Source organism: Anguilla anguilla, chromosome 2 (genome assembly GCF_013347855.1).
Source record: "Anguilla anguilla isolate fAngAng1 chromosome 2, fAngAng1.pri, whole genome shotgun sequence".
NCBI classification, from domain to species: domain Eukaryota; kingdom Metazoa; phylum Chordata; class Actinopteri; order Anguilliformes; family Anguillidae; genus Anguilla; species Anguilla anguilla.
The window spans coordinates 20,171,389-20,439,421 of record NC_049202.1 but is presented as its reverse complement, the minus strand read 5'-3'; the positions used below and the strand labels follow the sequence as shown (position 1 = coordinate 20,439,421).

At 41.2% G+C, this 268,033-nt stretch overlaps 19 protein-coding genes and 1 long non-coding RNA gene across 24 annotated transcripts; 9 read left to right on the top strand and 11 right to left on the bottom strand.

Moving 5' to 3' along the window:
* The first annotated feature begins 12,160 nt into the window (after positions 1–12,160).
* On the top strand, positions 12,161–43,360 carry fbxo11b (F-box protein 11b). 3 transcript variants are annotated; one of them, XM_035405920.1, is made up of 23 exons: positions 12,161–12,504; positions 28,493–28,620; positions 28,777–28,858; positions 29,033–29,177; positions 29,668–29,797; positions 30,127–30,210; positions 30,949–31,081; positions 31,364–31,470; positions 31,572–31,683; positions 31,825–31,931; positions 32,255–32,392; positions 32,795–33,012; positions 33,378–33,558; positions 33,893–34,015; positions 34,161–34,246; positions 34,671–34,747; positions 35,879–36,022; positions 36,921–37,031; positions 37,435–37,542; positions 39,993–40,101; positions 40,197–40,295; positions 40,833–40,913; positions 41,415–43,360. In XM_035405920.1, the coding sequence occupies exons 1-23, from the start codon at positions 12,417–12,419 to the stop codon at positions 41,461–41,463; spliced, it is 2,640 nt and encodes an 879-aa protein (XP_035261811.1). In that variant the 5' UTR covers positions 12,161–12,416; the 3' UTR covers positions 41,464–43,360. The 3 variants fall into 3 exon arrangements, with proteins under 3 accessions (XP_035261811.1, XP_035261810.1, XP_035261812.1); XM_035405919.1 differs by lacking the exon at positions 41,415–43,360 and having other exon boundaries at positions 40,833–41,021; XM_035405921.1 differs by lacking the exons at positions 12,161–12,504; positions 41,415–43,360 and adding an exon at positions 13,621–13,816 and having other exon boundaries at positions 40,833–41,021.
* Positions 43,361–51,674: 8,314 nt separating this feature from the next.
* Positions 51,675–58,120, top strand: LOC118221153 (zinc-binding protein A33-like). Its single transcript, XM_035405950.1, has 6 exons — positions 51,675–52,082; positions 53,005–53,100; positions 53,959–54,189; positions 56,615–56,637; positions 56,724–56,842; positions 57,264–58,120. Exons 1-6 carry the CDS (start codon positions 51,675–51,677, stop codon positions 57,824–57,826), a joined length of 1,440 nt encoding a protein of 479 aa, XP_035261841.1. The 3' UTR covers positions 57,827–58,120.
* Positions 58,121–64,196: 6,076 nt separating this feature from the next.
* Positions 64,197–72,632, top strand: LOC118221154 (tripartite motif-containing protein 35-like). The gene is made up of 6 exons (XM_035405951.1): positions 64,197–64,621; positions 65,480–65,575; positions 65,758–65,988; positions 68,004–68,026; positions 68,113–68,231; positions 71,547–72,632. Exons 1-6 carry the CDS (start codon positions 64,214–64,216, stop codon positions 72,098–72,100), a joined length of 1,431 nt encoding a protein of 476 aa, XP_035261842.1. The 5' UTR covers positions 64,197–64,213; the 3' UTR covers positions 72,101–72,632.
* Positions 72,633–80,405: 7,773 nt separating this feature from the next.
* Positions 80,406–89,975, bottom strand: LOC118221159 (DNA mismatch repair protein Msh2-like). Its single transcript, XM_035405958.1, has 10 exons — positions 89,918–89,975; positions 88,014–88,123; positions 87,521–87,644; positions 85,912–86,062; positions 85,480–85,577; positions 84,875–85,099; positions 84,135–84,339; positions 83,483–83,730; positions 82,227–82,402; positions 80,406–80,873 (listed from the first exon to the last, which is right to left on the bottom strand). The coding sequence occupies exons 1-10, from the start codon at positions 89,973–89,975 to the stop codon at positions 80,703–80,705; spliced, it is 1,566 nt and encodes a 521-aa protein (XP_035261849.1). The 3' UTR covers positions 80,406–80,702.
* A 3,642-nt stretch (positions 89,976–93,617) lies between these two features.
* On the top strand, positions 93,618–102,838 carry LOC118221156 (zinc-binding protein A33-like). Its single transcript, XM_035405956.1, has 6 exons — positions 93,618–94,043; positions 94,939–95,034; positions 95,198–95,428; positions 101,578–101,600; positions 101,687–101,805; positions 102,280–102,838. The coding sequence occupies exons 1-6, from the start codon at positions 93,636–93,638 to the stop codon at positions 102,831–102,833; spliced, it is 1,431 nt and encodes a 476-aa protein (XP_035261847.1). The 5' UTR covers positions 93,618–93,635; the 3' UTR covers positions 102,834–102,838.
* Positions 102,839–113,345: 10,507 nt separating this feature from the next.
* On the top strand, positions 113,346–117,813 carry LOC118216840 (zinc-binding protein A33-like). Its single transcript, XM_035398407.1, has 6 exons — positions 113,346–113,381; positions 113,686–113,781; positions 113,898–114,128; positions 114,918–114,940; positions 114,971–115,143; positions 117,251–117,813. Exons 1-6 carry the CDS (start codon positions 113,346–113,348, stop codon positions 117,811–117,813), a joined length of 1,122 nt encoding a protein of 373 aa, XP_035254298.1.
* Positions 117,814–119,217: 1,404 nt separating this feature from the next.
* Positions 119,218–140,955, bottom strand: msh2 (mutS homolog 2 (E. coli)). Its single transcript, XM_035405918.1, has 16 exons — positions 140,706–140,955; positions 139,826–139,971; positions 139,018–139,302; positions 138,482–138,628; positions 137,916–138,065; positions 136,239–136,372; positions 126,952–127,151; positions 126,599–126,708; positions 126,245–126,368; positions 124,717–124,867; positions 124,246–124,343; positions 123,565–123,810; positions 122,841–123,045; positions 122,189–122,436; positions 121,240–121,415; positions 119,218–119,679 (listed from the first exon to the last, which is right to left on the bottom strand). Exons 1-16 carry the CDS (start codon positions 140,911–140,913, stop codon positions 119,509–119,511), a joined length of 2,799 nt encoding a protein of 932 aa, XP_035261809.1. The 5' UTR covers positions 140,914–140,955; the 3' UTR covers positions 119,218–119,508.
* An 836-nt stretch (positions 140,956–141,791) lies between these two features.
* LOC118220440 (tumor-associated calcium signal transducer 2-like) lies at positions 141,792–145,991 on the bottom strand. The gene is made up of 9 exons (XM_035404300.1): positions 145,615–145,991; positions 145,032–145,133; positions 143,907–144,168; positions 143,594–143,659; positions 143,365–143,428; positions 143,153–143,251; positions 142,772–142,969; positions 142,485–142,529; positions 141,792–142,266 (listed from the first exon to the last, which is right to left on the bottom strand). The coding sequence occupies exons 1-9, from the start codon at positions 145,670–145,672 to the stop codon at positions 142,228–142,230; spliced, it is 933 nt and encodes a 310-aa protein (XP_035260191.1). The 5' UTR covers positions 145,673–145,991; the 3' UTR covers positions 141,792–142,227.
* A 5,589-nt stretch (positions 145,992–151,580) lies between these two features.
* LOC118220435 (tripartite motif-containing protein 35-like) lies at positions 151,581–155,478 on the bottom strand. The gene is made up of 6 exons (XM_035404296.1): positions 155,027–155,478; positions 153,908–154,003; positions 153,549–153,779; positions 153,181–153,203; positions 152,985–153,103; positions 151,581–152,208 (listed from the first exon to the last, which is right to left on the bottom strand). The coding sequence occupies exons 1-6, from the start codon at positions 155,447–155,449 to the stop codon at positions 151,655–151,657; spliced, it is 1,446 nt and encodes a 481-aa protein (XP_035260187.1). The 5' UTR covers positions 155,450–155,478; the 3' UTR covers positions 151,581–151,654.
* Positions 155,479–156,753: 1,275 nt separating this feature from the next.
* Positions 156,754–161,986, bottom strand: LOC118220439 (nuclear factor 7, brain-like). Its single transcript, XM_035404299.1, has 6 exons — positions 161,473–161,986; positions 160,425–160,520; positions 160,067–160,297; positions 159,696–159,718; positions 159,498–159,616; positions 156,754–157,751 (listed from the first exon to the last, which is right to left on the bottom strand). The coding sequence occupies exons 1-6, from the start codon at positions 161,893–161,895 to the stop codon at positions 157,198–157,200; spliced, it is 1,446 nt and encodes a 481-aa protein (XP_035260190.1). The 5' UTR covers positions 161,896–161,986; the 3' UTR covers positions 156,754–157,197.
* A 1,583-nt stretch (positions 161,987–163,569) lies between these two features.
* Positions 163,570–172,414, bottom strand: LOC118220436 (zinc-binding protein A33-like). Its single transcript, XM_035404297.1, has 6 exons — positions 171,987–172,414; positions 171,375–171,470; positions 170,980–171,210; positions 169,086–169,108; positions 168,549–168,667; positions 163,570–165,544 (listed from the first exon to the last, which is right to left on the bottom strand). Exons 1-6 carry the CDS (start codon positions 172,407–172,409, stop codon positions 164,991–164,993), a joined length of 1,446 nt encoding a protein of 481 aa, XP_035260188.1. The 5' UTR covers positions 172,410–172,414; the 3' UTR covers positions 163,570–164,990.
* A 3,533-nt stretch (positions 172,415–175,947) lies between these two features.
* Positions 175,948–178,671, bottom strand: LOC118220441. Its single transcript, XR_004763948.1, has 2 exons — positions 177,052–178,671; positions 175,948–176,387 (listed from the first exon to the last, which is right to left on the bottom strand). It is a non-coding gene; the product is annotated as an uncharacterized LOC118220441 (long non-coding RNA).
* Positions 178,672–178,723: 52 nt separating this feature from the next.
* Positions 178,724–192,702, bottom strand: LOC118216818 (nuclear factor 7, brain-like). Its single transcript, XM_035398342.1, has 13 exons — positions 192,192–192,702; positions 191,580–191,675; positions 191,182–191,412; positions 189,152–189,174; positions 188,622–188,740; positions 186,526–187,074; positions 185,556–185,714; positions 183,313–183,743; positions 182,263–182,358; positions 181,905–182,135; positions 181,535–181,557; positions 181,337–181,455; positions 178,724–179,623 (listed from the first exon to the last, which is right to left on the bottom strand). The coding sequence occupies exons 1-13, from the start codon at positions 192,612–192,614 to the stop codon at positions 179,070–179,072; spliced, it is 3,054 nt and encodes a 1,017-aa protein (XP_035254233.1). The 5' UTR covers positions 192,615–192,702; the 3' UTR covers positions 178,724–179,069.
* Positions 192,703–197,676: 4,974 nt separating this feature from the next.
* LOC118216792 (zinc-binding protein A33-like) lies at positions 197,677–200,086 on the bottom strand. The gene is made up of 4 exons (XM_035398288.1): positions 200,072–200,086; positions 199,025–199,047; positions 198,820–198,938; positions 197,677–198,348 (listed from the first exon to the last, which is right to left on the bottom strand). The coding sequence occupies exons 1-4, from the start codon at positions 200,084–200,086 to the stop codon at positions 197,795–197,797; spliced, it is 711 nt and encodes a 236-aa protein (XP_035254179.1). The 3' UTR covers positions 197,677–197,794.
* Positions 200,087–207,016: 6,930 nt separating this feature from the next.
* On the bottom strand, positions 207,017–207,650 carry LOC118216732 (zinc-binding protein A33-like; the record flags this gene model as incomplete). The annotated part of the gene is made up of 1 exon (XM_035398174.1): positions 207,017–207,650. A coding segment is annotated over one exon (591 nt), but the record flags the coding sequence as incomplete, so codon positions are not given.
* A 3,730-nt stretch (positions 207,651–211,380) lies between these two features.
* LOC118220438 (zinc-binding protein A33-like) lies at positions 211,381–216,734 on the bottom strand. Its single transcript, XM_035404298.1, has 6 exons — positions 216,279–216,734; positions 214,553–214,648; positions 213,732–213,962; positions 213,378–213,400; positions 213,178–213,296; positions 211,381–212,153 (listed from the first exon to the last, which is right to left on the bottom strand). Exons 1-6 carry the CDS (start codon positions 216,699–216,701, stop codon positions 211,600–211,602), a joined length of 1,446 nt encoding a protein of 481 aa, XP_035260189.1. The 5' UTR covers positions 216,702–216,734; the 3' UTR covers positions 211,381–211,599.
* A 12,427-nt stretch (positions 216,735–229,161) lies between these two features.
* On the top strand, positions 229,162–260,121 carry LOC118221348 (GTPase IMAP family member 7-like). 3 transcript variants are annotated; one of them, XM_035406339.1, is made up of 3 exons: positions 229,162–229,394; positions 257,558–258,367; positions 258,705–260,120. In XM_035406339.1, exons 1-3 carry the CDS (start codon positions 229,373–229,375, stop codon positions 259,067–259,069), a joined length of 1,197 nt encoding a protein of 398 aa, XP_035262230.1. In that variant the 5' UTR covers positions 229,162–229,372; the 3' UTR covers positions 259,070–260,120. The 3 variants fall into 3 exon arrangements, with proteins under 3 accessions (XP_035262230.1, XP_035262232.1, XP_035262231.1); XM_035406341.1 differs by lacking the exons at positions 257,558–258,367; positions 258,705–260,120 and adding exons at positions 231,216–232,025; positions 232,341–234,201 and having other exon boundaries at positions 229,163–229,394; XM_035406340.1 differs by lacking the exon at positions 229,162–229,394 and adding an exon at positions 255,320–255,517 and having other exon boundaries at positions 258,705–260,121.
* Positions 234,545–239,857, top strand: LOC118221347 (zinc-binding protein A33-like). Its single transcript, XM_035406338.1, has 6 exons — positions 234,545–235,727; positions 236,078–236,173; positions 236,263–236,493; positions 237,149–237,171; positions 237,252–237,370; positions 238,354–239,857. Exons 1-6 carry the CDS (start codon positions 235,137–235,139, stop codon positions 238,908–238,910), a joined length of 1,617 nt encoding a protein of 538 aa, XP_035262229.1. The 5' UTR covers positions 234,545–235,136; the 3' UTR covers positions 238,911–239,857.
* LOC118221349 (GTPase IMAP family member 7-like) lies at positions 242,739–247,727 on the top strand. The gene is made up of 3 exons (XM_035406342.1): positions 242,739–242,941; positions 245,310–246,119; positions 246,971–247,727. The coding sequence occupies exons 1-3, from the start codon at positions 242,920–242,922 to the stop codon at positions 247,333–247,335; spliced, it is 1,197 nt and encodes a 398-aa protein (XP_035262233.1). The 5' UTR covers positions 242,739–242,919; the 3' UTR covers positions 247,336–247,727.
* A 710-nt stretch (positions 260,122–260,831) lies between the features above and the next one.
* LOC118219726 (zinc-binding protein A33-like) lies at positions 260,832–267,044 on the top strand. Its single transcript, XM_035403063.1, has 6 exons — positions 260,832–263,374; positions 263,725–263,820; positions 263,910–264,140; positions 264,796–264,818; positions 264,899–265,017; positions 266,016–267,044. The coding sequence occupies exons 1-6, from the start codon at positions 262,781–262,783 to the stop codon at positions 266,570–266,572; spliced, it is 1,620 nt and encodes a 539-aa protein (XP_035258954.1). The 5' UTR covers positions 260,832–262,780; the 3' UTR covers positions 266,573–267,044.
* Positions 267,045–268,033: the final 989 nt, after the last annotated feature.

Sequence of the window (268,033 nt, the reverse complement as noted above, 5' to 3'; positions counted from 1 at the left end):
CATTGAAGCTGGCTGAGGAAGGATAGGACGGGGGGATGAAGAGAAGCCGTTTTGGCAGTTGCATTATGTGTCTCCACCAATCGCGTGATTTCTACAGTGAGGTTTACTTGCCTTTTTTCAAAACCAACATCTGTTTTGACTGGATATAAAACAGACCGTGGCAGATGCAAATGTTTTTTTTTTTTTTTAAACATTTCATCCCTTTTTGTGCGATCACCCCCTTTGGTAGAAAGGAAGATATAAAGAAAGAGTGAGTGGTCCTGTATTGGACTCTTCCTCTCCTCCCTTCCTCTCCTTTCATTTACTCTCCTACTCTACTCTTTCCTTCCTCGTCCCCCTCAAAGCCTCCTGATATTGGTCTTCACAGGTCCCCTGTGAAGACCAAGTGGGTCAGTCTAAAATTCAATCTTGTTTCTCGGGTATGGATCGAGTACTTTACAATTATTGTGGGTCTCAGATATGTGCACTTACACAAGAGGACCACTGGAGCCTGTCTGCTACTCTTTTTAATTCAGGAAAGGAAAGATTTGTGATTGCATTTAACTCATTCTCCTTCGCATGTAATGCTTGTTATCTTTCAGCCAATCACAACTAAGCAAATTACCACACAGCTCAGTTCACACAACCTGTTTTAGTGATCTCAAGGAATTGTTAAATACAATCAAGTTACAACATTTATTTTACAAAATCAAAGACCATTTAGGTTAGGGAGAGTACAGAAAGTAAACTTTAACGGTAAACTTTATTTTCTATTGATTTATTTTTGGACACTGTTGACAAGGATGGATAAAAAATTGGCATAGCAAAATGTAGCAGCTATAACATTTCCCGACTTTTGTTTATATATATTTTCTATTGAGCAGCTTTGTTTATTTTGAGTCTGTGCTTCTTTTTCACTTTATATAAAGTAAAGCACCATGATTCTCTTCTGATTTGTGTGTTGCTTTTAGATTTTATAAGCAGCCGGGCCTAATTTATTATTCAAGAACACCTATTTAAATGTTAATCAAAAGTATTCTGTTATTTCTGGACTAGGTGGGCTACTCAAGTTAAGCATTAAGTTATTTGTTGGCATATGACATGCTGTACCTCACCAAAAACAAACTGGAGGGCTGCCCAAGGTCTCAGCAGAGATGAGAGACTGGGAGCTACGCTCCATGGTCAGTTACACTTAATGTGTCTCTGTCAACCACCACTGTTTCCCAGTGGCATTTGCTGGGCCTTTAGTAAGCAAAGCTAATAAGCTACTCTCAAACTGCTAATTGTCCTGGGGCTGTTATTTTCTATTTTAGTGCTCTCCTCAATATGAATTGTTGCTTTTTAACCCCCCTAATTTCTCCCCAGTTTGGAATACCCAAATAGTAAATAAATAAAATAAAAAATACATTTTAATAAAAAAAACAATTTAAAGTAAAAAAAGAAAAAAAAACACATAAATGCCTCAAAGTGGATAAAGGGCTTTGCTCACTTTGTTGGGCTGTGAGCTTGAGCAGTCGAAGGTCAGCTGTCTGGCAAAGCCCTTAGTTAGGTCAGTTTTCAAGTGCGAGCCGGTTCAAGTGGCGACTGAAACGCATTTGTGTTTTCAGTTTGTGTCAGTCAAAACTACACGCTGTCAGTCCCCTTTTTAAAGCACCCATCTGCTGCGATGCACCCCCTGGCTGGTCATTTAATATTTCTGCAAAGATAAGGACTCAAAGGCCAATGTTGAGTGTCATCATTGGTAAAAGGACGTAAGTAATGCATGTTTGGGAGGCAGTGATCGGTTGTAGAGGGAAAGTAAAACACATTTTCTTACAGACTGAGGCCGCACTGAAGCGATGTTCCCTTGATAGTGTCAAGCCAGATAACGATCTGTTTGCTCAATCCTGGAGGAGCAGGTTTATAACATTGTCAAGAGATTTTGTTTTTTTTCTGTTATACAGGACTCTGATGAGATACGCACAGGAAATGAAAAGTTCCATTCATAGAAAATTCACATCTTCACAAATAATGTGGGCTGAAGTTACCAAGCACAATGGACAGATGACAAATGTTTATGCATCCAGTTGACAAGTGGAAAATTGCTGAACTGATTGTCAGGACAATTGAGACTTTAAGTATCATTCAGGAAGGATTAAATTATTCTGGTCATTGCTGACAGGTTTTCCCTCTTAATTTGTGCAAGAAGATCAAATTTATCGCTGGAGTAGTAAGATAGATTTTTACAGTTCACAGTTTCCTCCTTTCCATTTTAATTAAAATCCAAAGCAAACAACACAATTCCCCAGTATTCCAAAGCTTTTTTCTTCCAGAAAATGAATGCAAAGTTATTGCATCACTGTCCATCTTTAAAAAAATTACAGGATCTGAAGTAAACAGTCACAGCACCGCAGGTACACTCTTTTCTGAACCTGTCTATAAGATTCTGTCTGAATGAGACAGTGTAGCCATTTGGGCTCTCCTACTGGGGTCCACAAGTTGAACGCCACAAGAGTCAAACCAATTAACTGAAACCATACCTTCCTGGTCAACGTTACAGCAAATCATATGCCACCACACCAGCCACAATTAGGACTGGCCTAACCAGGATTTGATACTGGCCCTCACCTCTCTCTCCTGCTGGAGACTCCAGCTTTTCTATTGACTGTGCTAACACACAGCAGCCTTTGTTTACCTGGCCTTTGTGAGAGCAGGCGGGCCTTATGAGTTGTGTCAACAGGGGCTAGGATGATCGTGCCTTATCTGTGAGCTAATTAAAGTCTATTCTAGTGCATGTAGATAGCATATGCTGGTAGGAAAGAATAGGAACAAGCTCTAACAATGCTTTGACGGGGGACAAACAATCAAGCACTCACCCCGTGTTTTTTGGACATTTGTTTTCAGCTCTCGTGTTTGACTTCAAAGAGGCTGTCACTTGAAACCGCACCATTTTGGGAAGGTGATGAGCGAAAATCTGGAAGGTTTTGGAGGCCATAGTCAGCAATACAATAAGCTGTCACATCCTTTTGCCCTTTCTAGATAGGGAGGTGGGCAACATGGTGGTGCAGCAAGTAGCACTGTCACCCCACAGCAAGAAGGCCCTGGGGACCCCACCCTGGACCCCCCATGTAGAGCCCATGTGGAGACAACATGCCGCGCCCACGCCCATGTGCCCCACCCCCAACCCCCACCCCAAAGTCTAAGCTAATTGGAGACTCCAAATTGCCCATAGGTATACGTGTGTGAGTGACTGGTGAGTGAATGATGTGTGTGCTGTGCAATAGATTGGAAACCTGTCCAGGGTGTATTCCTGCCTCTCGCCTAATGCTGGGACAGGCTCCAGCAACCCCCTGCGACCCTGACCAGGATAATCGAGAATAGATAATGTATAGATGGGTGGATAGAGGTGGTGTCATAACCACTCGCAGGCAACAAGGACTGCACGATACAGCAAATTGTGGTCTTTTTATACGCAGTCAGAATAACCACCACCGTGAGGCATATATGTAATCTTTCGTCTTTTTTTCTTCTTTCTTTCTTTGAACACACCTGATGCGGCAGTAAACATCCAAGAATTTTAGGCAGTGTGAAATTCTTCTGCGGAAAAAAACCACTAAAATTAGAGATTGTTTGATAAAACTGTCTCTGCTGACATCAATTGGGTTCTGAAAAGACAGCCAATCTACAGCAAGGCCCTGCAGCTTCTATGTGATTGAAAAATCTTGCTTCTGATTGGCTGTCTTATCAGCGCCCAATAGATACCAGTGATGAAGCAGGCTACCCTTGCTGCGTTCCCGTATGATGTCACTTCCTTGCAGGATTCTGATTCATATGGAGGATGATTCAGAACCAGTCACTAAGATGCATGTAAGTGACCAATGATAAATTATCAAGTACGTGATGCTGGTGGTGAGGAGTAATGGTTAAGGAGCTGGGCTTGTAACTAAGGAGTTGCAGGTTTGAATCCCAAGTGAGACCCTGCCATTGTATACTTTTCCCTGAATTTCTTCAGAAAGCTAGTCAAATAAATATATGGATTGTATTTAAGCCTTGTATGTCAATCTCAATCAAGTTGTCTGCTAAACAAAGTGGGTAGTACTCATGCGTGTAAGTGGTTATGGGCTTTGCCCCCTCACTCAACAGCTCAAGCACTGGTATAGCTTTTAGCCCACTAGGCTTTTTGGACACTCAGTCCATGGCCTGGAGACCTACTACAAGTCTCTGTCTGGTCACTTGCCATGGTTGTCATTAAGTTGAGCAACAGCTGAGTAATCTCAGTTAGTTTCTTGCTGTTTCTTTGAGGTTTCTTTTGAGTGACCTCAACTGGCCCCAGTTTAGCCAAATTGTCACTCCCAGCCCAACCCCCTTCTTAGGAAGGCTGCCAGGCCGTTCTAAAAATGGACATTTCCTTTCCATACCCATTACTTAATTTGCTATTATCCTTCCTAAAGTGATTTCCTCTCCGGGGTGAATCCGTGGAAAGGACTGGCAAACTGAGCGTTTTTGATGAACAGCGAGTTTGCAATTTGTGAGGACTGACTAAATGGAAACTATGCATTTCTATTAAAGAAAGAATTATCAGAATTTTGCTAGAACGTTGGAAAAGCAGCTTTTGTGAAACAAAAATTAAATTCACTATCCCTGACTAATTTTCCAGTGCATGTTTAAATCAAAATAAAAGTAAACAAAAACATCTCACATGTTTGTGTGTGTATATGTGCGGAATCTGTGTGTGTTTATGTGTAAAGATTTATGCGACAGAGGGTGTGTCTGTTTGTTTACATGCAGTGTGCATATAGGCCTGTTTGTTAAAAGTAGTGTATTTCTGACTGAATAATGTAAAAGTAAAAAAAGCTTCATACAAACACATATGGGAAACTAGCAATCTAAAACAATGTAAAAAAAAGAATTCTACAATGTATAGCAATTAAAACAATGTGGAGTAATAAGTAAGAAACTCCAGTGCTGTGGTATCAGCACTCATGGAATGCCTCTTGTCCAATCCAATTACTTGACCAGAACTAACAGTTGTATAAAATAGTATAGTATGGGACACATCATTCTCAAATGAATGTAAAATGCAAACAAAATGAACATTTAACAAACTCCAGGTGAATGGGTAAACAACATGCTTCTATAAGAATTAATCTTTTAGAAACTATCATCAACAACTGTTTGATTAATTTAAAGGTTGATTAAAATTAGGGTGGGGTAACTGGAGAACTAACTTAAGAGAGAGGGCTCACTTGTGCTATCTGCATGTGAGTGTGCAAGCTCCTGTGTGTCTGTTTGTATGTTTGTGTATGTCTATGAGGGTAATCAAATGTGGGGTCCATGGAACAGTCTCATATGTGTGCATCTATTTTTAGACTGCGTGAAGCACCCAGAGCTCTCTCTCTCTGCTGTCGTGCCCAGGACTGTAGGCAAGGTGTAAAATCACCCCACTGGGTCACTGTACGCCCAGCTGCTGTGCCTGCAGGGCTCCCTGACCATCTGTCACCCTCCAGCCCAGGCTGGGACACTTCTCCTGGGCTGAGGGAACAGTGGGGTACAGCTTCTTTCATAAAGAAGGAACAGAGGGGAACAGAAAGTCATCTTCACATTGCCTCATGACATGTTTCTCTAAGTGACGTTCATGGGTTCAACTTCCCTGTCTTGTCAGGGCTCGTATCACCTGGACCCCCAGAACTGTTTATGATTCACTCACACCCAAAACTAGCCATTTACCAGTTGGACCCATTTACCATGTTCAAATGAAGTGTGTGCATGTGTTTGTGTGTTTCAGAATGTTTCTGAACACAAGCAATACACGAGAGGCATTTTTTCATAACAGCTCTGACCTTCAGCGCGGTCTGCCAGGTCTTTACCAGGCAAACCTGGCCTCTAGTCAGGCCTTCCAGTAGTCCTCTTCCGCTGCGTAGGAGGATGAAGTGGTGTGTGTATGTGGGCATTTATAATTGTGTGTGTGTGTGTACGTAAGTGCATGCATGTGTGCGTGCATGTATTTATGTGTATATGCTTTGTATGATAGTTACCATGGCTTCAGACATAGGTCAGTGGCTCTCTGTGAAAACAGGTGGTGTGGGGGGACACTGTTCATGAAAGGAAATCAGAGGTTAGAGTGGAAGACACTAACATTCCCTCTGCTCTGTCTCTCTACAGGGGAACATAGAAGGGTCAGGGGTTGAAGGTCAGAGCAGGCGTCATGGCAACAATCTACCCTTATGGCAAGGGCAAAGGCTGCAGTGAGCAGTCACTTGAACTCAAAATCATTGGCTGACGGTCTGGCATTCCTTTTCAGATTGCTAAAGCCTTTCTGTGGTTAGCAGACTGAAATGTCTCTTCCACGGTTTAAATGTGATGCCATTTTTCTGAATGTCTTTATTCTTGTGTTTTCTGTCACATGACAAGCAGTGGCAGCTGAACCACACATTTGTCACCGCTTTTCATCCTGACGTAACACACCCTCCACCCCGACCCAACATTTGGGTTCAGCTGGTAAACTTTGACACTTGTTTATTGCCCTTTACTTGAGTATTATCTCTCCTCTTTTCTTTCTTTTCAGATTTTTGGTTTTCAGTATAAAAGAGATTTACAGACATGAGTTTTCAATGTAGAAGTGTGCTTTACAGCGATATAAAAGCTTCATTTGGGATGCAGTATTTTTAACGTAGGATACTATGCATGCAGCGCCAGTATCCTCTGAATTGTTGTGAAGCATTGCCATCTACTGGACATTTTCAATATTACACAAGACTGCTTGCCACCAGAAGCTGTACACCAGAGTTATACAGAATCTTGTTTTGCCAGTAAAAATTAAGGTGTCTCCATTTTTTGCCTGAATCTAGGCTTAAGGGAAACCTATTTTTTCCAGGCATCTGGGGAGAAAAGTGAAACCCACAAACTAGCTAATAACAAGCTAATATGATAAATATGTTTCAAGCAAACCCCAATAAATGCTGTGAAAATGGTCTTGGTTTAATTCACATTTTGTACCAGCCCTCATTCAAATAACAATAGAGTTTCAGGCCATGTAGCTGTTGAGATTAAATTGGTTAACTGTAACTCACTCTATGTGCATGTCAAGTCAATGTTTCACAATAAAGCGTAACTACACCTCCTCTTCCGTAACATGAAAAAGAAAATAAGAACATTACAATTGTAAATTGAAATGTCAAAAGAAAGAATGTGTATATGTCAATTTTGGAGAAACCTAAAGCTTACTCATAAAAAAGCTGCCAGGAAGACTACACTGACAGGACTGTAAGTTTAAAGCCAGCAAGGGATCATTCTTGAGGTATTAGAAGAGCATTGCATCAGTGAGAAAAAGGAGTCTGGTTTTTGGAGGATGCAGCCTTCTAAATGAAAAACAAAAATCCAAAGAAATACAGAACTGAATTAATAAAAAAAAATATGAGGGACAATATGCATATATGTAGCATACATAAATACATTCATTTTTGTGTATGTATTAATTGTATTAAATGTGTATGTATGTATGTTTTGTATTCATTCATTTCTGTGTCATTTTATTTCTACTTGTGTATTCTACTAATATTCAAATGGCTTTTGATGTTAACGACTGGTTTGCATTTTTTTTTTTTCAATATGATTACCTTTATGGAGCTGACAGATGTAAATGGGATAACTGTTCAAATGAATCACAGAAAAATGTGGATAGCCTTAACAGCAGTTTGTTCATATTATAGAACTAAATACAGGCATACATATATTTTAAAATAAATATGGATAAAGTTCCATTTAGCAATACATAAATAAATGCAAACATACTGTAAAGTAATACACAGATAAATGCATGCATATATGTACATACACAGAAGAAATATATATATATATATATTTTTTAGGGATAGATTTATTTCTACATGCATGCATTGTTCCCAATATACTTTAGTTATTCATGTATGCATTTATTTCCACATTAACTTATTTTTTCATTCAAGAATGCCATTATTTTTATTTTATTAGGCCACTCTTTGGGAAACATTTAATGCTCTCAGTGTTATAGTTTAATGTAATCCTTTGTCCTCTATTCCTAGTCAGTTGGTTTACTGTCTCTTCTTCCATGGATTGACATTGATGTGTGAAAACCTGCTCATGAGACAATGCCAGAATTCATGATATGTAACATTTAGCCTGCCATTAAATACTTTTTCAGCAGTATCCCATAATTGATCTTAATTTTTCTTTAGTATGTAGTTTGTCATTTTGACCTTCCAGGTAACAGTCTTTGTTAACTGTGGAATAAAACCAAGTGTGAGCTTTCTTCTTTTCAGCCTCATCAGGATCACAAATCCTGACAGCCTGTGAACTGGTTGTTTTGAACATGAACCATGTTTTCTTTTTTTAATGGTGCGTTCATGTAGCAAAATGTTTTAATACAGTAGTTCCCAAACTCGGTCCTGGGACCCGCCTGTGTATGTTGGTTATCATTACAATCAGAATTGCAATCCCATATTTTTAATAAGTCTTAAATTTTTCTTAATTAAACACTTTTCAATATGTACATTGGGATGTTATTCTTCATGGCATGCATACATATTTCTCATATAATGTGGTTTCAAATGGCAAATAACCCCTCTGAACATGAAAGGCACCTAATGAAGAAAAATGAACCGCTCTAATAAAATCCTGGGATTGCAATTGTCGTTGGAATGAAGACCAGCGTACAGTATACAGGGGGGCCCAATGTCTGCGTTTGGGAACCACTGTTTTAATACATTTTGCTTTATTTTTCTTTCTTTGTTCTGAACCTGTTGTGCCTGTGTTTGACAGTAATGCATCCGTCAGTTGCTCTACTTTATTTTACAGACAGTTTAACTGGTAATGAACAACCTTTCCATAAAAAAGCAAATCTCCAATGTTCTGTATTCCTAGTTTTTTTTTTCTCTGACAGTGTTTTGTCAAGTTTACCACACGCTTCTTGAAAAACACAACATTTCAGATGATCCACTTTTTCATTTAGAATGTTTGCGCTGACCAATGCCGACAGAAATCATCATTTAAATTATGCCGCATCTTATTGCCTTTTTCTCCTTTTGCTTCTAGACAACTGTTTCGCCCTTACCTGTGCTCAATCTCAGGCTTCTGTTTTCTTCTGGCTTTTTATTACAATCTTTGTCCTGTGGTCTAAAGATAAGTTGCAAGATGGGCTAAATAAATCAGCAAGTGTGCTGTGCACCTTTAATATAACTCTGTCATCTGTCTTGACATTGTATGTTTGGAATGTCATTGTTTTGCTCAAATGAACAACTTAATTGTATAGTCACATGCCTTGTGTGTTTTCATGTGTGTGAGAACAAAATGTAACTGAAAAGCACTCCAGTAAGATCTGCTTGCACGCATTGCTCTGGGTGTTTGTTTTATACATTTGTCACGGAACAGGAATGTTATCCCATCCAGATCAAAAGAAAGCTATGCTAATACTATGTTCAGATGACTCAGAGACAGATACTACATTCACTGGCATCATATATCAAATGTATTGCTAAGATTAATGCCGCCATATCTGTGATGTTATACTTGTCAAGTTAGGAGAGCTGTCCTAATTTTAGGCTTTCAAACTAAATGCATTTAAATGGATGGACGCTAGCTAGATTAGCTACAGTTAATTGCATGGTTCCTAGATAGCTATTATGAAGTTCAGCTATCAGATCAGGTGCAGTTTAAGAGTGCTTTTCATATTTTGACTTGAGTGGGGAAAAAAGCTTTTATTCGCTAATTAACTCCTGAGCTTTTATATGCACACCATACATTTTCATTTCTGGCTTGCTCTGATGAGCAACCAAGAGAAAATCTATGGAACATACATTAATATATTTTTACATGTCACTCATCAGTACACATCAATTCTTGATGGGCAAATGTATTGTTTTCTCAGGATATAATTTGTGGGTCTCATGCATAATGGAGCCATTGTGGAAATTGTACCTTTGTGTCTTCTGTCCTCAACACAATTCTGACAAGGAGTCAGGCAGACAGAGAGCAAGAAAATATGTGTCTAAACCCATTAAAATGGGGTCGGGGGAGGTAAACAAATAGGTATCACAAATCAGTTCACTGTATACATATTAAGGCTAATAGTGTAGCAAACATATGAGCTTCTGCTCTCAAGCCTTTAGAGTTGTATTCTAATGGATGAATAGCAGAGGCTTGGCTACACTTTTATTACAATTATTGCTAATAGAAGCAATAACAGTTTAATTGTCCCATATCAAAACTACACCAGCACTATCAGCTTGATTACACAATTTATTTGTGTCATTTTCCATTCGAGCTGTGACTGCATTTTCTATTTTACAGGCTTGTGAGTGTGTGTTTGAAAGTGTTTTTCATCACAGACACAATTGTCTGTTTCATAAATACAGCCAAACTTTGCAATTATAATCTACAAGCCTCTGGAGTAGAGCAGGTAATTTGTCTGAATCACAAATTAGTTTAACAAGCTGTGAGCAGCTTGGCTTCAGACAGTGGAGTGAGTGAAGAGTTCACTCAGTGTGGGTACCAGGCACATAAACACTCATGACACAATGCCCTGATGTGTCATAGAGACGGATGAACAGTTGCTATGGATACCAGCTGGTGCAGTATGCTCACAGAATCTCCAAGGACAACTGGTGGGAAAGCATTTTACTCCATAGGGACCAATGTCCACAGAAAAACAGCACATAAACACATTTTTTTCCCTCAAAAAAAAAAAAAAAACTCAAACATTTCCCCAGGGCGTGATAAAATGACTGCTAAAACTGCAGGAAGACCACATATCCCAGAGTTCCCCCAGAGTCATCACATAATTAGTTTTTTTTTTTTTTTTAAAAGGGGGGGGGGGGGGGCAGTTCTTGCCCGTTCTTGACTGTAAAGAATAACCAAAAGCCATGCCCCATCTGCATCTACTAGGGAACGCCGACAATGCAAAACTTTTAATACATCAATATGCCATGGCACAGAAGTAAGAATATTGTGCACACTTGAAGGGTAGGTTGAGAGGAATGAGCCCACAGAATACATTACATATTTATATCACTCAATGTACATTGAACCACATTTGCTAAGGAAACGTGAGCCTGCTCACACACTACAGAAAGTTCATAAGAGGTCCCAGTGAGACTGACACACACATACACACATTATATATAGATTCATAGCAGCAGACCTTCCTGTCCAAGGTCAGTCTCGTCTTTGTCATTGGCTGTAGTGGCGGTGACCTGCAGTCACATTCAATGTGCTGCTGCTCAGTAACATGGGTGAAGAACTCTGAGAGAGGTTGACCTCAACAGACTGTGAGAGCAAGCTCATGTCTAATGTGAGTGCACTTTGGTTGAATGTGGGAGCTACAATCAAGGGCATTTAAAAGCACAAGATGGTTTTAACCAATCAAAAAAGAGAGAGAAAACATTAATATTTGTGTTTGCCTTTGAAACATAATAGGGTAGGGCGGCTTCACTGTCAAATGTACACAATTAGAAAGGATAATGTATAATGGGATTTTGGTCTATTTACTACAAATTACAATAATCTATTCGCACATCTCATAAGACATTCTTGTCAGGATTACAACGTCGGTCGGCTGTGTTACCCATTTAAATAGCAGGTAAATAAGTGGAGTGATTCTGGTAAAGGTGTCCCATTCCAATATGAAGATGCGTCGTATCAACGACATAGGATGGGAATCAGGAGCTTTTATGATACATGTGAAACCTTACTGTATTGTTTGGAGTCGTGCTTTGCTGTTGGTAATATAACCGTTTGATAGATTGCTTTATATGGGATTGAATTCACAAAACCACCCGTGACATTGAACCATGAAGACGCCCAGCCTTGTAACACCAAGCGCGATATTCATTTTCACATGACACAGTCATATAGCCTAACAGAATGAGAACTAAGATGCAATGTCGTGTCATTGGTTTACTTTACTCACATACGTAAATCTACATTTACACCAAGCTTGTTGCTAGTTGTTTGGCGAAAGACACGTAGCAATCAATGTTCACAAGCGCCAGACCTGTAAAAACACATTTACTCCTGTGTTATTCGTGTTGCATTCTGTCATCTGCTCTTCGGCATCCTGATTAGAGAGTCACTGAGCGTTTGAGAAAGCCGTTGTGATTCGCAGCCCCAAGTAAAAGCGATGAACCATAGTACACGATTGGTGGGTAGTCTTCCCGTGTGATTCTTTTCCGATCGTGTCCCTGAGAGCAAATGGCTCCTCCTGCAAGAGCTAGACGGAGCTGACCGAGAGGAGTACGGGGGGAGCAGTTTAGAAAAACATAGATAACACCCCCCAAAAAACCCACAATAGCTCGCCGCCTCAAAGACAAGATGTTTTAGAGTAGGCAAATGACGGAATTTTATATGCGATTTGCACGTAAAGATATATTATTCTAAATCAGAGAGAAGGGTTCGATTTTTTTTCTTTTAAGTAATCAACTCCCCAAATGAACTCCGTCAGAGCAACCAACAGAAGACCTAGGCGAGTATCGAGGCCGCGCCCGGTGCAGCCGGAAAGGAACAACGGGGAAAGAGGTGAGAAAAAGTGTATTTCCCCCAGTGCATCATATGTGAGAAAGTATTTAAAAAGCGCGTTGCTCTTGTACGTTGACCCCGGTGCCTAATTTCATCATACGAGTTTTGAACGTCTAGCTGTTCAAACAAGGCCCCTGTAGTACATCAGGAAAAACCGAGGCTTCTCAGTTGGTACCCAGTCAGCCCAGGCCGCGCTTTGTTCGGCTAGGCTTTCCACTAATCCCCGCTGGTCTTGGCTCAGACTGTAGCTGGATGACAGTTTGCTACGTAGCTATTTAAATAAGTGGTAGCTGGATATCCTCCCAGAGAATAGCACACACATGTTCTAGAATCTAAGATGGTTCTATTACTAGCGAATTGTATGAAAGTGTAACTAACAAAAACCTGCATTTTTCCCGTACAGACTGCCATATTTGGGGGGTGTAGTGTTGGCTAACAAGCTAATGTTTTCTAATTGGCTGGCTAACGTTAGCTAGGCTGATCACTAGCTTGTTGGCTAGGTAACTTGGCAGCTCTTACCAGTAATTCATCTATTAGACTAATGTGGCATCTATTCGGCATCACAAGTTACGCTGTGATCATTTGGAAATATGTACTGAGTTGTAGAGTTTTGTTTATCAGCTATGGAGGTAACGCGGATATTTCTAGCTAGTCTACCAACTAGTTTATGTGAATTTGTCATTTACGTAGAGCTAGCTACGCAGTTCAGTTTTTACTCTGGCTGTTAGCTCTGGATGGTTGGCTATCTATTTTATCCACATAAAGACCGCTAATGGCTACGTTGGTTGCCCAGCTGATAGGCCCAGTAAGCGTTATCTGTAGTCCAACTGAAAGTTATGTTCGTTTAGCCTGAGTTGAGTTTTCGGGTGGCCGCTAAAATTCACCAGGCCCATGGTTGCTTCAGATCGGCATCTGTGATGATCAATGCATCTGGCACCTTTGTCTTCAAAACAGTAGTATCTGGATTGTCGAGCTAGGGGTTACGAGAGATCACACACATTGCTAACGTTAGTTGGACGGGCGATGGCTCATTTTCAAAGATAAACACTGACGTTAATAAACGACATACGGGCGAAGCATTTCACTTGCAAAACTACCACCAGCTGGCGTTAACTTCTGGCTGCCTATGTACATTTAACGGCCGTTGGCTAGTAGGTGTATTTAACGTAACTCTGCGTGGTTATAATCATTAGAGGGACTATTTCTGCTCCTGGCGGGTGACTTCACCAGATTTTCCGTAACATAAATGTAGCTAACATTAGCTTGCCTGCTAGCTACCTAATCATTCTTCGTCTTCTGAGCCGTTAAGATTGTGAGTATCCCGGACCCCAGATTATAGTTAACGTTAGATGCACATTGTGACTAAAAGCAAGTAATAGCTAGTTATAAGCAAATTTAGCTAACGCTGCCGTTTTAAGAAAACACTCACAGAAACGAACTGTGGGCCATTGTGCGAGTAGGGGGCATTCAGTCATGGAAATGCTGTTTGGCCATCTTTAGCTTGATTGCTAGACTCGACTAGCTAAATAATGTGCATTTTTTGACTGTGTTTCCGGGTTGTTTGTAATTAAACATCAAATAATTTTGTGTCCTTCACACTTAACATGTGGTTTATGTTTTTCTCAATAGCGTTATTTAGAACAAGATCCATATTGAAATGTCAGTGTCCTGATCTGGACAATTATTTTAACGGTAGTAAGTGTGTCCCAGCGTAATGTTGAGGAACGCCTTGAGTCTGTGAACATTTTCCCCCGCACAGTGGATAATGTTGCAACCGAAGGAAAATAATGTAATATGGGCTATGGCTTGCGTCTAGTAATACGCATGCTGATTTTCGGCTTAACATGAATGTACGTGCAGTAAGAAGTAGTGTAATTTATTTACCAGATAAGGAATACGTCATACCGAATTCATGTTAACCAATTACATCCATTTTGAGGCTATAAACTTGCTTTTAAAAATTAAATGAACCAAAGAATGGCACTTCTTTGACTGCCCATCATTAATGAAAATGATGAAGAATTTATTGAGTTTTATTTCACAGACAGAAACCAAGATCTGTATGTGCTGTGTATTGAAACCCTGGAAACCCCCTCCCCCCAAACCAGTCACTGAAAGATCAGCATTATAGATCTCTGAGAGTGTTTAATATGAGTATAGTACATTCTTTCTCTGGTAGTAACTTGATGCTTAATTTCTTGCTGATGTAAAATGTAATGGTGGAAGTTTGGGGCTGAAATTGCGATATTGTTTGGGAAACACAACTTGTGTCCAGGTTCCATCAGTGCTAGGCAGCCAACTTGCTTGAGCCATATACATGGATATTCTTGCATGTATGAACAAAGCTAGTCATTTTCAATAAGGATGTTTGCCAAGATATTAAATAATATAAAGTAAACTTATATGACTAGAAGACATGGTCAAAGGCACTGAAGTTAACAAACCTTCAACATTTGGATGTTATAGCTGTGGATGGAAGGTCATCACTGAAGCCATCTTAGTACTTTCTCTTGGTATTGCTTTGGTAACTTTTTTGCTGTCTTGTTCTCAAAGACAGTGATCACACAGCCTTCCTGGTGCACTGTTGCTGTGTGTTCACTGGTTGTTGCAGTGGATTATGAGGTGGCTCCAGTGTACTAACCTATATAGTGGATGCATTTTGACCAAATTCATGAGACATGCTGAAAAAGATTTGCTGACCCCTCAGTGTGCTGTATAGCGAACTGGTAGATCATTTGAGGGACAGTCATGTGTTTTTTCAGACCCTAGATTGGGGCCACATCATATTAATTAGGCTATAACCTAGCTCTCATGTCTGTTGATTTAGGGATGGGCTTACCCCCCAAAAATGCTCAAGTTCAAGTGAGTGTGAGCGTCACAATATTTTTGAATTTAACTTCTTTAAGTTAAGTCTGGAAATATTACATTTTCACTTGCAAGTGATTTCATTCAATAAAATAAACGTTATTGCATTCAAATGTATGCTTTTGTTTTTGGTGGCAGTGTCTGTGTCCAAATTTTAGAAAATACTAATTTGCTCATTTGTAGCCTATATGATATGAAAACTGTACCTAATTTGGCTTGTAGCAACTATGGCTAATTTAGAAAAATATGAAAAGGACCATATATGAAGTTATTTACCAAGTTTTTTTGCAAATCTATTGTAGATTTTGAGATGATTTGCAAATTTTTCAAATTTCAAAGTCCTGCATGGTGCATTGTATATGTCTTTGGCAATTGTCTTCATCATTGTATGAGCTATGTCAAAATATGTGAGAATGTCTTGATAGAGCAACATTCTTTGTTAACATGTGCTGAATTAGCATTTTGGTCAAGGACATATTTAAAAAAAATAATCTGTCAATTTACCAATATGCAGCACTGATGTTTGTTTTTAATAACATATGCTTTGCATACTGTAATAGCTAGCAAATGAAATAATGTATAAATACATAGCTGATATGTCTGTATAACCAATGGTGCTTAAGAACTAAAGAAAAAAACAATGAATGGGCTACTCATAAATATGTAAATAAAAATGGGAAAATCTCTGTCAGGAAAGTGTCCTTCCATGACAACAATTAGTTTCAGTCCTCAGGCACTGACATAGTAAGGGTTGTTTTCTAGGCCTTGGGGCATTTTACTGCACTGAAAATGAGTTATTTAACAGGATTGATGACCAAGTAGCCTCAACTCGTTGACTTTTTGATGGTAGTTAGACAAGTACTGTGTTGAGTGGGCCACATATTGAAACAGGGTGGTTTTACATCCACTTACATTAGCAAGTTTAGTAAGGCTGTAAATGTCCGCACGGCATTGATTGTAATGGTCGTAGGGTGTAAAAGATATGCATTTTATTAGCTTTTTATTTTCGTGCTTGCTTTTTCATTTATCGAAGTCTTCTGTAGTATATGGCCTGGGAAAACACTAGACATAGCTTTTCTACTGTTTGCATAACAATTCCTCCTGTGGTTTTAGGACTTTTCTATCAGAATGTGATAATGACTGAACACTTAGAGAGTGCAATGCTACCTGCATGAGAATGTTCTGTGTATACATCTAAAAGTATTATTATGATTATTATTAGGCTATAATTAGTGTTAGTATTAACCCTTTGTTATGTCCTGATTCACCCTCAAAATATAAACTTTCTTGCTGGCACTAACTACTTGAAGCCAAGGAGGCTACAGTTTTGGCATGTTGCTGTGGTTACATCGGTTGGTTTGCTCAAAATCGAGAAGCTGTCAATGTTGGCTAAATCCAGTTTGGATTATTAAGCTATGTTAACTATTTGGCTGATGTTTATTATTTGCAGCTTCTTGTTTGTAATTCCCAGTCCACCTTCAGTTTTTTAAACTGATTTCTTATTTGCTGCTGCTTGTTCGCAATTATACAGGCTGATTCAGAAAGGCTTAAATCATCTTGAACCCCATATTACACACAATATAGCCAACATAGTTAGCTTCTCTATGTTGTGCTGGTGATACCTAGCTAGCTACTCAAGAAAAAAATTCTAATTATGTTATCGCCTTACATCTAACCAATTCAGGGTGTGTCACATAGTATCGGAAATACAAATCATTACATCATTAATACTTGATGTATTGTTATTCAGGAAACCACTCATTTCTATCAGAGGCTATGTCACAGTTTTTCCAATTCAGATAGCTTTATTGGTGTGGCAAAATTGTGGTCAATCATATTAAATTGCCATAGTGTTTCACCGAGAGAGAATATGTTGGTAACTTCGGTAATGTTGGCGATGTTGCTAGAGAGCAAACCACCATAAGGTTGCCATGATTCCTAACAATACCGATCTATTTTTGCACGTTGTATTTATAGATTTGATCTGTGAACCGTTGTGTCAGTCCGGATCAATGTTTTGTTACGCTCCCACTCTAGGGTACTATAGCAGTGTTTTGATTTGAGCCTGGTAAATGCCTAGTTCCATAATCATTGTATACTATGCTTGATTGAAATGCTTTGTCACTCTGCTACTCTGCACAACTAAAGACCCTGCCATTTCATCATTGTAGGCTCTCCCACAAAATTGCAGAATTCACCCTTTGGAAACTTAATTTTTACTTTTGAAATGGGTTAGGGCATTTTAACCCATGCATTTCAAAATTGATTAATTGTTTGGCCACCTTGTGAAATGGGCTCTGATCCAAAATAGGGGTTGGGGGCCATGTTGATTAACATTTAGCCTAGCTATGCTACACAGAAATAAGAAATTTCTTAACTCAGACTCTTAATTTTGCTTGATCGATCTCCTCAGTGATATTGCAATTGCTGCGTCGTGTTGAGAAACGCACAGGCAAAAAGATTCTGGACTTCATTCCGTTTTCCCAATGTTTGACATCTTAACCATACTCGGCAGAAAAGGCAGCACACTCATGAGATGGGACTGCCGGTTCCTGAAAACCTGTCTCCAGAACAAAGCAATTTAAACTTTCATTAACTTTGGTTCAGTTCATTTTCGCATAGCCTACATCATTTCATTTATAACTGAAAGTTTAGAACAAAGGGACCATTTTTGAGAAACCGTTTTTCTTTGCGCAATATGTGAAGGTTATGGCCCCATAACTCGTAATATAATTAGGCCCTGCACTACGGAGGGGGATATACACACCTTCCACCATTACTTTCAGTCAACAAAGTGAAGTGTATTTGGTTTAAAATGATTGCATCTAAATATTTCATTACGATTATGCAGTCTTCTGCAGCATTCGTTTCTGAAATGTTATTCATTGAGCACGGGCTGTTTGTGGACTTGCAGTACATTCACACGTTTCAGAAGTTGCCATAGTCACACAGTTGATGAGGAGCAAGTTGTCGTGGAGTCCCATTTCACCAATGTTCTTCTGTTGTCGGTAAGTTGGGCAAGCGAAACTACTGGCTGCGCTTCTGTGGATAGATGGGAATTGTGGTTTGCTTGCAGCCACGCCTGCGCAAGTAAATGTAGACAAGCTGTCTTTCAGAGAACTAGTTTCTCCTGTGACTACACAACTGTACTCTCTTTCCTCTTATTGGAGCAGACAAGCAGTTATACGGATTCTAAATAAATTTGTCCTAAGGAGAAAGGTATCTGGACTGATGTTTATTTAGCTGCCTAATGGTGTCAATGTGTAACTGCAGTCTTATTGCATGTAGGAGTTCCTCTCAGTGCTGGGCATGTTTGGGATGAGGCTGATTGTTAGATATCTGAGTATTTAATTTACCCCTGAGCCCACTAACAAATTTCTTGGATTTTTATTTGAACTTGCATCTCATTTTTTGTGGAAATTCTAGAAAAATCTAGTTTTGCTCAATAGCATACATTTTTGGTAAATGGTAAATGGACTGCATTTATATAGCGCTTTTATCCAAAGCGCTTTACAATTGATGCCTCTCATTCACCCATTCACACACACGCACACACACCACCGGTGAAAGGCTGCCATGCAAGGTACCAGTCAGCTCGTTGGAAGCAATTAGGGGTTAGGTGTCTTGCTCAGGGACACTTCGACACGCCCAGGGTGGGGGATCGAACCGGCAACCCTCCGACTGCTAGACAACCGCTCTTACTTCCTGAGCTATGTTGCCCCCACATTTTTAAGCCTGAGAGCCCCATTGATAACATTATAAATTTTGCTAGGTTAAGCATAACTCAACATAGTCTACAGAGCTTTTACACTGAATGCATATCTCTGCAGTTATGTTATGTCAGTTATGATATCTTATTCATGCAGTCATACAGCTTAGGGGAGACAGATTGAAAAAATCTGTGGATTGTTACTAGGAGGGTAGATCAGTTGTGTTAGATTTGTGTGTCAGAAGTGGGCTGTGAAAGACAGATCATGCGCTTTTGGTTTGAAGGCTCCCCTAAAATGGTGGCTCCCCACTTTTTACATCTCGGTGTAAAATAAACATCTGGCTGAGACCCCCACCTCAAATGAAATTGTAAACTGTTTACTCCTTTTATACAGCCTTTATAGCACCAACAGCATACCACCATGCACCCTGCTCCTGTTGAATGGCTGAAGCTAAGCAGGTATGGGCTTGGTTAGTACTTGGTTGGGATATCTCCTAGGAAAATTAAGTTGCTGCTGGAAGTGGTGTTGATCTTCCCTCTGTTTGAATAATCCCATATGCCCCAGTACAGTGATGGGACACTGCTGTAGGAGATGCACTGTGTAATAAGCGTAATAAGCACAACTGCCATCATAGGGTGTATAGTTGTTCATGGTGAAGTCGATGCCTCTGTGGTGGCTGTGGTACTGAATTGATCAAACTGTAAAATATGCATACTCTTGGCACTGAAGTAGAATCGTATTTGGGTGACTCAGTAAAGCTTAATTACAAGACATATGGCTGGTTCAAGCCAATGATCCAGGTTGACACAAGTCGCTAAGGTAGTGATAGTGCTGCGGATCTTGCTTAGTACGTTCTGAATCTCCTTTGCCAAGCACTCATCTCAAGGTAAATGGTAAATGGACTGCATTTTATATAGCGCTTTTATCCAAAGTGCTTTACAATTAATGCCTCTCATTCACCCATTCACACACACTCACACACCAATGGTGAAAGGCTGCCATGCAAGGTACCAATCAACTCATTGGGAGCAATTAGGGGTTAGGTGTCTTGTTCGGGGACACTTCGACATGGGATCGAACCGGCAGCCCTCCGACTGCCAGACAACTGCTCTTACCTCCTGAGCTATGTCGCTCACAGGTGAAGCAGTTTCTTGTTTTTGGTAGGTTCTGTGTGAAATAATTGTCTGTTCATTCACTCCCTCTTTTTTCATACTTTTTTTTCATCGGAGTTGTCTTGTCATGACGTTATGCAATTATAACACAATTTAGCTTGCCATCTAAATAGCTAGTTACGTTAGTACTGGTCAGTACTGTTATACTGTTCAGTGAAGTGATTACAATTAAAACTATTTTAGGCTACGTCCACACTAATACGTTTTTGTTTTAAAACGCATAACTTTCGCTACGTTTACTCCTAGCGTCCAACCATCCACACTACTCCGGCGTTTTCAAACCCCTTTACTGGAGATTACTACAATCACATGAACCCACGTTGGCTTCCTGATTGGGTCTTGTCAGTCACGACGTGTCCTTCCCTGATTCGTCACGCCCCTATCACGTGACCCTTTTCCGGAATAGAACAAGCGACAACTATCAGCCTTGACTACCAGCAGTTAATTCAACATGGATAACGAATTACAGGCGTTGCTGACCTTGTTGTCTATGCTAGCAGCTGTTGCGCAGTTAAATTCTGCATTTTACGATGCTACTACTGCCTACATGCGCAGGAGTCAAGCTATTATTCGAGCAATTTGCGGCAATTCCCGTGTCCAGCGGTGTTATCAGCCCTACATGGAGCGCCAGTGTTGAGTGAGGCCGGAAGGACCAGTGCCTGGTGGGATAATTTTATCAATGAGGTTGTGGTTCCTGAGGAATGGCAAGAGAACTTTCGAATGTTCAATCGGCCCTGATCAACCTTCGCAAAAGACTGCGTGTGCTTCCTGTTTACACCGGCACGCGCATGCCCACTGTACGTGAATGGTCATGTGATATGCGTTTTCAGGCGTGTTAGGATGGATGGAGATCATTTCTGAAACGGTGCTAAAATGCTTGTGTGGACGGAGATCGTTTTCGTTTTAAAACGCCGTTTTAAAATGAAAACGTATTAGTGTGGACGTAGCCTTAGTCACCCTTGTATCTTCTGGCAGCTACCTTACCTACTGTGTCACATAGAGAGCTACAGTACAATCATCAAAACAAACAGAAGGTCTGGCTTCCACGGAGCTAGTACATTACTTGACGGCTAACATTAGCTAACTACATTACATAACATTCATTTAGCAGGCAGTGTTGTAGTATTTTTTCCCTGGAGAAATGTGTTTAAACTGCATGTGTCACCTGAGGAACACTAGGAGCAGTGCAGCTCTGCAGGAAACCGCAAATGCTCACAAGAATCATTGATTTTCCATAAAACATACGTTTAGTCAGAGAGGCGTCCTAGTGATGGGATAGAGGGGCTGCTTTTCTTGTACTTGAGGTTACTATGGCTTACTTCCTGTTTTGAATTCATCACTCAATCTTAAGGTGTCACTTCTTGAATGCCCCCCGTCCCCCCTGCTCCACACCACTCTTGTTGTTCACACAGCCGAAGCCTTTGATTGGCTCAATGACCATTCCTCTTGCTCTCTGAATTAGATTGATCAGCTTAATCATTAACGCCCACTGTAGAAGGACAATGGAGCCTCTTCTTCGCTCACCTACGTTAATTGAATATGCCTGTCATCAACCCAAGATTACATCTTTCATACCCCCCCCTCTTCTGTTTGGTCTTGGGGTGGTTTCAGGGCCTGCTGTCACCATTGCAGCACCCCAGAGGGAGGGGGCCTCATGTTTTACTCCCGGTTAGTCAGTGGATCACCTGGGTTCCACCGATAGGGGACCCCCCTCTTCCCTGCGGAGGTTCCTGGAGATCTTCTCTATTATAGACTAGTAAGATAACAAGCTGAGCTAAGCAGAAAGTGCATTTTAATTAGAAGTTGGCTTGTTATTGGTATTGTTAGAGCAACAGAGAATATACAGAGCTAAGCTAATGTACAAACAATTTAAGGTGTGTTCTTTAATTAGGATCAGTTACACTTATCAAGGTGCCCCACATCTGTGATGCTGTCTTAGACCTTGTAAGTACTGTCAGTGCCCTCACTCCCTACAGTTCTCTCACAGTTTATAAATTTGATGAACAAGTTTGCATAAATAGCTGCTCCTGAATTCAGGTAATTCAGGCATACACAAAAAAGTATCATCTCTGGATTTAGAGACTGGCTTCAATGGCAAAAACAGGGCAGTACTTAGCCTATTTTTTTAATTTATTTATTTATTTATTTATTTTTTTGCAGTTTCTTGGAAAGGCCTGTGCTTTGCAGTTCTTTCACACTGTCTATGTATGTCCCCCAGACTCCAAAAAATAATGATAATAAAAAAAGAAATAACAGATTCCACTTGTAGTCAGGATGGTCTGTTTTTTTGGCCAAAGCTTTTTATTTCAAAAAGTTTGAAAGAGATCAGTATTAGACCAAAATGACTTTGTCTTTATGAAAGTGCGGTTACATTATAAACATGTCAAAGAATGGGTAAGGAACTGGTCTTGTAACCCAAAGGTTGCAGGTTTGATTCCCAGGTAGGTCGCTGCCTTTGTTTCCTTGAGCAAGGAACTTAACCTGCATCGCTACAGTATATATCCAGCTGTATAAATGGATGCACTGTAAATGCCGCGTAAGTTGCATAAGTTGCTCTGGTTAAGAGCATCTGCTAAATGCCTGTAATGAAAAGTAGCTAGATTTGAATGCATGGGTGTTTCTAAATTAACATTGGCATATTAAAAGCGGAATGGAGTTTCTTTTCTACCCAAGCCACTAATACAAGCATGCAAGGCGATGTACAACATGTATCTGAGAATATCCATGAATGTTAAAAGCGTATTGTATTGACATTGTAATGTATTGACATTTGAGGAATTGTCGTCTGCTCCGGAGATGTCCGAACTGGAAGTTCAGTGGCGTGGGATGAATCCACTGTGGTATTAGCACGCCTCTGTTCTCCATTGTCTTTGTGTTGTATTTGGGTGTTACTCAAGCCCTGACTTTTTTCCCCCCCCTCCCCCTCTCTGCTTGGGTTTCTAGAGCAGAACCTGCACTGTTTCTGCGAGGCAAACCTTTGGGACCTAAAATGAGTGATGTCATTGCTGTTGAGTCATTTCAGTGTAGCCCTTCCTGAACGCTATTGGGGGACAGGCCAGTGATCTCATAGTGTGACAGCTCAAAATGTGTGATTAATTGTGGAAAAATGTATATGCACTAAAACTAGGCCTACTTTTCACCACAGGATGTATCTTTTTAAAATCCTACTTAAACCAGTCTGACTTTGTGCCTGTTTTCTTGAAGAATTAGATTATTTCTGTTGTCGCTGCTATTTTAAGTTATGTGCACAAATATGTAGCTAAGATGCCTTAATATTTTCTCACTCTTGTTCCATTGCCGTTAATTGATTGAATGGACACCGATAATCGGTTAATCTGCGCACTTCTATGAAAGATTTCAGGCTACAGAGAATGAGAGAACATGACCCAGCTCCTTTTGCTTTAGATGCCCCCACAGATATCTGTGTGTGGAGTCCATGTGTCACTCTGTGGTGCGTCTGAGCGAAATGTTTCCCTGTGCATTTCATGCTCCCTACCAAAAGAAAAACTCCCTCAAAACCCCAAAACTGTTTCATTTTTTTTTTTTTTTTTGCCGTTAAGCGGTGGTTTAAAGCTTTTTCTGATCCAGGGACCCCCTTCATAAGTTAAAAAAAGAAGGGCTTGACATGAACGGTTGTTCGCTTGTCCGGGACAGTCGAACTTGATGATTGGACAAGTGGGATGGTTTTTGCAGTTGACTAATCATACAAGTAAAAAATAAACCTGATTTTTTTAAAAATCTGTAATATATATACGCACATATAATTGTAGCCCTAGCCTGTCTTTGTTTTCGATGCTCAGTCCGTTTTCCAGCTGCGTCTGCTCGCTACAAAGGCACGGGTTAGAGAACACTGAGCTGCGTGTGTGCGCGGTTGTCATCAGCGAGTGAGGCGAGCCTCAGTCTGATGCGCTCCTCTAACGCCTGTTATCGACCGGGCTTTGGGGGGGGGGCATCTATCCACCACCTCAAACACGAACATATTTATTTCAAATTTATTTTGGAGGACTGGTTGCTGAAGACAGAGGAGTCTTCTTTGATTGTAAACACTGGACTACAGCATGGCTAAAAAAATCCTGTTTAAATGTCAAATAAAAGAGTAAGATATCGTTTTAAGATAAGGCTTTTAATGCAAGATTAAATGCAAGAAGTGTTCTGCGTTGTTCGGAGGCGGGTTTCAGTACTATCTGTGGTATCTCTGCTCTGCTGTGAAGCACCACTGTGGCAGCACTGTGAGAGCAGGATTGACAGGCAGGTTTAGAAGCCTCTGTGCAGAGAGCAGTCACGAATGGTTGCTAGGATTCAGGCGTGGTGAAATTTAGAGTAACTGATTTCAGAGCCTTGTGCAGTTAGAGAGACTGGATTTTTTCTTAGAGCTTTTAATTTATTTATATCTGTTGGGAAATTTAACCAAATATGAAACACATTTACATTTACCTTTAATATCATGCTAACTCCATTATGATGCTGGAGTGCATTCAATGCAATGAGTGAATTATGTTTAATGAATTTCTTAATGGTTTAGCCCATTTAATTATGGTGTATTTTGTATGTATTGTATTCATGAAATCAAAGTAACTGTAAAAGTGGATGTTTGAAATGTTTGTTTTAATAGGATGACACTGTCAGTTTCAGTCAAGTAAGTTGGCGGACAAGTAAACAATCTGTGCCCAAAATATTAAGGTCAGATCCTGAAGGGTTTGGGCTTTTTATATTCAAAAATGGTTTTATGCTTTGAAATATTTTCTAAATCTGTATAGTTAAGTATCTGCATATTAAGACTGGCCAGGGACTCCCTACAGTACCTTTTAGCACCCCCTGTTGAAAACAGAGGCTGTCAAGGCATTTTCTGTGATGGTATTCTGGGTTATTGATGGGGGTAGCCAGCCATGGACTTCCAGGAATTCAGCACTTGTGGTCATGTGACCCCCGTGTGCCCAGGCCGTTTGGCGTACCAGAGTTCCAGCCTGTGGTCTGGCTCACGGGCCGAATCCCGGCTCGCTTTCGCATCGCTGAGGCCTGACCTGCTGTCGGCGAGCCAGGCTGCTCTTCTCCCGTGCCCCGTAGCTGCGCTAGCCCGTACCGTCACCAGGCCCGCGGCCCAGATAAGTCCAGTCAGCCCGTCGAGGGGGAGAAAGAAATCAGTGGCAGCGTGGCTTATTTCCACGAGCTGTGCTTTCGACGAACGGCAGAGTTGCAGTCAGATAAGAGGGACAGACAACGAGCGCGAAACGCCATCTAATTATACTCGCGACTGGAGGAAGTCCCCTTTTATCTGCTCGTTTGGGCTCCACTGACTGGGAGACTGTCGTGGTGATGCACAGAACACGAAGTAAATAATTTAACACATTGAAACCCATATTGAAAAGTAACCTGGTAAAGGTTCTTTTGAATGTTCATAACGGGTGTGTTTATTGGTGGAAGTTTGTTCTGGAGTACGCCACATTGAGTATTAATAGCTATAGTGCAATAGAGCCTGCAAACGTCTGTTTACAGACGGTACTTCCTAGAGTCGAGTTAACTGATGGAACACAGAAGTTGACTGTCTGGTTATTTTAGAGAGTCGGTGGTTAGGTATGTCACAGTTTGCGTCCAGCGCTCTAAAAATGGAACGCGGGCAAAATGTCACCGACGCTCCCTGCGCCAGTCACAAGGAGGCGCTCTCGTGCATAGCTGGAATATCCTGGAAGGCACGGGCAACGTGATCTGTGGTGCCGTCTTTGGGGGGCCGCGTGGCTCAGGGCTGGCAGTACACCACGAGGAAACCCGGCTGCTTTCAGGTGCCGAGAGAGGGGAGAGCAGCAGCTGTTGTCCCGGTTGTCAAACGAGGGTATGACCCGGCTTTTTAATTTCGGTTTGTTCTGCATCGCGGCATCGTCTTTCAGGTCATGTGAGGAGGGACGGCCTTGCAGGCTGAAGCCCCGCCCCTTCAGACAGCATGACAGGTCCCTGAGTCGTTTTCCTAGAACATGAAAAGCACCTTATTTCTGGGTACATTGTCGGGTTAGTTTAATGTCTTAGGGTCAGTTGAGTGTGTTTATATTAGTTGAACATGGTAGATTAGCTGACGGTTGCTTGCTGATTGGTTGAAAATGTTCATCAGGTTAGCTGACTATGTTAACAGTAAAGTTGGTCCAGCACTGCATGGATACACTGTTATCTTCATGTATGGACAGATGTGGATTTGGTTTTATAAGTCACTCTGGATCGAGGTGTCTTCAGTAATGAGTCGAAATGTAATCGTGAAGGTCTCAAGTAATTTTTTATTTTCATTATTATTCTTTTCAAATAAATTTGGTGCCCAACATGGGGCTGAGCATTTCCAAGTCCCACCCCAATGACTGGAATATCCAGTCATCTGCAACTGCAGGTGTCTGAGTTTTGTTCTTGGTGTTGTTTCTTAATTTTAGTCCTCCGTTTCACTCCTGTTCCTCTATTTTCTGCTTCTTTTAATTACATAAAAAATTTTATACTGTGATGAACTCATTGGTTCATTTTAATTTCTCACATTTAATTTCAATTCCAGTATTCACTCATTCATTTCTATTTCAGCTTCGATGTAGGAAATTATTGGAGTCCCATTTTTGGTAGGCTATCTGGCGTGATAGGTATTTGGCATGCTGTTATTTTGGCCTGAATGTGTGAGCAACCAATGATCTTGTCTGATCCTGTGCCACTCGTGTTGACTGGCAAATTTCCACAACTTGAAATAACAGCGTGATTATGAAATAAAAGTCCCATTATAAACTGTTGCCATGAAATGAAAAAAGTTACGACTAAAAAAAAAAAAAAAGACTACTTGGAAAAGTGCCATTATGACCTTTTTTTAAAATAAAAAGGCCATTTTGAAATAAAACCCATTTTTACAAAATGAAATATGTAACAATGTTGTCAGAATGAGTATGAGGAAATATTTTGTAATGATGAGTTGAGTTTTTAAATTATTGAATTATTTCGCTATTTATTGATTTGTATATATATCCCCGCCTTAATTCATATGACTGTTTATACTATAAAGGCACATTTACTAATTTAATTTAGGCAAAAATGGGATTCCACAGAAAATGTGCTAAATACATGCATATTTTTTACTATTGCGCAGTAGAATAAAGAAAAATCAGCTTAAGTTTTAAATAATCTGATCTTTACCCTTGTCACTATTCCACACGTTCCTCACATCTGAGTCTCCAGTTTAATTTTAGTCGAAGCCGTTCATGGCTTCCTGGCTTTTAGTTCTCAGTTAAGGAGCCTTTAAAGAGACGTGTTTTTCAGTTTTACTGTACAGTTTACAGTACAGTTTACGGATGGACCCAGTCAGTTTTTGTGTGCGATGAAGTACGTACCAGGGCCATCAGTGGGTGAAAACACACTTCAGGTGACTGTGTGTGCAGTGGTGTTATGCCTCCAGAGGCTGTGCCATTGTAAGCGCTGGTGTGAAGCTGAAGGCTGAGGGCTTGAAGTAGGCTGGAGAGGTAAGGATGTGAGGGGGAGAATGACTCAGGCAGGGTAATCATGGTGATGAACACCAAAGCACTCCGTGTCCGTAATGCACAGGGCCCGTCTTTCTGAGGCAGCCAAATGCCTTCACTTCTCACTGCAGCCTCAGAGCTCTGCTCTTACTGATGGGGTATTCCTGGGGAGTGCCTGTGCCTGTGCCTGTGTGTGTGTGTGTGTGTGTGTGTGTGTGTGTGTGTGTGTGTGTGTGTGTGTGTGTGTGTGTGTGTGTGTGTGTGTGTGTGTGTGTGTGTGTGTGTGTGTGTGTGTGTGTGTGTGTGTGTGTGTGTGTGTGTGTGTGTGTGTGTGTGTGTGTGTGTGTGTGTTGTGTACTGTAAATAAATAACTAAGGTGTTGTGGTGCAAGTTTGCAGTTTGCTTCTGAATGTTTCTTTGTATATGAAATGTTTACAAAGTTAATATTAGTAGTTAATATCCATGTTAAATTCAGCTCATAGAACATGCTAGTTGCGTGCGAAGAAGCTCATGTCTGCAGAAAGTGTTTTAATATATTTTGGTTCCATTACATGCTGGGAATTCAATTTAGAAAATTTGGTGATGGAGAGCTAACGGTTTGAGGGATACTATTGGCTGCGTTGTGGCCGCAGTGAGCAGAGGAACGTTCGCAGAGATGCCTCAGACTGGGCGGTGGTGAGGGGCTTGTGAAGGCAGGTGCAGTGAAACAGTGCTGTAATGGTTTGTTCTTTCTGTCTCTCTCTCTCCTCTCCCACCCCCCCTCTTCACCCCCTAGATGAGGACATACCTGCAGATATGGTTGCAGAAGAATCCGGTCCAGGAGCTCAGAACAGTCCCTACCAACTGCGCAGGAAGTCCCTTTTGCCCAAGAGAACCGCGTGCCCAGCGAAGAGCAGCATGGAGGTCTGTGTGCCCCAGTGCGACCGCGCCCGTGACCGCGCTCCGCCCGGCGTTCGCCTCTGTGCGACCAATAGACAAACATCTAAAACCGAGCGCGGGTTTCTGAAACGTGCTACAGCCAGCTGCCGTAGAGACTTGAATTTTTCTTTCTTTTTGTAGGGTGCTTCCACCTCGACCACGGAGAACTTCGGACACCGTGCAAAACGCGCCAGAGTGTCGGGAAAATCACAAGACCTGCCAGGTGAGCATCTTTCTTCCTGGTAACCTTTCCGAGTGACCTTCACCCTCGTCCGCCAGTGTTGTGGGAGAGCGTGGGTGGGTGGGTGGGTGGGAGGCGGGCGGGGGGGTGAAGGGGGTTGACGGCGTTGAGCGCGTTGGCGACGCTGACGGTCCGCTCGTTCCCCGTGCTCCCCAGCCGCCCCCGCGGAGCAGTACCTGCAGGAGAAGCTTCCGGACGAGGTGGTGCTGAAGATCTTCTCCTACCTGCTGGAGCAGGACCTGTGCCAGGCCGCCTGCGTGTGCAAGCGCTTCAGCGAGCTCGCCAACGACCCCATCCTCTGGTGAGCGCCGTTCCCCGACCGTCCGTCCGTCCGTCCGTCCGTCCGTCCGTCCGGCCGCCGCACTGAAACCGCGGAGCCGGAACAATCGCAGCAGCGCGCTAGGAATCGGAGCCGCATCGCTGTCGGAAACACGTCCCGCACGCCGCTATGTCCACAATACAGACCCACACAATGAGCACCCTCCGCACCGTTCATTCCCAGTCCTGCTTCAAGTCCAGACGTTCTTCAGTGTACCCCTGTCTAAATTTCAGAAGTTTGAAGCGCTTGAATTGTTGTGAAAAGGATTTTGGCGTCCTGAAATGATTCCAGATCAAACTGCCGGTCCTCCATTCACAGCAAACCTACAAAGCAGGTTTCGTTGTGTTTGTTGACATGAGCTCATCAATATCCCAGTTGCTAGTAACTTGTGTGGATGAAAGGTCATTTCCCTCCCAGAGTGCTTGGTGTTTTTGTTGGTGGGCCTGAGCCCTGTGATTTCTGGACATTGCAGGAAGAGGCTGTATATGGAGGTGTTTGAGTACACGCGTCCCATGATGCACCCTGAGCCCGGAAAGTTCTACCAGATCAACCCTGAAGAGTACGAGCAGCCCAACCCCTGGAAGGAGAGCTTTCAGCAGCTGGTAAGGGGGGGGGGGGGGGCGGGTGTGATTAAGTGTGTGAGGGAGTGTGTGAGAGGGAAGATGTCTGCTTGTGTGGATATTTGTCTGTGTGTGTGTGTGAGTGTTGTACATTCAAACTGGACAATGCTACAGAGATCAATTGTAGTGCTTTCCACATGCCAGAATACTGACCTGAAGGAGGAAACGCTGATGATTTTAAATTTACATGATATATGATCAAAAAAACACCTTGAAATCTTAAATGATCAGGAAGTGATCCTACGTGTGATTTCCTTCAACCATCATCTGTATGCTGAGCTGAAATTTGTGTGAAATGGCGTTGTTTGCAGTACAAAGGAGCACACGTAAAGCCAGGCTTTGCTGAACACTTCTACAGCGACCCAGCCAGGTACAAAGGACGAGAGCACATGCTGGTAAGCGATCTCTACTCCAGTCCCTTCGCTCACCCGTCTCTCTTGATAAACGCCAAACGCACGTTATCACGTCTTTACTGACGTTGCTCAAAATTGGCCACGCTGTGGCGTCCATTTGAGGAGAGATTGTAACGATGCGTCTGAGATACGGGGTGCATCTGCAGTTTCGTTTGCACATGTCCGGGGTATCTTACGCGAGAAGGGCCAGTGGGGGTGAAGGGTTTTTGCATTAGTCCAGCACTGAGACACCTGATTCTGCATATTAACTTCGATGCTCTGATGAAGGCAGTAATGCCGAAACGCGTTAGCGTTATTTTAATGTGTGCCTATAAATAAGCAGTAAAAAGTAAGGAGTCTGTATTTTTTCCATTATTTTTGGATGTGCTACCTCACTCGTGTTTATGAGTTGTTTGATGGGTTAATGTGTATTTGGGCTCAGCACTCCTCTTCATTCTGCTGGTTGATGCACACTTTTTCCTATCTTCGATATCTGCATATTAACATCTTGATTGAAAACCAGGGTTAATTAATTGGTTGAATTTGGTGTCATAGTGCTGGGCTTAAAAAAAAAAAAAAGTAAAAAAAACTTGTATAGGCAGAAATGACACAGACAGAAGGCCCAGCGGAGCTGAAAGCTGGGGGCGTGGCTGCCTTCTCGTGTTCTCCCAGCATTCACGCCTCTGGTCCCTCCCTCTCTGTTCTGTCCCCTCCCCCTTGGCGCTGGCTCCTCCCCACCAGTACTACGACACCATCGAAGATGCCCTGGGCGGAGTGCAGGAGGCTCATTTCGACGGCCTGATATTCGTCCACTCCGGGATCTACACCGACGAGTGGATCTACATCGAGTCGCCAATAACAATGATCGGCGCAGGTACGAAACAGAATTTTATCCTACAGCAAGCAGCATTCTGGTAGAAGGGAAGTTGAGTTCTGGCCAACAAGAAGCAGTATTCAGGCACATGTAAAGCAGCGTGCTGGTGTGCAGGATGCAGAATTCCTATGGTGACCAGGTCGATACACCGATGGAATTGGAAACGCTCTTCAAGCCATTGCAACGCGCTGCCATTAGTGATTTACTGTACGTGTGTTTGAGTTGAAAGTAGTATTTGTTGGCTGAATGTGTGGAAATATTTTTCCCCCTCACTTTTTGCAGCCCCTGGGAAGGTGGCGGATAAAGTGATCATTGAGAACACCAGAGATTCCACGTTTGTGTTCATGGAAGGGTCAGAGGATGCCTACGTGGGCTACATGACCATCAGGGTACGTTCCCCCGTCTGGCTGCCTGCCCTCTCTTGGCCCCGCCCCCGCCCTCTTCTCCGATTGGGTACCTGAACTGCTGTCTCCCTCCCTCTCTGCTGCAGTTCAACCCCGACGACAAGTCTGCTCAGCACCACAACGCCCACCACTGCCTGGAGATCACCGTCAACTGCAGCCCCATCATCGACCACTGCGTCATCCGCAGCACCTGCACAGGTAAGCGCCGCATTCACCGTAACTGCAGTGCGTCGCACAATCACGTGATTGCAAAAGTGTTATAGGCACTGTAGTGCATTTCTCTATGGAGGATTGTGGGTATTGTAGTCCATAACTGTGCTTGCTCTCCTCTCCCTGCAGTGGGCTCAGCAGTGTGTGTGAGTGGCCAGGGGGCGTGTCCCACCATCAAGCACTGCAACATCAGCGACTGTGAGAACGTGGGGCTGTACATCACGGATCACGCACAGGTAAGAGCCAGCCGACGTCACCCGTCATGCCCAGTAATATCAACACGTCAGGTACACACACACACAATCAGTAGAGGTACACCACTACCCATCCACAGAAACTCTACTGAACCACAGCAAGGAAACTGTTGAAAGTAATATATACTACACGCAGATGAAGGCAGGTGACCCAACAGCTTTATTAAAATATGCACCTGTTTACAAATGATAAATTGTGAACGACCCATAAGCCCAGGAAAAGAGTATCGGCTATGCTAATCGCTTAATTTTTAGTTGCGTCATTATGAGTTGATGAGTCTGTTTCCCTGCCGCTCTTCCACTAGGGCATATATGAGGACAACGAGATCTCCAACAACGCGCTGGCGGGGATCTGGGTGAAGAACCACGGCAACCCCATTATCAGGCGGAACCACATTCACCATGGGAGAGATGTTGGGGTCTTCACCTTCGACCATGGCATGGTAACCATGACAATGCCGCTGCCTTTCGCAACTTAATGAACAGTCAACCTTTGTGTCCATCCTCACCCACCATACAGAGCCCAGGGTCAGATTAACATTAGGAAGTGAGGGGGCGGAGTCTCCGGGGTTTGAGGTGGGCCTTGGAGTCTGATTTGGAGACACCCGAGTCACTCAACATCCATTGGTCCACATTTATTTTTATTTTACAGGTTTCATTTTGTCTAGCCAATTGGTAGCTCTAATTGTTCTGTTAATTACCTGGTAGAAAAGAAAACCAGGGCGTGATTTGGATTCAAGGTCCAGATTTGAGTCTCCGTGGCGTGCGCGGGGTTCGGGGCGTGTCCCGCATTGTGAGCGCGGCCGCACGAGTCCGGGGGTCCTCACTTCCGTCTCCCGCCGCAGGGCTACTTCGAGAGCTGCAACATCCACAGGAACCGGATAGCGGGCTTCGAGGTGAAGGCGTACGCCAACCCCACGGTGGTGCACTGCGAGATCCACCACGGCCAGACCGGCGGCATCTACGTGCATGAGAAGGGGCGGGGCCAGTTCATCGAGAACAAGATCTATGCAAACAACTTCGCCGGCGTGTGGATCACCTCCAACAGCGACCCCACCATAAGGTCTGCACCCGTGGTTTTTGTGATGTCACCCTGCCTGAGGCTCCTAAACTTTCTAGCACTTAATTCCAGTGTCACTGGGAGTGTGAAAGTTTGGTTTTCTTCGGTTTTTATAAAGAATTTTGGCTGAGTGAGATGGCAGTTGGAACAAACCTTTGCAACTCTGTCTAATTGGGTCAGCCTGTCATTGGTTAAGATAAAGCACTCTACTCCTTGCTATTCAGATAAGCATTCTGTTGGCGTTGCCATGGAAACAGCCAATCTTGGCAAATGAATGGTGTGATTTCCTGTCCCTTGTGAAATAACTTCCTTGTGGAGATCTGCTTTATTATAAATAGTACTTTCTGATCAACTTTTTCTAAATCCAGAGGGAACTCCATCTTCAACGGTAACCAAGGAGGCGTTTACATATTTGGCGATGGGCGGGGCCTCATCGAAAGCAACGACATCTACGGCAACGCCTTGGCGGGGATCCAAATCCGAACCAACAGCTGCCCCATCGTCCGGCACAACAAGATTCACGATGGTCAGCATGGGGGCATCTATGTGGTGAGTGGAGTTCTGTACACGTGTGCAAGCGCGCACACACACACACAGCAGAGAAAGTGCTTGCATACACTCACTCTCACATACTGCAGTTTTCTTATGTATAAAAGCTCTTTTTGCTACAAAAAGAATGAAGTTATGTGCTGATGCGCACACATACACATCCTGACAGCCGCAGTTCTCTCTCACACACACACACACACACACACACGCTGAACACACACACACCGGTCTTCCTGCATACTTTACGAGGACGGCATTAATTAGGGAGATCGATGTTGTGCAGAAAGGGGGTGCAATCTCACCCGAGCACGTGTATTCACCATTCTCCCTCCAGCACGAGAAAGGGCAGGGTGTGATCGAGGAGAACGAGGTGTACAGCAACACCCTGGCGGGCGTGTGGGTGACGACGGGCAGTACCCCCGTGCTGCGGAAGAACCGGATACACAGCGGCAAGCAGGTACAGTGGGCGGGGCCGGAGGGCGGGGCTTGCCTCCCGTCTGTTACAGTAACCCTGGACACCGCACACGTCAGTTTCATTCCGTCCCTCCCTACAGAAACCTAAGGCCTGGTTTTTCTTCTTTTTACACCTTTCTGACAAACAGGTCGGTGTGTATTTCTATGACAACGGGCACGGTGTACTGGAGGACAACGACATCTACAACCACATGTACTCGGGCGTTCAGATCAGGTGAGTCTGGCCTGAGTGAGGGGTGAAGCTACAGCGCACGGAAGTTCACTCGCAGTCGCCAGTAGTTTCTTGGAAATTTCACACTGCTGGGCTTATGGTGGGCGCAGTTTTATTTTTGCTGTTGCTGGCCACTCTTTGGTAGATAAATTGATCCATCTTTGTTGTGCATAGAAATTTGCATTAGGATGAAGATGTCTGCAGAGTTTCCCTGGGGGTGATCATGGCACGGCCACCAAGGCAGTTCAAATTGTCGTGCAAATTTGAAAAATTTGAATGGCTAGTCTTTGCTGTCACTGATATTCAAAAGTGTATTAATGCTTGCATCTGTTTGAGAGTTTTCTGGCTGTGCTGAGTGGCATATTGTGGTATACCGACACGAGCCGGTGGATCTGACCAAGACTTTTGACGTCCAATTTGTTCACAGAACCGGCAGCAACCCCAAGATCCGGCGGAACAAGATCTGGGGCGGTCAGAATGGTGGGATTCTGGTTTACAACTCTGGTGAGTAATAGTCAGTGACGATACCCCCTACCCCCATACCATACTTCCACTGAACTGCAGTCACAGTTACCATACCCCCTCGGAACTACAGTTTTAGTTACCATACCCCCTAGCCTTTAGTCACAATTACCATTCCCCCTCTGAACTGCAGTCACAGTTACCCTGCCCCTCTGAACTGCAGTCACAGTTACCATGCCCCTCTGACCTGCAGTCACAGTTACCATGCCCCTCTGACCTGCAGTCTCAGTTACTATGCCCCTCTGAACTGCAGTCACAGTTACCATGCCCCTCTGAACTGCAGTCACAGTTACTATGCCCCTCTGAACTGCAGTCACAGTTACTATGCCCCTCTGAACTGCAGTCACAGTTAACCTTATCCCCTCCGAACTGAAGTCGGGTACCATGCCCCCTCTGATCTGCAGTCACAGTTACCATGCCCCTCTGAACTGCAGTCACAGTTACCATGCCCCTCTGAACTGCAGTCACAGTTACCATGCCCCTCTGACCTGCAGTCACAGTTACCATGCCCCTCTGAACTGCAGCCACAGTTACCATGCCCCTCTGAACTGCAGTCACAGTTACCATGCCCCTCTGAACTGCAGCCACAGTTACCATGCCCCTCTGAACTGCAGTCACAGTTACCATGCCCCTCTGAACTGCAGTCTCAGTTACCATGCCCCTCTGAACTGCAGTCACAGTTACCATGCCCCTCTGAACTGCATTCAGTTACCATGCCCCTCTGAACTGCAGTCTCAGTTACCATGCCCCTCTGACCTGCAGTCACAGTTACCATGCCCCTCTGAACTGCAGTCACAGTTACCATGCCCCTCTGAACTGCAGTCACAGTTACCATGCCCCTCTGAACTGCAGTCACAGTTACTATGCCCCTCTGAACTGCAGTCACAGTTACTATGCCCCTCTGAACTGCAGTCACAGTTAACCTTATCCCCTCCGAACTGAAGTCGGGTACCATGCCCCCTCTGATCTGCTCAGTCACAGGCAAGGGGTTCTGGGTGTTGTAGTGTTTTACCACACTCTCCCTGTGCCATCATTATTGAGTTGCACCACATTATCACTGCATGAATCACACTCCACTCAGTTCAGAACCATGACCTTCGCTTTAACCCCCAGGCTTGGGGTTCATTGAGGACAACGAGATCTTCGACAATGCCATGGCCGGGGTTTGGATCAAGACAGACAGCAACCCCACACTCCGGAGGAATAAAATCCACGATGGACGAGATGGAGGGATCTGCATTTTCAATGGAGGGAGAGGTAAGGCCAGTGTGGGAGGGGGGATAGTGACTGGGAGCTCACGTTGGAGGTGTCACAAGACCAATTTGTTTCTGTGCCGAAGTTACGGTTAAGACAGACAGGCAGATGTATGTCAGACTCCAGATAAGTTTGTCCTCTTGTTTACACTGTTAGTTTTTGTTTGGTAGCAACAGTACTACGCTGTTGGCCTTACCCTTGTTTTGAATTATCATGGTCTGTACTGGAAAGCTACTTGTTCATAGAAGAGATTGCACGGTCATGAGACGAGGACGTTAGTTCAGATGATTTTTATCTATTTATTTTTTTGGCTATGTCATAAAATGTGAAAGCCATCACTCAAATTCACGCACACAGAATAAGTGAAAATAAGTGAAGGTCCTGTTGAACAAATAATTAGTGCAGAGGGCTTGACTGAATAACGGTTCAATTGGGCCCTCTACTGGTTCCGTGCTGTAATTGCAGTTCCCTTGATCTTTGAAAAACCTTCAGTGCTTTCATTCTGTGAAGCCACAGGCAGCTGCTGAAATGTTAGGGACACATTTAATCCCTTAACTGTATGTAATGTGTTCATCTTTCTCTTCAGCCTACTAACTTCACATTGTTTACTTTCTGGTACAGTCGTGTCTGGATTGTTTGCTGTGGGAACATTAGACACTGCTGAATAGTATTCACAGCCCAAAGCATCCATGAGTGTCTATACTGACATTTCTTTTTTAGAAACAATCCTAACCTCTATTCCATGTACTGTTGCACAATTTTGGGAGCGCTTCAGTATTGCATCAAAAAAAATTCTTAGAACTCTCTTTAAAATGCCAGTGGCTTGCCATGGAAGACATGACTCTCCACAGTTCTGGTTTATCTGAGTGTAGTGCCTTATTTCTCTGCTTCTCTCCCACAGGGCTGTTGGAAGAGAACGACATCTTCCGGAACGCCCAGGCGGGCGTGCTCATCAGCACCAACAGCCACCCTGTCCTGCGCAAGAACAGGATATTCGACGGCTTCGCCGCCGGTGAGCCTTTTTTTAGCTTCCTGTTAATGGGCCGGGGAGTCCGCTTTCTGTTGCTCATTGAAAGCCGTGGGCTACGTGAGCTCTGGTTTCTTGGGCCTTATATTCTCTCTAAGCTTACTGCAGAGGGAAAGAAAGACTTCAGTGATAGGAGAAGGGTGTGTCATTAAACCAAAAAGGATAGAGCACCATAATCTATCAGTCACTTTGATTTGAACCAATCGTAATGGATTGCTGTGGAGGGCAAAGTAGTATGTTCGGTGCAAACGAGTCGATGATTGGCTGCTCATTGTAGCTCCACCTCTGTGGGTTTCATGAAACCTCACCCTCCCATCATAGTATAATAACAGAATATTATAAAGATGAATTTAGTGTTTTAAATTGACTGTTTGACTCTCGCTGTCAGGTATCGAGATCACGAACCATGCCACGGCGACACTAGAGGGCAATCAGATCTTCAACAATCGTTTCGGAGGGCTTTTCCTGGCGTCTGGAGTCAACGTTACCATGAAAGGTAAAATGCGATTTTTCTTTAGCTTTTAACCCCTTGAAAACAGGCTGCTAATGCACATTTTCAAAAGGAGAAGAAGGAAATAACTTTCCAGAATAACAGCGGGGTCAACAAACAGGGAAAATGTAAAATGATACCTGAGAAAAGGAATATAAGCCAATTTACAGCTTCGAGTTGATGTAAAGTTCATATATGTTCATAAGCTACGCACTGGTGCACCTTTGGGTCATTATTAACTCCTTCACGCAGATGGCAACTGTGGGCAATCCTCACCCATTTAGGGGGTGTTCTATTTAAGGCTTTATATCTCCAGATGTGAGCATCATAGAGACTCGGAAAATGGCTTAAATGAAGCAAGACACTTGTACCATGTGCAATACTAGATTAGGTTATATTAATATTTTATGTTGAAAAAAAAGTGCCACACACGCAATTATCTTGGCGGAAATGCGAAAATGAAGTTGTCCTTCAGTTTGAAATGAAGTACTAAGAGATCACTTATGTATAACAGGTAAAACTATACGTGTCCTGGATCATAAACTTCTTGACCACTAGTCGAAATGTAAGGGAGATACGGAATGTAAGGGAGATATGTGGACGTGATATGAGATCTATGAAGCAAAAGCAGTGTACCCTGGTGTCCCTTAGTGAGAATTGCTGCCAATCATAACTTACTCCTATATTTCAATAACTCGGTTAAATCACTTTCAATTCCTATATCAACTGTTTTGACTCATGAAACTCACTTTTTAATTTTCAAGTGGGAATGACATCTCTTCATCAGTATAGGGTCTGAGATATCTAGGGGTCCAAAAACCTATCCAAAATGAATAAAATGCTTTTTGTCTATTATAAAGCATATAAATGTGCCCTTTATGATGGTTTAAGATGAAAAATTGATATCACATTGATAAAAATAATGCAAAAACATTTTGACACACTGTGGAACACATACCTGAATATGTAACCATTCACTCTTGTATGTGTTTTTTTATACTGTACGGAATGTAATCTTTTGTTGCATGGGGATGGGACAGCATTTGCAAATGTTACTATTTATCGCTCCCAAGGGAAATTTTACGTTCATCTAGTACATATCAGCACACGGTAAATTTCAATTTTAAGTTTGAGTATTTCAATGTGCTAAGTGACAAGTGGAGATACTAATAGCCCACATAATGTACAATAAGATTACAATAAAATAATGTTCCTATAATGTAAAATAATGCTTAGGTGCTTGTGAAATCGCTGCATCTGTGAATAGCGCAAACCTCTTAAGAGGCACTTCACATTTCATTGTTTTAACAAAGCGGGCCACTGCCAGCCGTTACACTACGCTGACACTGCCCATGGTACACTTACAATGGCCCTATACAAACAGCTAGGCCTGTTAGTTAGCCCCCAATACAAATGTTCTGCGCATTATTAGCAAAGGCTAACAGTTGTCTCTTACAACCAATGCGAATGTAACAATATCAAAAATATGACACTGTAGATAATTGAAATGTTACAAGCAGTAAATACTTACATCTTTATATGTATACGGGGTAGACTTTGTTTCCTCCTCCTCTTCTTACCCACGCCCCAGAGAATTTGTTTCAGGCATGCTGATGAGTTGGTAATTAGTAAAATCTTCCAAAAACCAAAGGAAAAAAAAATTATTTTGCCACAACAAGTGCTTGTATATTACCACGTGAAATGTTACAGTTTACTGCACAGTGCTGTGAGGAAGTAAGAGTTCAAGCTGTTGCACTGCACGCTGCTCTTAGTCCTCGTAATAAATTAAAAATGAGACAGGCGAATGCCATTGGGCTAGCTGGTACTGTCCTTTACTAGATGAAATGGTCATCAGTCAAACCTGAATGAACTGAACAGTTACTCTGGTCTAAGTGGGGTTTTGCACATGCCAGTTTCTATTTGCGTGTTTATTTCTCAAACGGATTGTTCAAGACAATAAATGACCACTGAATATTGAAAGGGACATCTTTATGTGTAAAACCCAATGGCAAGATTCCTATTCATTTATCTTGCTGCTGTGACGGAATACAAATTTTTGATGGTGAAAGAAAATTTTTTATGAACTCCCAGATGGTCGCTGTTGGGAGTATGTCGTGCTTGGGGGTTGCAGATGAGACTGCAGGGAGGGGGTGCTTTTTAAATGGAAAACGTGCACGACAAAGGCACTTAGAAACTATGCCAAGTATTTGGCATAGTTGTTCTGTATTTTCTACTAATGAAGCTAGAATGCATGTTTGTTGTTGCACTTCTAGTTTGGTCGCAGGAGCACTGAATGTCTGAGTTGAGTTATTTCAGCATTGCTGGTCACTAGTGGGCTTGTGTGAAAGGGTTAACCCACCTCAACCCTAGAAATGTTCGGTGGTCCCTTTGGCCGAGTTCAGCACTGTCGCCCTTGGGGTACTTCCTTCCTTAACAGAATCTCTACCTCCCCACAGATAACAAAATCTTGAACAACCAGGATGCCATCGAGAAAGCTGTGAGCAGAGGCCAGTGCCTCTACAAGATATCCAGCTACACCAGCTACCCAATGCACGATTTCTACAGGTAAGGTACCCTCCTGCTCCTTCTGTCACTGTCCAAACATGTGTCAGAACCTCACCAGGTCACCTCTTCCCCCCCCCTTTCTGCTCTCCGCTCAGGTGTCACACCTGTAACACGACAGACCGGAACGCCATCTGTGTGAACTGCATTAAGAAGTGCCACCAAGGGCATGACGTAGAGTTTATAAGGCATGATAGGTGAGTGTGCCATTTCCTTTTCCCTAAGGACGTTGGGAGTTGTAGTGATTCCTTCCTTTCCAGCTGTGCTGGCTAAAGGATACTGGGAATTGTAGTGTTGACTTTGTAGTAGTTTTTAGTAATTCCAGCAGGTGAACATAGGATAATATTTCTATTGAAAGTAAGACTGTTGTTATTTCTTTTTCAACATTATTATTTGTATTATTGCAATTACTATGGGATTATTCTGTTACTCAAAGTAGCAGCTTTTGCCGATGAAATTGGATGATAAATGAATCTGTAATATTTGAGCTTCCGTGTAACATTTCATAGTGTTAGTGTGTGTACCCATTTACAGCATAAATGAAAGAAGAGCTGACTGCTGAAAATGACCTGTTTTCTCCAAATTCTTGGTGATGGGTTGTATTATGCAGACAGCCTGCAGGTGGCAGTGCATCACCCTCCTGCTAATCACTGATCTAACTGAACCTGTCTGGTAACCTGGCGGGAACGTAGTGCGTTGCGTCTCGCGCGCTCACCCGCTGTTTTCGCCTCCAGGTTCTTCTGCGACTGCGGCGCTGGGACCCTGTCGAACCCCTGCACCCTCGCCGGAGAGCCCACGCACGACACGGACACTCTGTACGACTCCGCCCCCCCTATAGAGTCCAACACGCTGCAGCACAACTAAGCGGGCCGTGCACAGCACACCCCCAAGCCCCTCCCACTGCCCTACCCCCCCCCCCCCCCCCACCCACCCCCCCGAAAAGCCACAAACCCACCACTATGAACCACCCCATTCCCGCCCGGGAACCCCGCCCCTTTAAAACTGAGTGCTTCTGCCTTTCCAAAACCCAGAAGAACTCCATGTGTACAGTTATGGCGTGAGAAGGAAACGCAAATCTAGGTTATTAAAAAAAGAAACTTCAACCAGTATATATAAAAAAAACCTCCAAAAAAAACAAATATAAATATATAAATATACAGACTCGGACAATGCAAGAGCTTGCCAGGCTCAGAATGGAGATTACATTTATATATAGATATATATATATATATATATATAAATTTAAAAAAGCTTACTGATATATGTGGATGTGAAGCCTTTCTGATCTTTTCTGTTCCTGCGTTGTTTCTAAGAAGAAAAGGAGAGGGAGAGATACCCGAACGGCAAAGAGAAGCAATATGTTGACTCAGGACTGGGGAGTCGTGGCGACGGCTGCAGCAGCAAATTGGGGGAGGGGCTAACGAGAGACTGCCTCGGTCCCTCCCACTGCCCCGCCCCCCTCCCGACGCCAGTCACACGGGGGACGGAAGCGGAGTCGTCCGGCCGACGGGTTTTTTGTACAGAACGACACGGATGGAGAGACGTGTGGAGCCATAGAGAGAGCACAGCGTGAGAGGGCGCTTTCCTCGACAGGAAGCAGAGCCATCCCCGCACTGCTGCCCTGGCAACTGTCTCTAGGCAACGAGCGTGCTGGTATATGTGTATGGTCATAAAATAATAATAAAAAAGAAACGATGTGATTTAGCACTTCAGCTTTTTTTTAAAAATATGTTATTCTGATTCACAAATATGATTTTAATGCTTTTCTCATGTAGTTTTGTATTTTCCAGCAAAAATCTTACTGTACTTGAATGTCTTTTATTATTGTTATTATTATTATTATTATTATTATTATTATTTTGTTAGTTCACCTTAGGCTTGCTGTAATCATATTCGTGTCCCAGTATATAAGTTCTTTCTGTGAAAGAGAATAACAAAAAAATAATAATTTTGGAAAAGAAACACTAAAAAAAAATTTCTTCCAGCAATGTTATTTTAAGTGTAAGTTGTTGAAGAAAAGGAAAAAAAAAAAAAAAAAAGCAAGTGAGGCGAGGCGGGTTTTCATGAGACTGAGAGAGGCGGTCGTTTGAAAGCGAAGTTTCTCGCCCACACGGTCATTTCTGCATTTGAGCTCTTCAGTCAGACAAAGAGGGTTCCGCTTCAAAACAGCAACCCCAAGGAAGGTCTTTGTTTGACGTGTATCGAACATTTACTAGTCAGCCTAGCAAGGCCCATTAAGAATGAGTGGTGTCCAGCCGAACACTCTTCTGAGGTTCATTGCATAACATTGGCACCATTTGTACATCTGATCTGTATTCGGCATTGGTGAAACGAAGTATTCAGAGAATGGCCATTTCCTTTTAAATGCAGCATACGTCTGACCGTAAACGTGAATACTGTTCAGAACCTTTCATTACTAAATGAAATTACATTTACAGCAGATTTGGAGCCATTTGTGGTGTTTATTGTCAATGCAGTTTGCCTGTAAGAATGGAAAGGTGAACACTGCCTCCTGAGTACATGTACAGAGGAATCCTTAGGCCCGGTGGTATTTTCAGGGATTCAAGGAGTGAACAAACTAATGAAAAACATAGATATGTTAGGGTATTAAGCCAGGGGGATACATCTAAGTGAATTGGTTGTTTTAATATTATCGTTTGTATTAATTTAAGCGGTTCCCCATTTTAAAGTTTTGTAGCCACTGTAGAAGTGTAATCCGTCTCTTGAAAACGCTGCCATTTCAAGCCTTCATGGTTCCGCCAGCTGGGACATGACGCTATAACGTCGCTGCGGTGTTTTTAGCCGCGGCACGGCGTTGCTGAAATGTCACCGCGACATTTTGAGAACATTGTGTTAATGGAGGCTGCCCTCTGGGTGCCACCGACTGTTTGAGTGTTTAAAAAATAACAAAATTTATAAAAAAAAAAATAAAAAAAACATTGCTGGAGATAAAATCTGAAGCTTCTATGTACATTGAAGCAAAGACGTGTACCCATAATGCCCTGTTGATAGCTTCCTTTTATCTGATTTTATTTTTATTTTTTTTGCTTCATCCATGTGTATTGGTGACTGTGGCTTCTGCTGCTTGAAGTGTATGCATGTACCATAACATCTAGACTTAATATATTGTGGAGTATCCAATAACCATTATGTAGATGCTAGTGTGAATTAAAGGGGTTTAATTTCCTATGAAAGATTTCCAAAAAAAAAAAAGAAAAAAGGAAATTGGTCATTTTTTAAAAAAATAAAAAAATAAACTTTATTAGAATGTTTCAGAAGTTGGGAATGTTTGTTAATGGGAAAAGTGTATTGTGAGGGGTTGGACACATGGAAGAAAATATGCTGGCTTCTCTGATTGTCTGAACCAGTCAGATTGTCTGAGGCTCCTGGTCTATCAGTTGGCAAAGCATTGCTGTACTGGAGAGAAACCTGGAGGAAGTGACAGACTAAGGTGTTCACAGCAGCAATGTGTGTTCCTGACAACCTTTTTGGGGTTTTTTTTAAAACACTGAATGTGGGCATGTCTTTAAACCTAGTGAGGCTGTGGCTGTACTGTCAGCAGCTGCATCTCGGACTATTACAAATTTTGGCCGAAATAATCTTACCCAATTGATTGGCTCAGTAAGATATATTTTTATTGTATTTTATTGTAAGATATGTGTTATGTCATCACATTCTCAAATGGCAAGTACATCCATCTATCCACAAGGATTCCGTTAAGAACCAGATTGTGTGTGTGTTTGCGTGTGTATTATGAATATCTTCGGTACACCTTCTCCAAACAGTGAACCCTGTGGCTACAACTCAGTATATAAAGCATGCATACATGTAGAGGTTTAGTCATTTGAGAAAACCGCATAAGAAAGGGGCAAGACGTGTGATGAGAGCTTTTTGTGGTATGTTTGTTGATGCCAAACGTAGTGGTTCCAGAATCTCAGAAACGGCTGCTGTCTTTGTTTATTGGGTAGGGTTTGATAAACAAAAAACATCCAGTGAGCGGCAGTTTTGCGGGGGAAAACACCTTGTTATTGAAAGACATCAGAGGAGAGTGGGTCGATTCAAGCTAACAGAAAAGCCACAGATGTTCAAGTAACAATAGTTTGCAACAGGGGTGTGCAGAAGGGCAACTCTGAACACACAATGGGTGGAGCTCACATGATCACCAAAACTGGATGGTTGAACATTAGAAAAATGTCTGGTCTGATTAATCTTGATTTCTGTTGTGACAAGCAGATGGTAAGGTCAGGATTTTCACGTAAACAGCAGGAATCCATCCTGCCTTGTGCCAATGGTGCAGGCTGCTGGAGGTCATGTAGTGGTGTGGGGAGTATTTTCTTTGCACACATTAGGACCCTTAACACCAATGTCATTTCACCAACATCATTTGAATGCCACAGCATACCAAATTATTGTTGCTGACCGTGTGCATCCCTTGATGGCCACCTTCTGCCCTTTTTTGTACTTCCAGCAAGATATTGTGCCATGTTACAAAGCACACCATCTCAAGCTGGTTCCATGAACATGGTTCTGACTTCAGTCAACTCTGATGGCATGCACAGTCCTCAGATCTCAATCCAATAGAGAACCTTTGGGATGAAGTGGAATGAGAAGTTTGCACAGCATTTGTGGCTGAGAAATTTGCAGGAACTGTGTTCTGCAAGCAAAAGGGGGTCCTACCCAGTACTACATAGCTGTACCTAATGAAGTAGAGTGGTAGAGTAAAAAAATATATATATTTTTGTTATACACTTAAGGCGTTTAGATTCAAGATCAAAAGATGAATGAGACAAACGTACAGACAATGAGCTTCATGGTATTTACAGTGCCTTGGAAAGTATTCAGATCCCTTCACTTTTTCCACATTGTTACATTACAGCCTTATTATAAAATGGATTCAATTCATTTTTATTCACAGTCTACACACGATACCCCATAATGACAAAGCGAAAACGGATTTAGAAATCTTTGCAAATATATTAAAAATAAAAAAACAAATCACATTTACAAAGTATTCAGACCCTTTACTCAGTACTTTGTTGAGGCACCTTTAGCAGCGATTACAGCCTCGAGTCTTCTTGGGTATGACACTACAACTTGTCAAACCTGTCTTTGGGGTATTTCTCCCATTCTCTGCAGATCCTCTCAAGCTCTGTCAGGTTGGATGGGGAGCGTTGCTGCACAGCTGTTTTCAGGTCTCTCCAGAGATGTTCGTTTGGGTGGGCCACTGAAGGACATTCACAGACTTGTCCCGAAGCCACTCCTGCATTGTCTTAGCTGTGTGCTTAGGGTTGTTGTCCTGTTAGAAGGTAAACCTTTCCCCCTGTCTGAGGTCCTGAGCGCTCTGGTGCAGGTTCTCATCAAGGATTTTTGTACTTTGCTCCGTTCGTAGTTCCCTCGATCCTGACTAGTCTCCCAGTTCCTGCCGCTGAAAAACATCAGCGGCAGGAACATACAGCATGATTCTGCCACCACCATGCTTCAACGAAGGGATGGTATTGGCCAGGTGATGAGTGGTGCCTGATTTCCTCCAGACGTCCAATCAATTGAATTTACCACAGGTGGACTGGACTAATCAAGTTGTAGAAACATCTCAAGTATGATCAATGGAAACAGGATGCACCTGAGCTCAATTTTGAGTGTCATAGCAAATGATCTGAATACTTATGTAAATGTGATATTAATTTTTTTTTTTTTTAATACATCTGCAAAAAGTTCTAAAAATGTTTTCACTTGGTTATTATGGGGTATTGACTTAGATTGATGAGAATAAAAATTAATTAATCAATTTTATAATAAGGCTGTTACATAAAATGTGGAAAAAGTAGAGGGGTCTGAATACTTTCTGAAGGCACTGTATATGTCCATATGTTTACCTTTTTGCAGAAACAGCAGCTTTTGTGTTGAGTCACCACATTTTCAGTTGGGCAAAGTTAACTGATGAACTTAAAAGCAAAGCAAAAAAGTCTTAAAGATTTGATTGAATTGCTCTTAAATGCAATAACTGCATTTACTGATATCACCAAACATTTGGTATCTTTGTTGCAAATGCCTTTCCAGGCCTTCACTGCAGCCGCTTCCATCTGATCTTTGTTTTGAGGGTTGCTGTTTTCAGTCTCTTCATCAAATGAAATGCATGCTCGATTAGATTTAAAGCAACTGTCTTAGCCAGTCCAAAACTTTCCAATTTTTCCCACTGATGAATGCTTTGGTTGTGTAGGCAGTGAGTTTGGGGTCATTGTCTTGCTGCAGAATGAAGCAACAGTCGATGAGGTTTGGAGGAATTCATTGTACTTACCTACATAATACCTGTCTGTACAGTTCCGAATTCATCCTACTGCTGCCACCCTCTGTTACATCATCAATAAAGACCAGTGAGCCTGTTCCAGAAGTAGCTATACATGCCCAAGGGATGACACTACCTACTCCATATTTCACAGATGAGGGAGTGATTTGGATCATGGACTCTTCCTTTCTCCACACTCACTCACTTTTCCTTTGTAATGTGTTGTGCTGTGGCTGCGACTAATTGGCTGCAGCTAATTACCTAATGATTGGGCTCTATACTGTAAGAGGCCTGAGTTTTGGGGGAGAGTGGGAAGACAGTTTGAGGACTGGTTGTGTGAACAGTGGTGTCTGATTCTTTTGGGGGCTATTTGGTGAATTCTTGCTTGCCTTTTTTGTGAAGTTCTGGTTGCCAGATTAGCCTTTTTCTTAGTTTATCAAGTATTCCTGAGTTATTTTGAGTTGGAGCTAATAAAAGGCGGCAAGGCAACATTACCAACTGTCTTTCTGTGTCTGTTCACCACGTGATGTTAAGGTCATCCCCAGCCATGCATGACGTCTGGTGGAAAATGCAGTGGTAGCGCGCCTGGTGGACAGACAGCTTTTCAAAAAAATTAAAATACAAAATTATAATTTTTTTTCCCCTGGTGAGTCCTGCCTCACAAGATGCACCACCGACAGAAGTCACAGCGAGCCAGCCTGCCTCCCCACCTGCCCTATACCAGCGCCTTTACAGAGGAGAATGTCGAGGCTTGCCCCCTGGATTGCCTGGGGGACCTTCTAACTCAGGTGGCAGAGGCCTACTGCACCCCCAGCAGCAGCTGGTAGGTCTGGGCCCCAGAGGAACTGGGCCCATGCCTGGGACACGTCTGGTATGCTTCTATGTTTCAGTTGATGAAGATGCCTGGCTAAAGGCTTAGGGCAAGAGCTGTGAGAAACTACACCAGCTGGGAGTTGGTCTGGCACCCCATCCTGAGGAACCCCTGCAGGCAGCTGCAGTGGGCCTTCCAGCCGAGGAGCCCCCTCAGCCTGCCACAGTGGGTCCTCTACCTGACCTGGGACCCAGAGCAGGAAGAGGACTGGGACGAGTGGGATGGGTTCAGGTTCTGGGAGTGGTCTGGAAATTCTTCTCACCATGGGGACTCTGCCTTACCAGAGAACCTGCCAGAAGCCAGTGTCCTGCAACCCTGTCTCCAGGTACCACCGGAGGCCGCAGCTCCTCTGCCTGATCAAGGGGAGCTGATGGAGCACGCCATCCTGTCACTCTGCCCAGAGAGCCCTTCAGAAGGGACTCCCCCACAGACAGCCACAACAGGTCCTTAATGCCTGCTGCAGTTGCAGGCCAGGTGCCTGCCATAGCCTGCTGGATGCGTCCACCCAGGCCACCAATGTCAGGACACCTGGTGTTCCATCCTGGGGGAGGCCATTGACAGGTGTGATTTCCTGGCTCTCTATTATTGCCTCCTCCCAGGGCTCGAAGCTAGGAGAGGATATATGGTGCCAGGAAGAGAATTGGGGTGCTGTCCAGCAGGGGGCAGCAGCTGTGGTTCATTGGAATCACATCGGCTGCAGCCAATTACCTAATGATTGGGCTCTATAAGAGGCCTGACCTGCAGGCCTAGGGGGAGAGTAGCAAGATAGTTTGAGTACTGGATGTGTGAACACTGGTGCCTGATTCTTTTGGGGGGCTATTAGGTGACTTGATTGTAGGCCTGAATCTAGACTGCTGTGATTGGGGGGCAAACAGAGATTTTGAGGGGTAAATTTTTATTCACGGCACAGCGTGTGCCATACAGTTTACAGGTCTGCATTGCTTTTGGCACTTTTGAGTTCAAGATCATTGACTCGGTTCTTTTGTTTGTTTTTGCACACATGCCAAATTACGTGCTTGTGGTCAAGAGGTTAATATCAGATGCAGAAGTTGCGTCAATGTCGGATTCTGTGTTTGTCTTACAAGGATAAGAACAGAAAAAATACACTTAATTCATTTGAATGAAAAGTGGAAAAGACATGCTTGTCTTGCTTTGAAATAACACATTTGATTTGTTTTCCGTGCATGTCATCATTGTACTGTGGTCAATTAAAACTCTGTAACATCAAGAAGTTACTGTGCATGGAAAAAAAGAGAGCTAGTGGCAAGGCTAATTACAACAGGCCCCTATGCAAGTTTTTGCTTTTATTACTGACCCCCTTTCAGCCTTCAGAAGCAAGCAAACAGGTGCACACACGACACCATTAGGCCAATGTATTCTACAGTCAACAGTGTGTTTGGTTGTACAACTTGGGTGATTGAGAAAGTAGGTCAAGGTAGACATCAGAACCACGAACGGGTCTCAAGCTGGCCAGTGCTTGGCTGTAGTCGAAATGTTAACAAACAGTGACCAAAACACATCACAACTAGCTAGGCCGATAGCTTGCTTAGACCTACACATCTGTCCAAAAAGCTCTAGAAAGAAGCATAATTGGGCACAGTGGCTCACTTGTAGTAGGCTAGGCTATGCATAGATGCATATTTCCCAACTCATTACTGGGTTAGGAGTTCATCTGCCAGCTAGCTAAGTATTGCTACAGCGATAACCTGCATGAAGTTTAACCATTCTTGCTAGCTAAGAATCACCTTACAGTAAAAGCCGCCAGTTACCGCCTTGACACTTTTGCTCTCCTCGAAATCTCAAAAGTGACAGGAGCAATGCACAATGAATATCCCCAATCCACGACATCAGTGCTCTCGCTAGCCCATGGAATGCTGCGTCTTTTGACCGCAGGACATTTCAAAGTCTGTAGGCTATTTTACACTAAAGGTCCAAAGGTGGTCCAAAATTAACTCAAATTGTTTGTTTTTGCAGCTATATTGGGATTAGGATTAGGATTTTTTTTTTTTTTTTAAGAAATGCTTCTATTTAAGCCTGTAGACTGTACATGGTACCATAATGAGGCTGGCATCAAAAGTGTATAAAGAGTTTATGAATTGCATTGCTTTTTGATCGCTGATAAGCAGTGAAATAAGCATAATTTCAAGGTATTTAATTTCACATCAGTTGTATATAATGTGAACTATGCTATAATTGAACTATAATTGTAAACTATGCTCTTACAGCAGGCTTTGTGCATGCTTCTCAAAGGACTTTTAGTTGGTATACCAAGTTATATTTTATATAATGTGCATTATTGGATTTTTTAAAAATGAAAAATAAAATACTAAATCCACCATTTCACCATTTACCCCTTTTATTTCTTGAAGAGTAACAAAGTGCCTCGTTGGTGTATGAATCTAACAGAGCACTGATTACTATTCAATAAATTGGCAAGCATTGCCACCTACAGGTTTCTTACGGTCCTACAGTACATTGTGTTAATTCTGACAATATCTGAAGCAGATCACAGCATGTGTGTTTCCCAGCCCAAACACATTTTGCAATACTTGCAATTACACTGCCTTTCTGTACACTCCTGGGAAACAGTATTACTTTTTCCCCAGGAGGCCGTATTTGAACATTAGTCACTGACGAGCTTAAACCAGTTGAACGTGAAATGCAATGCACAATCTAATGAGGTGAGAAAGTCTTAAACACCTGAAGGAAAAGTAAGGCCAGGTTAAAAGAATTCCTATGAATCAAAATGTATTATACTGTATATTTGTTTTTGTAAAATGACTGATAGCTGAGATAGCAGAGTGAATTTATAAAATTCATCATGAGACATATGTTCTAATTCACTGCACTGGAAGGCTTACTCTTGGATTTGAACCTGACAATGTTGTCCAATCGAAAGTGAATTATTTCTAATTAATAGGCATATTTGCATGAAAGATGCAGCTCCAACCCCTTTCTGCCCACCCGATGAGTGAAAAGCTGCACAGCCACCTTGGTGCTTAATGAAACACTTCAATTTTACGCAATAAACTGGATGGACAACATTGATTTATGACGAAATTGATCAGCTTGCATGAAAATATAGAAAAATAATACATAGTCCAAAGTCCATAGACAATCCATTGAAACTAGAGAGCTCTATGTTTACCTCAAACAAGGTCCTAAAATAAAGACACAATGGAACAAATTCAGCCTGGAAACTCTTGCATTGCAGCCACGTTCTCATACACAGTCAATCACCTACACACGTCACTACATGTTCTCATACTCAACCTATCACATGCACACATCACTAATGGAGTGCCTTTTTTAAACTGGCAGTTTAAAATGCTCATTGCCGGCACAGTTTTCTTGCATACTATGCTTGATCCAGCTTACAGAATTGCGCTCACCCACCACCATCCCAGCTTCCACCTGTCGTTTGGATCTGCTTGTAGGTACTGGGGGGTTTTCAAATTTATCCCATTTAAGTAGGGGATGTGTATCCTGATCCTATTCAGTGCCAAAAATAAAAATAATTACATTGCACATACATTAATATATTTAACCTAAATACGTTTTGTCCTGACTGAAGTGTGTTTATACAATATCCACATAATTAAACACTGATACACTTACAACTAATAACTACCACAGAGTTGGCAACAAATATTGATAATTTTTCTTACTGCATTTTGCATTCTACAGAATGTGACTAATTCTTAAAGAAAATATATTTCCTGCATCCATTTATAAATCATATTTTATTTGTATGCTAACTGTATTTTACATATTATCTCTACAGTATTTCTTATTTACTGCACAAAATACACACCATATTGTGCTGTCCATAGTGTTTTAAATGTTACTCTGTGTTCTCAACATAGCTGATGAGTTAAAATGATAGAATTAAGCTAATAGTTTGAGTATGTCATATTGAGAAATGAATAACTATGTTTTGAACAATGTTGGGTACTGTAGAAACTACAATACTATTTAACACAAATGATTTACTAGACAATTAAGGGATATTTAGAGGAGGGACACATAGATGTACAGTACAGACAAACCGCCAATGTCCAATATTACATTTTTTCACAATCTCAGTATTACTTCCCAATTCCATAATTCTCTCCTTCAAGGAGGAAATCATAATGCAGTTAAACAGGAGAGGGACAATATACCGGGGTGAGTCGATCAGTTAGGAAAATATTTCAGCCTAATAAAACATACAGGCAATACATTATTCATGTTTAATACTGTTTGTTTGAATGGTTAGTACACAAAGACTCAGGTGAAGGCAAAGTTTGAAGGTCCTGTAAGATGAAGAAAACAACTGAGTACAACAAGCCTGATCATGTTTTTAACCACATGAGGCGTGGTCTGTCCAATGTGCCGCAAAACAAAGCGGAGAGTATCAGAGTAAGAATCTGAGTCTGTAAAATGGCAGCTAAAGCTTTGATTCCTGAGGATGAGCTCTGTTGCTCTATATGTTGTGATATTTATAAAGAACCTGTTGTCCTCAAATGCAGCCACAGCTTCTGCAGAGAGTGTCTGAAGCAGTACTGGAAAGGGAAGAGCTCTCAAGAGTGTCCCATCTGCAGGAGAACAGCCTCCATGGAGGAACCTCCTGTAAATCTGGCTTTAAGAAGCATTGTGGAGTCCTACTTAAAGCAGAAGACTGAGAGTGAAATTGCAGACAAGAGTGATGCTCGCTGTAGTCTTCATGGGGAGAAACTTCTGTTCTTCTGCGAATATGACAAAGAGCCTCTCTGTCTCGTCTGTCATACTGCAAAAAAACACAGAAACCACCCAATCTATCCAGTGGAAGAGGCTGTACTGGATCTGAAGGTATTCTATTTTAAATGTAATCTATTTCATATTCTCAAGGCCAAGTTAAATGTGAGTATAATGTCTCTGTGTTAAACTTTCACTTCTGACAGATAGCTGTGATGTGGGCTCTTGTAAATTACATTCGGTGGAAGAAGCAGCACTGTATCTGAAAGTGTTGTTTTCAACCCTCAAAGCATGTTGAAGTATGTTATGTTTTCAGTACTATTTAATATGAGTGAAATGTAGGCATGGTAAAGTCCACAATGACTGACACAACTGTTTGGGGGCCTTTTATAGGGAATATGGCTTCAAACAGGAAGCACTGAAATGCGCCGAGTCATTTTATACATATGTAGCAATGATGTGTCACATTAGCTGTACTAATTGTGGAAATAGAGATCACACAAACACTTTGAAAACCAGAAAATGATTATGATAAAGGACAATACCTAACTGAAGTAATGTTATATGTTTTATACTAAATATCTGGTTATATGCTAGGACAAAAAATTGAGCAAGAACCAGGAAATACAGAAATCCACTATGAGTGTATAACTGGCTGAGACAAGATATACCTTGTATCAATGAGTCAAACCATTATTACACAGTAAAGGCTTCACAAATGTTTTACACACCACTATAAAAAGCAGTTTATAATCCTATATACTAAAGCTAACTGGTTTAACTGCATTGAAAACACACAAGAACATAACATTTTCTGCTGTTTTCTTTGAGGAAATCTTTCTTTGTGTCGCCAATCTTTATATAAGTTATAGAATGGCTATTTTCCCTACAACATCTTCCATATAAAGTTACACTTTTCTTGTAGCAGGGGTATTAAAAATAATGTATCAGTAGGTTAACCTGCATCTGTTGAGCCTGACTATAACTGTGCCATTTGTGTCTTTGTGTAAGTGATAATTGGTTTATATAATTCCAGGAGGAAATCAGGCCTGCACTTAATCTTATTAAACAAAAACAGAAGAGGTTTACTGAGATTCAACATGAATGTCATAAAACAGCAGAACACATCAGGGTGAGTAAAGCAATTAGGAATTCTTTTTACACAAAAGCAACAACAAAAAAAGTTTGGTTGACACTGTCAGCAAACTGAGGATTAATTGAAATATGTTTACATTTTTTCTGAATCCAGAAATAAATAAAAAGAAACATGCTCAGCTTAATAATATGTGAACTTGGATGCCAATCCGCCATTAAATATGCAAATTACATTACATTACATTACAGGCATTTAGCAGACGCTCTTATCCAGAGCGACTTACACAACTTTTTACATAGCATTTTTACATTGTATCCATTTATACAGCTGGATATATACTGAAGCAATGCAGGTTAAGTACCTTGCTCAAGGGTACAAATGAGACAAGGACCGCACTTCCATAAAATATTTTTATATATCTTTTATATGCATGAATGTTTTGGGCCCAATGTCTTTCTTCTGCATGTCAAAAGTAGCAAAATGAATTGCTGGTCATCAATCAAATATCATTCACCTGGCTCAGGTTAGATGACAATGATAACTCTTCATTAAGGCGTTTTGGCATTGATGTATGATGTATTTGGATACATCAATGCCAAAAGACCTTAATGAGGAGTTATCATTGACTTGCTTTATTTGAGTTTTGTTTGTTGCTGGTTTCTTGCATGTGATTGGCCCTATTATGTACTACGTCATCTAACTTGTTGAGCCAGGTGAATGATATTTTATACATTCTTTTGGTCATACAAATAATATTGTCTGTTTCTCTAAGGTTATCATCTAAAGACTAGATATCCAACGTTTTTGACAGGCAGAACAAACACACTGGCTGCCACACATAAATAACAAAACAGATACACTCTTCAGGTTTGAAATTGTGTGTTTGAATTGCAGAGTCAGGCCCAGCACACAGAGAGACAGATAAAGGCAGAGTTTGAGAAGCTCCACCAGTTCCTGCGAGAGGAAGAGGAGGCCAGACTAGCTATACTGAAGGAGGAAGAGGAGCAGAAGAGTCGGATCATGAAGGAGAAATTAGAAAACATCACAGGACACATCTCCATCCTTTCAGACAAAATCACAGCTATAGAGAAGGTCATGGACACTGGAGATGCCTTCTTTTTAAAGGTAGGAGCTTGATTTGCTGACAGTGTTTTGGGTTTATGCTATTTGCAGTCATATTGAGATGCACAGTTACTGTGATACAGAGTATCAATGGCAAACATGCAGAAAATGCAAACTCCACACAGAAACTCGAGATTCAAACCCACAATCTTCTTGCTGTGAGGCAACAGTGCCGTCCCATTATTAAACATACATTATAAAAATATATGTTATAAAATGATCTAGTACAGTGTAAGACGCCCTTTTGCCTCCAGAACAGCCAGAATTCAACAAGGAACGGGAAACATTCCTTAGGTATTTTGATCCATGTTGACACAATAGCATCACACAGTTCCTGAATATTTTTCAGCCACATTCATGCTGCAAACCTGCTCCATCTCATTTCAAAGGGGCTCTAATGGATTAATATCTGGGGGCAGTGCAGGGCATTGAAGTAAACTGAAGTCACTGTCATGTTCGTGGCACCAGCTTGAGATGATGTGTGCTTTGTGACGTGGCACATTATCCTACTAGATGTATCCGTTTGAACAAGGGTAGTCTGTGGATATAAAGGGATGCACATGGTCAGAAACAATGCTTAGGTATGACATGTCAATCAAATGATGCTCAATTGGTATTAAGGGGCCTAACGTGTGTAAAGAAAATATTCCACACACCAGTACACCACCTCCACCAGCCTGCTCTGTTGACACAAGGCAGGATGGATCCATGGATTCATGCTGTTTACATGAAATTATGATCCTACCATCTGCATGTCACAGCGAAAATCGACATTTGTAAGACCAGGCAAAGTATTGCCAATGGTCAGTTATCACAAGTGAAGATGTGCCCATTGTAGCTTCAACTTCCTGTTCTTACTGTAGTCGACAGGATTGGAACCCAATGTGGTTCCCATCTGCGAACCACTGTTGTAAAAAAGCAGCTGTTATTTGACCATGTGTAGCCTTTCTGTTAGCTTGAACAAGTCTGCCCATTCTGCTCTGACTTCTCTCATAAACAACGTGTTTTCAGCCACGGAACTGCCGCTCACTGTTATTTTATTTTTTTTATTATAATATTCTCGGTAAACTCTAGAGACTAACATGTAAAACTCCCAGGAGGGCAGCTGTTTCTGCAATACTGGAACCACCATGTCTGGCACCAACAATCATATCAAAGTCATTTAGATCACATGTACTTGCCCATTCCAATGTTTGGTTAAACAAAAAACAAAACCGGTTCTCCATGTCTGCATGCTAAGTTAAGTTGTAGCCACATGTAGCCAACAATTTGTTGTTTGGAGCTGCAGGCTATTTGCGTTACGAGTTTCCCCGAACCATTGAAATTCTCTCCTTATATGCAAGGCAAAACCCCAAGTCCTCAAATAAAGACACAATCATGGCAAAACAGCACAACAATGATCCTGATCTCTGTAAACATAACATACTGGGTTAACCTTTGTAGCTGAGACACAAACTTGTCCCCCATGACTTTGTCTTTGTCTTTCCAACAATACAAAACATGATTACACTCTATAGAAGTTTCACACAATACTGATCCAGGTGGATGTTTTGCAACTGAGCACTGTCTCTTTATCATACTTGCTGACTCTCTGTCGGCACAGTTAACATTCAGTTTTCTTTTGGAGTTCTGGTAAGGAGCACACTTACAGGATTAATGTGCATTACACTTGTGCCTGAGTGTGCCCCAGCTGAACCTCAATGCAAAAATATCCCCACTGCTGCATGTGAAATGTACGGTATAATTTACACAAGGCTTCATTTTCATCATAGATCTGTCTTGGCTACTCTTTGCTTTATAATAGTAATGACATAGTAGATTACATATGTGTAACTAACACAAGGAAGTTCAAGACAGACTGATGAAACTGCATGCTCACGCTGTAGATTTGAAGTCAACTGATTCCGTGTTGCTTGTCTGTTGCATCTCAAACCAGTGCACAGACATCACATTAAGGAGCATGTGCTTCCACAGTTGTGCCTACCTGATGATGTTTTCCCCTCAGACTTCCCTGCTGTCTTCACGTTGTTCCTCATGAAACATCAGCAAGTCACTTAATTTGCTGAAACACCTGCCAAAAGTTCCCCAACAACTGCTCTTCCAGCCAAAATAATGATAAACTGGGCCTGCCCAGTATTGTAATGCACAACCGTGAGCATGCTGGGATGTTCTTGTTTAATTAACCCAGGAACCACACCTGTGTGGAAGCCCATGCTTTCAACGTACTTCCTGTCCCCCATTTACTCAAGTGCTTCCTTTATTTTGGCAGTTACCTGTACATTACAGGACCTTTATTCACGTGTGTTTACTGTTAAAATCTACATCACTTTCATTAGGCTCCTCTCTCACTTATTGTTAATAGTCCCTACTGAATACATTTATACATGCATACATCTTATCACAATTATGCTGTTATTGTGTTTTTCAGAGCTACAAGAACATCAAGGAAAGGTATGTGGACTCTCACCTTATTTCAACTTGTCTGTTTAAGTCACTTTTAACTCCAAAGCTTGAGTGACTCCTGCTTGTCATTACAGAGCCCAGTGCACACTGCAGGATCCAGAGCTGCTCTCAGGGGCACTGATAGATGTGGCCAAACATCTGGGCAACCTGAAGTTCAGAGTTTGGGAGAAGATGCTGGGGGTGGTGCAGTATAGTGAGTATCTGGGGCAGATGTTGAAATCATGTTTTTTTGCAATCACTTAATTAACCCATAAAACTGAAGAAACAAGCGGTAGATTGAAATGGTGCTGAAGATAAACAATACAGAGTCAGCCAGCCTCCAATCCCTCCAAGTTTAGAAAGACACATCAGAACACAAGCAAACACAGAATTAACATAAAATATAAAACGTAATTAATGATATTGTTTATTAGCTGTGTGAATGGTGTGAATTGAATTTTCTATGAAATGCTAGTTGATTTATTAATTATAACATAAATATGTTTAAAATGTAAAGCATAAATCGCTGCAACTAACAGAAATTTGAATCTATAATATAATATATTCCGTGAGTCACCTGATCCGAATCGAGTTGTTGAAATGCGCCTCTTTCATCTTCATTCTTGACATTTTAGCTCCTGTGATACTGGACCCCAATACTGTATGTGCCTTTCTCTCGCTCTCTGATGATCTGACGACAGTAAGAGACACAGATACAAATCAGATATGTCCTGACAACCCAGAGAGGTTTATCTCCTGTTTTGGAGTGTTGGGATCTGAAGGGTTTACCTCAGGGAAACACAGCTGGGAGGTGAAGGTGGGAAATGCATTGGCCTGGGATATAGGAGTGGTGAAAAGGTCCATCACTAGGAAGGGAAATATATCATACAGCCCAGAGAGAGGATTCTGGGTCATAGTGCTAAGAAACGGTAAGGATTACAGAGTAGCTGGAGTTACTGACCTCACACTGAAGAAGAAACCCCAGAGCATCAGAGTGGAGCTGGATTATGACAGGGGGCACGTGTCCTTCTTCGACTCCAGTCACATGACCCACATTTACACTTTTAAAAAGACATTTACTGAGAGAGTGTTCCCATTCTTCTGTCCCGATTTGAATGACGATGATAAGAATGATGGCGCCCTGAAAATATGTCCAGTTGAAGTGTCTGTAACAGTGATGTCATCCCATCATTTGTAAAAAATGAAGGTGTCTAAAAAAAGATCTATAGATGTTGTACTAGAGGAGTATTATAGAGGAAATTAATTTAATAATTATACTTAATTCATGTTTTGTTAATCTTTAATCATTTTCTTAATGTCAGTCAATACACTGTATATGCATTTTTAATAATGTACCCATACAGTCACTATCTTCTGGGTTTTGTTTTGATCCAAATCATTGGACAAAACTATATATTTTTTTCATATAGCAGATGCTTTTTTGTGACATCAAATGTTTTTCTACCTAATTAAAAGAGTTGCTGTTTGATGATAGTAGTTACATTTATTTTCTCTATATACTTAAAGCATGTGGATTTGAGATCAAAAGATGAATATGAGACAGAAGTACAGACAATCATCTTTTATTTCATGGTATTAACATATGTATATGTTTTAACATTTTACAGAAACAACACTTTTTTGTTGAGTCTCCCATTTTCGGTTAGGTAACATTAAGTTAACTGATGAACTTGAAAGTAAATCAAAGCAATAAAGTCTAATATTTGGTTGAATGGCCCTTAAATACAATAACTGCATCAAGCCTAAAACCCATTTTGGCCAGTCCAAAACTTTCCACTTTTTCCCATTGATGGGATGCTTTGGTTGCATCGGCAGTTTGGAGGTCATTGCTGCAGAATGAAGCTCCAGTCAATGAGGTTGGAGGAATTTCTTGTACATAGTGTAACCCAACGATAGGAGGCGCAATCGGGGAGGGGTGACGGGCGCAATAATTTAACACAAACACCAGAACGGATATGGTTGTCCCGGTCAACGTAACCGGGACTTTTATTTTGAAAACAAAAAACAAGCAAAATAATACAAACAAAACGCTAGCTCCAAGTGAGTCTAACTATACGGGTCTTTTGGGCCCTGTCTAAAGTCGGGCAGCTAAGCTGCTTACCGACAAGACAAATGGTGACGAAAGAGTGGTCAAAAAACAAGCACAGTTCAGTACACGGTTCAGTTCCTCACACAGAAAATGGGTCAAAAGGTAATCGGGCACTCAGACAGAAAACGGGTCATTCACAGGTTCCAACACAATATCTCTAGCACTCACACAGTCTTTTCACAAAGCAAACTCCCACACCTTCACAGCTCTATGGGCTCCTACTTATACTGAGCTTCATTAGGTAGAATGGTTTTCAGGTGGGTTTAACAAGGAGGCGGAGCTGGCAATTGGAAGGGGGTGGAGCCACCGGAATGGAAAACACCGGGTTTCCACTACAGCTCCCTTCATGGCCTTACAATAGCCAAACAAAATCTGTCTGTATCGTTCCAAATTCATCCTACTGCTGCCATCCCCTGTTACATCGTCAAGAAAGATCAGTGAGCCTGTTTTAGTAGCAGCCAGACATGCCCAAGCTATGACACTACTTCCTCCATTTCACAGATGAGGGGGTGGTTTGGACGATGGACTGTTTTTCATTTCTGCACACTTTCACCTTTCTATTGCGTAGATAAAGGTTTTATTTTGGTTTCATCTGTCCATAAAACTTCGGAACTCTTCTGGCTCATTTCTGTATTATTTGGGCAATTCTAATCTGATCTTTCGATTCTTTCTGCTGATGAGACTTTTGTGTCTTGCTGTGTAGCCTCTATAATCCTGCTCTCAAAATGTTCTGTGTACGGTGGCTTGTGATACACTTTCCTCTGGTGATGTCACTGAACGTTGATGTTGCTGCAGGGATGCTTCGCCGCTTGTGTAGGCAACACAAGCAGTCAGTGCAGAGAGACAGGGCAGAAAGGAGTTTTTATAGACGTGCCTACTCTGTACACTGTGCACAAAATAAAAATGAAACAAGGAAATTGGATTAACATACACTATATAACCAAAAGTATCTGGACACCCCTTGGTCTGGGGCTGTTTTTCATGGTTTCGGCTAGGTCTCTTAGCTCCAGTGAAGGCAAATCTCAATGCTACAGCATACAATCACATTCTAGATGATTCTGTTCTTCCCCAACAGTTTTGGGAAAGCCCTTTCCTGTTTCAGCATGACAATTCCTCTAGGCACACTGTGAGGTGGAAGAACCTGACCGGCCTGCATTGAGCCCTGACCTCAACCCTATCCAACACCTTTGGGATCACTTGGAAAGCGATTTGCAAGCCAGGCCTAATTGTCCAATCAGTGTCCAACCTCACTAATGTTCTTCTGGCTGAATGGAAGCAAATCCCTGCAGCAATACTCCAATATCTAGTATAAAAACTGCCCAAAAGAGTGGAGGTTGTTATAGCAGCAAAGGGTGGACCAACTCCATTTTTGGATGAGATGTTCGATGTCTGGTGTCCACATACTTTTGGCTGTGTAGTCAGACTCGTCTGACTCCAATTTCAACAGACTTGGTCCGGGGCGACATGAATGAACTCATCTTGAACATTTCTCTCCAAAAATCAGCTTTAAAAATGCAGAGCTAAATGAACTTATAAATTAAATTATATGGTAGTTAAAGAGGATCTCAGCAAAAACAGAAGTGACAGCCAATGTCTGGCATTGTCTATAGCAGTGGTCTCCAACCCTGGTCCTGGAGGACTACAGGGTCTACTGGTTTTCATAGTGACTCTGCACTTCATGAATCAATTAGAGCAGTTGATTACACAGTTAACGCAACTCACCTGGTGTCTTGGGTCTTAATTGGATGCTGATTTTAAGGTGAAAACAAAAATCAGCAGACCCTGTAGCTCTCCAGGACCAGGGTTGGAGACCACTGGTCTATAGGTAACCTAAGTTAAGTAGGTCAATGGAGTTTACTTTCTAAAAGTAGCTTTAGTTGACTTTTCTCTTATTGGTAGCTGTGCTGCAGCTTAACTACTTCCTGTGTCGAGTGATTGATAGCTTAGTTGACTACATTTTCATTTTTAGCTTCTCCAACACTGTTGTCCGACAGTAGCCTAATTGTCACACAGACAGCAAGGCTATGTACAATATTTCCCATAATCCGCACAATTTGTTGTGTACGGTGAATTATAGGCTTATTAACTGAGTGGCTATGTTCTGGATCACCAACTAGTAATTTGGAAAAAAAAAAAAAACAATTTTGATCTGAAGCCACCCCCTTCAAACAATTTTTTGATCAGCTGCAAGGCTGTTCGAGACATGGTGCAACCACTTCTCAACCTATAATAGATCAGTGTTTTGTACTTATCAAACGACCAATGTCAAAAAGCATTAATTTCTTTCTACCACACTAATCAATATCATATTGACCTCCATGACCAAGGTTGATCAGACTTATAACCATTGTCGAAATGTTTGGTGGGCAAATCTTAGTTGCCAGCCCTTGGTATATGGTTAACTTCAATTTGGGTTTTGACACTGCAAATGTAGAATGCAAATAACTATTCAGACATATTTACACCCTTTTTAAGAAATATAGCTATTTAAGCCTGAAAACATACATGGGACCATATGCCTGGCATTATACGTGTATAATGAGTTTGTGAATGAGTGCATTGCTTTTTGATGGCTGATAAGCAATGAAATAAGCATAAATTAAGAAGGTATATAATTCTACATTGGCTTTCAGAAAGAATATTATCTTAATGCTCTTACAGCAGGCTTTGTGCATGCTTCTCAAAGGTATTTTATGATGCAGTGTTATATTTTATGTTACTTATATGTGCATCTTAGAATTAAAAAATAATAAAAATAAACAAAAAAAACTCTTGCTGCTGCCGACCAATGTTCTCATACTCAAGCAATTGCCTACACACATCTCTACATGTTCTCATACTCAACCAATCACCTACATACATTTCTACATGTTCTTATACTCAACCAATCACCTACATACATCTCTACATGTTCTTACACTCAACCAATCACCTGCATACATCTCTACATGTTCTTATACTCAACCAATTTCCCCTTGTCGCCCGGAGTGCGGGCCCTGAATTTCCCCGTGTCGCCCGGAGTGCGGGCCCTGAATTTACCCGTGTCGCCCGGAGTGCGGGCCCTGAGTTTCCCCCGTGTCGCCCGATGTGCGGGCCCTGAGTTTCCCCCGTGTCGCCCGATGTGCGGGCCCTGAGTTTCCCCCGTGTCGCCCGATGTGCGGGCCCTGAGTTTCCCCCGTGTCGCCCGATGTGCGGGCCCTGAGTTTCCCCCGTGTCGCCCGATGTGCGGGCCCTGAGTTTCCCCCGTGTCGCCCGATGTGCGGGCCCTGAGTTTCCCCCGTGTCGCCCGATGTGCGGGCCCTGAATTTCCCTGTGTCGCCCGATGTGCGGGCCCTGAGTTTCCCCGAGTCCTGCCCAGCCCTGAGTCTCCCCGTGTCGCCCAGTTCCTGCCCCAGTTCTGTGTCCAGTCCCTGTTCCTGTCTGAGTCCTGTCTCTAGCCCCCACCCTCTGTTGACTCCCTCCCCGGGTCGGCCTCCTGGGACGTCAGGAGCCGTCCCTTGGGGGGAGGGTACTGTCATGGTCCTGTTTTCCTGTCTGTGTTTCCCCTGTTGGGCCGCCAGATGGCGGCACTTCTGTTTTGTGTCCTGCTCCCCCCCTGTTAATTGTATGATTGTTTCATTGTCTCGTTATCCCATCATTGTTCCCACCTGTGTCTTATCCCCTCCTTCTGGTTTGATTGTTTTTTGAGTTCACCTGTGTCTTGTTACCCCTGTCTATTTAAGTTCTCTGTTCCCTTGACTCGGGTGCTGGTTCCTTGTGTTTGTTTCCGATGTTGCAAACTGTATGTACAATGTACCATTGTATTTTGTGCCTGACTGTGTTTTGTTTGACCTTCCCTTGTGCTCTGCCTTCCCGTGTTCTGCCCTGTCTGTGTTTTTGAGTTCCTGTTTTCTGTTTCACTAGATTATTTTTTGAGTTTGTGTTTTAGCCCATTGTGGCCTTGTCTGTTCCCTGTTTGTTCCTTTCGTTAGTAAAGTCTTTGTTAATTTTCCCTTTTTGAGTTTCGTGTTTTTTTTTTTTTTTTTTTTTTTTTTTTCCCCCCCCACTCTGCGCCTGGGTCCCAGCACCCGTACCGTGACATGGGGGGTTTTCAAATTTCTCCCATTTAAGTAGGGGATATGTATATCACGATCCCTGTTGGATAGGTTAGTGCATGTCTGTGCATGTACAGACGTACCTAAAGCAGATCCATTCAGCGCCAAACTAAAAATAATTACTTTGCATATTCATTAATATATATAGCCTAAATATGTGAGTTGTCCTTACTGTGTGTTTATACAATATCCACAAAATTAAATACTTACATCGAATAACTTGTCACAAGGGATATTGATTTTTTTTTTTCTTATTGCATTTTGAATGCTGTAGAACGTCACTAATTCTTTAAAAAATAAATAGTATGTATGCATTTATACATTATATTTTATTTGTATGCATATTGTATTTGATGCATGTTTTCTACAGTATTTCTGATTCACTGCACCAAATACACACCATATTGTGATGTCCATAGTGTTTTAAATGTGACTCAGTTTTCTCAAAATAACTGGAGTCTGGTAGAATTAAACTAATTGTTTTTAGTATGTGATATTCAGTAATGAAGAATTATGCTTTGAAAATTGTAGGGTAGGGTACAAACTACAATAATATATTCAATGCAAATAATTGACTCAACAATTAAGGGATATTTACAGGAGGAACACATAGATGCACAGTTAATGCATATAAGTGAGACTGCACAAACACAGCCAAATAAAGTAAGAAAAAGTGCTACAAATGCTCAGGTAAGTACACAGTAATGCAGTAACAATTCATAAGTGTGAAATAAATCCTGTTGAATTAATAGTAGAAGTACTCTAGTGTTGTAGCTTCCAGATAATTTCCCCACAATGCAATACTGTATTGTACAAAATATGCAGTGCTTTACTGTGAGAAAATATATCTTGTATGACATCACCTATTGCTATTTTATCCATGTAGCAAACTGTTATTCTGCTACACTAGCATGTGCTAATGCACTAACAGCATACAAACCACTATAAGCCACTATCCAATTTTAAATTACTTTACAATCCCAATACTACTTCCCAATTCCATAATTCTCTCCTGTTATTACTTTTGAATTTAATGTTTTTATAAGTGCTGGCTATTTCATCTTCTTCAAGGAGGAAATCATAATGCAGTTAAACAGGAGAGTGAAAATATTTCGGGGTGAGTTGATCAGTTAGGAAAATATTTCAGCTTAACTGAAATATACAGGAGATACATTATTCACGTTTAATACTGTTTGTTTGGATGGCAGTGTCGGGCAGATAAAGACTAAGGTGAAGGCAAAGTTTGTCAAGCTCCTGCAAGATTAAGAAAATAACTGAATGCAACAAGCCTGGTCTGATTTTAATCACATGAGGTGTGGTCTGTCGAAAGTTCAGCAAAACCGAAAGTGAAAATTTCACACTGACAGACCGAGTCTGTAAAATGGCAGCTAAAGTTTTGATTCCTGAGGACGATCTCTGTTGCTCTATATGTTGTGATATTTTTAAAGAGGCCGTTGTACTGAAATGCAGCCACAGCTTCTGCAGAGAGTGTGTGCAGCAGTACTGGGAAGAGAAGAGCTCTCGAGAGTGTCCCATCTGCAGGAGAAAGGCCTCTATGCGGGAACCTCCAGCAAACCTGGCTTTAAGAAACATTGTGGAGTCCTATTTGAAGCAGAAGACTGAGAGAGAAACTACAGACAAGAGAGGTGCTCACTGCAGTCTTCATGGGGAGAAACTTTTATTATTCTGCAAACATGACCAAGAGCCTCTCTGTCTTGTCTGTCAGACTTCAAAAAAACACAAAGACCACCCGGTCTGTCCAGTGGAAGAGGCTGTACTGGACCTGAAGGTATTCCATTTTAAATGTCATCTATTTCATATTCTCAAGGCAAGATTTAATTTGAGTACAATGTCACCGTGTAAAACATTCAGTTCTGACAAACAGCTGTGGTATGAAGTCTTGTAAATACATTCAGTGGAAGAAGCAGTGCTGTATCTGAAAGTGTTGTTTTCAACCGTCAAAGCATGTAGGAGTAAATATCAATGAAGTGTAGGCATGGTAAAGTCCTGATTGACAGTTGTGCTTGGGGGCGTTTTATAAGGAATATGGATCCAAACTGGAAGCACTGAAATATACAGAGTAATTTTATAAATATATAGCAATGATGTGTCACATCAGATGTACTGATGCAAATAGAGATCACCCAAGACTCATACAAATTTATCAAAACTCTAATTTAATAAATGTGAAGATGTAAATAAAGTACTGTTATATATTGTGTACTAAATATTTGGTTATATGCTTAGACAAGAACCAGGAAGTACAAAAGTCTGAAATGAGTGTATAACCAGCAGAGACAAGGGCTATGTATACACACAAGAAAATCGTCTACCAACAAGTCAAACTGGTTTATAAATGCTTAAACATTTCTTACACTATTCTACAAGTTCAATGAAGTACAACCCAGTAATAGTTGGTATGTGATATCCAACACGCTGGAAAATGTAACTTTTTATTTGACTGAAAACACATAACATAAAATGTTATGATGCACTATGAGTAAGTTCCACTGGTCTTTTCTTGTAGCAGGACTATTTTCTCTGCTACATTTCCCATGTACTTCTGACCTCTGCTTGCATTACAGCAGGGGTACTGCTGCGCCATTTGTGTCTTTCTGTAAATAATAACTGATTCATTTAACTCCAGGAGGAAATCAAGCCTGCACTTAATCTTATTCAAGAAAAACTAAAGAGGTTTACTGAGGCTGAACAAGAATGTGAGAAAACAGCAAAACACATCAGGGTGAGTAAAGCAGTACGTTTTAGCAACACACAAATCCAAAAAAACATAATTTTTGGTTTATGCTATGTTTTATAGAAATAACAAACACACTGACTGCCACACATTTACTATTACATTTACATTCACAATTACTAAACATAGCAACACTATTCAGGTTTTAAATAGTGTGTTGTGAATTGCAGAGTCAAGCCCAGCACACAGAGAGGCAGATAAAGGCAGAGTTTGAGAAGCTCCACCAGTTCCTACGAGAGGAAGAGGAGGCCAGACTAGCTGCACTGAGGGAGGAAGAGGAGCAGAAGAGTCGGATCATGAATGAGAAAATAAAAAACATCACAAGACACATCTCCACCCTTACAGACAAAATCACAGCTATAGAGAAGGCAATGGGCACTGAAGACACCTCCTTTTTAAAGGTAGGATCTTGATTTACTGACAGAGCTCTGCGTTTATCATGACCGTTTCCAGCTACAGTATATTGAGGTGCACAGTCTGTTACTGTGATACAGAGCACCAGTACCATTTTCAGTAATGGGTCTGTGGAGCAAGGCCTCACCAGCAGAATGGGGAAGATGATAATAAACTGCTAGCAAGCAAAATATCACATTTTTATATTATTGAACATATATTATTAAAATATGTATAATATAATTACACTCACTGGTCACTTTATTAGGTACACCTTCCTAGCACTGAGCACGACCCCCTTACCCCTCCAGAACAGCCAAACTTCTTCCTGAGATGGATTAAATAGCGTACAGGAACCATTCCTTAAGGATTGTGGTCCAATGCCATCTTAATAACATCACGCAGATCCAGCAGATTTTTCAGCCACACATTCATGCTGTAAACCTCCCATTTCACCTCATCCCAAAAGTGTTCTATTGGACTGAGTTCTGGTGACTATGCAGGCCACTGGAGTAAACTGAAGTCAAATCCTTGGAACCAGCTTGAGATGTCGTGCTTTGTGACGTAGCGCATTATCCAACAAGAAGTATCCATTTGAAAAAGGGTAGACAGCAGGCATCAGACCTGGGTCAAATATAGATATACATATAAAGTATTTTAATTACTTTTAAATACTTATTTAGAAATTATTTGAAATTCAGCATTTACTACAAAATACTATTTACTCCTAGCACGTTTCCAGTCCACCTGGACTACTTTTCAGCTGACAGTGCTCTTATGTGTGCGTGCATGCGTGCATGTATATGTGTGTGTTTGTCACACTGTCTGTATATGCCCTATACTGTCAGAGTGGATCTGCTGCTGCTGGGCCTGAACCTGCTCCCACCAGCAGTGCAATCTGCCCCTGTGCTGTCCTGCCTGTGATCTCTCCTTTGCTGCCTAGCCTATGATCACTTAATGTGCTTAAATTACCTGATCTTTCAGGTAAATCTCCATTAGCTAGCTTAACAACATTAACATAACGTTAGCAACCTAGTACAGCAAAATTACTTTCAAAGACAACAGAATAAACTTTGTCTCTGTTACTATCAAATGACTGTTAGCTAGGTTTTCATCTTGACCATTTAACTATCTAATTTGATTTCTTACCCTGAGAGTCAGGCAATATTCCACGGCATTCTTGAATGCTGTCATTGTCATTGGATTCTACCACGATGCGTTTAAAAGCTGCATTGCCACATTTGATTGGCAAGAAATGGACAGGCATGACAAGTCCTGATTGGTAAGAAATAGACCAGAAAGACAGGGAGATTTGATTGGTAAAAATTGCGCAGGGCAGAGCACGTGATTGAAAGAAATGGAAGCCAAAGTCGAACTGGGACCACGCGATTGGGAGCCAGACTCTCATGCTAGTGAAGTAGTTGGTGGGCTGCAAAGTTTTGTTCTTTTAAACGTGTAAATTTCTGTTGTCCAATTTGAGTGCGTATCTAATGTTTTTATTGGCTGGTATACCTACATGTCCAAAGGGGAGGCATATTCTCTGTGGGCCTGGAGCATTTGTGATATTGTAATTGGCAGGAAAAAGAAGAAGGAAAACAAAAACTTGAAATCCCCAAAGTTAGAGGCTTTATTATGTGGACGTGTGAAGTTGTTTGAGAATTCTGTCTGTTGACATGAAGTGAGAGTCTGCGGTCATTGTGGTTATTTCTGTAAGGAACCCTGAAAAATGCCAAACTCTCGGTGCTGTATAGGTATGGGGCATGCTACCCCACCAAGATGTAACCTGGTGTGATGGCATAACCATGTCAATATGCCTCATTTTCCCTTTATTTTGGCAGTTACATGTACATTACAGTACCTTCATTCACGTGTGTTCACTGTTAATATCTACATCACTGTCATTAGCATGGCTCCTGTCTCTCACTTGTTATTGCCTGTCTCTCATAATGGTCTCTACTGAATACATTTATACATGCATACTGTACATTCTATCACATTTAGGCTGTTGTGATTTGTTTTTCAGAGCTACAAGAGCATTAAGGAAAGGTATGTGGACTCTCATCTCATTTCATATTGTCTGTTTAAGTCACTTCAAACCCCAAAGCCTGAGTGACTCCTGCTTGTCATTACAGAGCCCAGTGCGCACTGCAGGATCCAGAGCTGCTCTCAGGGGCTCTGATAGATCTGGCCAAACACCTGGGAAACCTGAAGTTCAGAGTCTGGGAGAAGATGCTGGGGGTGGTGCAGTACAGTGAGTATCTAGGGCAGATGGTGACATCATGTTTTTTTCAAGCACTTAATGAACCCATAAAACTATAGAAACAAGATGTATACTGAAATGGTGCTGAAGATAAACAGTACAGAGTCAGCCAGTCTCAGTTTCTGTCATGGTTCTGTGTTTTCCTGTCTGTGTTTCCCTTGTTGGGCCGCCAGATGGCGGCACTTCTGTTTTGTGTCCTGCTCCCCCCTGTTAATTGTATTATTGTTGTCTCGTTATTCTATCATTGTTCCCACCTGTGTCTTGTTATCCCCTCCTTTTCTGGGTTGATTGTTTTTTGAGTTCACCTGTGTCTTGTTACCCCCTGTCTATTTAAGTTCTTTGTTCCCTTGACTCGGGTGCTGGTTCCTTGTGTTTGTTTCAAACGTGTGTTTCAGACCGTATGTACCTGCCTGCGTTTTTGACCTGTTTGTGTTTGTTTGCCCTTGTACTCTGCCTCCCTGTGTTCTGCCCTGCCTGTGTTTTTGAGTTCCTGTTGTTTTCTGTTTTATTAGATATTTTTTGAGTTTGTGTTTTTGCCCATCGTGGCCTTTTCTGTTCCCTGCTTGTTTGCCTGTCCTGTAAGTCTTTGTTAATTTTCCCTTTTTGAGTTTGTGTTTTTTTTCCCTCTGCGTTTGGGTCCCCCCTACCCGTTACGTGACAGAAGGAACCAGCCAGCGCTGGACCCAGCAGAGTTTTTTTTATTTATTAATTTATTTTTAGTGTTTTTTGTGTTTTTTGTTTATCGTGCCACCGGGGTGGTGGAGTGACCCGGAGGACTCGCCACCCAGCGACTGGGAGTCCCTCGCCCTTGAGCTTCCCAGCGCCCGGGGCGGACGGTCACGGAGGCGCCGTGGTCGGGCTGCCTCCCGGTCGGCCAGACCTCCAGCTGCCCAGCCAGCGGTTCCCGGCCCTGCGTCATTTGAAGGGTCTCGACTGGTGATCTTTCCAGGGTCCGGCCCGCGGAGGTCCCGCCGGTCCCGTCCGGCTGCCCAGCCGGGTTCCCTACAGCTGGGGTCTGTGTTCCTGTCCCCTGCCCAGCCCAGACGGCAGGGGCCTCGGCCTGCTCCGCCCCAGGTCCAGGAGGGGCCTTCACAGCCTGCTGCGCCCCAAGTCCCGGAGGGGCCTTCACGGCCTGCTGCGCCCCCAAGTCCCGGAGGGGCCTTCACGGCCTGCTGCGCCCCAAGTCCCGGAGGGGCCTTCACGGCCTGCACCGCCCCAAGTCCCGGAGCGGGCTCCGTCGCCGGCTCTGCCCGCCGTTCCCCAGGAGAGGCGTTCTGCTTCGCCCCGCGCCCAGGAGAGGCCTCCAGAGCCGCCCCGAGCCCCGGAGGGACCGCCTGCTCTGACCCTCGTTCCGCGGGGGCCGCCTGCTCTGACCCTCGTTCCGCAGGGGCCACTGCCGCCTGCTAAACCCAAATTTTGTGCTTCGCTTCTGCCTCGAGCCCCGGGGGGGGGGCCTCCGGAGCCGCCTCGAGCCCCGGGGGGGGCCTCCGCATCCGCCTCGAGCCCCGGGGGGGGCCTTCGCATCCGCCTCAAGTCCCGAGGGGTCCTCCGGAGCCGTCCAGAGCCCCGGAGAGGCCTCCAGAGCCGTCCAGAGCCCTGGAGAGGCCGCCTGCTCCGTCTGTTGTCCCGTAGGGGCCGCCGCGGCCTGCTCTGGCCGCTGTTCCGCTGGCGAAGCCACCTGCCTTGCCCCCTAGCGTTCATGCTCCCCCTAGCGTTCGTGCTCCCCCTAGCGTTCGTGCTCCCCCTAGCGTTTGTGCCCCGAGACCTCGCCCTGTCCATGTTCCCCACCGTGTGTCTGCCTGTGCACCTGCCCCCTTGTCTAGTTGTCTGCCCACTTGCCTGTCCGCCTGTTTGCCCGCATGTCTGTCAGCCAGTATGTTGGCCTGTTTGTCTGCCCCCCAGGCTGTCGACCCGTCGGCCAATCTGTTCTCCCGCCTGTCTGCCTGTCTGTCGGTGTGTCAGTCTGCATGTTTCTTGTCATGTCTGCCTGTTTGTCAGGTTGTGTGTCAGGGTTCACCCCTCTCCTTCCCTCTGTCTGTCCCTTAGCGTGTCTATAGGTCTTGCCATGTGTCTCCCCGCCTGCTTGTCCCTTTGTCTGTCCTTGTAGGTCTCCCGGTGTCCCCGTCCAAGTCCTGTCCCCCCGTCCGAGTCCAGTCCCGAGTCCTGTCCCCCCGTCCGAGTCCAGTCCCGAGTCCTGTCCCCCCGTCCGAGTCCTGTCCCCCCGTCCGAGTCCTGTCCCCCAGTCCGAGTCCAGTCCCGAGTCCTGTTCCCCCGTCCGAGTCCAGTCCCGAGTCCCCCCCTCTGTCCTGTCCCAGTCCCGAGTCCGGTCTTGTCTCGTCCCAGTCCTGAGTCCTGTCTCTAGCTCCCACCCTCTGTTCACTCCCTCCCCGGGTCGGCCTCCTGGGACGTCAGGAGCCGTCCCTTGGGGGAGGGGTACTGTCATGGTTCTGTGTTTTCCTGTCTGTGTTTCCCTTGTTGGGCCGCCAGATGGCGGAACTTCTGTTTTGTGTCCTGCTCCCCCCTGTTAATTGTATTATTGTTGTCTCGTTATTCTATCATTGTTCCCACCTGTCTTGTTATCCCCTCCTTTTCTGGGTTGATTGTTTTTTGAGTTCACCTGTGTCTTGTTACCCCCTGTCTATTTAAGTTCTTTGTTCCCTTGACTCGGGTGCTGGTTCCTTGTGTTTGTTTCAAACGTGTGTTTCAGACCGTATGTACCTGCCTGCGTTTTTGACCTGTTTGTGTTTGTTTGCCCTTGTACTCTGCCTCCCTGTGTTCTGCCCTGCCTGTGTTTTTGAGTTCCTGTTGTTTTCTGTTTTATTAGATATTTTGAGTTTGTGTTTTTGCCCATCGTGGCCTTTTCTGTTCCCTGCTTGTTTGCCTGTCCTGTAAGTAAAGTCTTTGTTAATTTTCCCTTTTTGAGTTTGTGTTTTTTTTCCCTCTGCGTTTGGGTCCCCCCTACCCGTTACGTGACAGTTCCTTCAAGTTTAGGAAGTTCTTATGGTTGCACTACACTCGATTTAATTTCAGAACACAAGAATTAACATAATATATAAAATGTCATTAATAATATGGTTTATTAGTTGTGTGAATTGTCTGCATTTAATTCACTATGAAACGTGTTAACTGATGTATTCATTTTCATAATATAAGCATGTTTTATATTTTAAGAATAAAACCTAAAACATTACAGTATAAAATCCATCATTAATATGTACAATATACTGTGTATGTGACCTGATCTGAATAGAGTATTTGAAATGTGTCTTCTTTCAACTTTCAAATATCTTTCTTTCTTGATATTAGCTCCTGTGGTGCTGGATCCCAACACTGCAGCTCCCTGGCTCTCTCTCTCTGATGATCTGACCACTGTGAGACACACAGGTACAGGCCAGAAATATCCTGACAACCCAGAGAGGTTTAAACTCTATGTGAATGTGCTGGGATCTGAGGGGTTTACCTCAGGGAAACACAGCTGGGAGGTGAAGGTGGGGAATAAACCTAAGTGGAATATAGGAGTGGTGAATGAGTCCATCAGTAGGAAGGGAGAGATGACAGCCAGCCCAGAGAAAGGATTCTGGGTCTTAACGCTGAGGAATGGTGATAAGTACAGAGCAGGTGGAGCTGCTGACCTCACACTGAAGAGGAAGCCCCAGAGCATCAGAGTGCAGCTGGACTATGACATGGGGGAGGTGTCCTTCTTCGACTCCAGTGACATGTCACTCATCTACACTTTTAAAGACACATTTACTGAGAGAGTGTTCCCATTCTTCTCTCCCTGTGTGAAAAAAGATAAGAATGAAGGACCCCTGCAGATATGCCCAGTGAAAGTTTCTGTAACAGTTATGTCATCCCATTGAAGGTGTTTTAAAAAAAAGAACAAACTACATGTACTGGAAGAGTATTATAGAGGAAATCCATATTCCTCTATAACTATTATGTTCCTCTGTAATGATTCTAGTTTTTTCATTTTAATTTTCTTTTCATCATTGATAATTTAGTTGAGATTTATCATTTTTTGATAATGTACATATACAGGTAGTATCTTCTGGGTTTTGTTTTGTACCAAATCATTAGACAAAATTATTTCATATAATTTTTGCTCATAAAGTAGATGTGCACCTGTAGTGTAGTCAAATACCTTTATATTTGATTAAAGTCATTCCTGTCTAGCTGGGTTTGTAAGGTAGTGTAGAAGCTTGAAATGTGTGAGTATAGTGAGTGTTCGTTAGTTTGATTCCATCAGTCCTCCTGTGTTCTTTTCAGATTTTACTTTGCAATTCACCCTGTCAGTACAATGCTGTAGGATTTACTGTACATCTGGGCCTTAAGTAGCCTCACCTTCAAACTTCAACCATGATTAAATAATTGCCATTGGCAAATAATCACAAAGGTTTCTCTGATTGTGCCTTTCATTGTATTCTCTTTCTTATATCATATCAGAGAATGTAAATTACAAAAAAGGATTCCACAAAAAAGTATTTTTAATTAAATCCCTTTACTCATTGGGTTGCACACTAACATATAGCAACATGCACTAAGGTCTTTAAAATAAACTTCAGTGATTTTCTATAGCTTCATATGGTCATATCTGCACAGTTCAAATGAATGCTTATTTTTGAACATGTCTGGTGACTTTAAAATGGCAGTTATTGGCAATTTGTTATTTTTTGTTTAATTATTTCACAGTTAACACACTGAATAACACAAAAGAATAAATAAAAAGTCAGTGACTGTGTTTTTAAACAATGACTGCACTTACATAAGGCAATAACAATAAAGAATAAATTCAAGTACAGCATTTCTCCCAAAAGTTTCATATTCTGCCTGTTATTTTACTGTAATAGTTGGCTAAAACATTAACAAAATCTGTGTCTTTTTACAAATATATATCAGCAAAGTACTATACAACCTGAAAATGGTCTTGTTAATGAACATTTCTCTGTAATTACACTCATTATTGGTAACAAAAAAAAAAAATAATAATAAAATAAATATATCCTACACTCAAGACCTTGGTACAGAGCCAGTATCAACCCAAATCACTTGGGTCAGAGGTGTCTGTGCTAACTACTCCACTACTTTTGTGTCCTAAGAGCAACAAGCACTAATTAGAAGGGGAAGGGGTACTGTGGGCGGAGCCCAATGGAAACCACAGATTTAGGCACCATGACTGTTGGACGGGGCTGAGACATACAGTGCACTCCAGAATTATTGGCACCCTTGATAAATATGCACAAAAATGCAACAACAACAAAAAAATGCTAAACTACAAAATAATACAGTTATTGACATAAGCTTTATTTTCCAACATGTGTAAACTAGTGTGCTTGATTAATGATTCATTGGAATCAACCAAAGTCTTACATTTTTTAAATAAAAAATATATTTCCCCAAAAAACATGTTCCACAATTATTGGCTCCCCTGGTTTAATACTTTGTGAGAACACCCCTGGCAAAGATGACAGCCATGAGTCTTTTCCTGTACTTTGTGATAAGGTTAGAGAACACATTTGGAGGTATTTTTGACCATTGCTCCATGTAGAACTTTTCAGAATCATTGATATCTTTGGGTTTGCGCTTATGGATTTCCCCTCTTTAGTTCAGACCACAGGTTTTTGATGGAATTTAAGTCTGGAGACTGAGATGGCCATTGGAAAACATGGATGTTGATTTCACTTAAGCATTTCTGTTTAGATTTTGATATATGCTTGGATCTACCTATGACCAAGTCCTAGATTCTTAGCAGAGACAACCCAATTTTCTGCCAGAATTTCCTGATACTTTGTTGAATTCATTATGCCGTTGATCTAAAATAGTGCCCCGGGACCACTGCCAGCAAAACATCTCCAAAATATCAATGACCCACTTATATGTTTGACAGTAGGTATGAGGTGCTTCTCCTGTATGCATTCCTCTTTTGCTGCCAAACATGTTGATGGTGTGCATGGCTAAAACGTTCAATTTTGGTCTCATCTGACAATAGCACTCTCTTCCAGTCATAATTCAAATTAGGTTTGGCAAGTTCCAGATTCTTGATTTTGTTTATTGTGCTCAGTAAGGGCTATCTTTGTGCTACCCTTCCAAGGAGTTAGTTGGTATGGAGGTGCCATTTTTTTTTAGACTTGTTGCCTGCAAAGAACAAACCAATCTCTGCAATTCTTAAACAGTGATCCTTGGGTTATTAATGGCCCTCACAATCTTCCTCATCGTCCGTGGGGACACCATGCACTTGCTTCCTCTTCCTGGCAAATTTGCAACCATTCCATATTTTTTACTCCTTTCTATTATTGCCCTTACAGTGCTAAGTGGTATGTTTAACCGTTTATGTCTTTTTTGTACCCATTACCAGACTTGTGACGGTAAATTACCAACCATACCAACTCTTCTGAATTGACAGTTGTTTGGCTTTTCCCATGCTGATGGATGACAAAGGGATTTTGTATGCTTGTTACCTCATTTTTCTTCTCTAGTGAAACTGGAAGTGATAGAATGACACAATATACTTCCTTTAGCCTGAGATGAACTAAATTAAGTAAAATTGTATTGCCAATTTCATTTTGTTTGATTTCACTTACAATAATTGTTAGGGGTGCCAATAATTATTGCACCTATGGTTTTCAGAAAACATTAGATTATTAAAAAAAAAAAAAAAAAAAAACATTGAAGCATGAGAGTAAATTTATTGAAATAAAAGTATATAGGTTTCCCATATGTTTGAACATAACATATAGATTATTATCTGTGTTATTTATTATATGCAGCCTTTTTTCTTCATTTTGATTAAGGGTGCCAATAATAATGAGACTCCTTTACTGAGAAACTCCCCCCGTATTTCAGTGCTGATTTATACACTGATGGCAATAATCCTGGAGCCTTGCAGAGCTGCCCAGAGAGGGAGTCTGTTACAATGATGTCATTCTAGTGAATGTGTCTGTAACATTGATGTACAGTAAGATCATTTTGTTGTAGCTGTTAATACATTGCTTGCTTCATAATATAATATTTTATGGAATAGCTTTACAGCTATGCATATAGCATACGTACTCTTTTAGTATGCATTTTATTTTACTGAATAAATACATTTGATAGCAAATGATAAATACAGTTCTGTTTGTTAAGGTTTAATGCTTGTAAATGTTATTGCTTGGCTTGCAGCTCTTCTGTTGAACTGGTTTATTGTTGTGATTATCAGGTCACATATAGGATCATTTAAAATACATATTCACATATTCAATAGAAACTTTAACTATTTTCTACTATATTATTACCTGTGTGTACTATCAGATGTGATGAACTTCAACAAATGGAAAACCTTATGTGCCTTACTTAAATTTTTTTTATTTTTTTAAAGCATACTGTTGCTACTAAGATAAGCATTGGAACATGGTCTTTACCAAAGCACTGCTTCAGCGCATCATGCTTGGACATTGAGAACAGGTGAAAATGTCTTATTGTACCAGACAAGGAAACTGGCACCTGGCTTATGTCACACACAGATTCTTAACTAAAATTATGAATGTTATATTAGATAAAATATTTAAATGTCCAATTACAATGGTCTATTCACAATTCACATGAAAAATATGAAGGCATTTCTGACATTTTGAGTGGAAACTACTTTCATTATCCATCCGTCCATCCATTATCTATGCCCGCTTATCTAGAGCAGGGTCGTGGGGGGTGATGGAGCCTATCCCAGCATGCATTGGGCGAGAGGCAGGAATACACCCTGGACAGGCCGCCAATCTATTGCAGGGCATACACACCATTCACTCACACACTCATACTCAATTTAGAGTCTCCAATTGGCCTATCTGCATGTCTTCAGACAGTGGGAGGAAACCGGAATACCCGGAGGAAACCCACGCGGACAGAGTGAGAACATGCAAACTCCTCACAGAAAGGCCCCAAGCCAATATTCGAAGCAACAGTGCTATCCACTGCACCACCGTGCCACCCCTACTTTCATTATTATTATTATTATTCTCATTATTATTCTCATTATGATTATATGCTGTGATTTATCTATAATATGTGACAGTGACTTCAGCTAGCTCTATTTTAATGTGAAAATCATGTAATTTATTATGACATACAGCTATGAAATCTCTGCTTTGCTACTGGAATATGTGTTCAAAACATTCACAGAGCTAACTCTTGTTCCTGAAACACTGCCAGAAAACTCTTCTCAGATTAACGTATTGGAATCTTTTACAAATCAGACTGCAATTTACAGGCGGTCTTAAATTTCTTACAAAAAACAACAATGGGTCTCACATTGTTTTTTTATTTATTTGTTTATACCGCTGTTGCAGTCTAGGTATGTTCTCCATATAACAAGCAAACATATACCATGAGAAAAGTTGTATGATGAACTTGAGTATGATGATTTGAGTTTAAAGTTGCAGATGAAGGCAGAGTTTGAGAAGCTCCACCAGTTCCTGCGAGAGGAAGAGGAGGTCAGACTAGCTGCTCTGAGGGAGGAAGAGGAGCAGAAGAGTCAGATCATGGAGGAGAAGATAGAAAACATCGCAAGACACATCTCCAGCCTTTCAGACAAAATCACAGCTATAGAGCAGGCCATAGAAAGTCAAGACATCTCATTCTTAAAGGTAGGAGCCTGATTTTCCCAATTTCATGATAATACAACATAATCACATACTTGCTATCTTACCAGGATCATACAATATCCACTATATAATATATAAAACTAGCCAAACCACATCTTCACTACAGCTGATAAAGTTAATGTTTTAAAAAGCCTTTCCTATGAGAACATACTGAAGCATTTAAAATAGTTGCATATTGTTTAAATACACAGATATTTAAAACAATACAGATATTTAAATACTTGTATTGTTTTCTGCCGAATTAGGGCACGCTGATGATGTGAATATGTCAATCTGCACAAATTCTGCCAATTATATACTCATTTTATAGGAGGAGAAATCACTGCGCTCACCCGTTTTCATTTGTTTGGTGCGCTGAAACCAGTGAAATATCGTCAATTGAAAAGAAATTGGTTCGCACTCAAAAAATGGCTACAAAGCTTCAAAAAAACATCATTATTTAAAAGAAATGTGTTTTCTTCAATGCAGAATCATGCACAAACATTTCAGCATGTTGCCTTCTTCAGTGTGCAAGTACAATGATCATACCTGCACACTGAAGAAGGCAACATGCCGAAACGTTTGTGCATGATTCTGCATTGAAAACAAATAAAAAAACAATGACATTTTTTTTAAGCTTTGTAGCCATTTTTTGAGTGCGAATCAATTTATTTTCAATTATATACTAATGCAAAAGTGTTTATTTTTGTTTCTTTTCTGCCACATAACATGCTGTTGGTACTAATGGGAGGCTAGATTTTGAGACTTTGAAGTTTGTTGAATGCACCTCTGTCCTTCAGTATTTTCTGGAGGCCCACCCCTACTGACTTTGCTTATCTTCGACAATAGCTGGTGATGAGTATTTTTTGTGTTTTTGTCATGTGTAATTTAACTAATAAATGCATAATTTATTATTGCTTTACAGATCTATAAGGATACCAAGAGAAGGTATGCAGACTCTCGCCTGTCTTCCTCTTGTCTGTTTAGCTGAATTCAAAATCCAAAGTCTGCTGACTCCTGCTTGTCATTACAGGGCCCAATTCACACTGCAGGATCCAGAGCTGCTCTCAGGGGCACTGATAGATGTGGCCAAACACCTGGGCAACCTGAAGTTTAGAGTCTGGGAGAAAATGCTGGGGGTGGTGCAGTACAGTGAGTACAGTATCTGGGACACAGATCACAGAACTTGCACAATTGCTGCTGAGTGATGCAGAAGGCGAAACAAAAGGTCAATCAGTTGTTTCATAACCAATGCATGTGATTGCCAGAACACTGCAAATGTAATACAATCCGGGATATTTCAGATTTAGTTTTAACTGCATAATAGTGAACAGGTGAACCATTCTTCAGCTGGAATTACAGAATCTGCTATTTCAAACTGCATTACAATGTACCATATGAATATAATTCCAATACGGCACGTGTATTTGCCTCTTATTCTTTATTATAGTACACATGCTATTCATTTTCCCAACAGGAAAATTCTTTACTTGCTTCATGTGAATGTGCTCTTCTGTCAAACCCAGTTTTCCAGCTCAGCTCAACTGCCATTTTGGGGGTCCAGGAATACTCCACATTGGATAAAATTGTGTTCGTTCTTTATTCAGTTCCCTCTGTAACATAGCCACTGTGAGTCTGTGTGACACCCTGTTTGCAAATCATATAGAATAAAGATAGATTGGTTGTTCAATGTTAAATGAATACCTCTTCAGGTATTCAAACCTGCACATTTTTTGGTGACAGTTCTTGTCTCTTGCCTCCATGAGTGGGCAATTCTGGTTCTGGAGGGCCGGTGCATACAGTTTTTGTTTCCAGCAATTACACTGGCTAAATGAGCCAAATGGCCATATACTGTACACCAAAACTGGTTCACTCATAGATTAGATCTCAGCAAAACGTGTCATTTGGGGAGACAAGAAGTCTTTGGCGATCATTTATGTACTTATCAAGAAATCTAGCTAAAATGTCAGGTGCCATAAATGTCAGGGATAATTAATTAAGCAAATAAGGCCAGAAGTTGGCATGAAAACCATAAACAGACATGGCCTTCACTAACCCGCCTCTGCTCCAGGCCTTATTGCCTACCTAGGACAGTAAACTTTACCACTCATTTTAGCCAGGATTTTAAAAAGCATTGTCTGACATTGGTCTCCTGGTTCCACTGACTCTTGACCCCAACACTGTACATACGTGTCTCTCTCTGAGCGATGACCTGACCAGAGTGAGAAATACTGGAGATAAACGCCCACTCCCCTACAGATCTACACCTGCAAAGGTACATTTAGAGAGAGAATGTTTCCCTCTCTGTCCCCTTATCTAAGTGAAGATGGCAGTAACCCTGGGGCTCTGACAGTATGCCCTGGGAGCGTGTCGATAGTAGCGGTGTCATTCCAGTGAGCTTGTTTAAGTGATGTCATTCTACTGAACATGTCTATTAGTGATGTCATTCCAGTGAGCATGATTAACAGTGATATCATTCCAGTGAGCATGTTTAACAGTGATGTCATTCCAGTGAGCATGATTAACAGTGATATCATTCCAGTGAGCAGGTTTAACAGTGACGTCATTCCAGTGAGCATGTTTAACAGTGATGTCATTCCAGTGAACATGTCTATTAGTGATGTCATTCCAGTAAACATGTCTAGAAGTGACAGCATTAGAGGACATGCCCATGTAATTCCTTTGAACATGTCTAACAGTGATGTCATTCCACTGAAGGTAATACTGACTTTTGTTCAAATCACAATAGTACAAAGTTGTATTGTTCTTAATGAGACACTTCTGCCTTCTGAGATAATAATCCTCTCAATTTCAGACTAGGTCATAAATGGCATAAAGAATTCCGTATTCCATATTCACATCCAAGGACTTTTCATTACAGATCAATTCTCAAACAGATTTTGCTTTCCTTTGCTGTTGTATGCTATTGGCTTACAGAAGTATGCACCTTATCAGACTCCCAAAAGAAAGTTCTGTTTACTGTGCTGACAGGGAGTCACAGCAGGACATGATAAAGAGGGAGTGTTCAGTTGCAAAGCACCCTACTGGATCAGCTTTACGTAAACCTTAGTTGCTCCATAATACAGTGTATTGTAGGAAAACCGATATTGTGGGGAATAAGTTGGTATCTTCAATGGTGTGATATAGTGGGCACTGACTAAAGATATTGATACCTACGGGTCAGTGCCCAGCCAGATACAGAGGTTAACCCAGTGTGATAGGCTTACAAAGATAGCACAAGCAGGATAATTGATTTACCGTTTTGATTAAGTCTTTAATTGATGACTTGGGTTTTTTCTTTTGATCGTTGGGTATATAAGAAAAGTGGAATGGTTCGGGGAGACCTGTCAACACTGTCACCTGCACACCATTCTCATAAAGCCATTTCCACTACACACATTTTGCACCATTGATAATTGCCATTATTGAACACACTGTACAATACACTGCATTCACTTAAACCTGGCATTCCTCTTCGACTCTTAACGCAGCACACCTAGCAGTAGCTGCCAGTCTTTGTGACACCAATGTGCAGAAAGGAAACTGCAGGATGTGCAATAAGGAAAACACAAGCTTTATTTTCCATTGTGTGTTGTGGAGAGTTTTTAACAGCACAACAGAAAAAACAGGAGAAAATAAAATGGACAAATGACTGTTCTAAAATGGAACAAAGATCTACAAACGTACTGTACCATTACCTACAACCCACCTGCCCCAAACTAGCAAACTGGACTGAACCGGACAGGCCCGGTTTGGACTGGACTGGCACATGTTTGTTGGGGCTAGGAGTGCAGATAATTATCTAGAGTGTTTTGGGGTTTTTGGGGGGTTGGGGGGTCGGGCCCTTGCTTTAAGCGCTGCTTGTGGACCGGGACGTGAGCTCGCTCACGAAGCTGTTGTTCTGGGCCAGAACCTCGGCTTTCAGTTTCCTGAGCTCCTCCTGGATGGCCTGGTCAGACATGTCTGCGGCAGGCAGGGCCTTCACCTTGGCCAGGAAACCTTCGATTATCTTTTCCCCCTCCTAGAAAAAAAATAACAATGTCAACCAAGGTAAAGATAAAACTCATGTAAAATACACCCAAGGGATTATGCTCACACATGTAAGGAGTGGGTGATCAACAGTAAGCATCCAATCACAATACTTTAAGCCTTATAGCGGATGTTATTGTTAAAAACAGTAAACTCAAACTGCATGTTTGTATGGACCGCCCAACTTGCTGGAGCCACGTGCAGCTTCCAGAAATCGCTGGACCGCCAGAAATCATTGAACGTTTTAGAGGACTGTCACCTGTGTGAACTCGGGCGTATAAGACACAACAAAAACCACAACGCCATCCTCCCTCCCCACTGACTATACTCATACAAGTGCCGACTGTAAACAGACAGATCCCCTGTATCAAGCAAATGTCTCCATCAAGCATGGAAGTGTCATAACACGCATTTTGTATTGAACAACTCCCCAAAGTATTAGCTCAGGATTAGCTTCCTTTGTCATACCATGGCAACATACACAGTTATCAAACTTATCTACAAACTTATACATATTGAGCCATTAAGTTGTCACATGACGGCACAGTTATGCAATTGCAAAAAGGTCAAGTAAATTATGTTAATCAACATTGTGATTAATGTGATGAATAGGTTAGCAATCAGTAAAAAGATTTCCAATTCACAATGAGAATCCTGCTGACAAAAAGCTTTATAAAACTTACAAACTTTTGATTTGCGGTCACATTTTGGCTGGTGTTATCCAATAATAAGTTTTATAAGTGTACGATACGGATGAGAAATTCTGTGACATCAATCCAGAGTACATCACTCTTAATGATACGCTTGCGCTGCCAGCTTTCTCAAGGCAGTTGACCGTGGGAGCCACAAAATTGTTCCCAGCTGCTACAGTAAGCGCTAACCATTTTAGCCAAATATCAAACAGTAAGTCTAGATCATATGGCTTTCTTATCAACACCCAACAGATAACACCGGAGATGTTGTCTTCCCCCGGAAGCGTTTCATGTGGCCTCTGAAGTCTAGATTTTTACGACCACCTTAGGTATAAATAAAGAAACAAACGAAAAGAAAGGCAATACAGCACATGGTGCCGATAATCGTTATTGTATTCAATATGTATCGTTACGGTGTATTTCTCAGTCCTACCCTGAACTATATACTACTAAAGCACATTACAACAACACTATCAGCATCTACCAGCACTGCATGGATATTCAGCTGGATATTTACTGAAATAAGCTGAGCTAAAGTACAGTGCTAACGGGTACAACGACAACGCTAGAACGACTCCACGCTTGCAGACTTGAACCCAAAACCTCGGTGCTACAAGCCCAGCTCTTTACCGCTGCGCCACCCGCCCTCCTACCTGTCTGTCTAAACGTCGCCTCTTCGCCTCGGGCCCTTCCTCTTCCTCCCCGCCCGCCTGGGTCACGTCCTGGAACTCCTCCAGCTCCAGGGCTTTCTCCCGCGCGCTGGCAATCACGTGCTTCGGGAAGCTCGCCAGCTCCGCCACGTGAATCCCAAAGCTCTGGTCACACACACCTGAGAGAGAGAGAGAGAGAGAGGGGGGAAGAGGGAGGGAGAGAACAGAGAGAGAGAGAGAGATGGGGGAGAGAGAGAGGGGGGAGGAGGGAGGGAGAGGAGAGAGGGAGAGGGAGGGAGAGAACAGAGAGAGAGAGGGAAAGAGAGGAGAGGACAGGAGAGAGAGAGGGGGGAAAGAGAGCAGAGAAAGAGGGAGGAAGAGAGTGAGAGAGAGAGGGGAAAGAGAGCAGAGAGAGAGAGAGAGAGGGAGAGAGTGAGAGAGAGAAGGGAAAGAGAGAGAGAGTAGGGGGAGGGAGGAAGAGGAAAGGAGAAAGAGGAGAGAGATAGATAGATAAGAGATATATAGAGAGAGAAAGAGAGAGAAAGGAAAGAGAGACAAAGGAGGGAGAGACACAGATAGATATATAGATCGAGAGAGAGAGAGAAAGAGAAAAGGAGAAGGAGAGAGGAAAAAGAGGTTGAAGGGAAAGGGAATGAGATCCAATTTTTAGAGGAGAGAAAAAACGAGCTAAAAAATTCCCTCAGCACTAGAATAGCCACAGCAATCGATTTGCTGGCACAAACTTCAACGTACTTCAGAGTAGCGCAGCAATTACATGTGGTCGTCTGTCCTTAAATGTGAGCCTTAGATGCCCTCACACCACTGAACAGGACCAACATCACAGTGTGAAACTACTCAATCTGCCAAGCGATGTCAACCGAACAGCCATTCAAACTGCATTCAAAGCAGCCGCAAAGCTGCGAGTCAGTCCTGTCAAATTCACAGTCGAATCCATCAGCGGCATGACGAGCTACAATCATTTTCCAATAGTTCATGCCTGTTTAGAACAAGTATCAGGTGGCCACTAGATGTCAGTGTGAACCTTATATAAACACAAGTTACACAAAATATGCACAAGTCCATAATGTGCTGTTTGAATGTGTGTGTCTGCGTGCATGTGTCTGTGAGAGAGAGACAGAGCTCGATCACGTGCAAGCGTGTGCGTCTGTGTGTGTGTGTGTGTGTGTGTGTGTGTGTGCGTCTGCGTGTGTGTGTGCGTGTGTGTGCGTGTGTGTGTGCCTGTGCGTGTGTCTGCTCACCTTTCTTAACCCTGTACAGCATGGTTAGAGTGCTGTCGGTGGTCAGCGCCGTGACGTGGAGGTTGCGCACGGTCGGGATCTGCTGGGCCAGGGCGGTCAGCTCGTGGAAGTGCGTGGCGAACAGGCAGAAGCAGTTGATGCGCGAGGCGATGAACTCGGAGATCGCCCACGCCAGACCGAAGCCGTCGTACGTGGAGGTGCCGCGGCCGAGCTCATCGATGATTATGAGGGAGTCTTCAGTGGCTGAGCTGAAAGCAGACAGAGAAAGGCAGATGGAGACGGTTATTGAATATCTAATCCACGTTGACTGATATTATTGAATAACCAATAAACAGTTAGTCAGATTACTGAATAGCCAATAAACGGTTAGTCAGATTACTGAATAGCCAATAAACTGTTATTGAGATATAGTGCAAGAGAATAACAGAAAGCATGAGGGTGCAAAACTGAGGGAGATGTGGATTGTATAAAAAATGAAATGTGGTCCATAACATGAACAGAGGCAGCTTTTTGCCTTTCATACAGATATTACCACAGGTCGTATTTTTTTTGCACACCGCTTGAGGTAAAATTCGAACCCGAACGGAAGGGGCAAAGTAAATATCACCACAGCTGAACTGTCACGGTGCCGAGTCGCCTCCCCGACCCTTACCGGAGGATGGCGGCGGTCTCCAGCATCTCGGCCATGAACGTGGACACGCCCTTGATCTGGCTGTCGCCGGCGCCGACGCGGGCCAGCACCGAGTCCGCCACGCTGATCTCCGCCTCCTCGCACGGCACGAAGCAGCCCATCTGCGCCATCAGCACGATCACCCCCACCTGCCGGATGTAGGTGGACTTGCCGCCCATGTTTGGGCCTGCCGAGGGAGGGGGAGGGGCAGGGGCGGGTCAAAGGTCACACCGGCATAATGGCAATAAAAATTAAAATGATAATATAAATAATTGGTGTGTGTGTGTGTGTGTTTGTGTGTTATGTGCATTTTTCTGTGAGCATTCTGTATGTATGTCTGGGGTCTTTTGTATAGGATTGGGGTTTGTTAGTGTACATGTGTTAGGGATGTGTTTGAAAGTTTCTGTATGATTTTGCATATGTGTCTGTGTGTCTGTGCATGGGTGTATTATATGTGCATGCATGTCTGCAGTACCTCTACTGGTTTTCATTTAATGTAGTTAAATGCTCATTTGGGCAGTTCTTATTTATACTTGTTAAACGGAGTAGCTGGCAAGTTGGCTAAAGAGTCTTTTTGCAGTTGTCTCTCTTGGGGCTATACTTCACCCTCTGGGGACTTCGATCCCTGATCTTTGCCCTTGTGTTTGAATAGCAAGTCGCTCCGGATAAGAGGGCCTGCTTAAACGCGTACGGTAGAAGTGCATGGCCGCAGTGTTCCTCACCGGTGATGATGTGGAACATCTCCTCTCCTCGGGCGAAGGACACATCGTCCTGGGCCTCGATGCAGGGGTGCCTGGCCCCCTTCAGCAGCAGCCTCCCGGACCCCTTCTCCAGGACCCTGGGGCGCACGTAGGGCACAGGGGCGGAGTGGGACACCAGGGCCAGGCTCACCACCGCGTCCAGCTGGGCGATCACGTCGTTCAGCATCTGCAAGGGGTCCACGTAGCCTTAGAGGGCCAGAGAGGGGTACAGGTAAGGAACGGGGAGTCAGAAAGAGTGGATACAAATGCACATACAGTACATATTCACGCACACACACACACATACATACACAGACACACCCAAAAAACCACAGTCTCTCTCTTTATCTCTCTCTCTCTCTCACTCACACACACACACACACACACACACACATATACAACCACACATTCACACTCTCTCTCACACACACACACACACACACACACATTCACACTCACACGGCATTTGGTATCTCATTGCATATTTGCACAATTTTTTTCCAGGGTTTTCCCTTGTGGGCCAAGTGGTGGATAAAAAAAAAAACTGTGAGGGTTTCTGATTGGCCCAGCAAGTCAACCCCCCTCACCGGAGGCGATGCTGAGGATCTCCTTGACGATGGCGTTCTGGGCCTCCTCGTACTCCTCCCTGCTCTTGGTGTACTCCTCGTTCAGAGAGCTCAGCTTGCTGCCAGTCACACACACACACACACACACACACACACACACACACACACACACAGCTTCAGTTCATCTGACACCTCGTATGCGTAGGCCCCTGTTAGTGTGTGTGTGTGTGTGTGTGTAACATGAGCTTGCAAAGTCACTTGTTAGTCACTAGTCTCATGGAATAAATGAACATCATTCACTTGCTGGTTTTTCATTATCATATTAAATGTACACTTTTTCTTATCAGACTCACTAAACCGATGGTCCAGGTGGGAACGGGTGTAGGCATTTCACAGGGAAGAGTATGTGTGTGTGTGTGTGTGTGTGTGTGCGTGCGTGCGTAATGGCGCCACCTGTTGGTGAAGCGGACTCCGTTCTTCTGCACGTCCAGCGTGGTGAACTTCTTGTTGTTGCGCAGGTTCTTCTCCTCCTTGCAGGTGACTCTGAGGAAGTACCCCAGCTGGGCGTTCGACTCCAGCTTCACCGTCTTCCCCCCCTCCAGGCCTGACAAATGGACACAGACAGACAGACAGACACAGCCACAGACAGACACACAGACAGACAGAGATGGTGAAGCATACAGGAAGAGATGGAGACAGGTGGACAGACAGAGAAGTAGGCAGAAATGGAAAGACACACACAGAGTTGACAGAGTTCATGAAAGTGGTCATCGTCGATTCCGCTTCAGGTTTCTAATGGAAGATTTAAATGAGTTCAATATCAGCGAGTGCTGTAAACTAACCAGCTATCCTAACAAGAGGGGTGAAACAATGCACACGTCCATTTTTATTGATCATATTTATCCTCTCATATTACCTAATATTATATTGAGTACATTATCTATGCTCATGGCAGACACACTTGTCCTTATTAACAGATATTTTGGCACATTATCATTTATAAGCCTGGGTATTTGCTGAAGCAGGGTTAGTGGAAACCACAGGCACAGAAATGCTTGTATTAGCACACTGGTTTGAGCCATCCCTGGTTTAGCTAGATGCAGGACAGCACTCTAAATGAAAGAAACCTGCAGTTGGATTCCACTCACTGTACCCACCTGCCTCTAGTAAGACCAGGTCTGCGCAGGCTTATTATTATCCATGAATTACAAGTTGTTGAAGGTCACAATTACATTATTACATTACATTTATTTGGCAGACGCTTTTATCCAAAGCGACGTACAAAAAGTGCATTTCATGGTCATAGACAACTGCTAAACACAGGTTCAGTAAGGTACAATACTTATTTTGTACTGCTATTTCTAGCCAAGAACACAGTTTAGTTCACACAGTGAACACTATTCAGACCTAACCTCTGCAAAGCCAACTAGGCAGAAGAATAAGCAACAATATCTGTATCTTGGAACTGACCCCGCAGTGCTTAGGCCATAAGTCAGGGTTCATAAGAACCATACCCACGCTGCCATTCTATCCAGGGCCCTGTTTCACAAAGCAGGATTACGGAGTTAGCTTGATAACCGCACTGAGTAAAACCCAGAATGCTCCCAAATCTGGAACACGGACTGAAGTAAAAACAGCAGTTCCAGGTTTTATTTATTGCAATTATCCAGCTAACTCAGTAATCCTGCTTTGTGAAACACCCCAGGGTAATTTAATTAACAGTGATGAGATGAACTAATGATAGAGTCTACTGCACCAACTTTCTGATTTGATGATTGGTCAGAAGTCTCAGTAACCAATATGACCCACCTTATAATCTTTGTTTCCGCCTCTTACACAAATTGGGTTCTGTGCAATTATATACTGAATGGACATTCGAACAAACTGAATTATGAATTAGCCCATCAAGCGTGACAAGGGTTAGAGCAATTTTGCTTGTCCTGTACCTGGTTTTATTTGTCCCTGGCAAGCCTCATTGTTGTACTTTGGAACCCCTTCTCTACATGATCACCAAGTGAGTAAGCAGGAGTCAGAGTGACAGGTGGAGAGGTCGGAGGCCTACCCAGCTCTCTGGCAGCAGCATTCAGGGCACCCTGCATGCTCTTCTCCAGGCTGTCCATAGTCTCACTCAGCTCGCTCAGAGTGAGGTCAAATGACGGCTTCACCAGGAACTCGTGGTGCTCGATCTGCACTCAAGAGGGCGCCAGAGTCAACGCTGAACACAAAGTGTATTGCATGACCTGCTAAACAATGAAATCCACACACTGCAAAAAAAGAGGGCACTAACAACTACAAAACACACCATAGCCCAATATTGTACAACACACAATCTAGCAACCACACAAAACAGTGCACCACAGAGTACACCAACCATCTCAACACAAATCACAATACAAACACACCAGGACAGAACAGAGTGCACAAACAACCACAAGGCACACAACGACATAACACACTGAAAGGTCACACAGCAATAGGGCCCACACACAGACAGGACATACCAGAGCACAGTGTGGCCTGGCCCAGCACAGAACAGCACAGGACAGCTCAGATACCTGATTCATATCCAGTGTGGTCTCAATCATCTCCTGGTACTTAACAAAGTCAGCGCTGAGGTCATTCAAAGGAGAGCTGAACACCGCGTTCAGCAGGACCGTGTGTTTTCCTGTAAAAAAGACAGCCGTTAGCCATGATCATCATGAAGGGACAGCAAATGAGAATGTGCGTGTTGTGAGACAGGTATGCACATTTTCAGTATGCATTTGCACAGTGAGCATATGTGTTTGGAATGCATACTTGCAAATACTTGGTGGCATGCGTGCGTGAGGCAGGGGCATATGGGGGTTCCCATTTTCGAACCACTGTTGTAAAAAAAGCAGCTGTTATTTGACCATGTGTAGCCTTTCTGTTAGCTTGAACGAGTCTGCCCATTCTGCTCTGACTTCTCTCATAAACGGAACTGCCGCTCACTGTTATTATCTTTTTTTATTATAATATTTCCTGTCTGTGTTTCCCTTGTTGGGCCGCCAGATGGCGGCACTTCTGTTTTGTGTCCTGCTCCCCCCTGTTAATTGTATTATTGTTGTCTCGTTATTCTGTCATTGTTCCCACCTGTGTCTTGTTATCCCCTCCTTTTCTGGTTTAATTGTTTTTTGAGTTCACCTGTGTCTTGTTACCCCCTGTCTATTTAAGTTCTTTGTTCCCTTGACTCGGGTGCTGGTTCCTTGTGTTTGTCTCCGACTTGTGTTTGTTTCAGACCGTATGTACCTGCCTGTGTTTTTGGCCTGTTTGTGTTTCTGACTTTGTTTCCGCCTTTGTGTTTCTGTGCATTTCTGCCGTTTGTTTTCTATACTGGTGTAGTTCTGTTTTTTTTTGTATTTTTTTTAGTTTATGTTTTATGCCCCTCGTGGCTCTTTGTTCTGCTTTTTTTTTTTTTTTTTTTTAGTAAAGTCTTGTTTGTATCAACTTTTTTGAGTTCCGTGTTTTTTCCCACTCTGCGCCTGGGTCCCACCCCCCGTACCGTGACACGGTAAACTCTAGAGACTAACGTGTACTACTCCCAGGAGGGTAGCTGTTTCTGCAATACTGGAACCACCATGTCTGGCACTAACAATCATACCAAAGTCACTTAGATCACATGTATTTGCCCATTCCAATGTTTGGTTAAACAAAAAACAATACCGCTTCTCCATGTCTGCATGCTATATATACGAGTTAAGTTGTAGCCACATGTAGCCAACAATTTGTTGTTTGGAGGTGCAGGCTATTTGTGTTACGAGTCTCCCCGAACCACTGAAATTATCTTCTTATATGCAAGGCAAAACCCCAAGTCCTCCAATAAAGACACAATCATGACAAAACAGTACAACAATGATCCTGATCTCTGTAAACATATCACACAGGGTTAACCTTTGTAGCTGAAACACAAACTTGTCCCCCATGACTTTGTCTTTCCAACAATATAAAACATGATTACACTTTATAGAGAACCTAAGTTTCACACAATACTGATCCAGGTGGATGTTTTGCAACTGAGCACTGTCTCTTTATCGCACTTGCTGACTCTCTGTCAGCACAGTTAACATTCAGTTTTCTTTTGGAGGTCTGATAAGGAGCACACTTACAGGATTAATGTGCATTACACTTTTGCCTGAGTGTGCCCCAGCTGAACCTCAATGCAAAAACATCCCCACTGCTGCATGTGAAAAGTATGGTATAATTTACACAAGGCTTCATTTTCATCATAGATCTGTCTTGGATATTCTTTCCTTTATAATAGTAATGACATAGTAGATTACATATGTGTAACTAACACAAGAAAGTTCAAGACAGACTGATGAAACTGCATGCTCACGCTGTAGATTTGAAGTAAACTGATTCAGAGTTGCTTGTCTGTTGCATCCCAAACCAATGCACAGACATCACATTAAGGAGCATGTGCTTCCACAGTTCTGCCTACCTGATGATGTTTTCCCCTCAGACTTCCCTGCATCTTCACATTGTTCCTCCTGAAACATCAGCAAGTCACTTAATTCACTGAAACACCTGCCAAAAGTGCCCCAACAACTGCTCTTTCAGCCAAAATAATGATAAACTGGGCCTGCCCAGTATTGTAATGCACAACCGTGAGCATGCTGGGATGTTCTTGTTTAATTAACCCAGGAATCACACCTGTGTGGAAGCCCATGCTTTCAACGTACTTCCTATCCCCCATTTACTCAAGTGCTTCCTTTATTTTGGCAGTTACCTGTACATTATAGGACCTTTATTCACGTGTGTTTACTGTTAAAATCTACATCACTGTCATTAGGCTCCTCTCTCACTTATTGTTAATAGTCCCTACTGAATATATTTATTCATGCATACATCTTATCACAATTATGCTGTTATTGTGTGTTTTTCAGAGCTACAAGAACATCAAGGAAAGGTATGTAGAATCTCACCTTGTTTCGTATTGCCTGTTTAAGTCACTTTTAACTCCAAAGTTTGAGTGACTCCTGCTTGTTATTACAGAGCCCAGTGCACACTGCAGGATCCAGAGCTGCTCTCTGATAGCTGGGCTGATAGCTGATAGTATTCTGATAGTGAATACTTGTTGAGAGACCTTTTTCAGTTTGTTAATTTGGTAATATTTTGTTACTCATGTAAATACATGAGAAAGTAAACACTTTAAAGAATTACCATAAGCTTAAATCGCAACATAGCCTACATAATAATCAAACAAACTATATTAATTTATTTGCTTGGTTAACAAGCGTGCCAACTTTATGAAGAATATGTAATGATCATAATAATAATATATAATCCATAATCAACCATTGGAAATTCCCATGTCATCTTGTTATTCACGTCAAAACATTTATATGATCAGATTTAGTGAATAAGTTAATCGTCAAAAAGCGAGCGTAACAGTAACATTAGTCGGTCTCAGTAGTCACATGTTCTCATACTCAACCAATTGCATACACACATCAGTACATGTTCTCATACTCAACCAATCACCTACGTACATCTCTACATGTTCTCATACTCAACCAATCACCTACGTACATCTCTACATGTTCTCATACTCAACCAATCACCTACATACATCTCTACATGTTCTCATGCTCAACCAATAACCTACATACATTTCTACATGTTCTCATACTCAACCAATGACCTATATACATCTCTACATGTTCTTATACTCAACCAATCACCTATATACATCTCTACATGTTCTTATACTCAACCTATCACAAGCACACATCATTAATAGAGTGCCTTTTTTAAACAGTCAGATGTTTCAGGTGCTGCTCATTTCCTGCGCTGCTTTTTGCACGCTACGCTTGCTACAGCTTAAAAGAATTGTGCTCACCCACAGCTCATCCCAGCTTCCACCTGTCGTTTGGATCTGCTTGTAGGTACTGGGCGGTTTTCAAATCTCTCCCATTTAAGTAGGGGATATGTATCATGATCCCTGTTGGATAGGTTAGTGCACCTCTGTGAATGTACAGACGTACCTAAAGCAGATGCATTCAGCGCCAAACTAAAAATAATTACTTTGCACACTCATTCATATATATATATATAGCCTAAATATGTGAGTTGTCCTTACTGTGTGTTTATATGATATCCACAAAATGAAATACTGACATACTTACAGCTAATAACTTGTCACAGAGCTGGCAAGAGATATTGATTTTTTTTTTTCTTATGGCATTTTGAATGCTGTAGAACGTGACTAATTCTTTAAAAAAATAAATAGTATGTATGCATTTATACATTATATTTTATATGTATGCATACTTTATTTGATGCATGTTTTCTACAGTATTTCTGATTCACTGCACCAAATACACACCATATTGTAATGTCCATAGTGTTTTAAATGTGACTCAGTTTTCTCAAAATAAGTCTGGTAGAATTAAGCTAATTGTTTTTAGTATGTGATATTCAATAATGAAGAATTATGCTTTGAAAATTGTAGGGTAGGGTACAAACTACAATAATATACTCAATGTAAATAATTGACTCAACAATTAAGGGATATTTACAGGAGGAGCACATAGATGCACAGTTAATGCATGTAAGTGAGAATGCACAAACACAGTCAAATAAAGTAAGAAAAAGTACTACAAATGCTCAGGTAAGTACACAGTAATGCAGTAACAATTCATAAGTGTGAAATAAATCCTGTTGAATTAATAGTAGAAGTACTCTAGTGTTGTAGCTTCCAGATAATTTCCCCACAATGCAATACTGTACTGTACAAAATATGCAGTGCTTTACTGTGACAAAATATATCTTGTATGACATCACCTACTGCTATTTTATCCATGTAGCAAACTGTTATTTACTATTACATTACATTACATTACAGGCATTTGGCAGACGCTCTTATCCAGAGCGACGTACAACAAAGTGTATAACCATAACCAGGAACAAGTATGACGAAACCCCTAGAGAGAAGTACCGGTCCAAGTGCAGGGAACAACCGCATAGTTCAACTTGGACCCTGAAGGTTAAACTGATTAACACTAACACAACGAGAACAACAACAACGCAATCTATGGAAAAAATACAAGCAGTAGTTAAGACAGTTAATGCACCTAAGTCACCTACGAAACAGCTGCCTAGTTACAACCCTAAGCTTACAGTCATTTACAGGGGGGTAGGGAGGGATGGGGAGAGGTGCAGCCTGAAGAGGTGAGTCTTCAGTCGTCGTTTGAAATGGGTCAGTGTCTCAGCTGTTCTGACCTCCACAGGGAGGTCATTCCACCATCGTGGGGCCAGAACAGACAGGAGACGTGTTCTGGAAGTGCAGGTGCGAAGAGGGGGAGGTGCTAGGCGTCCTGAGGTAGCAGAACGGAGGGATCTGGCTGGCATGTAGGGTTTGAATATCTTGTGGAGGTATGCTGGGGCTGATCCCTTGACTGCCGGGTATGCTAGGACCAATGTTTTAAATTTGATGCGAGCTATAACAGGCAGCCAGTGGAGGGTATTGAGCAGGGGAGTGACGTGGGAGTGTCTGGGGAGGTTAAAGACCAGACGAGCTGCAGCATTCTGAATGAGTTGCAGGGGTCTGGTGGCAGATGCCGGTAGTCCAGCCAGAAGAGAGTTGCAGTAGTCCAGGCGGGATAGAACCATTGCTTGGACCAGGAGCTGGATTGAGTAGGTGGTGAGAAAGGGGCGGATTCTGCGGATGTTATACAGGAAAAATCTGCATGCCCGGCTTACTGCTGCGATATTCTTGGAGACTAAATTACTAAATTACTAAATTACTTCACAATCCCAATACTACTTCCGAATTCCATAATTCTCTCCTGTTATTCCTTTCAAACTTAATGTTTTTATAAGTGCTGGCTATTTCATCTTCTTCAAGGAGAAAATCATAATGCAGTTAAACAGGAGAGTGAAAATATTTTGGGGTGAGTTGATCAGTTAGGAAAATATTTCAGCTTAACTGAAATATACAGGAGATACATTATTCACGTTTAATACTGTTTGTTTGGATGGCAGTGTCAGGCACATAAAGACTAAGGTGAAGGCAAAGTTTGTGAAGCTCCTGCAAGATTAAGAAAATAACTGAATGCAACAAGCCTGACCTGATTTTAATCACATGAGGTGTGGTCTGTCCAAAGTTCAGCAAAACCAAAAGTGAAAATATCACACTGAGAAACCGAGTCTGTAAAATGGCAGCTAAAGCTTTGATTCCTGAGGACGATCTCTGTTGCTCTGTATGTTGTGATATTTTTAAAGAGCCTGTTGTACTGAAATGTAGCCACAGCTTCTGTAGAGAGTGTATACAGCAGTACTGGAAAGAGAAGGGCTCTCGAGAGTGTCCCATCTGCAGGAGAAAGGCCTCTGTGGGGGATCCTCCTGTAAGCCTGGCCTTAAGAAGCATTGTGGAGTCTTATTTAAAGCAGAAGACCGAGAGTGAAATTACAGACAGGAGTGACACTCACTGCAGTCTTCATGGGGAGAAACTTCTATTTTTCTGCGAACATGACAAAGAGCTTCTTTGTGTTGTCTGTCAGACTTCAAAAAAACACAGAAACCACCCAGTCTGTCCAGTGGAAGAGGCTGCACTGGAGCTGAAGGTATTCCATTTTAGAGGTCATCTATCATATTCTCAAGGCTAAATTGTATTTGAGTACAATGTCTCAGTGTAAAACATTCAGTTTTGACAAACAGCTGTGGTATGAGGTCTGTAAATACGTTCAGTGGAAGAAGTGGCACTGTATCTGAAAGTGTTGTTTTCAAGCCTCAAAGCATGTTGAAGTGTGTTATGTTTTCAGTAGAATTAAATATTAGTGAAGTGTAGGCATGGTAAAGTCCTGATTGACAGTGCCTGGGGGCCTTTTATAAGGAATATGGATCCAAACAGGAAGCACTGACATATACAGAGTAATTTTATAAATATATAGCAATGATGTGTCACATCAGATGTACTAATAGCGCAAATAGAGATCACCCAAGACTCATACAAATTTATCAAAACTCTAATTTAATAAATGTGAAGATCTAAATAAAGTATATATTATATATATTTACTGTTATATATTGTATACTAAATATTTGGTTATATGCTTGGACAAAACCAGGAAGTACAGAAATCCGCAATGACTGTATAACCAGCAGAGACAAGGGCTATGTATACACACGAGAAAATCTTCTACCAACAAGTCAAACTGGTTTATAAATGCTTCAACATTTCTTACACTATTCTACAAGTTCAATGAAGTACAACCCAGTAATAGTTGGTATGTGATATCCAACACGCTGGAAAATGTAACTGTTTTTATTTTACTGAGAACACATAACATAAAATGTTATGATGCACTATGAGTAAGTTCCACTGGTCTTTACTTGTAGCAGGACTATTTTCTCCGCTACATTTCCCATGTACTTCTGACCTCTGCTTGCATTACAGCAGGGGTACTGCTGCGCCACTTGTGTCTTTCTGTAAATAATAACTGATTCATTTAACTCCAGGAGGAAATCAAGCCTGCACTTAGTCTTATTCAAGAAAAACTAAAGAGGTTTACTGAGGCTGAACAAGAATGTGAGAAAACAGCAAAACACATCAGGGTGAGTAAAGCAGTACTTTTTAGCAACACACAAATCCCAAAAAAAAACATAATTTTTGGTTTATGCTGTGTTTTATAGGAATAACAAACACACTGACTGCCACACATACATTATTAAACATAGCAACACTATTCAGGTTTTAAATAGTGTGTTTGAATTGCAGAGTCAAGCCCAGCACACAGAGAGGCAGATAAAGGCAGAGTTTGAGAAGCTCCACCAGTTCCTACGAGAGGAAGAGGAGGCCAGACTAGCTGCACTGAGGGAGGAAGAGGAGCAGAAGAGTCGGATCATGAATGAGAAGATAGAAAACATCACAAGACACATCTCCACCCTTACAGACAAAATCACAGCTATAGAGAAGGTCATGGATGCTGAAGACACCTCCATTTTACAGGTAGGATCTTGATTTACTGACTGAGCTCTGCATTTATGATGACCAGTCCCAGCTACAGTATATTGAGATGCACAGTCTGTTACTGTGATACAGAGCACCAGTACCATTTTCAGTAATGGGTCTGTGGAGCAAGGCTTCATCGGCAGAATGGGGAAGATGATAATAAACTGCTAGCAAGCAGCATGTCACATTATTATATTATTGAACATATATTATTAAAATATGTATAATATAATTACACTCACTGGCCACTTTATTAGGTATACCTTTCTAGTACTGAGTACGACCCCCTTACCCCTCTAGAACAGCCAAAATTATTCCTGGGATGGATTGAATAGAATACGGGAACCATTCCTTAACTATTGTGGTCCAATGCCACTTTAATAACATCACCAGCAGATTTTTCAGCCACACATTCGTGCTGCAAACCTCCCATTTCACCTCATCCCAAAAGTGTTCTATTGGACTGAGTTCTGGTGACTATGCAGGCCACTGGAGTAAACTGAAGTCAAATCCTTGGAACCAGCTTGAGATGGCGTGCTTTGTGACATAGCGCATTATCCAACAAGAAGTATCCATTTGAAAAAGGGTAGACAGCAGGCATCAGACCTGGGTCAAATATATATACATATAAAGTATTTTAATTACTTTTAAATACTTATTTAGAAATTATTTGAAATTCAGCATTTACAAATACTGAGTATTTAAATTACAAAATGTATTTGAAAATGCATTTAAGGAGCATCTGCATGCATTTGCAATTACTTTCAAATATGTCTTTAAAAAAACATTTGAAATACTGAATTTTCAAACACAAAGTGTTTGATTTAATGGAATTATTTGAAAATACTTTCACAACATAAGGCCAGTGATGCCACATGCACAATTACACCAAGCTGTTGAAAGACTTGAAAGGCACTGGATATGTGAGAACCTATGAGCATTTTGTCTTATTAGAGGATGGTATTTTGTCTAATTAGAGCACAGTATTTTGATGAGAACGTGTCCAGTGACTGCTGACGGCCCCAGTCCATTTGTACCAATTTCCATTGTTAATTGGTAGCGAATATGCATGGCTGAATTCTATTTTATCAGTGTCTAACCTTACAAAATGTAAAAAATAAAACTGTACATATGGGTGTTGAACACAGTAACAGGCCACTAACTTTAAAAAGATTGCATGGGTACAAATAAACTGGCAAGTAGCTTATCAAGAAATCTGAGTTTGCCCCCATGCAAAGACACGTACAGGCATTTAGGCTACTGTCTGTTAGAGGCAGCGCATTGGTTGTTTAAAATTGCCAGCATAGGGTACCTTTGCCCATAATCCAAATTCAACCTCTAGCCCCTAGTAGTTCCCCTGCAGTGCTCTCAGTATTATAACTCACTAACATCACATTGAGGGCCACTCACAAAGATTGTACAAAGAACTCTGTAGGATGAAGCCTACATTCTTGTTGGCTCAGTCATTTCTGTTGTCTATCACAGAAATATTTCACAATATTTTAAAATTGTATTTGTATTTTTAATAGTATTTTTAAAAGGCTCTGAATACTATTTGAAAAAAGTGTTTAGTTTCCCTGGAAAGTATTTATTTAAAGGAATGTATATTTAAAATAATATTTGGGAAATTATTTGGTTTGCCATTAAAATAATTTAAATAAATCAAATACAAAGTATTTCATGTGTAAATGTATTTGAAAATACTTCAGATATGTATTTAACTACATTTTCAAATACAAATATGTATTTGTATTTTATCCAGGTCTGTAAAACATATATTATAAATATATATCATTAAATTACACTTACTGGCCACTTTATTAGGTATACCTAGCTAGTACTGGGTAAGACCCCCAATAGCTTCCAGAGCTGTCAAAATTCTTCGCAGGATCGATTAAACGAGGTATGGGAAAAATTCCTTGGGGATTTTGGTTGATGCTGACTCGATAGATTCTACAGATATTCAGCCAGATTCATGCTGCAAACCTCTGGTTCCACCTAATCCCAAAAGTGCTCTATTGGATTGATATCTGTTGACAGTGCAGGCCATTGGAGTAAACTGAAGTCAGTGTCATGTTTGTGGAACCAGCTTCTGTGCATTGTGACATGGTGAATTATCCTACTAGAAGAATTCATTTGAAAGATGGTAGACTGTGGCCAAAAAGGGATGCACGTGGTCAGAAACAATGCTTAGGTATGATTTGTCATTCAAATGATGCTCAATTGGTATTAAGGGGCCTAATCTGTGCCAAGGAAACATTCCCCACACCATTACACCACTACCAGCAGCTTGTACTGTTGATACAAGGCAGGATGGATTTGTAGATTCCTGCTGTTTATGCCAAAATCGGGCCCTACCATCTGCATGTTGCAGCAGAAGGTGAGATTCATCAGACCGGGCAACGTATTTCCAGTCTTCCCTCATCCAGTTTTGGTGATGACATGCCCACTGTAGTCTCATCTTCCTGTTCTTATCTGACAGATGCCCATCCTTTTCAAGGTTTGTTGTGCATTCAGAGATGCCTTTCTACACACCACTGTTGTAAAAAAAGTTGTTATTTGAGCAGTTGTGGCCTTTCTGTTAGCTTGAATGAGTCTGCACATTTTCCTCCGATGTCTTTCATTAACAAGGTGTTTTCTGCCACAGATCTGCTGCTCACTGGGTGTTTTTTGTTTATCTCTGTAAACTCTAGAGACAAGTGCATAAAAATCCCAGGAGAGCAGTTGTTTCTGAGATGCTGGAACCACTGTGTCTGCCACTAATGATAATACCACAGTCAAAGTCACTTAGATCACGCATCTTTCCCATTCCAATTTTTGGTCAAACAAGAAAACTAACCCTCTTCACCATGTCTGCATGCTTTATACATTGAGTTGCAGCCACGTGATTCACTGTTACGAGGAGTAAGCTATTGGCGTTAACAAGCAGGTGTACCTAGTGAAGTGGCCAGTGAGTATAAAAAAATGTATTAATATTTATTTTTTCATGTTACAACAATATACAATACTTTATCACATTTCTATCGGTGCTTTCATGTCACTGTTTTTTTATGATTTTGTGTATTTAGCCTAGTTCATGCTACAATTAGCTTATGCTACATTTGTATAGACTATGATCTGTGTTCTGCTAGCTAAGAGCTCATTGTTTTTGCTTTTTAATAATTGGTGCCCAATGCAAGACATGCACGCACACATAAATGCACTGTCAGTTGAAAAATAGTCCAGGTGGACTGGAAACGTGCTAGGAGTAAGAAGGCATACAAATTCAATCACGCAAAAGACAGCAGTTAATGTGATTTAATGGCTTTAATTATTAAATATAAATTAATCAATATATGATCCAAAATGCATTTAACAAAAAACCATGTTATTAATTAATGTGTGCTCCAACAAACCTAAGCAGACTTCTTGGCCAAATTAAGGTTTGGCAATTTATGTTCCACCAGATCAAGCTTCCACAAACTGGGAGAGAATGACGTGAGAATATGGGGAAAAAACAAAACAGAAAAGCACCAAAATAATAATTCCAAATAAAACATAAAGCATGATAGTACGGTAGAGGATTAGGGCCACGTGCAATTTTTTTTTTTTGAGTTCTGACATTAAAGTCAGAATTCTGAGATTAAAGTCAGAATTCTGAGAATAAAGTCAGAATTCTGAGATTAAAGTCAGAATTCTAAGAATAAAGTCAGAATTCTGAGAATAAAGTCAGAACTCAAAAAAAAATTTCACATGTGACCCTAATCCTCTTCCGTATAATAGTTTGTTGTAATCGTAAAAAAAAGTAAAGAGATTAGTAGTAGGAAAATTAGAAGGTGGTAGGCCAATATATTTACCGTTCTTAAATTCAGTGTTGGCTGCAGGGAGGATATGTGTGAGGTCATTGTCGTGGGGACAGATGCAGCAGGTGATCGGACATTTATATTCAACTCAACAGGGAATCACTGTCAGCCGAAGGAACTTAATTTTATCAGTCTATATTTACTATATTATGCAACTACATTTTCTATGACATGTCATTGCTCCACAGAACATCATATTAATAAGTAACACATTGATAGCTAATAACGGAATTACATCATGTGCTTAAATTACCTGATCTTTCAGGTAAATTTCCGTTAGCTAGCTTAACAACATTAATATAATGTTAGCAACGTAGACCAGCATAATTACTTTCAAAGACAGCAGAAAAAAATTTGTCTCTGTTACTATCAAACGACTGTTAGCTAGATTTTCATCTTGACCATTTAACTATTTAATTTGATTTCTTACCCTGAGAGTCAGGCAATATTCCATGGCATTCTTGAATGCTGTCACGGTCATTAGATTCTACCGCGATGCGTTTAAAAGCTGCATTGCCACATTTGATTGGCACGAAATGGACAGGCATGACAAGTCCTGATTGGTAAGAAATAGACCAGAATGACAGGGAGATATGATTGGTAAAAAAATGCACAGGGCCGAGCACACGATTAAAAAGAAATGGAAGCCAAAATCGAACTGGGACCACGCGATTGGTTCTCGGGGGCCAGACTCTCATGCTAGTGAAGTAGTTGGTGGGCTGCAAAGTTTTGTTCTTTTAAACGTGTAAACTTCTATCTCATAAAAAACACGTTTTCAACGTACAAAAATGCCAAGTCACTCACAAATACAAGACTTACACTGTCTATAACTCATTCATTCAGACTGCCAAAATCCAGGCCTGCCATTAAAAGTATTGATATCAAAATGACGCCAAGTTACGGTACTACAAACAATATAGGCTATCTTGCCTCGCCGAAATGAAATAAGATGTATTCCAAAGCAATGCTATCCAATATTTCTTCAATTCTTTCAAGTCTTACGCTTGAAATCATTAACAAACCTGTCCGTGGTTTTAAAGAACACAGGCCGTTGAATCCATATGGGTTTGCAATATTGTAGCCGGTTAATAACTGAACGTGCAGACGGTACGTCATAATGCAGTGTATACGTTCGGTGAACGGCAGGTAGATATGGTGCAAAAGCAATAATTGAGAAGTAGTAGACAGTTATTAGTGAGGGTAAAAGCAGGTTAAAGAAAAGTGTTCGTAGCTGGGCTTGAACCTGGGACCCCATGTTCCCAAGACTGTAACCTTGCCCACTAGGCTATAGCAGAGTAGCTGTTTAAAGTGGAAATGTTTCAGAGTAAGAAGGCATGGGTATTTTGCGTGTGTATGCTAGTTTTTGATTGGGTCGTGTAGGTGAAGATTTGGCTAGTGTCGGTAAAATGTCCAATGGGGAGACATGTTGTTAGTGGGATGGACGGCAGGAAAAATAAGAAGAAAAGAAGAAGAAGAAGAATGAGAAGAAGAAGAAGGAGAAAATGCAAGACCCCTTAGTTTGGGGCTTTATTGTGTGGACATGTGAAGTTGTTTATGAATTCTGTCTGTTTAAATGGGGTGAGAATATATAGAATTTAATGTTTTTAAGGGCTGAGTGTCTGTGGCTGTTGTGGTTATTTCTGTGGGGAACCCTGAAAGTGCCAAACTCTCGGTGCTGTATAGGTATGGGTCATGCCCCCGCCAAGGCGTAACTTGGCGGGATGGCATACCTGCCATCCCAAATATGTCCAATTTGAGTGCGTATCTAATGTTTTTATTGGCTGATATACCTACATGTCCAATGGGGAGGCATATTCTCTGTGGGCCTGGAGCATTTGTGATATTGTAATTGGCAGGAAAAAGAAGAAGAAGAAAAAAAAAACTTGAAATCCCCAAAGTTAGAGGCTTTATTATGTGGACGTGTGAAGTTGTTTGAGAATTCTGTCTGTTGACATGAAGTGAGAGTCCGTCGTCATTGTGGTTATTTCTGTAAGGAACCCTGAAAGGTGCCAAACTCTCGGTGCTGTATAGGTATGGGGCATGCTACCCCACCAAAGCTTAACCTGGCGTGATGGCATAACCATGTCAATATGCCTCATTTTTCCCTTTATTTTGGTAGTTACATGTACATTACAGTACCTTCATTCACGTGTGTTCACTGTTAATATCTACATCACTGTCATTAGCACGGCTCCTGTCTCTCACTTATTGTTACCTGTCTCTCATAATGGTCTCTACTGAATACATTCATACATGCATACTGTACATTCTATCACATTTAGGCTGTTGTGATTTGTTTTTCAGAGCTACAAGAGCATTAAGGAAAGGTATGTGGACTCTCACCTCATTTCATCTTGTCTGCTTAAGTCACTTCAAACCCCAAAGCCTGAGTGACTCCTGCTTGTCATTACAGAGCCCAGTGCACACTGCAGGATCCAGAGCTGCTCTCAGGGGCTCTGATAGATGCGGCCAAACACCTGGGAAACCTGAAGTTCAGAGTCTGGGGGAAGATGCTGGGGGTGGTGCAGTACAGTGAGTATCTGGGGCAGATGGTGAAATCATGTTTTTTTTCAAGCACTTAATGAACCCATAAAACTGAAGAAACAAGCTGTATACTGAAATGGTGCTGAAGATAAACAGTACAGAGTCAGCCAGTCTCAGTTCCTCCAAGTTTAGGAAGATCTTGTGATTGCACTACACTGCTCTCAATTTAATATCAGAACACAAGCAAAGAGAATTAACATAATATATAAAATGTCATTAATAATATGGTTTATTAGTTGTATGAATTGTCTGCATTGAATTTACTATGAAACATATTAACTGATGTATTCATTTTCATAATATAAGCATGTTTTATATTTAAAGAATAAATCATTATAACTACAGTATAGAATCCATAATTATTATATACAATATACTGTGTATGTGACCTGATCTGAATAGAGTATTTGAAATGTGTCTTTTCTTTCAACTTTCAAATATCTTTCTTTCTTGATATGTCAGCTCCTGTGATACTGGACCCCAATACTGCACGTGCCTCTCTCTCGCTCTCTGATGATCTGACCACTGTGAGTGACACAGATACAAAGCACAAATGTCCTGACAATTCAGAGAGGTTTAAACTCTGTGTGAATGTGCTGGGATCTGAGGGGTTTACCTCAGGGAAACACAGCTGGGAGGTGAAGGTGGGGAATAAATCTGATTGGACTATAGGAGTGGTGAAAGAGTCCATCAGTAGGAAGGGAGATATAACATGCAGCCCAAAGAGAGGATTCTGGGTCTTAATGCTGAGGGATGGTGATAAGTACAGAGCAGCTGGAGTTACTGACCTCAGACTGAAGAGGAAGCCCCAGAGCATCAGAGTGCAGTTGGACTATGACAGGGGGAAGGTGTCCTTCTTCGACTCCAGTGACATGTCACTCATTTACACTTTTACAGACACATTTACTGAGAGAGTGTTCCCGTACTTCTCTCCCTGTGTGAAAAATGATAAGAATGAAGGACCCCTGAAGATATGCCCAGTGAAAGTTTCTATAACAGTTATGTCATCCCATTGAATGTGTTTTTTCAAGAGCAAACTACATGTACTGGAAGAGTATTATAGAGGAAATCCATATTCCTCCATAACTATTATGTTCCTCTATAATGATTATAGTTTTTTCATTTTAATTTTCTTTTCATCATTGATAATTTAGTTGAGATTTATCATTTTTTGATAATGTACATATACAGGTAGTATCTTCTGGGTTTTGTTTTGATCCAAATCATTGGACAAAATGATTTCATATAATTTTTGCTCATAAAGTAGATGTGCACCTGTAGTGTAGTCAAATACCTTTATATTTGATTAAGTCATTCCTGGGTTTATAAGGTAGTGTAGAAGCTTGGAATGTGTGAGTATAGTCAGTGTTCGTTAGTTTGATTCCATCCATCCTCCTGTCTTCTTTTCAGATTTTACTTTGCAATTCACCCTGTCAGTACAATGCTGCAGGATTTAATGTACATCTGGGCCTTAAGTAGCCTTACCTGCAAACTTCAACCATGATTAAATAATTGGCATTGACAAATAATTACAAAGGTGATTGTGCCTGTTGGAGCCAAATCTCTTATGAGTCATTGTAAATATGTAAATGGTGTCCCCTAGTGGCTACCTGAATAATGATGTTGGGCTGTGATGCCAGTAATTAGAGCAGGTGTGCAGTTGAGCTGAGAAGACGCTGCCAACACACAGTTTTCTACCGCTATACAACGCTTCGCATTGCTCAACACACTGCCTTTGAATTTAATATATTGAAATAAATACTATCCTGAATTATTTGATTGTGTTTTACTTTTGATTGAGGCTATTTTTGATTTGAGGAACAACTTAATTTGCCTTTGATACGTTTCTTTATTTTGATGCATGCATCGTAACCTTTTGTTTGAGTGTTTATTGGCCATTGCACTACGCAACGCATGCACACTCATACATACAAACAAGCAATAACCTGCTTCGTGGAACTTTCGAAATCAACTATCTAATCAACTATCAAGACCATCGTGAGTACAAACGTGAGTACAAGGCAAAAAAAGGTGTTTTTGTGAATTGAAGCGTGTAGAACTGTCCCGAAGGCATCTTACATGGCTGAAATTGAATTTGCAAACAGAAAGCCAATACAGTGCCTTTCATTGTATTCTCTTTCAATATATTATGTCAGAGAATGTAAAGGATTCCACCGAGAGTCATTTTAAACAATAGTGTATATGTTTAATTAAATCCCTTTAATCATTGGGTTGCACACTGGCATATAGCAACATGCACATGCAAGGTCTTCCAAACAAACTTAAGTGATTTTCTGTAGCTTCAAACGGTCATATCTGCACAGTTCAAATGAATGCTTATTTTTTAACATGTCTGGTGACTTTAAAATGTCAGTTATTGGCAGTTAATTTTTTGTTTAGTTATTTCACAGTTAACACACATAACACAAAGGAATCCATACAAAAGTCAGTGACTGTAACTTTACACAATGACTGCATTTACACAAGGCAATAACGATAAAGAATGAATTCAAGTACAACATTTCTCCGACATCTTTCATATTCTGTCTGTTATTTTACTGTAATCGTTGGCTAAAAAATTAATAAAATCAATGCATTTTTACAAATATCAGAAAAGTAGAATACAACCTAAAAATTATCTTGTTAATTAATATATTTTTCTGTAATTACACTGTAACTATAAAGGGTATGCATTGACGTCACTTTCCCACCGGACTACTCCCCCTCAGTCGGACTGAGTGGCAAAACATGCTGCGGCATGGCTGCCTTTAGTAGAGGAAACTGCAAAACTGGGAGTAAAACAAACAATTATCTGCTTAAATTAAAGGCAGTTGGACTCGACATGGATCCTTACAACTTACCAAAGTACCAGTGGTCCATGGACATTCAACAAGAAATCGGAGATATCTTTTTACAGACTGCCGAAAGCTAAAGAAAAGAGAAGCAAATGGATCGCTGAAATTCCCAGAAACAACTGGAATCCTGGCACCGAAACGTGGATTTGCGGTTGTTATTTTGTGTCAGGTATGCTGGATTTTTGGGTAAAATCATACCTTAATTTATACGCTTGGCTAGCTAACACTATCTAACCATCGCCCCCTTGTTTGTAGAACACAAGGCTCATCATCATGGATGTTTTTTAAATAAATGCTGACAAAAACTTTACAGTTACACAGAATATAAATGAATGATGCTGAATATTTAATTGATGAGTAGTCAATACAGTACATAACTTAAGGTATGATTTTACCCAAAAATCCAACATACCTGACACAAAATGACAACCGCAACTCCACATTTCGGTGCCTGGATTCCAGTTGTTTCTGCTAATTGCAGCGAACCATCTGCTTCTCTTTTTCCAATCACTGTGACACCATGTGCATTGGTAAAAAATAAAAAATAAAATAAAAAATATTTTATCCTACACCCAAGACCTTGGTACAGAGCCAGTATCAACCCAGATCACTTGGGTCAGAGGTGTCTGTGCAAACCACTCCACTACTTTTGTGTCCAAAGAGCAACAAGCACTAATTAGAAGGGGAAGGGGTACTGTGGGTGGGGCCCAATGGAAACCACAGATTTAGGCACCATGACCGTTGGATGGGGCTGAGACATAAAGTTAGCTGAGACTCCTTTACTGAGAAACTCCTCCCGTATTTCAGTGCTGATTTATACAGTGATGGCAATAATCCTGGAGCCTTGCAGAGCTGCCCAGAGAGAGTGTCGATTACAATGATATCATTCTAGTGAATGTGTCTGTAACATTGATGTACAGTAAGATCATTTTGTTGTAGCTGTTAATACATTGATTGCTTCATGATATAATATTTTATGGAATAGCTTTACAGTTATGCATATAGCAGACATACTCTTTTGGTATGCATTTTATTTTTACTGAATAAATAAATTTGATAGCAAATGATAAATACAGTTCTGTTTGTTAAGGTTTAATGCTTGTAAATGTTTTTGCTTGGCTTGCAGCTCTTCTGTTGAACTGGTTTATTGTTATGATTATCAGGTCATATATAGGATCATTTAAAATATATATTCATACGTTCAATAGAAACTAACTATTTTATATTATATTATTACCTGTGTACTATCAGATGTGATGTGTGAACTTCAACAAATGGAAAACCTTAAGTGCCTTACTTAAAAAATAAATAAATAAATAAATAAAAATTAAAAAGCACACTGTTGCTACTAAGATACGCATTGGAACATGGTCTTTACCAAAGCACTGCTTCAGCGCATTATGCTTGGACATTGAGAACAGGTGAAAATGTCTCATTGTACCAGACAGGGAAACTGGCACCTGGCCTATGTCACACACAGATTCTTCACTAAAATTATGAGTGTTGTATTAGCTAAAATATTTAAATGTCCAATTACAATGATCTATTTAAACATGACAATTCACATGACAAATACGAAGTCATTTCTGAAATTTTTAGCGGAAACTACTTTCATCATCCATCCATCCATCCATTATCTATACCTGCTTATCCTGAGCAGTTTATTATTATTATTATTATTATTATTATTATTATTATATGCTGTCATTTATCTATGATATGTGATGGTGACTTCAATTCGTGTTGCTAGCTCTATTTTAATGTGAAAATCAAGATATTTATTCTGACATACAGCTATGAAATCTCTGCTTTGCTACTGGAATATATGTTCAAAACATTCACAGAGCTAACTCCTGTTCCTGAAACACTCCCAGAAAACTCTTCCCAGATTAACATATCGGAATCTTATATAAATTAGACTGCAATTTACAGGCGGTCTTAAATTTCTTATGAAAAACAACAATGGGTCTCGCATTGTTTTTTTTTATTATTATTATTATTATTTGTCTATACTGCTGTTGCAGTCTAGTTATGTTCTCCACATAACAAGCAAACATATACTATGAGAAAAGTTGTATGATTAACTTCCATTTGAGACTAAAGCTGTACTGTTTTGTTACTGCACTTATAAAATGGTCACTCTATTCTAGAGTCTATGTGCCTCTGACTCCAAATGCAATCTCCTCCGTTTCCTCTTTTCATCACTTTGCTGCAGGTATACTCATCTCATCCGTCCATAAGACTATGGTCCAGGTTTTTAAAAGGCACTTTTTAGCCAACTCTAACCTGGCCATTCTGTTTTTGAGGCTTACCAGTGGTTAGAACCTTGCGATGAACCCTCTTTTATGCGGGTGTGGTATGATAGGCTTTGACACATCTATGCAGACATCCTGCAGGGTTCATGAACTATTCAAACTATTCAACAGCTGATAAGGTATTTTTCAGTTATCCACTACAGTGGTCTTCCGTGGTCTTTCAGCTCATTTGCTAAGCTTAGCACTGCATTCTTGCTTCTTTACCATGTACAATACAGTTGATTTCGACACAGCCGATGTTAGCTATATCACTGATGGATTTATTCTGATTTTTCAGCCTCACGATGGCCTGTTTACGTGCATTGACACTTTTTTAATCCTCATATTGAGTGACAGCGGCAGCATACCCCAGATACAAATGCCACACCTAAAATTAACTCTTTTGTTAGCATACTTGTGCCTAAACGAATGACACACACAACTGGCCAAGAAACAGCAACCGATTGTCCAATTACTTTGCTCCTGTAAAATGGGGGGACTGTGTATAAGCAGGGCTGTAATTCCTACATGGATCAATAATTATGGTTGTAAATACCCTCAAATTAAAGCTAACAGTCTGAACTTTAATTTTATATCCATCATTTCATTTCAAATACAATGTGCTAAGGTACAGGGCAAAAACAAAAAAACACAACCCCCAAACTTTTGACAGTGAATATATTGTATATAATCACAACTTCTATATCATGTTGTTTTTACATTCAAATTCAAGAACTGAATTGGAATTAACCAGCAGTTCTCAGTTCAATTTAGAATTTTTACTATTCCATAGTGTACCTTTGGTTTTTCTTGATTATGGTGAGAAGTATTCAGTAAGCAACTGTTAAGGTCCTCCATGGCCTACCAGGCCAGAGTTAACCGGTACTCTCTTTCTTCTTAATGATGTTGCAAACAGTTGGTTTTTGATACGCTTAAGATTTGGCCTATGTCTCATATTGTGTTTTTCTTAGGTATCAGCCTCATAATGGCTTACTTGACTTTCTTTGTTACAACTCTGGTCTTCATGTTGACAAACACCAATAACAGACTCCAAAGGCAATCAAAAGCTTAGAATCAGGACTAGATACTGAAAGCTACCTTACACCTGCACTAAGGAAACAATTGAACACACCTGACTAATCAGAAACACCTGATTGGGGGGGGGGGATTTTGTCACTTCAGCGGTATTTCTCTTTGATCCTTCAGCTCCTGTGTTTCTGTATCCAGACACTGCACCGTCCTGGCTTTCTGTTTAATGATTTGACCAGTGGCATTCGACGGCAGCTTCTTGTTTCAGTTCTGTGTGAATTTATTGGGCTCGGAGGGGTTTACCTCTGGGAACCACAGCTAGGAGGTGGAGGTGGAAAACAATTATGTCTGGGCTATAGTAATGATGAATGAGTCTGTCAACAAGAAGAGAAAATTTACATGCAGGCCTCTGGGAGGATTGTGGATTATAATTTCCAGGAATGGTGATTAGTGTTATATAGCAGGAGCTATGCACCTCAGACTGCTGGTGAAACACCAGAGGATCTGATTGCAGCTGGAGCAAGACTTGGGGTTTCCAGTTCCCTTTAACCCCAGCAACAGGTCACATTTACACTTTTTAAGCCCTGGTTACTGAGATAATTTTCCCATATTTCCATCCTCATGCAAACACTACTGGTAGTAATCCTGGAGCCCTACAGATATGCCCAGTTAAGTTAAGTTTACTTAATTTACTTTAAACTTACCTTTCAGCAGTCAGAAAAACATGATACAACAATACGCCAATAGAATCGCCAAATAACTAGAATAAAATACACTATACACAAATCCTGAACACAGAATATATAACAGTGGAATAGAATGGAGGTAGTAGATTGATGCGCAAACCATGGTGCGCAGTGAAAATTAAGAATTGTGCACATTTATCTAGGTTCTTGCCCAAGATATGGATCTATTGGCGCTGGGCATCGTAAACCTCCGACCTGAGGGGAGCATCTGAAATTGCTCATGCCCGGTGAAGGTGTCTGCAGTAGTGATGTCATCCTAACGAAGGTGTCATAGTATCAGTCGTCCAAACCCCAGGGTTCACCCTCCAGGTGAGGCTGCGCCCTGATAACAGATCCAGGATGTTCTTCATGCTGCCGTGAAACTGCAAATGCTGGCTGGGCTATGGGAGGCCCCCCCTCTCATCCACACTGGGCCGGTGGTCTACAAGAGGCGGGAGTCCGGTAGAGCACTTCCAATCCCTGAGACCCCAATGCTGCTGGTGATAACTATTTCTAAAGCTCATTCTAGTGCTGTCTGTCCCACATAGCTATACAAGAATTTGTAAAAGATGCAACAGTGCCTCCAAGCAGTCATAATACTGTTCAGAATGTCTGCCTTCTTAAGAAAATGATAACACACCCCTGCTTTTGTTTATATGTTCAGAATTGTATTCATGAATAAATATTATACTCCTCCCAGTATACATCACTGACCAGATCTGTTGATACAAATCTTTCTGTAATAGTTATTGACCACAATTTCCTCCAGGCATGCTATCTTGACCAGACCTCTTCCTATATGTTTCTCTGTAATAATCACTGACCAGACCTCCTCCTACATGTATCTGTATAATAATCTGTATAATAATCAGTGACTAGACCTCCTCCTATATGTTTCTCTATAATAATCATTGACCAGACCTCACCTCAACAACCAGAAACCATTTGGTCACTAGTCAGTGGTGTGGTTTAAAACGTAATGAATATTAATCCAGGGATTACAAAATCACCAAACATTTCTACCAAGTGACCAGGCTTTTCTTTTCAGCTTAATGTTATTTTAGAGATTGTCATGGTAGGCATCTGCCAATGTCATTTTTATTTTATTTTTTTAATTTTTTTAATTTATCAAGTTCCCACTGACATAGAAATCAGTTTTCCAAGGGTGCTCTGGTCAAGTACTTACAGTACAATACAATATAAAAACAGCCATTGAATAATTGTAAAGATAGAAATTCTACTTCTATCAAGCATGTGTTTCAAGCTTGGCAGTTATGACATAAAACCAGTCTGTATGGCAGTGACAAGTTTTATTGTAAGACGAGACAAAACTGAAACCACTTAGTTGTAATGTAAAATGTTACAATCGATAAAACTTGTTAAAACTAAAATAGTGTTGGCTCATTGACATTTTTGCCCATCCTTGTATTCAGCTTTTCAGCTTATTCAAGCTCACCTTTAGCTGAAGGATGGTTTCTTTCATCAGTTTCTTACTTATCCGGCCTCTCAGCTTTGAGGGAAACGAAGCAGGTGCGGTTTTATCGTAAGACCACACAAATTTAAAACTATTTATTTAAAATGCAAAATGTTACGACTGATAAAACCAAACACTGGCAGTTTTGTCATGTGACTAAGATATTGTCTCAATTATATTGTTTTCCCTTAGCTTTTCAACTGGTCTCTTTTACTTTCATCTGTTTTACCTGCTTGTACCATAGCAAAAATCCAAGATCCAAACAAGTTCTGCCAGTCAAAGAATAATATTTCTGGTATGTTTAACAGAAATGCACTCAGCATCTCCAGATGGTTTTCAATACTTGTTACAACTGGCAGTGATTCAACTTTTGAAACAATGATTTGAATATCTTTTAGAGGAAACGAGTGATGAATAATGTTCAAAACATTCCAGGAATGTTCCTTGTGATTTAAAAATGACATCAAAGGGACTTCAAGGAAACCAGGTGCATGTATAAGGAAAGTTCTGGAAAATAAAACTTGTTAACTAGCCATGTGTATTTGTAAGATGTATATGTGTGTATGTGTATGAGAGAGAGAGAGAGAGAGACAGAGAGAGAGAGAGAGTCCTGTATATGAGAGAGAAACAGTATCCAGGGATAGAGAAGAAAAAGTTGGAGAGTATAAATGTATAAGTAAGCTGACACGATTATTTTAGATATTTTTAACCAGAGCCAACAATGTGATGGCATGTCAGGCATCTCAGTACACAGGCAACCACCACTATTTTTCCTTAAGTCATTTATGGATAGAGATTTGATCTTCTGGTCAACAGGTTTGCTCAGTTTTTAAGAAGAGGGGAGGTCTCCTGGAGGATTGTAGGAGCAGTCAAAATAACTATAACATTAAGAGAGAGATTCCCCAGTTGCATCAAAGACAGTATTTGATTGAGTCTGTAAAATGACAGCTAAATATTGGTTTCTGGAGGATGAGCTCTGCTGTTCAGTGTGCTGTGGAATCTTCAAGGAACCCGTTCTGCTGCTGTGTAGTCACAGCTTCTGTAGAGACTGTCTACGACGCTGCTGGGAAGAGAAGAGCTCTCGCGAGTGTCCGATATGTAGAAGACAATCGACCCTTCACCATCCTCCTCTCAACCTGGTTTTGAAAAATGTTGTGGAGACCTACTCCAAACAGACAGGTTCGCTTGTAGAGAAGAGAGGGCCTCGATGTGAACTCCACTGTAAGAAGCTTTTGTTTTTCTGTGAGGATGACCAGGAGCCAATTTGCACTGTGTGCCAGACTTCAAAAAACCACAGAAGTCACCAGATCTGTCCAGTGGAAGGAGCGGCACTGGATCGGAAGGTACTCTATTGCAGTATTTTTAAAAAATCATGTTTATGGACAGCAATTCATTTTAAACAAGACTGAAAGCCATGTGTGTGGACTGCATGTCCTGAAAGAACTTCATGCTGAAAAAAGGATGGAGAATTGCAGACAACTCTCACAATAATAAATTCAACTTAAAGTGGTTCAAGATTCAGTGGCTTTGTCTATTATCTATTGTGGAAGTAAGATAATCTACAGTAAGATATTTAACATCTTCCTCAATGAGCTCTTAAGGTCAGACATTCTACCAGAAGTCAAAAATGCTGGAAATAAATTTTGCATGTTATATATTGATGAAATATAGTACAATATAATGTTGGTGCCTCAGGTAAAAAAAAAGATGGTACCTATTTCCAAAAAGACATGGTGTTTCAATAATGCTTATTTAAAATAAGACTGAGAGTGTCCTGAGTGTCTTCGATCACTGGTTCGAGTCTTCATCATGTCATTGACCAACTATAACTGGGAGCTCACCGGCTATTAGTCCTGTCCAATTTTCTGCCAGATTGGTTTGATTTAAACTTTACAGTCACACTGAGCATCGTTGAGAGGCACTGACTTTATTCGTGCAACATCATGATTCTGGATTCTTTGGCTGACGGATGAAAAATGTGTGTGTTGATGCTTCACGTGTTTACCATATTTTTAACACCTATTATTTTAGACACCTATTTTTTTCCTGTTGGAATTTAAAAGTCGGTTTGAGAAACCTTGTTCTTTGCATCGAGGACCGTTTTTTAAATTTTTATTATGTCTATATTAATTTATCTTGACTAAAAGTTTATTAGCCGTTTATTTTGTCATTGTTTTTCTTCTGCTTGATTTTCGATGTGTATGTGCACCCCGATTCAGCATGATTTCAAGTCTTCAAGGGCTTGCGCAAGGTTCTTTACAGACCTTCTTTGATTATACACTGTGAACATTATACAAAATGCTGAACTAAAACTAAACAGTTGGTAAATGTAAAAATACTTTTTATTAATAATTTCGACAGAGTACATGAATGATTGAAACTTTGCAATTATATAGCACTTTTCCAGACACTTAATTTATTTTACAGTGATGAGGGGACCCTGCTTAAACCACCACCAATGTGTAGCACCTACCTTGGCACTGGATTTTGCGCCTGAATTCACACCGAGCAGGAGAGGGAGAGAACAATCTTTCAGCCAATTACAATCAGGGGATGATCAGGAGGCAGGTTGAAAAAGCCAGGTTGGGAATTTAGCTAGGACACCAGGGAGTCCATTAGTCTTTGTGATGAGTGTCACGGGGTCTTTATTGACCACAGTGAGTCAGGGCCTCCATTTAATGTCTATTTGAAAGACAGCATTGTGCTGTCTATTTTGGAGGAAATTAGCTTTCCATAATTATACAAATGCATGTTTATAATTTTACAGTTTATGTGCACGGTACTATCGGAGGATAGTTAAACGTTTTTTTAAACCTTTTAGCTGAATATAGGTACAGGTGAAAACCCATTCCAGTGCAAATCGAAGTTCTTTGTGCATCCCAAACCTTATCAATGTTTTATACATTTATCTCTAGTTACATATAACACATATCAATTGCTCAGTTTTGGATTTTACGTTATAAAGTAGCCCTAATTCCTGTACAAATGCAGAATAATAATATGGGCATGACTAAGAGGAGTAAAGCGAGTACAAGCCCAAACATTGCATACAAATTTAAATGTTGAGCAACTGTAATTAAACATCATAAAAACAATACCGGCAGATAATAATCTGATAATCATCACTGAAGCTGAAGTACACGCCTTGGTAATGGTACCGGAAATTAAGTGTCTAAAAGCCCCCAAAGTAATGAGTACCTAGTTGGATCTTTATCAGCAAAGTGTTACAGCTCCAGTGCTCCAGGGCAGAACTCAATGTCTCTTAGAATCTTACACGGAGTCGCAACTTTTCATGCTTATCATTTTTGAATAAATAAGACACCCGGATATTTCTGAACTTTCAAGATGGATGCCCCACCCCCCTTTCCTCCCCTACAGCATTTAACCTTTTGTGTTGCCTCTTCAACTCTATTGCTCTTAATGTGAGGACCGTAGGTTTGTTGTGCGATTGTGATAATCAAAAATAAAATATGAGCTTCATTTAACTCTAGGAGGAACTCTTCACCGCACTGGACCCCATTAAGGAGAAGCTAAGAACATTCACTAGAGCTAAACAAGCATGCATGAAGACAGCACAGCACATCAATGTAAGGAAAGAGTCCAGCTGAAAAGCAGCATGAATAAATAAAAATGAAAAAATACGGTTTTGTGCATTTGCATGATTGGTCAGATAAATTAATTCCCATTTTACCTGGAATTATAGAGTCAGGCCCAGCACACAGAGAGGCAGATAAAGGCAGAGTTTGAGAAGCTCCACCAGTTCCTGCGAGAGGAAGAGGAGGTCAGACTAGCCGCTCTGAGGGAGGAAGAGGAGCAGAAGAGTCGGATCATGGAGGAGAAGATAGAAAACATCGCAAGAAATATCTCCAGCCTTTCAGACAAAATCACAGCTATAGAGAAGGCCATAGAAAGTGAAGACATCTCATTCTTAAAGGTAGGAGCCTGATTTGTCCAATTTCATGATACTATAACATAATCACATACTTGCTATCTTACCAGGATCATACAATATCCACTATATAATATAGAAAAGTAGCCAAACCACATCTTCACTATAGATGATAAAGTTAATTTTTTAAAAAGCCTTTCCTATGAGAACATACTGAAGCATTTAAAATAGCTGCATATTGTTTAAATACACAGATATTTAAAACAATGCAGATAATTAAATACCTGTATTGTTTTCTGCCGAATTAGGGCACGCTGATGATGTAAATATGTCAATCTGCACAAATTCTGCCAAGTATATACTCATTTTATAGGAGGAGAAATCACCGCACTCACCCGTTTTAATTTGTTTGGTGCGTTGAAACCAGTGAAATATCGTCAAGAATATCGACTGAAGAAGGCAACATGCCGAAACGTTTGTGCATGATTCTGCATTGGAGAAAACAAATAAAAAAATAAATAATGACATTTTTTTGAAGCTTTGTAGCCATTTTCTGAGTGCGAACCAATTTATTTTCAATTATATATTCATGCTCATTCGTGTTCATTCTTGTTTCTTTTCTGTCACATAACGTGCTGTTGGTACTAATGGGAGGCTAGAATATGAGATTTTGAAGTTTGTTGAATGCACCTCTGTCCTTCAGTTTTTTCTGGACGCCCACTCCTACTGATCCACCCTTTGCTTATCTTCGACAATAGCTGGTGATGAGTATTTTTTGTGTTTTTGTCATATGTAATTTAACTAATAAATGCATAATTTATTATTGCTTTACAGATCTATAAGGATACCAAGAGAAGGTATGCAAACTCTCCCTGACTTCCTCTTGTCTGTTTAGCTGCATTCAAAATCCAAAGTCTGCTGACTCCTGCTTGTCGCTACAGAGCCCAATGCACACTGCAGGATCCAGAGCTGCTCTCAGGGGCACTGATAGATGTGGCCAAACACCTGGGCAACCTGAAGTTCAGAGTCTGGGAGAAGATGCTGGGGGTGGTGCAGTACAGTGAGTACAGTATTTGGGACACAGATCACAGAACTATTGTAGTTTTCTGCATTGTGTTTGACAGTTAAGATATTACCTTATCTTAAAATATTCAATTAGAACTAAAAGAATTTGAAAAGCTAACAGCTAACTGCATAATAGTGAACCGGTGAACCATTCTTCAGCAGGAATGACATAATCTGCTATTTCAAACTGCATTACAATGTACCATATGAATATAATTCCAATAATACGGCATGTGTATTTGCCTCTTATTCTTTATTACAATACACATGCTATTCATTTTCACAACAGGAAAATTCTTTACTTGCTTCATGTGAATGTGCTCCTGTGTAACCCACTTTTCCAGCTCAGCTCAACTGCCATTTTGGGGGTCCAGGAATATTCCACGGCTGCGTCCGAATAGTCAAAAAAAAAAAAAAACGTCCTATGTCTTTTCCTAACTACTTTTCCTTGACCTCGATGGAAAACGTCATGAGGTTAAGGAAAGATGTGAAGGAGAATTCATAAGGACTTAGGAAAAGACAGCCACAGTGCTAAGAGAATCCGACTGCACTTACACTAAGCTATGTAATTATGCGACGGCGGATGTTATTGACGTGCGTCTGCCGTGGTGAAACTACAACGTTCCAAAGATGGACTACTAAAAGCACATCTTTCGCCCCATGCGCTCTTACAGTGTTGTTTCATGTAGGCTATATAAATGTAGACAACCCGGTGAAAAATATTACTTCATTACCAAGGTTGGAATTGAAATTTTAAAAAAAGGAATATAGGCTACCAGTCACAAAAGTGAAACGAAATGGTTGTCACATTGAGAATGGTTGCTCACGCTCACCCTCCTGTCCACTCATATGTATCGACATGAATCCCAATTAGTATGATTGTATGAAAATAATTGTTAAATGTATGCAAAATAGGAATAACATTTTAGGCCTACAAATCTACTACTGTACATATCATCATTATTAAGTTTCAAACATGTTGACTTAGAAACATCATCTGGCTAAAAACGTTTCATATCCTTTTTTCTTGAAAGACAGACTTCTGTGTTATGGTTAATATGCTGAATATGATCTGATTATAAGCCTATGCATATAATTTGTTTTCGTGAACAGCCGAATGGTGCGTCGCTTTAAATGTTGCTGCTGCAAGGAATTGTGGGACGGCATTATCTCCTTTCTTTTCGTAAAGGATCGTCCAGTGTCCCCTATGCTAAAGGAAATAAGAAAGGAAGCACTGAAGCACCTTTCCTTAGCATTTAGAGAATTCGAACAGCTCTTATCATGGCTGCCACTTCCGGTTCATTTCACTCAGTTAGGAACATTCCTAAGGAAAAAAGACTAATCGCACGGACATTGGATAAAATTTTGTCCGTTCTTTATTCCGTTCCCTCTGTAACCTAGCCACCATGAGTCTGTGTGACACCCTGTTTGCAAATGACAGCATATAGAATAAAGATGGATTGATTGTTCAATGTTCAACGAATACCTCTTCAGGTATTCAAACCTGCATATGTTTTGGTGAAAGTTCATGTCTCTTGCCTCCATGAGTGGGCAATTCTGGTTCTGGAGGGCCAGTGCATACAGTTTTTGTTTCCAGCAATTACACTGGCTAAATGAGCCAAATGGCCATATACTGTACACCAAAACTGGTTCACTCATAGATTAGATCTCAGCAAAACGTATCATTTGGGGAGACAAGAAGTCTTCGGCTATCACTTATCAAGAAATCTAGCTAAAATGTCAGGTGCCATAAATGTTAGGGATAATTAATTAAACAAATAAGGCCAGAAGTTGGCATGAAAACCATAAACAGACATGGCCTTTATTAACCCGCCTCTGCTCCAGGCCTTATTGCCTACCTTGGGGCGACATAGCTCAGGAGGTAAGACCGATTGTCTGGCAGTCGAAGGGTTGCCGGTTCAAACCCCGCCCTGGGCATGTCGAAGTGTCCTTGAGCAAGACACCTAACCCCTAACCCCTAACTGCTCAGGCGAATGAGAGGCATCAATTGTAAAGCGCTTTGGATAAAAGCGCTATATAAATGCAGTCCATTTACCATTTACCTAGGACAGTAAACTTTACCACTGACATTGGTCTTCTAGCTCCAGTGACTCTGGACCCCAACACTGTACATCCCTGTCTCTCTCTGAGCGATGACCTGACCAGAGTGAGAAATACTGAAGATAAACGCCCACTCCCCGACAACCCAGAGAGGTTCGACTTCGGTGTGGCCGTACTGGGTTCCGAGGGCTACACCTCAGGGAAGCACAGCTGGGAGGTGGAGGTGGGGAACAAACCCTCCTGGAGTTTGGGCGTGGCGAGGAAGTCCGTCGACAGGAAGGGGCAGATAAGAGCAATCCCAGAAAAGGGCTTCTGGGTTCTTTCCCAGAGGAACTGGGACCTGTACGGAGCGTGCTCCTCAGAGAAAAAGTGCATCAAACTGAGGAGGAAGCCCCAGAGGATCAGAGTGCAGCTGGACTATGACAGGGGGGTGGTGTCCTTCTTTGACCCCAGTGACATGACACAGATCTACACCTGCAAAGGTACATTTAGAGAGAGAATGTTTCCCTTTCTGTCCCCTTATATCAGTGAAGATGGCAGTAACCCTGGGGCTCTGACAGTATGCCCTGGGAGCGTGTCGATAATAGCGATCCCATTCCAGTGAGCTTGTTTAAGTGCTGTCATTCTACTGAACATGTCTATTAGTGATGTCATTCCAGTGAGCATGATTAACAGTGATGTCATTCCAGTGAGCATGTTTAACAGTGATGTCATTCCAGTGAGCATGATTAACAGTAATGTCATTCCAGTGAGCATGATTAACAGTAATATCATTCCAGTGAGCATGATTAACAGTGCTGTCATTCTACTGAACATGTCTATTAGTGATGTCAATCCAGTGAGCATGATTAACAGTGCTGTCATTCTACTGAACATGTCTATTAGTGATGTCATTCCAGTGAGCATGATTAACAGTGCTGTCATTCTACTGAACATGTCTATTAGTGATGTCATTCCAGTGAGCATGATTAACAGTAATGTCATTCCAGTGAGCATGTTTAACAGTGATGTCATTCCAGTGAGCATGTTTAACAGTGATGTCATTCCAGTGAACATGTCTATTAGTGATGTCATTCCAGTAAACATGTCTAGAAGTGACAGCATTAGAGGACATGCCCATGTAATTCCTTTGAACATGTCTAACAGTGATGTCATTCCACTGAAGGTAATACTGACTTTTGTTCAAATCACAATAGTACAAAGTTGTATCGTGCTTAATGAGACACTTCTGCCTTCTGAGATAATAATCCTCTCAATTTCAGACTAGGTCATAAATGGCATAAAGAATTCCATATTCCATATTCACATCCAAGGACTTTTCATTACAGATCAATTCTCAAACAGCTTTTGCTTTCCTTTGCAGTTGTATGATGGCTTACAGAAGTATGCACCTTATCAGACCCCCAAAAGGAAGTTTTGTTTACTGTGCTGACAGGGAGTCACAGCAGGACATGATAAAGAGGGAGTGTTCAGCTGCAAAGCATCCTACTGGATCAGCTTTACGTAAACCTTAGTTTCTCCATAATACAGTGTATGGTAGGTAAACCGATATTGTGGGGAATAAGTTGGTGTCTTCAATGGTATGATATAGTGGGCACTGACTAAAGATATTGATACCTACAGGACAGTGCCCAGCCAGATACAGAGGTTAACCCAGTGTGATAGGCTTACAAAGATAGCACAAGCAGGATAATTGATTTACTGTTTTGATTATGTTATTAAATTTACTTTAATTGATGACTTGGGTTTTTTCTTTTGATCGTTGGGTATATAAGAAAGGTGGAATGGTTCGGGGAGACCCGTCAACACTGTCACCTGCACACCATTCTCATAAAGCCATTTCCACTACACACATTTTGCACCATTGATAATTGCCATTATTGGAGGCACTGTACAATAAACTGCATTCACTTAAACCTGGCATTCCTCTTCGACTCTTAACGCAGCACACCTAGCAGTAGCTGCCAGTCTTTGTGACACCAATGTGCGGAAAGGAAACTGCAGGATGTGCAATAAGGAAAACACAAGCTTTATTTTCCATTGTGTGTTGTGGAGAGTTTTTAACAGCACAACAGACAAAAACAGGAGAAAACAAAATGGACAAATGACTGTTCTAAAATGGAACAAAGATCTACCAATGTACTGTACCATTACCTACAACCCGCCTGCCCCAAACTAGCAAACTGGACTGAACCGGACAGGCCCGGTTTTGGACTGGACTGGCACATTTTTGTTGGGGCTAGGAGTGCAGATAATTATCTAGAGTGTTTTGGGGTTTTTGGGGGGTTGGGCCCTCGCCTTAAGCGGTGCTTTTGGACCGGGAAGCGAGCTCGCTCACGAAGCTGTTGTTCTGGGCCAGAACCTCGGCCTTCAGTTTCCTGAGCTCCTCCTGGATGGCCTGGTCAGACATGTCTGCAGCAGGCAGGGCCTTCACCTTGGCCAGGAAACCTTCGATTATCTTTTCCCCCTCCTAGATAAAAAATAACAATGTCAACCAAGGTAAAGATAAAACTCATGTAAAATACACCCAAGGGATTATGCTCACACATGTAAGGAGTGGGTGACCAACAGTAAGTATCCAATCACAACACTTCACCAGGGGATCATGCTGACACATGTCAGGAGTGGGTGACCAACAGTAAGCATCCAATCACAACACTTCAGCAGGGGAACAAGCTGACACGTGTCAGGAGTGGGTGACCAACAGTAAGTATCCAATCACAACACTTCACCAGGGGATCATGCTGACACGTGTCAGGAGGTGACCAAGAGTATGTATCCAATCACAACACTTTAGGCCTTATAGCGGAGGTTATTGTTAAAAACAATAAACATAAACTGCATGTTTGTACGGACCGCCCAATTTGCTGGAGCCACGTGCAGCTTCCAGAAATCGCTGGACCGCCAGAAATCATCAAACGTTTTAGACGACTGTCATCTGCGTGAACTCGGGCGTATAAGACACAACAAAAACCACGACGCCATCCTCCCTCCCCACTGGCTATACTCATACAAGTGCCGACTGTAAACAGACAGATCCCCTGCATCAAGCAAATGTCACCATCAAGCATGGAAGTGTCATAACATGCGTTTTGTGTAGAACGATTCCCCAAAGTATTAGCTCAGGATTAGCTTCCTTTGTCATACCATGGCAACATACACAGTTATCAAACTTACAAATCTATGAACTTATACATATTGAGCCATTAAGTTGTCACATGATGGCACAGTTATGCAATTGCAAAAAGGTCAAGTAAATTATGTTAATCAAAATTGTGAATAATGTGACGAATAGGTTAGCAATCAGTAAAACGATTTCCAATTCACAATGAGAATCCTGCTGACAAAAAGCTTTATAAAACTTTCAAACTTTTGATTTGCGGTCACATTTTGGCTGGTGTTGTCCAATAATAAGTTTTATAAGTGTACGACATGGATGAGATATTCGGTGACATCAATCCAGAGTACATCACTCTTAATGATATGCTTGCGCTGCCAGCTTTCTCAAGGCAGTTGACCGTGGGAGCCACAAAATTGTTCCCAGCTGCTACAGTAAGCGCTAACCATTTTAGCCAAATATCGAACAGTAAGCCTAGACAAAATGGCTTCCTTATCAACACCCAACAGATAACACTGGAGATGTTGTTTTCCCCCAGAAGCGTTTCATGTGGCCTCTGAATTCTAGATTTTTATGACCACCTTAGGTATAAATAAAGAAACAAAGACGAAAAGAAAGGCAATACAGCACATGGTGCCGATAATCGTTATTGTATTCAATATGTATCGTTGCGGTGTATTTCTCAGTCCTACCCTGAACTATATACTACTAAAGCACATTACAACAACACTATCAGCATCTACCAGCACTGCATGGATATTCAGCTGGATATTTACTGAAATAAGCTGAGCTAAAGTACAGTGCTAACGGGTACAAGGACAACGCTCAAACGACTCCACGCTTGCCGACTTGAACCCAAAACCTCGGTGCTACAAGCCCAGCTCTTTACCGCTGCGCCACCCGACCTCCTACCTGTCTGTCTAAACGCCGCCTCTTCGCCTCGGGCCCTTCCTCTTCCTCCCCGCCCGCCTGGGTCACGTCCTGGAACTCCTCCAGCTCCAGGGCTTTCTCCCGCGCGCTGGCAATCACGTGCTTCGGGAAGCTCGCCAGCTCCGCCACGTGAATCCCAAAGCTCTGGTCACACACACCTGAGAGAGAGAGAGACGGGGGGGGAGAGGAGAGGACAGGAGAGAGAGAGAGAGGGATAGAGAGAGAGAAGGGAAAGAGAGCAGCGAGGGAAAGAGAGAGATAGGAAAGAGAGACAAAGGAGGGAGAGATACAGATAGATATATAGATCGAGAGAGAGAGAGAAAGAGAAAAGGAGAAGGAGAGAGGAAAAAGGTTGAAGGGAAAGGGAATGAGATCCAATTTTTAGAGAGAAAAAACGAGCTAAAAAATTCCCTCAGCACTAGAATAGCCACAGCAATCGATTTGCTGGCACAAACTTAAACGTACTTCAGAGTAGCACAGCAATTACATGTGGTCGTCTGTGCTTAAATGCGAGCCTTAGATGCCCTCACACCACTGAACAGGACCAACATCACAATGTGAAACTACTCAATCTGCCAAGCGATGTCAACCTAACAGCCATTCAAACTGCATTCAAAGCAGCCACAAAGCTGCGAGTCAGTCCTGTCAAATTCAGTCGAATCCATCGGTGGCATGACGAGCTACAATCATTTTCCAATAGTTCATGCCTGTTTAGAACAAGTATCAGGTGGCCACTAGATGTCAGTGTAAACCTTATATAAACAGAAGTTACACAAAATACACACAAGGGCGCAAGTCCATAATGTGCTTTGTTTGAATGTGTGTGTTTGCGTGCGTGTGTCTGTGAGAGAGAGACAGAACTTGAGCATGTGCGAGCGTGCGTGTGCGTCTGTGTGTGTGTGTGTGTGTGCCTGTGCGTGTGTCTGCTCACCTTTCTTAACCCTGTACAGCATGGTTAGAGTGCTGTCGGTGGTCAGCGCCGTGACGTGGAGGTTGCGCACGGTCGGGATCTGCTGGGCCAGGGCGGTCAGCTCGTGGAAGTGCGTGGCGAACAGGCAGAAGCAGTTGATGCGCGAGGCGATGAACTCGGAGATCGCCCACGCCAGACCGAAGCCGTCGTACGTGGAGGTGCCGCGCCCGAGCTCATCGATGATTATGAGGGAGTCTTCAGTGGCTGAGCTGAAAGCAGACAGAGAAAGGCAGATGGAGACGGATATTGAATAACTAATCCACGGTGACTGAGATTATAGAAATAACCAATAAACAGTTAGTCAGATTACTGAATGGCCAATAAACAGTTAGAGATTATTGAATAGCCAATTAACTGTTGTTGAGATATAGTGCAAGAGAATAACAGAAAGCATGAGGGTGCAAAACTGAAGGAGATGTGGATTGTATAAAAAATGAAATGTGGTCCATAACATGAACAGTGGCAGCTTTTTGCCTTTCATATAGATCTTACCACAGGTCGTATTTTTTTTTCACACCTCCTGAGGTAAAATTCAAACCCGAACGGAAGGGGCAAAGTAAATATCACCGCAGCTGAACTGTCACGGTGCCGAGTCGCCCCCCCCGACCCTTACCGGAGGATGGCGGCGGTCTCCAGCATCTCGGCCATGAACGTGGACACGCCCTTGATCTGGCTGTCGCCGGCGCCGACGCGGGCCAGCACCGAGTCCGCCACGCTGATCTCCGCCTCCTCGCACGGCACGAAGCAGCCCATCTGCGCCATCAGCACGATCACCCCCACCTGCCGGATGTAGGTGGACTTGCCGCCCATGTTTGGGCCTGCCGAGGGAGGGGGAGGGGCAGACAATAAAAATTTAAATGATAATATAAATAATTGGTGTGTGTGTGTGTGTTTGAGTGTTATGTGCATTTTTCTGCGAGCATTCTGTATGTATGTCTGGGGTCTTTTGTATAGGATTGGGGTTTGTTAGTGTACATGTGTTATGGATGTGTGTGAAAGTTTCTGTATGTTTTTGCATATGTGTCTGTGTATCTGTGCATGGGTGTACATGCTATTAAATGTGCACGTATGTCTGCAGTATGTCTACTGGTTTTCATTTAATGTAGTTTAATGCTCATTTGGGCAGTTCTTATTTATACTTGTTAAATGGGGTAGCTGGCAAGTTGGCCAAAGAGTCTTTTTGCAGTTGTCTCTCTTGGGGCTATACTTCACCCTCTGGGGACTTACTGCACTTTGATCCCTGATCTTCGCCCTTGTGTTTGAATAGCAAGTTGCTCCGGATAAGAGGGCCTGCTTAAAAGTGTACGGTAGAAGTGCATGGCCGCAGTGTTCCTCACCGGTGATGATGTGGAACATCTCCTCTCCTCGGGTGAAGGACACGTCATTGGGGATGAAGGCCACGTCGTCCTGGGCCTCGATGCAGGGGTGCCTGGCCCCCTTCAGCAGCAGCCTCCCGGACCCCTTCTCCAGGACCCTGGGGCGCACGTAGGGCACGGGGGCGGAGTGGGACACCAGGGCCAGGCTCACCACCGCGTCCAGCTGGGCGATCACGTCATTCAGCGTCTGCAAGGGGTCCACGTAGCCTTAGAGGGCCAGAGAGGGGTACAGGTAAGGAATGGGGAGTCAGAAAGGGTGTATAAAAGTGCACATAAAGTATGTATTCACGCACACACACACACATACACAGACACACCCACAAAACCACAGTCTCTCTCTTTCTTTCTCTCTCTCTCTCACTCACACACACACACACACACACACACACACATACACAACCACACATTCACACTCTCTCTCACGCACACGCGCGCGCACGCACGCACGCACGCACGCACGCACGCACGCACGCACGCACGCACGCACGCACACACACACACACACACACACGGCATTTGGCATCTCATTGCATGTTTGCACAATGTTTTGTCAGGGTTTTCCCTTGTGGGCCAAGTGGTGGATAAAAAAAAAAAAAACGCTGTGAGGGTTTCTGATTGGCCCAGCGAGTCAACCCCCCTCACCTGAGGCGATGCTGAGGATCTCCTTGACGATGGCGTTCTGGGCCTCCTCGTACTCCTCCCTGCTCTTGGTGTACTCCTCGTTCAGAGAGCTCAGCTTGCTGCCAGTCACACACACACACACACACACACACACACACACACACACACACAGATCCAGCTTCAGTTCATCTGACACCTCTGTGCGTAGGCCCCTGTGAGTGTGTGTGTTATAACATCTTGACCTTGCAAAGTTGCTTGTTAGTCACTAGTCTCATGGAATAAATGAACATCATTCGCTTGCTGGTTTTTCATTATCATATTAAATGTACACTTTTTCTTATCAGACTCACTAAACCGATGGTCCAGGTGGGAATGGGTGTAGGCATTTCACAGAGAAGAGTATGTGTGTGTGTGTGTGTGTGTGTGTGTGTGTGTGTGTGTGCGCGTCTGTGTGTGTGTGTGTGTGTGTGCGTGCGTGCGTAATGGCGCCACCTGTTGGTGAAGCGGACTCCGTTCTTCTGCACGTCCAGCATGGTGAACTTCTTGTTGTTGCGCAGGTTCTTCTCCTCCTTGCAGGTGACTCTGAGGAAGTACCCCAGCTGGGCGTTCGACTCCAGCTTCACCGTCTTCCCCCCCTCCAGGCCTGACAAACGGATACAGACAGAGAGACACAGACACAGACACAGCCACAGCCACAGCCACAGCCACAGCCACAGACACGACACACAGACAGACAGAGACGGCGAAGCATACAGGAAGAGATGGAGACAGGTGGACAGACAGAGACGTAGGCAGAAATGGAAAGACACACACAGTTGACAGAGTTCATGAAAATGGTCATCGTGAACTCCACTTCAGATTGCTAACGGAAGATTTAAATGAGTTCAATATCAGTGAGTGCTGTAAGCCAACCAGCTATCCTAACAAGAGGGGTGAAACAATGCACACGTCCGTTTATATTGATCTTATACTATATCCTCTCATATCACCTAATATTATATTGACTACATTATCTATGCTCATGGCAGACACACTTGTCCAAGGCTCCTGTCCTTATTAACAGATATTTTGGCACATTATCAGTCATAAGCCTGGGTATTTGCTGAAGCAGATCAGGGTTAGTGGAAAGCACAGGCACAGAAATGCCTGTATTAGCACACTGGTTTGAGCCATCCCTGGTTTCGCTAGATGCAGGACAGCACTCTAAATGGAAGAAACCTGCAGTTGGATTCCACTCACTGTACCCACCTGCCTCTAGTAAGACCAGGTCTGCGCAGGCCTATTATTACAAGTGAATTACAAGTAGCTGAAGGTCACAACAGCAGAATCTGTATCTCAGAACTGACCCCGCAGTGTTTAGGCCATAAGTCAGGGTTCATAACAACCATACCCACACTGCCATTCTATCCAGGGCCCTGTTTCACAAAGCAGGATAATGGAGTTAGCTTGATAACCGCACGGAGTAAAACCCAGAATGCTCCCAAATCTGGAACACGGACTGAAGTAAAAACAGCAGTTCCAGGATTTATTTATTGCAATTATCCAGCTAACTCAGTAATCCTGCTTCGTGAAACACCCCAGGATAATTGAATTAACAGTGATGAGATGAACTAATGATAGAGTCAACTGCACCAACTTTCTGATTTGATGATGTCAGAAGTCTCAGGAACCAATATGACCCACCTTATAATCTTTGTTTCCGCCTCTTACACAAATTGGGTTCTGTGCAATCATATACTGAATGGAGATTCGAACAAACTGAATTATGATTTAGCCCATCAAGCGTGACTTGCTCACTGGGCAAGGGTTAGAGCAATTTTGCTTGTCCTGTACCTGGTTTTATTTGTCCCTGGCAAGCAGGCAAGCCTCATTGTTGTACCTTGGAACCCCTTCTCTACATGATCACCAAGTGAGTAAGCAGGAGTCAGAGCGACAGGGGGCGGGGTCAGAGTGACAGGGGGAGAGGTCAGAGTGACAGGGGGCGGGGTCAGAGTGACAGGTGGAGAGGTCGGAGGCCTACCCAGCTCTCTGGCAGCAGCATTCAGGGCACCCTGCATGCTCTTCTCCAGGCTGTCCATAGTCTCACGCAGCTCGCTCAGAGTGGGGTCAAATGACGGCTTCACCAGGAACTCGTGGTGCTCGATCTGCACTCAAGAGGGCGCCAGAGTCAACGCTGAACACAAAGTGTACTGCATGACCTGCTAAACAATGAAATCCACACACTGCAAAAAAAGAGGGCACTAACAACTACAAAACACACCACGACATAACACACTGAAAGGTCATACAGCAAAAGGGCCCACACACAGACAGGACATACCATAGCACGGTGTGGCCTGGCCCAGCACAGAACAGCATAGAACAGCACAAATACCTGATTCATATCCAGCGTGGTCTCAATCATCTCCTGGTACTTATCAAAGTCAGCGCTGAGGTCATTCAAAGGAGAGCTGAACACTGCGTTCAGCAGGACCATGTGTTTTCCTGTAAAAAAGACAGCCGTTAGCCATGATCATCATGAAGGGACAGCAAATGAGAATGTGTGTGTGTGTGTGTGCATGTATGTGAGACAGGTCTGCACATTTTCAGTATGCATTCGCACGGTGAGCATATGTGTTTGCCATGTGTACTTGCAAATACTTGGTGGCATGCGTGCGTGAGGCAGGGGCATATGTGGGTGTATACACACACGTACGTCCCCACAAGTGCGTGTGCGCACGTCCTCACCGCTGTATCTCTCCAGAGCCTGCACCAGGCCCGGCAGCTGGCCCACGGCCTGGTAGACCCGGTAGCAGTCCTGCAGAGTGGAGTTCTGTCTCTGGAACTTCTTGGCCAGGCGGTTGAGGTCCGGAAAACGCCGGAGCAGGTCCTCATGGCAGCTCTGCCTCAGCTCCGCGTCCTCCACAAAGCTCTCCACCAGGTCCAACCTTAATATCACATTATTCATATTATTATTATTATTACTACATTATTGTATTATTAATGTAATTATCATTGGAATTTTTATTTCTTATTATTATTTTTATTATTATTATTACATATCTTTTACTTTCTGTTTTGTATAAACATTTCATGAGACAGACTATTCTATGGTACACCAGTTCAGGGCTGAAGATGCGTACAGTGCAGATGGCTGTACGCCCGCATTGAGGCCACTCGCAGCAGGTGACCCGATTTCAGGCGCGAGGGGAAAGCGCTGACGGCGACGATACCGCACACCCAGGTGAGGGCTCAGCCCGTTCCACCGCTGAGGGCGCTTTGTTTACCAACGCCATCGGGCCACGTGACCTAATCCCCGGGAGCAGGCGGCCAGAAGGGAGATACAAACTAGTTTCCCCGCCTGGGAGTTGCCATGGCCACTGTTGCTACGGGAACATGTTTACCGTTTAACTCATAACAACACAGGCTCCGGGTTGATGACAATCGACAGATCCCGAAAGAGGACCGCAGATATACAGTTACTAGCCTGGGTCCACTGTACGCACTCCAAGCTGCACCTAGAAAACTCCTCTACCCGTCACATCACTGTGAAAGATAAGCAGGTTCTAAAGAATACAGAGACTCCACCTGCACACCTATGAGGGACTGCCAGTGCTATCTGGGAAGGGGCCTGGTTCTGAGGTCTACCTGCCTGAGCCTGCTGTGACTTCCATATTTAGAGGTGACACAACTCTTTCGACTCACTCTGGAGTTAAATTTCTATTTGTCTCGGCGGAAAATTTCTGTCAAATATTCATATATGCTTATGACGGGGAGAGCAGTTCAGGTGGACATAATATAAACGTTACAGGTGGTACAGCACAGTGGCTACACAGGCTCTATGGACGTGATATGCAGGCATCATAAGAAACCTGTTCAGTTAATATGACATGATGGTTCAGGAGCTGGACTTCTGACTGAAAACTTGGACAATGCAGGACAGATGGGTACGATACCCAGGAGAGGCACTGCTGTTGTACCCCTGAGCGAGGTGTTTAACCTGAACAGCTTCAGCAAAAAAAAAATATCCAGCGCTCTGTGACAAGTAAACTGAGAGTCTTGCAGAACAAGGGAATCCACCTCAATAATGCATAATTCATGATAAAGAGGAGAGCAGGGCCTGAGAGAGGATTAAAGTTTCTGTGTGCGAGGGTGAGAGTGTAAGTGTGTGAGCGGTATGCCTGTGTGTGGCATCGCAACTGTAATGTGTCTGTCTGTGTTTCAGTGCGCTGTAAGGAGACCGATTATCTAAGCTTTGGTTAAATACTAGAATAATTCCTCTGCAACGGTTTGTCACGACTGCACCCGACAGTCCAACCTGTGTCTCGGCACCCTCCCCATGAGAAACGTCCCACAATGCACTGGAGGACAGCCCTCCCGGTGAGACGCATCTGACAATGCAGGGCAGGCTGGGAAAGAAAGCTCGCGCAGTACCGTCAATGTAAAAAAAACATTTCACAACACTCAGTTTAACCATCAGGCTATTTCTTTCGTCTTTCTTTCTTTCATTCTCTTTCCATTTTTCTTTGTCACTCTCTTTGCTATTGCATTTCACGCAAGGTGCATTTAGACAAGGTGTTTAAACAATCCCACACAGCCACAAAAAGTCCCAACCGTCTGTACGCTAACATTTACACTGCAAGCAGCACACACCTGAGCGAACAGGAGAGGGAGTTTACTCTCTGAACTGGCACCTAGGCTTAATCATTAATTGCAGACCTCAGAAGGAATGAGAATCACGGGATCATGTCAAAATACGAGTCTCACCAATGAACAGAGTCGAGTCACAGCGCCCAGAGGACGCTGGGATTCGGGGGCAGCTTGACGACAGCTTTAGAGTCACCTCTGCAGGGGCTTCAACAAGCCGAAACTAGCGTCTTTTACTGTCCCCGCCCCCGATTTAGACCCAGTGCAATCACCAATTCCCATAATTCAAAGAATAGGTACTACATGTCATTCAGATCAAATGATACATTACTGGGAGTAGCACAAGAAGCCAGTAGTCATCAGTGCTCATCCATATTCAAAAGGAAAATACATTTTTTTTTTTTAAACCACGCATTCAAAGTATCCACGCTTTCGAGACCTTTCCATTTTGGCTGAAACCAACACTGGCACGGATCAAACTTGGTTCAGTATTTGCAAACAGCAAACACTCCCCACCCCCAATCAATACCCACTCCAGTGGAGGAATGCCAATACCCACAGTTGAAGGAAAAAAAGTCTATTTACAACTCCATCAACTAGGACTATGTATTAAAGAAATAGAATGACTTCTCTTTCCCAACACATTCAAGTCATATGAATTATGATATGCATGTATAAGGCACAAACTGAAGGACAAAATGTATGTTTTAAAAATGCAACAATGGTTCGCAAACTTGGTCTGGGGGCTGGTTTTTACAGCTAATCCGTGACTCAATTAAGGTTGCTGAACACGTGTTCTTTTATAATTTTTTGAGTAAACTTACTAATACAATACAGGTTTGGCTCGTTATCATTTGCTTTGTCTGTGAATTCTTCTACCAAATGGTTTTAGTTTAAAAGAACTAAGGTGTCCCCTCAGTCTTTAATTTGGTCAGCTAAAAAAAATTGTACAGCAATTTCTGACATAATGTGGCTTAGGAGGGTAGATAAGCCTAATTAAAAAAAAAAAACAAACAGTTTGTTGAAATTCTGGGATTGCAGCTGTGAAAAACAGCAATGAAAACCAGCATACACAGCGGAGCCCCAGGACCGAGTTTGAGAACAGCTGCTCTAAAAAAGGAGATAATCGAAACATGTCCGAAACACAAATCACAGCAGAAAAGCATGACAAACATGTACCACGGAGTACCCAACAGCCAGCCCTCACAGAGCGCACTGAACACAGCGCTAACGAACAAAGCACACAAAATTAATCGATAAATCAATTTTTAAAAAGCCCCACAGAACACTTGAGACAGCCCTGACACAGCACCATTGAACACAGCAACATCAAAGGCTGCTTTGTACACAAAAATATGGGTTACGCTGCAAGTCAGAGCGAGGATTCTGATTGGCTGCAGAGCCTCGCGGGGGATGGGCAGGTGAAGACAGGTTTTTCCACTTCTAAGCTCCCAGGTGTGGGCTGGTTTCCCCCACGGGATAAATACCTCATACATCACCAGCCTGGACATGCACGCCTGTGAACGTAATCGCGATACCGAGGAAGAGTGTGACGCACCCCGTCACGACTGTGACGCACCATCGCCCCGTGCTTTTTTTTTTTTTTACCTTGTGGGAAAAAGCAAGCAGGAGAAGACAGAGATAATGTTAAAGAGCAAAAAAATTTAAAATAGAAACGCACAAACAGTCAGAGATAGGGATGACGGAGGAAGAGACTAATTAACCAGACTGCCATTCTGAAACATGAAGGGCAGTAGATAACTGGGGTCATTATGGCAGGGTTTTTCTACCTTTCAAAGAGAGGAGGACATCTTTCTGCCAAACAATCAAAAGGAGCTTGTATATACATATTTATGTGCTGTTTTACTACACTTCACCAATATAATTTTTTTTTTTTTTTTTTTAAACACACACACACACACACACACACACACACACAATTTTATTTGTCCATTACAAATTAAACTAACAGGACCTCACTTATATGAAACAAGGAAGGAAAGATAGAGACTTCCTGTTAGACAGGGGAAGGGACATTTTCATGACTTATAAAAAGACGTCATTGTAATAAAAGACGCCTGTGCAGTGAAACTGATGCAAATCAGCCTCAGTCAGAGAGCGCCATCCTCAAACCGTCATTTTGATAGCAGCGCACTCACACCAGCAAGTTCTGAGGAAATGGCTGCTCCTGCAGGGCTAAACCCTAACCTGTACGTCGCCAGAAATCATGGACGACTCTGGAAACGCAAACAAGTGCGGGAGAAGAGCTTCCAGGCATGGTTCTTGGCTATAATAGCTGTACCAAATGTGTATTGTACCTTACTGAACCGGTGTTTTGTAGTTGTCCATTGACCATGATGCACTTTTGTACGTCGCTTTGGATAAAAGCATCTGCTAAATAAATGTAATTTAATGTAATGGAGCTCCATCCTATTGTCCTCAGTGTATATGGAAACCCCTCCCCCACTCTGAATAAACAAACTTCCGAGACAGCAGTTAGAACAGATACCCCCGCTCAGACACCACCGCAAACACACCAACACACACGCCTGAGGCCTACAGCCTACAGCATACATCCCACCCTACCATTGAACCCTCACAAATAAGTTAAACCATGCCCACCCGTATCAGATTCGGTTTCTTTCATAGGCTAATGACAGGCAGGGGGGGTGGGGGTGTGGTGGCATCTACCTAGAACAAAAAAAAGAGCCCCAGGGTGCTACTGAGCCCCCCGCAATCTTCATACCTCCCCATCCCCCCCCCTCCGCTCCCTTATCAAGGGGTGATGACATCACAGAATCACAGGCAATTCAAATGCAGCACGGCCAAAAGTGAAGGCCAGCACAAAATGGCTGTCTAATCTGGAGAGGGGCTGTCCGTCAGGTACGAAAACAACAGCAGTGCCGTCCCCATACGCAGGACCTGATTGGCCAGATGTGCTTAAACAAGGGCACTCCAGCTCTGACAAACTGTTGTCAAGCGAGACATGGAAATGAACAGGAAGCGAAAAGAAAAGTTTTAAGGATGGGGCTTCTCGGGTTACCAGCTCCCGAAACCACACCAACGGCTGAGACGGAGGCCGGTGCTAGCTTGCGGGCTGCCCATCTGCGCTAGTTTCACAAGACACACCCTACCTGCGAGGCACAATGCCGGTAGTAGAGGGGGGGTAGGTTTTTCAATCCGGAGACTTCCTGTGTCTCGTTTAAAAACAGCTCTGACTCATCGTAACACTCAGGTCCCTGTGATTCCAGTTAGGAATCCCTCTGAGTTTCAACAACAATTACATGCCCCGCCCCCTGATGCAGCCACAAAGCCGGTTGACGGCCGGATACAAGTCATGCGTTGACTTTAGTGTTAGTCTATTCCTGTGACCTGTAATTACGACAGCAACACTTGATTTTTGACAGATTTTCCTCTAATCCAATGCGCTTGAACTCTGGGGTAAGTAAACATGCCTCAGACATGAAACAATGGGGCCAGACATCAATACACAAGATGTGGTCATGTGGGAAAAGGGAGGATTTAGTCCCAACGGGGGACTAAACAAACGGCTGTGCATAACCTTAAGCTAGTCCCTCCAGGAAATCGCGATCTTGCAATCGCAATAATTAATGCAAATTCAACCAAACTTCGCAAATTTTGCAGGGGCTTGCAATTCTGCAAAATTCCCACGATTTCTCCGCATTAAATGTCCAAATCCAGAGCCATATAAAAAGCCGACGCATATTAAAAAATACGTAGCAAAATGCGTCTGTAGGGGCTGAGGTCATAAAGAAATGCATGAAAACATGGTTAGGTAAAGTAATCATAAGCAATCATATCTGTCACAGGAGTCTTCGATAAAAGTGAATGGTGATCCATTTTGTGAATAAATTTGTTCCCTGATCAAACAATATCTTTGTTGGCAGACGGCTCCTTCGGACAATCTCTGTTATCAACACTCCTATCTAGCATAATTAGCAAGCATAGCGTAGCTTGACCTGTTACGTTACTTGTTGCTCCGCTGGGAAAGACTGTTCATCACTGCATACAACTTGGTTTACTCCAAAAGTCAGTTCGGAAACTTTGTATTAAAATAACTCCTCATTTACAGTTAACAAGGCTCTTCAACCTCTCCTCTCATCATCAAAACAAACGGCAAAACAGGAAGTGATGGGGTTTATGAGAAATGTGGTCTTATCATGAGAATTAGGCTACCAAAACAGTATGTGTTGAATTACATGAGTTTTATACACCCTTACAGTTGTAAGAGATTGCACTTTGTTTTTGTGCATACAGTATGTGTTGAATTAATACTATTTAAAAAGCATTTAAAGCACGTATTTCTACAGAAGATGTAGCCTATGTATTCTATATTGCAGCCACAGACTGCCGGTTTTGTAAAGCTATGTCACTTTTATGACTTTTGTAACTTTGAGCCCATGGTTCTTTATGGTCAGAAAACTTCTAAAAAAGATGAGAACTAAAATATTTCCAGCTATTTCTGTGATTTGCAGTATGCTTATTATCATAGGAAGTGATTACATGACACTTTCTTCATTAAGTAGTAGTTTTTTTAAAAATCGCAAATTTTTTCCTCAACTTGCAATTTTGGCCAATCCCCGCAATTTTCCCGCAAAAAAAATTACATAAAACTTCGCAAATTGCATCGCAATTTTTGAGAAAAGCCTCTGCAAAATCAAGCATTTTTGATTGCAACAATCACAAAAACACTCTGAGAAATCCTGGAAGGACTATTAAGCCCCCCCTTTTGGGACCAGTTGGAACCTGTTGCTGTAGCGGGATGTCCCGACAATCCCGGCAACACCAAAATTAAAGTGTCTATCTCAAAATCTTCAGTTTTGGTCGATTTGGCGACACCTGTGGTTATTGGTGGTCACAACAGTTTTTTTCACATTCCAAATTCCAGAGTTGCATTCAAAAGGAAGCTCCACCTCCAAACAGAGAGTCATTGGTCGGCTTGGGGTGCAAGCCTGGAGACTGTCAGCAATGCCGACATGGAAATACTGAACAACAGGGTTCAACACATGGTTACACTTGATAAGTTTCACAGTTAGTGACATGACAAATCATGACAAATAAGTATAGGTAACATCAGGTAATTTCGAACAGTGTAAATACGATGTAAGCAGATACGCTCACTTTCACTATTTTTTTATCCACAACTCCATAAAAATAAAAAAAGGAGGAGGAGGTTGCGTTACGTATCGATGTCAGACAGTACAAGTGCGATGTCACTTCAGCTTAGGGCTGGGTGATATATCAAATATTATTCTAATATTCAATAATATTTTCTAGAAGATACAAACTTAAGCTACATTGGGAATATTGTGTTGCGCTTATACTGCACGTTTTTTATGCAGCCAAATTAGTTTCTTTAAGACTTGGCCAGTCGACTGCATAACCATGTAGCATGTAGCAGACGTATCGGTTTGGCAGACATGAAGGACGGAAGTAATGAGCTAGCCTTCTGGAATTCTACCTCTGGAATTCTCTGGCATTCTAGAGTAGCGGTACAGAAGCGTGCCTATCGTTGCATGTCGGTTAACACCAAAAGCATTCTTCTGCTTGCAGTCCACCAGCGGATTTTTGTGGGCTGCTCAAAAACTGCCTTTAGAAACATTCTTAACATACTTGGCATGTTATTTTTAATGCAATTTTCGTTATCATCACAATTCGTTTTTTTTTTTTTTTTTAAAGCATTAAAAAATGTATTATTAACACTGCATGTGCTGCAAGCATTTTTTAAATAGTTTTAGTACTTTTTCTAAGTATCTTTAATGAACAAAACTATTTCTCTTGAAGGAATCTTATTCACCATAGTTTAAAGGCATACAATGCAGGATTAGCTTTGCTGTGGTCCTCTCTTTACAATCAAAGTCTCATCTGTCCTCAACCTCACCCACTCACCTGTGTTTAGTATTTTATATCTGTTTTTATGGTGTATCTCCATTTTTTGAGCAAGTAAAAGCAGTTACAAGGACTTTGGTTTTTGAGCCCTGTTGGTTTGTCATTCTCCTTCAGAGAATGTTCCAAAGTTCCATGTTTGATGTTATTTACTTCCAGTGGCAACATTGTGTCATGCCACTGAGCACCACTCAAGTTTGACTTACACAAGAGTCATGACCCATACACTCCAACAAAACGGGGAATATACTTGGAAAATTTACTTGAGTCAGCTCCTAAAAGAGGATATGCACAGTTGTGCACATCTGATTGTACTAACTATAAGCTGTTTACATTAGGTTAAGCCATTTCAGAGCCATTTCCTTTTTAGCAAAGTATGTATCTTATATCGACAAAAAGCTTTAAAATGTCCAGATTTGCCGGTGGGTTATTATCTGAAGATGGTGTTCTTTCCGTTGATTGTTCAGCCATTTTGAATGTGTAGGCCTATGCAACCACAACTAGCTTTGTTTAGCAAAACTTTCCACAGTCGTCTTCTTTGCAAATTAGCAGAGATCCTGGGGGAGGGTCTCTGATTTTATGCACAAGCTCTTCCGCATTTGTGGTGGGAATGTGGAACCCGACATCACCAGTGGAAAACAGCACACAGAGCAGCCATTTACTAACGCAAACACATTGAAAAATGTTGTTATAAAAATCCCATCGTGAGAAAGTAGCAAATATGTTCTTTGTAATATGAAGAAATTGTGGATTGCCACTAAAATCGGCCAACAAATGGGTCTCAACTGAAGCAACCGAGCACTATTAGCCTCGCCTCAATCCTCTATTAGCTTCTCCTGAATCCACTGTTAGCCACGCCTCAATCCTGACCCCAGCCCTGCAATTGAGGGAGATCTCTGACTGCAGTCAGCGCTCTGTCACTCTTAACATGGTTACACAGGGACTTTCCAATACCCAACAGGCAATAAACAATTGTATTTATATGTTTGTTTGTATTAACACTATGAGAAAGGGAGGTTCTGTCTGGATTTTATCATCAAACAGACGGGCAATTAATCAACCAAAAAGTTTCGTGTAAAACCAAAAAACTTGGAGCAGTTGGTGACCCAAAAAACATTTCAGTTCTTTGTATGTTTTTTGCTGGATCACATACCACTTAAGGCTGGGTGACAAACAACAATTATTAATGTCTTTTCAAGTGCAAAAAAAACAAAAAAAAGCATTCTGCTTTCTTACTACTTTTTTTCTTTAATCGTACCTGATGCGGTAGTAAACATCCAAACTTCAGGCCACAAGATATACTTCATCGAAAACAAATCGTCAATATGGTTTATTGCCCAGCCCTACAGGTCTGTTCACTCTACACACCGTTTGCCATAGACACCATTTTAAAACCCCTAAAGCTCATTTCCACCTAGACCAGTAAATTCAAGAATGACTGCACAGTTACACGGAGCTCCTACCCCGGGCCATGCCCTCACCTCTCTTCGATCTTGTTGTGGTCCATCAGGGGCTGTTTGATCCACTGGTTGACCAGTCGCTGTCCCTGTGGGGTCCTGCATTTATTCAGTAGGCCGGCCAGGGAGTGCGTCCCCGTCGTGTCGTCAGGGGAACCCTGGGAAGGGAGGGACGCGTTGGCCAATAGCATATAGACTGAGGGGCAGACTGACTGACCAGTACCTCGATGGTCATCTACAGCCAAAAAAATATATATATTTTTAAAAATCACTTGTTTGCCCACCTCAACACTGCTATCAATAGTGTTGCGAACAGAGGCTGAGGTCACACGATTGGCAAGGGAATGACTCCACACCATGCCACAGGGCTTGTCGCTACACTTAAAACACGCTTCAGGACGAGGCAGCAGTTAAGTTCCTCTACTAACCTTCGTTTTTGACAGAATAGAAACCACAAACTGCTCTAAGAAAATAGCTTCTGCAAAAGGAACAAAAGGCCAACAAAACTTTGAAGCATTTCCCTTTAAAGCCACTTAAGCCTTTTCGTGACATTAAGGCCTGCGTTTTCAACAAAGGCAACAGTGATGCAGCAGCACTGCTAAATTCTGGGCCCCGCTGCTAGAATTATTATTATTATTATTATTTTAAAGCTATTCTTAGATGCAAATGGTCCCATTGGCTCAGAATAACTTTGTTGAAACAAAAAGCGTAGCGTACATTATCTTGCAAAACAATTCTTCCTCGACACTACTACCAGCAGAACGTTAATAGTTAGCCATATTGTTCATATACAGGCAGGAAACTTTCCTAAATTGCCACGCTCATTTACTTTTGCTTTTAAGTCAACCTGCAATATTCAACGTCTTCGGTCGTCATTAGTTCTTTAAGCTTTATGGCAGTCACTTGGAGTAGTGTTCTCTACCACAACTTGTCCGTAGCGAGTGGTAAACACATGCGAGTGAGGGGTGACTGGCTTTGTGGTACGTGTGAAACAGATGTTGGCACGAACGCTGTTGAGGCAGCTGAGGCTCGAATCCGCTGTAGTAAAGTTCTGAGCTACGCGCTCAGCTGCGTGTACACGTGCGCACGCGCACCATAAACCTCAGAACCCTCGCGAAACCCATAGGCCCCTGATGAAAAATCCCACAGGAAACACTGAAGACCCACTCAAATTCTTAGCAGGAAGTACGGGCTTAGTTGTTCCTTCAATGGAAACAAAGAAAGGGAAGCAGAAATGAGAAACCGCCATGGCTTGTCCAACAGAAAGCTGTTAAATTCATGTTCAACAGGTACGGGGGGGAAGCTTTCAGAGGCAAGCAGCAATGGCAGGGCCTGCAAAGCATTCCTCAGGAGCTACGGAATGAGCACAATATGCAAAGGTCTCATTTGGTTACCAGAGGGCATTAGCTGAAGCGAGTCTCACAGCTCACGTTTCTCCATATGTTTATATTGCTGCAAAAGGGGTGTCTGTGTCTTGCGCTGCAACATCTGCTGTGACTCGTCATTCAATCAGGTAACGCTTTTAATTCTGGAGGAGTGACACGCAAATTCTAGCCCTTTTGGGAGGGACTCTGACACACCAATGTTGTGGCATGTACCCAATGCAAAACAGAAGTTTGTGCCGAAGACATACGTGGCCCTGATCCTAAAACTCGGACAGCGAAGCCGGACAGCGAGCAGCTTGGTGCCGTGACCTCTCACCTGGAAGAGGTTGAGGGCCTGGACAGCGGCGTTGTCCAGACGCATGTACTGGCTGAGGTCGAAGGTCGTCAACTGGAAGGAGCCAAAGTTGGCCTCGTCGGAGAGCAGCTCCAGATACTTGATGACTGCCGCCAGAGATGACATGGCAACCTAGTAAAATTTAATACATAAAAAAAATTATGCTCAGGTGCAATGGTGTGTTCATACAGAACAAGACACACAGTCATGAGACAATTAACACAATGGCAACTTGCTCATTTGCTAGAATATACTATGCTTAATAAGGTAACCTTATGTTCAATGCTTTTGATACAAAATAAAAGGTTAATATACAAATACATGCACACTTATACAGGGGGGAAGTTGAGGGAAGAAGCCTAGTTCGCCCAAGACAACCAGGTATCATTAGTCCACCCCTCCAATTATTGCTGGTTGTACTAACCCCACCCCTCCCATCACTGCTGGTTGTATTAAGCCTGCCCCTCCCATCACTGCTAGATGTATTAACTCCACCCCTCCCATCACTATTCCTGCCCCTCCCTCTTCTCCTCGCATTTGTTGCTAACCTGTTTCTCCATCTCAGGTAGGGCAGCGCTGGATACTGTCTCACCCTTCCTGGCTCTGAGCAGGCGATTGAGATCCTGCACCATATCCTTAGTGTTAAATTCTGCCTTCTTCCTGTCCGACAGGAGAATGCCCCCACGCTGCACCACCTGTAACACAAGGCAACACAGCTTCACACACAGGCTCTCTGACAGAGAGAGACACAGACACACACACAGACTCTCTGACAGGGAGAAACACACACACACACACACACACACACACACACAGGTACCTTCAAACACACACACACTATGCACATTTAGACTTCCTACCGCATGCTTCACAGACAGAAAGATACAGTCAAATTCATGTACAGAAGCACCTCACTCCACCAGAACATCTGAAAAATGCTGTGTGTGTATGTGCAAATTTTCATATGCACAGCCTGAGTGAGAATATTTAAGTGTGTGTACATATATATGTACATTTATATACTCACACTCATGTGTTAGTGTGCACATGTGTATGTACATGCGTGTGTGCAATAGGCGTGTACCTGTCGGAGCTTGCCGATGTCCCCAGCACTGTCACCCCCAGGCAGTACACACTCCTTGGGGCCGATCTGCACCAGCAGAGCCTCCAGATTGGAGAACTGGTCATTGTCCGGGAACTCGCACACCCCGAGCTTCCGCAGGGTGGAGTCAACGTAGCCCACGCCCACCATGCGCTGCCCATCGCCGGAACCCAGGCGCACCCCGACCACGCCCGCCGCTGCTGCCCCAGACCCCCCAGCTCCCCCAAAGAGGATCTCCTCAAACTGGGTCAGATTACCAGGAGACGCCTGGGCAGGGAGGGAGGGAGAGGGAGAGGGAGAGGAATAGGGAGAGAGGGAGAGAGGGGGAGAGAGAGAGAAAGAGAGAGAGAGTGTTCAGGAAATGACACAGGAGAAAAAGAAGAGTACATGATGTAATGAGAGAATAGTACAGAAGAGAGAATAAAAAGGAAAGGTAAGGACAAGTGGAACATATACAGTGACAAGGGAAGAAGAGCACAGGGTTTGTTAGGATGAGAGCCGAGTATGAAGAGAAAGGAGAAGGATGGGTAGTTAGAGGAGGGGGATAAGATGAGAGATAAGGAGGGAGTTTGGGAAAATTGGGGAAGAGGGACAGGGAGAGAACAAAGCAGAAAAAAGTGGCAGTGATTACCTGGGGTTTCTCAAAAAACCCACAACATTCACAAACACAACACCCTGACCCCAGCTGCCACTCACCATTACAAACACAAAAACACCACCACTCCCATTACCAGAGCCACATAACCCTCCATACCCTGTACATAAACGCTCTCCCTCCCCCCTCAGGTACCTTGTAGGTCAGCTGCCAGTCATGCTCCTTACTGGAGCCCTTGTTCCTGTAAACCTCCACTCTGTACTGCCGCACCAGAAGCAGGTCCCGCACGAACGACTCAAAGTTCATCTTACTGAGAACCACACTCTCCAGCTTCCTGCTCCCTGAACAGGAAGGGACAGACATCGGACTGGGTCCCGCAAGCATGCATCTATATCCATATACATAGGTCACATAAGTTTCTCTATATAAAAGCACTCACTTCTGAACTACCTAGAAGGTCGTTAAGGTGCCTGCTTGGCCTTCCACAAGACGGCTAAGATTAGTAAACTACCTATAGCTAACATTAAAACATTACACGTCTACGTCTTAGCTGTTTAGGCTGTAGCAAATCGCAATTTGCGAAAATAACAGTTCGCTGACTATGTTCAGGTGGTAATACAGTCACATATGACAACGGGAAACGTTTAATATTAATTTTGAATTAACCTACGCTAGCTACAGTGATCTGTCTAGCTGGCCAACTTAGCTATACTTCACATGGCAACTACTACTGAGTTCTATTTTGACAAGCTAACTGGCTCGCTGGTTAGTTTAAAATTTAGCTAGCCAAAATGCCGTCCAGCTTGCATTGTGAAAACAATTTAAATTACGGTTTGTTTGTAAAACACCCAAATACATAGCCTAACAGGAAAACCCAGATGTTGTCTATTCATACCGCGTTTACAAAGCTTAACGTTACTAACAGAACCTGATAGCTAAGTGAACTAACTAGCCAACAGCCAATTGTCGAAAATAGACTAACGTTGCTCACTAGCTTACTGGTTAGTAAAAAAAAGAACTAACTAGAAGCTAGCTAGAAACTATCTGTAATTATGGCAGATAAAGCGTAAGTTACCTGAGCCGAGATTTTTAATGACTCCGTTAGTTTTGAAAACCTCTTTCGCTGCAAAAAGCGCATCTTTCCCGTGGACTGTATAGTACTCATTTCGATCGAATAGCCGCACAGTAGTGTCAGGTTTTTCGGGCATGGAGAAATAAAAATTCAGAAATCCATGCTCTGATGCGCTGTCCATGGACAGGTTCTGCTTTGGTTGCACCGCCATGCTGGAATCTCCCGCCAAGCCATAAGCATGGGGTCAAAGGGAAAGGGATACGTTGCCGGGGAAACTGAAATGACGACACTTTCGCGCTCAGTTCTTATCGTAATGGGCACATTCATGTTTCGTTTACTTATCAAATAACCATGTTTTAACAACATGTAGCAGTTAGTTACATTTAGCAGTTGTACTTTTTAAAATTTTCGTATTCTCCACGTGTAATGTATTTGTGGTAATGGCAATTTCCTGGATTAAAATTTTACAATAATAATAAGTGTTCATAAATTGGTCTGCTCTTCCAGCTTATCGTTGTCACTGAGTCAGACATCCTGATGTGCCAATTCCATTACATAATGAAATGAAAAAAGCAGGAAGATACAAATTACTGGGAGTAGTGTCAGTGGACAGCCCAGGGGCCAAATTCAGCAAACCATATTTAAATCCAGCCAACGTAAGGCTCTATAATTTAGAAATGTATGCATTAAAAAAAAAAAAAAAGTTCACAATTGCAATTCTTTAAAATAATATTTTATGCAGGTGTGAATATACACATTTTATGAATTAGGTCTAGCCAATGTGCACCATTTAGAAAAAAATGTAAACCCATGTAAATTCAGTTCATGACCCTGCCATGTGTTAGTGTCATTTCCTCATTCCTCCCCCCCCCCCAACCTCAGCCAATCTGGGATCAGCTCAGTGAACCCAAGGTCATCTGGTCTACATCCTGAATGACAGGGCAGTCAAATCCTTTTAAGCCTCACTAAACCAGTACATTTAGGCAGGTTTAAATAATGGTCATAGGCAAATGTACAATTTAACACAATCCACAGAAACTCACGATCCACAAAGACAATGTGACTACCATTGACCACAACAAACAGGAGTAAATTTGACATTTTTATTACAAACCATTTAAAACAAATACCAAAAACAAGAAAGGTTTAGACACCACTCTCCCAAAACTTCACTCAAAAAAACAAATATTTAAAATTGACTCAATGTCAAATGCCTAAAACTGACATCAGTACAATCTGGCTTTTTAAACTAGTGCAGCATATTACAAACCACTTCAAGAAAAAGAAAAAATCTTCAGAATATAAATTAGCTTTTGGAATGCCACAGTACACTAGAAAAGTACATGTTAGCCAAGAGGGAACTGTTCTTGGTGTTGCCCTCCCATAAAGGAAATTTCTTCTCCACACACAATGGTGCAGCCAGCTTTATGAATGAGTGACAGGGTGTGCGAACTCCTGAACAAGGGTTCTTCCTTCAGTGCTCCAACAGGCAATGGACTTTCCTTCAGTTTCACGGCATCAGGAATCACGAGAGAGCCTGCTGAATCTCATCCAGCTCTCGGACCTGCAGGAAAAAAGTTTTAAAAAGTGTTCCCATGAAGAGCCAGTTAACGCATGTTCTCCTTTAGTACAGCTTGAAGTGAACCAAGTGCTACAGAACAAATGTCATCTGCACTTGCTTTCACCATCTCAGGTGGAGCAGTCATAATAGCAAGTAAACCTCTACATCCTCACTGAAGTGGTTTCAGGCCTACATTTCCCATGGTGCATCTGAAAACTCACCTGAGTCTTCTCATACTTGGCACGCTCCCTCCTCCTGGCCAGGAACTAAAGAGAACAAAAGACCAGTTACAAAATGTCTATCCAACCATTGCCTGAACACTTATTAACTTTCCCAAATGTTTTCAGAAAAAAATGATTTCAGGAAGTAACAAAGATCATAGTAAGCCTAAGTAAAAATTCTCAAGGTTGAGAGGTTCTCATACTGTTCCTTATAAGGAAATGACATGCACTCACTTAAATTCTGTCCCATGAAAGAGTAAGTTATTAAATGGAAATAAGTTACTCACCAGAACCACCAGCCCTGCAATGACTGCAAGGACGACCACAACGATGACTGCAATCACGCCACCAGTCAGTCTCTTCATGGTGAAGGTGGGGGCCTTCTCATCCACGTAGTAGACCAGAATGTTCTCAAGGTCCAGCTTCTGGCCGCCAACATTGGGCTCAAATTTCGTAGTGTCTTTGAAGAGTGGTAGAACCTTGATCTATACAAGGGAGGAGGGAGGTGAATCAGACTGCAAGGACGAATTCACAAATCAAAACATACAATCCCTACAAAAATCCTCCAAGCAAATCAACTGCTCACCCAGAGCCCCATCCACCCTGTAGAACATCATTCTGAAAAGCTCCACCTGAAAATAAAGGTGAAAATCCATCTCAGAACTTACATCCTTCTCCATGTAGTAGGCCATACGGGACAGGTCTGCCTTCCGGTCACCAACACTCTTCTTCACATCCACCACAATAAGACGAGCATCTTTGTCGTACTACAAGAACAAAAGACCAAATTCAAATGAATTCTGAGCACTCAAACCCTTCATAAAGTATGGATATCCCAAACAGCAGTATCATTAAAATGTACACACAGTCACATGCCTACCTGAATACTGTCAACAAACTTCTTGTCCAGCTGGTAGCGGGCCTCAATAGCAGTGGCAATGGCACTGCAAAAGTTAAAGAAAATAAAAATTAACAAATCAAACTGCACAAGAGCACTATTCTGTAGATTTATGAGCAACTTAATGACCAAGGTTTAAAAAAAGCCACAAACGTTAGCCATGATCTATGCCTACATGTTGCAAAGGTACGGTACAAAGAACGGTACATACGCCTTCAGTTTGTCAGGATCCACAGCATCTGTAGTCTCCTTGTGCTTCAGTTCCAAACGCAGCCAACTGCAGGAGAAGAAAAAAAAAAAAAAACAATTAAACATCCTCAGGCCACATTCCCCATCACCATTTCCCCTTCTACATTCAACAAGTTAAGGTTTATTCACTCCAATTCATAGTTCTACAACATTTTAACATAAACGGTCGACCAAATGTAAATGCATTCTTAGCACAAGGGACTCGGTAGCAATAGGCTCAACTTGGGTCTGAGCCGTAGCCCCACCCACTGCAAGAGGGTAGTAAATGCACTCACTGAGTCTCCACCAGCTCTTCGCACTTGAGGTCCTTGTCCCCCTTGTCCGTACGACGCACCCCAGCGCTGTTGACGCACCAGCACTCCTCTGTGTTATTGCACTGCTTGGCCTTGAACACCCCATTAGACTCGCATTCTGGGTCATAGATCCCATCGTTGTCCACAAAGGCGGTCTCCGTTGGCTTCCCACCAATCGAGCGGGTGGACAGGCCCTTCCTGGCACGGTACATCTCTGCCTTCATCAGGAAACACTTGGGGATCACTGGCAACAAGAGGGGAGGGGGTAAGTAATGGTAAATGGACTGCATTTATATAGCGCTTTTATCCAAAGCGCTTTACAATTGATGCCTCATTCGCCAGAGCAGTTGGGGGTTAGGGGTTAGGTGTCTTGCTCAAGGACACTTCGACATGCCCAGGGCGGGGTTTGAACCGACAACCCTCCGACTGCCAGACAATCGGTCTTACCTCCTGAGCTATGTCGCCCCTTTAGTACCAAGTACACCAGACACTTTCCTTCACCTTTCCTAATCTTTATGCTTCTACCTTAATGCAGAGATGGGAGAATAAAGCTTTGTTCAGCCAAAGGGGCCAGACTACTACACCTCATTGTCTCACTGATTTGAACCTTCTTGTAAATAGAAACATCATTTGATTTAGTCAAATTAGTGGCCGGCATTGATGTAGCTGTACCCATTAAGGGGTTCATAGAAATCACCCCCTTTCTATTACTATACTATCCAAAATAATGAACCTCATACATATGTATGAATGGATGGATGCAACACAAATCCCCAACAAAGCAGAACTGTTTGGTCCACCCCAGTGTTAGTGAAAACCCTAGCCATTCTACAAATCACATCTGCCATCTCAAGAGCTAGACCCTCACAGAAAGTGAAAATTAATCAAGAGCAATCTAGCTGTATTTTTCCAATTAATTTCAGTGATCAGTGTAGCCTGCCACTAAAATTCTACCATTAAATTTATCTTACACAGAACGTAGACACTTGACCATCTTAGATATTCGACACTGGCACTCCATAAATGAAATATGCAACCATTTTGGATTTTCATCCTGCCCCCGACCAAAAAATACATTAAAAAAAAAAAAAAAAAAAAAACACTTACGTGTGGTGCAGTTCAGAACTTGTCTTTCGTCATTTCCAACCATAAGGAAACATTCACATGGGGTTCCGTCGCACGTTGCCCACTTCATAGTGTCGCAAGAACCTATACGAACGGGAAAATTCCATAAGACCAGCAACTTTGTTTCCAAATAAGTGGGAATTGTAAATTATTGAGTCGTGTATACTGTAGACCTATACAAGACATGGTGTTATTGTACAGAGCAGAATCCCCAAGGACTTCAATGGCGTACTCGGGTGTATTTGGGCGTTGGTCGTTTAAGCTGGTAGGTCAATGCACATCCGGGCCAATTTAAAAAGCCCGTGTTTGCCGCAAAGATGTGGGGACAAAAAGAACCGTAGGCCTTTGAAGGCCAATTTGTTACGCCAAAAATTGTGTACATGCCTTCTCATGTGATACAAATAAAGCCTGTTATAATGCGCATCATTAAGGATGCGGGGAATAATTTAAATGGATGAATAAAGCACATAAAAGACCCAATAACGCAGTACGAGCAAGCATATCGACAGATTTTCAATCTCGGTCCTATGACCAAAACACAAAAGGCAAAGATCAGAATACTCACATTGAGCGTATGCCCCCACTGCAAAAGCCACAACAAATAGTAAAACCAACGACTTCATTGTCAAACTTGAAAATGACGGTCCTAATTCAAAAGATATCCGAGGTGGGCCTTGCGGCTGTCCCGCGCACAATGCTCAGAATCACACTTTCGGCAGACGAGCGGTCTGTTCTTCTCGCAGTTGTCCTCTCCTCTAGTCCAACCGGTTTCGGTGTAACTGCTGTCGATCTGTAGCCCTGTGTGTAGTTACACGTTACAGAATAGTTTATAAAGAATAAGTCTTGACGGCAGTATCAGCGGTTTAGAAATGAAAATTCCTTTAGAGCCAAATTGATACTCCTTCAGCACTGTACGATGGTTGACTGAGAATCTACCTGCCCTTTCCACCTGTATATATCTACCTGCTGGATGACGTCACCAGTCCTGGACGAAACTTAGGGTGTGTCATCATCTCCCCGGAGGGGAAGAGAGGGGGAGACAGAGAATTGCAAAATATCACCCACAGAAAATCGGTAATTTTCCGATAGAAACTATTACTCACCGCGAGATCGTCTCTGGCATACCAAATATGTGTGACTGTCTTTGCAGCCATAATGTAAACAAATGTTTGTTCGATCCTTTCTTCTTTGTGACTTAACGGTAAAAAGCGATTGGCCTATAAGCCACTTGACTGAATTTAATGTAGTTGAATTATAGCATTGTAGTCCAAATTAGACCATTCTCCAGTTTACTTGCATAGGCCTACAATGTTGTGAATATTACGAGGACATCAATTTCCCACTTCTGATTACAAAATCTGTGTTTTAGCTTTACGTTTAGCCTATATAAATCTGGCCACTGGGCAACAATAGTGGGGAAATTTGTTGTTATAAAACAAAGAAATCATATATTTATCAACTGCATCTTTCAGAATTGGGGTTAGTTGCATTTACAACACTAAATGCCCTCTTATAAATCAAAATTCAGTGGTTCGGCTTTTTAAAATTCTAATAAGCCACGGTAAATTAAAAATCACTGTAAAATATGAATGTCTTATTATTATAAACGATACATAACTGAATATGAACTTGATGTAATGTAAATACATTGTAAGTAGGCCTGATAACATTTAATTTCATTGTAATGTTGGCCACAAATAAAAGCAAAGCAATATTAAAACGAAGACATTTACTATTTCATCCATAAACTAAATTTGAAACAGCTTGCAACCACTTCAAAAGCACACAGTATTTGCTATATGACAGTGCAAAGTAAATGTCTAGCTATAATAAGAAATTGTCGGTCAATCGCTTTTTATCGTTAAGTCACAAAGAAGAAAGGCTCGAACAAACATTTGTTTACATTATGGCTAATGCTAGCTAGCGAGTAGTACTAATGTTGCCTGCTTAATGACACTACAATGAACAACAAATGATATATATATTTGTGTGTGTGTGTGCATATGTGCCAGAGAACCTGTGTTTGACGCTGTGTTACCTTGCATTATCAGTGGTGCAGCCGGTCAAGTGTTTGGTGGTCACAAAAGTTTTTATTTTTTGCTTTCCTGTGGATTCAGCCGGGGCTTCACATAAGGCTGGTCTTTGGACTGTGTATTCATTTTTCATGAACTAGGACCTGTGTCCAGATTCATTAGATAATGATAATATGGGTGAGTGGCATGGACCTGGTCATCTGACTGCTGGTCAGCCAAAGAGGAGGACCTCTGCATCTTTGATATCGTCAGATGTAAATTTACCTTTGTTATCTTATCTGAGTGCTATTGTGTACAATTGTGATAAAGCATGTTGTTATGACATGCAATAAAACACTATTGCAATATCAAGTAGTGGCTGTTGACATATTGCATGCAATTAAGTTTTTTTTATGATGGTTAGTTTTTAAGAGAGAGAGAGAGAATGTATATTTGTATATGTTTGAATTTGTGTTTATGATGTTGATTGACCTTTATTATTAGTGTCAATGTGTCTGTATGTCATAGTATGTGTTAGAGTACATGCATTCCTGTATGTATATACGTAGATCTCTCAGTGTCAATGTATTTAGACTTATTTGTTCGTGTGTGTGTTATCATTGAATGTCTTTGCTGTGTGTGTGAAGAAATAAATTCACTGGGCACAAAAAGCTTAGGGATACGCCAAGTGGCATTAGAATGTCCTACGAATATCAAACAAAAGAAGACCCTCATTTATTCAGCCAGGTACATATTTTCACATGTACACATGAGGTACTGTGATATACAATTACACTTGTGTCCATTGTGGAAAAGTGGTTAATGCATACTGGTGGCAATGCGATCAACAGGAGGTCTCTTTCATTTTTTATTGGACTTATGAGGAGTAACAGGATGTTGAGTTGAGTTCCACATGTTTGTGGAATCTGTATGGAGGTGGAAGAACAGGTGGAGGTATAGATATAAATTATCCTTCCATTATCTATACCTGCATTTCCTGGGCAGGGTCACAGGGGGTGCTGGAGCCTATCCCAGCATGCATTGGTCGAGAGGCAGGAATATACCCTGGACAGGCTGCCAATCTAGCGCGGACATAGATATTATAGTTTTTAATTTATTTTGTTTAGCCAGATAGGTCACCACAGGCCGATAAATCAAGGAATGCAAGGGTTTGTCCTGACAAACCTGCGGTGGTGGTGGGGTGAGGGGTTGGAGCCCTTTGGTGGCCAGAGACAGAAAATTTGACCAATGCACAAAGGTCAGAACCTCTACTCTTCTGTACAGTACCATTAGAGCCATTGGTTATTTAATGTCTAGAGTGAGTTACCTACTTTGGGTCAATGCCTCCTTCAAAGAATGGCCATAAAGAGAGGAAAGGTAGGAAAAGGATGATAAAAAGGTAGAAGAAGAAAAAGGTGAAAACACTAGAATGAAATAATTTCAAAACGTGTTCATCCACTCACATAGATTTTAGCACTGTTTACTTGTTTGGTGCTCAGTGACTCACGTCGTTTGGTCCTCAGTGACTCATGTTATTGGTCCCAACACTGAAGTTGATCCTGGTTGTATCTGGGCATTGGTATTGGTTGTACAGTAGCTCAGCCCTGGCTGAGGAGGTCACTGTAACTACTGAATGTTTACAGGAAGTGTACGTTGAACATTAGCATCTTGTAAGCCATGAATGAAGTTCTGAATGTTGACCTGAATTGTGACTACTGTTGTAGTGCTTTGAAATATTCGTGAAGAGGTGTGGAGGCTGAATGGTATTTACATTCATGTAGAAAAAAATTCTGGACCACAGTTTAACTTATTTTTTTAACATCAGATTACCAGGCAAGCACCACAATGTAATAATCTGCTTGAGTATAGAATCTGGCTAGATGTGAGGCCCCAGCTACAAAACATAATAAAATATTTCACCTCTCTCAAATAAGAGGTTTCACCTACCAGGGCTGAGAGAAACGGGAAGCTTTGCTTGTCTGAGTCATCTCCAGCCAGACAAGAGAAGTACATGCATAGTTTTATTCACTGTGAAAAATGAACAGCGTGTGAATAACCCTGATTATAAATATCAAACCACACTATTGGGTGTGTTCATAAGCACAAGGTCTTCCCTTTTCTGCTAGAGAACACGGCTGTTTGATGTGTGAAAGAGTCAATTGATTAGGTTTATATCGCCATTAGAGGGCATAATTGTGACGGAGCTTATTCCCTTCACAAGTTATGGTTTTGAGCCTTTGTACCAAACTTCCACTTTTTTAGAAAGATGAGTGACTCACTAGCTTTGTAGAAAACAAATTAAATAAAAAAATTAAAATCTTTTCTGAGATGTCTTCTTTGATAAAGGTGCTTTTTCTGAATGCAATCTGGCCATTGAAGTCCCAGGTTTGTGCCTCAGCTATGCTATTAGCTAAGCACAAAGGGAGTCAGTAGTAGTGGGATACAGCTGCTAGTCTTCACGATGCAGGAACAGGTGCAGACCCTAGTCTGCTCCAGCCATATAGCAAACACTGGAAGTATCGATAAGTTAGAAAGAAGGAAGCAAGCAAGATTCCTCTCTCCCTCGACACCTCAGGCAATGTGTGAGTGAGCCTTCTGACATAGAATGGCTGCCATGCCTGCACAGTAAAAACTTCAATGTTCATGTAATTCTAACAGAGTATGCATGAGTCCAATTGGTCCAATGTCCAATTTTGATTTAACACTGAACATTTTACTGTTCACATTTTACTGTGTGGGTGCTACACATTGGCAGTGGATTATGGGAAGTTCCCCCAAAACTCTTAAGTAGTTTCAGAGCTGCAAAGTTATACTGTATATGCATTTGGTACATCATCATCAGCACAGTCGAGCACTGTTCTGTGAAGTTCTGGTTTCAGCTCAGACCCTCACTGTCAGTGTCTGGGGTCAAGCTACTGAGGGAAATAAATCTTAGTTATAAAATTGAGTCAGGGGCCCAGTTTATAAAAAATTATATAGTCCAGAGGTGGGCAACCATGATCCTGGAGACCCACAGGGTCTACTGATTCTATTGTTCCTCCGCACTTAATTGAGTTTGTTTTCAGGCCCCTACTATGTTTCTCTGGGCCCTAATAATAATAGTAATAATAGTAATAATAATAATAACAATAATAATAATAATACAAGTTAACAGCTTACTACACCTGGCACCAATGAACAGATATATGCTATCATTACAGTATTTCATCCAGGCCCTACTGATATAGTGACCCTACTGTGAAGTGGGGGACTGACTTACATTGATAAAGGTTGCCTTGTTAACTATCTTACAAATATGAATTACATCGAGGTAATTAGGCATCTCTCCAATCACCAGTAAACCTTCAAGGTTTCTGGGATCAATATCAGTTCTGCCTTCACCATGGTTTACTGTAATCAGAAGGTAAAAAAAGCATTAGTGACCTGAAAATGTTTGGTCAATACTTAACCAATACTTGACTGAATGTCATCATTTTGGGTTGCAAATTGTTTACATTTTTTATGTTTTGTAAAAACAAATCCTCATGATACCAATAGGTCATTTGATATGAAAAATATTTAAACCCAGTAATTAATTCAAGTTGATAACATGGATCTGGAAATATGTGTGCAGACTCACTTTAGGTGTGGAGTACATGGATAGATTTTAGTCCTTAAGCACCATCAGAACTATTTCCTTTTTTAATAAAAACAAAGTAATGTACTGTGTTGTAAAATACAATGTATGGTAACAGTTAGATACATTTTAAAACATAGTTTATTGCACGTGACTGGGAATTAGGTACCATCTCAAAATGTAAATTCTATTGAATCAGGTGCATGAAAACATGAATCCGCCTCATTTTACATTTACATATGCTATGCATTTTCTATTGGTCTGTTGTCTCAGGAAACAATTCCCCTTGATGGCTCAGAGGTAACTCGGATTAGAACTTCATGCGCTGCAAGTGCTGAGTGCAGTTTAGAGTGCCTGCAGAGCCCCCTAGTGGTCAGATGCAGATAACACTACTTCACTTATATCTCAGTCTCTCTCTAGTCTGAAAGGCTGATATCTTCTGAAAGGTTCTTATTTATCTCCCATTATGTACAAGACGCAATATTCTGAGATCTAGTGCGTAATCATGTCAGATCATGAGTATTTTTTGAAAATGAATCTGCGGACAAATTATATTAAAAAATTGAAGTATATTATGTTAGTACAACTGTGGCCAAGAATGACAGACTAACTCATTTACAGTGAAAAAGCTACCCTGATTTAGTTTAAAGACAGACACAGAGATGATGCTGTATATAAAAACCTTCTGAAAGGTTTTAAAGCACTTAGAGGTGATAATAAACAATCACCGTTTTTTCTATAAATTATTGTCCTGTCCGACATCAACTATTATTATTATTATTATTATTATTATTATTACTATTATTATTATTATTATTATTATTATTAATAATAATAATAATAATAATAATAATAATAATCATAATCATAATAATCATAATAATAATCATAAAAATCATAATAATAATAATACATTTAGAGTTATATAAAGGGAGTTTACTCTAAATGCTGTGTCATGGATGCCTTTTCTATGTCCATCACGGCATCAGTGTTACAGAAGCCTTCACAGGGCAGATCCGCAAGGCTCCATGGTTACCAACAGGGTGTAAGCAGAAATATGGGAAGATTTGCTCAGTAAACTTGTTTTTGAAAGTGCATATTAATAACATGTCAGAGGGGTCAAAGAAGGACACCTCTCCTCTGTCATAGTCCAACTGCACTCGGATCCTCTGGGGTTTCCTCTTCAGTTTCAAGGTTTTACTCGGAACTGAAATGGCACAAGCTTCATACTCATAACCATTTGCCAGGTTTAGAACCCAAAAGCCTTTCACTGTGCCAGCAGCTGGCATCCCCTTCCTGTTGAAAGGCTCATATATCACTCCTATCTGCCATTCAGGTTGGTTCCCTACTTCCACCTCCCAGCTGTGTTTCCCTGAGTTAAATCCCTCGGAGCCCAAAACATCAACGCAGGAGTCAAACCTTTCAGGGTTGTCTGGGAGCTGCTGTTGAACTCCAGTGTCTCTCACACTGGTCAGATCCTCAGACAGAGAGAGCCAAGGGGCTGCAGTATTAGGGTCCAGAGTCACGGCAGCTGTAAGATACATTTTTTACTTTTTTATTTTAAAGAACAATAATGATTGTTTAAATAGGGCATGATACGGATTCATTTTAATATAGTGTATGTTCTAAATATTAAATGTGTATGCATGATTAAAACAAAGAAATCTATTTTTAAATGTCAAAGCAAATTAAATGCACAGAATTCAAACAGCTAATCAACAATATTTTGGAAAAATGCCACTGTGGTGGTCTTCTTATAAAAAGGCTACAAATGTCCTTACTAATATGGTATATCCACTGAGCAGAACTTGTCGCATGTCACATCAATACACTTTGGCTGCAAGCCTTCATCAGGGTATACAAATACATGTGGAACCAGTTCCTGCTATCATAATCTGATTAAAGCTTTTTAGCTTTAGTGGACACAAGAAAAACGTTTGTTAACTTTTTAAAATAAGAGTGGCTTAGTGACATTTTTTTCAAATTTAAGTAACTCTGTGGATCATTTCCATATCGCACTTAGAGCAATTCTATATGGTGGCATGGCACAAGCTCCAGTAGTGCTCATTTTGGCAATAATTTTTGGCTCCTATTTTGGCTTATTTTCGTCAACAAATTGTTTGATAAATTTTATATTGCATACCAATTTTACATTCATCTGTGTTCTGATATTAAATCTCCCTGAACTCCAAGAGTGCTAAGACTGGGTGACTCTGTAAAGTAATTTTCCACGTAAGTTAAATTTATTTTTTATTAAATTTAAATTTTCAGACTGGCGTGTTTTCATCATCTGCCTCAGATACTCACTGTACTGCACCATCTCCAGCATCTTCTCCCAGACTCTGAACTTCAGGTTGCTCAGGTGTTTGGCCACATCTATCAGTGCCCCTGAGAGCAGCTCTGGATCCTGCAGTGTGCACTGGGCTCTGTAATGACAAGCAGGAGTCACTCAAGCATTGGGGAGTTTGGAGTGACAAACACTTGACAGGCAGAGTATACATACCTCATCTGTATGTCCTTGTAGTTCTGAGAAACACAGAACAACAAAAGTATTATGACAGGATCTGCATGTGCAGGAATTTTACAAGGCAAAAGCATAAAAAGACCAAAAATAACAGATTGGGACAAACAAACAAATGATATGCTAGTGAGAGTGCAGGATTAATACATATACCATTGTGTACTGTGCACACAGTGCTGTAATGTGTCTTAACTATTACACAAGAAAATTCTGCTCTTCTGTCAGATAGAACAGCAGATCTGTTATTAAACAATAGATATATAATATTCCTCTGAATCAAAAGAATAAACTGCATATGTTAATTTGACTAGAATGAATGTAAACTCACTGCAGGTAAACCAAGATCCTACCTTTAAAAAGGCGGTGTCTTCAGTGTCCATGGCCTTCTCTATAGCTGTGAATTTGTCTGAAAGGGTGCAGATGTGTCTTTTTATGTGTTCTGACTTCTCCCGAATGATCAGACTCTTCAACATCTCTTCCTCTTTCAGTGCAGCCAGTCTGGCCTCCTCTTCCTCTCGCAGGAACTGGTGGAGCTTCTCAAACTCTGCCTTTATCTGCCTCTCTGTGTGCTGGACCTGACTCTGCAATTCAAACACACTATTTTAGACCTGAACAGTGGAATTACCAAATCACAGCATTAACCAAAACCCAAAGTAATGTTTTTCTTATTTTTAAGTAGCTAAAAAGCATTCCTAATTGCTTTACTCACCCTGACATGTTCTGCTGTTTTCTTACATTCTTGTTCAACCTTAGAAAATCTCTTCAGTTTTTCTTTAATAAGATTAAGTGCAGGCTTGAGTTCCCCCTGAAGTGACACGAACCAATTATCACTTACAGAAAGACACAAATAGTAATAGTTTAAGCTCTACTGATTTACGTGTTACCCACCAGAGAAATAATTTTGAATACTCCTGCTACAAGACAACTGTGTCTTTACTTGGGAAATGTAGCAGGGAAATAACCATCCTAAAGATCAGTGAAAATCATCATTCGTTTATGGCATGATAACATTTCACATTAAACATTTTATGTGTTTTCAGGCCAATTCAACTATGGATTGAAATTGTAAAGCAGCTGTTTAGCTGGGGTGCACTTCATATAATTGATTGGCTTCATTTATTGTTACAATATTCAAAAGATATTTGTACATAAGTCTAATAAGCCAAACCACTGTTTTATTGTTGATTTGTATACTTCTTGGTTGATGCTAAAGCATGTAACATTCTCTGTCCAAGCAATCAAATGTAGTCACAGTAGTTTAATTACATTTAGGCCTATATTATGTATAATACATGTATAAAAACAGGCTTAACTAGTTTATAGTATTTAAACCCTATGTTTTCTGAGCATTTATCTCCGACCTCTAGGGTTACTGTTCCTCTTGACTCTGATTTATGCACTTGTCTTCTCATTGTAATTCACTCTGGATAAGAGCGTCTGCCAAACGGCAGTAATGTAATCTAATGAAATCATAAATTTCAATATGGACTTTATGTTTTACAAGGGAACTATTTAGTCTGTGTTTATGTAGGACAGAGACCATATAGGTTGAACCGCACTTTACTCAAAAAACAAGCAGGACATACACTAACAGTTTCACTTATTTACATACCTTAAAAAATTCCTGCCAACCCCCTCCCACACAATTTACTCTTAGTGCACACCCCCTTTTTGTCAGTTATAGGGAATTAACTCAGTAACAGAAAACACACAAGTACATGTTAACTGATTATCGTACAGATAATCGTACAGGATACAGTTTTTTTCAGACATTTGAAATAGTGTATTGATAATTTCAAATTGTTTAATTTAGAAATGAATGGGGTACCTTCAGATCCAGTACTGCCTCTTCCACTGGACAAACCTGGTGGTTTCTGTGTTTTTTAGAAGTCTGACACACAAGACAGAGAGGCTCCTGATCCTCCTCACAGAACAACAGTATTTTCTCTCCATGAAGACTGCAGCAAGCTTCACTCTTCACAGCAGCTTCATGTTTCTCTGCTTCACTCTCAGTCTTCTGCTTTAAGTAGGACTCCACAATGCTTCTTAATGCCAGGTTTACAGGAGGATCCTCCATAGAGGCCTTGGTCCTGCAGATGGGACACTCTCGAGAGCTCTTCTCTTCCCAGTACTGCTTCACACACTTTCTACAAAAGCTGTGGCAGCATTTCAAGACAACAGGCTCTTTAAAAATATCACAACATACAGAACAACAGAGCTCGTCCTCAGGAATCAAAGCTTTAGCCTCCATTTTACAGAGTCAGTCTCTCTGTCTGTTACTTTCGCTTTCACTTTTGCTGAACTTTGAACAGAAGACAACCCATGTGGCTTAAAGCTGGGAAAAAAACTTTTTTCTAATGGTTCTGTAAATATCGGACCGTTTTTTTGTTTCACATTTTAGATTTTTGCTTTTGACTAATATTAGATTGAATTCTTAAGTGAACTTTTCAAAAATATAATTTTTGTTTTTCACTGCTAGGAGTATTTTGTCTTTATTGTGAGGATGTGTGGTATTCCAGAAAGGTGTGTAAGAGTGTTTGTATTTCTTGATTTTTAATTGCTTTCTGGTACCCATCTGTAAGATTTAGGAATGTTGTCCGGCTTACTGGATTGTGTGGGTGTGTTGTTAGTTTTTGACATTTTTAGACACTCAGTAATTTAGCTGTGATCTGACTGAGAGGTTAGTGACCTGACTGTGAAGGCTCTGAAAGAGAATGGATCTATATCTGTGATTGTGCTGTTGTTAAGAGGTGAGCAGTCCCCTCTTAAACTACCGTTGACAATGTAGATCAGAGATGCAAGAGTTCTTTCCTTTTTTGTTAGTTTATTCATCATAGTTTTTCCTGTGGGAATAAATGGGGAAATTATGGTGGTTCAGGCCAATAACGTGGTTGTCACCCCATGTGATAATGAAGGTTCCTCTCCGGTCCTGCCATTTAGATCACCACAAATCAGCACATTTCCCTGGGCCTGAAAATAGCTGAGCTCCTGTTCTATGATAGTAAAGGTGCCCTCGTTAAAATAAGGAGATTCTGAGAAGGAATATAGATAGACACAAATATGTGTTCTTGTGGTGGAGATATCCTCCTTGATTTTTATTCATTTGGCATTCCCCCTGACAAGATCTATTGATTGTATTAGCTCTGCACCATGTCTCCTGCAAGACTAGTATATCTATGTCTTTTATTTGTTCAATGAAATCATGATTTCACTGTTCTTCATAGCAAATGCTACAAGATTACGCCCTGAATCCACATAGAAACTCAGTTATTTCACTGAATATATTTGGCATTTAATCATTTGAAAATTATAGGGTTTTTAAGCAAATTAATATACAGTATTTTCATTTTTTTCAGAAGAAGTTAATGTTACTGTTTTATATAACAGTACAATAACAGTGCAATAATTGAACGTAAACAAGTTATGAGCACCATTGTGCGATTCAAACGCAGAGACACTCAGGTGGGTGCAAGAATAACAAGAGAATTTGTTTTGACTCATTGATTTAAAAAAAAAAAAAAAAAACACAAAAAAACAGGCAAGTACACAAGCACAAACTTTGAAACTTGGACCAAATAACAAGAGACTAAACATGAGCACAAGCAGCACAAAAACCAAGCAAGAAAAAAATGAGATCAAGGAATTTAAATACCTAAAATGACGGGTGCAGAACATAAACTAATGAGAACACATGTGCAGACATGACAAAACTAATGATACGATAGTTACAAACAATTAAGGGACCCCGCAAACAAAAAATGACACTAAGTCTGAAGCACTGGCGCCCTCTAGTGGATCTCAACTGGAAAAGTGACACACAAATTTAAATCATTACACATTATATAGGGTCCTGTACAAACTCACAAATTTGTATGTTTTTTTTTTCTTTTGTCATCTTACTACTATACCTAGTCCATAAGCATATGAAGCTGAGCATATGCTTTGTGAGTGACAGCTCATTGTGGTTGTCTTTAGTCAGTTCTTATTTCATAGATATCTTCACTGGGAGGACACTGTTATGGAAACTTTCACTGGGCATATTTGCAGGGGCTCATTGTTTCTCCCATCATCGTTCAAACAGGGAGAGAAGTACGGGAACATTTTCTCAGTAAATGTGTCTTTAAAAGTGTAAATGAGTGACATGTCACTGGGGTCGAAGAAGGACACCTCCCCCCTGTCATAGTCCAGCTGCACTCTGATGCTCTGGGGTTTCCTCTTCAGTGTGAGGTCAGCAACTCCAGCAGCTCTGTACTCATCACCATTCCTCAGCATTAAGACCCAAAATCCCCTCCCTGGGCTGCATGTTATATCACCCTTCCTACTGATGGACTCTTTCACCACTCCTATAGTCCAATCAGATTTATTCCCAACCTTCACCTCCCAGCTGTGTTTCCCTGAGATAAACCCCTCAGATCCCAGCACATTCACAGAGGAGTTAAACCTCTCTGGATTGTCAGGATATTCGTGGCCTGTATCTGTATCTCTCACAGTGGTCAGATCATCAGAGAGAGAGAGAGAGACATGTGCAGTGTTGGGGTCCAGCATCACAGGAGCTGAAATATCCAGAAGAAAGACATTTAAAGGCTGAAAGAAGAGGCACATTTCATACCCTATTCATATTAGGTCAGATACACAGGACATGGTATAAAATAGTTATGGATTCTAACATACTGTAGCTATAATTGTGTTTAAAGCGTAAACTTTAAATATAAAATGTATTTTCCCCTTTAACTATCACCAATGGTCAGAAAAAGGTATTAGAAAGAAAGTTTATTTTCATAATGACAAGGGTTTATGCACTTTTCAGGAGTTGCACACAAAATATCTTATGATTATATAACAATTATCTCACTGTTTGTTAAATACAGCTTTCAAAAGCAAATTACCTGTTGTTAAACTGGATTATTATTGATGTCATTGTAAAACCATGACTTTAATGCATTAATATCTCAACAATAGCAGTGCCAGTGATTATAATGGTAAAAATCTGGGATTTTTGGAATATTATTATAACAGTTTCCATGTTAAACTCCACCAACTTCCAGTTCATGCCATGCCCCTTTAGGTGTCAATCCGAATACAAATACAAATATAAATGCTTTTGTTGGTTGAACAAATACAGATACAAATACAAATAGTGGCAGTGGAGAGCGCTGTCTAACACGTCAGTCCAAAATCTCCCATAGGTGTTCAATTGGGTGGAGAAAGTGTGACTGCAAAGGCTAAAGTATATGATTCACACCATTTTTATACACATCAAACCATTCAGTGACCCCTCATGCCCTGTGGATGGAGGCATTGTCATCCTGGATGAGACCACTCCTATCAGGATAGAAATGTTCGTCATAAGATAAAGGTCATCACTCAGAATAACTTTGTATTGATTTGCAGTGACCCTAAGACAACAAGTGGAACCAAACCATGCCAGGAAAATGCCCCTACAGCAAAACAGAGGCACCAGACCCCTTCACGGGATCAAGTATTCAGGCCTGTATCGTTTTTTTGATGTAAGCCACACATGCGCTCACCCACTTGTCAGTGTTATGTTGGCAATTGATATCAAATTTCTGCCCTACATAGATCTCTCCTTTCTTTCTCTAAATATTGTTAAATTTAAGGTATTTCTATCTGCTTTTAACAGCCACTGAAACAACTATTTAGTTGGCATAGGCATCCCCGTATATATTTAAGGGAGATGTGTGGCTTTCTCAGTTTTCGTCATGGAGCAGCGATACTAGAAAGAAAGCAGGACTATATATTTATGATGTGCATCTTTCTAAGTTAGTCTTGGTCTTAGTCTTGGTTAGCCTACTGCCTACAGTCTACGTTGTCTGTTCTCTGTAACTTGTTAAAGTCATATTCTATAACGTGTTGAATTGCTAATAGTAGCCTTTGTGTTACTTCTTAGTTATAGAACGTGCATATTGTAGCGATAGTCAGCAATATCCCAGTTTCTAACTCGGAACAGCAGTAAGGAACTGGAGGACGGACCTTTAGGCCAGAGGATGATCTTGCTAGGTTACATCTACCTGCCCGGTGAGATCCTGCTACCTGGGATATATCTGTACATATCTGCTTACAACTCCTTTAGCTCTTAATTCCCTGCTTTGCTGTAAATAAACACCTTCTTGCATTTTAACATATCACTTTATGCTTGACTGGGTTTTCGTTCGGGTTGTGGTTAATACTGAGGTGGCTTAGTGTTACGACAGGTAGCGTACACCTGGCTATTTAACACAGGTGAGTTACGGGACATAACACCTTGCAAAAACATTTTTCCATCTTCTCCAGATACTCACTGTACTGCACCACCCCCAGCATCTTCTCCCAGACTCTGAACTTCAGGTTGCCCAGGTGTTTGGCCACATCTATCAGTGCCCCTGAGAGCAGCTCTGGATCCTGCAGTGTGCACTGGGCTCTGTAATGACAAGCAGGAGTCACTCAGGCTTTGGGGAGTTTGGAGTGAGGAACACTCGATGCAGGCAGAGTGTACATACCTCATCTTTATGTCCTTGTAGTTCTGAAAAACACAGAATGACAAAGTATTATGACAGGATCTGCATGTGCAGGAATTTTGCAAGGCCAAAGCATAGAAAACAAAAAAATTACAGATGAGGAATGAAACAAAGAAATGCTATGCTAGTTAGAGTGCAGGATTAATACATATACCGTTGTGTACTGTGCACACAGTGCTGTAATGTGTCTTAACTATTACAGAAGAAAATTCTGTGGTTCTATCAGAACAGCAGATCAGTTATGGAAATTCAACAATAGACGTATAATATTCTTCTGCATCAATGGAATAAACTGAATGTGTCAACTTGGCTAGAATGGATGCAAACTCACTGTGGGCAAACTAAGCTCATACCTTTAAAAATGAGGTATCTTCAGTGCCCATGGCCTGCTCTATAGCTGTGATTTTCTCAGTAAGAGTGGAGATGTGTCCTGTGATGTTTTCTATCTCCTCATTCATTATCCGACTCTTCTTCTTCTCTTCCTCTTTCAATGCAGCCAGTCTGGCCTCCTCTTCCTCTCGCAAGAACTGGTGGAGCTTCTCAAACTCTGCCTTTATCTGCCTCTCTGTGTGCTGGGCCTGATTCTGCAATTCAAACACACTATTTTAAACATGAATAGTGGAATTTTCAAAACACAGCATTCGTCAAAAACAAAAATAATGTTTTTGTATTTTTGAGTAGCTAAAACATATTCCAAATTGCTTTACTCACCCTGATATGTTCTGCTGTTTTTTTACATTCTTGTTCAACCTTAGAAAATATCTTCAGTTTTTCTTCAATAAGATTAAGAGCAGGCTTGAGTTCCTCCTGGAGTGGAATGAACCAATTATCACATACAGAAAGGCAAATGTAATAGTTCAAGGTTTTTTTAAATATATAATTATGCTTGTATTCCCTGTGTTCTAAAGTGTCTTTGAGTCTGTGAAAAACGCTATATAAAATAAATGTATTATTATTATTATTATCATTATTATTATTATCATCATCATAGCATTTCAAATTTAACATTTTATTTTATTTATTTTTAAGTCCAATTCAACTAAGGATTAAAATGTCAAAGCAGCTATTTAGCTGGAGTGCACTAGAATGTGTTGGCTTGATTTATTGGTACAATATTGAAAATAAATATGTACATATAAGTCAAAACACTATTTCATTGTTGATTTGTCTACTTCTTGGTTGTTGCTCAAGCATAAAACTTTCTCTGTCCAAGCAATCAAATGTAATTGCAGTAGTTTAATTATGCTTTAGCCTGTAATATGTATAACACATGTATAATAACAGGCTTAACTAGTGTACAATGTTTAAACCCTATGTTTTCCTAGCATTTACCTCATAACCCTAACTGTTTCTTTTAACCCAGATTTATGCACTTGTCTTCTCATTGTAATTCGATCTGGATAAGAACGTCTGCCAAATGTCAATAATGTAATGAAATGAAAACCAGAACATTCAATAAGGACTTTATGTTTTGCATGGGGTCTATCAAGTCACTACTTAAGCAGGACAGAGACCATAGTAGGTTGAACAGCACCTTACTCAAAAAACTATCAGGACATACACTCACAGTTTCACTTATTTACATTATTTCAAAATGTCCTGCTAACCACGCCCCGTTTTTTGTCAGTGATAGGGAATTTACTCAGTAACAGAAAACACACAAGTACGTGTTAACTGAATATCCTACAGAGACTCTTCAGACATTTAAAATTGTGTACTGAGAATTTCAAATAGCTTAATTTAGAAATGAATGGGGTACCTTCAGATCCAGTACTGCCTCTTCCACTAGACAAACCTGGTGGTTTCTGTGTTTTTTGGAAGTCAGACACACGACACACAGAGGGTCCTGATCCTCCTCACAGAACAACAGTATTTTCTCTCCATGAAGACTGCAGCAAACTCCAGTCTTCTCCACAGCTTCACTTTTATCTGCTTCACTCTCAGTCTTCTGCTTTAAGTAGGACTCCACAATGCTTCTTAATGCCCGGTTTACTGGAGGATCCTTCATAGAGGCCTTGGTCCTGCAGATGGGACACTCTCGAGAGCGCTTCTCTTCCCAGTAGCGCTGCACACACTCTCTGCAAAAGCTGTGGCTGCATTTCAGTACAACAGGCTCTTTAAAAATATCACAACATACAGAGCAACAGAGCTCGCACTCAGGAATCAAAGCTTTAGCCTCCATTTTACAGACTCAGTCTCTCACGGATGTTTTCACTTTCACTTTTGCTGAACTCAGAATATAACTCAACCCACATGACCTTGAGTTTTGTTTAATGGTTCTACAAATTTCTGAACAGTTTTTTTCTTTTAAAATTTTTGGTTTTGGTTTACTTTTGAATAATATTAGAATTAATTCTTAAAGCCAATTTAAAAAAAATGAAATTTATATTTTTCACAGCCAGCTGTATTTTGTCTTTATTGTGAGAATATATAGTATTCCAGGAAGGTGTCAAAGAGTGTTCCTATTTCTTGATTTTTAATTGCTTTCTGGTATTCTTCTTTGATGTTTTGGGTCTATCTGTGCAATTTAGGAATGTTGCACAGCTTATGGGTTGTGTGGGTGCGTTCGTACCTTTTGACATTTTTAGACACTCAGTAATTTAGCTGTGATCTGACTGAGGGGTTAGTGCAACAGTGTTATTGCTAGAGGTGAGCTGTAGATGTATCTCCCATATGAGTCCCCTCTTAATCTACCATTGATGATGAACTGACTCAGTCCTTGAGAAAGCTTCAAGAGTTCTTTCCTGTTTTTCTTAGTTGATTTGTCATTATTTTTCTTGAGGGACTAAATGGGGAAATTAAGGTGGTTCTGGCCAATGATGTGGTTGTCAGCATGTGATGATGAAGTCTGGTTCCTCTCTGGTCCTGCAATTTAGATCACCACAAATCAGCATATTTCCACGGGCCTAAAAATAGCTGATCTCCTGTTCTATGCTAGTGATGACTATGGTTTTCCCTGATCAGTAGGCAGAGCTATAGTCACCATTGCTGATGGGGTGCACCTGGCCTGATGCACCGCAGGTAATAATAACCCCACCTTTGCCTTTGCTAGTGCTCCTCCTTTCTTTGGTATGTACCTGTGTTTGGAGCCATGGGCTACGTTTTCGCTGTTTGCTTTGTGCTTTTTTGTCTTACACCTACAACACCTCACATGTATACGCTCATTTACATCCAAGCATCTGCACGCACCACTGACTATACTGACTTCCCCACTCCACTCTGTATATCTAATTTTGTTAATAAATTAGTTTATTACTATCTTGACAACATTCAATGTGTGGTCTCTCTCCTTTTGCGATGTCTTATGAGTCAGCCATGACATTGTAAAGGTGCACTCTTTAAAATAAGGAGATTCTAAAAAAGGGAATAAATTGCACATAGGAAAATATTTGTTCTTGTGGTGATGATTTCCTCCTTAATTTTCATCCATGTGGCATTCGCCCTGACAAGTTCTATTGATTGTATTAGCTTTGATTTAAATCAAATTAAATTCCCTCTGAATTCCTGCCTTGGGTAACATTGTTAAATTTTGCTGAGGATACTACCAGTTCTTTGTAGCGTGATGGGCAACCAGTGACTTGGTCAGCTTTGAACCATGTCTCCTGCAAGATTAGCATAATCTATGTCTCTTTTTTGTTCAATTAAATCAGGGTTTCTGTTCTTCATACCACATACCTGAATGTTCAACATTGAAACACTAAATTGTTTCACTGATTATATTTGACATTTTATCATTTGAAAATAACACAAACTTCTAAGTTTTTTTTTTTTTTTAGCAAATTAATATACAGTATTTTCACTTTTTTCATCAGAAGGTGTGATTATTTTTTCATACAAAATTGTACAATATTTGAACATAGACAAGTTACAGGCACCGTAGTGCAACTATAACAAGAACTTTTATTTTGACATATAGAGACAAAACAATAAACATGCCTGTACACAAGTACAAACATGAAAACTAGGACCAAAGAACAAGAGACTACACATAAAGACCACAAGCAGCGCAAGACCAATCAAGAAAATTATGAGAACAAGGTACTTAAATATCTAAACTAACAGGTGCAGAACATAAACTAAAGAGATAAAAGAACTAAACACATGTGCAGACATGACAAAACCAATAAAACAATAATTACAAACAACTAAGAGACCCCTCCAGCAAAAAATAACACTAAGTCTGAAGCACCGGCGCCCTCTAGCGAGCCTCAACTGGAACAGTGACACATAAAATTAAATCATTACACATTATATAGGGCCCTGTACACTCAGTCAGAAATTTGTATGTTTTTTTCTTTCTTTTTTTTGTCTTCCTACCACTGTATGTAGCCCATAAGGTGAGAGCGTATGAAGCTGAGCATCTGCTGACAGCTCATTGCCAGTGGGGCCTTCTGGTCTGGCTGCTGGAACTGTGGCTGTGGTGCTGGGCTGTGGGGGGAGGAGCTGAGCCAGGTCTGGTTTGGCTGTGTCCAGGTGAGAAAGGTCCCAGCTGTGTTTCGGGGATCCTGTGTTTAAGGGGTCCAAAGCTGTGTACTGAGGAGGGTGCTGTGGTGGGTATTACTCTGGCTTTGGTGGAGGCATCCTGACTGGTGTCCTGTGTGCAGGTCTAGAGGTACATGCTGCTGGTTTCTGTATGCTGGGAACTCATATGTTTCTCCTGTAGGATGTAGGAATGTACTGGATTTTGTCTGAGGGCTGTGCTCTTAAGGCTCTGAGCAAACGTGTATTGCTTCTTTGTGGATGTGCACATGGTCGAATAGACTGTGGGGACAAGGGGTGGGATGGAGGGCCAGGTGAACATTTGCACCCATGTGGACTGGAGGAGCCAATCCTAGACCTCACTTACCCACCAACTGGCCAGACAGAACATTCAGTGTTTCACATTCTAACTAGAGACTGTTGCACAGACCTATTGGCTGATGCCTATTTTAAATGTATTAAATTTATTTTTATTTTAAATATCTGATCTTGCTTCTGCTCTTTCACCTAGGAAGACATGTAGCTTTGTTCACACTGATTAGTTTTACCAAATGAAATAAATCTTTTATAAATATGTACATAAATGAAATTGTTTTGACAAATCTGGATCAAAACAAAATCCAAAACATAATGCCTACATACAGTATGTATACATCCTCAAAAATGAATGTGCAGTTCATTAACTATAAACAAAATAATCATGAAAGAGAATTGATTAAGTACAATTATTAAATGGATTTACTCTATAATACTCCTTCAGTACAACATCTTTGGTCAGTTCTTTTTTCATAGATACCTTCACTGGCATGACACTGTTATGGAAACTTTCACTGGGCATATTTGCAGGGGCCCATCGTTTCTCCCATCTTCTTCCAAACAGGGAGAGAAGAATGGAAACACTCTCTCAGTAAATGTGTCTTTAAAAGTGTAAATGAGTGACATGTCACTGGAGTCGAAGAAGGACACCTCCCCCCTGTCATAATGCAGCTGCACTCTGATGCTCTGGGGCTTCCTCTTCAGTGTGAGGTCAGTAACTCCAACTGCTCTGTACTTATCACCATTCCTCAGCGTTAAGACCCAGAATCCTCTCTTTGGATTGGCTGTTATCTCTCCCTTCCTACTGATGGTCTCTTTCACCACTCCTATATCCCAAGCAGATGTATTCCCAACCTTCACCTCCCAGCTGTGTTTTCCTGTGGTAAACCCCTCAGATCCCAACACATTCACACAGGAGTTAAACCTCTCTGGGTTGTCAGGATATTTTTGTTTTGTATCTGTGTCTCTTACAGTGCTGAGATCATCAGAGAGAGAGAGCCATGGGGCTGCAGTATTGGGGTCCAGTACCACAGGAGCTGAAATATCCAGAAGAAAGACATTTAAAAGGCTGAAAGAAAAGACAAATACTTTATTCATATTAGGTCAGATACACAGGAAATGGTATATAATAGTTATCCTAATATTCCATACCAATAATTGTAAACTATAAATATAAAATATATTTGCTCCTTTAAATATCCCCTATGGTCAGAAAATGGTATTAGAATGAAAGTTGATATTTATGATGACAAGGGTTTATGCGCTTTTCAGGAGTTGCAGACAAAATGTGTTATGGCTATATAAGATATGGGTCATTGTTTGTTAAATACAGCTTTAAAAAGCAAATTACCTCTTGTTAAACTGGATTATTGTTGTCATTGTAAAACCATGACTTTAATGCTTTAATATCTCAACAATAGTGATGCCAGTGATTATAAATTAAAAATCTTGGATTTTTGTAATTTTATACAGTTTCCATGTTAAACTCCACCCACTCCCGGTTTACACAATGTCCACTTTAAGTTTAAATTTGAATACAAACATAATTACTCATACTTTTGTTGGTTGAACAAATACAGATACAAATACAAATAGTGGCATCTCTCTCCACCGCTAGTGGAGAGCGCTGTCTAACACGTCAGTCCAAAATCTCCCAGACGTGTTAAATTGGGTTGAGATCTAGTGAATGCAAAGGCCGTAGCATATGAGTCACATCATTTTTATACTCATCAAAACATTCAGCGACCCCTCGTGCCCTGTGGATGGGGACATTGTCATCCTGTAAAGATAAAGGTGATCATTCAGAATAAATTTGTATTGATTTGCGATGACCCTTCCCGCTAAGAGGACAAGTGGACCCAAACCATGCCAGGAAAATGCCCCCACAGCATAACAGAGCTAATGGACACTCTTACTGTAGGGATCAAGCATTTAGGCCTGTGCTGTCCCTTTGGTGTACTCCACACATGCACTTGCCACTAGTCAAGAATATGGTCAAGGATGACTCATCTGACCATATCACTTTCTCCACATTTCTGTAGACCAGTGCTTATGGTTTTTACACCACTGAACTCAAAAATGTGCATTTGTCTTTGTAATAAGTGGTTTATGCATTGCAGCCCTACTATAATATCCCTCTGTATGTAGTTGTCCATGGACTGACACAGTATGATCACGTCCTGCATCAACATCCTCAGTCATCTGAGGAAGAGTTGCTCTTCAGTTTTTCCTTACATATCTCACTAATGCACAAGCATCACGGTCATCAAGTGTATATTTTTGACCACTATTTCACTATATAACTCCTTTCCCACAGATCTAAATACAGATGTCTCTTTAGTTACTGTTCCCATTGAAACTCTAGCTAGTTAAGCGGTCTTTGTGGCTGAAGCTCCTGCCACCCGGAACCTCCATCAATAATGAACCCTCTTTAAAGTCACTTAGATCTTTTCCTCTTGCCATGTCGATCAGAAATCAAGGTCAACTGTGCCTGCTCAGAATTGTTATGCATGTCACAGAGCACGATTGGATGTTAATTGCTTAATTCTATCATGCAGTACACCTGTATAGAAGCATCTGCATTTGTTATGTTTCTCCACTCATTTATTGAGGTTGTTCCTTTAATTTGTCACCCTTCTGTTTATAGAAAGCTTTTATTAATGAATTGTAACAAACTGGGTGTAACAGCTGTGTGGGAAAAGAGGGCAATAGAGATGGAGACTTGATGATGTTGAGGTAATTTGAGATTCTGTGTGCGAGATAATGGTGTATTTAAATTAGCGGCCTGTCCAGGGTGTATTCCTTCCTCTCGCCCAATTCAGGCTCAGATAGGCTCCAGCATCCCCCATGACTCTGCCTGATAAGTGGGTATAGATAATGGATGGACGGATAGCCTCCAAGTTGTACTTTATAAAACAGGTTGTTTCAGTCCTGGATGCTGATTGGCTGAGACCACGTTCTACAGTGATTGTAGACGCTATACAGCAACAGCCTGTTTATAAACTGTAGGCCTATCACTCCAAGCACAAACCATGTGTTACAAAAATAAAATCACAAAATAAATAATATTGTGTCATCAATTAATTGTTTCTATACATTGTAACAAATTTATAAGAGCAATACGGCACTCCAGGCCGTGCTGTATTGTGAATACAGTCATGGCTACAGGAGGTTGCACTCCGCTTCATGTAGCAATGACTGTATTAACGATACAGCACTTTGATGTAGCCATGACTGTGTTAACAATACAGCACTGTCTGTCATGCTGTAAAGCTTAAAATACAATACGGATAAGTGAACATATATGCATATCTTCTGAGAGTGCCCATACATAGAAAAATTTTGGTCCAGCATTTCTCTTGCAGAATTGCTACACAGTTATATCAAATTTTTGCCCCACATAGATCTCTCCTTTCTTTCTCTAAATATTGTTAAATGCAAGGTATTTCTGGCTGCTTTTGACAGCTACTAAAAAAAACAATTCTGATGGCATTCCCATATATATTTAAGGGAGATGGGTGGCTTTCTCAGTTTCAGAATATTGTTTTATTTGAACGCTCAGTAGCTTGTATTAATAAATTATGTTCCTCCACCATTCAAGCTTGGGAAAAAATATATTGTGGTCTGAATAACATTATGTAGGGTAAATACTCAAGATGTCTAAGATGTCATTGCAAATGTGCTTCTCTTCTCTTCTTTTTATTTTTACATAACTTTGTCGGTACCTGTATTATAGTTTTGTGTTATTTTATGTTTTAATTGTTGTTACGTGTGTCTACTGAAAATAGAAAATGATCATAAAAACCTATTTTCATTATTAAAATTAATAAATGAGTGAACACATATAGAAAATTCAATGTGTTCATTTATTAAATTGGAGCAGTGCAGCGCAGCCCACAAGATTTTTTTAAACTTGAAGGGAGCTGACAATGGGAGACTCTGTTTATCTTTTGCACCATTTCTTTATACAGCTTGTTTTTGAGTTTCGTGTGTTCATTAAATACCTGCAAAAACATTTTTCCATCTTCTCCAGATACTCACTGTACTGCACTGTGCCCAGCATCTTCTCCCAGACTCTGAACTTCAGACTGCCCAGGTGTTTGGCCATATCTATCAGTGCCCCTGAGAGCAGCTCTGGACCCTGCAGTGTGCACTGGGCTCTGTAATGACAAGCAGGAATCACTCAAGCTTTGGGGTTTGAAGTGACTTAACAGAGAGGGACTTTTGTGAATCCTGTGGGGTAATTTGTCTTCAGCATTTAACCCATCCTAGCTACTTGCTGTAGTAGCAGTGGGCAGCCACAGTGCAGCGCCTGGGGACCAACTCCAGTTCTGAGTGCCTTGGACAAGGAAAATGGCAGGAGTATACCTAACCTGACATGCATGTCTTTTAGAGTGGGAGGCATCTGGAGTACCCAGGGATACCCACATGTACATGAGGAGAACATGCAAACTCCATGCAGAGAATCCAGCCAGCCAGGACGACCAAAACCTTCAGCTTGTGAAGCAACAGTGCTAACCACTTCACCACCATGCAAACCCAATCAGACAAGGTGAAGAAAGTTGACAGTCTACATACCTTTCCTTGATGTTCTTGTAGCTCTGAAAAAAACATATGAAAAACAGCATAACTGTGAAAACATGTATGCATGTATAATTGTATTCACTAGCTACCATTAGGAGAGACAGATAACAATAAGAGAGAAACAGGAGCCATGCTAGTGAAAGTGAAGATATTAATAGAAAGCACATATGAATGTAGGTACTGTACTCTACAAGTTACTACCAAATTAAAGGAAACACTTGACTAAATGAGAGGTGCAAAGGATATTGAAAGCAGGTACTTCGACACGTGTGGTTAATTGAGCAGTTAACATTCCAGCATGCTTTGGGTTGTGCATAAACATGCTGGGCACGCCCAATTGACCATTATTTTGGCTAGAAGAGTTCTCAGTGTCTTCAAAAGAGGGGTGGTTTCTGGTGTACTTTTGGCAGGAGCTTCAGTGACTGAGACTAAAATTGCTGTTTCATGAATAACAGTGTGATGTAGGCATAGAAGTCTGAAAGAAAACCATCATCAGGTAGGAGCAACTCTGGTTGGAAGGAGCACATTCCTTGTGATGTCGGTACATTGGTTTGAGATGCATAGCAAAGCATTCACGCAACTCAGATCCATTGGTCAATTTCATTAGTCTGTCTTAAACTATATTGTGGCGGTTATCTGTAGCTTGTGTACACTGTCTTTACTGTTATAAAGTAAAAAAGTGATGAAAGACAGACTGTGATGAAAACGAAGGCTTATGTAAATTAATCAATGCATGTCACACTCTGCAGTGGGAATGTTTTCACATTGAAATTTTGCTGGGGCTCACTCAGGCAATATAATGAATATTAATCCATTAATCCAAAGTATAATGTACATTAATCCATTAAAATATAGAACCATATTTATTAAGAAAATACTCATGCAGCTCTCTGGTGTACTTCCAAGATCTGCATCTTTGCAAATGAACATTATTACAGACTTCACCAACACTGAACCCAACCACTTCTTTGAAAATACTTGTACGGATATGAAATAACATTCATGGTTCAGATTATTCATTCTCATTTCTGACTGTTTAGTAGACTACAACTACATTGTTAGAAAACAAAGTAACTTTGGAATGCAGGGGCTGATGAATTTCGGGGTCCACCAAGCTAGTAAACAATGAGCTACAGTATTGCCAGAGCTGCTGGGGGGCTCATTCGTTTGAGGCTGCACGCTGTGGAGCATGGACAAGGCCCAAGGTCTCAGATTGAGTCTGGATCATGCCAGTGCAGGCTGTGACTTTTTGCTGGGTCGCAACGCACAATTGTGTCACTTAGGGTATGGGAGGATTCAGTCACTTCACGTTCATCTGGCGACCTCACTGGGTGATTTGGCGCCCATGGTCTGCATGCCAGCTGCACATGAGTGGTCTTCCTTAGATTCCACTCTGTGTGCATTCTCCACTCTCCAATCTCCTATGCATCTCACACAGTGGTGTTCACCCGTGAGCACAGTTTGTCTGACTAAAAATTCAAATTAAGGTGGTATTGTAGGCTATATGTATGTCAGCATAGGCCATGCATGCCATTTGGAGAAGAAATGGAGTAGAAGCTAGGCTATACAGAAAATCATTTACAAAAATAATGCATCGATAGAAATGTGATAAAGTATTTTATATTGGCATGATATAGGAAAAATAAATATTCATTTTTGATAATTGTATAGTGTATACTAATTTTATCATATATATTTTATAATGTAATTAATGTGTATCTGCAGTTCATTCTCATTTTCCCCAGCCTGCCGGAGGGGCTGTGCTCCACTGACCCATTTTTGAAAACTGCCACTGGTATCATAGTAACTGCCACTCTGTATCATAGCAACAAACTGTGCATCTGAAAATGGCTGGAATTATAACACAGTCAGTAAATTAAGCTCATACCTTTAAAAAGGTGGTGTCTTCAGTGTCCATGGCCTTCTCTATAGCTGTCATTTTGTCTGTAAGGGTGGAGATGTGTCTTCTTATGTTTTCTGACTTATCCTTAATGATCCGACTCTTCTGCTCCTCTTCCTCCCTCAGTACAGCTAGTCTGGCCTCCTCTTCCTCTCGCAGGAACTGGTGGAGCTTCTCAAACTCTGCCTTTATCTGCCTCTCTGTGTGCTGGGCCTGACTCTGCAATTCACACACATTATTTTAAACTTGAATAATGTAACTATGTTTCATTATTTAAGTGTGGCAGCCAGTGTGTTTGGTATGCCTGTCAAACACAATATTAACCAAAAATAATCTTTTGTACTTTTTTGTAGAAAAAAAAAAATCACAATTGCTTTATTCACCGTGATGTGTTCTGCTGTTTCTTCACATTCTTGTTCAACCTCAGTAAACCTCTTCAGTTTTTCTTTAATAAGATTAAGATCAGGCTTCAGTTCCTCCTGGAATGATATGAACCAATTATCACTTATAGAAAGGCACAAATGGTAATACTTCAAGCTCTATTGATGTACATTACCCTCCAGAGAAATGATTTTGAATACTCCTGCTGCAATAGCCTGTATCTTTACATGGGAATTATAGTAGGGAAATAACCCTGCTAAAGATCAGTGAAACATCCTTATATGGCATCATAACATTTCACATTTAACATATTATTTTATGTGTTTTCAGTCCAATTCAACTAAGGATGAAAATAGCAAAGCAGCTATTTACATGGGGTGCTTTTCTTTGAATTTATTGGCTTGATTTATTGGTTTCAAATTTGTTCATATAAGTCAAACCACATTTCATTGTTGATTTGTGTAATGCTTGGTTGCTGTTCAAGCATAGAACTTTCCCTGTCCAAGTAATCAAATGTTGTCACAGTAGCTTAATTACATTTTGCCCTGTATTATGTATAATACATGTATAATTATAGGCTTAACTAGTTTAATTTGGAAATTGTAATGGGGTACCTTCAGATCCAGTACTGCCTCTTCCACTGGACAAACCTGGTGGTTTCTGTGTTTTTTAGAAGTCTGACACACAAGACAGAGAGGCTCCTGATCCTCCTCACAGAACAACAGTATTTTCTCTCCATGAAGACTGCAGCAAACTCCAGTCTTCTCCACAGCTTCACTTTTATCTGCTTCACTCTCAGTCTTCTGCTTTAAGTAGGACTCCACAATGCTTCTTAATGCCCGGTTTACTGGAGGATCCTTCATAGAGGCCTTGGTCCTGCAGATGGGACACTCTCGAGAGCGCTTCTCTTCCCAGTAGTGCTGCACACACTCTCTGCAAAAGCTGTGGCTGCATTTCAGTACAACAGGCTCTTTAAAAATATCACAACATACAGAGCAACAGAGATCGTCCTCAGGAATCAAAGCTTTAGCCTCCATTTTACAGAGTCAGTCACTTTCACTTTTGCTGAACTTTGAACAGAAGACAACCCATGTGACTAATATTAGATTGAATTCTTAAGGCGAACTTTTCAAAAATGTAATCTTTGTTTTTCACTGCCAGGAGTATTTTGTCTTTATTGTGAGGATGTGTGGTATTCCAGAAAAGTGTCTAAGAGTGTTTGTATTTCTTGATTTTTAATTGCTTTCTGGTTTCTGACATTTTTAGACACTCAGTAATTTAGCTGTCATCTGACTTAGAGGTTAGTGGCCTGACTGTGAAGGCTCTGAAAGAGAATGGATCTATATCTGTGATTGTGCTGTTGTTAAGAGGTGAGCAGTAGGTGCATCTCCCATACGAGTCCCCTCTTAAACTACCGTTGACAATGTACAGACTCAGAGATGCAAGAGTTCTTTCCTTTTTTGTTAGTTTATTCATCATAGTTTTTCCTGTGGGAATAAATGGGGAAATTAAGGTGGTTCAGGCCAATAACATGGTTGTCACCCCATGTGATAATGAAGGTTCCTCTCCGGTCCTGCCATTTAGATCACCACAAATCAGCACATTTCCCTGGGCCTGAAAATAGCTGAGCTCCTGTTTTATGATAGTAAAGGTGCCCTCGTTAAAATAAGGAGATTCTGAGAAGGAATATAGATAGACACAAATATGTGTTCTTGTGGTGGAGATATCCTCCTTGATTTTTATTCATTTGGCATTCCCCCTGACAAGTTCTATTGATTGTATTAGCTTTGCACCATGTCTCCTGCAAGATTAGTATATCTATGTCTTTTATTTGTTCAATGAAATCATGGTTTCACTGTTCTTCATAGCAAATGCTACAAGATTACGCCCTGAATCCACATAGAAACTCAATTATTTCACTGAATATATTTGGCATTTTATCATTTGAAAATGATAGGGTTTTTTTAAGCAAATTAATATACAGTATTTTCATTTTTTCAGAAGAAGTTAATGTTACTGTTTTATATAACAGTACAATAACAGTGCAATATATGAACGTAAACAAGTTATGAGCACCATTGTGGGATTCAAACGCAGAGACACTCACGAGAGATCAGGTGGGTGCAAGAATAACAAGAGAATTTGTTTTGACACATTGATTTAAAAAAAACAAAAAAAACAAAAAACAAGCAGGTACACACGCACAAACATTAAAACTTGGACCAAAGAACAAGAGACTAAACATGAACACAAGCAGCACAAAAACCAAGCAAGAAAAAAATGAGATCAAGGAACTTAAATACCTAAAATGAGGGGTGCAGAACATAAACTAATGAAAACACATTGTCCTAGTAGATATGCAGCCATATTCTACTCCTGGCGGGGTCCCCCCAATACATACCACTGCCACTTTACTCACTGTCTGCTATATTGCAAATTCCCTAATTGGCGTTTCCACCCTCTTCCCCACGCTGCCGGCGGGGCTCTTGCCCCAACCCTCGAGAGTGCTTCGAGAGTCGTCTGGTCTCCCTAACCTCTGCGGTCCAGCCCCTCCTTCGTCATTGCCTCGACCCTGCCCACATCTGCCCCCACCTGCTGTTCCCCATCACCGCCACCCGGCCCCACCCATCATCTGAGCCACATCACATATCATATCTTGTGCATAAACTGGCTGACATGCTGGTCACCAGTCGGCACCCTGAGCCGACCAGAGGAGGATGGGTTTCCCCCTTGAGCCTGGTCCCTTCCAAGGTTTCTCCCCATCTGCCACAGGGAGTTTTTTCTTGCCACTGTTGCCTTAGGCTTGCTCCCGTGGGGGTTGCAATGACTAAGTCTAAATTTGCTGTTTCAAATTACGGTGGTATTGTAGGCTATATGTATGTCAGGATAGGGTATGCTTGGCATTTGGAGTAGAACTGGAGTAGAAGCTAGCATATACAGAAAATAATAAAAAATTATGAAAGGAAACCATTGATGGAAATAATGCTGATGAAGTATTTTATATTGTCATGACATAGGAAAATTATATATATGTTCTTGATAATACAAAAAAATTTAAAATAATTTTATACTGTATGCTAATTGATATGTATCAGCAGTTCATTCTCATTTTCCCCAGCCTGCTGGTGGGGCTGTGCTCTACTGACCTGCCTTTGAAAACTGCCACTGGTATCATAGTAACTGTGTATCACAGCAACAAACTGTACATCTCAAAATGGCTGGAATTAAAACACAGTCAGTAAATCAAGCTCATACCTTTAAAAAGGAGGTATCTTCAGTGTCCATGGCCTTCTCTATAGCTGTGATTTTGTCTGTAAACGTGGAGATGTGTTTTCTGATGTTTTCTAAATTCATGATCCGACTCTTCTGCTCCTCTTCCTCCCTCAGTACAGCTAGTCTGGCCTCCTCTTCCTCTCGCAGGAACTGGTGGAGCTTCTCAAACACTGTCTTTATCTGCCTCTCTGTGTGCTGGGCCTGACTCTGCAGTTCAAACACACTATTTTAGACCTGAATAGTGTAAGTACTGTATGTTTTATTATTTGTGTGTGGCAACCAGTGTGTTTCGTATGCCTGTCAATCACAACATTAACCTAAAATAATGTTTTGTACTTTTTTGTTGTGAAAAAAATCCCTAATTGCTTTACTCACACTGATATGCTCTGCTGTTTTCTCACATTCTTGTTCAACCTCAGTAAACCTCTTCAGTTTTTCTTTAATAAGATTAAGGGCAGGCTTGAGTTCCTCCTGGAGTGATAGAAACCAATTATAATCTACAGAAAGACACAAATAGTAATAGTTCAAGCTGATGTTCCTTACCCTCCAGAGAAATGATTTAGAGTACTCCTGCTGCAATAGAACTGTATCTTTACATGGGAAATGTTATAGGGAAATAACCCTGCTAAACATCAGTGAAACATCCTTATATGGCATCATAACATGTCACATTTAACATTTTATTTTATGTGTTTTCAGTCCAATTCAACAATGGATTAAAAATTCAAAGCAGCTCTTTAGCTTCATATAATTTATTGGCTTGATTTATTGGTACAATATACAAAATAAATGTGTACACACAAGTCAAACCACTATATTATTGTAGACGTGTGTACTTCCTGGTTGTTGCTCAAGCATAGAACTTTCTCTGTCCAAGCAATGAACCAAATGTAGCTATAGTAGTTTAATTAAGTTTAGGCCTGTTCACAGTAGATTAATTACGTTTTAGCCTGTATTATGTTAGAGCTTTGCTAAATTTGTTAAGATATTGTATGATATTTATTTTTGCTTTCAATACTATCTAATTTGACATATCATTGCTGCATTCTTCTCACAATTGTGCTGTTTATGTCAGTGATTCCTATTTGGAGTCATGTGCCTTATAACCCCCCCCCCCCCCCAAGCACAGTCAAAATTTAACCACGCCTGAATTTTACTCATATTAAATTATAATTAAAATATAAAATACTTGTTTTGATGACTGAATACAAGACTTTCAGATGCAGTGCTGCCTCTTCAGCTGAATATATTTACGAGACCACATAGCACAGCTCTCTGTCAGAACAGAATGTTTTAAACAAAGACATTTTACTCATTTTTAATTGTGTCTTGAGAATATGAAATAGATGCCATTTAAAATAAAACACCTTCATATCCAGTACAGCCTCTTCCACTGAACAGACCGGGTGGCTTCTGTGGGTTTTTGACGTCAGACAGACGACACAGAGAGGCTTTTTGTCATGTTTGCAGAATAACAAAAGTTTGTCCCCACGAAGATTGCAGCAAGCGTTGCATTGCAGCTTTAACTGATCATTTTTTCATGGCTTTGATATGATTTATCTTATTGTATATGCAATTTCTTAAAATAACAAACACATTGAACAGATTTTATATTTTATTCCATTTTTTCATGCTGAATTTTGAAGTTTCCTAAATATCACCAATCCTTTCATGTGGGTGGGGCATGGTTCCTGTCTGTCACGTTGTCAGCATAATTGCACCCGCAACAAGCATGTATTTAGCTAAATGAATGAGACTAAAAATTGGGAAATGGTCACAGTACTAAAGAACTTACCATAGGTGTGGGAATCAGTCTACGTCCTTAAAAATCCTCTGACTTCATGAGGATCTAGACGTGTACATTTTCACAATTGTAAAAGTGAGTGTGCCTTAGTCAATTTGTCAGGTGTCAAATACCTAGCTATATCCTGCCCAAATTCGGCTTGTTTTGGAATAGAATGTTCTCATGTTTGGACTATAGCATCATATAGAAACCTGGCAACCATGTGCAAGTCGTAGAGCTGAGGCGTATAGTTTAATTCCCTAAGGCACCGGTGAAAAGTACAGGCCTCACAGGTGAGAAACTGTATGTGCTGTAGTCTGTAGGGCAGCTGACTATTGGTTGCATGTGATTCCCCAGCATTTTGATTCCTGCCATGGCACTTTCTCAGCCGTGATGACTTCTCTGTCTGTTACTCTTCTTTCTGACTGAATTAAACAAAAAATACGGAAGGAGGATGTACTGTCCTGTTCTCCTTCAAAGAGTCAAGCACCACAACCTTATTGCACGGAGAGAGCTGCTATCACCACAGATGTGTGGGCATCAGAAGGTGCGATCATAATGTTAGATCACATTGGTCCAGACTGGACCGTGTACAATTAAGGCCTGCAAATATGCATACATACCATCATAAAACAGCCCATACAAGTACTTTGGTCTGAAATCTGAAAAGAAATGGTGAAAAAGCATGTCTTGAAAGTAAACACACAATATGTTATATTAAGGATGGCATATTATATTAAAATAATACTGACTGAATCAGAATATCCAGTCATATTTGGGCATGCGATTTATTTAATAATAATTTTGTGTTAATGGATGCACAACCAACCCCCACTCATCCAAACCTAATTGTTTGCGTATTATTTATCTGATCTATTGTAAACTATGCATATTAATTAATGATAGATCAGACTGCACATCAATTACATTAAAGTATGTTTGGTATGTATAATAAAAAAGTATGTTCACAAACCGTAAACGAACATTGGCCACCACTGCGTTTATCATTTTGTGAATCCTCACTTCTCGAAGATAACACTGCTGAGTGGTCTTCAATAGTATTTTAAAGGGGGTGGGGGAGGGGATGGGGGGGGGGTCACAACAAGGGTAATTGCCAGAAGGTGGAAGGAACATTTTGACAAGCTCCTAAATCCGACAGGAGGCAGAGCTGGAACAGTCACTGTGCAGAGCACCAGGGGTGGATGTTGAAGACTCTGGACTACATTACATTACATTACAGGCATTTAGCAGACGCTCTTATCCAGAGTGACTTACACAACTTTTTACATAGCATTTTACATTGTATCCATTTATACAGCTGGATATATACTGAAGCAATTTCGGTTAAGTACCTTGATTAAGGGTACAACGGCAGTGTCCTACCCGGGAATCGAACCTGCGACCTTTCGGTTACAAGCCCAGTTCCTTACCCACTGTGCTACACTCCGTTCCAGATGTTGGGGTGTAATGGCTGACACAAATCTTCAATGTCACGTGGAGGTTAGAAACAATGGCATTGGATTGGCAGACTGGGGTGGTGGTCCCTACCTTTAAGAAAGGGGACTGGAGGGTGTGTTCCAATTATCAAGAAATCACACTCCTCAGCTTCCCAGGGAATGCCTATGCCAAGGTGGTGGAAGGGAGGCTCCAAATGGTAGTCGAACCTCAGTTTCAAGAAGAACAATGCAGGTCTGGATAGATGGATGGATCTTTAAATCTTTCAATCTCCTTCAGATGGTACAGTCTGTGGTTGTTGACTGTCCTATTCAAATAAATTCAGGTATACTTGGGATCATTGTCTTGCATTGAGATCCATTTGTTGCCCAGTTTGGACATACTGGGGGGGTGGGAGTGGGGGGGTGATGTGTGCTGCTTTCTGCTAGCATGAATTTTCACGTCTGCTTCCCCATCATGGAATACACTGAATTCTCACCTGCATATTTTACAAAAAGCCTTAGTGCTGCGCTCACAAGAAGCACAGATCCAGCCATGTTGTTTCTTCCATTCAGTTCTATACCTGCAAATTCTTTTGGGCTTTTTTCCAATCCTCCTGCCCCTTCAGACTGCATTTATTCCCCTCTTATCTCCACACTCATCTGCCCTCTCTCAGAGATTTCATTTAAATTTCCCACATAACAGCATTTTTGAGCTGTCATATTCATAATCATTATAGTCATGCACCGCATGTAGTTAAAAAAAAAATATTTGAATGCATAACATGAAATTCCTTGCACCCACACCTGCCAGCACCCCCCCCCCCACACCCCCACCCCAAACCCCCTGGGGTGCTGGCAGGCCTGTTTTGTTTTTTGGTTGTTGCTCAGTTCTTGCATTGATTTACCTGTTGCTCTATTGTTGCTTTACTGCCACTCTGTAAAGCGTGTTTGTGACAGTTTCCTGTAAAAAGTGCTATACAAATAAAATAGATTTGACTTGAATTGAAATAATTTAGAGGTGATAATAAACACCTTTTCTAATAATTATTTTCCTATACTACAACAACAATAACAAGAACTATTATTATTATTATTATTATTATTATTATTATTACTATTATTATTATTATTATATAAAGGATATTAGAGTTATATAAACACAGTTTACTCTAAATGCTGTGCCATGGATGCCTTTTCTATGTCCATCATGGCATCAGTGTTACAGAAGCCTTCACAGGGCAGATTCGCATGGCTCCAGGCTCACCATAAGGGTGTAAGCAGAAATATGGGAAGATTTGCTCAGTAAACTTGTTTTTAAATGCGAATATTAATAACATGTCACTGGGGTCAAAGAATGACAGCTCCCCTCTGTCATAGTCCAACTGCACTCGGATCCTCTGGGGTTTCCTGTTGAGTCCTAAGGTTGTCTTCTCAACTGATGTGGCATAAGCCTCATAGTCATCACCATTTCTCAGGCTTAAAATCCAAAATCCTTTCACTCGGCGAGCAGCTATTTTCCTCTTCCTGTTGGCAGACTCATTTCGCACTCCTATCTCCCAAGCAGGTTGGTTTCCTACTTCCACCTCCCAGCTGTGTTTTCCTGAGTTAAATCCCTCAGAGCCCAAAACATCAACGCAGGAGTCAAACCTTTCAGGGTTGTCTGGGAGCTGCTGGTCAACTCCAGTGTCTCTCACACTGGTCAGATCATCAGACAGAGAGAGCCTGGGGGATGCAATGTTAGGGTCCAGAGTCACAGGAGCTGAGGGGTCAGGAATGAAGAAATATCAATGATAGGAAAATATGTTGTAAACTCAATGTTCTTAAATATAATAATTCAGATATAATTAATGAATAAATAATATATACTTCAAACAAATGTGACTTAAACTGTGTAATATACACATACAATCTGTGAAGTGCTTTGTTCTGCCTCTCTATCACAGCACACTGGATTTTAAATGGAACCTTCATAAACATGAGGTTGAAGTGCTGTCAGCTTTAATTTGGAGGCATTTACATCCAGATTGGGTGAACCACCCCTGGAAATGGATGTATATCCCCTTAAATTAAACATATCCTCTATGCCTTGCTTTCCATAATTATGTTTAGAAACATCATTTGTAGAACAAAATCTAGGCTGCCATGAAGATGTGTTTGTCATTACGCTAGTGTGACACCCCTGGGTGGGAGATGCGGCAGTTCCATCAAACACCGTTGGTTGCCACATGGAGAGAGAGAGCACACCCACAGAAAACATGAAATCAAATAAACACACAATTTCAACCTTCCCTCTCATGGGTTCCAGACAAAAGCAATTAACTAAAACAACAATCTAAAATAACAACTTTTCAGTTCCCCGCTTGTAGCTGCCAGATTTTCAACCTGACCAGCTCCTCACATTTTTCGGTGGTGAATTACTTTTTCTGTCTTGCGTGCTCGAACATCCGTCCATCCATCCATTATCTACACCTACTTATCCTGAGCAGGGTCGCAGGGGGTGCTGAAGTCTATCCCAACATGCATTGGGCAAGCGGCAGGAATACACCCTGGACAGGCTGGCAATCTATCGCAGGGCACACACACCATTCATTCACACACTTATACCTATGGGAGTCTCCAATTATCTGCATGTCTTTGGACTGTGGGAGGAAACCGGAGTACCCACGCAGACATGGGGAGAACATGCAAACTCCACACAGAAAGGCTCCAAGCGAGATTCGAACGCACAACCTTTTTGCTGTGAGGCAACAGTGCTACCCAAAACAACACACCTTTAAGCACCAAGCCCTAAAACATACATCAGTATTTCAGTTGTGGACTGATGAGTGATAATATCATAATGTCTGACACCTTTTTCCAACTGAGAGTTGGAGAGTTTCTTTATTTTTATTTTTTTTCTTAGACTGACTGATCATAAAACCATTTTGGATTCGGATGAAGCTAAATTTGGTGACCACAGAAGACACACTATATGTAATGTTGAAGAAAAACTGTCTTAAAATGAGAAATCTGTGGAGAATGTCACAACAATTTAGTTTCATATGTAAACAAACACATATGTGGTTGTGGTAGGGCTCGGTTTGTGGGAGAGGTTCGGGGCAGTCTGAGGACCACGCCTACTGGTTAAGTAGGCACACACACCTGGAGTGCATCATTAATCCAGGTATTTAAAGTGAGCGAGAGAGAAAAGTACCTGAATGGGAAAAGGCTGGAAAATGTTGTGTAGTTTCGTTAGGGGGAGAAGTTGTTTTGTTTGTTTTCGAGGAATTGGATGCTCTCTCCCTAAAGTGCTTTATAAAAACCAGAAAATCCTGGATTGGTGTGTGACAGTAGTAAAAAAGGTTTTGTTCATTTTTATTCCTTTTACCTTTTGAGGAAGCATTGCCAATGCTATTTAGCTCATTTAAGATTTTGGACATACACACGCGCGCAGACACACATACTTTCATAACTCCTCCTGTCAGATACTCACTGTACTGCACTGTCCCCAGCATCTTCTCCCAGACTCTGAACTTCAGGTTGCCCAGGTGTTTGGCCACATCTATCAGTGCCCCTGAGAGCAGCTCTGGATCCTGCAGTGTGCACTGGGCTCTGTAATGACAGGCAGGAGTCACTCAAGCTTTGGGGAGTTTGGAGTGACGAACACTCGATGCAGGCAGAGTGTACATACCTCATCTTTATGTCCTTGTAGTTCTGAAAAACACAGAATGACAAAGTATTATGACAGGATCTGCATGTGCAGGAATTTTGCACGGCCAAAGCATAGAAAACAAAAAAAAATGACAGATGGGGAATGAAACAAAGAAATGCTATGCTAGTTAGAGTGCAGGATTAATACATATACCATGCTGTGCACACAGTGCTGTAATGCATCTTAACTATTACACAGAAGAAAATTCTGTGGTTCTATCAGAACAGCAGATCTGTTATGGAAATTCAACAATAGACGTATAATATTCTTCTGCATCAATGGAATAAACTGAATGTGTCAACTTGGCTAGAATGGATGCAAACTCACTGTGGGTAAACTAAGCTCATACCTTTAAAAATGAGGTATCTTCAGTGCCCATGGCCTTCTCTATAGCTGTGATTTTCTCAGTAAGAGTGGAGATGTGTCCTGTGATGTTTTTTATCTTCTCATTCATTATCCGACTCTTCTTCTTCTCTTCCTCTTTCAATGCAACCAGTCTGGCCTCCTCTTCCTCTCGCAAGAACTGGTGGAGCTTCTCAAACTCTGCCTTTATCTGCCTCTCTGTGTGCTGGGCCTGATTCTGCAATTCAAACACACTATTTTAAACATGAATAGTGGAATTTTTAAAACACAGCATTAACCAAAAACAAAAATAATGTTTTTGTATTTTTGAGTAGCTAAAACATATTCCAAATTGCTTTACTCACCCTGATATGTCCTGCTGTTTTCTTACATTCTTGTTCAACCTTAGTAAACCTCTTCAGTTTTTCTTCAATAAGATTAAGCGCAGGCTTGAGTTCCTCCTGGAGTGGTATGAACCAATTATCACATACAGAAAGGCAAATGGTAATAGTTCAAGGTTTTTTAAATATATAATTATGCTTGTATTCCCTGTGTTGTAAAGTGTCTTTGAGTATGTGAAAAATGCTATATAAAATAAAAGTATTATTATTATTATTATTATTATTATTATTATTATTATTATCATCATCATAGCATTTCTAATTTAACATTTTATTTTATTTGTTTCAACTAAGGATTAAAATTCCAAAGCAGCTATTTAGCTGGAGTGCACTAGAATGTATTGGCTTGATTTATTGGTACAATATTGAAATGAAATATGTACATGTAAGTCAAACCACTATTTCATTGTTGATTTGTCTACTTCTTGGTTGTTGCTCAAGCATAAAACTTTCTCTGTCCAAGCAATCAAATGTAATTGCAGTAGTTTAATTATGTTTTAGCCTGTAATATGTATAACACATGCATAATAACAGGCTTAACTAGTGTACAGTGTTTAAACCCTATGTTTTCCTAGCATTTACCTCATACCTCTAGGGTTACTGTTTCTCTTAACCCAGATTTATGCACTTGTCTTCTCATTGTAATTCGATCTGGATAAGAACGTCTGCCAAATGTCAGTAATGTAATGAAATGAAAACCAGAACATTCAATAAGGACTTTATGTTTTACATGGGGTCTATCAAGTCCGTACATAAGTAGGACAGAGACCATAGTAGGTTACACAGCACTTTACTCAAAAAACTATCAGGACATACACTCACAGTTCCACTTATTTACATTATTTCAAAACGTCCTGCTAACCACGCCCCATTTTTTGTCAGTGACAGGGAATTTACTCAGTAACAGAAAACACACAAGTACATGTTAACTGAATATCTTACAGAGACTCTTCAGGCATTTAAAATTGTATATTGAGAATTTCAAATAGCTTAATTTAGAAATGAATGGGGTACCTTCAGATCCAGTACTGCCTCTTCCACTGGACAAACCTGGTGGTTTCTGTGTTTTTTAGAAGTCTGACACACAAGACAGAGAGGCTCCTGATCCTCCTCACAGAACAACAGTAGTTTCTCTCCATGAAGACTGCAGCAAGCTTCACTCTTCAGAACAGCTTCACATTTCTCTGCTTCACTCTCAGTCTTATGCTTTAAGTAGGACTCCACAATGCTTCTTAATGCCAGGTTTACAGGAGGATCCTCCATAGAGGCCTTGGTCCTGCAGATGGGACACTCTCGAGAGCTCTTCTCTTTCCAGTACTGCTTCACACACTTTCTACAAAAGCTGTGGCAGCATTTCAAGACAACAGGCTCTTTAAAAATATCACAACATACAGAACAACAGAGCTCGTCCTCAGGAATCAAAGCTTTAGCCTCCATTTTACAGACTCAGTCTCTCGGTTTGATGCTTTCACTTTCACTTTTGCTGAACTCAGAATAGAACTCAGCCCACGTGACTCAAAACTGGAGAAAAAAAAAAAACCTTGAGTTTTGTTTAATGGTTCTGCAAATTTATGAACAGTTTTTTGTTTCACATTTTTGGTTTTGGTTTACTTTTGAATAATATTAGAATTAATTCTTAAAGCCAATTTAAAAAAAATGTAATTTATATTTTTCACTGCCAGTTGTATTTTGTCTGTATTGTGAGAATATATAGTATTCCAGGAAGGTGTCAAAGAGTATTCGTATTTCTTGATTTTTAATTGCTTTCTGGTATTCTTCTTTGATGTTTTGGGTCTATCTGTGCGATTTAGGTATGTTGCACAGCTTATGGGTTGTGTGGGTGCGTTCGTAGCTTTTGACATTTTTAGACACTCAGTAATTTAGCTGTGATCTGACTGAGGGGTTAGTGCAACAGTGTTATTGCTAGAGGTGAGCTGTAGATGTATCTCCCATATGAGTCCCCTCTTAATCTACCATTGATGATGAACTGACTCAGTCCTCGAGAAAGCTTCAAGAGTTCTTTCCTGTTTTTCTTAGTTGATTTGTCATTATTTTTCTTGAGGGACTAAATGGGGAAATTAAGGTGGTTCTGGCCAATGATGTGGTTGTCAGCATGTGATGATGAAGTCTGGTTCCTCTCTGGTCCTGCAATTTAGATCACCACAAATCAGCACATTTCCACGGGCCTAAAAATAGCTGATCTCCTGTTCTATGCTAGTGATGACTATGGTCTTCCCTGATCAGTAGGCAGAGCTATAGTCATCATTGCTGATGGGGTGCACCTGGCCTGGTGCACCGCAGGTAATAATAAACCCACCTTTGCCTTTGCTAGTGCTCCTCCTTTCTTTGGTATGTACCTTTAAATCAAATTAAATTCCCTCTGAATTCCTGCCATGGGTAACATTGTTAAATTTTGCTGAGGATACTACCAGTTCTTTGTAGCGTGATGGGCAACCAGTGACTTGGTCAGCTTTGCACCATGTCTCTTGCAAGATTAGCATAATCTATGTCTCTTTTTTGTTCAATTAAATCAGGGTTTCTGTTCTTCATACCAAATACCTGAATGTTCCACATTGAAACACTAAATTATTTCACTGATTATATTTGACATTTTATCATTTGAAAATAACACAAACTTCTAAGTTTTTTGTTTTAGCAAATTAATATACAGTATTTTCACTTTTTTCATCAGAAGGTATGATTATTTTTTTGTATAAAAAAAACAATCGTACAATATCTGAACATAAACAAGTTACAGGAACCATAGTGCAACTATATAAATAACTTTTATTTTGACATATAGAGACAAAACAACAAACATGCATGTACACAAGTACGAACATGAAAACTAGAACCAAAGAACAAGAGACTACACATAAGGACCACAAGCAGCGCAAAGACCAATCAAGAAAATTATGAGAACAAGGTACTTAAATATCTAAACTAACAGGTGCAGAACATAAACTAAAGAGATAAATGAACTAAACACATGTGCAGACATGACAAAACCAATAAAACAATAAATACAAACAACTAAGAGACCCCTCCAGCAAAAAATAACACTATAAAAAAATAAGTCTGAAGCACTGGCGCCCTCTAGCGAGCCTCAACTGGAACAGAGACACATAATATTAAATCATTACACATTATATAGGGCCCTGTACATTCACTCAGAAATATGTATGTTTTTTTTTTGTCTTCCTACCACTCTATGTAGCCCAGAAGGTGAGAGCGTATGAAGCTGAGCATCTGCTGACAGTTCATTGCCAGTGGGGCCTTCTGGTCTGGCTGCTGGAACTGCAGATGTGGTGCTGGGGTGTGGAGGGGGGGGAGCTGAGCCAGGTCTGGTTTGGCTGTGTCCAGGTGAGAAAGGTCCCAGCTGTGTCTCGGGGATCCTGTGTTTAAGGGGTCCAAAGCTGTGTACGGAGGAGGGTGCTGTGGTGGGTATTACTCTGGCTTTGGTGGAGGCATCCTGACTGGTGTCCTGTGTGCAGGTCTAGAGGTACATGCTGCTGGTTTCTGTATGCTGGGAACTCATATGTTGCTCCTGTAGGATGTAGGAGTGTACTGGATTTTGTCAGAGGGCTGTGCATTTGATACCTTGGACCCTTGATGACTTAAAGCCATTTAGCCAACAAATGTGTTCCATACTGTATCAGAATAATTTACAGCTGAATCTAGTTCCAACCCCCAATTCCCATAGAGATCCATTCAGATGCAAAGAGTTTTTGTATCGCTTGTAGGACTACCTGACAATAAGATACCAGACTCTGATGACGTTGATAGGTCACAGACATCAGGAAGTCATGGCATGCAAAAGATATGCAACCAAATACAAAACATGACTCTATTATTTGACATTATGTTAATTTGACTAAAACACTGAAATGGGGGATTACGTATAAAAAGTGCTGTAATTACTAGATGGTGAAACCAAAATGTATAAGAATACCCTTTAATAAAAGCTCTGAGTCTGCGCATTGACCACGTGTGAATTGTTTGATTACAAACTAAAATATTAACTCTGAAAAAATCAGAAAAATGCAGATGGTATTAATGTTGTGGCTGATCGGTGTATATAAATTCTAAAAAATGCATGTGCCGTTCATTAACTATAAAAAATAATCATGAAAGAGAATTGATTAAGTACAATTATTCAATGGATTACCTCTATAATACTTCTTCAGTACAACATCTTTAGTCAGTTCTTATTTCCTAGATACCTTCACTGGGATGACACTGTTATGGAAACTTTCACTGGGCATATTTCCAGGGGTTCATCGTTTCTCCCATCCTCTTTCAAAGAGGGAGAGAAGTACGGGAACACTCTCTCAGTAAATGTGTCTGTAAAAGTGTAAATGAGTGACATGTCACTGGAGTCGAAGAAGGACACCTCCCCCCTGTCATAATCCAGCTGCACTCTGATGCTCTGGGGTTTCCTCTTCAGTGTGAGGGCAGCTCCAGCTGCACAGTACTCATCACCATTCCTCAGCACTAAGACCCAAAATCCCCTCCCTGGGCTGCATGTTATATCTCCCTTCCTACTGATGGACTCTTTCGCCACTCCTATATCCCACTCATATTTATTCCCAACCTTCACCTCCCAGCTGTGTTTCCCTGAGGTAAACCCCTCAGATCCCAGCACACACACACAGTAGCTAAACCTCTCTGGGTTGTCAAGACATTTCTGCGCTGTACCTGCGTCTCTCACAGTGGTCAAATCATCAGAGAGAGAGAGCCGGGGAGGTGCAGTGTTGGGGTCCAGCACCACAGGAGCTGAAATATCCAGAAAAAAGATATTTAAATGACTGAAAGAAGAGGCATATTTCATACTCTATTCATATTATGTCAGATACACAGGAAATGGTATATAATAGTTTTGGATCACTGGATGGATTACTATGGACTATACTTTAGCTATAATTGTATTTAAAATGTTAAAACTTAAAATATAAAATGTATTTGCCCCTATAACTATCCCTTATGGACATAAAAAAGTATTGGAATGAAAGTTGATATTTTAGATGACAAGGGTTTATGCACTTTTGCAGACGAGTTGCTGACAAAATATGTTGTGGCAATATAACAAATAGGTAATTGTTTGTTAAATACGGCTTTAAAAAGCAAATCACCTCTTGCTAAACTGGATTGTTATTAGTGTCATTGTAAAACCATGACTTTAATTCTTTAATATCTCAACAATAGCAAGCCCCCGTTCTCTCAGTGAACGCCACGCATGCATTCGCCCACTTGTCAAGAATATGGCCAAGGATGACTCCTCTAACCATACCACTTTTTCCACATCTCTGTACACCAGTGCCTATAGTCTTTGCATCATTGAACTCAATAATGTGCATTCATCTTTGTAATGAGGGGTTTATGCACTGCAACCCTACTATAATATCCCTCTCTGTGTATTTCTCAACGGACTGTTCTTGCTGGCACAGTCTGATCACATCCTGCATTGACATTCTCAGTCATCTGAGGAAGAGTTGCTGTGTTTTTCCTTGCATATCGCACTAATGCACAAACATCAGGATCATTGAATGTATGCCTTTGACCACTATTTTCAATGTCTTTCCCATAGAAAGAAGAATGCAGATATCTCTTTAGATGCTGTTCCTATTGAAACGCTAACCACTTATGCAGTTTCTTTGACTGAAGCTCCTGCCACCCAGAACCTCCATCAATAATGAACCCTCTTTCAAAGTCACATTGATCTTTTCCTCATGCCTTGTCAATCCAAGATCAACTGGGCCTGCCCAGAATACTTCTGCATGCCACAGAGCATGATTGATTGTTAATTGCTTAATTCTATCATGTATGGAAGCACCTCCATCTGTTATCTTTCTCCACTCATTTATTCAGGTTAATCATGCTATAAATTGATATCTAATTTCTGCCCCACATAGATCTCTCCTTTCCTTCTCTAAATATTGTTAAATGTAAGGTTTTTATGGCTGCTTTTAACAGCCACTAAAAAAAACTATTCAGTTTGCATGGGCATCCCCGGATATATTTAAGGGAGATGTGTGGCTTTCTCAGTTTCAGAATATTGTTTTATTTGAACGCTCAGCAGCTTGTATTAATAAATCATGTTCTTCCACCATTCAAGCTTGGGACAAAATATCTCACGGTCTAAATAACATTATATCGGGTAAATCTCCAGGATGTCTAAGATTTCATTGCAAATGTGCTTCTCTTCTTTTCTTTTAATTTTTGAAGGACTTTGTTGGTATCTGTATTTTAGTTTTGTGTTATCATGTGTTCATGTGTTCATTAAATGCTTGCAAAACATTTTTTCATCTGGCCCAGATACTCACTATACTGCACCATCTCCAGCATCTTCTTCCAAACTTTGAACATCAGGTTGCCCAGGTGTTTGGCCACATCTATCAGTGCCCCTGAGAGCAGCTCTGGATCCTGCAGTGTGCATTGGGCTCTGTAAATATAAGCAGGAGTCACTCAGGCTTTGGGGTTTAAAGTGACAGAGAGGGACTTCACTTAACCCAGTGGGGTAATTTGTCCCCTGCATTTAATCCATCCTAGCTACTTAGGAGCAGTGGGAAGCCACAGTGCAGCACCCAGGGACCAACTCCAGTTCTGAGTGGCTGGACAAGAGTAATGGCAGGAGTATACCTAACCTCACATGCATGTCTTTCGGTGTGGGATGAAACCGGAGAACCCGGAGGAAACCCACGGGAACACAAGGAGAACATGCAAACTCCATGCAGAGAATTCAGCCGGCCAGGACTCAAACCCAGAACCTCCATCTTGTGAGGTAACAGTGCTAACCCCTTCACCACCGTGCTGCCCAAACAGACCAGGTGAGAAAAGTTGAGAGTCTACATACCTTTCCTTGATGTTCTTGTAGCTCTGAAAAAAACACATAAAAACACCATAATTGTGGTATGATGTATGCATGAATAAATGTATTCACTAACGACCATTAGGAGAGGTAATAATAAGAGTGAAACAGGAGCCATACTAATGATGGTGAAGTAGATATCAATAGTAAGTACATATGAATGAAGGTACTGTAATGTACAGGTAACTGCCAAAATAAATGAATCACTTGACTAAATGAGAGATGCCAAGGATATTGAAAGCAGGTACTTTGACACAGGTGTGGTTAATTGAGCAGTTAACATTCCAGCATGCTCTGGGTTGTGCAAAATATGCTGGGCAGGCACAGTTGACTATTATTTTGGCTACCATTATTTTACAAGAGATCTCAGAGGTGGTTGTTGGGGTGCTTTTGGTAGGAGCTTCAGTGACTAAGAAAAAAATTACTGAATAGTATGATGTTGGCATGGAAGTCTGAAGGAAAACTCTCATCAGGCAGGGGCAACTCTGGTTGGAAGGGGCATATTCCTTGAATGTGATATCTGTGCATTGGTTTGAGATGCATAGCAAAGCAATCAAGCAACTCAGATCCATTGTCTGCAAATGCAGAGTATGAGTAGTCAATTTCATCAGTCAGTCTTGAACTTTATTGTGGCAGTTATCTGTAGCTAGTGTACACTGTCTTTACTATTATAGAGGAAAGAGTGATGAAAGACAAACTGTGATGAAAATGAAGTCTTGTGTAAATTCAACAGTGCATGTCACACTCTGGAGTGGGGATGTTTTTGCATTGAAATTCTACTGGGGCACACTCAGGCAATGTAATGAATATTAATCCATCAATCCAGAGTATAATGCATATCCATCCATTATCTATACCCGCTTATCTTGAGCAGGGTCGCAGGGGGTGCTGGAGCCTATCCCTATTGGGCAAGAGGCTGGAATACACCCTGGACAGGCCACCAATCTATCGCAGTGCACACACCATTCATTCACACACTCATACCTATGGGCAATTTGGAGTCTCCCATTAGCCTTACCTGCATGTCTTTGGACTGTGGGAGGAAACGGGGAGAATATGCAAATTCCATACAGATTTGGCCCCAAACCGGGATTCAAACCCACAACCTTCTTATTGTGAGGTGACAGTGCTACTCACTGCACCACCATGCCCCCCATAATGCATATTAATCCATTAAATAATTAAAATCACATTTATTAAGTAAGAAAATACTCATGCAGCTCTCTGGTGTAGTACAAATATCTGCATCTTTGCAAATTAACATTATTACTGGCTTCACCAACACTGGACCCAACGACTGTTTTGAAAATACTTGCATGGATATGAAATGACATTCATGGTTCAGATTATTCATTCTCATTCATGACTAACTGTTTAGTAGACTACAACTACATTAGAGAACAAACTTTTGAATGCAGCGGCTGATGAATTCTGGGGTCCACCAAGCTGGGGGGCTCATTCTGTTGAGGCTGCACGCTGTGGAGCATGGACAAGGCCCAAGGTCTCAGATTGAGTTTGGATCATGCCAGTGCAGACTGTGACTTTTGCTGGGTGGCAATGCACAATTGCGTCACTCAGGGTACGGGAGGATTCAGTCAGTTCACGTTCATCTGGCGACCTCACTGGGTGATTTGGCACCCATGGTCTGCATGCCAGCTGCATATGAGTGGTCTTCCTTTGATTCCACTCTGTGTGCATTCTCCACTCTCCAATCTCCCATGCATCTCACACAGTGGTGTTCACCCGTGAACACAGTTTGTCTGACTAAACATTCAAATTAAGGTGGTGTAGGCTATATGTATGTCAGCATAGGCCATGCATGCCATTTGGAGAAGAAATGGAGTAGAAGCTTTTATATACAGATAATCATTTTAAAAAATTATGCATCGATGGAAATGTATTTTATATTTTCATGACACAGGAAAAAAAGGATTTATTTTTGATAATTGTATAATGTTTACTGTGCATCTCAAAATGGCTGGAATTAGAACACAGTCAGTAAATTAAGCTCATACCTTTAAAAAGGTGGTGTCTTCAGTGTCCATGGCCTTCTCTATAGCTGTCATTTTGTCTGTAAGGGTGGAGATGTGTCTTCTGATGTTTTCTAACTTCTCCTTCATGATCTGACTCTTCTGCTCCTCTTCTACTCTCAGTACAGCTAGTCTGGCCTCCTCTTCCTCTCGCAGGAAATGGTGGAGCTTCTCAAACTCCGCCTTTATCTGCCTCTCTGTGTGCTGGGCCTGACTCTGAAGTTCAAACACACTATTTTAGAACTGAAAAACTTTGTAACTATGTTTTATTATTTATGTGTGGCAACCAGTGTGTTTGGTATGCCTGTCAAACACAATATTAACCAAAAATAATCTTTTGTACTTTTTTGCAGCGGAAAAAAAATCATAATTGCTTTATTCACCGTGATGTGTTCTGTTGTTTTCTCACATTCTTGTTCAACCTCAGTAAACCTCTTCAGCTTTTCTTTAATAAGATTAAGAGCAGGCTTCAGTTCTTCCTGGAATGATATGAACCAATTAACACTTATAGAAGGGCACAAATGGTAATACTTCAAGCTCTACTGATGTAAAGTACCCTCCACAGAAATGATTTTGAATACTCCTGCTGCAATAGCCTGTATCTTTACATGGGAATTATAGTAGGGAAATAACCCCGCTAAAGATCAGTGAAACATCCCTATATGGCATCATAACATTTCACATTTAACATATTATTTAATGTGTTTTCAGTCCAATTCAACTAAAGATGAAAATAGCAAAGCAGCTATTTCCCTGGGGTGCATTTCTTTGAATTTATTGGCTTGATTTAGTGGTTTCAAATTTGTTCATATAAGTCAAACCACATTTCATTGTTGATTTGTGTACTTCTTGGTTGTTGTTCAAGCATAGAACTTTCCCTGTCCAAGTAATCAAATGTTGTCACTGTAGCTTAATTACATTTTGCCCTGTATTATGTATAATACTTGTATAATTATAGGCTTAACTAGTTTAATTTGGAAATTGTAATGGGGTACCTTCAGATCCAGTACTGCCTCTTCCACTGGACGAACCTGGTGGTTTCCGTGTTTTTTGGAAGTGTGACACACGAGACAGAGAGGCTCCTGATCCTCCTCACAGAACAACAGTAGTTTCTGTCCATGAAGACTGCAGCAAGCTTCACTCTTCACAGCAGCTTCACTTTTATCTGCTTCACTCTCAGTCTTCTGCTTTAAGTAGGACTCCACAATGCTTCTTAAAGCCAAGTTTACAGGAGGATCCTCCATAGAGGCCTTGGTCCTGCAGATGGGACACTCCCGAGGGCTCTTCTCTTTCCAGTACTGGTGCACACACTCTCTACAGAAACTGTGGCAACATTTCAGGACAACAGGTTCTTTAAAAATATCGCAACATACAGAGCAACAGAGCTCGTCCTCAGGAATCAAAGCTTTAGCCTCCATTTTACAGACTCAGTCTCTCACGGATGTTTTCACTTTCACTTTTGCTGAACTCAGAATATAACTCAACCCACATGGCCTTGAGTTTTGTTTAATGGTTCTGCAAATTTCTGAACAGTTTTTTGTTTCACATTTTTGGTTTTGGTTTACTTTTGAATAATATTAGAATTAATTGTTAAAGCCATCTGTGCGATTTAGGTATGTTGCACAGCTTATGGGTTGTGCGGGTGTGTTCGTAGCTTTTGACATTTTTAGACACTCAGTAATTTAGCTGTGATCTGACTGAGGGGTTAGTGCAACAGTGTTATTGCTAGAGGTGAGCTGTAGATGTATCTCCCATATGAGTCCCCTCTTAATCTACCATTGATGATGAACTGACTCAGTCCTCGAGAAAGCTTCAAGAGTTCTTTCCTGTTTTTCTTAGTTGATTTGTCATTATTTTTCTTGAGGGACTAAAAGGGGAAATGATTCTGGCCAATGATGTGGTTGTCAGCATGTGATGATGAAGTCTGGTTCCTCTCTGGTCCTGCAATTTAGATCACCACAAATCAGCACATTTCCAAGGGCCTAAAAATAGCTGATCTCCTGTTCTATGCTAGTGATGACTATGGTCTTCCCTGATCAGTAGGCAGAGCTATAGTCACCATTGCTGATGGGGTGCACCTGGCCTGGTGCACCGCAGGTAATAATAACCCCACCTTTGCCTTTGCTAGTGCTCCTCCTTTCTTTGGTATGTACCTATGCTTGGAGCCATGGGCTACGTTTTCGCTGTTTGCTTTGTGCTTTTTTGTCTTACACCTACAACACCTCACATGTATACGCTCATTTACATCCAAGCATCTGCACGCACCACTGACTATACTGACTTCCCCACTCCACTCTGTATATCTAATTTTGTTAATAAATTAGTTTATTACTATCTTGACAACATTCAACGTGTGGTCTCTCTCCTTTTGCGATGTCTTATGAGTCGGCCATGACATTGTAAAGGTGCACTCTTTAAAATAAGGAGATTCTAAAAAAGGGAATACATTGCACATAGGAAAATATTTGTTCTTGTGGTGATGATTTCCTCCTTAATTTTAATCCACATGGCATTCGCCCTGACAAGTTCTATTGATTGTATTAGCTTTGATTTAAATCAAATTCAATTCCCTCTGAATTCCCTTGGGTAACATTGTTAAATTTTGCTGAGGATACTACCAGTTATTTGTAGCGTGATGGGCAACCAGTGACTTAGTCAGCTTTGCACCATGTCTCCTGCAAGATTAGCATAATCTATGTCTCTTTTTTGTTCAATTAAATCAGGGTTTCTATTCTTCATACCAAATACCTGAATGTTCCACATTGAAACACTAAATTGTTTCCAGAGGTGGGTAGTAACGCGTTATATTTACTCCGTTACATTTACTTAAGTAACTTTTTGAATAAATTGTACTTGTAAGAGTAGTTTTAATGCAACATACTTTTCACTTTTACTCGAGTATATTTGTGAAGAAAAAACGTTACTTTTACTCCGTTATACTCGGCTACATTCCGCTCGTTACTTTTATTTTTTACCCATTTTTTATTCGATGCACGTTCTGTTTGTTGGCTGTGTCCCAAACCGCAAACTTGCATGCTCCACACTACCGTGCTCCGGAATACGCACTCCAGGAAATGCTTGGGACTACGCACTCCGAACCATGGAAGTAGGCTACAGTAGCACGGAGAAACAGTTAAATGAGTGGGATGCACTTCGTGACGACATCTGACCCATAACCTTTAACCTTTGCCGTAACTATCGGTAAAAGTCCGGTAATAAACCTGAGGGGAATAACGTGAGAGTGAGAGGACATACTATCGACCATCTGAAATGCTACCGCATTTATTTCATATTTAATCAAGCGGACTGGACTCCGTTACCTATTTAAATGCAAGTCTTGTAAAAATTACACATAACTGTCTAAATGGGAAAAAAATCCAACTTAATACATATACATTTTAGTTATATTGATATAATAATTAATTCCATAATCGCGAACATTAAGTAGTGCAAATGTCGCTTCTTCTTAATGGCTATTTTGATTCTTGCTACTTGGGTTACAACTGTAAATATGTAACGGATCGCTAGAAATGCTAGTAGGGACCAGCCTTTTTCATATTAACCTGAAATACACAAGACGGGACACTTCTACAATATGATCTCAAGTAAAGACAAGTTCCATTAATCTCTATGTAGTGGCAGATACACGTCCCCGTAGCAACTAAAGCTAGCACTGGGCGACCTCTGACATATTTCCCTGCACAGAAAAAAATCGCGAAAGTACTGAAAAAAATTACCTCCAGAGGATAACAAGGACGTTTTTTTCTACATAACTAGGTACAGGTTGTTACTTATATTTCGCCTATTATATATAGATTACAGTTGAAAATCTGATGTTTGTCTGTCTACCGAACGAACCCGGTCGATAGATGCTCACACTAAAGTAGTAGTAGGCTACTGAAATATTATGATCTAGACTAACCAGTAGGCTAATATCAGCAACTTTTTGCGAGCTAGCCACTTCAATTGAATTCTCCTTTTTGCTGTCAGAAGAGCAGTGGAACGATAGCTTGGAAAATATTAATTGCAGTTTGTATAGCTTTCAGTGTACTGTCAACCCCATAATAAAGTTGCCATTTCATTGTAAACAGTCGTGTCTGTTTTTTCATTATTTTCGCGCTGTATACTTTCGCGCTGGGTACTCAGTTAGGCAACATTTATGAAGTAGGCTATTATTGCTCAAAATACTTCGGTTATATACGTTATTTTTGAGTGTGTTTAAATAGGTTACTGGTATTAATGTGGATATTTCACACTAATGTAAGCATTAGTTAGGAGTGTAATAGTTTGTGTGAAGCATGCAACAGTCATGACGTGAGCGCTGGAACATTGCATAGTAACGTTTGTTTACGCTAAACCGGAAGTTCTGCACATATTTCGCGCAAAGCATCATGGGACTTTTTAATATCGTGGAGAAGTGCATCATAAGGTACAATGATGGTGCTACAAAGCATTATGTTTCCCACAAATAAAGTTTCTGTTTGAATTTGAGCAGGCTCCTCTTTGTTGTGATGATGAGTCTATTTTAATGGATAAATCCCTGTAGCCTCATTGATATTTTTTTCTGTCAACGGAGGGTTGACCCCAACAAACTGACGGGGTATACAGACTTAATAGAGTCCAACAGAAAGCGAAAATCCTCCTCTTCTGACGAACCTCCTGTGTATTGTTTTATTTAAAGGGATATGATTTAGGCCATATTTGAATTTGCACATGGCTATTTTATATTTTGTTTATTTCTATTGCACAAGCATTTACAATTTTATATTTTGGACATTTGGATTTTTACGTTAATTTATGTTGCTCTGCTTATTACATTATATCAGATTATATGAAGTAACTCAGTACTTGAGTAGGCTTTTCACGAGATACTTTCTTACTCTTACTCAAGTAATTATTTGGATGACTACTTTTACTTCTACTTGAGTCATTATTATTTTAAAGTAACAATACTTTTACTTGAGTACAGTTTTTGTCTACTCTACCCACCTCTGATTGTTTCACTGAATATATTTGACATTTCATCATTTGAAAATAACACAAACTTCTAAGTTTTTTTTAATTTTTTTTAGCAAATTAATATACAGTATTTTCACTTTTTTCATCAGAAGGTGTGATTATTTTTTCATACAAAATTGTACAATATCTGAACATAAACAAGTTACAGACACCGTAGTGCAACTATAACAACATCTAACAACTTTTATTTTGACATATAGAGACAAAACAACAAACATGCATGTACACAAGTACAAACATGAAAACTAGGACCAAAGAACAAGAGACTATGCATAAGGACCACAAGCAGCGCAAAGACCAATCAAGAAAATAATGAGAACAAGGTACTTAAATATCTAAACTAACAGGTGCAGAACATAAACTAAAGAGATAAAAGAACTGAACACATGTCCAGACATGACAAAACCAATAAAACAATAATTACATTAATTACTAAGAGACCCCTCCAGCAAAAAATAACACTGAAAAAAATAAGTCTGAAGCACCGGCGCCCTCTAGCGAGCCTCAACTGGAACAGAGACACATAATATTAAATCATTACACATTATATAGGGCCCTGTACACTCAGTCAGAAATTTGTATGTTTTTCTTTCTTTTTTTTGTCTTCCTACCACTGTATGTAGCCCATAAGGTGAGAGCGTATGAAGCTGAGCATCTGCTGACAGCTCATTGCCAGTGGGGCCTTCTGGTCTGGCTGCTGGAACTGCAGATGTGGTGCTGGGCTGTGGGGGGGGGAGGAGCTGAGCCAGGTCTGGGTTGGCTTTGTCCAGGTGAGAAAGGTCCCAGTCATGTCTCGGGGATCCTGTGTTTAAGGGGTCCAAAGCTGTGTACGGAGGAGGGTGCTGTGGTGGGTATTACTCTGGCTTTGGTGGAGGCATCCTGACTGGTGTCCTGTGTGCAGGTCTAGAGGTACATGCTGCTGGTTTCTGTATGCTGGGAACTCATATGTTGCTCCTGTAGGATGTAGAAATTACTGGATTTTGTCCGAGGGCTGTGCTCTTAAGGCTCTGAGCAAACGTGTATTGCTTCTTTGTGGAGGTGCACATGGTCGAATAGACTGTGTGGACCAGGGGTGGGATGGTGGGCCAGGTGAACATTTGCACCCATGTGGACTGGAGGAGCCAATCCTAGACCTCACTTGCCCACCGACTGGCCAGACAGAACATTCAGTGTTTCACATTCTAACTAGAGACTGTTGCACAGACCTATTGGCTGATGCCTATTTTAAATGTATTAAATTTATTTTAATTTTAAATATCTGATCTTGCTTCTGCTCTTTCACCTAGGAGGAAATGTAGCTTTGTTCACACTATCTGATTTTTAGTTTTACCAAATGAAATAAATATTTTATAAATATGTACATAAATGAAATTGTTTTGACAAATGATCTGGATCAAAACAAAATCCAAAACATAATGCCTACATACTGTATACATCCTCAAAAATGAATGTGCAGTTCATTAACTATAAACAAAATAATCATGAAAGAGAATTGATTAAGTACAATTATTAAATGGATTTACTCTATAATACTCCTTCAGTACAACATCTTTGGTCAGTTCTTTTTTCATAGATACCTTCACTGGCATGACACTGTTATGGAAACTTTCACTGGGCATATTTGCAGGGGCCCATCGTTTCTCCCATCTTCTTCCAAACAGGGAGAGAAGAATGGAAACACTCTCTCAGTAAATGTACCTTTAAAAGTGTAAATGAGTGACATGTCACTGGAGTCGAAGAAGGACACCTCCCCCCTGTCATAATGCAGCTGCACTCTGATGCTCTGGGGCTTCCTCTTCAGTGTGAGGTCAGTAACTCCAACTGCACTGTACTTATCACCATTCCTCAGCGTTAAGACCCAGAATCCTCTCTTTGGGCTGGCTGTTATCTCTCCCTTCCTACTGATGGACTCTTTCACCACTCCTATATCCCAATCAGATATATTCCCCACCTTCACCTCCCAGCTGTGTTTCCCTGAGGTAAACCCCTCAGATCCCAGCACATTCACACAGGGTTTAAACCTCTCCGGGTTGTCAGGATATTTCTGCTCTGTACCTGTGAATCTCACAGTGGTCAGATCATCAGAGAGCGAGAGAGAGGCACGTGCAGTATTGGGGTCCAGCACCACAGGAGCTGAAATATCAAGAAAGAAAGATTGAAAAGTTGAAAGAAGAGACACATTTCAAATATTCTATTCAGATCAGGCCACATACACAGTATATTGTATCTAATAATTATGGATTTTATACTGTAGCTATAATTATTTATTCTTTAAATATAAAACATGCTTATATTATGAAAATGAATACATCAGTTAACCAGTTTCATAGTAAATTCAATGTAGACAATTCACACAACTAATACACCATATTATTAATGACATTTTATATATTATGTTAATTCTGTTTGCTTGTGTTCTGATATTAAATTGACAGCAGTGTAGTGCAACCACAAGATCTTCCAAAACTTGGAGGAACTGAGACTGGCTGACTCTGTACTGTTTATCTTCAGCACCATTTCAGTATACATCTTGTTTCTATAGTTTTATGGGTTCATTAAGTGCTTGAAAAAAACATGATTTCACCATCTGCCCCAGATACTCACTGTACTGCACCACCCCTAGCATCTTCTCCCAGACTTTGAACTTCAGGTTGCCCAGGTGTTTGGCCACATCTATCAATGCCCCTGAGAGCAGCTCTGGCTCTTGCAGTGTGCACTGGACTCTATAATGACAAGCAGGAGTCACTCAAGCTTTGAAGTTAAAAGTGACTTAAACAGACAATACGAAACAAGGTGAGAGTCTACATACCTTTCCTTGATGTTCTTGTAGCTCTGAAAAACACACAATAACAGCATAATTGTGATAAGATGTATGCATGAATAAATATATTCAGTAGGGACTATTAACAAAAAGTGAGAGAGGAGCCATGCTAATGAAAGTGATGTAGATATTAACAGTAAACGCACATGATTAAAGGTCCTATAATGTAGAGGTAACTACCAAAATAAAGGAAGCACTTGAGTAAATGGGGGATAGGAAGTATGTTGAAAGCATGGGCTTCCACACAGGTGTGGTTCCTGGGTTAATTAAACAATAACATCCCAGCATGCTCACGGTTGTGCATTACAATACTGTTTATCATTATTTTGACTGGAAGAGCAGTTGTTGGGGCATTTTGGCAGGTGTTTCAGTGAATTAAGTGACTTGCTGATGTTTCATGAGGAACAATTTGAGGATAGCAGGGAAGTCTGAGGTAAAAACATCATCAGGTAGGGACAACTGTGGAAGCACAAGCTCCTTAATGTGATGTCTGTGCATTGGTTTGAGATGCAACAGACAAGTAACTCGGAATCAGTTGACGTCAAATCTACAGCGTGAGCATGCAGTTTCATCAGTCTGTCTTGAACTTTCTTGTGTTAGTTACACATATGTAATCTACTATGTCATTACTATTATAAAGGAAAGAATATCCAAGACAGATCTATGATGAGAATGAGGCCTTGTGTAAATTATACTGTACATTTCACATGCAGCAGTTGGGATGTTTTTGCATTGAGGTTCTGCTGGGGCACACTCAGGCAAAAGTGTAATGCACATTAATCCTATACGGCGGTTTACGAAAGTGTGCTTCTTATCAGACCTCCAAAAGAAAACAGAATGTTAACTGTGCTGACAGAGTCAGCAAGTGCGATAAAGAGACAGTGCTCAGTTGCAAAACATCCACCTGGATCATCATTGTGTAAAATCTAGGTTCTCTATAAAGTGTAATCATGTTTTGTATTGTTGGAAAGACAAAGTCATGGGGAACAAGTTGATGTCTCAGCTACAAAGGTTAACCCAGTGTGTTATGTTTACAGAGATCAGGATCATTGTTGTACTGTTTTGCCATGATTGTGTCTTTATTTGAGGACTTGGGGTTTTGCCTTGCATATAAGGAGAGAAGTTCAATGGTTCGGGGAGACACGTAACGCAAATAGCCTGCACCTCCAAACAACAAATTGTTGGCTACATGTGTCTACAACTTAACTCATATATATAGCATGCAGACATGGAGAAGCGGTATTGTTTTTTGTTTAACCAAACATTGGAATGGGCAAGTACATGTGACCTAAGTGACTTTGGTATGATTGTTGGTGCCAGACATGGTGGTTCCAGTATTGCAGAAACAACAGCCCTCCTGGGAGTTTTACACGTTAGTCTCTAGAGTTCACCGAGAATATTATAATAAAAAATAAAAAAAATAACCGAGCGGCAATTCCTTGGCTGAAAACACATTGTTTATGAGAGAAGTCAGAGCAGAATGGGCAGACTCATTCAAGCTAACAGAAAGGCTACACATGGTCAAATAACAGCTGCTTTTTTACAACAGTGGTTCGCAGATGGGAACCCCCATATCCTCATTTGCTGCCCCTTCATGATGATCAGGGCTGACTGCTGTCTTTTTTTATGGGAAAGCACCTGGTCCTGCTGAACGCAGTGTTCAGCTCTCCTTTGAATGACCTCAGCACTGCCTTTGTTAAGTACCAGGAGATGATTGAGACCACACTGGATATGAATCAGGTATCTGAGCTGTCCTGTGCTGTTCTGTGCTGGGCCAGGCCACACTGTGCTATGGTATGTCCTGCTAAATCTTCCATTAGCAATCTGAAGTGGAGTCGATGATGACCACTTTCATGAACTCTGTCAACTCTGTGTGTGTCTTTCCATTTCTGCCTACTTCTCTGTCTGTCCACCTGTCTCCATCTCTTCCTCTATGCTTCGCCTTCTCTGTCTGTCTGTGTGTCATGTCTGTGGCTGTGTCTGTCTGTCTGTGTCCGTTTGTCAGGCCTGGAGGGGGGGAAGACGGTGAAGCTGGAGTCGAACGCCCAGCTGGGGTACTTCCTCAGAGTCACCTGCAAGGAGGCGAAGAACCTGTGCAACAACAAGAAGTTCACCACGCTGGATGTGCAGAAGAACGGAGTCTGCTTCACCAACAGGTGGTGCCATTATGCACGCACGCACACACACACCCCCACACACACACATACTCTTCTTTGTAAAATGCCTACACCCGTTCCCACCTGGACCATCAGTTTAGTGAGTCTGATAAGAAAAAGTGTGAATTTAATATGATAACGAAAAACCAGCAAGTGAATGATGTTCATTTATTCCATGAGACTAGTGACTAACAAGCAACTTTGCAAGCTCAAGATGTTATATAGCGACATAGCTCAGGCGGTAAGACCGATTGTCTGGCAGTCGGAGGGTTGCCGGTTCAAACCCCGCCCTGGGCGTGTCGAAGTGTCCTTGAGCAAGACACCTAACCCCTAACCCCTAACTGCTCTGGCGAATGGGAGGCATCAATTGTAAAGCGCTTTGGATAAAAGCGCTATATAAATGCAGTCCATTTACCATTTATAACACACACACACACACTCACAGGGGCCTACGCGGGGAGAGGTGTCAGATGAACTGAAGCTGTGTGTGTGTGTGTGACTGGCAGCAAGCTGAGCTCTCTGAACGAGGAGTACACCAAGAGCAGGGAGGAGTACGAGGAGGCCCAGAACGCCATCGTCAAGGAGATCCTCAGCATCGCCTCCGGTGAGGGGGGTTGACTTGCTGGGCCAATCAGAAACCCTCAGAGTTTTTTTTTTATCCACCACTTGGCCCACAAGGGTGCCTGACAAAACATTGTGCAAACATGCAATGAGATGCCAAATGCCGTGTGAATGTGTGTGTGTGTGTGTGTGTGTGTTTGTGTGTGTGTGAGAGAGAGTGTGAATGTGTGGTTGTATATGTGTGTGTGTATGTGTATGTGTGTGAGTGAGAGAGAGAGAGAAAGAGAGAGACTGTGGTTTTGTGTGTGTCTGTGTATGTATGTGTGTGTGTGTGCGTGAATACGTACTGTATGTGCACTTTTAGCCACCCTTTCTGACTCCCCATTCCTTACCTGTACCCCTCTCTGGCCCTCTAAGGCTACGTGGACCCCTTGCAGACGCTGAACGACGTGATCGCCCAGCTGGACGCGGTGGTGAGCCTGGCCCTGGTGTTCCACTCCGCCCCCGTGCCCTACGTGCGCCCCAGGGTCCTGGAGAAGGGGTCCGGGAGGCTGCTGCTGAAGGGGGCCAGGCACCCCTGCATCGAGGCCCAGGACGACGTGGCCTTCATCCCCAATGACGTGTCCTTCACCCAAGGAGAGGAGATGTTCCACATCATCACCGGTGAGGAACACTGCGGCCATGCACTTCTACCGTACGCTTTTAAGCAGGCCCTCTTATCCGGAGCGACTTGATATTCAAACACAAGGGCGAAGATCAGGGATCGAAGTGCAGTAAGTCCCCAGAGGGTGAAGCATAGCCCCAAGAGAGACAACTGCAAAAAGACTCTTTAGCCAACTTGCCAGCTACCCCGTTTAACAAGTATAAATAAGAACTGCCCAAATGAGCATTAAACTACATTAAATGAAAACCAGTAGACATACTGCAGACATGCGTGCACATTTAATAGCATGTACACCCATGCACAGATACACAGACACAAATGTAAAAACATACAGTAACGTTCAAACACACCCCTAACTCATGTACACTAACAAACCCCAATCCTATACAAAAAAAACCCAGGCATACATACAGAATGCTCACACATAACACACATGGCCTGTACACACACACACACCAATTATTGGCTGGACCGCAACAGCGGGGCCAGCCCTACAAACACAAATGTCTGTGACTCGGTGAGTGACTGAGTGATGAAATTACACCATTGGTCAGCCGGATCATGTGTGTTAGGTCCAGCCATATACTAGGTTATGACCTGGTCTTGTTTATATTGTCATTTAAATTTTTATTGTCTGCCATTACGCCGGTGTGACCTTTGACCCTCCCCCTCCCTCGGCAGGCCCAAACATGAGTGGCAAGTCCACCTACATCCGGCAGGTGGGGGTGATCGTGCTGACTCGGCACTGTGACAGTTCAGCTGCGGTGATATTTACTTTGCCCCTTCCGTTCGGGTTTGAATTTTACCTCAGGAGGTGTGCAAAAAAATATAACCTGTGGTAATATCTGTATGAAAGGCAAAAAGCTGCCTCTGTTCATGTTATGGACCACATTTCATTTTTTATACAATCCACATCTCCCTTAGTTTTGCACCCTCATGCTTTCTGTTATTCTCTTGCACTATATCTCAATAACAGTTTATTGGCTATTCAGTAATCTGACTAACCGTTTATTGGTTATTCAGTAAGGACTGACTTGCAGCTTTGTGGCTGCTTTGAATGCAGTTTGAATGGCTGTTCGGTTGATAAAAATTGGATCTCATTCCCTTTCCCTTCAACCTCTTTTTCCTCTCTCCTTCTCCTTTTCTCTTTCTCTCTCTCTTGATCTATATATCTATCTGTATCTCTCCCTCCTTTGTCTCTCTCTTTCTCTCTCTATATATCTATATATCTCTTATCTATCTATCTCTCTCCTCTCTCTCCTTTCTTCTCCCTCCCTGCCCCTACTCTCTCTCTCTCTTCCCCTCTCTCTCTCCCTCTCTCTCTCTCTCTGCTCTGTCTTTCCCCTCTCTCTCACTCTCTTCCTCCCTCTCTCTCTGCTCTCTCTTTCTCCTCTCTCTCTCCCTCCCTCTCCTCTCCTCTCCTCTCTCTCCCTCTCTCTCTCTGTTCTCTCCCTCCCTCTCCCTCTCTCCTCTCCCTCCCTCCTCCCCCCTCTCAGGTATGTGTGACCAGAGCTTTGGGATTCACGTGGCGGCCGAAGCACGTGATTGCCAGCGCGCGGGAGAAAGCCCTGGAGCTGGAGGAGTTCCAGGACGTGACCCAGGCGGGCGGGGAGGAAGAGGAAGGGCCCGAGGCGAAGAGGCGGCGTTTAGACAGACAGGTAGGAGGTCGGGTGGCGCAGCGGTAAAGAGCTGGGCTTGTAGCACCGAGGTTTTGGGTTCAAGTCTGCAGGCGTGGAGTCGTTTGAGCGTTGTCCTTATACCCGTTAGCACTGTACTTTAGCTCAGCTTATTTCAGTAAATATCCAGCTGAATATCCATGCAGTGCTGGTAGATGCTGATAGTGTTGTTGTAATGTGCATTAGTAGTATATAGTTCAGGGTAGGACTGAGAAATACACCGCAAGGATACATATTGAATACAATAACGATTATCGGCACCATGTGCTGTATTGCTTTTCTTCTCGTCTTTGTTTCTTTATTTATACCTACGGTGGTCGTAAAAATCTAGACTTCAGAGGCCACATGAAACGCTTCCGGGGGAAAACAACATCTCCGGTGTTATCTGTTGGGTGTTGATAAGAAAGTCATTTGATCTAGACTTACCGTTTGATATTTGGCTAAAATGGTTAGCGCTTACTGTAGGCGGCTGGGAACAATTTTGTGGCTCCTACGGTCAACTGCCTTGAGAAAGCTGGCAGTGCAAGCATATCATTAAGAGTGATGTACTCTGGATTGATGTCACCGAATATCTCATCTGTATCATACACTTATAAAATTTATTATTGGACAACACCAGCCAAAATGTGACCGCAAATCAAAAGTTTGTACGTTTTATAAAGCTTTTTGTCAGCAGGATTCTCATTGTGAATTGGAAATCTTTTTCCTGATTGCTAACCTATTTGTCACATTAATCACAATGTTGATTAACATAATTTACTTGACCTTTTTTCAATTGCATAACTGTGCCGTCATGTGACAACTTAATGGCTCAATATGTATAAGTTCGTAGATAAGTTTGATAACTGTGTATGTTGCCATGGTATGACCAAGGAAGCTAATTCTGAGCTAATACTTTGGGGAATTGTTCTACACAAAACGCCTGTTATGACACTTCCATGCTTGATTGTGACATTTGCTTAATGCAGGGGATCTGTCTGTTTACAGTCGGCACTTGTATGAGTATAGTCAGTGGGGAGGGAGGATGGCGTCGTGGTTTTTGTTGTGTCTTATACGCCCGAGTTCACACAGGTGACAGTCGTCTAAAACGTTCGATGATTTCTGGTGATCTGGAAGCTGCATGTGGAATTTGTTTTTAACAATAACATCACCTATAAGGCCTAAAGTACTGTGATTGGATGCATACTCTTGGTCACCCACTCCTGACACGTGTCAGCATGATCCCCTGGTGAAGTGTTGTGATTGGATACTTACTGTTGGTCACCCACTCCTGACATGTGTCAGCATGATCCCCTGGTGAAGTGTTGTGATTGGATGCTCACTGTTGGTCACCCACTCCTGACACGTGTGAGCATAATCCCTTGGGTGTATTTTACATGAGTTTTATCTTTACCTTGGTTGACATTCTTTTTTTTCTAGGAGGGGGAAAAGATAATCGAAGGTTTCCTGGCCAAGGTGAAGGCCCTGCCTGCCGCAGACATGTCTGACCAGGCCATCCAGGAGGAGCTCAGGAAACTGAAAGCCGAGGTTCTGGCCCAGAACAACAGCTTCGCGAGCGAGCTCGCGTCCCGGTCCACAAGCAGCGCTTAAAACGAGGGCCCGACCCCCCAACCCCCAACCCCCCAAAAACCCCAAAACACTCTAGATAATTATCTGCACTCCTAGCCCCAACAAACATGTGCCAGTCCAGTCCAAACCGGGCCTGTCTGGTTCAGTCCAGTTTGCTAGTTTGGGGCAGGCGGGTTGTAGGTAATGGTACAGTACATTGGTAGATCTTTGTTCCGTTTTAAAACAGTCATTTGTCCATTTTGTTTTCTCCTGTTTTTTCTGTTGTGCTGTTAAAAACTCTCCACAACACGCAATGGAAAATGAAGCTTGTGTTTTCCTTATTGCACATCCTGCAGTTTCCTTTCCGCACATTGGTGTCACAAAGACTGGTAGCTACTGCTAGGTGTGCTGCGTTAAGAGTCGAAGAGGAATGCCAGGTTTAAGTGAATGCAGTTTATTGTACAGTGCCTTCAATAATGGCAATTATCAATGGTGCAGAATGTGTGTAGTGGAAATGGCTGTACGAGAATGGTGTGCAGGTGACAGTGTTGACGGGTCTCCCTGAACCATTCCACTTTTCCCCTTATATACCCAGCTATCAAAATAAAAAACCCAAGTCATCAATTAAAGACATAATCAAAACAGTAAATCAGTTATCCTGCTTGTGCTATCTTTGTAAGCCTATCACACTGGGTTAACCCCTGTATCTGGCTGGGCACTGACCCGTAGGTATCAATATCTTTAGTCAGTGCCCACTATATCACACCATTGAAGACACCAACTTATTCCCCACCATATCGGTTTTCCTACAATACACTGTATTATGGAGAAACTAAGATTTACGTAAAGCTGATCCAGTAGGATGCTTTGTAACTGAACACTCCCTCTTCATTATGCCCTGCTGTGACTCCCTGTCAGCACAGTAAACAAAACTTTCTTTTGGGGGTCTGATGAGGTGCATACTTCTGTAAGCCATCATACAACAGCAAAGGAAAGCTAAATCTGTTTGAGAATTGATCTGTAATGAAGTCCTTGGGTGTGAATATGGAATACAGAATTATTTATGCCATTTATGACCTAGTCTGAAATTAAGAGGATTATTATCTCAGAAGGCAGAAGTGCCTCATTAAGAACAATACAACTTTGTACTATTGTGATTTGAACAAAAGTCAGTATTACCTTCAGTGGAATGACATCACAATCTGCGCGTTAGACATGTTCAAAGGAATTACATGGGCATGTCCTCTACTGCTGTCACTTCTAGACATGTTTACTGGAATGACATCACTGTTAAACATGCTCACTGGAATGACATCACTGTTAAACATGCTCACTGGAATGACATCACTGTTAATCATGCTCACTGGAGTGACATCACTAATAGACATGTTCAGTAGAATGACAGCATTTAAACAAGCTCACTGGAGTGACATCGCTATTATCGACACGCTCCCAGGGCATACTGTCAGAGCCCCAGGGTTACTGCCATCTTCACTTAGATAAGGGGACAGAAAGGGAAACATTCTCTCTCTAAATGTACCTTTGCAGGTGTTGATCTGTGTCATGTCACTGGGGTCAAAGAAGGACACCACCCCCCTGTCATAGTCCAGCTGCACTCTGATCCTCTGGGGCTTCCTCCTCACTTTGATGCACTTTTTCTCTGAGGAGCACGCTCCGTACAGGTCCCAGTTCCTCTGGGAAAGAACCCAGAAGCCCTTTTCGGGGATTGCTCTTATCTGCCCCTTCCTGTCGACGGACTTCCTCGCCACGCCCAAACTCCAGGAGGGTTTGTTCCCCACCTCCACCTCCCAGCTGTGCTTCCCTGAGGTGTAGCCCTCGGAGCCCAGTACGGCCACACCGAAGTCGAACCTCTCTGGGTTGTCGGGGAGTGGGTGTTTATCTCCAGTATTTCTCACTCTGGTCAGGTCATCGCTCAGAGAGAGACAGGGATGCACAGTGTTGGGGTCCAGAGTCACTGGAGCTAGAAGACCAATGTCAGAAAATGCTTTTTAAAATCCTAGCTAAAATGAGTGGTAAAGTTTACTGTCCTAGGTAGGCAATAAGGCCTGGAGCAGAGGCGGGTTAATGAAGGCCATGTCTGTTTATGGTTTTCATGCCAACTTCTGGCCTTATTTGTTTAATGAATTATCCCTAACATTTATGGCACCTGACATTTTAACTAGATTTCTGGATAAGTACACAAATGATCGCCAAAGACTTCTCCCCAAATGATACGTTTTGCTGAGATCTAATCTATGAGTGAACAGTTTTGGTGTACAGTATATGGCCATTTGGCTCATTTAGCCAGTGTAATTGATGGAAACAAAAACTGTATGCACTGGCCCTCCAGAACCAGAATTGCCCACTCATGGAGGCAAGAGACATGAACTTTCACCAGCAAATGTGCAGGTTTGAATACCTGAAGAGGTAATCATTGAACATTGAACAATCAATCCATCTTTATTCTATATGATGCCATTTGCAAACAGGGTGTCACACAGACTCACAGTGGGTATGTTACAGAGGGAACTGAATAAAGAACGTACAGAATTTTATCCAATGTGGAGTATTCCTGGAACCCCAAAATGGCAGTTGAGCTGAGCTGGAAAACTGGGTTACACAGAAGAGCACATTCACATGAAGCAAGTAAAGAATTTTCCTGTTGGGAAAATGAATAGCATGTGTGCTATAATAAAGAATAAGAGGCAAATACACATGCTGTATTATTGGAATTATATTCATGTGGTACATTGTAATGCTGCTTGAAATAGCAGATTATGTAATTCCAGCTGAATAATGATTCACCTGTTCACCATTATGCAGTTAGAACTAAATCTGAAATATCCCGGATTGTATTACATTTGCAGTGTTCTGGCAATTGCATGCATTGGTTATGAAACAACTGTTTGACCTTTTGTTTTACTTTCTGCATCACTCAGCAGTACTTGTGCAAGATAGCTTTTCAAATTTATTTAGTTCTAATTGAATATTTTAAGCTAAGGTAATATCTTAACTATCAAACACAATGCAGAAAACTACAATAGTTCTGTGATCTGTGTCCCAGATACTGTACTCACTGTACTGCACCACCCCCAGCATCTTCTCCCAGACTCTGAAGTTCAGGTTGCCCAGGTGTTTGGCCACATCTATCAGTGCCCCTGAGAGCAGCTCTGGATCCTGCAGTGTGCACTGGGCTCTGCAATGACAAGCAGGAAACAGTCATGTTGGGGGGTTTGGAGTGACGAACACTCGATGCAGGCAAAGTGTATTATGTCCTTGTAGTTCTGAAAAACACAGAATATCAAAAGTACCATGGCAGGATCTGCATGTGCTGGAATTTTACAAGGCAAAAGCATAAAAAGACAAAAGTGAGAGTGCAGGATTAATACATATATCAAGATTTGTATATATATGTCAAACCACTATTTCATTATTGATTGTGTACTTGGTTGTTGCTCAAACATAGAACTTCCCCTGTCCAAGCAATGAACCAAATATAGTCACAGTTGTTTAATTACATTTTAGCCTGTATTATATTAGAGCTTTGCTAAATTTGTCAAGATCTCGTATGATATTTAATTGTGCTATCAGTACTAATTGACACATCATTGCTACATTCTTCTTACAGTTGTGCTGTGAATTTCAGTGTTTCCTATTTGGAGCCATATTCCCTATAAAAGCCTCCAATCCGCAGTCAAAATTTAACCACGCCTACATTTCACTTATACTAAATTATACAATGCTTGTTTTGATGATTGAAAACAATACTTTCAAAGGCGGTGATGGCTCTTCCACTGAATATACTGTATTTGCGAGACCACATACCACAGCTGTCTGTCAGAACAGAATGGTTTACACAGAGACATTTTACACATTTAATTGTGTCTTGAGTATATGAAACAGATTACTTTTAAAATAGAATACCTTCAGGTCCAATACAGCCTCTTCCACTGAATAGATCGTGTGGTTTCTGTGTTTTTTGATGTCTCACAGATGATTCAGAGAGGTTCTTTGTCATGCTCACAGTAGAACAGAACCTTTTCTCCATGAAGATTACAGCAAGCGTCTCTCTTATCTGCAATTTCACTCTCAGTCTTCTGCTTTAGATAGGACTCCACAATGTTTCTTAAAGCCAGGTTAGGTACAGGTACATTAAAGGATTTCCTCCTGCAGATGGGACACTCTTGGGAGCACTTCTCTTTCCAGTACTGCTGAAGACACTCTACAGAAACTATGGCTACATTCCAAGACAAGGGGGTCCTTGAAAATGTCTTAACACACAGAACAAATGAGATCCTCTTCTACAGAAAACGTTCTACCTGCCATTTTACATACTCACACCTGTTCAAACAGGGACCTCACACTCAATGTTATGTGCTTTCTCTTTAAAACTTCAAGCCAGGCAACCTGCCTAAGTTACTAGTCAAACCGGTTTATCTATGTTAACTTTAACTTAATGTTTTTCATGGTTTTGATATGATGTGTCCAATTATATATGCAATTCCTTAAAATAACTCAACAAAACACAAACATAGTGTTTCCACTTCCACCTCATGAGTTCCAGGAAAAAACAAACTAAAACAACAAGCTAAAATCACAAAGACAAAAGAGAATGAAACAGGGCGGCAACTTTTCAGTTCCCCGCTTGTAGCTGGCCAGATTTTCATCAGACCAGCTCCTCCCACTTTTCAGTGGCGGATAACTTTTCTCCATCTTGTTAAGAGAAACAAAATTGAAATTAAACGCAACTCAAATAAAGAAACATGCTCTCGTTTTGTTATGAGCTCCTGGTCTCGGCCCCCGAACCGTGGCGTGCAGCGCACCTTGTAGCGCCTGGGCAACATTGGGATTACCCAATGCAACCCAGGCGCGTGTGCTCTCTCAACCAGCCGGCGCAGCTGAGACTAATCCACCTTTCCAGCGGACCGAATGCCACAATAGCTAAGATAGGTGTCAAAAGTACTGCTGCCAATTTTTTCATCATTTTGTGAATCCTCTCTTCACAAGTTTAACACTGCTGAGTCGTTTTCGATAGTGTTTTTAAAAAGGCGGGGGATCTCCTCCTTCATAAATAATCTTATAAAATACTCCAGATGGTACCATCTGTGCTTGTAAACAGTCCTCCTTCGTTCAAAGCACGGCGTACTTTGGATCATTTTCTTGCGTGGCAATCCATTTGTGGCCCAATTTGGACTTCCTGTGTGGTGGAGGACTGTTGTATGCTGTTTGCCGCTAGAAAAATGTTTCATGTCTACTTTCCCATCATGGAATATATTGAATTCTCATCTGCATATTTTATAAAAAAAGCTTTAGTGCTGCACTTGTAAGAAGCATGGATCCAGCCGTGTTGTTTTTTCCATTCAGTTCTATAACTGCAAATTCTTTTGGGCTTTTTTCCAATCCTCCTGCCCCTTCAGACTGCATATTCTCCTCTCCTCTCCACACTAGGTGGCAGTGTTTAGTGTTCTAATCCACCAACCCCATTTCACCACATTGATTTTCATTTGTTAGGCTTTATTGCTCCTCAGTCAATGCTGGTTTGCTATATAGTAAATGAAATGATACAAAATGCACCGTTTCTGTCAGAAGGATCAGTTTCTTTACACTCAGACAGTCCCTCCATTTACATTACAGGCATTTAGCAGATGCTCTTATCCAGAGCGACTTACACAACGTTTACATAGCATTTTACATTGTATCCATTTATACAGCTGGATATATACTGAAGCAATTGCGGTTAAATACCTTGGTCAAGGGTACAACGGCAGTGTTCTACCCGGGAATCGAACCTGTGACCTTTCGGTTACAAGTCCAGTTCCTTACCCACTGTGCTACACTCCGTCTCCATTTACTCCATTTACATTCTCAATTGTGATTTAAAGAACTCTACAATGAAACAAAATAAATATGGGATTACTTTCTAGTGCTCCCTCTAATCATAGCATGACAACAGGCTAATTAGGGTCCTATCACTGTTGCGGTTACTTTAAATGGGCAGATCTGCAGGACTGTAGAGTTATTGCCATTGTTGCTGTCACAGGGAGAAAAAAATGGGAACACTCTCTCTCTGAATGTGTCGCTAAAAGTGTAAATGGGTGACATGTCACTGGAGTTGAAGAAGGACACCTCCCCCCTGTCATAGTCCAGCTGCACTCTGATCCTCTGGGGTTTTCTCTTCAGTCTGAGGTCAGTAACTCCAGCTGCTCTGTAGCTATCACCTTTTCTCAGCATTAAGATCCAGAATCCTCTCTTTGGGCTGCATATTATCCTTCCCTTCCTACTGATGGACTCTTTCACCACTCCTATATCCCACTCAGGTTTATTCCCAACCTTCACCTCCCAGCTGTGTGTCCCTGAGGTAAAGCCCTCAGATCCCAGCACATTCACAAGGGGAATAAACCTCTCTGGATTTTTAGGAATCTCATGCTGTGTGTCAGTGTCTCTCACAGTGGTCAGATCATCAGAGAGAGAGAGCCAGGGGGCTGCCGTGTTGGGGTCCAGCACCACAGGAGCTGAATGATGAAAAATAAAAAATATTAAAATTAAAATGCTGAAAGAACTGTTACACAAACAGTGATTATATATGGAATAACATGTATTCATTTTCATATAGTTTATTTAGTTAAAAAAATATAAATATAGTTCAATGTAAAATTTGTGTGCATTATTAAAAGAAAAAAAAATTCATTCACATATGTCAAAGAAAATTAAATGCACAGAATTCAAATATCACTGTGGTAGTCAAATAAAAAAGTGTAGTCTTGCACTAAAAATGTCCGTAGTGATATTGTATATCCATTGAGCAGAACTTGCACATCAATGCATTTTGGCTACAAGCCTTATGTGTGCGTGTGTGTGTGTGATGGTGTGTGTGTGTGTGTGTGCGTGCATACATGCGTGTGTGTGTGCGTGTGCCATGTCACATCCAACTACTGTATGTACTTGCAGGAAAAAAAATTGTATCAACCTGCACAGAAGATACCCTTTGCTTCTTTGCTTACACTACAGCAGGGCCAGATTGTAAAATACATTTCATCAGGGTATACAAATATAGCATGTGGAACCAGTGCCTACTACTGGTTCATACACTGATTACAGCTTTTAGCCAAAACGCATTGGTGTGTCATGTTTTTAAAGGTCTGCTCAGTAGACATGACAGAAACATGCATAACTTTTTCAAATAAGAGTGACTTAGTGATATTTTTCAAAATGAAGTAACTCGGTGGACATTTTGCAAAGATTGCATGCAGTAATTTTACTGCAACACGGCACCCACTCCAGTATTGCTCAGTTTGCTTATTATTTATGGCTTCTATTATTGGCTTATTTTTATGAACAATTTGTTGCATATGTTATGCCAATTTGACTTTCATTTGTGTTCTGATATTAACCGAAGAGCAGTGCAGTGCACCAGACAGTATCTTCCTGAACTTCGACAAAGCTAAGATTGGGTGACTCTGAAGTAGTTAGATGCATCTCTTTTCTTGTGCTTACTTTTGGACTAGCATGCTTTTGTCAACTGCCTCAGATACTCACAGTACTGCACCATCTTCAGCATCTTCTCCCAGACTCTGAACTTCAGGTTGCCCAGGTGTTTGGCCACATCTATCAGTGCCCCTGAGAGCAGCTCTGGAACCTGCAGTGTGCACTGGGCTCTGTAAAGATAAGCAGGAGTCACTGATGTGTGTTTTAAGTCATATAAAAGACAGAAGAAAGAAATATGAGAGGGCACATACCTTTCTTTGATGCTCTTGTAGGTCTGAAAAAAACACAACAGGATAATTGTAATAAGTTGGGTGCATACATTTATGTATTTATGTTCTGGAAAATGTCTCTGTTATTGAACTTTCTATTTATGAGAGCCAGTGAGTACAATGAGGGGGGCAAACAACAACTGGGTGAGAAACAAAAGGAGTTTGGCTAGTTAAGGTAAAGATCATATCATTAGGTTGACAATTAAGATACTGTAATATGGAGTTCTGTGTAATATCTAGCAAAAGAGTGATGCTCTATATGGCTGTTACAAATTGTACGTCAGCATGACTATAATCAGTTAGTATAAACTCAAGAACAGTCCAGATGAATCATACCTTCAAGAAGGAGATTTCTTGATCATTCATCGCCTTCTCTATGATTGTAATTTTGTCAGTAAGGTTGGAGACATGTCTTGCGATGTGTTCTAACTTCTGCCTCATGATCTGACTCTTCTTCTCTTTTTCATCCCTCAGCGTAGCCAGTCTGGCCTCCTCTTCCTCTTGCAGGAAATGGTGGAGCTTCTCAAACTCTGCCTTTATCTGCCTCTCTGTGTGCTGGGCCTGACTCTGCAATTCAAACACACTACTTTAAACATGAATAGAGTGTCTGTTTCATTATCGATGTAAGCTGTTCCATGTGCTTGTTGTCCCTCTGCATGCTGGGAGGGAACATGTGGGAAAATACTGAACAGCTGATTGGTGAGGAGGGCTCAACTGTTGGCATGCCCATGAACACCCTAGAGGTTCACCATATAGCTTAGAATAGAGGATAACCAGGGCTCTCAGGTAGAATTTGAAGAGCTCATTCAGGCAGTTAATTGGTCCACATTGTTCTACTGAGAGGATTGTGAGATCATTCTCGCCAGCTGCAAAAATTTCCTTAAAGCATGTTCAAGCTTAAATTGTATATTGCGTTTTTTTAAACCATTTTAATTGTGCTGTTTGTCTGGTTTTAACTAATTATAATTAGTAGCAGTTCCGTACCCAGGACTCGTATTCACTATTACATTGCTTGTGTTTGTGATTCAGATTTTCTGTGTATTGTGGGCTTTTTGTTTGTTTTGGGGCTGTACTGACAAATAATTTCGCCTCAGGGATTAGTAAAGTCTCATTTTCAATACTGTGAGCTGCAATTTTTTGCAGATTACTTTACTCACCCTGATATGCTCTGCTGTTTTCTCACATTCTTCTTTAATTTCAGTGAACTTCTCCTGTTTTTCTTTAATAAGAGTCAGTGCAGCATTGAGTTCCTCCTTAAATGAAACACCACCAAAACGAAGAAATTCCATTAGGATCCTCAGTACTATGAAATAACAAATAACTTGTGAAATAATTGCAAAATTGGACATGGGGATTTAAACTGTGGGGATTTAAACTGTAGTGCTACTGCAGTGGTTTTCCATTACTAAAAATATTTTGTTAGGGAATTAATTAGTGCAAAACAAAACCACATTCATGTGTAGAACATCACTGTACTGTGTCACTGTAAAGCACTGTATATGTATATATGTGTATTTCATAATAAAGTAGGGAAAATTAGCACACCAATATACCAACATTCCGAAATTTTACATTCAAACTATAGTATCCAACACGCTTATGAACATTTTGTCTAAGGCTCTTTCGCCACATTACATTGTGGGCTAAATCTGTAAGGTGCTGCAGGTTTTGACCAATCAGAAATGGATTTTACAATCTGGCCCTGCTGTAGTGTAAATAAAAAAGCAAAGGCCAGTGAATCTTCCTTTCAAGTTGTCACGTTCTTTTTCCCTGCCAGTACACACAGTAGCTGGATGTGACATGACACACACACACAAATGCACTCACACACATACACACACCCACACACACACACCATCACACACACGCACACACACGCACACACACACACACACACAAAACAAAACACTTACATAATAATTGTATAACAGGTTGTGATCTTAATATGTTACCTTTGTTATTTTCTAATGTTTTGTAATGTGTACTGTTTTTCTTGCACAGAATTAATCTAAAACATGGACATGATTAACATCTGATCTAAAACACAAAATCTGTTTGCCCCTAGACAAGCAAAAAAAAATTCAGCTCTTCCTTGCAATAGCTTTTAACTGTCCCTCTGAATGTCCCGCTATACAAAACTGCCCCTGGCTCCCCGATGACCTCCCCACAGCAGTCAGAACAGCTGAAGGCCGAAGCCTCACTTCTTCAAGTCATACCTTTGCCCCCCATCCCTTTCTTCTGCCAACAACATGGCTACTACTTTATTACTACATACTACATACTATTATTTTATTGTCAGATTGTTTGTGGTTTGATTGCTTGTTAATTTACTAAAAAGTACTTACTGTGTTTACATAATGTTTAATCCTCATGTATTTTCCATAATAGGCTTAACTGGTTTACAATCGATCCTATGTTTTCACATCTGTGGTTTCCGAGCTTTTACCTCCCGCCTCTAGGGTTACTGTTCCTCTTAACCCTAATTTATGCACTTGTCTTCCCATTGTAATTTACTCTGGATAAGAACATCTGCCAAATGGCAGTAATGTAATCTGATGGAAACCATAACTTTCTATATGGATGTCATGTTTTACAAGGGGACTATTAAGTCCATGTTTAAGTAAAACATAGACCATAAGAGATTGAACTGCACTTTACTCTAAAAACAAGCAGGACATACACTCACAGTTTCACTTATTTACATTCTTTAAAAACTTCTTCCCAGCCCCCACACTTGATCGTTAGTACACATCCCTTTTTTTGTCAGTGATGGGAAAACACACAAGTAAATGTTAACTGAATACGTTGCAGAGACTCTTCTGACATTTGAAATTGTGTATTGATAATTTCAAATAGTTTAATTTAGAAATTGAAATAGGGTACCTTCAGATCCAGTACTGCCTCTTCCACTGGACAAACCTGGTGGTTTCTGTGTTTTTTAGAAGTCTGACACACAAGACAGAGAGGCTCCTGATCCTCCTCACAGAACAACAGTAGTTTCTCTCCATGAAGACTGCAGCAAGCTTCACTCTTCTCACCAGCTTCACTTTTATCTGCTTCACTCTCACTCTTCTGCTTTAAGTAGGACTCCACAATGCTTCTTAAAGCCAAGTTTACTGGAGGATCCTCCATAGAGGCGTTGGTCCTGCAGATGGGACACTCCCGAGGGCTCTTCTCTTTCCAGTACTGCTGCACACACTCTCTACAGAAACTGTGGCAACATTTCAGGACAACAGGTTCTTTAAAAATATCGCAACATACAGAGCAACAGAGATCGTCCTCAGGAATCAAAGCTTTAGCCTCCATTTTACAGACTCTCACGGATGTTTTCACTTCCACTTTTGCTATACTTAGAACACAGTCCACGTGGCTCAAAACTGAAAATGAAAACTGAGTTTACTTTAGGATAATAACAGATTGGATGTTAAGGCCAGATTTTAAATAATATATATTAAAAAAAATGAATTTCATTTATTTTTCACGGCCAGGCGTAGGCCTATTCCTTCTTTATTGTGAGGATATGTGGTATTCCAGGAAGGTGCCTAAGAGTGATTTTATTTCTTGATTGTTAATTGCTTTCTGGTGTTCTTGATTGTTAATTGCTTTCTGGTGTTCTTTTGTGCTGTATTGGGCCCATCTGCAAGACTGTTGAACAGCTTACTGGGTTGTGTGGCTCTTCACCTATCACTGATGGTGTATAGACCCGTATAGTATAGTCTGTGAAAGAACTGCAAGCTTTTTTCAGTTTTGTTAGTTTATTTGTCTTAATTGTTCCTGTGGGAATAAATGGGGAAATGAAGGTGGTTCTGACGAATGATGTGGTTGTCATTATGTGTGCAGAGGAAGTCTGTTTCCTCTCTGATTCTGCAATTTAGATCATCAGAAATCAGCTCTTTTCCATGGGCCTGAACATGGCTGATCTACTGTTCTACGATAGTAAAGATGTCACCAGTTCTTTGTAGCTTGAAGGGCAGCCAGTGACTTTGTCAGCTTTGCACCCTGTCTCCTGCAAGATAACTATATCTATGTCTTTTATTTGTTCAATGAAATCTGGGTTTCTGTTCTTTATACCAAAAGCTGCAGAATTTAGGCCTTGAATGTTCCACATTGAAACACTAAAATATTTCACTGAATATATTCATTTTATCATTTGAAAATGAGACAAACTCATAGGTTTTTTTTGGCAAATTTATATACAGTATTTTTATGTTTTTATAAAAATCTGTGATTACTTTTTAATATAAAACAGAATGATATCTGAACATAAATAAGTTATGATCTCACAGTCACTGCAGTGTGATGAAAATGCAGAGATGTACGCAAGAGATCAGGTAGGTGCAAAAATAACAAGAGCTTTTAGTTTGACACATAGATAATGTTTTTATTTATTTTAAAAACAGGCAGGTACACAGTCTCAAATATTAAAACTAGAACCAGAGAAAAAGAGACTAAGGACCAAGCAAGAAAAGAACGAGAACAAGGAACTTTAAATACCTAAACTAACAGGTGCAGGACATAAACTAATGAGGACATATAACCAGACATGACAAAACCAATAATACACTAATTACAAACAACTGAGAGTCCTGACAAGTTAAAGGGACACTAAGTCTGATGCACTGGCGCCATCTAGTGGACCTCAACAGGAACAGTGACACACAAAATGACATCATTACACAGTCAAGGCCAAAATTTTCATACACCATCAACCATCGTGCATGCTGGTTTTTGTTCCAACCAATGATCTTAGTTTTAGTTTTTTGACAGCTCTATAAACTAGGCTGGTTAACTGCTGGACTTGGGCACAGTAAACTCTTTAGGATACGCTTGCAGCATGCAGCTGTAGCTGGTGCTTATGCAATTTTCAGATCAAGATATGATTAAACTAAATGAATAATTAAGAGGAGAAGTTGGCACAAAATCCTGAAACAGATCAGCCCTTGTGCACGCTTGATGTAGATACTTTAATACCTGATGCCTCCAACTCCTTCACCAGTTTCTTTGTTGCTGTCTTGGGGTTGGGTTGAACCTTTCAGACCAAATTTTGTTCAACCCTGGGAGTAAGTTTGTGTCTCCTTCCTGAACGATGGAGTGTCTGTGTGGTCCCAAGATTTTTACATTTGCATACAATTGTTTGTACAGATGCTTGTGGTACCTTCAGCTTTTTGGAAATTACTCCTAAGGAGGAACCAGACTTGCGGAGATCCACAATTGTTTTTCTGAGGTCTTGGCAGAGTTGTTTGGATTTTCCCACAGTATCAAGGGCAAAAAAGCAGTGGCTCTAAAGGTAGGCCTTCAATACAGCCACAGGTGCCAGTTAACTACCAATTAACTCCTAATTATGACAACTGGCCAATCAGAAGCTTCTAAAATGTCCTTACATCAATTTCTGAAATCTTACAGACTGTTTAAAGAGACAGTCAACTTGGTGTATGTAAACTTTTGACCCATTGGAATTCTGATATAGTGAATTAAAGCTGAAATAAATCTGTCTGTAATTGATTGTTTTAAAATTACCTCTGATGTGAACAAAGTAGATGCCCTAACTGACTTGCCAACAGAAGTGTATGGTAACATGAAATGGGTGGATTTCTCTGTCACCCCCCAGACTGACTTTGCCACCATCTCCTGCTGTGCTCTCAGGACGTTTTTTTCTCCCATAGGGAACAGGATATGACTGCAAGAGCCAAGCCTGGGCCTCAATTGCACACCAACTGGCCAGAGAGCACAGACAATGTTTGACATTCCAACTAGAGACAGATGTGTCGACCTATATGCCTATTTCTTATTTGATCTTGCACAGGCTGTGTAACCAAGGAAGAAATGTAGCTTCAAAATAAATTCCTGGGGGGGTGGGGGGATTAGCGGGCCAGAAACATATTGCTGGGCTGCCAGAATTTTCCTAGGGGCCACCAGTTTCTGTCTCAGTTTCTGTCAGTTTCGGTCATACACCTTATTCATAGCATTCGTTTGCAGTTATAAGGAGAGCATAACTACACTGTAATTGTGGTAGACAGTAAAGCAAGAAAACATTGTGAAACTCATTGTTGCTTTTCATAAGGAATTTTCAGGTAATTTGTTTATGCTTGAAAGTGTTAAAACTCACGATTCTATCTGTATAAATAATTTTATGATGCCAATGTTTTAGCAACAGCAGTTCTTTATTTTGTAGCACGTGGGGAGGCAAAACAAGCTTGGTGTCATTATCATGGTAAGGGTCCAGCAAACAAAATTTGTAATAGTTTTTAAGTCTCAAAAACATGTTAACTTATTGAAACATTGACAGAATGTCGATTGTTTACTTAGCAATTCTCCAGAGGAATTATAATCACTGATGCATACTCGCCGAAAGTACTGCGTACATAGGAATGTTATTATCTGTAGTTTGTATAGACTCTCAATAACAAGATGAGCCCACCTACAAGGTATTCTGACCAGTACTGGCCAAGCAGAACTTTTTGCTTTTTGTAACTGGAGTAAACTAAATTAAGTTCACAAAACACAAATATTTTTAACAGCTGAACAGAGCAATATGAGTTAATAAAACTCATTTATGGTTGTTGTGCCATCACAAAAGGCTTCTCACTGAAGCCTAGAATGTGTAATCCACAGAACCTTGAACCTTAAAAGCTGAGCTGACTATTATAATCAGTTGCTTCTAATTTCTAGTTGGTAGAAACACTTTTTTGCAGTGTGTATATATATATATATATATATATATATATATATACACACACACCTCCTTTCCAACTAAAAATTATTCAGTTGATTTTAACTTGGTAGAATCCTTTTTTGTCATTTACACTCTAATGTGATATGATTTGATTAAAGAGAATACTATGGGAGACACAATCAGAGAAAGCTTTGTGATTGATTGACACACTGAACAAGGCTAAACAAAGGGAAGGCAAAATAAACCAGAGATGAGACTCCAAAATAACTAAGGCCATAATACCAAAAAAACAAAGATCTTAAACAGGAAAACAAAGAGCAGATAACAAAGAAACTGAACTTGAAAAAAACTCAAAATACCAAATAGACTTAACAAAATGCAAGCAATACTTTAGGGAGCAAAAATGAGGGCTTTGACAAGAGTCCAGGTAAACTCTGAGCAAAGACAGAAATAAAAGGCATGGTATAAATAGAGCAAACCAAATAAGACGCAGGTGGAACAGATGAGCCTGGGCATTCAGAACAGAAACAGCTGAAAGGAATCAAGGGTGAATAGTGGAGTACTGGCGGCATCTATTGGATGATGCCGGAAGGACCCTGGCAACATCTGCAAAGTAAAATCTGAAGCGCATGAGACTGACAAACTGTGAGTTTTCATGATACTCATACATTTCAAGCTTGTATGCTGGCTTACAAACCAAGTTATGCAGCAATGACTTAAATCAGGTTTAAAAGTATTTGACTTCACCAGAGCACATCTGTTTTATGTACAAGTATTATATGAAATAAAGTTTTGTTCACAGATCCAGATAAAAACAAAGCCCATAAGATGCTGTCTGTAGTCTACAAGTGCCTGTATATACATTACCAAATAATGCATGCACAGTTCAACTGTCTACACAATAATGATGAGAAGAAAACTGAGTATAATTATGAAATGGATTTCCTCTATAATACTCCTTCAGGACATCTATACAGTATACTCTCAGAAGAAGAGTTCTTTGCTTGTCTCAATAGGGGAACCTATTTTTGTTCATCATGGAACCCTCTTTGGTAGGTGTGAAATGTGTTAAAGGTTAATTGAGCCATTTTGCCTCAAAATGAACCTTGCATTTGATAGGGTTCCTCTGTGGAAACACACAGGAGCCTTTTGAAACTCTCCCTTCTGAGAGTGCAGTTTGTTCATTTTTTTACATTTTGCGCTCATTGTATCTACAGTTCATGAAAGAAAATTATGTAAAATTGTTGAATGGATTTCCTCTATGATACTCCTTTAGTACAACGTCTTTAGTCAGTTACAGACACCTTCACTGGAATGACATGACCATTACAGGCACTTTCACTGGGCATATTTGCAGGGCTCCATAATTCCTGCCATTTTCATTATTACATGGAGAGAAGAATGGGAACACTCTCTCAGTAAATGTGCCTTTAAAAGTGTAAATGACTGACATGCCACTGGAGTCGAAGAAGGATGCCTCCCCCCCGTCATAGTCCAGCTGCACTCTGATGCTCTGGGGTTTCCTCTTCAGTGTGAGCTTAGTAACAGCTGCATTGTACTGATCACCATTCCTCAGCATTAAGACCCAGAATCCTCTCCCTGGGCTGCATGTTATACTTTCCTTCCTACTGGTGGACTCTGTCACCACTCCTATATCCCAGGCTAATTTATTCCCAACCTTCACCTCCCAGCTGTGTTTCCCTGAGGTAAATACCTGAGATCCCAACACATTCACATAGGATCTGAACCTCTCTGGATTGTCAGGACATTTCTGCTCTGTACCTGTGAATCTCACAGTGGTCAGATCATCAGAGAGAGAGAGATAGAGGCACGTGCACTGTTGGGGTCCAACATCACAGGAGCTAAAAAATACCCAAGAAGAAACAACTTTCGACCCATCTCAAATTTACCATTTTTAAGTAAAGTATTGGAAAAAGTGGTCTTTAAGCAAATTAATGAGTATCTTAATGGAAACAGCATCCTAGAAAAAATTAAATCAGGTTTCAGACCCCTCCACAGCTCAGAAACAGCACTCGTGAAGGTCTTAAATGACTTCAGAGTTAGTATTGATTCGAATAATGTGTCCATTTCAATTATTTTAGATCTTAGCGTTGCATTCAACACAATAGACCATTGTATTTTAATCGATAGGCTTGAAAATTGAGTCGGTCTCTCAGGCAATGTTTTTAAATTGGTTTTATACATACACAGTATTACTGGGAGACAGTTCACTGTAAATTTGGATGACCACTTCTCTGAGCATGTTAGCATGGACTGTGGCATCCCACAAGGCAGCATCTTGGGACCCCTCCTGTTCTCTCTGCATATGCTGCCTCTCGGAGATATTATTTGCAGGCACGGGGTGAATTTTCATTCCTACGCTGACGACACTCAGCTCTACTTGTCTGTGAAGCCAAATGACCCAAGTGCCATCTCCACATTAACAAACTGCCTCACTGACATTAATGATTGGATGAACAGTAATTTTCTAAACAATTAAATGAGAATAAGACTGGAGTTCTACTAGTCGGTCCCAAATCAAAAACAAATTTAGTTCATTCAGGGCTGGGCACAAAAAAAATAGGTAAGGAATCTGGGTGTTATTATAGACTTTGATCTAAATTTTAATTCACATACCAGCATGGTCACAAAGTCTGCCTGTTTCCATCTCAGAAATACAGCTAAGGTGAGACCTTTCTTAAGGCAGCAAGATGCAGAGAGGTTGGTACACAGTGTAGTCTTTAGCCGACTAGACTACTGTAATGCTCTGCTAACTGGTCTTCCCAAAAAACAAATAAACAGACTTCAACTGATACAAAATGCTGCTGCCAGAGTTTTAACCAGATTAAAGAAACTGGATCATATCACCCCTGTACTACAAACCCTGCACTGGCTCCATGTATCTTTCAGAATAGATTTTAAAATTATCTTATTGGTTTTTAAATCACTTAATGGTATTGCACTTCCCTATTTATACAGTACTGCCTTCTGACTGTTCCAAGGGTTGGGGCCAAGAGAAGTGAGGGGGCATTCAGTTTCTGTGGCCCTAGCCTTTGGAACAGATTGCCGGAGGGACTGCGGAGCTCTGCACCTGTGGACACTTTCAAAAAGAATATCAAGACTTACCTTTTTAGCATTGCTTTTAGTTAGTGCATGCATATTCTTTTGTAATCATTTTAATCTTTTTAAATCATTTAATTAATTTTTTTTTAATCTTATCTTTTATGAACTTTCATGTATCACCTGATTTTTAAGTTCTTTGTTTTCATTTTTGTGTTCAGCACATTGTGTTGCAAATTTGTATGAAATGTGCTCTATAAATAAAGGCTGATTGATTGATTGATTGATTGATTGATTGATTGATTGAAAGATATTTAAAAATAGAAAAGAAAAGGCACATTTAAAATACTATACTCAGATTAGGTCATATAAACAGTATGTAGTATATAGTATATAGTATATTGTATATTGTATATTCAGTATATTAGTAGACCTAATAATTATGGATTCTAATATACTGAAGTTATCATGATTTATACTTAAACTTTGCATTATGGAAACAAATCAACGCATTTAATTGCAATTATGATGCACTCAATGCCCACAATTTGCACACATAATAATAAATAATGTTTTTAAGATAAATTATGAGCTGTGCAGTGCGCCCCACAGTATTATGCTAAACCTAGATGAGAATGGCTGACTGTACTGTTTATCTGTCTCACCATTTTAGTACCCAGCTTGTTTCTTCAGCTTTAAGTGATTATTAAATGCTTGAATGTTTTTTAAAACAATCTGTCTCAGATATTCACTGTGCTGCACCAGCTCCTGCATCTTCTCCCAGACTCTGAACTTTAGGTTGCCCAGGTGTGTGGCCACATCTATCAGAGCCCCTGAGAGCAGCTCTGGATCCTGCAGCATGCACTGGGCTCTGTAATGACAAGCAGGATTCACTCAGGCTTTGGAGTTTGAAGTGACTTAAACAGACAAGATGGAATAAAGTGAGAGTCTACATACCATTCCTTGATGTTCTTGCAGCTCAGAAAAACATGTAATAACAGCATAATTGTGATAAGATGTATGCATGTATAAATGTAGAGACCATTATGAGAGAAAGGTAATAATAAGTGAGAGACAGGAGCCATGCTAATGAAAGTGATGTAGATATTAACAGTAAACACACATAAAGGTATTGTAATATACAGGTAACTGCCAAAATAAAGGAAACAAAAATGGAAAAAAAACATTCAATCTCTTTTGCCAGCTCTGTGGGTAGAAATAATCTGTAAGTATATCAGTATTATATTTTGGACTACCTGGGAGACCTCCTGACTCTGGTGGCTGAGGCCTGTCCTGGCCCACGGATCAAACTGGGTGGGTGGTCCATGGAGGAAATGGGTCCCTGCCTGGGCCATGACTGGTACGCCCTGGATGAGTCAGAGGAGGAAGAGGACTGTGACGAGCTGGATGGGTCCTTCTGATGCAGGTGGTGTGGGAACCCTCATCGCTGTGGCGACTGTGCCCTACCCGAGGACCTGCCAGAAGCCACTGCCCCGCCGCCCTGTCCTGAGGTGCCGCCGGAGGCAACAGTTCTGTCGCCCAGTCCAGGGGAGCTGGTGGAGTCCGCCACCCTGTCACTTTGCCCAGAGAGCCCTTCAGAAAGCGTTTCCCCACAGACAGCTACAGCGAACCCTCTGCCAAAGAGTCCACGCCGCCTGCTGAAGCAGCAGGCCCTCCGGATGAGTGGCCCCTGCTGCACTGCTAGTGGAGCTGCCTAGAGTCTGCCACCCCATCACCTGGTTCAGAAGGCCCAACCAGGGCTGCTGTAGTGACCCTCAAAAGGATGCCTCAACCTCCTGCTGTGGCCGTGAGCCTGCCCGATGGCCTACAATCGTAGTTTCCATTAGACCCCACCCACAGTATCTCCTCCCTTCCTAATTGGTGCTTGTTGCTCTCAGCACACAGAAGTAATGTAGTGGTTGGCACAGACTCTGATGATCCAAGAAATGACTGATAAATGGCTGATAAATCTCAAGTTGTATTGTATTTTTACTGATGCAGACTTTAAAAAAAAAAATTCATTCAACTGATGTTTTAGTGAGCAATAACAGTAGCAGTAGGACATTTGAAATGTTAACACCCTTAGTAATAACTAGATCTAGAGTGTGTCCTCTATTATGGGTTGGCTCTCTCACATGTTGAGACAGATCAAACGTGTCAAGTATGGCAGAAAGTTCTATGGCATTTTTGTCACTGACATTATCTATGTGTACATTAAAATCACTGACTACAATATGTAAATGTGAAATGTAAAATGACTACACAGTCAAATTCAGTGCAGATCATTGAAAGCATCTCAGTAAAATCATCAAGGAAATGTGGAGAGTATTTTGGTGGCCTGTATATAACTATATATAGAATACATGGAGAGAATTTAATTTCCATTTTAAACGACACATATTCAGAGGATGAGAACTCTCCAAATGATAACTTCTTACAAAGGAACCTATCTCTAAAAAAGGCACAAACACCCCCTCCTTTTTTGTTCTGTCGTGCTTCAAACTCAAATATGAAATTTGGTGGGGAGGATCCAATAAGAATAGCATTCCCATGTTTGGTGTTCAACCAAATCTCTGTTAAAAACACAAAATCAAGCTTATAAGAGGTTATAAAATCATTAATTAAAAGTGGCTTGTTACACAGGGACAGCATTTTAAATAGGGCTAGTTTTAGGTTTGTTGGAGCAGGGCCTGAGATACTTGGCTTACAGGGAATGTGAATCAGATTTGTAGGATTGGAAGATTTTGCTGTGACCCGCTTATCTAATCTTTGTCTTAACACTGTGGCTAGAAACACTAGAACTGCTACTACTACTACTACTACTACTTATTACATTCTTGGTTATTATTACATAAAAATTTTGAAATGGATTACATTATTGGTAGTTATTACACTATTGGTAGTTTATTGCATTATTAGTTGCTACAGGGCTATAAAAAGCTAAGATATTGTTAGAGGGTGAATTATTTCCATATGATTTTAAAAAATCTCGACGAGTCAGAGCTGTTTTGGTGGCACGAAGGGGACCTACACAATATTAGGCAGGTGGTTTTAATGTTGTGGCTGATCAGTGTATGTATGCTTTATTGGACTGGGTGGTTGTTCTATTGCTTTGCCTGACTTTTGCTGAAGGGGGCGTTCTTGCCCCAAAGTTTGGCACAGATGTTCCTATATGTTCTCCTAAATTAGCAGCGATTAACCTTATAGCCTTGAACTTTCTTTTTTTTTTTTCTTTTCAAGATGGTTGCAGCACTGCAAATCCATGTAGCTTTAATGAAGCTTTAATGCAGTGAAGCACAGGCGGATGGTAGATGTTTCTGCCAGTGACCATAGTCTGTTAGCTGATTTCTCCCAGTCTCTGGAAGCTCTCCATCATAGTAACACTGTCACTGTCCTCCCACAGATTCTTTAGACGCCACAGATATTCAGCTCCAGTGTTTCCATCCATCCTCTCTGGCTCTTATATGGAGGAGTTTCCAGTACAATACAGAATGTCCGTTAGCATAGTCTGTTAGTCTTGCCCTTGGGCACACCCCAGTATGACCTTTCAGATGATGCCTGGAATTGGGATGTTTTGGCTTCAAGAGCAGGGAGGCAGAACCTTTCAGAGTTAAGAACAGTTGAGTATCTGGTTGGCCTAAAGAGTCTGTGATCGTCACCAATGGACGATTAAATCGTAATGTCACTGGGAGGAGAGAGGTGGGAGATTCGATTTCCAAATGGTGTGCAGCCTTTTTACTTGTATTTTATATGTACTTCTGCAATCAAAGCAAATATTAGAATTTAAAATTTCAATTTGCTGTTTACTGGGTATATTTTTTCTTGTGTTTGCTGTGTCTCTCTGAATGCTTATCACCCACTGTAAGATATATATTACATTACATTACATTATAGGCATTTAGCAGACGCTCTTATCCAGAGCGACTTACACAACTTTTTACATAGCACTTTACATTGTATCCATTTATACAGCTGGATATATACTGAAGCAACGCAGGTTAAGTACCTTGCTCAAGGGTACAACGGCAGTGTCCTTACCCGGGATTCGAACCTGCGACCTTTCGGTTACGAGCGCAGTTCCTTACCCACTGTGCCACACTCCGTCCCTATATATTTTTTTTTAAATGCACAAAAAAATATATAACTGTAACATACCGTAAAGTATGTGATCTTTCAAAATGAAACTGGTTGTGTTTGCTTTGGTTGGTTTCTTGCTGAACCTACTGTTAGACTTATAACTAGGACAAAGATTACTAAGATATTATGAAGATCTACTAACAAAGATCTTCATCTCTTGAAAGAGACATTTATTTTCCCACTTAAATAATTTGGTTGCCAAATTGCCAATAAATTAGAGATATATCAGAGATTAAATTTTTCACATTTATATAATGTTTGTACACTAATTATATAGAAATGTGACAATGGGAGGTTATGAGCTGCATTTATATAGCGCTTTTATCCAAAGCGCTTCACAATTGATGCCTCTCATTCACACACATACACACACACCTTTGTATTGTTGTACTTGTGAGGACTTCCCACTGACTTATATTCATTCCGTAACCACTAACCCTAACCCTAACCCTAACACCAACCACTACATGCCTAACCTTAACCCTAACCTTAACCTAATTGTAACCCTAACCCTAACCCTAAATCCTAACCCTAAAACAGCCTCTTGAACTTGTGGGGACCAGCAAAATGTCCCCACCTTGCATAGTTTCCCTCATCTTTCTATCCTTGTGGGGACATTTAGTTCTCACAAAGATAGTAAAACACACCCACACACACACACACACACACACACACACACACACACAGTGAAAGGTTGCCATGCAAGGTACCAATCAGCTGTCTTGTTCAGAGCAATTAGGGGTTAGGTGTCTTGCTCATGGACACTTCAACCCTCCAACTGCCAGACAACCGCTCTTACCTCCTGAGCTATGTCACCCCCTAACAACGGAGACCAGGGCACTGTTTACATTTAGCAACAGTGACTACCAGCAGACTCTGAAGTGCTCCAAGACCAGGGCTACAGACCCAGTTTGGAAACGATTTACCATGCCCTCCCAATCTTTACTGCCTTATACAACGAAGGACGATTATAACTGATTTTTTTTTTTTACACACCTCCAGTGAATATTTTAAGGCACTGGATGATTTGAATCTATTTGAAAACTTGAATGAATTATGGTGACTGTGTTTTACGTGCATGGTTTAGCGGCTGTCTGGAAATGATTCGTCTGTAACAGCAATTAAGGTGCACTGTTTGCCAGACCTTTCGTGGGATTGTTCCGTTAACAAATCTGCTACCTGGCATGGTTTGTACGTCTAGAAATGAATGCACCGAGCAGCGGTTTGTTAGCTCCAGTGTTGGAAGGTAGTTTTTAACCAACCATTGCTCAGCCTATTTGACTTCTCAGATGTCTTCGTTCGCCGTGCTTTCAAAAGGGGCTTGTTAATAAAAATCAGATAATCCACAGAGCTTTAAAAAATCAGATTTAGTGGTCTTGCCGATGAAAATGCACCTATTTTATTTTTAAACTGTTACGCTATCTTTTTGACGATTAACTGATTTTACTAAATCTGATCATATAAATGTTTTGACGTGAATAACAAGACGACATGGGAATTTCCAATGGTTGATTGTGGATTATTTATTATTATTATGATCATTACATATTCTTCATAAAGTTGGCACGCTTGTTAACCAAGCAAATAAATTAATATAGTTTGAGATTGATTATTGTGTAGGCTACGTTGCGATTTAAGTTTATGGTAATTCTTTAAAGCGTTTACTTTCTCACGTATTTACATGATTTAACAAAGTATTACCAAATTAACAAACTGAAAAGGGTCTCTCACCAAGTATTCACTTGACCCATAATCAACAGTCGTGAACAAACGTGAAATACACGATGTAATCCCACTGCAGACTGCGAGAGCTACTAGGAATATAGAGCTTTAAGTAAGCCTTTGCGCGACACAGACGGAACCCGTGCTGCTTACGCGCCGTTTACACTACGCGTGCGGTGGGTGCCCGGCGTAAGAAAACGAAAGTAAGATATGAACTACGGCGAAGTCGGCAATGGCGCACAGGCCTACATTTTGACAAGTTTCTCATGCCATATATAATTTCAGCGTTTCCAGTTTGGTCCAAGGATAATGCATCAAGTAATTTGCGGTCATTTTTGGTTTTCAACTGGTTGATTTAACTGACGAGAACCGACAAGAAAAAGCAATGTCGATGTTGCATCATGGAGGTAAGGCTACGAAAATACGCCATTTAGAGCTGACACGAATGTACCTAAAGTGGTTATAGAGGTTATTCTAATGGTGCTTTCACATCTGCCTCGTTTGGTGTGGATCAGTCGAACTTATTTTCTAAGTTCGATTCGACCTGTGTCAAACACTTGGGTGCGCAACGGACAAACGAACCGTGCTTCGCAAAACACGTCTCGGTCCTCTTCCAAGTTTACTTTGGTTCGGTTCGATGCTGATGAGAACATTATTTTACAGTGGTCCGGATCAAAAATGTTATCCGGGCCAATGATAGGAAATGTAGGCTGTGAATTGTGAATAAGGTCAATATTGTAAACTGAAGGATAACATACAAGGCTCCATTTTATCTGCGATAGAGTGAAGCAATTAGCTGCGCTTGCGGGTGCACTTTGACCGAAATGGAGATCAAGTAGGCTACCTTATAAAATATGGGCTGATGACTACGTAAGGCAGCAGATGGAGAAAACCTTTAAAATTCATATGCATTTATGACATTTAGTCAGAAGCTTAGCGAGAGAGAATTCGGTAGACGCGACAAACAGTGCCACATTAATTCGACTGAATTAATTAGGGTATCAGAGCTACATTGTCCTCTCCTTTTTGGCAATTAGCGCGTATCAATACCAACGAACCGAGGAGATTTACTGGACTAATCGTATTTGGGACAATTGTAGTCTCGATTCGGAACGAAGGCAACATTCGAGCTTGCCTTCTTCTCAGCCCGTGAGACCCAGACGTAATTGTGAAATAAATTCAATTGCATTTTTTTTGCTATTAAAACCTTGTTGTAGGAAGCCTGTGACGCGGAATGTGTTGGAAAATTACCTCTTTTTTGTTATGGTGCAAATTTCTGAACATGCTGTAAAATGCAGCGTTGGGCTTGAGCGGTAGCAGAAATAGTCATTATGCTTCCCGGTAAAAATACTCAAAGACACAATAGTGCTAGTTTTAAAGATCAAACTTGATAGTTCACTTGTTGTGATAACATAACAAACACATGTTCAAGTTTTATTCTTATTTTATTCTTTAACTCCTCAAATAATCGTATTGTTTGTCTTCATATGTGTCCACGTCTCCTTGTTCAGTGTGATAGAGGAGGATGCAGTTCCTGTGATCTGCAGAGGCAGACATCATATTTGCAGCTACTTTTTCTAAATCCAGTACTGCAGTGTTTGCAATATCCTCATGTTGTCTTCACTGAGCAGTGTCCAACCTGTTGCTGGATTTTCTATACTGCCTTGTGTGCATGCTGTTGTTCTCAACATATAATGGTGACACAATAATTAAGATATTCCTTGGAGCACATGGGTTATAAGTTTAGGGCTATGCATCTTGATTGTGGGGGTAAGGTGTGTGGCTTTTGGAGGAAGGGGGGGTCTAGAACCTAGTCACCCACCAACTGATTACAATAGTGACACAATTGTAAGATATAAGATGTGGGCCAATAGGCCTCAAAAGTGGTAAATGTAAATTTGCATGTATACAGATGTTTTAACGCTTTTACATTATTAAGCAAACCTGTGAAAGCTTTTTACATGGCAAATTCATTTACATTTAAGCTTTTGGTAGACAATCTTATCCTGAGCGAATCCCTCAGCTTTTTATAAAAACATACAATTACACACCTGGAAAGCATTTTGGGATAAATAACCTTTGCTGAAAGGTACAGAGATGGTGACTTTCCTGAGAATTGAACCTGCAACCTTGCGTTGCAAAACCAGTTCCCTAACCATTATACTACCCCACTGTCTCTGTAAGTAATGTCCTCAGCACTTACAGCCATGTCTCCTTCTCTCTGACAGAGGAGCCCCCCCAGCTCTCCGATCTGAGACTGGTCCTTCTGGGAAAGAGGGGTGCTGGGAAGTCTGCTGCAGGGAACGCCATATTTGGGAAAGATGAGTTCCGCGGGAATGAAGGGGTGTCGTGTGTGAAGAGACAGGCGGAGGTGGCGGGAAGGTGCGTCACTGTTGTGGACACTCCAGGGTGGGACAGGGTCAGTACCTTTCGCACGCCTGAACAGGTGAAACAGGAAATGACCCGTAGTGCGTTCCTGTGTCCTCCGGGACCCCACGCTGTCCTTCTGACCATCCCTGTGGAGGAACTCCCGCAGAGGGAAAAGAAATCGGTGAAGACCCACATGCAGCTGCTGGGAGAGAGGATCTGGAGACACACTTTAGTGCTGTTCACCTGCGAAGAGGAAATGGAGAGGAGCGCCATCGAGGAGCACATCAGCAAAGAGAAGTCTCTGCAGTGGCTGGTGGAGCAGTGCGGCTACAGGTACCATGTCCTGAACATCGCCAAGGACTGCTCCCGCACCCAAGTCATGGACCTGTTCGGGAAGATCGAGCAGATGGTGGCAGAAAACCGCGGCAAGGTCTACCTGCCCCAGGTTTACTATGACATCATAGAGAGCGCAAGGCCAAAGGAATACACTGAGCTGAGACAAGAATATGACCAGCGTGAACTGCAACTCAAACAGAGCTGGAGAACAAAGGAAGATGAGTATAAGGCACAGATTGAGAAACTTAAGAAACAGGTTGAGGAGCTAAACACAAGAGAAACAGAGATTAAACCAAGGAAGAGGAGTGGCAGTCTTGAGACCCCACCTGACAGTAAGTATCAAAACATTATATATATACACACACACACTGTTTTAGCACATAAAAATGTCGACAGGTAAAACCATCATACATAATGCAGACAATATCAGGCATCGTTATTTCGTACATACACAATATGATGGCTGTACCTGCTGCTATTTTGAATGTAAGTGATTTAAAGGTCATTGGTGGGCTGGTGGCTCATTCTGTGAAGTCACTGTTCCACTGCACAGATGGGCCCCATCCAGTCTTGTTCATGCCAGTACAGACTGTGGTTGAAAAGGGGCTTATATATGTAACTTTAATGTTCTGATACTTTTGTGTCAGTGTCAGCAGAAAAAGCAGAGAAGGAGGTGGAGCAGAGCAGAGGGCTGAGGGTGGACCTGGAGACCGTCAAACAGGGATACAGAGAAGAGGCCATGGCCATTGTGCAGCACTATGTCAAGCCTATTCTAGTCTTTCTGGTGGCCATAGTGGGTGCACTATTGGGATCCATAGTGGGGTCGTTTAGAGGGCCTTATGGGGCAGCTGTTGGTGTTCCCATTGGTGTGCTTGTAGCGCTTCTGCTAGCATCGGTAGTGAGAACAGAGGCCAGAGCTGCGAGAGGTACTCCTCCCAGTGTGGGGACTTGCAGCAGCCCAATTCAGAGAGATCCACTACAGGGCACACTTTCCACTGCACACAGATGAGGGGGGGCTCAGACCTACAACAGCAATAGACCAGAGGACTGTGTGTGTGTGTGTGTGTGTGTGTGCGTTTGTGTAGGTGTGTTTGTATTTGTGTGAATCTGTGTGTATGTGTATGTGGTAGATGTAGTTTATTTTATAATAATGTAAATAGTGCCTCAGAAACAAAAGAAACGTCTAATGAAAAATTAACACTAACCCCTTATACTCCAAACAACAAACTATCCCAAAATGAACCTAAATGCACCTAATCATACAGGTACACCGTATACCTCCCCAACCACCGACAACCTTTGATCGTGGCAAAGTGTGCTTGTAGATACTTTGTGGCGACTACTTCATTCTGATGGTAAGGTTTAATGTGAGTGAGGTTTAGATTCAATGGGGCTGGCTGCAATCAACCCTGGCTGTGTTGATTTAGTGACTGAGAGGGCAGTTACTTTTTCACATGGGTGATATGGGTGTTTGATAACCTTTTTCATTAAATGAATGATGTAATAATTTAAATGTTGTTGTGTTTACTCAGGTTCCCTTTGTCTAATATTACATTTTGTCTAAAGATGTAAAACCATTCAGTGCGACAAATAAGCAATAATAGAGAAAATCAGGAAGGGGGTAAATATTTTTAACAGTACTGTATGTCAGTGCTTGATGGCCAGGGAAGTTGTCATGCCTTTGTGGGGTGTGGTGGGTTGGATCTTGTGGGATCTATTCTGTAAAAATATGTATTTTTATATATATATTTTATATATATGTAAAAAAAAAAAATAATATTTTACATTCATGGTGCTATTAGTGTAGCAGTGTAGTATGATGGGTAAGGAATTGGTCTTGTGAACAGAAGTTCACAAGTTCAAAGTTCGATTCCCGGGTAGGACACTGCCGATGTACCCTTGAGCAAGGTACTTAACCTGCATTGCTTCAGTATATATCCAGCTGTATAAATGGATGCAATGTAAATACTATGTAGAATGTTGTGTAAGTCGCTCTGGATAAGAGTGTCTGCTAAATGCCTGTAATGTAATTTGTTTTAACAGACTCCTGAGCCTAGAACAAAGGCCTAGAACAAGGGTTCCTAAACCCTTGTGTATGCTGCTTTTCATTCCAATCACAGTCGCAATCCCAGAATTTTAACAAGCTGTTATATCAGCCCCAGGACTGGGTTTGAGAACCAAATCCCTGGCCTAGAATCAAGACTAGGTACTGATAGCTCATTTATACCTGCATTAAGGAATCAATTGACTAATCCTGACTAATCAGAAACACCTGTGCCCTGAAATAGTGGGGTGTTGATTGTATAAAAAGTGTTGTTATCTCTACTTGGTGAAACCAAAGTACATAAAGATTTATTTTAATAAAAACTGAGAAGCTTCACTTTAACCACATGTGAATTGTTTGATTTACAAATCTGAAGTTGTGGAGTACAGGGCCAAATCATATAGCCTACACTTATGACTGCAGCTTTTCTTTTCTCTTTCGGGGGAAAAGAGGCATCAGTGTGTGTGTGTGTGTGTGTGTGTGTGTGTGTGTATTGGGATGGCAGGTATTGGGATGGCAGGCATGCCCCATATACTGTTTTACATATATAGCAAACCGAAACTGCTAAACAGTACACGCTCATCAGACTGTACAAATTCACACAAGGACAGCCATAATCCACAACCGTTTCTTACAGGGTCACTACGCATTTCCCACTCTCATAATAAAACGCTTTGCAAAAAGAAATGATATCTCATAAAAAACACGTTTTCAACGTACAAAAATGCCAAGTTACTCAAAGGTATTGATATCAAAATGACGCCAAGTTACGGTACTACAAACAATATAGGCTATCTTGCCTCACCGAAATTAAATAAGATGTATTCTAAAGCAATGCTACCCAATATTTCCTCAGTTCTTTCAAGTTCTTACACTGCATGACTGGACTGTTTAGCTTTTGAAAGGTTGTGACATTTGACCAATGGCAACAGTTACACCACACGATAGCCTGTCCTCACCAAAAGGCTGAAGTGAAGTAAAACAAAGACAGCCATTACACTGCATGACTGGACCACCGAGCATTTGTTGGCGTGTCCCCAAAATACATATTCCTTCCCTGACCACTGATGGCCGAGATATAGAGTATAATACAATTATATTTAATTTTATCTGAATTTCCTAAAATTTATATAATTAACAATGCTTTTTTTTCTTTTTCTTTTTTTACTTGGCTATGTAATTTTCAAGCTAAGTAAACCTCTGTTGTAATGTTCTTGCTCATGCATTCTTCACACAGCTGAAGTGCATCTCATGAGGGCACAATCCATGCAAGACTTGTCCTGTAAAACGTATCCAATTGTGCTTGTTATTATACACTACAGAACATTTTATTAACAGTTCTTTAATAGTTTATATAAACGGACCACTACCACATTCCAACACACACTCATGCAGACGCATGCTGCGTAAAGGTGATGATGGACTTGCTTTTGGAATACTTCCTGAATTAAACTTGTTTGACTGGAATATCCAGGAAGTGTGCAACAGAGGTGAACCTTTAACAATGGCAGAGAGACCACTTCTCACGGAGTTCCTTCGCTGTCATGTTTGTTCTGAAATTTTCAAAGACCCTGTGTCTCTTCACTGCAACCACAGCTTCTGTAAAATGTGTATTTATCGGTTATGGGAGAAGAAAAATATCAGAAACTGCCCCATTTGTAACAGAAGATCTTCTATGACTCAGCCTGATGTGAATTTTAGCCTGAAAGTGCTCGCAGACTCGTATGTACAGAGGAAGGAATCGGAAGCAGGTGAAGAGAAGGAGGTAGACTTCAGTAAAGAGAGAGTTACTGAAGAGGAGATAGTGAAAGTCTTTCGTAAAGAGGGATCTGTTGGAGGAGTGGAGAGAGTGACGATGTGCAACAAACACACGGAGAGGCCCAGGTGGTTCTGTGTGGACGAGAGGATGGCTTTGTGTCCTCTCTGTGAATCTGAACATCACTCCACTCACAAAATAATCTCTCTGGAGGAGTCTGTGTCTGACCTGAAGGTAAGAACTTGTCTGAGTCATCCCAATTTCAGTGAATATTTCTGTGAGTCCAAACTGTGAGAAAAGAATAAGAAGATCTAAAATGGCTTCATAAAAAAATAATTTCAACATAATGTATAAATACAGTAAGAGCTATAGAAAAGGCCCTGTCTAAAAATATTGTGTTACTGCTTGTTTGTTTGTTTGTATTTGCTACACTGAATAAATAAGGTGTTCTATTTGCTTATCTTTAATGTGCTTTTTTATTTTTACATTTTTGTGAAAAAACTGTATAGAATATTCATATGAATCATGGTATACTTCACTCATTTGTGATGTTATATGAATATTCTTGTGTCATTCCATTCCAGGAAAAGCTTAAAAGAAGCCTCAAACCTGTGCAGGATCAACTAGTAAAGTGCCAAAAATTCAAAACCCAATATGAGAAAGTGGTACAATGCACAAAGGTGAGCTGCAGTGTTTCATACTGATATGCTGTGCTTTATATGAGATATTATACATGCACAATATGGTGGTGATTATTCCTCTTGTACAGAAACAAGCATTGGTAACCGAGAAGCAGATTAAGGCAGAGTTTGAGAAGCTCCACCAGTTCCTGCGAGAGGAAGAGGAGGCCAGACTGGCAGCACTGAGGGAGGAAGAGAAGAAGAAGGGGGAGGCTATCATTGAAGAGCTCAAGAAGATCCAGGAGCAGATCTCGTGTCTCTCAGATAGGATCAGCACAGTGGAACAGGAACTGAAGGAACAGGATGTGCCGTTCCTTAAGGTACTCTCATGACAGGCTAAAAACATTCATATAGCCAAAATGCATTCACATAATCACAATAGTGTGCACTCACATAGTGGTGTAGTGCTGGCAAAACTGAACTTGGCCAGTTTGATTTCCCCGAGAAAATATTGCCATTGTACAAGTTGCTTGACTGGACAATGTCAGAGGCCTGAATAATCAAGCTGAAAGGCCTCTTTCATCCAGAAATTTTAACAGGGCTCGAAAGTGCTCCCATTTTTGGAGCATTTACTCCTGAAAATGATGTGTGCTCCCTGGACAAATAACCTAGGAGCACATCTACTAATTAGGATGTATTAAGTTCACTCCTAATTTTTTCTGCTTCGGAGCACATGTGCTCCATGGAAAAAAAATGTTAGCATAGAGCTCTGTTTAACTAACTCTATCTGTAATCATAAACTATCAATGGTGTAGTATCCACAATGAATACATTTTTTTAAATCTTTTAAATGATCTTTTATTGAAACTCTTGGGATGTTTAAGGCGTGGCTTAACGCAGGGCTGTATCATCTAGAGTCTAGACTGTAGACAAATGATGAGCCTAGATGGACTGAATGGACTGTTCTCATCATTCTATATGATGAGTCACTATGTATTCTGATATTCGAAAGTAACTGTCTTTTTGTCTTTTCAGAAGTTCAGCCAGACCTCAGTGAGGTATGTAATGATCATTATGTCAGTCACTGGTGTTGTGACTCCTTCCCCATGGCTTGAGTGACTCCTGCTTGTCATTGCAGAGCCCAGTGCACACTGCAGGATCCAGAGCTGCTCTCAGGGGCACTGATAGATGTGGCCAAACACCTGGGCAACCTGAAGTTCAGAGTCTGGGAGAAGATGCTGGAGATGGTGCAGTACAGTGAGTATCTAGGGAATGAGGCTACAAAGGCGATCATCATATAATAGTATAGTAATTTAATATAATTCTGCATATAACCTTGGTAAATAAAATGAAATATACAATGCAGTCTGGATGCAGTTTGACCTGATATGCATTTAAGATGACAGTCAGTGATGACTGAAATTTAAGCTCATAATCTACACTTTAACCTCATATTTATTGTTTTATTTCAAATCCAATGTGCCAGTGCATTACAGAGCAAAAATCACAAACATTCAATTCACATGTATCCTCTTAAAGGATATGACACTGAAAATGTTTCCAAAAATATAAATCAGTGAAAATTAAAAATGGTATAGGAAACAAATGCATGTTTTTGGAAATTTTGCAGAATCCCCTGCTTCTTCCAGGTATACCCCCCCCCCCCCCACCACCACCACCACCACCACCACCACCCATGAAAACAAACAAGCAAACAAATTAATTAATTGAAACATGGAAAGCCTTGAAGACCAATAAATCACAGGAGTACATCATAAGTGATTTACGGGTATTTCTTGAGATCACTGGTGTACTGAAAGATCTATTTGCAGAAGTTTGATCTTTCTGGGCAGGGGTGAGGTTTTTTGTTCAAATTGTCTTGGCCCACAGATGCAACACAACCTCATAACAAAGATCCAAAAAGATCCACCACCATATTTCACCATAGGTGTGACACCCTTTTCAACGTGAGCATCCCTCTTAAGATTCCAAATCCGCAGCTGGTATGCCTGGCCAAAAAGCTCAATTTTGGTCTCATCTGACCATAGTACCCAGTTCCAATCAAAGTTCAGCATTTCACCCCTCAGTTGAGATCAGTTATGGTCAGATGAGACCATTCACAGTATGTGTATATGTTTATGTGCCATATATGATCAGATGGGACCATATATATGCATATTTTTTTTGTTTATTGGCCGCTTCATATGGATCTTTTCCATTTTCACTCATTTATCCTACAGCTCCTGTGACCTTGGACCCAAACTCTGCACATCCCAGACTTTCTTTGTCTGATGACCTAACCAATGTGAGATATGCTGACATTACACAGCCACTTCCTGACAACCCAGAGAGGTTTAATTACTGTGTGAACGTGTTGGGCTCAGAGGGGTTTACCTCAGGGAAACACAGCTGGGAGGTGGACGTGAAGAACAAACCTCAGTGGACCATAGGAGTGGCTAAAGAGTCTATCGGCAGGAAGGGACAGGTCACATGCAGCCCACTGAGGGGATACTGGGTTCTGTTGCTGAGGGATGGCGATCAGTATTACTCGGCTTCTGGAACACACCTCACCCTTGAGAGGAAACCCCAGAAGATCAGAGTGGAGCTGGACTATGACAAGGGAGAGGTGTCCTTCTTCGACCCCAGTGACATGTCGCATATTTACACTTTTATAGATACTTTTACAGAGAGGGTCTTCCCATATATATCTCCCTGTGGAAATGACGATGGCAGTAACCCTGGAGCTCTGCAGATATGCCCATTGAAGGTTTCTATAACAGTGGTGCCACTACAATGATGCTGTTGTTCAGAGTGATATCAGAAAAAAATATTTACTGGGATGACTGTCTATTCTGTGTCCAGATTTAAATCGCTTTTGAAGACCAACCTTTCCAGGATTGTTTTTAAATTTTCTGTAATGACATGTACTATCATACTTGACTGTAGTTATTCGTTTTGGTTTTCCTATTTTGAAAAATAACAGAAATAAATAAAATCTCCTTGATGCAAAGCACTCTGTGAACAGACTGTTGAAAGGTGCTATATAGGTCCAGTCAATCTTTTATTATTAAAATTAATTAATTGAGTGTGTATAGCAAGACAAGTAAGAAGGGCAGTTAGGAGCTCCTGTAAGGTAAGAAACAACGATTAACATGACAGTTAATTTGAACTTAAAACAGACAAGGCAAGGGAACTGACTACTGTTAACAGTTAAAGAAGGCTTAAATCACGCATCTTAACAATTAGTGGTATTAGTGCCAACAAGACAACAACAGCAAACAATGTGAATTACTTGGAACTGACATGAATTGCTAATATTTAGCCAGACAAAAATGCAAAAAAATGGCTTCCTATTAATTTCTGTTGTATAACATAACACAGAAGTTGAGCTGCATTGTTTGCATTGTCCTGCCCCAATCCCCACAACACACACACATAAAATCTGTTGGATAATTCAAGAATGTTTGTTTTGTTGTTTTTGCAATGAACCCTTGAATATTTTAATTTCATTTTCATCATGAATTCTATTTCAGTGTGCTTTTTTTCAGTATTCAGCTGATATGTATGTGAATGCTGGATAACGTAGCACTTCTGTACACATTGTAAGAAAGTTGTTAGCAATGTCACGGGTCACAAATCAGTGCCTTTGGTTTGTAGGTAGTGCCTTTGGGGCGACTTTGTAGGTAGTGCCACTGGGGCGACATAGCTCAGGAGGTAAGACTGATTGTCTGGCAGTCAGAGGGTTGCCGGTTCAAACCCTGCCCTGGGCGTGTCGAAGTGTCCTTGAGCAAGACACCTAATCCCTAACTGCTCTGGCGAATGAGAGGCATCAATTGTAAAGCGCTTTGGATAAAAGCGCTATATAAATGCAGTCCATTTACCATTACCTTTGGTTTTATGGAAGGCTGAAAGTTTGCATTTACCAGTTGAACAATTATAATATCCCTTGAGCACCGGCTTTAACCTCCAAAGCTTAATTAAATATCCGACTGTGCAAATGGCTCATTTCGGAAAAAAAACAAACATAAGCTCTGCCAAGTGACCGTAGGTCTGGGTGTGTGTTAAGCAGGCAGACTCATGATGATGTGAACTGAACCAACACTAAAGAAACTTGTGTTTTCATGTCTGTTATGAGCCTGCACAATATTTAAAATCTGTTAAAAGTTATTTTTACAAGCTCTGCCTTACAGATATACCCAACTCAGTATGCATTGACAAATGTATTTTAAGCATGTTTTAGATATATTTACTTTATTGGACTGGGTTGTTGTTCTATTGCTTTGTCTGACTTTTGCTGAAGGGGGCGCTCTTGCCACAAAGTTTGGCACAGATCTTTTATATGTTCCCCTGTCTTAGCAGCGAATAACCTTATAGCCTTGAACTGTGATTTTTTTTCTTTTTCTTTTTAAGGTGGTTGCAGCACTGCATATCCGTGTAGCTTTAATGAAGTGAAGCACAGGCAGATGTTTCTGCCAGTGACCACAGTCTGTTAGTTGATTTCCCCCAGTCTCTGGAAGCTCTGTCATTGTGTCCTCCCACAGATTCTTTAGACGCCCCAGATATTCAGCTCCAATGTTTCCATCCATCCTCTCTGGCTCTTATATGGAGGAGTTTCCAGTACAATACAGAATGTCTGTTAGCATGATCCGTTAGTCTTGCCCTTGGGCACACCCCAGTATGAACTTTCAGATGATGCCTGGAATTGGGATGTTTTGGCTTCAAGGGCAGGGAGGCAGAACCTTTCAGAGTTAAGAACAGTTGGTAGCTGGTTGGCCTAAAGAGTCTGTGATCGTCGCCAGTGGACGAATAAATCGTAATGTCACTGGGAGGAGAGAGGTGGGAGCCTTTTTACTTGTATTCTGTATGTACTTTTGCAATTAAAGAAAATGTTATTTTAAAACTGCAATTTCAAATTTCAATTTGCTGTTTACTGTGTAAATATTTTTGTGTGTGTTTGCTGTGTCTCTCTGAATGATTATCCCCACTGTAAGATGCATAAAAAACTATAAAAATTCACAAAAAATAGATAAATGTACCATGCCTGTATGAAGTATGTGATCTTCCGAATGAAACTGGTTGTATTTGCTTTGGTTGGTTTCTTGCTGAACCTACTGTTAGCTTTCTTCGAAAAAAATAAATATATGAATAAAAATACATTTTAAATAACTTAAAACTTATAACTATAAAAATAACAACATCATGTCTTAAAAGAGACATTTATGCTCCCACTTAGATTAATAATTGCCAATAAATAAATAAAATATCAGAGATTTGATTTTTCATATTTATATAACGTTTGTACCCAAATTATATAGAAATGTGACAATGGGAGGTTATGAGCTCCTCTCTGTCGTTGCCTGTACCTGGGCCCTGATCCCGGAGTGCCGCAAGATCTTCTGCAGCGCCCAGCTTGAGGGACTACCTACTGACAGCATCAGCTTCATGTCATCCGTTCTTTTGTTGTTACACCATTCTTTCGTTGTTAGACCCTGAGTGAGACGCATTGTGTTACATGGATTCAGTGACATTCCCCATTGTAAGTTATGTCTCTCCCTTATTGCCTTGCTATTCAGTGCTAATAAATGGGTTGAAGGCCAGTTCTGAGTGTCATCATTCTGCCAACACCGTTCACAACTATATTGATGGTATGAAAGAAAATGTCACAAATTTAGTTAAAATTCTTCACACATATATTATAACATGGCTTCACATACCACTAGATATCATTCAGTTTCAAGTGCTTGAATCACATTGTATATGCATGGCGTAACAGTATGTAACAACAACAACCTTTTCAAAATTAAACAGGATCATTTTGGATAACGCAGCTCAGTTCTTTGTCTTCTCCGCATGTTCAACGCGTTTCATCAAAATGGTAATCATAATTAAAATATTCACCTTTGACCGGTTTTACTTCCTTCATTGTTATATACATTATGAATACATAAGTCTATGAATAATACACGCAGGTGGGGAAAAACATGTTTGTATCACACAACATGTCACTGTAAGAAGATAATGTTGTTTGCATACGCTTTTAAGGTAATACACAACATTGGGGCACGTTGGAACATTTTCACATCCGCCACTTTCTGCAAAACTGTAAGAAACTGGTAAGTGCTGGAAGCTGAAAATCTAGTTTTGGTGTCTATTTGTAGCTAACAGACATATGTACTATACATGTATAGCAAAAAATAGTAATAAAACCCAAATATTTTTTAAATAAATAAGCTTAATTAAAAACGTGACCCCGCCCTCCCCTGCTCCAAGACCAGCGCTACAGACCCGGTCTGTAAACGATTACCTTGCCCTCCAAGGACGGTTATAACTGAAAGTTTTTTTTTTACACACCTCTTGTTAATACTTTAAGGCCATGGACGATTTGAAGCTATTTGAAAACTTGAAAAAATTATGGTGAATGTGATTTACATGCATGGTTTAGCGGCTGTCTGAAAAGTATTCGTCTGTATCAGCAATTAAGTTAACTGTTTGCCAGACCTTTCGTGGAATTGTTCCGTTAACAAATCTGCTACCTGGCGTGGTTTGTGTCTATGAGCAGGAAGCATCTTCACTCTGGATCAAACATTAACTACAGTATATTACGTCTGCGTACCAGGATGTCAAAACTAAGAAAAGAAAAGTAAGATGTGAACTGCGGCGAAAGTCGGCAATGGCGCATACATTTTGACAAGTCTCTCAATTTCAGCGTTTCCAGTTTGGTCCAAGGACAATGTATTAAGTAATTTGGGGTCATTTTTCGTTTTCAACTGATTAATTTAACGGACGAGAACAGACAAGAAAAAGCAATGTCGATGTTGCATCTTCAAGGTAAGGGCCACGAAAATACTACGCCATTTGGAGCTGACACGAATGCGCCGAAAGAGGTTATGGTGCTTTCACACCTGTACCTCGTTTGGTGTGGATTTGTCGAATTTATTTTCCAAGTTCGGTTCGTTTTGACAGGTGTGAAAGCTCCACCAACTCTTGGGTGCGCACCGAACAAGCGAAGTCTCGGTCCTCTTTCAAGTTAACTTTGGTGTGATTCGATGCTGATGAGAACACAATTTTACAGTGGTCCGGACCATGTCAATGTTATCCGGACCAATTATAGGAAATGTAGGCTGTGAATTGTGAATATGGTGAATATTGTAAACTGAAGGAGAACATACAAAGCTCCATTTTATCTGCAATAAAGTGAAGCAATTAGCTGCGCTTGCGGGTGCACTTTGACCGAAATGGAGATCAAGTACCTTATAAAATATGGGCTGATGACTACGTAAGGCAGCAACTGGAGAAAACCTTTTACATGCATCTACGTTTATGACATATTCAGAAGCTGAGCGAGAGAGAATTCGGTAGACGCGGCGAACAGTGCCACATAATGTAATTGCACTGAATTGATTAGCGAATAATAATTATAATGCCCTCTCCTTCTTGGCAATTAGCGCGTATCAGTACCGACGAATCGAGGAGATTTACTGAACTGATCGTCTTTGGGACAATTGTAGTCTCGATTTTGAACGAACTCAACATTTGAGCTTGCCTTCTTCTCAGCCCTCTGATACCCAGACATTGATATAATTAATTGAAAAATAAATTCAATAACTTTTTTTGTAGCTCTTAACCCTCCTCCAGGGTTCGGGTCAAATCTGACCAATTTACAACTTTCCTAAATCATAAATATTCTGTTTTTCATCTGATTGCCTCAAGACCTTATGTTTTCCTCCACACTAGGCATTTGAACATATAAAATTGCTGATCACCACTTTCATTGATTTTTGAGTGGTTTAGTCAACTTTGTCACACCTGTGGTGTTCCGGGGTTCAATATGACCGCCATAGGAAATGAATGGGTAAGACTATATTATGTTCATCCAGCAGATGGCAAACATCCCAATACACACACCCACACATCCACAACCACAACCCCTCACCCCACACCCATCCACCCCACACCACTAGTTGAAGACATTGTTTCACATCTTAACAAGGTGTTAAACAAAATTTGGTGATGATTTATGGTTTTTGTGTTAATATAAGAGCAGTTGAAACAGACCGGCCGAATTTGGCCATGAACATTATAATAATGGGGGGGGGGGGGGAGCAACGAACACTGGAGAAAGGCTAAAACCTTATTGTAGGAAGCCTCTGACACGGAATGTGTTGGAAAATTACCTCTTTTTTGTTATGGTGCAAATTTCTGAACATGCTGCAAAATGCAGCGTTGGGCTTGAGCAGTAGCAGAAATAGTCATTATGCTTCCCGGTAAAAATACTCAAAGACACAATAGTGCTAGTTTTAAAGCTCAAACTTGATATGTCAGTTGTGATAACATAACAAACACATGTTCAACTTTTATTCTTATTTCATTCTTTAACTCCTCAAATAATCGTATTGTTTGTCTTCATATGTGTCCATGTCTCCCTGTTCAGTGTGATAGAGGAGGATGCATTTCCTGTTATCTGCAGAGGCAGACATCATATTTGCAGCTACTTTTTCTAAATCCAGTACTGCAGTGTTTGCAATATCCTCATGTTGTCTTCACTGAGCAGTGTCCAACCTGTTGCTGGATTTTCTATACTGCCTTGTGTGCATGCTGTTGTTCTCAACATATAATGGTGACACAATAATTAAGATATTCCTTGGAGCACATAGGTAATGTAAAGTTTAGGGCTATGCTTCTTGATTGTGGGGGTGGGGGTGGAGGGGGGGATGGTGTGGCTTTTAGGAGGAAGGGGAGGTCTAGTGCCTAGTCACCCATCAGCTGATTACAATAGTGACACAATTGCAAGATATACATTGGAACTCTTGTAAAATTGTGGGCTAATAGGCTTCAAAAGTGGTAAATGTAAATTTGCATGCATACAGATGTTTTAACACTTTTCCATAATTAAGCAAACCTATGAAATCTTTATACATGGCAGATTAATATACATTTAAGCTTTTGGCAAGCACTCTTATCCTGAGCGAATTCCTCTGCTTTAAAAAAAAAAAAAAAAACATACAATTTATTTACACACCTGGAAAGCATTTTGGGATAAATAACCTTTGCTGAAAGGTACAACAATGGTGACTTTCCTGAGAATTGAACCTGCAACCTTGCGTTGCAAAACCAGTTCCCTAACCATTATACTACCCCACTGTCTCTGTAAGTAATGTCCTCAGCACTTACAGCCATGTCTCCTTCTCTCTGACAGAGGAGCCCCCCCAGCTCTCTGAGCTGAGACTGGTCCTTCTGGGAAAGAGGGGTGCTGGGAAGTCTGCTGCGGGGAACGCCATATTTGGGAAAGATGAGTTCCGCGGGAATGAAGGGGTGTCGTGTGTGAAGAGACAGGCGGAGGTGGCGGGAAGGAGCGTCACTGTTGTGGACACTCCAGGGTGGGACAGGGTCAGTGCCTTTCGCACGTCTGAACAGGTGAAACAGGAAATGACCCGTAGTGCGTTCCTGTGTCCTCCGGGACCCCATGCTGTCCTTCTGACCATCCCTGTGGAGGAACTCCCGCAGAGGGAAAAGAAATCGTTGAAGACCCACATGCAGCTGCTGGGAGAGAGGATCTGGAGACACACTTTAGTGCTGTTCACCTGCGAAGAGGAAATGGAGAGGAGCGCCATCGAGGAGCACATCAGCAAAGAGAAGTCTCTGCAGTGGCTGGTGGAGCAGTGCGGCTACAGGTACCATGTCCTGAACATCGCCAAGGACTGCTCCCGCACCCAAGTCATGGACCTGTTCGGGAAGATCGAGCAGATGGTGGCAGAAAACCGCGGCGAGGTCTACCTGCCCCAGGTTTACTATGACATCATAGAGAGCGCAAGGCCAAAGGAATACACTGAGCTGAGACAAGAATATGACCAGCGTGAACTGCAACTCAAACAGAGCTGGAGAAAAGAGGAAGATGAGTATAAGGCACAGATTGAGAAGCTTAAGAAACAGGTTGACCAGCTAAACACAAGAGAAACAGAGATTAAACCAAGGAAGAGGAGTGGCAGTCTTGACACCCCACCCGACGGTAAGTATCAAAACATGTATATATATATATATATATAATATCTTCTTCTTTCGGCTGCTCCCATTAGGGGTCGCCACAGCGGATCATCCGTTTCCATCTCTTCCTGTCCTCTGCATCTTCCTCTGTTGCACCAACCACCTGCATGTCCTCCCTCACCATGTCCATGAATCCCCTCTTTGGCCTTCCCCTTTTCCTCCTGCCTGGCAGCTCCATTTCCAGCATCCTTCTCCCAACATACCCAGCATCTCTCATCCGCACATGTCCAAACATCTCATTCTCGCCTCTCTCACTTTGTCTCCAAGCCGTCTGAGCTGTCCCTCTAATATACTCATTCTTCCAACCTTGTCACTCCCAACGAAAATGTTAACATCTTCAACTCTGCCACCTCCAGCTCTGTCTGCTGTCTTTTCGTCAGTGCCACCGTCTCCAAACCATACATTACATTACATTACAGGCATTTAGCAGACGCTCTTATCCAGAGCGATGTACAACAAGTGCATATACATATATATATATATATATATTCAGTGTTTAATTGCATTAATTCATATACTGTTTTAGCACATAAAAATGTCGACAAGTAAAAACATCATACATAATGCAGACAATATCAGGCATCATTATTCCGTACATACACAATATGATGGCTGTACCTGCTGCTGTTCAGAATGTAAGTGGTTTAAAGGTAATGTAAACTTGTCTTGATGGGCTGCTAGGTGGCTCATTCTGCTAAATTACTGTTCCAGTGCACAGATGGGCCCCATCCAGTCTTGTCTGTGTCAATACAGACTGTGGTTGAAAAAGGGCTTGTATATGTAACTTTAATGTTCTGATGCTTTTGTGTTTGTCAGTGTCAGCAGAAAAAGCAGAGAAGAAGGAAGCGGAGGATAGCGCAGGGCTGAGGGTGGACCTGGAGACCGTCAAACAGGGATACAGAGAAGAGGCCATGGCCATTTTGCAGCACTATGTCAAGCCTATTCTAGTCTTTCTGGCGGCCATAGTGGGTGCACTATTGGGATCCATAGTGGGGTCGTTTAAAGGGCCTTATGGGGCAGCTGTTGGTGTTCCCATTGGTATACTTGTAGCGCTTCTGCTAGCATCGGTAGTGAGAACAGAGGCCAGAGCTGCGCGAGGTACTCCTCCTAGTGTGGGGACTTGCAGCAGCCCGATTCAGAGAGATCCACTACAGGGCACACTTTCCACTGCACACAGATGAAGGGGGGGCTCAGACCAACACCAGCAATAGACCAGAGGTGTGTGTGCATGTGCATGTGTGTGTATGCGTGAGATGTCGTTTATTTTGTGATTGTGTAAATAGTGCCACAGAACCAAAATCAAACTCTATTTTAAAAAGTCATACAGGTACACTTTACACCTCCCCAACCACCGACAACCTTTGATCGTGGAAAGTGTGCTTGTAGATACTTTGTGGCGACTACTTCATTCTGATAGTAAGGTTCAATGTGAGTGAGGTTTAGATTCAACAGGGCTGGCTGCAATCAGGCCTGGCTGTGCTCAATCAGTGGAATGTAATAATCAATTAAATTTGGTTAATTGGTTGATTTAGTGACTGAGGGGGCAATTACTTTTTCACATGGGTGATATGGGTGTTTGATAACTTTTTTTATTAAATGAAGTAATAATTTAAAAATGTTTTTGTGTTTACTCAGGTTCTCTTTGTCTAATACTACACTTTTACTTTATACTTTATACTTTTGTCAAATGATATGAAACCATTCAGCATGACAAATATGCAATAATAGAGGAAATCGGGGGGGAGAATACTGTATTTACAGCACTGTTTGTCAGTGGTTGATGGCCAGGGAATTTGTCATGCCTTTGTGGGGTGTGGTGGGTTGGGTCTTGAGCGATCTATTCTGTAAAAATATGTATTTTTTAAGTTTTATTCTTTAGAATTCATGGTGTCATTAGGCTGGCAGTGTAGTATGACGGGTAAGGAACTGGTCTTGTAACCTGAGGGTCACAAGTTCGATTTCCGACACTGCCGTTGTACCCTTGAGCAAGATATTTACCTGCATTGCTTCAGTATATATCCAGCTGTATAAATGGATGCTATGTAAATGCTATGTAGAATGTTGTGTACAGTAGGTTGCTTTGGGTAAGAGTGTCTGCTAAATTACTGTAAAGTAATGTAATTTGTCTTAACAGACTCCAGAGCCCATCAAAAGCCTAGAACAAGGGTTCCCAAACTCGGTCCTGGGGACCCCCTTGTGTATGCTGGTTTTCATTCCAACCCCAGTCGCAATGACCTTTCAGATGATACCTGAAATTGGAATGTTTTGCCTTCAAGAGCAGGGAGGCAGAACCTTTCAGTGTTAAGAACAGCTGAGTATCTGGTTGGCCTAAAGAGTCTGTGATTGTCGCCAGTGGACGATTGAATTGTAATGTCACTGGGAGGAGAGAAATGGGAGATTTGATTTTTAAATGGTGCACAGATGTTTTACTCATATTCTGTATGTAGTTTTGCAATTAAATGTTATCATTTTAACACTGCTATTTCAATTTTCTTTTTACTAGGGAAATTTTTCTTGTGTGTTTGCTTAGTCCCTCTCTGAATGATTATCCCCCACTGTAAGATGCATAAAAAGCAATGAATGCACAAAAAATATATAAATATAACATGCCTGTGTGTGTAGTATGTGATCTTTCATAATGAAATTGGTTGTATTTGCTTTGGTTGGTTTCTTGCTGAACTTAATATTAGCTTTCTTGGAAAAAAATAATTATAGAAATAAAAATACATGTTAAATAACTTTAAATGTCTCTTTCAAGAGATGAAGATGTAGTAATCTTTATAGTTTATATAAGTTTTTTCCCACTTAGAAAAATAAATTTGTTGCCAAATTGTCAATAAATAAATAAAATATCAGAGATTTGATTTTTCATATTTATATAACGTTTGTACACTAATTATATAGAAATGTGACAATGGGAGGTTATGAGCTCCTCTCTGTCCTTGCCTGTAACTGGGCCCTGATCCCTGAGTGCCGCAAGATCTTCTGCGGTGCCCAACGCTGATCCCGAAGAATCACAGGGTCTACTGGATTGTTTTGTGATTCTGCCGGGGTTGTTTTTCACTTTAAAATAAGCACCCAGTTCAGACAACGGAGACCAGGGCAGATGAGTGAAGACTGTGTCAAACTGTTTTAATTGAGTAACAGTGACTACCAGCAGTTCTCCAAGACCAGGGCTACAAACACAGTCTGGAAACAATTTACCATGCCCTCCAAATCTTTACTGCCTTATACAAGGAAGGATGGTTATAACTAAAAGTTTTTTTACACACCTCCAGTGAATATTTTAAGGCCCTGGACAATTTGAAGCTGTTTTAGAACTCGAAAGAATGATGGTGAATGTGATCTATTATGGGTGTAGTATTGCAGCAGAATTATTTGCAAATGCGTGTGGAGAGTTGTGTAACTGTATCTCAATCTGTGTGCGTAATCAGATTTGTACACAGATCTGTAAATGTGTACATAAATCAAGCTGATAATCTACACTTTAACCTCATATTAATTGTTTTAGTTCAAATCCAATGTGCCAGTGCAGTACAGAGCAAAAATCACAAACATTCAATTCAAATGTATCCTCTTAAAGGATATGACACTGCTTCTTCCAGGTATCCCCCCCCCCCCCCCCCCCCCCCCACCACCACCACCCATGAAAACAAACAAGTAAACAAATTAATTAATTGAAGCCTGGAAAGCCTTGAAGACCAATAAATCACAGGAGTACATAAGTGATTTACGGGTATTTCTTGGGATCACTGGTGTACTGAAAGATATATTTGCAGAAGTTTGATTTTTCTGGGCAGGGGTGAGGTTTCTGTTCAAAATGTCTTGGCCCACAGGTGCAACAGGTGCAAGACAACCTTATAACATGAAAGATCCACCACCATATTTCACCATAGGTGTGACACCCTTTTCAACGTGAGCATCCCTCTTAAGATTCCAAATCCGCAGCTGGTATGCCTGGCCAAAAAGCTCAATTTTGGTCTCATCTGACCATAGTATCCAGTTCCAATCAAAGTTCAGCATTCCACCCCTCAGTTGAGATCAGTTATGGTCAGATGAGACCATATACAGTATGTGTATATGTTTATGTGCCATATATGATCAGATGGGACCATATATATGCATATTTATTTTTTGTTTATTGACTGCTTCATATGGATCTTTTCCTTTTTCACTCATTTATCCTACAGCTCCTGTGACCTTGGACGCAAACTCTGCACATCCCGGACTTTCTTTGTCTGATCACCTAACCAGTGTAAGACACGCTGACGTTACACAGCCACTTCCTGACAACCCAGAGAGGTTTAGCTACTGTGTGAACGTGTTGGGCTCAGAGGGGTTTACCTCAGGGAAACACAGCTTGGAGGTGGACGTGAAGAACAAACCTCAGTGGACCATAGGAGTGGCTAAAGAGTCTATCGGCAGGAAGGGACAGGTCACATGCAGCCCACTGAGGGGATACTGGGTTCTGTTGCTGAGGGATGGCGATCAGTATTACTCGGCTTCTGGAACACACCTCACCCTTGAGAGGAAACCCCAGAAGATCAGAGTGGAGCTGGACTATGACAAGGGAGAGGTGTCCTTCTTCGACCCCAGTGACATGTCGCACATTTACACTTTTATAGATACTTTTACAAAGAGGGTCTTCCCATATATATCTCCCTGTGGAAATGACGATGGCAGTAACCCTGGAGCTCTGCAGATATGCCCATTGAAGGTTTCTATAACAGTGGTGGCACTACAATGATGCTGTTGTTCAGAGTGATATCAGAAAAAAGTATTTACTGGGATGACTGTCTATTATGTGTCCAGATTTAAATCGCTTTTGAAGACCAACCTTTCCAGAATTGTTTTTAAATTTTCTGTAATGACATGTACTATCATACTTGACTGTAGTTATTCATTTTGGTTTTCCTATTTTGAAAAATAACAGAAATAAATAAAATCTCCTTGATGCAAAGCACTCTGTGAACAGACTGTTGAAAGGTGCTATATAGGTCCAGTCAATCTTTTATTATTAAAATTAATTAATTGAGTGTGTATAGCAAGACAAGTAAGAAGGGCAGTTAGGAATTCCTGTAAGGTAAGAAACAACGATTAACATGACAGTTAATTTGAACTTAAATCACGCATCTTAACAATTAGTAGTATTAGTGCCAACAAGACAACAACAGCAAACAATGTGAATTACTTGGAACTGATATGAATTGCTAATATTTAGCCAGACAAAAATGCAAAAAAATGGCTTCCTATTCATTTCTGTTGTATAACATAACACAGAAGTTGAGCTGCATTGTTTGCATTGTCCTGCCCCAATCCCCACAACACACACACATAAAATCTGTTGGATAATTCAAGAATATTTGTTTTGTTGTTTTTGCAATGAACCCTTGAATATTTTAATTTCATTTTCATTTTCATCATGAATTCTGAATTCAAATAAAATTGAATATTTCAGTGTGCTTTTTTTTCTGTATTCAGCTTATATTATGTATGTGAATTCTGGATAACGTAGCACTTCTGTATACATTGTAAGAAAGCTGTTAGCCATGTCACAGGTCACAAATCAGTGCCTTTGGTTTGTAGGTAGTGCCTTTAGTTTTATGGAAGGCTGGAAGTGTCAGGGTTCTGTGTCTTCCCCCCTTGTCATTCCTGTTTGGGCCGCCAGATGGCGGCACCCCTGCTTTGTGTCCTGTTAATTGTTTGATTGTTTCCCATTACCCCATTATTAGTTTCCTATTGTCTCGTGTTCCCTTCCCTCTCTGTGGCCTGATTGCTCATTGTGCCCTCCTGTGTCTCGTCTGCGTCGCTCCTATTTAAGTCTCCCTCTTTCCTCACTCAGGCGCTGGATCCTTTGTTTCTGTTACCGGTTTGTCTCTGGTCCTGCCTGTTACCTGTTTGTTTGCTACCTGCCTGCTTGTTTGTCGCCCATCGCCTGTTGCTCTGTTCCCTACGTTTTTTGGAAATTTTGTATTTTTGTTTTCCTGTGTTTTTGAGGGTTTTTTTTTTTCTTCTCTTTACTGCCCTGCGAGGCTTTCTGCTCCCTTTGTTCCCCCGTTCTTTATTAGTCTTGTTTTCCCCATTTTTGGATTGTTGGTTTTTACTCTGCGTTTGGGTCCATTCCCACACCCAGCCTGACAGGAAGTTTGTATTTACCAGTTGAACAATTATAATATCCCGAGCACCGGCTTTAACCTCCAAAGCTTAATTAAATATTCGACTCTGCAAATGGCTCATTTCGGAAAAAAAACAAACATAAGCTCTGCCAAGTGACCGTAGGTCTGGGTGTGTGTTAAGCAGGCAGACTCATGATGATGTGAACTGAACCAACACTAAAAACTTGTGTTTTCATGTCTGTTATGAGCCTGCACAATATTTAAAATCTGTTAAAAGTTATTTTTACAAGCTCTGCCTTACAGATATACCCAACTCGGTATGCATTGACAAATGTATTTTAAGCATGTTTTAGATATATTTACTTTATTGGACTGGGTTGTTGTTCTATTGCTTTGTCTGACTTTTGCTGAAGGGGGCGCTCTTGCCACAAAGTTTGGCACAGATGTTTTATGTTCCCCTGTCTTAGCAGCGAATAACCTTATAGCCTTGAACTGTGATTTTTTTTTTCTTCTTTTTAAGATGGTTGCAGCACTGCATATCCGTGGTGTAGCTTTAATGAATCTTTAATGAAGTGAAGCACAGGCGAATGTTTCTGCCAGTGACCACAGTCTGTTAGTTGATTTCCCCCAGTCTCTGGAAGCTCTGTCATTGTGTCCTCCCACAGATTCTTTAGATGCTCCAGATATTCAGCTCCAGTGTTTCCATCCATCCTCTGTGGCTCTTATGTGGAGGAGTTTCCAGTACAATACAGAATGTCCGTTAGCATGATCCGTTAGTCTTGTACTTGGGCACACCCCAGTATGACCTTTCAGATGATGCCTGAAATTGGAATGTTTTGGCTTCAAGGGCAGGGAGGCAGAACCTTTCAGAGTTAAGAACAGTTGAGTATCTGGTTGGCCTAAAGAGTCTGATCGTCGCCAGTGGATGATTAAATCGTAATGTCACTGGGAGGAGAGAGGTGGGAGATTCGATTTTTAAATGGTGCGCAGCTTTTTTACTTATATTCTGCATGTACTTCTGCAATCAAAGCAAATATTTGAATTTTTAAACTCCAATTTAAAATTTGTATTTGCTGTTTACAGGGTATATTTTTTCTTGTGTGTTTGCTGTGTCTCTCTGAATGCTTATCTCCCACTGTAAGATTTTTTGTGCATTTTTAAAAAATATAACTAACATACCTGTGTAAAGTGTGATCTTTCAAAATGAAACTGGTTGTTTTTGCTTTGGTTGGTTTCTTGCTGAACCTGCTGTTACTTATAACTAGAACAAAGATTATTAGAACAAAGATTACTACATCTTCATCTCTTGAAGGAGGCATTTATTTTCCCACTTAAATAATTTGGTTGCCAAATTGCCAATAAATAAAAAATATATCAGATTTAATTTTTCACATTTATATAACATTTGTACACTAATTATATAGAAATGTGACAATGGGAGGTTATGAGCTGCATTTATATAGTGCTTTTATCCAAAGCACTTCACAATTGATGCCTCTCATTCACACACACACGTTTGTATTGCTATACTTGTGAGGACTTCCCATTGACTTACATTCATTCCGTAACCTCTAACCCTAACCTTAACCCCAACCACTACATGGCTAACCTTAACCCTAAGTCCTAACCCTAAAAAAGCCTCTTGAACTTGAACTTGTGGGGACCAGCAAAAGGTCCCGACCTTGCATAATTATCATCTTTCCTCAACGTCTCCTGTCTGTTCTGGCCCCACGATGGTGGAATGGCCTCCCCATGGAGGTCAGAACAGCTGAGACACTGACCCACTTCAAGCGATGACTGAAGACTCACCTCTTCAGGCTGCACCTCTCCCCATCCCTCCCTACCTCCCTGTAAATGACTGTAAGCTTAGGGTTGTAAGGTTGCTATGTAAGACCATCACCTTGTCTTGTTCAGAGCAATTGGGGGTTAGGTGTCTTGCTCATGGACACTTTGACACGCCCAGGGCAGGGGATCAAACTTTCAACCCTCCAACTGCCAGACAACTGCTCTTACCTCCTGAGCTATGTCGCCCCCTAAAATCAGCAACCAATTCAGACAACGGAGACCAGGGCACTGTTTACATTTAGTAACAATGACTACCAGCAGACTCTGAAGTGCTCCAAGACCAGGGCTACAGACCCAGTTTGGAAACAATTTACCATGTCCTCCAAATCTTTACTGCCTTATATATAACGAAGGACGATTATAACTTTTTTTTTTACACACCTCCAGTGAATATTTTAAGGCACTGGACGATTTGAATCTATTTGAAAAGTTGAATGAATTATGGTGAATGTGTTTTATGTGCATGGTTTAGCAGCTGTCTGGAAATGATTTGTCTGCAACAGCTATTAAGGTGCACTGTTTGCCAGACCTTTCGTGAGATTGTTTTGTTAACAAATCTGCTACCTGGCATGGTTTGTACGTCTATGTGTCGGCTGGCCAGTAGGAAGCGTCTTCACTCTGGATCTGTCAGGGTGCAGTGGAGGGTTAGGACCCAAATGCAGAGGGGGAAAAACTCAACTCCAAAAGGGGGCAGAACAAAAGACTTTACTCAACAAAAAGGGAACAGGGAACAAAAGGCCTCGCAGGGCAACTCTTCAAAGCAAAGGAAACTTCAGAACCACAGGGAACATAGAAAAACCAAAAGTCCAAAAACACGTGGAAAACAGAACATAGCAGGAACACATGGGGCAGGAACCAGAACAGAGAACATAACCAAACACTACTGACAAACCAACAAGGATCCAGAACCTGAGTCCATGAGACGGAAAACTTAAATAGGCCACAACAGATGAGACACAGGAGGGCACAATGAACAATCAGGCCACAGAGAGGGAAGGGAAAACGAGACAACCAGCAAACAATGATTAGACAATTGAAAACAATCATACAATTAAACAGGGGGAGCAAGACACAGAACAGAAGTGCCGCCATCTGGCGGCCCAACAAGGGAAACACAGACAGGAAAACACAGAACCATTACAGGATCAAACATTAACCACAGTCTACGTATCAGGATGTCAAAACTAAGAAAACGAAAGTAATATATGAACTGCGGCGAAAGTCGGCAATGGGCACAGGCCTACATTTTGACAGGTTTCTCATGCCATATATAATTTCAGCGTTTCCAGTTTGGTCCACGGATAATGCATCACGTAATTTGCGGTCATTTTTGGTTTTCAACTGGTTGATTTAACTGACGAGAATAGACAAGAAAAAGCGATGTCAATGTTGCATCATCTAGGTAAGGCTACGAAAATACGCCATTTGGAGCTGACACAAATGTACCTAAAGAGGTTATAGAGGTTCTTCTAATCTAACCGAAAGGTCGTAGATTCGATTCCCGAGTAGGACACTGCCGTTGTACCCTTGAGCAAGGTACTTAACCGAAATTGCTTCAGTATATATCCAGCTGTATAAATGGATACAATGTAAAAATGCTATGTAAAAGTTGTGTATGTCGCTCTGGATAAGAGCGTCTGCTAAATGCCTGTAATGTAATGTCGATGTTGCATCATCTAGGTAAGGCTACGAAAATACGCCGTTTGGAGCTGACACGAATGTACCTATAGAGGTTCTTCTAATGGTGTAATCACATCTGCCTCGTTTGGTGTGGATCAGTCGAACATATTTTCTAAGGTCGGTTCGACCTATGTCAAACACTTGGGTGCGCACCGGACAAGCGAACCGTGCTTCGCAAAACACGTCTCGGTCCTCCTCCAAGTTAACTTAGGTGCGATTCGATGTTGATGAGAACGTTATTTTACAGTGGTCCGGATCAAAAATGTTATCCGGACCAATGATAGGAAGTGTAGGCTGTGAATTGTGAATACGGTGAATATTGTAAACTGAAGGATAACATACAAGGTTCCATTTTATCTGCGATAAAGTGAAGCAATTAGCTGCGCTTGCGGGTGCACTTTGGCCGAAATGGAGATCAAGTAGGCTACCTTATAAAATATGGGCTGATGACTACGTAAGGCAGCAGATAGAGAAAACCTTTAAAATTGATGTACATTTGTGACATTTAGTCAGAAGCTTAGCGAGAGAGAATTCGGTAGACGCGACAAACAGTGCCATATTAATTCGACTGAATTAATTAGGGTATCAGAATTACATTGTGCTCTCCTTCTTGGCAATTAGCGCGTATCAATACCAACGAACCGAGGAGATTTACTGGACTGATCGTCTTGGGACAATTGTAGTCTCGATTCTGAACGAAGGCAACATTCGAGCTTGCCTTCTTCTCAGCCCGGTGAGACCAAGACGTAATTGTGAAATAAATTCAATTGCATTTTTTTGCTCTTAAAACCATGTTGTAGGAAGCCTCTGACGCGGAATGTGTTGGGAAATTACCTCTTTTTTGTTATGGTGCAAATTTCTGAATCTGCTGTCATTATGCTTCCCGGTAAAAATACTCAAAGACACAATAGTGACAGTTTTAAAGCTCAAACTTGATAGTTCAGTTGTGATAACATAACAAACACATGTTCAACTTTTATTCTTGAACTCCTCAAATAATCGTATTGTTTGTCTTCATATGTGGCCATGTCTCCCTGTTCAGTGTGATACAGAAGGATGCAGTTCCTGTGATCTGTATAGCAGAGGCAGACATCATATAGCTACTTTTTCTAAATCCAGTACTGCAGTGTATGCAATATCCTCATGTTGTCTTCACTGAGCAGTGTCCAGCCTGTTGCTGGATTTTCTATGCTGCCTTGCATGCATGCTGTTGTTCTCAACATATAATGGTGACACAATAATTAAGATTTTCCTTGGAGCACGTAGGTAATAAGTTTAGGGCTATGCATCTTGATTGTGGGGGTAGGGGGGTGTGGCTTTTAGGAGGAAGGGGGGGTCTAGTACCTAGTCACCCACCAACTGATTACAATAGTGACACAATTGTAAGATATAAGATGTGGGCCAATAGGCCTCAAAAGTGGTAAATGTAAATTTGCATGTATACAGATGTTTTAACACTTTTAAATTATTAATCAAACCTGTGAAAGCTTTTTACATGGCAAATTCATTTACATTTAAGCTTTTGGGAGACAATCTTATCCTGAGCAAATTTCTCAGCTTTTTATAAAAACATACAATTACACACCTGGAAAGCATTTTGGGATAAATAACCTTTGTTGAAAGGTACAGCAATGGTGACTTCCCTGAGAATTGAACCTGCAACTTTGCGTTGCAAAACCAGTTCCCTAACCATTATACTACCCCACTGTCTCTGTAAGTAATGTCCTCAGCACTTACAACCATGTCTCCTTCTCTCTGACAGAGGAGTCCCCCCAGCTCTCCGAGCTGAGACTGGTCCTTCTGGGAAAGAGGGGTGCTGGGAAGTCTGCTGCGGGGAACGCCATATTTGGGAAAGATGAGTTCCGCGGGAATGAAGGGGTGTCGTGTGTGAAGAGACAGGCGGAGGTGGCAGGAAGGCACGTCACTGTTGTGGACACTCCAGGGTGGGACAGGGTCAGTACCTTTCGCACGTCTGAACAGGTGAAACAGGAAGTGACCCGTAGTGCGTTCCTGTGTCCTCCGGGACCCCACGCTGTCCTTCTGACCATCCCTGTGGAGGAACTCCCACAGAGGGAAAAGAAATTGGTTAAGACCCACATGCAGCTGCTGGGAGAGAGGATCTGGAGACACACTTTAGTGCTGTTCACCTGCGAAGAGGAAATGGAGAGGAGCACCATCGAGGAGCACATCAGCAAAGAGAAGTCTCTGCAGTGGCTGGTGCAGCAGTGCGGCTACAGGTACCATGTCCTGAACATCGCCATGGACTGCTCCCGCACCCAAGTCATGGACCTGTTCGGGAAGATCGAGCAGATGGTGGCAGAAAACCGCGGCGAGGTCTACCTGCCCCAGGTTTACTATGACATCATAGAGAGCGCAAGGCCAAAGGAATACACTGAGCTGAGACAAGAATATGACCAGCGTGAACTGCAACTCAAACAGAGCTGGAGAACAAAGGAAGATGAGTATAAGGCACAGAATGAGAAACTTAAGAAACAGGTTGAGGAGCTAAACACAAGAGAAACAGAGATTAAACCAAGGAAGAGGAGTGGCAGTCTTGACAGCCCACCCGACAGTAAGTATCAAAACATTATATATATATATATATATATATATATACATATACATACTGTTTTAGCACATAAAAATGTCGACAGGTAAAACCATCGTACATAATGCAGACAATATCAGGCATCGTTATTTCGTACATACACAATATGATGGCTGTACCTGCTGCTGTTCAGAATGTAAGTGATTTAAAGGTCATTGGTGGGCTGGTGGCTCATTCTGTTAAGTCACTGTTCCACTGCACAGATGGGCCCCATCCAGTCTTGTTCCTTCCAATAGAGACTGAGGTTGAAAAAGGGCTTATATATGTAACTTTAATGTTCTGATGCTTTTGTGCTTGTCAGTGTCAGCAGAAAAAGCAGAGAAGAAGGAAGCAGAGGATAGCGCAGGGCTGAGGGTGGACCTGGAGACCGTCAAACAGGGATACAGAGAAGAGGCCATGGTCATTTTGCAGCACTATGTCAAGCCTATTCTAGTCTATCAGACAGCCGTAGTGGGTGCATTATTGGGATCCATAGTGGGGTCATTTAAAGGGCCTTTTGGGGCGGCTGTTGGTGTTCCCATTGGTGTGCTTGTAGCACTTCTGCTAACATCAGTAGTGAGAACAGAGGCCAGAGCTGCGCGAGGTACTCCTCCCAGTGTGGGGACTTGCAGCAGCCCGATTCAGAGAGATCCACTACAGGGCACACTTTCCACTGCACACAGATGAGGGGGGGCTCAGACTAACACCAGCAATGGACCAGAGGACTGTGTGTGTGTGTGTGTGTGTGTGCGTGCGTGCGTGCATGTAGGTGTGTGTGTATACGTGTGCATCTGTGTGTATATGTATGCGGTAGATGTAGTTTATTTTGTAATAATGTAAATAGTGCCTCAGAAACAAAAGAAAAGTCTAATGAAAAATGAACACTAACCCCTTATACTCCAAACAACAAACTATCCCAAAATTAACCTAAATGCACCTAATCATGCAGGTTCACCGTATACCTCCCCAACCACCGACAACCTTTGATTGTGGCAAAGTGTGCTTGTAGATACTTTGTGGCGACTACTTCATTCTGATGGTAAGGTTTAATGTGAGTGAGGTTTAGATTCAACAGGGCTGGCTACAATCAACCCTGGCTGTGTTTATTTAGTGACTGAGGGGGCAATTACTTTTTCACATGGGTGATTTGGGTGTTTGATAACCTTTTTCATTAAATGAATGATGTAATAATTAAAAAATGTTGTTGTGTTTACTCAGGTTCCCTCCCCTGTCTAATATTACATTTTGTCTAAAGATGTAAAACGATTCAGTGTGACAAATATGCAATAATAGAGGAAATCAGGAAGGGGGTAAATGTTTTTAACAGCACTGTATGTCAGTGCTTGATGAACAGGGAAGTTGTCATGCCTTTGTGGGGTGTGGTGGGTTGGATTTTGTGGGATCTATTCTGTAAAAATTCCAATCAGAGTCGCAATCCCAGAATTTTAACAAGCTGTTACATCAGCCCCAGGACTGGGTTTGAGAACCAAATCCCTGGCCTAGAATCAAGACTAGGTACTGATAGCTCTTTTGTACCTGCATTAAGGAATCAATTGACTTCACCTGACTAATCAAAAACACCTGTGCCCTGAAATAGTGGGGTGTAGATTGTATAAAAAGTGTTGTTATCTCTACTTGGTGAAACCAAAATATATAAAGATTTATTTTAATAAAAACTGAGATGCTTCACTTTAACCACATGTGAATTGTTTGATTTACAAATCTGAAGTTATGGAGTACAGGGCCAAATCATGTACACTTATGACTGCAGCTTTTCTTTTCTCTTTCGGGGGAAAAGAGGCATCAGTATGTGTGTGTGTGTGTGTGTGTGTGTGTGTGTATATATATATATATATATATATATATATATACAGTACTGTGCAAAAGTCTTAGGCACCCTAGATTTTAAAATATAATATATAGTATATATTTGGTCTTAGATTTTTATTTTTTGTTTTCTGCATTAGTGTGTCAGTAGAAAAGACCACATTTGAGATTTGCAAACATGAATTATCCAAAAAATGAAATTTTACAGATTCATTTTTGTATATTGTTAAATAAAGTAATATTTTAAGTAATAGACTACATTTCAGATAAAAACTTGATCAAGGGTCTCTGGGATTACCTGGAGAGCCAGAAGCAAGCGAAACAGCCAAAATCTGCAAAAGAACTGTGGTTCTCCAAAATGCTTGGAACAACCTACCAGCCAATTTTCTTATAAAACTGCAGAACAACTGCAGGATTGATTTTATTTAGTTTTTAACTATTTACTGCTCTTTATCTTATTTTTTTCGATATTTATAACCTTTCATTTCATTGTTTTTGAAAGCATCTTAGCTGTACAGCATTTTTTTTACCGTTGCCTAAGACTTTTGCACAGTACTGTATATATATATATATGTGTGTGTGTGTGTGTGTATAAATATATGAGTGTGTTGTGATCTAATATGCAAATTGATTGTATATATATGTATGTATGTGTAATATATACAGTATATGGACAATTACTATGGTTGTGATCTTTGATCAAGTCAGTACTGTAGGTGCACATTGTTTTGGACTGAGTGGATGTGAGCACTTTGCCAAACCAGGCTTGAAAATGGAGGCAGTCTGCAAATATGAATGGCTGGGTCTTGTGTCACGACCATGTTCATCAGAGGTGCTATCTCTCATTTATGTTCATTTAAAAAGAATTTAAGTCAATAATTTGAATGTGCTCACTGCTACCAAAAAGCTGCTGCATGTTGTTCTGTCCAGATAATGTAAAAATCACTGTATTCAATTTTCTGACATGTCACTAAACTGGTCAAGGACACTGCATACAGGCTATCCACTGAGGAGATAATGGTGCCAAGTTTACTCTTTTTACTTAAAAAAGCAAGGAAAATCAGAAACCCAGGGCAAAAAACATGATTTTTCAGACACAAGACCTACGGTTGTGAGCAGCCAACAGAACAGTAATTTAGTCCATCACAGGTGTTTGCTTTTAAAGGTTAGCTGTGTAAAACTGGCACTATTTGTGATGCTGATTGAAATTATAATAGCCCTAGCAAGGAATCGTAGTAAATCAGGTCTGGACGTTTCAGTGTGTCCCGCATACCCAACCCTGCACTAAAGGGTGTGATTTGTTTTCCAATTGAGTGGGTGTGGCCTTGGAATTACAGACCGAGATACTTACATCTCCATCATTGTCTTGAATTTAGCATATTATATCCTGCTCCCCACTGCTTTGTTGGTTCACACAGCTGGGACGTACTAGATGAATTATAGGCGCCTCTGAAAAAGGGGGCTGATCTGCTTATGTGACAGGCGTATGACATCAGCATACGTCTCTATCTCTGTGGTATATTTGCTCTGCTCTTAACTAACTACGTAGCCAGCGCTCTGACTGCACTGTGAATGTGCAACATGATTGGCAGGTAGGCTAGCCTCCTTGCAGAGAGCTGTCCTGATTGGTTGTTAAGAATCAGGCATGGTGAAATTTAGAGTGGCTGATTTCAGAGCCTGGGGCAGTCCGAGACTGGAGTTGTTCTTAAAGCTTATAATTTATTGATATCTGTCAGGATGTAAAGGAAATTTAACCAAATATGAAACTTACATACTACGCCTTTAATTATGATGTCATCACATTCATTTTCCAAGCTGAATCAGGCAATCCTCTTCTTTGTTACAGTTATGCATATCTCATCTTCCCCAGAACTATGCAATAATGGCTGCGTTCTTGTAACATCATGGCTGCCTCATTCTGTACTGTTCTTCAGTGTATTAATATTTAAAGTAAAAATTAAAAAGAAGAGTTCTAAGTGTAATGGGGTTTCCTGTGTTTGATTATGGGTGGTATTTAGGCAGCGGTCACATTGGCTACATGTGGACTGTTCATCAGACTGTTTAGCTTTTGAAAAGTTGTGACATTTGACCAATGGCAACAGTTATACCACACGATAGCCTGTCCTCACCAGAAGGCTGAAGTGAAGTAAAACAAAGACAGCCGTTACACTGCATGACTGGACCACCGAGCATTTGTTGGCGTGTGTCCCCAAAATACATATTCCTTCCCTGACCACTGATGGCCGAGATATAGAGTATAATCCAATTATATTAAATTTTATCTGAATTTCCTAAAATTTATATAATTAACAGTGCCTTTTTTTCTTTTTCTTTTTTTACTTGGCTATGTAATTTTCAAGCTAAGTAAACCTCTGTTGTAATGTTCTTGCTCATGCATTCTTCACACAGCTGAAGTGCATCTCATGAGGGCACAATCCATGCAAGACTTGTCCTGTAAAACGTATCCAATTGTGCTTGTTATTATACACTACAGAACATTTTATTAACAGTTCTTTAATAGTTTATATAAACAGACCACTACCACATTCCAACACACACTCATGCAGACGCATGCTGCGTAAAGGTGATGATGGACTTGCTTTTGGAATACTTCCTGAATTAAACTTGTTTGACTGGAATATCCAGGAAGTGTGCAACAGAGGTGAACCTTTAACAATGGCAGAGAGACCACTTCTCACGGAGTTCCTTCGCTGTCATGTTTGTTCTGAAATTTTCAAAGACCCTGTGTCTCTTCACTGCAACCACAGCTTCTGTAAAATGTGTATTTATCGGTTATGGGAGAAGAAAAATATCAGAAACTGCCCCATTTGTAACAGAAGATCTTCTATGACTCAGCCTGATGTGAATTTTAGCCTGAAAGTGCTCGCAGACTCGTATGTACAGAGGAAGGAATCGGAAGCAGGTGAAGAGAAGGAGGTAGACTTCAGTAAAGAGGGAGTTACTGAAGAGGAGATAGTGAAAGTCTTTCGTAAAGAGGGATCTGTTGGAGGAGTGGAGAGAGTGACGATGTGCAACAAACACACGGAGAGGCCCAGGTGGTTCTGTGTGGACGAGAGGATGGATTTGTGTCCTCTCTGTGAATCTCCTGAACATCACTCCACTCACAAAATAATCTCTCTGGAGGAGTCTGTGTCTGACCTGAAGGTAAGAACTTGTCTGAGTCATCCCAATTTCAGTGGATATTTCTGTGAGTCCAAACTGTATGAAAAGAATAAGTAGATCTAAAATGGCTTCATAAAAAAATAATTTCAACATAATGTATAAATACAGTAAGAGCTATAGAAAAGGCCCTGTCTAAAAATATTGTGTTACTGCTTGTTTGTTTGTTTGTATTTGCTGCACTGAATAAATAAGGTGTTCTATTTGCTTATCTTTAATGTGATTTTTTATTTTTACATTTTTGTGAAAAAACTATATAGAATATTCATATGAATCATGGTATACTTCACTCATTTGTGATGTTATATGAATATTCTTGTGTCATTCCATTTCAGGAAAAGCTTAAAAGAAGCCTCAAACCTGTGCAGGATCAACTAGTAAAGTGCCAAAAATTCAAAACCCAATATGAGAAAGTGGTACAATGCACAAAGGTGAGCTGCAGTGTTTCATACTGATATGCTGTGCTTTATATGAGATATTATACATGCACAATCTGGTGGTGATTATTCCTCTTGTACAGAAACAAGCACTGGTAACCGAGAAGCAGATTAAGGCAGAGTTTGAGAAGCTCCACCAGTTCCTGCGAGAGGAAGAGGAGGCCAGACTGGCAGCACTGAGGGAGGAAGAGAAGAAGAAGGGGGAGGCTATCATTGAAGAGCTCAAGAAGATCCAGGAGCAGATCTCGTGTCTCTCAGATAGGATCAGCACAGTGGAACAGGAACTGAAGGAACAGGATGTGCCGTTCCTTAAGGTACTCTCATGACAGGCTAAAAACATTCATATAGCCAAAATGCATTCACATAATCACATTAGTGTGCACTCACATAGTGGTGTAGTGCTGGCAAAACTGAACTTGGCCAGTTTGATTTCCCCGAGAAAATATTGCCATTGTACAAGTTGCTTGACTGGAAAATGTCAGAGGCCTGAATAATCAAGCTGAAAGGCCTCTTTCATCCAGAAATTTTAACAGGGCTCGAAAGTGCTCCCATTTTTGGAGCATTTACTCCTGAAAATGATGTGTGCTCCCTGGACAAATAACCTAGGAGCACATCTACTAATTAGGATGTATTAAGTTCACTCCTAATTTTTTCTGCTTCGGAGCACATGTGCTCCATGGAAAAAAAATGTTAGCATAGAGCTCTGTTTAACTAACTCTATCTGTAATCATAAACTATCAATGGTGTAGTATCCACAATGAATACATTTTTTTAAATCTTTTAAATGATCTTTTATTGAAACTCTTGGGATGTTTAAGGCGTGGCTTAACGCAGGGCTGTATCATCTAGAGTCTAGACTGTAGACAAATGATGAGCCTAGATGGACTGAATGGACTGTTCTCATCATTCTATATGATGAGTCACTATGTATTCTGATATTCGAAAGTAACTGTCTTTTTGTCTTTTCAGAAGTTCAGCCAGACCTCAGTGAGGTATGTAATGATCATTATGTCAGTCACTGGTGTTGTTACTCCTTCCCCATGGCTTGAGTGACTCCTGCTTGTCATTGCAGAGCCCAGTGCACACTGCAGGATCCAGAGCTGCTCTCAGGGGCACTGATAGATGTGGCCAAACACCTGGGCAACCTGAAGTTCAGAGTCTGGGAGAAGATGCTGGAGATGGTGCAGTACAGTGAGTATCTAGGGAATGAGGCTACAAAGGCGATCATCATATAATAGTATAGTAATTTAATATAATTCTGCATATAACCTTGGTAAATAAAATGAAATATACAATGCAGTCTGGATGCAGTTTGACCTGATATGCATTTAAGATGACAGTCAGTGATGACTGAAATTTAAGCTCATAATCTACACTTTAACCTCATATTTATTGTTTTATTTAAAATCCAATGTGCCAGTGCATTACAGAGCAAAAATCACAAACATTCAATTCACATGTATCCTCTTAAAGGATATGACACTGAAAATGTTTCCAAAAATATAAATCAGTGAAAATTAAAAATGGTATAGGAAACAAATGCATGTTTTTGGAAATTTTGCAGAATCCCCTGCTTCTTCCAGGTATACCCCCCCCCCCCCCCCCCCCCCCCCCCCCCCACCACCACCACCACCACCACCACCACCCATGAAAACAAACAAGCAAACAAATTAATTAATTGAAACATGGAAAGCCTTGAAGACCAATAAATCACAGGAGTACATCATAAGTGATTTACGGGTATTTCTTGAGATCACTGGTGTACTGAAAGATCTATTTGCAGAAGTTTGATCTTTCTGGGCAGGGGTGAGGTTTTTTGTTCAAATTGTCTTGGCCCACAGATGCAACACAACCTCATAACAAAGATCCAAAAAGATCCACCACCATATTTCACCATAGGTGTGACACCCCTCAACGTGAGCATCCCTCTTAAGATTCCAAATCCGCAGCTGGTATGCCTGGCCAAAAAGCTCAATTTTGGTCTCATCTGACCATAGTACCCAGTTCCAATCAAAGTTCAGCATTTCACCCCTCAGTTGAGATCAGTTATGGTCAGATGAGACCATTCACAGTATGTGTATATGTTTATGTGCCATATATGATCAGATGGGACCATATATATGCATATTTTTTTTGTTTATTGGCCGCTTCATATGGATCTTTTCCATTTTCACTCATTTATCCTACAGCTCCTGTGACCTTGGACCCAAACTCTGCACATCCCAGACTTTCTTTGTCTGATGACCTAACCAATGTGAGATACGCTGACATTACACAGCCACTTCCTGACAACCCAGAGAGGTTTAATTACTGTGTGAACGTGTTGGGCTCAGAGGGGTTTACCTCAGGGAAACACAGCTGGGAGGTGGACGTGAAGAACAAACCTCAGTGGACCATAGGAGTGGCTAAAGAGTCTATCGGCAGGAAGGGACAGGTCACATGCAGCCCACTGAGGGGATACTGGGTTCTGTTGCTGAGGGATGGCGATCAGTATTACTCGGCTTCTGGAACACACCTCACCCTTGAGAGGAAACCCCAGAAGATCAGAGTGGAGCTGGACTATGACAGGGGAGAGGTGTCCTTCTTCGACCCCAGTGACATGTCGCATATTTACACTTTTATAGATACTTTTACAGAGAGGGTCTTCCCATATATATCTCCCTGTGGAAATGACGATGGCAGTAACCCTGGAGCTCTGCAGATATGCCCATTGAAGGTTTCTATAACAGTGGTGCCACTACAATGATGCTGTTGTTCAGAGTGATATCAGAAAAAAATATTTACTGGGATGACTGTCTATTCTGTGTCCAGATTTAAATCACTTTTGAAGACCAACCTTTCCAGAATTGTTTTTAAATTTTCTGTAATGACATGTATTATCATACTTGGCTGTAGTTATTTGTTTTGGTTTTCTTATTTTGAAAAATAACAGAAATAAATAAAATCTCCTTGATGCAAAGCACTCTGTGAACAGACTGTTGAAAGGGGTTATATAAGTCCAGTCAATCTTTTATTATTAAAATCAATTAATTGAGTGTGTATAGCAAGACAAGTAAGAAGGGCAGTTAGGAGCACCTGTAAGGTAAGAAAAAACTATTAACATGACAGTTAATTTGAACTTAAAACAGACATGGTAAGGGAACTGACTACTGTTACTGTCATGGTTCTGTGTTTTCCTGTCTGTGTTTCCCTTGTTGGGCCGCCAGATGGCGGCACTTCTGTTTTGTGTCCTGCTCCCCCCTGTTAATTGTATGATTGTTTTCAATTGTCTCGTTATTCCATCATTGTTCCCACCTGTGTCTTGTGATTCCCCTCTTCTGGTTTGATTGTTTTTTGAGTTCACCTGTGTCTTGTTACCCCCTGTCTATTTAAGTTCTTTGTTCCCTTGACTCGGGTGCTGGTTCCTTGTGTTTGTTTCCTAGTTATGTTTGCGCCGACCATTTGTACCTGCCCTTGTACTCTGCCTGCCTGTGTTCTGCCCTGCCCGTGTTTTTGTGAGTTCTTCTTGTTTTCTGTTTTATTAGATATTTTTTGAGTTTGTGTTTTTGCCCATCGTGGCCTTTTCTGTTCCCTGCTTGTTTGCCTTTTTTGTTAGTAAAGTTTTTGGTTCCCCTCCCATTTTTGAGTTGTGAGTTTTGTCCCTCTGCTTTTGGGTCCGTACCTCCCATGAGTCCTGACAGTTAACAGTTAAAGAAGGCTTAAATCACGCATCTTAACAATTAGTAGTATTAGTGCTAACAAGACGACAACAGCAAACAGTGTGAATTACTTGGAACTGACATGAATTGCTAATGTTTAGCCAGACAAAAATGCAAAAAAATGGCATCCTATTGATTTCTGTTGTATAACATAACAGAAGTTGCGCTGCATTGTCTGCGTATATTAGAATTTGTTTTTAGTTCCTTGCACACACACACACACACACACACACCCTGTCATGTGCGCATATATTGAAAAACTCTGGCCGCCACCTGCTGCTAGTTCAGGTTCCCTACAACCTTGCCATTAGGTGGCACTATGCCCATATTCTCCACCAGCTGTGGAGTACAGTATGGGGTGCAACATAAAGTAAGAAGAAAATGCATCCGAGATCTGATTGAGCACAGCACAAATGGCCCATTCTTCATTTAAAAAAAAAAAAAATTCATGTTTGAGAACAAGTCCACTTCCTGTTTGGGGAGGGGGAGGGGTTACTGAGAGGGACTGA

What these genes read in the sequence shown, in the direction of transcription:
- fbxo11b (XM_035405920.1), top strand. Translation starts at nt 12,417, where the DNA reads ATGAACTCCGTCAGAGCAACCAACAGAAGACCTAGGCGAGTATCGAGG. An exon ending in AGGAGAGCTTTCAGCAGCTG is followed by an intron (nt 29,798 to 30,126) that starts GTAAGGGGGGGG and finishes CGTTGTTTGCAG; the next exon opens with TACAAAGGAGCACACGTAAA. An exon ending in AGTCAACGTTACCATGAAAG is followed by an intron (nt 37,543 to 39,992) that starts GTAAAATGCGAT and finishes ACCTCCCCACAG; the next exon opens with ATAACAAAATCTTGAACAAC.
- LOC118221153 (XM_035405950.1), top strand. Translation starts at nt 51,675, where the DNA reads ATGGCAGCTAAAGCTTTGATTCCTGAGGATGAGCTCTGTTGCTCTATA. An exon ending in GAGATGCCTTCTTTTTAAAG is followed by an intron (nt 54,190 to 56,614) that starts GTAGGAGCTTGA and finishes TGTGTTTTTCAG; the next exon opens with AGCTACAAGAACATCAAGGA. An exon ending in TACAAGAACATCAAGGAAAG is followed by an intron (nt 56,638 to 56,723) that starts GTATGTGGACTC and finishes TTGTCATTACAG; the next exon opens with AGCCCAGTGCACACTGCAGG.
- LOC118221154 (XM_035405951.1), top strand. Translation starts at nt 64,214, where the DNA reads ATGGCAGCTAAAGTTTTGATTCCTGAGGACGATCTCTGTTGCTCTATA. An exon ending in AAACAGCAAAACACATCAGG is followed by an intron (nt 65,576 to 65,757) that starts GTGAGTAAAGCA and finishes TGTGAATTGCAG; the next exon opens with AGTCAAGCCCAGCACACAGA. An exon ending in TACAAGAGCATTAAGGAAAG is followed by an intron (nt 68,027 to 68,112) that starts GTATGTGGACTC and finishes TTGTCATTACAG; the next exon opens with AGCCCAGTGCGCACTGCAGG.
- LOC118221159 (XM_035405958.1), bottom strand. Translation starts at nt 89,975, where the DNA reads ATGTTTCAGGAGGAACAATGTGAAGATGCAGGGAAGTCTGAGGGGAAA. An exon ending in CCACACTGGATATGAATCAG is followed by an intron (nt 87,645 to 88,013) that starts GTATCTGAGCTG and finishes TCTTGAGTGCAG; the next exon opens with ATCGAGCACCACGAGTTCCT. An exon ending in GCTGTACAGGGTTAAGAAAG is followed by an intron (nt 82,403 to 83,482) that starts GTGAGCAGACAC and finishes TCTCTCTCTCAG; the next exon opens with GTGTGTGTGACCAGAGCTTT.
- LOC118221156 (XM_035405956.1), top strand. Translation starts at nt 93,636, where the DNA reads ATGGCAGCTAAAGCTTTGATTCCTGAGGACGATCTCTGTTGCTCTGTA. An exon ending in AGGCTGCACTGGAGCTGAAG is followed by an intron (nt 94,044 to 94,938) that starts GTATTCCATTTT and finishes ATTTAACTCCAG; the next exon opens with GAGGAAATCAAGCCTGCACT. An exon ending in GCTGGGGGTGGTGCAGTACA is followed by an intron (nt 101,806 to 102,279) that starts GTGAGTATCTGG and finishes TTGATATGTCAG; the next exon opens with CTCCTGTGATACTGGACCCC.
- LOC118216840 (XM_035398407.1), top strand. Translation starts at nt 113,346, where the DNA reads ATGGTACCGGAAATTAAGTGTCTAAAAGCCCCCAAA. An exon ending in AGACAGCACAGCACATCAAT is followed by an intron (nt 113,782 to 113,897) that starts GTAAGGAAAGAG and finishes CTGGAATTATAG; the next exon opens with AGTCAGGCCCAGCACACAGA. An exon ending in AAGACATCTCATTCTTAAAG is followed by an intron (nt 114,129 to 114,917) that starts GTAGGAGCCTGA and finishes ATTGCTTTACAG; the next exon opens with ATCTATAAGGATACCAAGAG.
- msh2 (XM_035405918.1), bottom strand. Translation starts at nt 140,913, where the DNA reads ATGGCGGTGCAACCAAAGCAGAACCTGTCCATGGACAGCGCATCAGAG. An exon ending in ACTGGCAGCTGACCTACAAG is followed by an intron (nt 139,303 to 139,825) that starts GTACCTGAGGGG and finishes CTCCCTGCCCAG; the next exon opens with GCGTCTCCTGGTAATCTGAC. An exon ending in GGCGGCGTTTAGACAGACAG is followed by an intron (nt 119,680 to 121,239) that starts GTAGGAGGTCGG and finishes TTTTTTATCTAG; the next exon opens with GAGGGGGAAAAGATAATCGA.
- LOC118220440 (XM_035404300.1), bottom strand. Translation starts at nt 145,672, where the DNA reads ATGAAGTCGTTGGTTTTACTATTTGTTGTGGCTTTTGCAGTGGGGGCA. An exon ending in GAAGAGCTGGTGGAGACTCA is followed by an intron (nt 143,660 to 143,906) that starts GTGAGTGCATTT and finishes CTTCTCCTGCAG; the next exon opens with TTGGCTGCGTTTGGAACTGA. An exon ending in CCAAGTATGAGAAGACTCAG is followed by an intron (nt 142,267 to 142,484) that starts GTGAGTTTTCAG and finishes TTTTTCCTGCAG; the next exon opens with GTCCGAGAGCTGGATGAGAT.
- LOC118220435 (XM_035404296.1), bottom strand. Translation starts at nt 155,449, where the DNA reads ATGGAGGCTAAAGCTTTGATTCCTGAGGACGAGCTCTGTTGTTCTGTA. An exon ending in AGGCAGTACTGGATCTGAAG is followed by an intron (nt 154,004 to 155,026) that starts GTACCCCATTCA and finishes GTGTCACTTCAG; the next exon opens with GGGGAACTCAAGCCTGCACT. An exon ending in AAACAGCAGAACATGTCAGG is followed by an intron (nt 153,780 to 153,907) that starts GTGAGTAAAGCA and finishes TTTGAATTGCAG; the next exon opens with AGTCAGGTCCAGCACACAGA.
- LOC118220439 (XM_035404299.1), bottom strand. Translation starts at nt 161,895, where the DNA reads ATGGAGGCTAAAGCTTTGATTCCTGAGTGCGAGCTCTGTTGCTCTGTA. An exon ending in AGGCAGTACTGGATCTGAAG is followed by an intron (nt 160,521 to 161,472) that starts GTACCCCATTCA and finishes ATTCCACTCCAG; the next exon opens with GAGGAACTCAAGCCTGCTCT. An exon ending in AAGATACCTCATTTTTAAAG is followed by an intron (nt 159,719 to 160,066) that starts GTATGAGCTTAG and finishes TGTGTTTTTCAG; the next exon opens with AACTACAAGGACATAAAGAT.
- LOC118220436 (XM_035404297.1), bottom strand. Translation starts at nt 172,409, where the DNA reads ATGGAGGCTAAAGCTTTGATTCCTGAGGACGATCTCTGTTGCTCTGTA. An exon ending in AGGCAGTACTGGATCTGAAG is followed by an intron (nt 171,471 to 171,986) that starts GTACCCCATTAC and finishes ATATCATTCCAG; the next exon opens with GAGGAACTGAAGCCTGATCT. An exon ending in GCTGGGCACAGTGCAGTACA is followed by an intron (nt 165,545 to 168,548) that starts GTGAGTATCTGG and finishes TGGATATTTCAG; the next exon opens with CTCCTGTGGTACTGGACCCC.
- LOC118216818 (XM_035398342.1), bottom strand. Translation starts at nt 192,614, where the DNA reads ATGGAGGCTAAAGCTTTGATTCCTGAGGACGAGCTCTGTTGCTCTGTA. An exon ending in AAACAACAGAACACATCACG is followed by an intron (nt 191,413 to 191,579) that starts GTGAATAAAGCA and finishes TTTGAACTTCAG; the next exon opens with AGTCAGGCCCAGCACACAGA. An exon ending in TACAAGAACATCAAGGAAAG is followed by an intron (nt 188,741 to 189,151) that starts GTATGTAGACTC and finishes TTATATTTACAG; the next exon opens with AGCCCAATGCACACTGCAGG.
- LOC118216792 (XM_035398288.1), bottom strand. An exon ending in TACAAGAACATCAAGGAAAG is followed by an intron (nt 198,939 to 199,024) that starts GTATGTAGACTC and finishes TTGTCATTATAG; the next exon opens with AGTCCAGTGCACACTGCAAG. An exon ending in GCTAGGGGTGGTGCAGTACA is followed by an intron (nt 198,349 to 198,819) that starts GTGAGTATCTGG and finishes TTGATATTTCAG; the next exon opens with CTCCTGTGGTGCTGGACCCC.
- LOC118220438 (XM_035404298.1), bottom strand. Translation starts at nt 216,701, where the DNA reads ATGGAGGCTAAAGCTTTGATTCCTGAGGACGATCTCTGTTGCTCTGTA. An exon ending in AAACAGCAGAGCATATCAGG is followed by an intron (nt 213,963 to 214,552) that starts GTGAGTAAAGTA and finishes TTTGAATTGCAG; the next exon opens with AGTCAGGCCCAGCACACAGA. An exon ending in TACAAGAGCATCAAAGAAAG is followed by an intron (nt 213,297 to 213,377) that starts GTATGTGCCCTC and finishes TTATCTTTACAG; the next exon opens with AGCCCAGTGCACACTGCAGG.
- LOC118221347 (XM_035406338.1), top strand. Translation starts at nt 235,137, where the DNA reads ATGCTGCGTAAAGGTGATGATGGACTTGCTTTTGGAATACTTCCTGAA. An exon ending in AAGTGGTACAATGCACAAAG is followed by an intron (nt 236,174 to 236,262) that starts GTGAGCTGCAGT and finishes CCTCTTGTACAG; the next exon opens with AAACAAGCATTGGTAACCGA. An exon ending in AGGATGTGCCGTTCCTTAAG is followed by an intron (nt 236,494 to 237,148) that starts GTACTCTCATGA and finishes TTGTCTTTTCAG; the next exon opens with AAGTTCAGCCAGACCTCAGT.
- LOC118221349 (XM_035406342.1), top strand. Translation starts at nt 242,920, where the DNA reads ATGTCGATGTTGCATCTTCAAG. An exon ending in GTCGATGTTGCATCTTCAAG is followed by an intron (nt 242,942 to 245,309) that starts GTAAGGGCCACG and finishes TCTCTCTGACAG; the next exon opens with AGGAGCCCCCCCAGCTCTCT. An exon ending in TCTTGACACCCCACCCGACG is followed by an intron (nt 246,120 to 246,970) that starts GTAAGTATCAAA and finishes TGTGTTTGTCAG; the next exon opens with TGTCAGCAGAAAAAGCAGAG.
- LOC118221348 (XM_035406340.1), top strand. Translation starts at nt 255,496, where the DNA reads ATGTCAATGTTGCATCATCTAG. An exon ending in GTCAATGTTGCATCATCTAG is followed by an intron (nt 255,518 to 257,557) that starts GTAAGGCTACGA and finishes TCTCTCTGACAG; the next exon opens with AGGAGTCCCCCCAGCTCTCC. An exon ending in TCTTGACAGCCCACCCGACA is followed by an intron (nt 258,368 to 258,704) that starts GTAAGTATCAAA and finishes TGTGCTTGTCAG; the next exon opens with TGTCAGCAGAAAAAGCAGAG.
- LOC118219726 (XM_035403063.1), top strand. Translation starts at nt 262,781, where the DNA reads ATGCTGCGTAAAGGTGATGATGGACTTGCTTTTGGAATACTTCCTGAA. An exon ending in TTCAGCCAGACCTCAGTGAG is followed by an intron (nt 264,819 to 264,898) that starts GTATGTAATGAT and finishes TTGTCATTGCAG; the next exon opens with AGCCCAGTGCACACTGCAGG. An exon ending in GCTGGAGATGGTGCAGTACA is followed by an intron (nt 265,018 to 266,015) that starts GTGAGTATCTAG and finishes TTTATCCTACAG; the next exon opens with CTCCTGTGACCTTGGACCCA.